We start from the raw sequence: 288358 nt of genomic DNA on the forward strand, positions 1-288358 counted from the left end.
TTTTACAAGCCATGACTGTTGAAATCTTCCTAATGACATGGTGGCAGCAGAGACTCTCAAACATATCAGACTTCTTTGGATAAGTACATGAGCAATGATCACTGCAGAGCCAGTGACAGTAAATGGCCAATGCGTGTCATTATTCAGACTACTATGGATAAGAACCCTGCCCTTGGAGTCACTTCAGTCATAATGAGAAAAGAAACCTTGCACAAACAGGAATGGTCAATGGGACCAGTAGGCACTGAGACAGCCATTTGGGCAAACACAGTTTTTCTTCTCCACATTAACAGGATTTTTAACTGAATAATGCAATCTTTCTTCTGGTGAATTTTTGAGTCTGGAATCTCTGCAGGTAACTGAGCATTCATGTTGTTTGAGAATAAAACCATAGGATGGCACTGTGGCTGTACAATTCTGCTCTAATTCATACAAATCTATTCATAGAATCAATATGAAGTTGTTCAAAATGAACCTGAGGAAAAATTTAATTAGGTAGTATCTTGTGTGAGTCTACTATAATTTTATATTGGTAAACTGAGGCCAAGTATGTAAATGAAAACCTGATTTATCTTGCTGAATTAAAGATTCTCAGAATCAGAGTCAGAATCAGGTTTATTATCAGGTTTATTGTGAAATTTGTGAACTTAGCAGCAGCTGTTCAAAGCAATACATGATAGAGAAGAAAATAATAATAATAATTAATAAATAAGTAAATCAATTATAGTATATGTATATTGAATAGATTAGGGGACTCCATAGTAAGAGGTACAGAAAGGGATTTCTGCAGCAACAGGAGAGATTTAAGGATGGTGTGTTGCCTCCCTGGTGCCAGGATCCAGGACATCACGGACCGATTGCAGGGAATCCTCAAGGGTGAAGCTGAACAGCCGGAAGTGGTAGAGCATGTCAGCACAAATGACATTGGGAAGAAGAGGAAGGACATTCTGCAGCGGGACTTCAGAGAACTCGGAAGAAGGCTGAAAAGCAGGACTTCCAGGGTGGTTATCTCCGGTTTGCTTCCAGTTCCTCGTGCTGCAGAGGGCAGGAACAGGGAGATAATGGATCTGAATGTGTGGCTGAGGAACTGGTGCAGGAAGCAACGATTTACATTCCTGGACCACTAGGATCTGTTTTGTGGTAGGGATGAATTGTACAAAAGGGACGGGTTGCACCTTAATAGGCGGGGGACCAGCATTTTGGCAGACAGGTTTGCCACTGCAACATGGATGTGTTTAAACTAGGTAGTAGGGGGGAGGGGATGAACTGGAAATATAAAGATGGAGTTAAAGGGAAAGTGAAAATAAGAAAAGTTAAAAAGGACAACAGAATCAATGGAGTAGAAAGCTCAAGAAGAGATCATACAGTATGGCCAAGTGAAATAGGAATTGATATGAAAGGTGAGGGGAGTAACGAATTAAACATATTATATATGAATGCACGAAGTATATGGAATAAAGTAGATGAGCTTGAGGCTCAGTTGGAATTTGGCAAGTACAATATTGTGGGAATAACAGAGACATGGCTTCAAGCGGACAGGGCCTGGGAAATGAATTTTCAAGGATATACATCTTATCGAAAGGACAGACTGACGGGCAGAAGGGGTGGGGTGGCTCTGTTGGTGAGGTGCGAGGAGGGACATAGAATCGGGATGTAGAGTCAGTACGGATAGAACTGAGAAATTCTAAGGGTAGAAAGACCCTAATGGGAGTTATCTACAGGCCCCCAAACTGCAGTCTGAATGTAGGGTGTAAGTTGAATGAAGAGTTAAAATTGGCAAGTTGCAAAGGTTGTCATGGGGGATTTCAACATGCAGGTAGACTGGGAGAATCAGAATGGTACTGAACCCCAAGAAAGGGAGTTTGTGGACTGCCTTTGAGATGGATTCTTAGAACAGCTTGGACTGGAGCCTACCAGAGAGAAGGCAATTCTAGATTTAGTGTTGCGCAATGAACCACATTTGATCAGGGACCTCGAGGTAAAGGAGCCATTAGGAGGTAGTAACCATAATATGATATGTTTTAACCTACAATTTGAGAAGGAGAACGGAAAATCGGATGTGTCAGTATTACAGTTGAACAAAGGGAATTATGGAGCTATGAGGGAGGAGCTGGCCAAAGTTCAATGGAACAATACCCCAGCAGGGAAGACAGTGGAACAACAATGGAAGGTATTTCTGGGAATAATGCAGAAGGTGCAGGATCAGTTCATTCCAAAGAGGAAGAGAGATCCTAAGGAGAGGAAGGGGTGGCCGTGGCTGACAAGGGAAGTAAAGAACAGTATAAAAAAAAAGAGAAGTATAACATAGCAAAGATGAGCGAGAAACCGGAGGACTGGGAAGCTTTTAAAAAGCAACAGAAGATAACAAAAAAGGTAATATGCAGAGAAAAAATGAGGTACAAAGGTAAACTAGCCAAGAATATAAAGGAGGATAGTAAAATCTTCTTTAGGTATGTGAAAAGCAAAAAAATAGTTAAGACCAAAATTGGGCCATTGAAGACAGAAACAGGTGAATTTATTATGGGGAATAAGGAAATGGCAGATGAATTGAACAGGTACTTTGGATCTGTCTTCACTAGCGAAGACACAAGCAATCTCCCAGATGTAATAGTGGCCAAAGGAACTGTGGTAATGGATGAACTGTTTGAAATTTATATTAGGCAAGAAACGGTGTTGGATAGACTGTTGGGTCTGAAGGCTGATAAGTCCCCAGGACCTGATGGTTTGCATCCCAGGGTATTTAAGGAGGTGGCTCTAGAAATCGTGGATGCATTGGTAATCATTTTCCAAGGTTCTATAGATTCAGGATCAGTTCCTGTGGATTGGAGGGTGGCTAATGTTGTCCCACTTTTCAAGAAAGGAGGGAGAGAGAAAACAGGGAATTATAGACCGGTTAGCCTGATGTCAGTAGTGGGAAAGATGCTGGAGTCAATTATAAAAGAGGAAATTACGACACATTTGGATAGCAGTAGAAGGATCAGTCTGAGTCAGCATGGATTTACGAAGGGAAAATCATGCTTGACTAATCTTCTGGAGCTTTTTGAGGATGTAACTATGAAAATGGACAAGGGAGAGCCAGTGGATGTAGTGTACTTGGACTTTCAGAAAGCTTTTGATAAAGTCCCACATAGGAGATTAGTGGGCAAAATTAGGGTGCATGGTATTGGGGGTAGAGTACTGACATCCTCACATTTATCCACATTAAACTGCATCTGCCATACATTTGCCCACTCACCCAACCTGTCCAAGTCACCCTGCATTCTCATAACATCCTCCTGACATTTCACACTGCCATCCAGCTTTGTGTCATCGGTAAATTTGCTAATGTTATTTTTAATCCCTTCATCTAAATTATTAATGTATATTGTAAACAACTGCGATCCCAGCACCGAACCTTGCGGTACCCCACTGGTCACAGCCTGCCATTCCGAAAGGGACCCATTAATCGCCTCTCTTTGTTTCCCGTCAGCCAGCCAATTTTCAATCCATGTTATCCACTTTGGTGGCAAGAACAGGAAGGCAGATTACTATCTAAATGGAGTCAAGTTAGGAAAAGGGGATGTACAATGAAATCCAGGTGATCTTGTATATCAGTCAATGAAAGCAAGCATGTAGGTACAGCAGGCAGTGAAGAAAGCTAATGGCATGCTGGCCTTTATAACAAGAGGAATTGAGTATAGGAGTAAAGAGGTCCTTCTGCAGCTGTACAGGGCCCTGGTGAGACCCCACCTGGAGTATTGTGTGCAGTTTTGGTCTCCAAATTTGAGGAAGGACATTCTTGCTAGTGAGGGAGTGCAGTGTAGGTTCACAAGGTTAATTCCCGGAATGGTGGGACTGTCATATGTTGAAAGATTGGAGTGAATGGGCTTGTATACACTGGAATTTAGAAGGATGAGAGAGTATCTGATTGAAACATATAAGATTATTAAGGGATTGGACACGCTGGAGGCAGGAAACATGTTCCTGCTAATGGGTGAGTCCAGAACTAGAGGCCACAGTTTAAGAATAAGGGGTAGGCCATTTAGAACAGAGATGCAGAAATACTTTTTCACCATGAGGGTGGTGAATATGTGGAATGCTTTGCCCCAGAAGGCAGTGGAGGCCAAGTTTCTGAATGCTTTCAAGGAAGAGTTAGATAGAGGTCTTATAGATAGCGGGGTCAAGGGATATGGGGAGAGGGCAGGAATGGGGTACTGATTATGTATGATTAGCCATGTGAATGGCAGTGCTGGCTAGAAGGGCTGAATGGCCTACTCCTGCACCTACTGTCTATTGTCTATTAAAAATCATGCAAAAACAGACATAATATATATTAACATTTGAGGTAGTGTTCACAGGTTCAATGTCCATTTAGGAATCGGATGGCAGAGGGGAAGAAGCTGTTCTTGAATTGTTGAGTGTGTGCCTTCAGGCTTCTGTACCTCCCACTTGATGGTAACAGTGAGAAAAGGACATGCCCTGTGTTCTGGAGGTCCTTAATAATGGACACTGCCTTTCTGAGACACCACTCCCTGAAGATGTCCTGGATACTTAGTAGACTCGTGCCCAAGATGGAGCTGACTAGATTTACAACCTTCTGCAGCTTCTTTCGGTTCTGTGCAGTAGCCCCTCCATACCAGACAGTGATGCAGCCTGTCAGAATGCTCTCCACGGTACAACTATATAAATTTTTGAGTGTATTTTTTGACATGCCAAATTCCTAATAAAGTATAACTGTCTTGTCTTGTCTTCTTTATAACTGCATCACTATGTTGGGACCAGGTTAGGTTCTCAGAGATCTTGACATCCAGGAACTTGAAACTGTTCACTCACTCCACTTCTGATCTCTCTTTGAGGATTAGCATGTGCTCATTCATCTTACCCTTCCTGAAACCCACAATCAGCTGTTTTGTCTTACTGACGTTGAGTGCCAGGTTGCTGCTGCAACACCACTCCACTGGTTGGCATATCTTACACCCTCTCATCACCATCTGAGATTCTACCAACAATGGTTGTAACGTCAGTAAATTTATAGATGATATTTGAGCTATGCCTAGCAACACAGTCATGTGTATATAAGGAGTAGATCAGTGGGCTAAGCACACACCCCTAAGGTGCACTAGTTTTGATCGTCAGCAAGGAGGAGATGTTATCATCAATTCACACAGATTGTGGTCAGGCAGCATCTATCGGAAGAAGTACAGTCAACGTTTTAGATTCCTTTGTTAGGACTAACGGAAAAAAGAGATAGTAAGAGATTTGAAAGTGGGAGGGGGACAGGGAGGTCTGAAATGATAGGAGAAGACGGGAGGGGGAGGGATGAAGCTAAGAGCTGGGAAGTTGATTGGCCAAAGGGCTACAGGGGATTGAGAGAAGATTCGATAGAAGTATAAAAAATTGTGAGGGGTGTAGATAAGGTAAATACAAGCAGGGTTTTTCCACTGAGTTTGGGTGGGACTATAACCAGAGGTCATAGGTTAAAGGTGAAAAGTTGAAGAGGAACATGAGGTGAAACTTCTTCACTCAGGGGACTGTGAGAGTGTGGAACGAGCTGCCAGCACAAGTGGTGCATGCCAGCTCAGTTTCAGGACTTAAGAGAAGTTTGGATAGTTACGTAGATGGTAGGGGAATGGAGGGAACTTGTCGATGGAAGCAGACAGTTTAAATAGCTCGGTATGGACTAGATGGGCTGAAAGGTCTGTTTCTGTGCTGTAAATTTCCGTGGCTCTATGAGTCTATGAGTCTGATTCTGATTCTTTTGTGAATTACCTTAATGTACTTAATCATACAATGCCCTGTCTGGATGGTGTACAAACAAGAGATTTTCACTGTATCTTCAACATTCAACATTCAAAGGTTCAACATAAACTTATTATCCAAGTGTACTGTACATCACCATACAGTACCCTGAGATTCATTTCCTTCAGGCAATCACTATAAATATGAAGAAACACAGTGAGAAACTGCACACAGCAAAGACGATAAAAACCTGTGTGCAATAACAAAATAAATAAATAACTTTAAAAAAAAACTTGATTTGTAGAGTTTTTGCATCTGAGTCTATAGGTTGTGGAATCAGTTCAGTGTTGGGGTGAGTGAAATTACCCATTCTGGTTCAAGAGCCTGATGTTTGAGGGGTAATAGCTATTCCTGACTCTGGTGGTGTGGTTCCTGAGGCTTCTGTACCTCCTTCCTGTGACAATAATAAACTAAGTCCTATTTACAATAATTCAGCTTGAAATCCATTGACTCCTTTCCTACCCAAAAACCTTAAAGTTTTCCCCTCACCCTTTAAAGCTGGGCACTCTGGTCTTATACTCAGTCCCCTGGGGAAAAAAATTGTGACTAGTCCAGACAATACCTCTTCTAACTTTGTAAACCTCATCATCTGTCACTTCAGTGAGAATAAAGCGTATCTATTCAATCTCTCTTGATGTGTTGTTCTCCATTTGAACATTGAACGTAGAAAGGATCAAGCCATCTGACCCATCGTGTTGTGCTGAGCCAGCTAAAAAGGAAATCAAGGCACTCAAACGTGAATCCCTCCTAATGACGCCACGCCCATATCCCTCCATCTTCTTTATAGAACTTAGAACAGTAGAGCACAGGAACACTCAGGCCACTGCAATACCCTTCCTGTAGCGTGATGGGCAGTACTGTACACAATAGTCTAAATGTGCTCCGACCACCTTTAGTCCACAATCAATCAACAGGTGCACCACAAGGCTGTGTGCTTAGCTCCCTGCTCCACTTGCTATGTACCTATGAATGTGTGGTTATGTACAACTCCAATGTCAAATGTAAGCCTGCTGATGACTCCACTGCCAAAGGCTAAATCAAAACTGCTGATGAGTTGGTGTATAGAGTGAAAATCTGACTGAAAGGTGCTAAGTTACCAACCTCTCACTCAATGTCAAAAAACCGAAGAGCTGATTCTACCTACAGGTGGAGAAAACCAGAAGTCCGTAAGCCAGTCCTCGCCAGCAGATTAGAGGTGGAGTGTGTCCCCTCATTTCAGAGGATCTGTCCTTGGGAACAATATGTAAGAGCAAGACAAAGAAGGCACAACATCACCTGTACTTTCTTAGAAGTTTACAGAGATTCGGCATGTCATCTAAAACCTTGACAAACTTCCAAAGAAGCAAAACAGAGAGCTTTTGACTGATTGCATCATGGCCTGGTATGGAAACACCAGTGTTAAGAATGGAAAAGTATTTAAACAGTGCTGGATACAACCCAGTCTATCACAGGCAAGGCCCTACCCACCATAGAGTACGCTGTCCCAAGAAAGCAGCATCCATCATCAAGGACACCCACTCTCCAGTTCATGCTCTCTTCTCACTAATACTACTGGAAGGAGGTACAGGAGCCTTACAGGCTCCAGAACCAATGTGGATACCTTGGCTTGCTTCATCTCTGAACTGATTCCACAACCTATAGACTCACTTTCATGGACTCTGCAGCTCATGCTCTCCGCATTATTTATTCATTTTAAAATTTTATTTGCAGTTTTCATTCACACACAGGTTGTTTATCAGTCCTGATGAATGGTCTCGGCTCGAAATGTCAACAGTGCTTCTCCTTATAGATGCTGCCTGGCCTGCTGTGTTTCACCAGCATTCTGTGTGTGTTGCTTTTTGTTGAGACTATTGTGTTTCTTTGTTTTCCTGTGAACGCCCACAAGAAGATTAATCTCAAGGTGTGTGGCCTCTGTCGGTCGAGGTCAACCATGGGTACTGCGCCTCTGGTAGGCACTGGTTTCTCAAGCAGTGTCGACTGTGGCTATTGAGGTCGATCATGGAACAGTAGGCTCTGACACCGTTGCTATATGTGTAGGGTGTCATGGAATTGTCGTCTGCTGTCCGCTGCTGCTCATCGTTTAGCTCTCTGCTCCACCAAATAACTCAGGATCACTCTTTCACCTCTATGGAGAACTAGCAATAGGCAAGAGGAACATTGGTAGGCCCCAGCTTCGTTTCAAGGACCTCTACAGTGCTACATGAAAGCCTTAAAAATCAACACAGTGCTGGGAGGATACAGCAGATGACAGCAACAGATGGCGAGGCAGTCTTCAGCAACACCTAGAGCAAGGCGGAAGAGTGATCCTCAGAAAGAGTGACATACAGTACACACACAGATAATAAATTCAGGTAGCAAAGACCAAAAACAACTTAAGCATTTTGTTAAGCTGTACTGCACTCAGGTCACCAGTGTACACAGCAAGCATTAAGGCATGAAGAAATCTCCCACTGGAGACCTCGTCATTGCCAGATGCAAAAACAGGCATGGGAAGGGAGGTGGACAATGTGAATGGGCAGGGAGCATGGAGGTGGACAATGTGAATGGGCGGGGAGCAGGGAGGTGGACAATGCGAATGGGCGGGGAGCAGGGAGGTGGGCAATGTAAATGGGTAGGGAGCAGGGAGGTGGACAATGTGAATGGGCAGTGAGCAGGGAGGTGGACAATGTGAATGGGCAGGGAGCATGGAGGTGGACAATGTGAATGGGCGGGGAGCAGTGAGGTTGACAATGTAAATGGGTAGGGAGCATGGAGGTGGACAATGTGAATGGGCGGGGAGCAGTGAGGTTGACAATGTAAATGGGCAGGGAGCAGGGAGGTGGACAATGTGAATGGGCAGGGAGCAGGGAGGTGGACAATGTGAATGGGCAGGGAGCATGGAGGTGGACAATGTGAATGGGCGGGGAGCAGTGAGGTTGACAATGTAAATGGGCAGGGAGCAGGGAGGTGGACAATGTAAATGGGTAGGGAGCAGGGAGGTGTACAATGTAAATGGGCAGGGAGCAGGGAGGTGGACAATGCGAATGGGTGGGGAGCAGAAAGGTGGACAATGTAAATGGGCAGGGAGCAGAGAGGTGTACAATGTAAATGGGCAGTGAGCAGGGAGGTGGACAATGTGAATGGGCAGTGAGCAGGGAGGTGGACAATGTGAATGGGCAGGGAGCCGGGAGGTGGACAATGTGAATGGGCAGGGAGCAGAGAGGTGTACAATGTAAATGGGCAGGGAGGTGTATGTAAATGGGCAGAGAGGTGGACAATGTAAATGGGCAGTGAGCAGGGAGGTGGATAATGTGAATGGACAGGGAGCAGGGAGGTGGACAATGTAAATGGGCAGGGAGCAGAGAGGTGTACAATGTAAATGGGCAGTGAGCAGGGAGGTGGACAATGTGAATGGGCAGTGAGCAGGGAGGTGGACAATGTGAATGGGCAGGGAGCCGGGAGGTGTACAATGTAAATGGGCAGGGAGGTGTATGTAAATGGGCAGGGAGGTGGACAATGTGAATGGGCAGGGAGCAGGGAGGTGGACAATGTGAATGGGCAGGGAGGTGTATGTAAATGGGCAGAGAGGTGGACAATGTAAATGGGTAGGGAGCAGGGAGGTGGACAATGTGAATGGGCAGGAGCAGGGAGGTGGACAATGCGAATGGGCAGGGAGCAGAGAGGTGTACAATGTAAATGGGCAGTGAGCAGGGAGGTGGACAATGCGAATGGGTGGGGAGCAGAGAGGTGTACAATGTAAACGGGCAGGGAGCAGAGAGGTGTACTATGTAAGTGGGCAGGGAGCAGCGAGGTTGACAATGTAAATGGGCAGGGAGCAGGGAGGAGGACAATGTAAATGGGCAGGGAGGTGTATGTAAATGGGCAGGGAGCAGAGAGGTGTACAATGTGAATGGGCAGGGAGCAGAGAGGTGTACAATGTAAATGGGCAGTGAGCAGGGAGGTGGACAATGTAAATGGGCAGGGAGGTGTATGTAAATGGGCAGGGAGCAGAGAGGTGTACAATGTGAATGGGCAGGGAGCAGGGAGGTGGACAATGTGAATGGGCAGGGAGCAGAGAGGTGTACAATGTAAATGGGCAGGGAGGTGTATGTAAATGGGCAGAGAGGTGGACAATGTAAATGGGTAGGGAGCAGGGAGGTGGACAATGTGAATGGGCAGGGAGCAGGGAGGTGGACAATGTGAATGGGCAGGGAGCCGGGAGGTGGACAATGTAAATGGGCAGGGAGCAGAGAGGTGTACATTGTGCACGGGCAGGGGCAGTGAGGTGTACAATGTGAATGGGCAAGGGTTAGGGAGGTGGACAATCTAAATGGGCAGGGAGCAGGGAGGTGGACAATGTGAATGGGCAGTGGGCAGAGAGGTGTACATTGTGCACGGGCAGGGGCAGTGAGGTGTACAATGTGAATGGGCAAGGGTTAGGGAGGTGTACAATGTAATGAGACAGGGGGCAGGGAGGTGTACGATGTGAATGGGCAGGGTCAGGAAGGTTACAACATAAATGGGCAGGGTCAGGGAGGTTCCAATATGAATGGGCAGGGTCAGGGAGGTTCCAATATGAATGGGCAGGGGCAGGGAGGTGCACAATGTGAATGGGCAGGGGGCGGAGAGCTTACAATGTGCATGTGCAGGGGACAGAGAGGTTACAATCCGAATGGACAGGGGGCAGCAGGGAGGTGTACAATGTGAATGGACAGGGGGCAGGGAGGTACATAATGCAAATGTGCAGGAGGTTAAAATGAGATTGGGCAGGGGGCAAGGAGGTGGACAATGTAAATGGGCAGGGAGCAGCGAGGTGTGTAAAGTTAATGCGTATGGGGTAGATAGGTGTACAGTGTGAAATGGCATTGGGCAGGTAAGTCACAATATGAACTTACAGGGGGCAGGGAGGTGTACAATGTGAATGGGCAGGGGCGGGGATGTGCACAATGTGAACGGACAGGGGGCAGGAACGTGTACAAAGTGCATTTGCAGGGGGTATTGGATGTAGAATGAAAATTGACAGGGGCTAAGGAGGTGTACAATGACTGGGGGTGGTTTACAATGTTAATTGGCAGGGGCAAGAAGGTGTACATTGTGCATCGACAGGGGGCAGTGAGATGGACAATGTGAATGGGCAGGGAGCAGGGTGGTTATAATGTGATTGGGCAGGGGGCAGGGAGGTTACAATGTAAATGGGCGGGGGGCAGGGAGGTTACAATGTAAATGGGCAGGGGGCAGGGAGGTTACAATGTAAATGGGCGGGGGCAGGGATGTGTACTATGTGAATGGATAGGGGCCAGCGACATTACAATGTGAATGGACAGCGGACTGGGAGGTGTACAATACGAGTGGACAGGTGGCAGAGATGTGTACAAAGTGCAGTTGCAGGGGGCTTTGAATTTAGAATGTGAATCGGCAGAGGCTAGGGAGGTGTATGATGTAATTGGACAGGGTCCGGGGGTTACAATCTTAACTGGCAGGAGCAAGGAGGTGTACATTGTGCATGGGCAGGGTGCAGTGAGGTGGACAATGTGAATGGGCAGGGTGCAGGGAGGTTATAGAACATAGAATAGTACTGCACATTACAGGCGCTTTGGCCCACAATGTTGTGCTGACCCACAAATCCTGCCTCCCATATAAACCCCCCCCATAAATTCCTCCATATACCTGTATAGTAGTCTCTTAAACTTCACTAGTGTATCTGCCTCCACCATTGACTCAGGCAGTGCATTCCACGCACCAACCACTCTTTGAGTGAAAAACCTTCCTCTAATATCCCCCTTGAACTTCCCTCCCCTTACCTTAAAGCCATGGCCTCTTGTACTGAGCAGTTGTGCCCTGGGGAAGAGGCTCTGGCTGTCCACTCTGTCTATTCCTCTTAATATCTTGTACACCTCTATCATGTCTCCTCTCATTTTCCTTCTCTCCAAAGAGTAAAGCCCTAGCTCCCTTAATCTCTGATCATCATCCATACTCTCCAAACCAGGCAACATCCTGGTAAATCTCCTCTGCACCCTTTCCAATGCTTCCACATCCTTCCTATAGTGAGCTGACCAGAACTGGACACAGTACTCCAAGTGTGGCCTAACTAGAGTTTCATAGAGCTGCATCATTACCTCCCGTCTCTTTAACTCTATCCCTCGACTTATGAAAGCTAACACCCCATAAACTTTCTTAACTACCCTATCTACCTGTGAGGCAACTTTCAGGGATCTGTGGACATGTACCCCCAGATCTCTCTGCTCCTCCACACTACCAAGTACCTTGTCATTTACTTTATACTCTGCCTTGGAGTTTGTCCTTCCAAAGTGTACCACCTCACACTTCTCTGGGTTGAACTCCATCTGCCACTTCTCAGCCCACTTCTGCATCCTATCAATGTCTCTCTGCAATCTTCAACAATTTCTTTAGCTGTAATAGTATCCCTGACCAGTAAAACCACCCCTCCTCTCCTTCCCCCCCCTCTCTATCAATCCAGGAATATTGAGAATCCATTCCTGCCCTGGTGCCAGCCAAGTCTCCGTAATGACCACAACATCATAATTCCATGTATGTATCCAAGCTCTCAGTTCATCACCTTTGTTCCTGATGCTTTTTGCATTGAAGTACACACACTTTAGCCCTTCTACCTTATTACCTTTACACCCTTTATTCAGCTTCTCTTTCCTCAAAGCCTCTCTATATGTTAGATTTGGTTTTACTCCATGCTCTTCTTTCACTGCTCTATCGCTCCGGGTTCCATCCCCCTTGCAAATTAGTTTAAACCCTTCCGAACCATGCTAGCAAACCTACCTGCAAGGATATTGCCCCCCCTCGAGTTCAGGTGCAACTCATCCAATCTGTACAGGTCCCACCTTCCCCAGAAGAAATCCCAATGGTCCAAAAATCTAAAACCCTGCCCCCTGCACCAACTCCTCAGCCACACATTCAACTACCATCTCCTCCAATTCTTACCATCACTATCACGTAGCACTGGCAGCAATCCTTGAGATCCTGTTCTTCAGCCTTCTGCCTCACTCCCAAAACTCACACTTCAGCACCTCATCCCTCTTCCTGCCTATATCATTGGTACCAACATGTATCACGACTCCTGGTTGCTTTCCCTCTCGTACCAGGATATCAGGCACCCGTTCAGAGACATCCCGGACCCTGGCACCCAGGAGGCAACAAACCATGCGGGTGTCCTTCTCACGTCCACAAAATCTCCTGTCTGCTCCCCTGACTATTGAGTCTCCAATGATGACAGCTCTTCTCTTCTCCAACCCATCCTTCTGCACCACAGGGTCAGACTCAGTGCCAGAGGCCCTGCCACCAGCTCACACCTGGTCGGTCGTCCCCACCAACAGTATCCAGGATGGTAAACTTATTATTCAGGGGAATGGCTACAGGGGTTCTCTGCACTACCTGTCTACTCACCTTCGCTTTCCCCCCTCTGACTGTCACCCAGCGACCTGCTTCCGGCAGCTTAGGTGTGACTACCTCCCTGTAGCTCTCATCTATGACTGCCTCATTCTCCCTTATGAGTCGAAGGTCATCCAGCTGCTGCTCCAGATTCCTCACGTGGTCTTCCAGATCGCTCAGCCAGCCGCAAACACTTTTGGCAGATGTGACTCTGCGGGAGAGGGAAGATCCCCCAAGACTGCAACATCTCACAGGAGAGGCGCATCACCATCTCAGGAGGCATTGTAAAGACTAACTGGGAACAAACTGCAGTCCCCCAATCTGCGTCGGGTCTCGCTGATGTAGAGGAGGCCACACCAAGAGCACCGGACACAATAGGCAACTCCAGCAGACTCGCAGGTGAAGTGTTGCCTCCTCTACATCGGCGAGACCCGATGCATATTGGGGAACTGCTTCGTCGAGCACCTCTGCTCTGTCCGTCACAATAGACAGGACCTCCCAGTTGCCACCCACTTCAACTCTGCCTCTCATTCCCATCTAGATATGTCCGTACATGGCCTCCTCTACTGACATGATGAGGCCAAACTCAGGTTGGAGGAGCAACACCTCATCTACCATCTGGGTAGCCTCCAGCCTGGTGGTATGAACATTGAATTCTCCAATTTCCGGTAATTCCGTCCCCCTCCCCCTTCCCCTATCCTAGGTCCCTCTCTGCTTTTCTCCCCTTTCAACTTTCTGCTCCTTTACCTCTCCAATTCTTTCATGCTTATCCCCTCCCCACTTTATCCTTCCTCTGATTGGTTCTCCACCTGGCGCCTCTAGCTCTTCCCCCTCCCCTATCTCTATTACTGGGCTTCGGTCCTCTCTTCCTCCCCATTCCTGATGAAGGGTCTCGGCCTGAAACATTGGCTACTCTTTTCTCACGGATGCTGCCTGACCTGCTGAGGTCTTCCTGCATTGTGTACATCTCCCTATAGATGCTGCCTGGCCTGCTGCATTCCACCAGCATTTTGTGTGTGTTGCTTGAATTTCCAACATCTGCAGATTTCCTCGTGTTTATCATTTTTGTGAACCTACTTTGAACCCTCTCCAGTTTCAGAATATCCTTTCTAAGATAAGGAGTCCAAAACTGCTCACAATACTCCAAGTGAGGCCTCACCAGTGCTTTATAAAGTTTCAACATTACCTTCTTGCTTTTATATTTTAGTCCTCTTGAAATGAATGCTAACATTGCATTTGCCTTTCTCACCACAGACTCAACTTGCAAATGAACTTTTAGTGAATCCTGCACAAGGACTTCAGTCCCTTTGAGCTTCAGGTTTTTGTAGTCAACCCTTGCATTTCTTCTACCAAATTGCACGATCATACACTTTCTGACATTATTCCACCTGCCAATTCTTTGCCCATTCTCCTAATCTGTCCTTCTATAGCCTCTCTACTTCCTCAAATCTACCTGCCCCTCTAGCTATCTTCATATCATCAACAAATTTTGCAACAAAGATATCAATTCAATTATCCAAATCAGTGACATATAATGTAAAAAGAATTGTTCCCATCAGAGATCGCTGTGGAAAACTATCAACTACTGGTAGCCAATCAGAAAAGGCTCCCTTTATTCCTACTGTTTGTCTTCTGCCATCAGCCACTGATTTGCCCATGCTAGAAGCTTTCCTGTAATACCACAAGCTACTTGTTAAGCAACCTCATGTGTGGCTCCTTGTCAAAGCCCTTCTGAAAATCCAAATGCACAACTTTAACCAATTATGGAACATCTATAAATTCTCCGATGACACAAATGTTGTGAGAGGAATGTTGGATGGTGTTGAGGCGATGTGCTGCAGTCGGATAGCTCAGCTGGTTGTGTGGTGTCACAATAACAACAACAATAACTCAATGTCAGTAAGACGGATTAAATAGACTGCAGGAAGAAGTCAGAGGAATATAGACCGTCATGATCAAGATGTCAGCTGTGCAAAGGGTGAGCAGGATCAAGTTCTTGGGTGTCATATCTCTGAAGACCTATCCTGGGACAAGAACACATTGATGTAATTATGAAGAAGACATGCTACCAGATATACTTGAGGAGATTTAGTATGTCATCAAAGACTCTGCAACAAATTTCTACAGATGTGCCATGGAGAGCATTTTAACTGTTTGTGTTTCCTCATGGTGTGGAGGCATCAGTGCATGGGATTGGGAATAGATGCAGAGTAATGTCAACTCAACAAGCTCCACCATTAGCACTAACCTCCCCATCATCAAGGACATCTTCAATAGGTGATCCCAGAAGAAGTAGGCATCCATCATTAAGGACCCCACCACCCAGGACCTATCCTCTTCTCATTAGTAACATCTTGTAGAAACTGAAGACACACACACACTTTTAGGGACAGCTGCTTTGCCTCTGCCATCAGCTTTCTGAATGGTCGCCAAATCCATGAACACTGAACTCTATATCTGAATGACTCATGTATTTTTTGTTTGATCTATTTATTTATTCATAATGTGTTTTCTGTATTGCAGTCTACTGCTGCCACAAAGCAACAAATTTCACAACATATATTAAGTGTGTGTTTATGGTCTTCTGCTGCTGTAGCCCATCCACTTCAAGGTTCAATGTGTTGGGGGTTCAGAGGTGCTCTTCTGCACACCACTGTTGAAACACATGATAACTTGAGTTACTGTTGTCTTCCTGTCAGCTTGAACCATTCTGGCCATTCTCCTCCTACCTCTCTCATTAACAAGGCATTTTTTCCCACAGAACTGCCAGTGTCTGGATGTTTTTATTTTGTTTTTTTGCATATCCTCCAAAACAAAATGATCAGAAAATCTATTTTCACATAAGTCATCAAATACTTTTTTTTAACGCAAAGAATGGTGAGTGTGTGGAATGGGCTGCTGCTCACTGTAATGGAGGCAGATACAATTTGGTCTCTTAAGAGGCTCCTGGATAGGTACATGGAGCTTAGAAAGATAGAGGGCTATGGGTAACTCTAGGTGATTTCTAAAGTAAGTACATGTTCGGCACAGCATTGTGGGCCAAAGGGCCTGCATGGTGCTGTAGGTTTTCTATGTTTCTACATTTCTATATGCTGGTGATAATAAACCCAATTCTGATTCTGATTCTGATGTTTGTCACCATCTTCCACCTCTGCTTACTTAATTTTCCTCTGTTCCTTTGTTGACACTTTGGTCAAGAAATTCTCTGTAACATTTAAAGTGGAACCAAAAGGGCAGAGTTTCAGGGTCTGTTGTGTTTCCCAGACTAGGGAGCATCTGAGTTTCAGGGAGAACAGAGAGCCATGGATCAGAGGCACAGTTAGAACTTGACAGTAGAAACGTAGTTTGAGATCATTGTTTGGGAGTTAAGGTCAAAGGCCAGAGATTTATGGCTTAGAGGAAGTCTGAAATTCAGTTCTGGGGCTATGGTGACATAAAGTGCCTGAAATTATAGTGTGGAGATCTACAGAGAGCAGGCAGAGACTAGGATGGGGAGGGCGAAGCTCCAGGGATTGGAGATTGGAGCCTTGTTTGGTGCAAGCATCAAAGATCAATGCCATTGAAATGTGATTGCTAGTTTTGGTCACTGGAGTGGGTACAAGGATAGTGTCTGGGTCTGTATAAGATAGCTGAGAGGTGCTTAAAGGGAGGCTGTTGCTACAATATAGTACTGGTGTGCTAAGTTCAGTAAGCATCCAGAATGGGAGTGCAGGTAAGTTTCAGAAGCAAATTAAAGATGACTTCTCTGGGTCAGGCTCAGAGGTCCAGTGTACCTTGAGCTGCAACAGGCCAAGAAAAGTGATGAAGTTGTGACCAACAGCTGTCCCTCCTCAGGACAATAGGACAATTTCCAAAGGGTTATCTCGTGAATGCCTTATGCACAATGAGGATTTACAGTGGGAAGTAGCGATTGGAAGTTCCAGAATGGTGCTCTTTGAACTCGAAGTGCTTTCAACTCTTCTCCACTCCAGCAGTAGTTCTTTGGCTATGTGCCATTGTGGGGGAAAGGTGTTACATTTCTGAATTGTCCACTTTCTGTTTACAGTCCCAACTGCATTCAGAAGGGCCTGTATTGTGTTGTAGGTTTTCTATGTTTCTATATTGTTGGCAAACCCGGATACATTCTGCTGCCCACATCTGTCCTTCATTTCTGTTATTGACATAATGAAAAGCATCAGGGACCTTGCACTGCTCCCTAAGGGATGCCAGGATCAAACTGTGTTTAGCCTTCGGTCTTGCACATAAGCTGCGGCAGGTGTACATGCTGCCAATTGTATAAACCATCTCATAATGGGTTCCACCTAACCAGTGGGATCCAGCACAACGCACTCATTTAGCATTGGCAAGGGTGAAGCAGTCATCCCAGTAAGTTGATGAAGCAAACAAATATTGGAACAAAAACAATATTTTGTTGCAATCTAAGATATATTTCTCAGGGTCAAATATCCACAATTGCAAATAGAAAGTGGCTATTAATTGAACACAGGTGTAGCTTCCTTCTGCATCTACACTATGGGTAAACGTGACCCTTGGGATATTGTTGTAACAGGCATGGCTGTTCAGTTGGGAGTTACTGCCATTAACAAAAAATACTCTCCTACATTTATTGAGGAGACTCAACTCCTGTAAGCCTATTGGGCTCTTATCTTCACCTGGTTTAATTTCACACTCACCTACCATCCTGACAGGAAGAATACCAAGGCTCTCTCCTACCAGTTTACATCTCTGAGGACCACACAAATCCAGAGCCCATTCTTCCCCACTGATACAGTGATTTGGGGAATTGAAACCGAGGTGAGGGCAGCCCAATAGTTAGGTCCAAGCCCAGGTGGAGAACCATCCAACCAGCACTGTGTTCCTGTCACTTTGCACCCCAAAGTGTTGGATTAGGATCCCACCCTTGGATTCAACAGAACCTGAAATTGCCATGGATAGCCCATAATCCACAGATAAGCAGCATTTCAGGTAAACCAGCAAGATTGAAGGAGAGCTGTTCCCTATGGAGGGGTTCTGTGGAAAGGTAGATCTTGCCAGAGCCCAGAGGCCAGCCATGCAGACCCCTGTTATCAATATTCTGTTTCAATTGTTGAGCGGGAACTCCCCATCTCTGAGCCTGGGAGATATCCATGAGGTTCCCGGCGGCCTTGGAGTCAATAATGCCAAGGAACACCACGACAGGGAAGCTGGGAGCTTTACTTGATTAAGGGAAGATGCTTGCAGGGAGAATCCAACTGTCAGAATTCCCTTCTTAATGACAGGTCTCGTCTGGACACATGGGAACATAATACCTGGAAGTGTCCTGGAAAGCCACAGTAGATGCAGCACAGAGTTCTTCTGCGCCAATCTCAATCCTCCGGAGATAGGCACAGGCCCCCCCACCTGCACGTGCTCCTGCACAGACTGTGTGTTGACTGATGAGCGAGGTGGTGATCTGAAGAGTAGGTGGCTCAGGATATCTCTCTACATCGCTCAGATGCCTGGTTGTCTATTCGAATGGCCAGGTTTATCAGGTCATCCAAATTGTTTTGTGTGTCATGTACTGAGATCTCATACTGGCCTGTACTCAGCCCACGCTGGAAAGCAATGGTGAGAGATCTCTCATGCCACCTCATCTCAACCACAAGAGTGCAGAACTTTATTGCGTAGTCTCTCACTGTCCCTCGTCCTTGACGCAGGAGTCAGCGGGCAACCTCCTGACCCTGTACTGGAAGGCCAAACATTCTCTTGAACTCACCTACAAGTTGATGGAAAAACTGGTCTGCAGGAGAATCTTGTTCTCGTAGGGCGTTGAACAGGCTGACTAGTGATCAGTGTAAGAGATTCACAAAGTAACCCAGTTTACATGCACCATCACTAAACTGACCTGGCTGGTCTTGGAAAATCTGCTTACACTGGGTAATAGAGTTCCTGCAACTTTTGAGGTCCCAGAGTATCTGTCTGGTTGAGGAATGCTTGGTTCAGGTCAGGAAGCAGCCAGGCAAACCAGGGTATTAGTGGTGAAACTGCAGTAGAGGAATATGGAGAAGGCACCAGGGCTGGGTGTGTGTGGGGCTGTCTGTAGAGAGCTGCTGAATAGCCACATTGAGAGCTGTAATGGCTGTCACCTGATTCTGGCTGTCTGTTGTGAGCTGCTGAACTGTTGTTGCAAGTGCTGACACCTATTCTTCCAGCATGAACTGGAATTGCAACTCCAAGAGTAGTTATCACACTGCAAGAACCGTTTCTGCCAACCCAGTCACTCCTCCCCTGCCTGACCAACAAAATTTAGGGCTGATTCCAGCTGTTCTTTCTCTGCTATGTCTATTTCGATGTCAAGTCTTGGTGACAAGAGTTCAGTGATGGCCCAATTGCGAAGGGAGAGACAAACTCAAAATGAACAGTTCGTTTTTAAGCAAAGGCAAGAGATCTAGAAAAGGTTGTTAATGTAAATATTTCTAGGAAAAATAAATCTATTTTTAATTTGTTTAGTCTTACTGAAAGCATCTTCGTTTAAGTTAGTTTCTAGGTCCAAAGTTTTTTATCAATGCTCTTATCAATACTGTGCTCTAAACGCGCCTTGCAACAAGGATGATCCTGGGTGTAGAATTTGAGCTGGCTTCTTGGTTTGGAGAGTGCAGTTCTTTAAAAAAACTCACATGGAAGCTAAGCAATACATACACTTTAATGCGTTCTTCCAACTGTTAGGTTATATACATACATTAGGCACAGCTAAGGCACAATCAAAACACATTAAATGTAAATATCTAAAAAACTCACTTGTAATAAATAAATTAGTAACTTTAACAGAAAGGAAAGAACAAATATCTTGTGCACCCATGAAATGTTTTGTTCATATGCTGATGTCTGACTAGCTTGCATACAGCATTTCCATCAGCAGCACATTCATTTGGATATTTCCAATCAGAGGTTGGAAAAACAACTGTGTGATGACAGACGGACTGATGCTCTTTAAGGACATTAATGCAAGCTCTATCTGGCTGAAACGTGTTGCATCCTGAAGATAGACTGAGTGAGTGTATTCGGTGAGGGCTTTCTCTGCCTCCTGTTGCAGGCACAAGATGTGTTCTGAAAAATGCAGACCTGATACATCTGTGGAACAAAATGGAAACATATTAGGACAATGGGTGAGAGATGCAGTTGGTCAGTGCTTGTAAAATCTTGGCAAATTTACATAAGGAAAGCATATGCAGTTAGTTTAGGCACGTTGAGAATCATTAATAATTGTCTAAACCTAACTGCCCTTGAATGAGCTTGATGGGCCATTTCAGAGGCCAGGTAAAAGTCTGTAATGGGGCTTTAGACAGAGTAGGATGGTAACTATTCTGCAATGACAGAATCAGATAGATTTCAAAATCAACTCATTAGTTGAAAATGTCAACATGACTGCTAATTGTTTTTCTGTAAATTCCAGATTATTAATCAAATTTTAATACTGCTGCTTCTAGAATGGAGCTTGACTGCAACCTCTGGATTCTTAATTATTAGGCTTGTAAGTTAAGCCACAGTGCGAGCAAATTCATGAATTGTTCATGTCACATAGTAGTGCTAGAAAGTTTGTGACGCTTGTGGAACTTTCTCTATTTCTGCATAAATATGACCTAAAATGTGATCAAATCTTCACACTAAATAAAGGGAACCCATTAAATAAATAACACAAAATACATTATAAGCGTTCAGTTATTTATTGGGAAAAAAGATCCAATATCACATGTATTTGTTGGAAAAAGTATGTGAACCTCTGGGGTAATGCCTTCTACAAAAGCTGTTTGGAGTCAGGTGTTCCACTCAATGAGATGAGATTGAAGGGTGGGTTGTAGAGGTACCCTACTGTATAGAAAAAAAGACCAACAAAATCAGGTTACTGACAGAGTCTGTTCTTCTCTGTTTATGTGCACCATGCCTCGATCAAAACTTGCTGAGCACCTTAGAAGAATTGTAGAGATGCATGAAGCTGAAAAAGGCTACAAAAGCATTTCTAAAGAACTGAATGTTCATCAGTCCACAGTAAGAGAAATTGTCTACAAATGGAGGATAATTAGTACTGTTGCTGCTCTCCCTGGGAATTGTTCATAAGCAGGCATCGTGCAAACGTCACACCAAGAGCACAATGCTGAAGGAGATAAAAAATAACCCAAGGGTTACAGCAAAAGACCTGCAGAGATCTCTAGAACTTGCTAAAGTCTCTGTTCATGTGTCCACTGTAAGAAAAACACTGAACAAGAATGCTGTTCATGGAAGGACACTACAGAGGAAACCCAACTCTCCAAACAAAAAGCATTGCTGCACATCTCAAGTTTGCAAAAGACCACCTGGATGTTCTATAATGCTTCTGGGACAATGTTCTATGGACAGGTGAGACAAAAGTTGAACTTTCTAGATTGCTATGTTTGGAGGGAAAAGGGCACTACATACCAATACTAAAACCTCATCCCAAATATGAAACATGGTGGAAGGAGCTTCATGGTTTAGGGCTGCCTTGCTGCCTCAGGGACTGGACAGCTTGCAATCATTGAGGGAACATGAATTCAAAACTGTATCAAGATAATTTATAGAAGAATGTCAGGTTAGCAGTCTGTCACCTAAAGCTTAATAGAAAATAGATAATGTAACAAGACAGTGTTCTGGAAAACAAGACTAAATCAACAACTGGAATGGCTGAGTCAAAGTCTTGACCTTATTCCTATCGAGATGTTGTGGAAGGACCTGAAGTAAGCAGTCCATGCAAGGAAGGTCACCCACATCTCAGAGGTGAAGCAGTTTTGTAAGGAGGAATGGCCTAAAATTTAACCAAGCTGGTGTGCAGGACTGATCAATAGTTACCAGAAATGTTTGATTGAAGTTACTGCTGCACAAAGGGGTCACAACAGTTTCTGCAAGCAAAGGTTCACATACATTTTTCCAACAAAAACACTTAAAATTGGATCATTTTTCTCAAAAAAAATAAATGAACAAGTATAAGGTATTTTGTATATTTATTTTATCAGGTTCTCCTTATCTGGTTTTAGGACTTGTGTGAAGATCTGATCACATTTCAGGTCATATTTATGCAGAAATAAAGAAAATTCTACAGGGTTTATAAACCTTCTAACACCAATGTAAGCTTTTCATTAAAATATCTGTTGGCTTCTAAGATATATTGGGTTCAACTTGTTTTCTTTTAAAAAAAACTCTACTAAAAGTTTGGAATTGTGCCACAGAGGCACAAGAGGTTGTAATCTAGAGCAACAAACAAACCTATGAGAGGTCGAGTAGTATCTGTTAGGACTGGAATGCTTCAGCTTGAAACCTTGCAGCAGGATTGAGAGAGGACAGGTGAGATGGGCAATATGAAGAAGAGAAGGGGTGATGAGATCGGAGTCTGAGTGATTTATGGATGTAAGATGAAAAGCATACTGCACCATATAGTGGAGGGGATGGGTTGGAGTTAGGAGATAGTGGGAGTTAGATGATAAATGGAGTCAAGAAAGAAGAGAGAAAATAATATTTTGGAGTATATGAATTGAGGTGGGGACTTGTGTAGAGGGTACACACATTGACTCATTGATCTCAGATCTAACTGAACCAAGCTGTCCTCAATTCCAAAGAAGAAACTTGCTTCAAAGAAACAAAATTTGCCACAAACTAATTTTCTCAGAACATCCACTTCAACTTGTACAGAGCCTATAGAAGTGAGGCAAAACAGCAGTAAGGTCATGTGCTCTATATAGATTACAGAAGAGGAGGTGCTTGCTGCATTGATTCAAATTAGGTTGTACAAATCCCCAGCTATTCCCTTGTGGAAGACTAGTGAGAAATTATACAAACATTCAAACTGTCTTTAGTCATGGGTGAGGTGCCAGAGTACTGGGGGATAGCTAATGTTGTTTAAGAAAGGCCCCTGAGCCTGATTCCAGTAGAGGGTAGGTTATTCGAAGGACTAATGGACTGGTTTTGATAAACAGGGACAGGTTAGGGATAGTCAATGTGGTTTTGTGCATGGTAGATCATGACTAACCAACCATATATGGTTTTTGAGGAGGTTATCAGGAAAGGTGATGAAAGAAAGGGAGTGAATGTTGTCCATATAGACTTCAGCAAGATCTTTGAGAAGTGTTTACATAGGAAACTAATCAAGAAGGTTACGTTGCTTGGCATTCAGGATGAGGTATTAAATTGGACTCAACATTAGCTTTGTGGATAAGCCGATTTGTGGATGACACCAAGATTGGGTGTCACAAGGAAGGCCATCAAAGTTTGATACTGACCCAGGATTGATACTGAACTGTTTTTGATACAAAGGCAGGTTTGATACTGACCAGAGTTTTATACCTACCGAGGTTGATGCTTCCCTGGGATTGATATGGACCTGTGTTTGATACCGTCCTGTGTTTAGTACTGACCTGGGTTTGATACTGACCTGTGTTTTTAACTGTCCTGGGTTTGATACGGACCTGCGTTTGATACTGACCAGTGTATAATACTGACCTGGGTTTTATACTGACTTGTGCTTGATAGTGACCTGTGTCTGATACTGAACAGAGTTTGTTACTGAACTGGGTTTGACACTGACCTGGGTATAATACTGATCTACGTTTGATAGTGAACTGTGTTTGATACTGACCTCGGATTGATACTGAACTGGGTTTAGAACTGACCTGGGTTTGATCCTGACCTGTGCTTGATACAGACCTGCATTGGATACTGACCAGTGAATGATATTGACCTGGGTTTTATACTGACCTGTGCTTGATAGTGGCCTGTGTCTGATACTGAACTGACTTTGATACTGATCTGTTTTTGATACTGAACTGTGTTTGATAATTACCTTTATTTGATATAAACTTGTGCTTTATAGTGATCTGTGTCTGATACTGACCCGTGCTTTGTACAGTACTGGGTTTGATACAGACCTGCGTTTGATACTGCATGCATTTGATACTGACCTGTATCTGATACTGACCAGTGTTTGATACTGACCTGTGCTTGATAGTGACTTGTGTTTGATACTGACCTGGGATTCACACCGACATGTGTTGGATTCTGTCCTTGGGTTGATGCTGACCGGGGATTAATTCTGACCTGTATTTGATACTGACCTCAGTCTGATACAGACCTGTGCTTGGTACTGCCCTGGGTTTGATACTGACCTGTGTTTGATACTGACCAGTGTTTGATACTGACCTGCATTTTATCTAGACCTGTGCTTGCTAGTGACCTGTGCATGATACTGAACTCAGTTTGTTACTGATCTGTGTTTGATACTGACCTGTATTGGGTACTAACCTGTGCCTGATAGTGACCTGTGTTTGATACTGACCTGCGTTTGATACTGACCTTGGTATAATACTGAGCTGTGATTGATAGTGGCTGGTGTTTGATACAGACCTTGGATCGATACTGAACTCGGTTAATAACTGACCTGCGTATGATACAGACCTGCATTTGATACTGACCTGTGATTGATACTGACATTTGTACTATACTGACCATTGCTTGATGGTGGCCTGTGTCTGATACTGAACTGAGTTTGATACTGATCTGCGTTTGATACTGATCAGTTTTTGATACTGACATGTATTTGATACAAACCTGTGTCTGATAGTGATCAGTGTTTGATACTGACATATGTTTAATACTGCATATGGTTGATACTGACCAGTGTTTGATACTCACTTGTGTTTGTACTAACCTGTGCCTGATAGGGACCGGTGTTTGATACTGACCTCTGTTTTGCACTGTCCTGGGTTTGATACGGACCTGCCGTTGATACTGTCAAGTGTTTGATACTGACCTGTATTTGATACTGATCTGTGTTTGACATTGACCAGTGTTTGACCCTAACCTGTGCGTGATAGTGACCTGTGTTTGATACTGATCTGGGATTGACACCGAGCTGTGATTGATTCCGTCCTGGGGTTGATACTGACTGGGGATTAATACTAACCTGTGTTTGATACTGACCTCTGTTTGACACAGACCTGTGCTTGATAGTGACCTGTGTCTGATGAAGACCCGTGCTTTATACTGTCCTGTGTTTGATACTGACCTGTTTGATACTGACCAGTGTTTGATACTGACCTGTGCTTGATAGAGACCTGTGTTTGTTATTGACCTCTGTATGATACAGACCTGTGCTTTGTACAGTCCTGCATTTGATACTGACTAGTGTTTGATACTGACCTGAGTTTTATCCTGACCTGTGCTTGCTTGTAACCTATGTCTGATACTAAACAGTGTTTGATACTGACCTGTATGTTATACAACCCTGTGCCTGATAGTGTCCTGGGTTTGATTGTGACCTGTATTTTATACTAACCTGTTCCTGATAGTGACCTGTGTTTGATACTAACCTGTGTATGATACTAAACTGGGCTTGATAGGGACTGGTATTTGATACTGACCAGTGTTTTGCACTGTCCTGGGTTTGATACTGAGTTGCCATTGCTACTGAAAAGAGTTTGATACTGACCTGCATTTGATACTGATCTGTGTTAGATACAGACCTGTGTTTGATTCTGTCCTGGGGTTGATACTCACCTGAGATTAATACCGACATGTTTTTGATACAGACCTGTGTTTGACACTAACCTGTGCTTGATAGTGACCTGTGTTTGATACTGACCTCTGTTTGATACAGACATGTGCTTTCTACTGTCCTGTGTTTGATACTGTCCTGCATTTGATACTGACTAGTGTTTGATACTGACCTGAGTTTTATCCTGACTTGTGCTTGCTAGTGACCTGTGTCTGATACTAAATAGTGTTTGATACTGACCTCTGTTTCATACAGACCTGTTTTTATATTAACCTGTGCCTGATAGTGACCTGTGTTTGATACTGACCTGTGTTTGTTACTGACCAGTGATTGATACTGACATGTGTTTAATACTGACCTGTGCTTGATAGTGGACTGTGTCTGATGCTGAACAGTGTTTGATACTTACCTGTATTTGACACTAATCTGTGCTTGACAGTGACCTGTCTTTGATACCAACCCTTGCTTTGTACTGCCCTGGGTTTGATATTGACCTGTGTTTGATACTGACCAGTGTTTGATAATAATCTGTGCTTGATAGTGACCTCTGCTTGATACTGACCAGTGTTTGTTACTTACCTGGGTTTGATACTGCATGCATTTGATTCTGACCAGTGTTTGATACTGATCTATATTTGACACTAATGTGCCTGATAGTGACCTGTGTTTGATACTGACCTCTGTTTGATACAGACCTGTGCTTTCTACTGTCCTGTGTTTGATACTGTCCTGCATTTGATACTGACTGGTTTTTGATACTGACCTGAGTTTTATCCTGACCTGTGCTTGCTAGTGACCTGTGTTTGATACTAAACAGTGTTTGATACTGACCTGTATTTTATATTAACCTGTGCCTGATAGTGACCTGTGTTTGATACTGACCTGCATTTGTTACTGACCAGTGATTGATACTGACATGTGTTTAATACTGACCTGTGCTTGATAGTGGACTGTGTCTGATACTGAACAGTGTTTGATAGTTACCTGTATTTGATACTAATCTGTGCTTGATGGTGACCTGTCTTTGACACTGACACTTGCTTTGTACTGTCCTGGGTTTGATATTGACCTGTGTTTGATACTGACCAGTGTTTGATACTAACCTGTGTTTGATAGTGACCTCTGCTTGATACTGACCAGAGTTTGTTACTTACCTGGGTTTGATACTGCATGTGTTTGATTCTGACCAGTGTTTGATACTGATCTATATTTGAAACTCATCTGTGATTGATCGTGACCTGTGTTTGGTACTGACTTGGGATTGACACCGACCTGTGTTTGATTCTGTCCTGGGGTTTATACTGACCTGGGATTAATACTGACCTGTGTTTGACACTAAGCTGTGCTTGATAGTGACCTGTGTTTTATACTGACCTCTGTTTGATACAGCCTTGTCCTTTGTACTGTCCGGGGTTTAATATTGACCTGCGTTTGATACTAATTAGTGTTTGGTACTGACCTGTGTATTATCCTGACCTGTGCATCCTAGTAACCTGTGTATGATACTGAACTGAGGTAGGTACTGATCTATGTTTAATACTGACCTCTTTTTGATACTAACCTCTGCTTGATAGGGACTGGTGTTTGATACTGACCAGAGTTTTGCACTGTCCTGTGTTTGATACTGACCTGCCTTTGTTACTGACCAGAGTTTGATACTGGCCAGTGCTTGAGACTGACCTGTGTTTGATACTGACATGGGTTTTATACTAACCCGTGCTTGATAGTCACATGTGTCTGATACTGAACTGATTCTGATACTGAGCAGTGTTTGATACTGACCAGGGTTTGATACTGACCTTTATTTGATACTAAGCTGTGATTGATAGTGAGCTGTATTTGATATTTTCCAGTGTTTGGTACTGACATGTCTTTGATACTGAACTGAGTTTGATGCTGATCTGCACTTAGTTCTGACCTGTGTTTGATACTGAACTGTGTTTGATAGTGACCTGCGCTTGACTCTGCCCTGGAGTTGATACTCACCTGAGTTTAATACTGATCTGTGTTTGATACTGACCTGTGTCTGAAACTAACCTGTGCTTGATAGTGACCTGCATTTGATACTGACCTCTGTTTGATACAGACCTGTGCTTTCTACTGTCCTGTGCTTGATACTGTCCTGCGTTTGATACTGACTAGTTTTTGATACTGAACTGAGTTTTATCTTGACCTGAGCTTGCTAGTGACCGGTGTCTGATACTAAACAGTGTTTGATACTGACCTGTATTTTATACTAACCTGTGCCTGATAGTGACCTCTGTTTCATACTAACCTGTGCTTGATAGGGACCGGTGTTTGATACTGACCACTGTTTGGTACTGACCAGTGTTTTGCACTGTCCTGGGTTTGATACTGAGCTGCCATTGCAACTGACCAGACTTTGATACTGACATGTATTTGATAGTGATCTGTGTTTGATACTGACCAGTGATTTGCACTGTCGTGGGTTTGATACTGACCTGGATATAATACTGACCTGTGTTTGAAAGTGACCTGTGTTAGCAGCTGACCTTGGATTGATACTGAACAGTGTTTGGTACTGACCTGTGTTTGATTCTCACCTGTGTTTGATACTGATGTGTGTTCCATTCAAAGCTGTGCTTGATTGTGATCTGTGTTTGATTTTGACATCTTTTTGATACTGACCTGTGTTTTTTTACTGTACTGCATTTGATGCTGACCTGTGTTTAATACTGACCTTCGTTTGATACTGACAAGTGTTTTGCACTGTCCTGGGTTTGATACCAACCTGGATATAATACTGGCCTGTGTTTGGTACTGACCTTGGATTGATACTGAACTGCATTTGGTACTGACCTGCGTCTGATTCTGACCAGTGATTGATACTGACTTGCGTTTAATACTGACCTGTGCTTGACAGTGTTTTATACTGACCTCTGTTTGATACAGACCTGTGCTTTGTACTATTCTGCGTTTGATACTGACCTGGGTTTTACCCTGACTTGTGCTTGCTAGTGACCTGTGTCTGATACTAAACTGAGTTTAATACTGACCTGAGTTTGCTACTGACCTGTATTTTATACAAACCTGTGACTGATAGTGACCTGTGTTTGAGAATGACCTGTGTTTGATACTAACCTGTGCTTGATAGGGACAGTTGTTTTTATACTGACATCTGTTTGATACTGACCAGAGTTTTATGCTGACCTGTGCTTGCTAGTAACCTGTGTCTGATACTAAACAGAGTTTGATACTGACCAGTATTTTATACCAACCTGTCCCTGATAGTGAACTGTGTTTGATACTGACCCGTGCTTTGTACTGTCCTGCATTTGATATTGACCTGCATTTGACACTGACCAGTGTTTGATACTAACCTGTGCTTGATAGTGATGTCTGCTTGATAATGACCAGTGTTTGATACTTACCTGGGTTAGATACTAACCTGTATTTGACACTACTCTGTGATTGATAGTGATCTGTGTTTGATATTGACCTGGGATTGACTCTGACCTGTGTTTGATTCTGTCCTGTGGTTGATTTTCAACTGAGTTTAATACTGAACTGTGTTTGATACTGAGCTGTGTTTGACACTAACCTGTGCTTGATAGTGACCTGTGTTTGATACTGACCTCTGTTTAATACAGATCTGTGCTTTCTACTGTCCTGGGTTTGATTCTGTCCTGCGTTTGATACTGACTAGTGTTTGATACTGACCTGAGTTTTTTCCTGACCGGTGCTTGCTAGTGACCTGTGTCTGATACTAAACAGTGTTTGATACTGACCTGTATTTTATACTAACTTGTGCCTGATAATGACCTGTGTTTGATACTGTCCTGTATTTTATACTAACTCGTGCTTGATAATGACCTGTGTTTGATAATGTCCTGTATTTTGTACTAATCTGAGCCTGATAGTGACCTCTGATTGATACTGTCCTGTGTTTCATACTAACCTGTGCTTGGTAGGGAACGGTGTTTGATACTGACCAGTATTTTATACCAACCTGTCCCTGATAGTGAACTGTGTTTGATACTGACCCGTTATTTGCACTGTCGTGGGGTTGATACAGACGTGGATATAATACTGACCTGTGTTTGATAGTGACCTGTGTTTGCACTGTTGTGGGTTTGATACTGATGTGGATATAATACTGACCTGTGTTTGATAGTGACCTGTGTTTGCAGCTGACCTTGGATTGATACTGAACGGTGTTTGGTACTGACCTGTGTTTGATTCTCACCTGCGTTTCATACTGACGTGTGTTCGATTCAAAGCTGTGCTTGATTGTGATCTGTGTTTGATTTTGACATCTTTTTGATACTAACCTGTGTTCTTTTACTGTCCTGAGTTTGATACTGACCTGTGTTTGATGCTGACCTGTGTTTGATACTGACCTTTGTTTGATACTGAACTTCGTTTGATACTGACAAGTGTTTTGCATTGTCCTGGGTTTGATACTGACCTGGATATAATACTGACCTGTGTTTGGTACTGACCTTGGATTGATACTGAACAACATTTGGTTCTGACCTGCATCTGATATTGACCAGTGATTGATACTGGCATGCATTTAATACTGACCTGTGCTTGATAGTGGTTTATACTGACCTCTGTTTGATACAGACCTGTGCATTGTACTATCCTGTGTTTGATACTGACCTGGGTTTTACCCTGACTTGTGCTTGCTAGTGACCTGTGTCTGATAATAAACTGAGTTTAATACTGACCTGAGTTTGCTACTGACCTGTATTTTATACTGAACTATGACTGATAGTGACCTGTGTTTGATACTAACCTGTGCTTGAAAGGGACAGTTGTTTTTATACTGACATCTGTTTGATACTGACCAGAGTTTTATGCTGACCTGTGCTTGCTAGTAACTTGTGTCCGATACTAAACTGTGTTTGATACTGACCTGTGTTTTATACCAACTTGTCTCTGATAGTGAACTGTGTTTGATACTGACCCGTGCTTTGTACTGTCCTGTGTTTGATACTGACCCGTGCTTTGTACTGTCCTGCATTTGATACTGACCCGTGCTTTGTACTGTCCTGCGTTTGATATTGACCTGTGTTTGACTCTGACCAGTGTTTGATACTAACCTGTGCTTGATAGTGACCTCTGCTTGATAATGACCAGTGTTTGATACTTACCTGGGTTTGATACTGACCTGTATTCGACACTAATCGTGATTGATAGTGATCTGTGTTTGATACTGACCTGGGATTGACTCTGACCTGTGTTTGATTCTGTCCTGTGGTTGATTTTCAACTGAGTTTAATACTGAACTGTGTTTGATACTGAGCTGTGTTTGACACTAACCTGTGCTTGATAGTGACCTATGTTTGATGCTAACCTCTGTTTAACACAGATCCGTGCTTTCTACTGTCCTGGGTTTGATTCTGTCCTGCGTTTGATACTGACCTGAGTTTTTTCCTGACCGGTGCTTGCTATTGAACTGTGTCTGATACTAAACAGAGTTTGATACTGACCTGTATTTTATCCTAACTTGTGCCTGATAATGACCTGTGTTTGATACTGACCTGTATTTTATACTAACCTGTACCTGTTAATGACCTCTGTTTGATACTGACCTGTGTTTCATACTAACCTGTGCTTGATAGGGACCGGTGTTTGATACTGACCACTGTTTGGTACTGACCAGTGTTTTGTGCTGTCCTGGGTTTGTTACTGAGCTGCTATTGCGACTGACCAGACTTTGATACTGACATGTATTTGATGCTGATCTGTGTTTGATACTGACCAGTGATTTGCACTGTTGTGGGTTTGATACTGACCTGGATATAATACTGACCTGTGTTTGATAGTGACCTGTGTTTGCAGCTGACCTTGGATTGATACTGAACGGTGTTTGGTACTGACCTGTGTTTGATTCTCACCTGTGTTTGATACTGACGTGTGTTCGATTCAAATCTGTGCTTGATTGTGATCTGTGTTCGATTTTGATGTCTTTTTGATACTGACCTGTGTTCTTTTACTGTACTGCATTTGACATTGACCTGTGTTTGATGCTGACCTGTGTATGATACTGACCTTCATTTGATACTGACAAGTGTTTTGCACTGTCCTGGGTTTGTTACCGACCTGGATACAATACTGACCTGTGTTTCGTACTGACCTTGGATTGATACTGAACTACGTTTGGCACTGACCTGCGTCTGATACTGAACTGTGATTGATACTGATCTGTGTATGAATCTGGCCAGTGTTTTATCATGACCTGTGCTTGCTAGTAACCTGTGTCTGATACTAAACGGTGTTTGATACTGACTTGTGTTTGATACTAAACTGCGCTTGATAGGGACCAGTGTTGATACTGACCTCTGTTTGATACACACCAGTGTTTTGCACTGTCCTGGGTTTGATACTGAGCTGCCATTGCTACTGACCTGCACTTGATAGTGATCTGTGTTTGATACAGACCTGTGCTTTCTACTGTCCAGCGTTTGATACTGACCTGAGTTTTATCCTCACCTGTGTTTGCTAGTGAACTTTGTCTGATACTAAACAGTGTTTGATACTGACCTGTATTTTATACTAACGTGTGCCTGATAGTGACCTCTGTTTCATACTAACCTGTGCTTGATAGGGACCAGTGTTTGATACTGACCACTGTTTGGTACTGACCAGTGTTTTGCACTGTCCTGGGTTTGATACTGAGCTGCCATTGCGACTGACCAGACTTTGATACTGACGTGTATTTGATAGTGATCTGTGTTTGATACTGACCAGTGATTTGCACTGTCGTGGGTTTGATACTGACCTGGATATAATATTGACCTGTGTTTGATAGTCACCTGTGTTTGCAGCTGACCTTGGATTGATACTGAACGGTGTTTGGTACTGACCTGTGTTTGATTCTCACCTGCATTTGATACTGACGTGTGTTCGATTCAAAGCTGTGCTTGATTGTGATCTGTGTTTGATTTTTTTTTCTTTTTCAATCTTTTTATTAATTTTTATAAAAAAACATAACGTAGTATTATATTAAATAGGTTATGAATACATTAGACAGGATTAAATTAGTAACAAGATAACAATATCTTATTAAGCTATCAGCAAAAAAAAGATCGTACAATAATCTATATTGATTATACATGAAAAAGATTAGAAATTATCATCAAAAGAAAACAAAAGTATAAATTACAAGAAAAAATGTATATTTAAAGAAATAAAAAAAATAAACCTAATCTAACATGGGCAATAATAATAGTTTACATGTATGTGATAGTGTCAGAAACTCCGGAACTCCATACCAGAACAAGAATAAAAAGTGTAAAGGTCTGGAAGAAGCCAAATTAATTCATATGAAAGTGTCGAATGAACGGTCCTCAAGTTTCTTCAAATTTAATTGATGAATCAAAAACAGTACTTCTAATTTTTTCTAAACTTAAACAAGAAATAGTTTGAGAGAACCACTGAAATGTGGTAGGAGGATTTACTTCTTTCCAATTTTGTAATATAGATCTCCTGGCCATTAAAGTTACAAAGGCAATCATTCGTCTAATTGAAGGGGAGAATCGACTATCATCTTCATTTGGTATACCAAAAATTGCAGTGATAGAATGAGGTTGTAAATCAATATTCCAAATTGAGGAAATGGTAGCAAATATGTCCTTCCAATAATTATGTAAGGTAGGACATGACCAAAACATATAGGTCAATGAAGCCACATTTAAATGACATCTGTCACATTGAGGATTAACATGAGAATAAAACCGAGCAAGTTTATCTTTAGACATATGAGCTCTATGTACGACCTTAAATTGTATTAGAGCATGTTTAGCACATATAGAAGAAGAATTAACCATTTGTAAAATTTTTTCCATTTTTCCGTTGATATATTGTATTGAAGTTCTTTTTCCCATTCCTGTTTAATTTTGCCCGATACCTCTGGTTGTATCTTCATAATCATATTATAAATAAGAGCCACTAATCCCTTCTGACAGGGATTTAAAGTAAAAATCATATCTGAAAAATCTATCAAAGTTGAATTAGGAAAGGATGGTAAAACTTTATACAAAAAATTTCTAATTTGTAAGTATCTAAAAAAATTAGATTTAGGTAACTTAAATTTGTTAGAAAGTTGATCAAAAGACATCAAACTACCTTCAGAGAAAAGATCACGAAAACATATTATACCTTTCCTTTTCCATATGCTAAAAGCTTGATCTGTTAAAGAAGGTTTAAAGAAAAAATTAAGAAAGATAGGGCTATCAAGAATGAAGTTTTTCAGAGTAAAAAACTTACGAAATTGAAACCAAATTCGTAATGTATGTTTGACAATAGGGTTAGATATCTGTTTATTAACTAAATCAACAGGGAGAGAGGAACCAAGAACAGAAAATAAAGAATATCCTTGTGCATCATTACATTCTAAATTTACCCACTGTGGGCACAATGGTAAATCTAAATCTAGTTTCCAATATATTAAATTTCGAATATTATTCGCCCAATAGTAAAATCTAAAATTAGGTAAAGCTAAACCACCATCTTTTTTAGATTTCTGTAACTGTCTTTTACTTAATCTGGGGTTTTTATTTTGCCACACAAATGAGGAAATTTTTGAATCAATGCTATCAAAAAAAGACTTAGGAATAAAAATTGGTAAGGCTTGAAATAAATATAAAAATTTCAGTAAAATCATCATTTTAACAGCATTGATCCGACCAACCAATGATAAGGATAAAGGAGAGCATCTAGTAGCAAGCTGTTAAATTTGATTAAGCATAGGTAAAAAATTCAACCTGAATAAATCTTTATATTTCTTGGTAATTTTTATACCTAGATAAATAAAATTGTCAGTAACAACTTTAAATGGTATCTTGTCATTCAGTAAAGTTTGTGCATTTAAAGGGAATAGTTCACTCTTATCCAAATTTAGTTTGTAACCAGAAAAACTACCAAATTGAACCAACAAGGATAGAATAGCGGGAATAGACCTGTCAGGATCAGAAATATATAACAACAAGTCATCAGCATAAAGTGATAACTTGTATAATTTCTCATTAAGGGTAATACCAAAAATATTAGGAGATTCACGAATAGCAATGGCTAAAGGTTCTAATGCAATATTAAATAATAAAGGACTTAAGGGACAACCTTGTCTCATACCACGAGATAATTGGAAAAAAGAGAATCTATAATTATTCGTAACAACAGAAGCAACAAGTTTATAATATATTAATTTAATTCATGATATAAAATTAGAACTAAAATTAAAATTTTTCAAGGCATTAAATAAGTATGTCCATTCAACTCTATCAAAAGCTTTTTCAGCATCTAATGAAATAACACATTCTGGGGTTGTGGGTGAGGAAGTATAAATTATATTAATCAATTTTCTAACATTAAAAAAGGAATATCGGTTCCTAATGAAACCAGTTTGATCTCCTGAAATAATCTGTGATAGTACCTTTTCTAACCTAATAGATAAAATTTTTGTAAGAATCTTAGAGTCTACATTTAATAACGATATAGGGCGATAAGATGCACATAAAGTAGGATCCTTATCTTTTTTAAGAATTAAAGAAATAGTAGCTTCATAAAAAGACTGGGGTAGTCTCTTCTTAATGATTAATCATTAATCATTAATCATTAAAGATTTCACATAGCCAAGGGGAAAGCAAAGAGGAAAAAGTTTTTAAAAATTCTATAATATAGCCATCGGGACCAGGAGCTTTCCCTGAATTCATCAATAAGATAGCCTCTCCTACTTCAGCTATAGAAATAGGAGCATCAAATAAACTTCGATCTTCATCTGTCAGTTTGGGAATATTCAAATTGTTAAAAAAAATATCCATCATAGACAGATCACCATCAAATTCTGATTGATATAAAGATTTATAAAAATCTTGGAAAGTATTATTGATTTCTTTATGATCAGTAGTCAGATTGCCGTCTTGTTTACGAATTTTAATAATTTGTCGCTTAGTCGAAATAGCTTTTAATTGATTAGCTAACAATTTACTAGTTCGATCACTATGAATATAAAATTGAGCCCTGGTCTTAATTAATTGATTCTCAATTGAAGAAGATAATAGCAAGCTATGTTCCATTTGAAGCTCAACTCTCTTCTTATAAAGTTCCTTGGTAGGAGTCACGGAATAAATCTTATCAATTTCTTTAATTTTATCCACCAATACTAAATATAGCTTTGGTACTGACCAGTGTTTTGCACTGTCCTGGGTTTGATACTGAGCTGCCCTTGTGACTGACCAGACTTTGATACTGACATGTATTTGATACTGATCTGTGTTTGATACAGACCAGTGTTTTGCACTGTCCTGGGTTTGATACTGACCAGGATATAATAATGATCTGTGTTTGATAGTGACATGGGATTGACACCGACCTTTGTTTGATTCTGTCCTGCGGTTTATACTGACCAGGGATTATTACTGACCTGTGTTTGATACTGATCTGTGTTTGACACGAAGCTGTGCTTGATAGTGACCTGTGTTTGATACGGACCTCTGTTTGATACAGTGCTGTCCTTTGTACTGTCTGTGGTTTAATACAGACCTGTGTTTGATACTGATCAGATTTTGATACTGACCTGGGTTTTATCCCGACCTGTGCGTCCTAGTGACCTGTGTATGATACTGAATTGAGTTAGATACTGATCTATGTTTAATACTGACCGGTGTTTGATAATGACCTGTTTTTGATACTAATGTGCCTGATAGTGACCTGTGTTTGATACTAACCTCTGCTTGATAGGGACCGGTGTTTGATACTGACCAGAGTTTTGCACTGTCCTGGGTTTGATATATGAGCTGCCATTGCTACCGACCAGACTTTGATACTAACCTGTATTTGATACTGATCTGTGTTTGATACTGACCAGTGATTTGCACTATCCTGTGTTTGATACTGAACTAGATATAATACTGACCTGTGTTTGATAGTGACCTGTGTTTGCAGCTGACCTTGGATGGATACTGAATGGTGTTTGGTACTAACCTGTGTTTGATTCTCACCTGCATTTGATGCTGACTTGTGTTTGATACTAACCAGTGCTTGATTGTGATCTGTGTTTGATTTTGACATTTTTTTGATACTGACCTGTGTTTTTTACTGTCCTGGGTTTGATACTGACCTGTGTTTGTTGCTGACCAGTGTTTGATACCCACCTGCGTTTGATGCTGACCAGTGTTTGATACTGACCTGTGTTTGAAATTGACCTGGGATTGATACTGAACTGGGTTTGGTACTGACCTGCATTTGATACTGACATGTGTTTAATACTGACCTGTGCTTGATAGTGGACTGTGTCTGATACTGAACTGAGTTTGATTCAGATCTGTGTTTGATACTGACCAGTGTTTGATACTTACCTGTTTTTGATACTAATCTGCGCTTGATGGTGACCTGCGTTTGATACTGAACAATGTTTGACACTAACCTGTGCTTGATAGTAACCTCTGCTTGATACTGACCAATGTTTGTTACTTACCAGGGTTTGATACTGCATGTGTTTGATACTGACCTGTATTTGACACTAACGTGTGGTTGATAGTGACCTGTGTTTGATACTGACCTGGGATTGACACCGACCTGTGTTTGATTCTGTCCTGGGGTTTATACTGACCAGGGATCAATACTGACCTGTGTTTGATACTGACCTATGCTTGATAGTGACTTCTATTTGATTCTGTCCTCTGTTTGATACAGACCTCTCCTTTGTACTGTACTGGAGTTTAATACTGACCTGCGTTTGATACTGATCAGTGTTTGATACTGACCTGGGTTTTATCCTGGCCAATGCATTCTAGTGACCTGTGTAGGATACTGAACTGAGTTAGATACTGATCTGTGTTTTATACTGACCAGTGTTTGATACTGACCTGTATTTGATACTAATGTGCCTGATAGTGACCTGTGTTTGATACAGACCTCTGTTTGATACTGTGCTGTATTTGATACTGACCAGTGTTTGATACTGACATGTGTTTGGTTCTGCATGCAATTGATACAGACGAGTTTTTGATCCAGTCCTGTGTTTGACACTAACCTGTGCTTGATAGTGTTTGTTACTGACCTCTGTTTGATACAGACCTGTTCTTTGTACAGTCTTGTGTTTGATACTGACCTGGGTTTTACCCTGACTTGTGCTTGCTAGTGACCTGTGTCTGGTACTAAACAGAGTTTATTACTGACCTGTATTTAATACTAACCTGTGCCTGATAGTGACCTGTCTATGATAATGACCTGTGTCTGATACTAACCTGTGCTTGATAGGGACAGTTCTTTTTATACTGAACTCTGTTTGATACTGACCAGAGTTTTATCCTGACCTGTGCTTGCTAGTGACCTCTATCTGATAATAAACAGTGTTTGATACAGACCTGTGTTTGATACTGACCTGTATTTTATACTAACCTGTGCCTGATAGTGACCTGTGTTTGATACTAACCTGTGTCTGATAGCGACTTGTGTTTGATACTAACCTGTGCTTGATAGGGACCTGTGTTTACTACTGACCTCTGTTTGAAACTAACCAGTGTTTTGCACTGTCCTGGATTTGATACTGACCTGGATACAATACTGACCTGTGTTTGATAGTGACATGTGTTTGAAATTGATTGATACTGAACAGGATTTGGTACTGACCTTTGTTTGTTTCTGACCTGCGTCTGCTACTGATTTGTGTTTGATACTAACCTGCACTTGATTGTGATCTATGTTTGATTTTGACATCTTTTTGATACTGACCTGTGTTTCTTACTGTCCTGGGTTTGATACTGACCTGCGTTTGATGCAGAGTAGAGTTTGATACTGACCTGTGTTTGATGCTGACCATCGTTTGATACTGACCCGTGTTTTGCACTGTCCTGGGTTTGATTCTGAGCTGCCTTTGCTGCTGACCAGAGTTTGATGCAGACCTGTGTTTGATACTGACCTTGGATTGATACTGAACTGGGTTTGGTAATGACCTGTGTTTGATACAGACCTGCATTTGATACTGACCAGTGATTGAGAATGACCTGTATTTGATGTTAATCTGTGCTTGGTGGTGACCTGTGTTTGATACTGACTCGTGCTTTGTACTGTCCTGGGTTTGATATTGACCTGCATTTGATACTGACCAGTGTTTGATACTGACCTGTGTTTGTTACTGACCTCTGTTTGAGACAGACCTGTGCTTTGTACTGACTTGTTATTGATACTAACCTGTACTTGATAGTGACCTTGGATTGATACTGACCAGAGTTTGATGCTAACCCGTGTTTGATTCCATCCCGGGGTTGATACTGACCAGGGATTAATATGGACCAGTGTTTGATACTGACCTGTGTTTGACACTTACCTGTGCTTGATAGTGACCTGTGTTTGATACTGACCTCTGTTTGATACAGACCTGTGCTTTGTACTGTCCGGGGTTTAATAATGACCTGCATTTGATACAGATCTGCATTTGATACTGACCAGTGTTTGATACTTACCTGTACTTGATACTAATCTGTGCTTGATGGTGACCTGTGTTTGATACTGACCCATGCTTTGTATTTCCTGGGTTTGATATTGAATTGCATTTGATACTGACCTGTGTTTGATACTAACCTGCGCTTGATAGTGACCTGTGCTTGATATTGTCCAGTGTTTGATACTGACCTGTATGTGACATTATCCTGTGCTTGATAGTGACATGTACTTGATACTGACCTGGGATTGACACCGACCTGTGTTTGATTCTGTCCTGAGGTTGATACTGACCGGGAATTAATACTGACCTGTGTTTGATACTGACCTCTGTTTGATACAGACCTATCCTTTGTACTGTCCAGGGTTTAATACAGACCTGTGTTTGATACTGACCTGGTTTTTATCCTGACCTGTGCGTTCTAGTGACCTGTGTCTGATACTGAACTGAGTTTGATACTGACCAGTGTTTGATACTGACATGTGTTTGATTCTGCATGTGTTTGATACTGACCAGTGTTTGATCCAGACCTGTGTTTGACACTAATCTGTTCTTGATAGTGTTTGTTACTGACCTCTGCTTGATACAGACCTGTGCTTTGTACAGTCCTGCGAATGATACTGCCCTGGGTTTTATCCTGATTTGTGCTTGCTTGTGACATGTGTCTGATACTAAAGTGAGTTTAATACTGAACCGTGTTTGATACTGACCTGTATTTTATACTAATCTGTGCCTGACAGTGACCTGTGTTTGATACTCACCTGTGCTTGATAGGATCCGGTGTTTTTATACTGACCTCTGTTTGATACTGACCAGAGTTTTGCACTGTCCTGGGATTGATACTGACCTGCCTTTGTTACAAGCCAGAGTTTGATACTGACCTGTATTTGATACTGATCTGTGTTTGATACTGACCAGTGTTTTGCACTCTCCTGGATTTGACACTGTTACATACTCATGGGTATCTTGTACTTATCACGTGACAGTGGTGTTGAAGCTATGCTGGACTTAAGGTAATGGTCTTGTGATGGTGGAGTGGCGTCATTTTCCCGCCATTAGAGGTCATGTGACAGGTTTTTTTTACAGGGTATAAAGGGTGGTCCCCTCCCTGTGAGGAGGAGCAGTTCATGGCTGGATATGCCATTTTGACTCCATGCCACTGCGTGGTCCAATATTATGAAACAGTTTGGTTGAAAGGTGGAGTTTTATTTAATGCCTGAAGTTTAAAAGGTCATTGCCGGCAGTTTTTTTTATAACACTGCCAGTTAAAAATCAGCGGAGAGTGAAGATCAGAGTTCGGGAGCTAAAAGATCGAGGAATGTCGATTTCGACGGTGAAACAGGTTCGACCTTGTTTGATCCTCATTCGGAAGGAATTTGTTGGCTGTGCCCGTGGTAACCCCTGTGAATAATAGCAGAAAGGGTTGGGAACAGTTTTGTCAAGGAAAGGTCAGTGCCTTTAGGCAGTTTCATTTTCATCTTCGTAAATTCTCCGGGAAAAGTTTAGTTCGACTGGGAACCACAACAACACAACGTGAAAAAGAATTTAAATTGTCTATAACGCCTCTCCTTTAATGGACTGTAAGCATTTTGAACTTTTGCAGTACTACTTTGAAGAACTGTTTTTGCAACAACGCTTTAAGAGCTGTTTTTGCTTTGTTCCTTTAAGAACTGTTTAAGCTTTATTGCTTTAAAAACTGTTTAAGCTGCCGCACAGCAGCTGATTTCAGATTGCGTTAGTCGTTTGTTTACTTTTTGGGGCTTTGTTTTTCAGTGTTTAATAAATGTTTTATTTGTTATAAAAAAAAACCCTGCCTCACTTATATATTTATTGTTGCTGAATCCATAACATAAATATGGGGGCTGTATCCGGGATGAACCATTTTTGAGTTTAAACGCTTGTTAAATTTTGAATCAGTGTTTTGGAAAAGGGGAATACTCGATTCTTTTGTTTAATTGGCTTGTGAGTGGTATTCGGGAACAATGAATATTGATGAGTTTCTGGCTTCACCAGATGCGGAGTTGTTAGCGAAGGCAAAAAAAAAGAGGTGTCTGAGATACCTAGTAGATTAGAACTTAAAGGTATTTCAAGGTCTACATCAAAAGCTCTAATACAGAGAAAAATCGTGTCACACTATGTAGATTCGGGTGATTTTGATGAATCGATTTTAGAGTCATTTCCAATAAGTAATCTGGAGATGCAGTTGCAAATCGAACAAATGAAGTTGGAACAAAGTAAAGCAGAATAGGAGCGTTGTAGGTTAGAAGCTGATAATAAAAAGAGGGAATTTGAATATGTGATGGCAGAATTAAGGTCTGAGAATCAGTCTTCTGGTTCTAGAAAACTGTTTGTTGTTAGTCACGAAATTAAATTGATCCCTCCATTTAGTGAATCAGAAGTAAAAAAGATATTTCCAATATTTTGAAACGATTGCTCAGAATTCAGAGTGGCTGAAAGATAAATGATCAGTGTTGTTACAGACTGTAATTAAAGGCAAAGCACAACAAGTTTATACCGCTTTAACTGCTGCGCAAGCACTAGATTATGATATTGTAAAATAGCATATTTTGAAAGCATACGAATTGGTCCCAGAAGTGTATAAAGAAAGATTAAGAAGTTTGAAGAAGTCTGTGGAAAAAACTTATGTGGAACACAAAAGAGGTTTTGTTAGAGTCTGACCAAGTTAAAAAGGGATATGATCATTTTTTTAACTGAAGGGTTTGTATCCTTGAAAGAAGGATCTACTCTGGTGCCAATAAAAATCCTTAGGGATACTGGAGCTTCTCAATCACCGATGTTAGACAGTGTATTGAAGTTTAATGAAGAGTCTGATACTGCTGAGGTAAATTATATACGAGGTGTTGGGAGTGCTTTTATGCCTGTACATTTGCATAAAGTAAATTTAAAGTCAGGGTTAGTTACAGGACTTGTTAAAGTAGGACTACAACCTAGCTTACCTGTGAAGGATATTTCTTTATTGTTAGGTATTGACTTGGCAGGTGGACAAGTTTTTCCTGAAGTGCATTTGACAATGGAGTCAGAGGAACCACAGATGAATTCTAACACAGATTCTTCCTGTGTTGTGACTAGAGCTATGGCTAACAAGATTGATGCACAGAATGAGGTTGTTACTCATGACTGTTCAACTCAGGATTCATGTTTTGAGGATGTGTCAGAGACTTTTTTACCTTCATTGTTTGAACAAGATTCTTGGAGTAAGTCTGACTATAAAGATTTATCTCTGTCTCGGAAGGAGATGATAGCAGAGCAGAGTAGAGACCCTGAGATTATCAAATTAAGAGATCAAGCTCTACCAGATAGTGAAATTGAGAAGGTGCCAGTAGGATATTATTTTGAAAAAGGAGTGTTGATGAGGAAGTGGAGACCACCTGCAAGTGATGAATGGAATATTGTTTACCAGGTAGTTGTCCCTAAAGTTTATTGAAATGAGATTTTGACTTTAGCTCATAGTGTGCCCTTCGGTAGACATCAAGGGGTAAGGAAAATTGTGGACAAGATTTTAAAGCATTTTTACTGGCCTGGTCTAAGAAAAGATGTGGCGATGTTTTGTAAAACGTGCCATACTTGTCAAATTGTGGGTAAACCAAATCAAGTTACACCAGTGGCTCCATTACAACCTATTCCAGTATTTAGTGAACCATTTTCTAAAGTTATTATAGATTGTGTCGGTCCATTACCAAAGACAGAAACTGGTTATCAGCACTTGTTGACTATCATGCGTACTTCGTCTAGGCTTCCAGAGGCAGTACCACTTAGGAATATAAAAGCTAAAACTATGACAAAGGCTCTTATAAAATTCTTTACTTATTTTGGATTACCTAAGGCAGGGGTCGGCAACCCGCGGCTCTTTCATCTCTGTGCTGCGGCTCCCTATGGCTTTGGAAAATAAATGATGAGTATTTAATTAAAATGTATTTTATGTTAGTTTGTTAGTTTTTGAAATGTAATTCTAAATTTGAAGATTATGGTGATCTTGTACAATCTAAATAAAATGTGTTTTTGTCGCTATTAATGTACATCACCACGGTCAATGCCTGACACCAAGGTAGGCTAACTATGGAGAATTCTAAAAAAAGAAAAGTGACTGAAGAAAACAGAACGTTTAATGATACATGGGCAGATTCATTTGCTGGAGACTGGTTTACCGGTATACTTAATATGCAATGAGAAACTAGCAAACAACAAAAAGTCAGAAGTCGCAAGACATTTTCAGAATAAACACGCAGCCTTTGCTCAAAAATATCCAGATGGAGATGAGAGAACAAAAAGCCGTTTCGGAACTGATGCGGAAGGTTGATCTGAGCAAAAATCATTTCAAGAAGTGGATGATGTCTGGAAAATCAACGACATATGCTAGTTTTGTTGCTGCTCAGGAAATAATCAGGCACGGGAAGCAGTTTACAGATGGTGAATATATAAAAGAATCTTTCATTAAGATTTCAGAACATCTATTCACGGACTTTAAAAACAAAAGTGGAATTCTGCAGAAAATCAGGGATATGCCCCTCTCTGCAAAGACTGTCAAAGACAGAACCATAAAAATGGCAGAAGACATCACAAGACAGTAAACTAAAGACATCAATTCAGCTGTGGCCTACTCGATTGCCTGTAACGAGTCTAAAGACAAAGGTGATATTGAACAAATAGTGCTGTTCTGCCGGTATGTAAACTCTGCCGGGCCATTGGAAGAAATGATTGAGTTGATACCTCTAAAAGGCCAAACACGGGGGGAGGACATCTGGGAGGCTGTCTTGAATTGTTTAAGAGCCAAAGTAATAAAGACCACCCACCTGGTGTCAGTAGCTACTGGTGGGGCACCAAGTATGACAGGAGAGCACAAGGGATTTGTGGCTTTACTGCAGAAGTCGCCGGACAGAAAGCTGCTGACCTTTCACCGCATCTTGCACCAAGAGGCTCTGTGCGCTCAAACGTTACCTCCGGAATGCACAGAAGTAATGGATGTTGTCATTCAGATTGTCAATAAAATAATGGCAAAAAGTTTAAATCACCGTCAATTCCGTTTGTTACTGGACGAGCTGGAAAGCGCATATTCTGATCTCCTGCTGCACAACAAAGTCCGGTGGCTGTCAAGAGCGGAGGTGCTGAAACGCTTTGTCGTGTGTCTGGAAGAAGTGAAAACTTCCCTGGGCAGCAAAGGGCTCACTTTTCCTTAGCTGGAACAGCCAGAGTGGCTGGAAAAGCTACACTTCATGGTGGACATGACAGCCCACCTGAACACGCTGAACACAGCTCTTCAGGAGAAAGGACGCACAGCCCTGCACATGTTGGAGGATGTTTTGGCATTCGAGCGCAAGTTGACAGTGCTTGCCAGAGATTTACAGAAAGGCACATTGTCTCACTTCCCCAATTTGAGAGAGTTGAAACAAGCTCACGACATGATAAATTCAGAATATTTACATTCTGCAATCATCGCAATGCAAACATCGTTTGGGAAACACTTCTGTGAGTTCAGAGAGGAAAAAAACACATTATCCTTCCCGGTCACTTCCCTAAGCATTGATCCATCCCTACTGAATACGACTGCATTGGCAGGTGTGAGTCAACCTGATCTTGAGATGGAACTGGCCGACATCGCCGACAAAGACATATGGGTGTCCAAGTTTAGATGCTTGACAGCAGACCTTGAAGATGTTGCCCGTCAGAAGGCCATTCTTGCTCAGAATCACAAATGGAGTGATATTGAAAACCTCCTCGAACCGGACAAACTTGTGTTCGAAACATGGAATGCTATCCCCGACATTTATGTAAACATTAAAAAGTATGCGCTTGGAGTCCTGTCAATCTTTGGATCCACATATGTATGTGAGCAGGTGTTCTCCAACATGAACTTTATTAAAAACAAACATCGTGCACGCCCCACAGATGACAGCTTGCAATCCTGTGTAAAGATGAAGGTGACGTCATACAGCCCTGATGTGCAGACGCTGTGCGCTGAGGTCCAGGAGCAGAAATCCCATTAACCAAGTATGATAAATATTTTAATTGCCTATTATTTTACGTATATTCATTTTTTTTCATTGTTCAGTGAAATAGTCCTTTTATTTTTCAGGTTGACAGCTGGCTGACGTTATTTTTGGTTTGCTGCTGGCGGACAATTTAAGATTGGCGTTTTTCATAAATACAAGAAGGACTCAAATAGACATTGATTATTTTACTTAAAAGTAACCTTCAATCCAACGTCTTTTTTTCAGTGTTCAAAATGTTTTTGTTGCATGCAGAAATGTAATTTCGTTTTCTCTGCAGGAGTTCATTGATTTCATAAAAGCAACACATTATAGTTTGTTTATACATAGTATAAAGGCAAAAAAAAAACGTTGTATGCAGTGTTATTTCATTTTAAATGTCAAATGAGTTTTGTGGCTCCCAGTGTTTTCTTTTCTGTGGGAAACGGGTCCAAATGGCTCTTTCAGTGGTAAAGGTTGCCGACCCCTGACCTAAGGAAATACAAACTGATCAAGGCAGTAATTTTATGTCTGGATTGTTTCAACAGATAGCTTATAAATTAGGAGCTAAGCAAATCACTTCGTCTGCATACCATCCGGAATCGCAAGGTGCCTTGGAGAGGATTCATTCTACCCTCAAGAATATGATTAAGACATATTGTGTGGAAAATGAAAGTGATTGGGATGAGGGTATAAACTTACTTTTATTTGCAGTAAGGGAATCGGTACAAGAATCTTTAGGTTTCAGTCCATTTGAACTTTTATTTGGGGATATAACCATATAACAATCACAGCACGGAAACAGGACATCTCGGCCCTCCTAGTCCATGCCAAACTCTTAATCTCACCTAGTCCCACCTACCTGCACTCAGCCCATAACCCTCCACTCCTTTCCTGTCCATATACCTATCCAATTTTACCTTAAATGACATAACTGAACTAGCCTCTACTACTTCTACAGGAAGCTCATTCCACACAGCCATCACTCTCTGAGTAAAGAAATACCCCCTCATGTTTCCCTTAAACTTCTGCCCCCTAACTCTCAAATCATTTACTCTTGTTTGAATCTCCCCTACTCTCAATGGAAACAGCCTATTCACATCAACTCTATATCTATCCCTCGATCAAATTCCCCTCTCAACCTTCTATGCTCCAATGAATAGAGACCTAACTTGTTCAACCTTTCTCTGTAACTTAAGTGCTGAAACCCAGGTAACATCCTAGTAAATCATCTCTGCACTCTCTCTAATTTATTGATATCTTTCCTACAATTCGGTGACCAGAACTGTACACAATATTCCAAATTTGGCCTTACCAATGCCTTGTACAATTTTAACATTACATCCCAACTTCTGTACTCAATGCTTTGATTTATAAAGGCCAGTGTTCCAAAAGCCTTCACCACCCTATCTACATGAGACTCCACCTTCAGGGAACTATGCACTGTTATTCCTAGATCTCTCTGTTCCTCTGCATTCCTCAATGCCCTCCCATTTACCTTGTATGTTCTATTTGGATTATTCCTGCCAAAATGTAGAACCTCACACTTCACAGCATTAAACTCCATCTGCCAACATTCAGCCCATTCTTCTAACCGGCATAAATCTCCCTGCAAGCTTTGAAAACCCACCTCATTATCCACAACACCTCCTACCTTAGTATCATCGGCATACTTACTAATCCAATTTACCACCCCATCATCCAGATCATTTATGTATATTACAAACAACATTGGTCCCAAAACAGATCCCTGAGGCACCCCGCTAGTCACCGGCCTCCATCTCAATAAACAATTATCCACCACTAGTCTCTGGCATCTCCCATCTAGCCACTGTTGAATCCATTTTATTACTCCAGCATTAATACCTAACGACTGAACCTTCCATGTGAAATTTTGTCAAAGGCCTTGCTGAAGTCCATATAGACTACATCCACTGCCTTACCCTCATCAACATTCCTCGTAACTTCTTCAAAAAATTCAATAAGGTTTGTCAAACTTGACCTTCCACGCACAAATCCATGCTGGCTACTCCTAATCAGATCCTGTCTATCCAGATATTTATAAATACTATCTCTAAGAATACTTTCCATTAATTTACCCACCACTGATGTCAAACTGACAGGTCTATAATTGCTAGGCTTACTTCTAGAACCCTTTTTAAACAATGGAACCACATGAGCAACATGCCAATCCTCCGGCACAATCCCCATTTCTAATGACATCTGAAAGATCTCCGTCAGAGCTCCTGCTATCTCTACACAAACTTCCAGTTAGCGGATCTTTAGCTTTATTAAAAGAACAGTGGATTAGTAAGGGAGTACACATTAATTTGTTGGACTATGTTTTGAAATTTAAGGACAGGTTACATAAAGCTTGTAGCTTAGCCAAGGAAAATTTAAAATTGGCTCAGGAGGAAATGAAAACTTGGTACAATAAAGAAGCTAGGATGAGGATGTTTAAGCCTGGAGATAAGGTGCTGGTTCTTTTCCCAGTGCAAACGAATCCTTTACAAGCTAGATTTCATGGTCCTTATGAAATTGTGTCTAAAATCAATGATGTGGATTACTTGATAAAAACTCCAGATCAAAGAAGGCCAACACAACTTTGCCATATAAATATCATAAAACCATATTATGAGAAACAATCTGATACTGTGACTGTTGTGGTTAATGATAATGAGTTTGATCTAACTAGGAACATGATAAATGATTCATCTGAATTTCATTCTAATTCCAACATTGTTTCTGTCAGGTTACCAAATTCAACCATTCTGGAAAATATTGATGAGAAATTAGCACATTTACAGTCAGAGCAGAAACAGCAGAGGAAGCAATTAATTTTTAAATATAAGGATTTGTTTCCAGACATTCTGAGAAGGACTACTATAACTTCACATGATGTAGATGTTGGAGATGCCAAACCCATTAAACAACGCCCATATAGGATGAACATAGAAAAATGTGAACTTGCTGAGAAAGAAATTAAATATATGTTACAGAATATTAGACCTTCTAACTCGAATTGGAGTTCACCTTGTGTTATGGTGCCAAAATCAGATGGTAGTATTAGGTTTTGTACGGACTATAGGAAGGTGAATGCTGTAACAAAAACAGATGCATATCCAATCCATAGAGTAGATGATTGTGTAGATAAAGTTGGAAAAACAAAGTGCCTTACAAAGGTTGATTTATTGAAAGGGTATTGGTGTGTTCCACTAATGGACAGAGGTAGAGAGATTTCTGCATTTGTAACTCCATCTGGGCTGTATGAATATAATGTTGTTTCATTTGGGATGAAGAATGCTCCAGGTACTTTCCAGAGGATGATTAACTCTGTGATTCAGGGATTGAAAGATGCAGATGCTTATATTGATGATTTAGTGACAGGAAATGATACTTGGGAAGCACACATTATTGCAGTGGAGAAATTGTTTGAAAGGCTTTCAAAAGCTAACTTAACTATTAATTTAGCTAAGAGTGAATTTGGACATGCCACTGTGACTTACCTTGGTTATGTTGTGGGCCAAGGTAAGGTAGCTCCTGTTCAGGCAAAAGTTCGGGCAATTTTAGAGATTCCCACTCCAACAGAAAAAAAACTCTCAGGAGATTCTTGAGAATGGTAGGATATTATCGAAATCTTTGTAAGAATTTTGCTAATATTGCCCTTCTATTAACTACCCCTTTGAAGAAGAATGAGAAGTTTGTGTGGACAGAGCCTTGTCAAAAAGCATTTGAGAAATTGAAAACAATGATATGTCAACAACCTGTGCTCAAGGCACCTGACTTTGAAAAACCTTTTTCATTGGCTGTGGATGCTAGTGATGAGGCTGCAGGAGCAGTTTTAATGCAAAGGAATGAGGGTGATGAGGTTGATCATCCAGTAGCTTACTTTTCTAAGAAATTTAATGAGCATCAAAGAAACCATTCAACAACAGAGAAGGAATTGTTCTCTCTTGTTTTAGCTTTAGAATGTTTTGACGTATATGTTGGTGCAACTCAAAAGCCACTTATCGTTTACACTGATCATAATCCATTAGATGAAAAACAAAAACAGAAGGTTATTAAATTGGAATTTGATGTTACAAGAGTACAATATTGCAATAACTCATATTAAAGGTAAAAATAATGTGGTTGCTGATTGTCTATCTCAATGTTTAATGTACAATGTAATTTTTTTATGGAGTGTTTTTTTTACAATTGTAACACTCCTACTGTATTGTAAGTTGTAAGATGCTATATGATAATACTATGTATACTGTGTATGTTATAAAATTTATACATTTGTGTTTTTCTTGTAAATAATTGTTAAAATTTTGTTCTTGACAAACCAAATTTTTGTTTTGGAGGGAGGTGTTACATACCCATGAGTATGTTGTACTTGTCACGTGACAGTGGTGTTGAAGCTATGCTGGACTTGTGATGGTCTTGTGATGGTGGAGTGGTTCAAACTGGTTTCATGAGGAATCGGTATTCCTTTTTTAATGTTAGAAAATTGATTAATATAATTCATACTTCACCACCCACAATCCCAGAATGTGTTATTTCATTGGATGCTGAAAAAGCTTTTGATAGAGTTGAATGGATATATTTATTTAATACATTGAGAAATTTTAATTTTAGTCCTAATTTTATATCATGGATTAAATTAATATATCATAAACCTGTTGCTTCTGTTTTTACGAATAACCACAGATCCTCTTTTTTTCAATTATCTCGTGGTACGAGACAAGGTTGTCCCTTAAGTCCTTTATTATTTAATATTGCATTAGAACCTTTAGCTATTGCTATTCGTGAATCTCCTAATATTTTTGGTATTACCCGTAATGAGAAGTTATATAAATTATCTCTTTATGCTGATGATTTGCTGTTATATATTTCTGACCCTGATAGGTCTATTCCTGCTATTTTATCCTTGTTGGTTCAATTTGGTACTTTTTCTGGTTATAAACTAAATTTAGATAAGAGTGAATTATTTCCTTTAAATGCACAAACTTTATTGACTGATAGGATACCATTTAAAGTGGTTACTGATAACTTCACTTATCTAGGTATAAAAATTACTAAGAAATATAAAGATTTATTTAGACTGAATTTTTTACCTATGCTTCATCAAATTCATCAACTTACTACAAGATGGTCTCCCTTGTTTTTATCATTAATTGGTCGGATTAATGCTGTCAAAATGATGATTTTACCGAAATTTTTATATTTATTTCAAGCCCTACCAGTTTTTATTCCTAAATCTTTTTTTGATAACATTGATTCAAAAATTTCTTCATTTGTGTGGCAAAATAAAAACCCTAGGTTAAGTAAAAAGCAATTACAAAAATCAAAAAAAGATGGTGGTTTAGCTTTACCTAATTTTAGATTTTATTATTGGGCAAATAATATTCGTAATTTATTGTATTGGAAATTAGATTTGGATTCACCACTGTGCCCACAATGGGTAAATTTGGAATGTAATGAGGTAAAGGGATATTCTCTATTCTCTGTTCTTGGTTCTTGTCTTCCTGCGGATTTAGTTAAATTTAATAAACAAATATTTAATCCTGTTATTAAACATACATTACGAATTTGGTTTCAATTTCGTAAGTTTTTTATTTTGAAAAACTTTGTTCTTGATAGCCCTATCTTATTTAATTTCTTTTTCAAACCCTCCTGGACAGATCAAGCTTTTAACATATGGAAAAGGAAAGGTATAAAATGTTTTCGTGATCTCTTTTTTGAAGATACTTTGATGTCATTTGATCAACTTTCTAATAAATTTGAATTACCTAAATCTAATTTTTTCAGATATTTACAAATTAGAAATTTTTTACATAAAGTTTTACCATCTTTTCCTAATTCAACTTTGATGGACACTACAGATTTGATCTTTACCTTAAATCCTTGTCAGAAGGGATTAGTAGCTTTTATTTATAATATGATTATGAAGATACAACCAGAAATATCAGTTAGAATTAAACAAGAATGGGAAAAAGAACTTCAATACAACATATCAACAGATAAATGGGAAAAAATTTTGCAAATGGTTAATTCTTCTTCTATATGTGCTAAACATGCTTTAATACAATTTAAAATTGTACATAGAGCTCATATGTCTAAAGATAAACTTGCTCGATTCTATTCTCATATTAACCCTCTATGTGACAGATGTCATTTAGCAGTGGCCTCATTGACCCATATGTTTTGGTCATGTCCCACTTTACATAATTATTGGAAGGATATATTTACTACTATTTCCTCAATTTGGAATATAGATTTACAACCTCATTTTATTACTGCAATTTTTGGCATACCAAATGAAGATGGTAATCAGTTTTCCCCCTCAATCAGACGAATGATTGCTTTTGTAACATTAATGGCCAGAAGGTCTATACTACAAAATTGGAAAGAAGTAAATCCTCCTACTACATTTCAATGGCTTTCTCAAACTATTTCTTATCTGAGTTTGGAAAAAATTAGAAGCACTATTTTTGACTCATCAATTAAATTTGAAGAAACTTGGAGACCGTTTATTCGACATTTTCATATGAATTAATTTGGCCTTCTCCAGACCTTTCTGCTTATTCATGTTCAGGTATGGAGTTCCGGAGTTCTTTGACACTATCTTATACTTGTAAACTGTTATTATTGCCTATGTTAGTTTAGTTTTAGTGTTTTATTTTTTTTAATATATATTTTTTTTCACATATTTTTTTAATATTTTTTTTTCTTTTTTAATGGTTATTTTTGTTTTTTTTTCATATAATCATGTGGACTTGATTAAGGTATTTTCTTTTGTTGATGTTTAGTAGGATATTATTATCTTATTATCAATGTGATTTCAAGTCTATTGTATTTATAATTTACATTACTATGTTATTTTTTTTGTGTATATGTGAAAATCAATAAAAAGATTGAAAAAGAAAGAAAGAAAGATGGTGGAGTGGCATCATTTTCCCACCATTAGAGGTCATGTGACAGGTTTTCTTTACAGGATATAAAAGGAGGACCCCTCCCTGTGAGGAGGGGCAGTTCGTGGCTGGATTTGCCATTTTGACTACATGCCACTGCATGGTCCAATATTATGATGCAGTTTGGTTGAAAGGTGGAGTTTTATTTAATGCCTAAAGTTTAAAAGGTCATTACCAGCAGTTTCATTATAATACTGCCAGTTAAAAATCAGTGGAGGTGAAGATCGGAGTTCAGGAGCTAAAAGATCGAGGAATGTCGATTTTGACAGTGAAACAGGTTCGACCTTGTTTGATCCTCATTTGGAAGGAATTTGTTGGCTGTGCCCGTGGTAACCCCTGCAAATAATAGCAGAAAGGGTTGGGAACAGTTTTGTCAAGGAAAGGTCAGTGTCTTTAAGCCATTTCATTTTCATCTTCGTAAATTCTCCGGGAAAAGTATAGTTCAACTGGGAACCGCAACAACAGGACGTGAAAGAGAATTTAAATTGTCTAAAAAGTCTCTCCTTTAGGTGAGTGTAAGCATTTTGAACTTTTGCAGTACTACTTTGAAGAACTGTTTTTGCAACACGCCTTAAGAACTGTTTTTGCTTTACTCCTTTAAGAACTGTTTAAGCTTTATCACTTTAAGAAGTGTTTAAGCTGCAGCACAGCAGCTGATTTCTGGTTGCATTAATCATTTGTTTACTTTTTGGGGGTTTGTTTTCCCAGTGTTTAATAAATGTTATATTTGTTATAAAAAAACCCTGCCTCACTTATATATTTATTGTTGCTGAATCCATAACAACACTAACCTGGATATAATACTGAACAGATTGTGATCCTGATCTGTGTTTGACACTAACCTGTGTTTGATAGTGACCTGTGTTTGTTACTGACCTCTGTTTGATATAGACATGTGCTTTATACTGTCCTGCGTTTGATACTGACCTGAGTTTTATCCTGACCTGGGTTTTATCGTGACTTGTACTTGCTAGTAACCTGCTTCTGATACTAACCTGACTTTAATAATGACCTGTGTTTGATGCTGACCTGTATTGTATACTAACCTGTGCTTGATAGTGACCTGTGTTCGATACTAACCAGTGCTTGATACTAACCTGTGCTTGATAGGGACCGGTGTTTGATACTGACCTCTAGACAATTGACAATAGACAATAGGTGCAGAAATAGACCATTCGGCCCCTCGAGTCTGCACCCCCATTCTGAGATCATGGCTGATCATTCACTATCAATACCCAGTCCCTGCCTTGTCCCCATATCCCTTGATTCCCCTATCCATCAGATATCTATCTAGCTCCTTCTTGAAAGCATCCAGAGAATTGGCCTCCACCGTCTTCCGAGGCAGTGCATTCCACACTTCCACAACTCTCTGGGAGAAGAAGTTTTTCCTCAGCTCTGTTTTAAATAACTGACCTCTTATTCTCAATCCATGCCCTCTGGTACTGGACTCTCCCAACATCTGGAACATATGTCCTGCCTCAATTCTATCAAATCCTTTAACTATCTTAAATGTTTCAATCAGATCCCCTCTCAATCTCCTCAGTTCCAGTGTGTACAAGCCCAATCTCTCCAATCTCTCTGTGTAAGACAGCCCTGCCATCCCAGGAATCAATCTAGTGAATCTATGCTGCACTTCCTCAATTGCCAGAATGTCCTTCCTTAAACCTGGAGACCAAAACTGTACACAATATTCCAGGTGTGGTCTCACCAGGGCCCTGTACAAATGCAAAAGGACATCCTTGCTCTTGTACTCAATTCCCCTAGTAATAAAGGCCAAAATTCCATTTGTCCTCTTCACTGCCTGTTGCACTTGCTCATTCACCTTCATTGACTGATGAACTAGGACTCCTAGGTCTCTTTGCATTTCTCCCTTACCTAACTCTACACCGTTCAGACAATACTCTGCCCTCTTGTTCCTGCTTCCAAAGTGGATAACTTCACATTTATTCACATTGAATGACATCTGCCAAGTATCTGCCCACTCACCCAGCCTATCCAAGTCTCCCTGTATTCTCCTAACATCTTCTTCGCATGTCACACTGCCACCCAGTTTAGTATCATCAGCAAACTTGCTGATATAGTTTTCAATGCCCTCATCTAAATCGTTGACATAAATCGTAAAGAGCTGTGGTCCCAATACAGAGCCCTGTGGTACCCCACTAGTCACCTCCAGCCAGTCTGAGAAACACCCATTCACTGCTACGCTTTGCTTTCTATCTGCCAACCAGTTTTCTATCCATGTTGAAACCCTGCCCCCAATGCCTTGAGCTCTGATTTTACTCACCAATCTCCTATGTGGCACCTTATCGAATGCCTTCTGAAAATCTAGGTATACAACATCCACTGGCTTACCCTCATCTAACATCCTTGTTACACCCTCAAAAAACTCCAACAGATTAGTCAAGCATGATTTGCCCTTGGTAAATCCATGCTGGCTCGGCCTAATCCTATTACTGCCATCAAGATATGCCACTATTTCGTCCTTGATAATGGACTCAAGCATCTTCCCCACAACTGACGATAGTTCTCCGTTTTCTCCTTCCCTCCCTTCTTGAAAAGTATCTGTTTGATACTGACCTGTGTTTGATGCTGACCAGTGTTTGATACTGACTAGTGATTTGCACTGTCCTAGGTTTGATACTGACCTGGAGGTAATACTGCACTGTGTTTGACACTGACCTTGGATTGATACTGGACGGGGTTTGGTACTAACCTGTGTTCGATTCGGACCTGCATTTGTTACTGACGTGTGTTTGATATTAAACTCTGCTTGATAGGGACCCGTGTTTGATACTGACCTCTGTTTGATACTGACCTGTGTTTTTTACTGTCCTGGGTTTCATACTGACCTGCGTTTGACGAAGGCCAGTGTTTGATACTGGCCTGCATTTGATACAGACCGGTGTTTGGCACTGACCTGGGTTTGATACTGACCTGGATATAATACTGAACTGTGTTTGATACTGATCTTGGATTAATACTTAACTGGGTTTGGTACTGACCTGCGTTTGATACTGACCTGTGATTGATAATGACCTGTGTTTTGTATTGACCTGTGCTTGATAGTGGACTGTGTCTGATACTGAACTGAGTTTGAGTTTGATACTGATCTTGTGATTGATAATGACCTGTAGTTGACACTAACCTGTGCTTGATAGAGAAGTGTGTTAGATACTGACCTGGGATTGACACTGACCTGTATTTGATTCCGTCCTGGGGTTGATAGTGACCCGGGATTTATACTGGCCAGTATTTGATACTTACCAGCAGTTAATACTAATCTGTTCTTGATGGTGACCTGTGTCTGATACTAACCTTTGCTACATAGGGACCGGTGTTTGATACTGACCTCTGTTTGAAACTGACAGTGTTTTGCACTGTCCTGGGTTTGATACTGACTTGTCTTTCTTACTGACCAGAGTTTGAAACTGACCTGTATTTGATACTGATCTGTGCTTGATACTGACCAGTGTTTTGCACTGTCCTGGGTTTGGTTCTGACCTGGATATAATACTGACCTGTGTTTGATAGTGACCCGTGTTTGACTCTGACCTTGGATTGATACTGATCTGTGTTTGATACTGACCAGTGTTTGATACTTAACTGTATTGGATACAATCTGTGCTCTATGGTGACCTGTGTTTGATACTGACTCGTGTTTTGTACTGTCCTGGGTTTGATACTGACCAGAGTTTGATACTGACCTGTGTTTGATACAGACCTGTGATTTGTACTGTCCTGGGTTTGATATTGACTTGCGTTTGTTACTGACCAGTGTTTGATACTGACCTGTGTTTGTTACAGACCTCTGTTTGATACAGACCCGTGCTTTACACTGACTTGTGTTTGATACTAACCTGTTATTGATACTAACCTGTACCTGATAGTGACCTGTGCTTGATACTGACCAGTGTTTGATGCTAACCAGGGTTGGATACTGCATGTGTTTGATACTGACCTGTGCTTTGTACTGTCCTGGGTTTGATCTTGACTTGTGTTTGTTACTGACCAGTGTTTGATACTGACCTGCATTTAATTCTGACCAGTGATTGATACTGTCCTGTGTTTGTTACTGACCTCTGTTTGATACAGACCTGTGCTTTACACTGACTTGGGTTTGATACTGACCTGTGCTTGATACTGACCAGTGTTTGATTCTAACCAGGGTTGGATACTGCATGTGTTTGATACTGACCACTGTTTGATAATGACCTGTATTTGACACTAAACTGTGCTTGATAGAGAAGTGTGTTAGATACTGACCTGGCATTGACACCGACCTGTGTTTGATTCCGTCCTGGGGTTGATACTGACCCGGGATTAATACTGACCAGTGTTTGATACTTAACAGCAGTTAATACTAATCTGATCTTGATGGTGACCTATGTTTGATACTAACCTTTGCTTCACAGGGACTGGTGTTTGATACTGACCTCTGTTTTTTACTGGCCTGGGTTTGATATTGACCTGCGTTTGATGCTGACCAGTGTTTGATACAGACTTTCGTTTCATACTGACCAGTGTTTCGCACTGTCCAGGGTTTGATACTTACCTGGATATAATACTGAACGGTGTTTGATACTGACCTTGGTTTGATACTGAACTGGGTTTGATACTGACCTGCGTTTGATACGGAACTGTGATTGATACTGATCTGTGTTTGATACTGTCCATTGTTTTGCACTGTCCTGGGTTACATACTAACCTGGATATGATACTGACCTGTGTTTGATAGTGACCCACGATTGACTCTGATCTTGGATTGATACTGAACGGGGTTTGAAATTAACCTGTGATCGATTCGGAACTGCATTTGCTACTGATGTGTGTTTGATTCCAACCTCTACTTGGTAGGGACCGGTGTTTGATACTGACCTGTGTTTTTTTACTGTCGTGGGTTTCATACTGATCTGCGTTTGATGATGACCAGTGTTAGATACAGGCCTGCGTTTGATACAGACCCGCGTTTGGCACTGTCCTAGGTTTGATATTGACCTGGATATAATACTGAACTGTGTTTGATACTGACCTTGGATTGATACTGAACTGGGTTTGGTACTGACCTACGTTTGATACTGACCAGTGTTTGATAATGACCTGTATTTGACACTAACCTGTCCTTGATAGAGAAGTGTGTTAGATACTGACCTGGGATTGACACCAACCTGTGTTTGATTCCGTTCTGGGGTTGATACTGACCCGGGATTAATACTGGCCAGTGTTTGATACTTACTAGCAGTTAATACTAATCTGTTCTTGATGGTGACCTGTGTTTGATACTAACCTTTGCTTCATAGGGACCGGTGTTTCATACTGACCTCTGTTTTTTACTGGCCTGGGTTTGATACTGACCTGTATTTGATGCTGACCAGTGTTTGATACTGACTTGTCATTGATACAGACTTTCATTTCATACTGACCAATGTTTTGCACTGTCCTGGGTTTGATAGTGACCTGGATATAATAATGAACTGTGTTTGATACTGAACTTGGATTGATACTTAACTGGGTTAGATACTGAACTCTGATTGATACTGATCTGTGTTTGATACTGACCAGTGTTTTGCACTGTCCTGGGTTACATACTGACCTGGATATAATACTGACCTGTGTTTGATAGTGACCCATGATTGAATCTGACCTTGGATTGATACTGAATGTGATTTGATACTGACCTCTGTTTTTTACTGGCCTGGGTTTGATACAGACTTGTGTTTGATACAGACTCTCGTTTCATACTGACCAGTGTTTTGCACTGTCCTGGGTTTGATATTGACCTGTATATAATAGTGATCTGTGCTTGATACTGGCCAGTGTTTGATACTTACCTGTATTGGATACTAATCTGTGCTCGATGGTGACCTGTGTTTGGTATTGACTCGTGTTTTGTACTGTCCTGGGTTTGATAATGACCAGTGTTTGATAAAGACCTGTGTTTGATTCAGACCTGTGGTTTGTACTTTCCTGGGTTTGATATTGACTTGCGTTTGTTACTGACCAGTGTTTGATACTGACCTGCGTTTAGTACGGACCAGTGACTGATACAGACCTGTGTTTGTTACTGACCTCTGTTTGGTACAGACCTGTGCTTTATACTGAATTGTTCTTGATACTAACCTGTGCTTGATACTGACCAGTGTTTGATGCTAACCAGGGTTGGATACTGCATGTAACTGATACTGACCAGTGTTTGATAATGACCTGTATTTGACACTAACCTGTGCTTGATAGAGAAGTGTGTTAGATACTGACCTGGGATTGACACCAACCTGCGTTTGATTCCGTCCTGAGTTGATACTGATCCGGGATTAATACTGAACTGTGTTTGATACTTACCAGCAGTTAATACTATACTGTTCTTGATGGTGACCTGTGTGTGATATTAACCTTTTCATCATAGGGACCGGTGTTCGATACTGACCTCTGTTTTTTACTGGCCTGGGTTTGATACTGACCTGCGTTTGATGCTGAGCCGTGTTTGATACTGACTTGCGTTTGATACAGACTTGTGTATGATACCATTTTTCGTTTTGTACTGAACAGTGTTTTGCACTGTCCTGGGTTTGATACTGACCTGGATATAATACTGAACTGTGTTTGATACTGACCTTGGATTGATACTGAACTGGGTTTGATACTGACCTGCAACTGATACGGAACTGTGATTGATACTGATCTGTGTTTGATACCGTCCATTGTTTTGCACTGTCCTGGGTTACATACTAACCTGGATATGATACTGATCTGTGTTTGATAGTGACCCGCGATTGACTCTGATCTTGGATTGATACTGAACTGGGTTTGATACTGACCTGGATATAATACTGAACAGTGTTTGATACTGACCCCGGATTGATACTGAACTGGGTTTGATACTGACCTGCGTTTGATATGGAACTGTGATTGATACTGATCTGTGTTTGATACTGTCCATTGTTTTGCACTGTCCTGGGTTACATACTAACCTGGATATGATACTGACCTGTGTTTGATAGTGACCCGCGATTGACTCTGATCTTGGATTGATACTGAACGGGGTTTGGTATTAACCTGTGATCGATTCGGAAATGTATTTGTTACTGATGTGTGTTTGATTCTAACCTCTGCTTGGTAGGAACCGGTGTTTGATACTGACCTGTGTTTTTTACTGTCGTGGGTTTCATACTGATCTGCGTTTGATGATGACCAGTGTTAAATACTGGCCTGCGTTTGATACAGACCCGTGTTTGGCACTGTCCGAGGTTTGATATTGACCTGGATATAATACTGAACTGTGTTTGATACTGACCTTGGATTGATACTGAATTGGGTTTGGTACTGACCCGTTATTGATACTAACCTGTGCTTGATAGTGACCTGTGCTTGATGCTAACCAGGGTTTGATACTGCATGTGTTTGATACTGACCAGTGTTTGTTAATGACCTGTATTTGACACTAACCTGTGCTTGATAGAGAAGTATGTTAGATACTGAACAGGGATTGACACCGACCTGTGTTTGATTCCGTCCTGGCGTTGATACTGACCCAGGATTAATACTGGCAAGTGTTCGATACTTACCAGCAGTTAATACTAATCTGTTCTCGATGGTGACCTGTGTTTGATACTAACCTTAGCTTCATAGGGACTGGTATTTGATACTGACCTCTGTTTTTTACTGGCCTGGGTTTGATACTGACCTGCGTTTGATGCTTACCCATGTTTGATACTGACTTGTGTTTGATATAGACTTGTGTTTGATACAGATTTTCATTTCATACTGTCCAGTGTTTTGCACTGTCCTGGGTTTGATACTGACAGGATATAATACTGAACTGTGTTTGATACTGACCTTGGATTGATACTGAACTGGGTTTGATAGTGACCTGCATTTGTTACAGACCTCTGTTTGATACTAAACTGTGCTTGATAGTGACCTGTGCTTGATACTGACCAGTGTTTGATGCTAACCAGGGTTGGATACTGCATGTGTTTGATACTGACCATTGTTTGATACTGACCTGTGTTTGATACAGACCTGTGCTTTGTACTTTCCTGGGTTTGAAATTGACTAGCGTTTGTTACTGACCTGCGTTTAATACTGACCAGTGTTTGATACTGACCTGTGTTTGTTACTGACCTTTGTTTGAAACAGACCTGTGCTTTACACTGACTTGTGTTTGATGCTGACCTGTTATTGATACTAACCTGTGCTTGATAGTGACCTGTGCTTGATACTGATCAGTGTTTGATGCTAACCAGGGTTGGATACTGCATGCGTTTGATACAGACCTGTGCTTTGTACTGTCCAAGGTTTGATATTGTCTTGCGTTTCTTACTGACCAGTGTTTGATATTGAGCAGCATTTAATACTGACCAGTGATTGATACTGTCCTGCGTTTGTTACTGATCTCTGTTTGATACAGACCTCTGCTTTACACTGACTTGTGTTTGATACTGACCTGTTATTGATACTAACCTGTGCTTGATAGTGACCTGTGCTTGATACTCACCTGTGTTTGATGCTGTCCTGGGTTTGATATTGACTTGCGTTTGTTACTGACCAGTGTTTAATACTGACCTGTGTTTAATACTGACCACTGATTGATATAGACCTGTGTTTGTTACTGACTTCTGTTTGATACTGACCTGTGCTTTATACTGAATTGTGTTTGATACTGACCTGTTATTGATACTAACCTGTGCTTGATAGTGACCTGTGCTTGATACTGACCAGTGTTTGATGCTAACCTGGCTTGGATACTGCATGCAACTGATACTGACCAGCGTTTGATAATGACCTGTATTAGACACTAACCTGTCCTTGATAGAGAAGTGTGTTAGATACTGACCTGGGATTGACTCCGACCTGTGTTTGATTCCGTCCTGGGGTTGATACTGACCCAGGATTAATACTGGCCAGTGTTTGATACTTAATAGCAGTTAATACTAATCTGTTCTTGATGGTGACCTGTGTTTGATACTAACCTTTTCTTCATAGGGACAGCTGTTTGATACTGACCACAGTTTTTACTGGCCTGGGGTTGATACTGACCTGCATTTGATGTTGACCAGTGTTTCATACTGATCTGCGTTTAGTACTGACTAGTGATTGATACTGACCTGTGTTTGTTACTGACCTTTGTTTGAAACAGACCTGTGCTTTACACTGACTTGTGTTTGATGCTGACCTGTGATTGATACTAACCTGTGCTTGATAGTGACCTGTGCTTGATACTGATCAGTGTTTGATGCTAACCAGGGTTGGATACTGCATGTGTTTGATACTCACCATTGTTTGATACTGACCTGTGTTTGATACAGCCCTGTGTTTTGTACTGTCCAGGGTTTGGTACTGTCCTGGGTTTGGTACTGTCCTGGGTTTGGTACTGACCTGTGTTTGATACAGACCTGTGCTTTGTACTTTCCTGGGTTTGATACTGACTGGATATAATACTGAACTGTGTTTGATACTGACCTTGGATTGATAGTGAACTGGGTTTGATAGTAACCTGCATTTGTTAATGACCTCTGTTTGATACTAAATTGTGCTTGATAGTGACCTGTGCTTGGTACTGACCTGTGTTTGATACAGACCTGTGCTTTGTACTTTCCTGGGTTTGATACTGACTGGATATAATACTGAACTGTGTTTGATACTGACCTTGGATTGATAGTGAACTGGGTTTGATAGTGACCTGCATTTGTTAATGACCTCTGTTTGATACTAAACTGTGCTTGATAGTGACCTGTGCTTGATACTGACCAGTGTTTGATGCTAACCTGGCTTGGATACTGCATGCAACTGATACTGACCAGTGTTTGATACAGACCTGTGCTTTGTACTGTCCTGGGTTTGGTACTGTCCTGGGTTTGGTACTGACCTGTGTTTGATACAGACCTGTGCTTTGTACTTTCCTGGGTTTGATACTGACTGGATATAATACTGAACTGTGTTTGATACTGACCTTGGATTGATAGTGAACTGGGTTTGATAGTGACCTGCATTTGTTAATGACCTCTGTTTGATACTAAATTGTGCTTGATACTGACCAGTGTTTGATGCTAACCTGGCTTGGATACTGCATGCAACTGATACTGACCAGCGTTTGATAATGACCTGTATTAGACACTAACCTGTGCTTGATAGAGAATTGTGTTAGATACTGACCTGTGATGACACCGAACTGTGTTTGATTCCGTACTGGGGTTGACACTGACTCGGGATTAATACTGACCAGTGTTTGTTACTGACCAGCAGTTAATACTAATATGTTCTTGATGGTGACCTGTGTCTGATACTAACCTTTGCTTCATAGGGACCGGTGTTTGATACAGACCTGTGCTTTGTACGGTCCTGTGTTTGGTACAGTCCTGGGTTTGGTACTGACCTGTGTTTGATACAGACCTGTGCTTTGTACATTCCTGGGTTTGATATTGACTAGCATTTGTTACTGACCTGCATTTAATACTGACCAGTGATTGATACTGACCTGTGTTTGTTACTGACCTTTGTTTGAAACAGACCTGTGCTTTACACTGACTTTTGTTTGATGCTGACCTGTGATTGATACTAACCTGTGCTTGATAGTGACCTGTGCTTGATACTGATCAGTGTTTGATGCTAACCAGGGTTGGATACTGCATGTGTTTGATACAGACCTGTGCTTTGTACTGTCCAAGGTTTGATATTGTCTTGCGTTTCTTACTGACCAGTGTTTGATATTGACCAGCATTTAATACTGACCAGTGATTGATACTGTCCTGTGTTTGTTACTGATCTCTGTTTGATACAGACCTCTGCTTTACACTGACTTGTGTTTGATACTGACCTGTTATTGATACTAACCTGTGTTTGATGCTGTCCTGGGTTTGATATTGACTTGCGTTTGTTACTGACCAGTGTTTAATACTGACCTGCGTTTAATACGGACCAGTGATTGATACAGACCTGTGTTTGTTACTGACCTCTGTTTGATACTGACCTGTGCTTTACACTGAATTGTGTTTGAAACTGACCTGTGCTTGATAGTGACCTGTGCTTGATACTGACCTGTGTTTGATGCTGTCCTAGGTTTGATATTGACTTGTGTTTGATACTGACCAGTGTTTAATACTGACCTGCATTTAATACTGAACAGTGATTGATACAGACCTGTTATTGATACTAACCTGTGCTTGATAGTGACCTGTGCTTGATACTGACCAGTGTTGGATGTTAACCAGGGTTTAGTACTGCATGGGTTTGATACTGACCAGAGTTTGATAATGACCTGTATTTGACACTAACCTGTGCTTGATAGGGAAGTGTGTTAGATACTGACCTGGGATGACACCGAACTGTGTTTGATTCTGTACTGGAGTTGACGCTGACTCGGGATTAATACTGACCAGTGTTTGTTACTGACCAGCAGTTAATACTAATCTGTTCTTGATGGTGACCTGTGTCGGATACTAACCTTTGCTTCATAGGGACCGGTGTTTGATACTGACCTCTGTTTTTTACTGGCCTGGGTTTAATACTGACCTGCGTTTGATGCTTACCCATGTTTGATACTGATTTGTGTTTGATTTAGACTTGTGTTTGATACTGATTTTCATTTCATACTGTCCAGTGTTTTGCACTGTCCTGGGTTTGATACTGACTGGATATAATACTGAACTGTGTTTGATACTGAGCTTGGATTGATACTGAACTGGGTTTGATAGTGACCTGTAATTGTTAATGACCTCTGTTTGATGCTAAACTGTGCTTGATAGTGACCTGTGCTTGATACTGACCAGTGTTTGATGCTAACCTGGCTTGGATACTGCATGCAACTGATACTGACCAGCGTTTGATAATGCGCTGTATTAGACACTAACCTGTCCTTGATAGAGAAGTGTGTTAGATACTGACCTGGGATGATACCGAACTGTGTTTGATTCCATACAGGGGTTGACACTGACTCGGGATTAACACTGACCAGTGTTTGTTACTGACAAGCAGTTAATACTAATCTGTTCTTGATGGTGACCTGTGTTTGATACTAAACTTTTATTCATAGGGACAGGTGTTTGGTACTGACCACTGTATTTTACTGGCCTGGGTTTGATACTGACCTGCATTAGATGCTGACCAGTGTTTAATGCTGACCTGCGTTTAGTACTGACCAGTGATTGATACTGACCTGTGTTTGTTACTGACCTTTGTTAAAAACAGACCTGTGTTTTACACTGACTTGTGTTTGATACTGACCTGTTATTGATACGAACCTGTGCTTGATAGTGACCTGTGCTTGATACTGACCAGTGTTTGATGCTAACCAGGGTTGGATACTGCATGTGTTTGATACTCACCATTGTTTGATACTGACCTGTGTTTGATACAGACCTGTGTTTTGTACTGTCCTGGGTTTGGTACAGTCCTGGGTTTGGTACTGACCTGTGTTTGAAACAGACCTGTGCTTTGTACTTTCCTGGGTTTGATATTGACTAGCGTATGTTACTGACCTGCATTTAATACTGACCAGTGATTGATAGTGACCTGTGTTTGTTACTGACCTTTGTTTGAAACAGACCTGTGCTTTACACTGAATTGTGTTGGATACTGACCTGTTATTGATACTAACCTGTGCTTGATAGTGACCTGTGCTTGATACTGACCAGGGTTTGATAATGACCTGTATTTGACACTAACCTGTGCCTGATAGTGACGTGTGTTTGATACTGACCTGGGATTGACATCAACCTGTGTTTGATTCCATCCTGGGGTTGATACTGACTGAGGATTAATACTGACCAGTGTTTGATACTTACCAGTAATTAATATTAATCTGTGCTTGATGGTGACCTGTGTTTGTTACTGACGCCTGCTTTGTACTGTCCTGGGTTTGATATTGACCTGCGTTTGATACTGTTCAGTGTTTGATGCTAACCTGGGTTTGATACTGAATGCATTTGATACTGACCAGTGTTTGATAATGATCTGTAGTTGACACTAAACTGTGCTTGATAGTGACTTGTGTTTGATACTGACCTGTTATTGATACTAACCTGTGCTTGATAGTGACCTGTGCTTGATACTGACCTGTGTTTGATGCTGTCCTAGGTTTGATATTGACTTGTGTTTGATACTGACCAGTGTTTAATACTGACCAGTGATTGATACTGACCTGTGTTTGTTACTGACCTTTGTTTGAAACAGACCTGTGCTTTACACTGAATTGTGTTGGATACTGACCTGTTATTGATACTAACCTGTGCTTGATAGTGACCTGTGCTTGATACTGACCTGTGTTTGATGCTGTCCTAGGTTTGATATTGACTTGTGTTTGATACTGACCAGTGTTTAATACTGACCTGCATTTAATACTGACCAGTGATTGATACAGACCTGTGTTTGTTACTGACCTCTGTTTGATACTGAACTGTGCTTTACACAGAATTGTGTTTGATACTGACCTGTTATTGATACTAACCTGTGCTTGATAGTGACCTGTGCTTGATACTGACCAGTGTTGGATGTTAACCAGGGTTTAGTACTGCATGGGTTTGATACTGACCAGTGTTTGATAATGACCTGTATTTGACACTAACCTGTGCTTGATAGAGAAGTGTGTTAGATACTGTCCTGGGATGACACCGAACTGTATTTGATTCTGTACTGGAGTTGACGCTGACTCGGGATTAATACTGACCAGTGTTTGTTACTGACCAGCAGTTAATACTAATCTGTTCTTGATGGTGACCTGTGTCGGATACTAACCTTTGCTTCATAGGGACCGGTGTTTGATACTGACCTCTGTTTTTTACTGGCCTGGGTTTGATACTGACCTGCGTTTGATCTTACCCATGTTTGATACTGATTTGTGTTTGATTTAGACTTGTGTTTGATACTGATTTTCATTTCATACTGTCCAGTGTTTTGCACTGTCCTGGGTTTGATACTGTCTGGATATAATACTGAACTGTGTTTGATACTGAGCTTGGATTGATACTGAACTGGGTTTGATAGCGACCTGTATTTGTTAATGACCTCTGTTTGTTGATACTAAACTGTGCTTGATAGTGACCTGTGCTTGATACTGACCAGTGTTTGATGCTAACCTGGCTTGGATACTGCATGCAACTGATACTGACCAGCGTTTGATAATGAGCTGTATTAGACACTAACCTGTCCTTGATAGAGAAGTGTGTTAGATACTGACCTGGGATGACACCGAACTGTGTTTGATTCCGTACTGGGGTTGACACTGACTCGGGATTAATACTGACCAGTGTTTGTTACTGACCTGCAGTTAATACTAATCTGTTCTTGATGGTGACCTGTGTTTGATACTAACCTTTTATTCATAGGGACAGGTGTTTGGTACTGACCACTGTATTTTACTGGCCTGGGTTTGATACTGACCTGCATTAGATGCTGACCAGTGTTTAATGCTGACCTGCGTTTAGTACTGACCAGTGATGGATACTGACCTGTGTTTGTTACTGACCTTTGTTAAAAACAGACCTGTGTTTGACACTGACTTGTGTTTGATACTGACCTGTTATTGATACGAACCTGTGCTTGATAGTGACCTGTGCTTGATACTGACCAGTGTTTGATGCTAACCAGGGTTGGATACTGCATGTGTTTGATACTCACCATTGTTTGATACTGACCTGTGTTTGATACAGCCCTGTGTTTTGTACTGTCCAGGGTTTGGTACTGTCCTGGGTTTGGTACTTACCTGTGTTTGATACACACCTGTGCTTTGTACTTTCCTGGGTTTGATATTGACTAGCATTTGTTACTGACCTGTGTTTAATACTGACCAGTGATTGATACTGACCTGTGTTTGTTACTGTCCTTTGTTTGAAACAGACCTGTGCTTTACACTGACTTGTGTTTGATGCTGACCTGTTATTGATACTAACCTGTGCTTGATAGTGACCTGTGCTTGATACTGATCAGTGTTTGATACTAAACAGGGTTGGATACTGCATGTGTTTGATACAGACCTGTGCTTTGTACTGTCCAAGGTTTGATATTGTCTTGCGTTTCTTACTGACCAGTGTTTGATATTGACCAGCATTTAATACTGACCAGTGATTGATACTGTCCTGTGTTTGTTACTGATCTCTGTTTGATACAGACCTCTGCTTTACACTGACTTGTGTTTGATACTGACCTGTTATTGATACTAACCTGTGCTTGATAGTGACCTGTGCTTGATACTAGCCTGTGTTTGATGCTGTCCTGGGTTTGATATTGAGATGCGTTTGTTACTGACCAGTGTTTAATACTGACCTGCGTTTAATACGGACCAGTGATTGATACAGACCTGTGTTTGTAACTGACCTCTGTTTGATACTGACCTGTGCTTTACACTGAATTGTGTTTGATACTGACCTGTTATTGATACTAACCTGTGCTTGATAGTGACCTGTGCTTGATACTGACCAGTGTTGGATGCTAACCAGGGTTTAGTACTGCATGCATTTGATACTGACCAGTGTTTAATAATGACCTGTATTTGACATTAACCTGTGCTTGATAGAGAAGTGTGTTAGATACCGACCTGTGATGACACCGAACTGTGTTTGATTCCATACTGGGGTTGACACTGACTCGGGATTAATACTGACCAGTGTTTAATACTGACCTGCGTTTAATACGGACCAGTGATTGATACAAACCTGTGTTTGTTACTGACCTCTGTTTGATACTGACCTGTGCTTTACACTGAATTGTGTTTGATACTGACCTGTTATTGATACTAACCTGTGCTTGATAGTGACCTGTGCTTGATACTGACCAGTGTTGGATGCTAACCAGGGTTTAGTACTGCATGCGTTTGATACTGACCAGTGTTTATTAATGACCTGTATTTGACATTAACCTGTGCTTGATAGAGAAGTGTGTTAGATACCGACCTGTGATGACACCGAACTGTGTTTGATTCCATACTGGGGTTGACACTGACTCGGGATTAATACTGACCAGTGTTTGTCACTGACCAGCAGTTAATACTAATATGTTCTTGATGGTGACCTGTGTCTGATACTAACCTTTGCTTCATAGGGACCGGTGTTTGATACAGACCTGTGCTTTGTACTGTCCTGGGTTTGGTACTGTCCTGGGTTTGGTACTGACCTGTGTTTGATACAGACCTGTGCTTTGTACTTTCCTGGGTTTGATACTGACTGGATATAATACTGAACTGTGTTTGATACTGACCTTGGATTGATAGTGAACTGGGTTTGATAGTGACCTGCATTTGTTAATGACCTCTGTTTGATACTAAATTGTGCTTGATACTGACCAGTGTTTGATGCTAACCTGGCTTGGATACTGCATGCAACTGATACTGACCAGCGTTTGATAATGACCTGTATTAGATACTAATCTGTGCTTGATAGAGAAGTGTGTTAGATACTGACCTGGGATGACACCGAACTGTGTTTGATTCCGTACTGGGGTTGACACTGACTCGGGATTAATACTGACCGGTGTTTGTTACTGACCAGCAGTTAATACTAATCTGTTCTTGATGGTGACCTGTGTCTGATATTAACCTTAGCTTCATAGGGACCGGTGTTTGATACTGACTTCTGTTTTTTACTGGCCTGGGTTTGATACTGACCTGCGTTTGATCTTACCCATGTTTGATACTGACTTGTGTTTGACATAGACTTGTGTTTGATAGAGATTTTCATTTCATACTGTCCAGTGTTTTGCACTGTCCTGGGTTTGATACTGACTGGATATAATACTGAACTGTGTTTGATACTGAGCTTGGATTGATACTGAACTGGGTTTGATAGTGACCTGTATTTGTTAATGACCTCTGTTTGATACTAAACTGTGCTTGATAGTGACCTGTGCTTGATACTGACCAGTGTTTGATGCTAACCAGGGTTGGATACTGCATGTGTTTGATACTGACCAGTGTTTAATAATGACCTGTATTTGACATTAACCTGTGCTTGATAGAGAAGTGTGTTAGATACCGACCTGTGATGACACCGAACTGTGTTTGATTCCGTACTGGGGTTGACACTGACTCGGGATTAATACTGACCAGTGTTTAATACTGACCTGCGTTTAATACGGACCAGTGATTGATACAAACCTGTGTTTGTTACTGACCTCTGTTTGATACTGACCTGTGCTTTACACTGAATTGTGTTTGATACTGACCTGTTATTGATACTAACCTGTGCTTGATAGTGACCTGTGCTTGATACTGACCAGTGTTGGATGCTAACCAGGGTTTAGTACTGCATGCGTTTGATACTGACCAGTGTTTAATAATGACCTGTATTTGACATTAACCTGTGCTTGATAGAGAATTGTGTTAGATACCGACCTGTGATGACACCGAACTGTGTTTGATTCCATACTGGGGTTGACACTGACTCGGGATTAATACTGACCAGTGTTTGTTACTGACCAGCAGTTAATACTAATATGTTCTTGATGGTGACCTGTGTCTGATACTAACCTTTGCTTCATAGGGACCGGTGTTTGATACAGACCTGTGCTTTGTACTGTCCTGGGTTTGGTACTGTCCTGGGTTTGGTACTGACCTGTGTTTGATACAGACCTGTGCTTTGTACTTTCCTGGGTTTGATACTGACTGGATATAATACTGAACTGTGTTTGATACTGACCTTGGATTGATAGTGAACTGGGTTTGATAGTGACCTGCATTTGTTAATGACCTCTGTTTGATACTAAATTGTGCTTGATACTGACCAGTGTTTGATGCTAACCTGGCTTGGATACTGCATGCAACTGATACTGACCAGCGTTTGATAATGACCTGTATTAGATACTAATCTGTGCTTGATAGAGAAGTGTGTTAGATACTGACCTGGGATGACACCGAACTGTGTTTGATTCCGTACTGGGGTTGACACTGACTCGGGATTAATACTGACCAGTGTTTGTTACTGACCAGCAGTTAATACTAATCTGTTCTTGATGGTGACCTGTGTCTGATATTAACCTTAGCTTCATAGGGACCGGTGTTTGATACTGACTTCTGTTTTTTACTGGCCTGGGTTTGATACTGACCTGCGTTTGATCTTACCCATGTTTGATACTGACTTGTGTTTGACATAGACTTGTGTTTGATAGAGATTTTCATTTCATACTGTCCAGTGTTTTGCACTGTCCTGGGTTTGATACTGACTGGATATAATACTGAACTGTGTTTGATACTGACATGGATTGATACTGAACTGGGTTTGACAGTGAACTGCATTTGTTACTGACCTCTGTTTGATACTAAACTGTGCTTGATAGTTACCTGTGCTTGATACTGACCAGTGTTTGATGCTAACCTGGCTTGGATACTGCATGCAACTGATGCTGACCATCGTTTGATAATGAACTGTATTAGACACTAACCTGTCCTTGATAATAGACAATAGACAATAGACAATAGGTGCAGAAGTAGACCATTCGGCCCCTCGAGTCTGCACCCCCATTCTGAGATCATGGCTGATCATTCACTATCAATACCCAGTCCCTGCCTTGTCCCCATACCCCTTGATTCCCCTATCCATCAGATATCTATCTAGCTCCTTCTTGAAAGCATCTAGAGAATTGGCCTCCACCGTCTTCCGAGGTAGTTCATTCTACACCTGCACAACTCTCTGGGAGAAGAAGCTCTTCCTCAACTCTGTTTTAAATAACAGACCTCTTATTCTCAATCCATGCCCTCTGGTACTGGACTCTCCCAACATCTGGAACATATGTCCTGCCTCAATTCTATCAAATCCTTTAACTATCTTAAACGTTTCAATCAGCTCCCCTCTCTATCTCCTCAGTTCCAGTGTGTACAAGCCCAATCTCTCCAATCTCTCTGTGTAAGACAGCCCTGCCATCCCAGGAATCAATCTAGTGAATCTATGCTGCACTTCCTCATTTGCCAGAATGTCCTTCCTTAAACCTGGAGACCAAAACTGTACACAATATTCCAGGTGTGGTCTCACCAGGGCCCTGTACAAATGCAAAAGGACATCCTTGCTCTTGTACTCAATTCCCCTAGTAATAAAGGCCAAAATTCCATTTGTCCTCTTCACTGCCTGTTGCACTTGCTCATTCACCTTCATTGACTGATGAACTAGGACTCCTAGGTCTCTTTGCATTTCTCCCTTACCTAACTCTACACCGTTCAGACAATACTCTGCCCTCTTGTTCCTGCTTCCAAAGTGGATAACTTCACATTTATTCACATTGAATGACATCTGCCAAGTATATGCCCACTCACCCAGCCTATCCAAGTCTCCCTGTATTCTCCTAACATCCTCTTCGCATGTCACACTGCCACCCAGTTTAGTATCGTCAGAAAACTTGCTGATATAGTTTTCAATGCCCTCATCTAAATCATTGACATAAATCGTAAAGAGCTGTGGTCCCAATACAGAGCCCTGTGGTACCCCACTAGTCACCTCCAGCCAGTCCGAGAAACACCCATTCACTGCTACCCTTTGATTTCTATCTGCCAACCAGTTTTCTATCCATGTTGAAACCCTGCCCCCAATGCCATGAGCTCTGATTTTACACACCAATCTCCTATGTGGCACCTTATCGAATGCCTTCTGAAAATCTAGGTATACAACATCCACTGGCTTACCCTCATCTAACATCCTTGTTACACCCTCAAAAAACTCCAACAGATTAGTCAAGCATGATTTGCCCTTGGTAAATCCATGCTGGCTCAGCCTAATCCTATTTCTGCCATCTAGATGTGCCACTATTTCATCCTTAATAATGGACTGAAGCATCTTCCCCACGACTGACGTTAGGCTAACAGGGCGATACTTCTCCGTTTTCTCCTTCCCTCCCTTCTTGAAAAGTGGGATAACATTAGCCACTCTCCAGAAGTGTGTTAGATACTGACCTGGGATTGACACCGACCTGTGTTTGATTCCGTCCTGGGGTTGATACTGACCCGGGATTAATACTGGCCAGTGTTTGATACTTACTAGCAGTTAATACTAATCTGTTCTTGATGGTGACCTGTGTTTGATACTAACCATTTCTGCATAGGGACAGGTGTTTGATACTGACCAATGTTTTTTACTGGCCTGGGTTTGATACTGACCTGCATTTGATGCTGACCAGTGTTTAATACTGACCTGCGTTTAGTACTGACCAGTGATTGATACTGACCTGTGTTTGTTACTGACCTTTGTTTAAAACAGACCTGTGTTTTACACTGACTTGTGTTTGATACTGACCTGTGCTTTGTACTTTTCTGGGTTTGATATTGACTAGCGTTTGTTACTGACCTGCGTTTAATACTGACCAGTGATTGATACTAACCTGTGCTTGATAGTGACCTGTGCTTGTTACTGATCAGTGTTTGCTGCTAACCAGGGTTGGATACTGCATGAGTTTGATACAGACCTGTGCTTTGTACTGTCCAAGGTTTGATATTGTCTTGCGTTCCTTACTGGCCAGTGTTTGATACTTACTAGCAGTTAATACTAATCTGTTCTTGATGGTGACCTGTGTTTGATACAAACCTTTTCTTCATAAGGACAGATGTTTGATACTGACCACAGTTTTTTACTGGCCTGGGTTTGATACTGACCTGCATTTGATGCTGACCAGTGTTTAACACTGACCTGCGTTTAGTACTGACCAGTGATTGATACTGACCTGTGTTTGTTACTGATCTTTGTTTAAAACAGACCTGTGTTTTACACTGACTTGTGTTTGATACTGACCTGTGCTTTGTACTTTCCTGGGTTTGATATTAACTAGCATTTGTTACTGACCTGCGTTTAATACTGACCAGTGATTGATACTGACCTGTGTTTGTTACTGACCTTTGTTTAAAACAGACCTGTGTTTTACACTGAATTGTGTTTGATACTGACCTGTGCTTTGTACTTTCCTGGGTTTGATATTGACTAGCGTTTGTTACTGACCTGCGTTTAATACTGACCAGTGATTGATACTAACCTGTGCTTGATAGTGACCTGTGCTTGTTACTGTTCAGTGTTTGCTGCTAACCAGGGTTGGATACTGCATGAGTTTGATACAGACCTGTGCTTTGTACTGTCCAAGGTTTGATATTGTCTTGCGTTCCTTACTGGCCAGTGTTTGATACTTACTAGCAGTTAATACTAATCTGTTCTTGATGGTGACCTGTGTTTGATACAAACCTTTTCTTCATAGGGACAGGTGTTTGATACTGACCACTGTTTTTTACTGGCCTGGGTTTGATACTGACCTGCATTTGATGCTGACCAGTGTTTAACACTGACCTGCATTTAGTACTGACCAGTGATTGATACTGACCTGTGTTTGTTACTGATCTTTGTTTAAAACAGACCTGTGTTTTACACTGACTTGTGTTTGATACTGATTGTTATTGATACTAACCTGTGCTTGATAGTGACCTGTGCTTGATACTGACCAGTGTTTGATGCTAACCAGGGTTGGATACTGCATGTGTTTGATACTGACCATTGTTTGATACTGACCTGTGTTTGATACAGACCTGTGCTTTGTACTTTCCTGGGTTTGATATTGACTAGCGTTTGTTACTGACCTGCGTTTAATAATGACCAGTGATTGATACTGACCTGTGTTTGTTACTGACCTTTGTTTGAAACAGACCTGTGCTTTACACTGACTTGTGTTTGATGCTGACCTGTTATTGATACTAACCTGTGCTTGATAGTGACATGTGCTTGATACTGATCAGTGTTTGATGCTAACCAGGGTTGGATACTGCATGCGTTTGATACAGACCTGAGCTTTGTACTGTCCAAGGTTTGATATTGTCTTGCGTTTCTTACTGAACAGTGTTTGATATTGACCAGCATTTAATACTGACCAGTGATTGATACTGTCCTGTGTTTGTTACTGATCTCTGTTTGATACAGACCTCTGCTTTACACTAACTTGTGTTTGATACTGACCTGTTATTGATACTAACCTGTGCTTGAAAGTGACCTGTGCTTGATACTGAACTGTGTTTGATGCTGTCCTGGGTTTGATATTGACTTGCGTATGTTACTGACCAGTGTTTAATACTGACCTGCGTTTAATACTGACCAGTGATTGATACAGACCTGTGTTTGTTACTGACGTCTGTTTGATACTGAACTGTGCTTTACACTGAATTGTGTTTGATACTGACCTGTTATTGATACTAACCTGTGCTTGATAGTGACCTGTGCTTGATACTGACCAGTGTTGGATGTTAACCAGGGTTTAGTACTGCATGGGTTTGATACTGACCAGTGTTTGATAATGACCTGTATTTGACACTAACCTGTGCTTGATAGAGAAGTGTGTTAGATACTGACCTGGGATGACACCGAACTGTGTTTGATTCTGTACTGGGGTTGACACTGACTCGGGATTAATACTGACCAGTGTTTGTTACTGACCAGCAGTTAATACTAATCTGTTCTTGATGGTGACCTGTGTTGGATACTAACCTTTGCTTCATAGGGACCGGTGTTTGATACTGACCTCTGTGTTTTATTGGCCTGGGTTTGATACTGACCTGCGTTTGATGCTTACTCATGTTTGATTCTGACTTGTGTTTGATATAGACTTGTGTTTGATACAGATTTTCATTACATACTGACCAGTGTTTTGCACTGTCCTGGCTTTGATACTGACTGGATATAATACTGAACTGTGTTTGATACTGAGCTTGGATTGATACTGAACTGGGTTTGATAGTGACCTGTATTTGTTAATGACCTCTGTTTGATACTAAACTGTGCTTGATAGTGACCTGTGCTTTATACTGACCAGTGTTTGTTGCTAACCAGGGTTGGATACTGCATGTGTTTGATACTGACCATTGTTTGATACTGACCTGCGTTTGTTACTGAACTCTGTTTTATACAGACCTGTGCTTTATACTGACTTGTATTTGATACTGACCAGTGTTTGATAATGACCTGTATTTGACACTAACCTGTGCCTGATAGAGAAGTGTGTTAGATACTGACCTGGGATTGACACCGACCTGTGTTTGATTCCGTCCTGGGGTTGATACTAACCCAGGAATAATACTGGCCAGTGTTTGATACTTACCAGCAACTAATAATAATCTGTTCTTGATGGTGACCTGTGTTTGATACAAACCTTTGCTTCATAGGGTTTGATACTGTGTTTGATACTGATCCATGCTTTGTACTGTCCTGGGTTTGATACTGACCAGTGTTTGATACAGACTTGTGCTTAGTACTGTCCTGAGTTTGATACTGACATGGGTTTTATACTGACTTGTGCTTATTAGTGACCTGTGTCTGATACTAAACTGAGATTAATAATGACCTGTGTCAGAAAGTGACCTGTATTTTATACTAACCTGTGCGTGATAGTTTCCTGTGTTCGATACTGATCTGTGTTTGATACTAACCTGTGCTTGATAGGGACCGGAGTTTGATACTGACCAGTGTTTCTGACAGTCCTGGGTTTAATACTGACCTGCGTTTGATACTGGCCAGTGTTTTGCACTGTCTTGGTTTGATACTGACCTGGATATAATAATGACCTGTGTTTGATAGTGACCTGTGTTTGACACTGACCTTGGATTGAAACTGACCTGTGTTTGTTACTGACCTGTGCTTGATAGTGGACTGTGTCTGATACTGAACTGAGTTTGATACTGATCTGTGTATGATACAGACAAGTGTTTGATACTTACCTGTGTTGGATACTAATATGTGCTTGATGGTGACCTTTGTTTGATGCTGACCCGTGCTTTGTACTTTCCAGGGTTTGATACTGACCAGTGTTTGTTACTGACCTCTGTTTGATACAGACCTGTGCTTTGTACTGATTTGTGTTTGATACTGACCTGTTATTGATACTAACCTGTGCCTGATAGTGACGTGTGTTTGATACTGACCTGGGATTGACATCAAACTGTGTTTGATTCCGTCCTGGGGTTGATACAGACCGAGGATTAATACTGACCAGTGCTTGATACTTACCGGAAATTAATATTAATCTGTGCTTGATGGTGGCCAGTGTTTGATACTGACCCGTGCGTTGTACTGTCCTGGGTTTGATATTGAACTGCGTTTGATACTGACCAGTGTTTGATACTGACCTGGGATTGACACTGAACTGAGTTTGATTCCGTACTGGGGTTGACACTGACCAGGGATTAATACTGACCAGTGTTTGATACTTACCAGTAATTAATATTAATCTGTGCTTGATGGCGACCAGTGTTTGATACTGACCCGGGCTTTGTACTGTCCTGGGTTTGATATTGACCTGCGTTTGTTACTGACGTCTTCTTGATACAGATCTGTGCTTTGTACTGACTTGTGTTTGATACTGACCAGTTATTGATACTAACCTGTGCTTGATAGTGATCCATGCTTCATACTGACCAGTGTTTGATAATGACCTGCATTTGACACTAACCTGTGCTTGATAGTGACGTGTGTTTGATACTGACCTGTGTTTTGTTCTGTCTGGGGTTTGATACTGACCTGCGTCTGATACTGATCTCTGTTTGATACTGACCAGTGTTTTGCACTGTCCTGGGTTTGATACTAACCTGGATATAATAATGACCTGTGTTTGATAGTGACCTGTGTTTGACACTGACCTTGGATTGAAACTGACCTGCGTTCGTTACTGACCTGTGCTTGATAGTGGACTGTGTCTGATACTGAACTGAGTTTGATACTGATCTGTGTATGATACAGACAAGTGTTTGATACATACCTGTGTTGGATACTAATATGTGCTTGATGGTGACCTTTGTTTGATGCTGACCCGTGCTTTGTACTTTCCAGGGTTTGATACTGACCTGTGTTTGTTACTGACCTCTGTTTGATACAGACCTGTGCTTTGTACTGATTTGTGTTTGATACTGACCTGTTATTGATACTAAGCTGTGCTTGATAGTGACCTGTTCTTGATACTGACCAGTGTTTGATAATGGCCTGTATTTGAGACTAACCTGTGCCTGATAATGACGTGTGTTTGATACTGACCTGGGATTGACATCAAACTGTGTTTAATTCCGTCCTGGGGTTGATACAGACCGAGGATTAATACTGACCAGTGTTTGATACTTACCAGTAATTAATATTAATCTGTGCTTGATGGTGACCAGTGTTTGATACTGACCCGTGCGTTGTACTGTCCTGGGTTTGATATTGAACTGCGTTTGATACTTTCAGTGATTGATACAGACCTGTATTTGTTACTGAAGTCATCTTGATAAAGGTCTGTGCTTTGTACTGACTTGTGTTTGATACTGACCAGTTATTGATACTAACCTGTGCTTGATAGTGACCCATGCTTGATACTGACCAGTGTTTGATGCTAACCTGGGTTTGATACTGCATGCATTTGATACTGACCAGTGTTTGATAATGGCCTGTATTTGAGACTAACCTGTGCCTGATAGTGACGTGTGTTTGATACTGACCTGGGATTGATATCAACCTGTGTTTGATTCCATCCTGGGGTTGATACTGACTGAGGATTAATACTGACCAGTGTTTGATACTTACCAGTAATTAATATTAATCTGTGCTTGATGGCGACCAGTGTTTGATACTGACCCGTGCTTTGTACTGTCCTGGGTTTGATATTGACCTGCGTTTGATACTGTTCAGTGATTGATACTGACCTGTGTTTGTTACAGACCTCTGTTTGATACAGACCTGTGCTTTGTACTGATTTGTGTTTGATACTGACCTGTTATTGATACTAACCTGTGCTTGATAGTGACCTGTTCTTGATACTGACCAGTGTTTGATAATGGCCTGTATTTGAGACTAATCTGTGCCTGATAGTGACGTGTGTTTGATACTGACCTGGGATTGACATCAACCTGTGTTTGATTCCGTCCCGGGGTCGATACTGACCGAGGATTAATACTGACCAGTGTTTGATACTTACCAGTAATTAATATTAATCTGTGCTTGATGGTGACAAGTGTTTGATACTGACTCGGGCTTTAAACTGTCCTGGGTTTGATATAGACCTTCGTTTGTAACTGACCAGTGTTTGATACTGACCTGTGTTTGTTACTGACCTCTGTTTGATACAGAGCAAGTGCTTTGTAATGACTTGTGTTTGATACTGACCTGTTATTGATACTAACCTGTGCTTGATAGTGACCTGTGCTTGTTACTGTTCAGTGTTTGCTGCTAACCAGGGTTGGATACTGCATGAGTTTGATACAGACCTGTGCTTTGTACTGTCCAAGGTTTGATATTGTCTTGCGTTCCTTACTGGCCAGTGTTTGATACTTACTAGCAGTTAATACTAATCTGTTCTTGATGGTGACCTGTGTTTGATACAAACCTTTTCTTCATAGGGACAGGTGTTTGATACTGACCACTGTTTTTTACTGGCCTGGGTTTGATACTGACCTGCATTTGATGCTGACCAGTGTTTAACACTGACCTGCATTTAGTACTGACCAGTGATTGATACTGACCTGTGTTTGTTACTGATCTTTGTTTAAAACAGACCTGTGTTTTACACTGACTTGTGTTTGATACTGATTGTTATTGATACTAACCTGTGCTTGATAGTGACCTGTGCTTGATACTGACCAGTGTTTGATGCTAACCAGGGTTGGATACTGCATGTGTTTGATACTGACCATTGTTTGATACTGACCTGTGTTTGATACAGACCTGTGCTTTGTACTTTCCTGGGTTTGATATTGACTAGCGTTTGTTACTGACCTGCGTTTAATAATGACCAGTGATTGATACTGACCTGTGTTTGTTACTGACCTTTGTTTGAAACAGACCTGTGCTTTACTCTGACTTGTGTTTGATGCTGACCTGTTATTGATACTAACCTGTGCTTGATAGTGACATGTGCTTGATACTGATCAGTGTTTGATGCTAACCAGGGTTGGATACTGCATGCGTTTGATACAGACCTGAGCTTTGTACTGTCCAAGGTTTGATATTGTCTTGCGTTTCTTACTGAACAGTGTTTGATATTGACCAGCATTTAATACTGACCAGTGATTGATACTGTCCTGTGTTTGTTACTGATCTCTGTTTGATACAGACCTCTGCTTTACACTAACTTGTGTTTGATACTGACCTGTTATTGATACTAACCTGTGCTTGAAAGTGACCTGTGCTTGATACTGAACTGTGTTTGATGCTGTCCTGGGTTTGATATTGACTTGCGTATGTTACTGACCAGTGTTTAATACTGACCTGCGTTTAATACTGACCAGTGATTGATACAGACCTGTGTTTGTTACTGACGTCTGTTTGATACTGAACTGTGCTTTACACTGAATTGTGTTTGATACTGACCTGTTATTGATACTAACCTGTGCTTGATAGTGACCTGTGCTTGATACTGACCAGTGTTGGATGTTAACCAGGGTTTAGTACTGCATGGGTTTGATACTGACCAGTGTTTGATAATGACCTGTATTTGACACTAACCTGTGCTTGATAGAGAAGTGTGTTAGATACTGACCTGGGATGACACCGAACTGTGTTTGATTCTGTACTGGGGTTGACACTGACTCGGGATTAATACTGACCAGTGTTTGTTACTGACCAGCAGTTAATACTAATCTGTTCTTGATGGTGACCTGTGTTGGATACTAACCTTTGCTTCATAGGGACCGGTGTTTGATACTGACCTCTGTGTTTTACTGGCCTGGGTTTGATACTGACCTGCGTTTGATGCTTACTCATGTTTGATTCTGACTTGTGTTTGATATAGACTTGTGTTTGATACAGATTTTCATTACATACTGACCAGTGTTTTGCACTGTCCTGGCTTTGATACTGACTGGATATAATACTGAACTGTGTTTGATACTGAGCTTGGATTGATACTGAACTGGGTTTGATAGTGACCTGTATTTGTTAATGACCTCTGTTTGATACTAAACTGTGCTTGATAGTGACCTGTGCTTTATACTGACCAGTGTTTGTTGCTAACCAGGGTTGGATACTGCATGTGTTTGATACTGACCATTGTTTGATACTGACCTGCGTTTGTTACTGAACTCTGTTTTATACAGACCTGTGCTTTATACTGACTTGTATTTGATACTGACCAGTGTTTGATAATGACCTGTATTTGACACTAACCTGTGCCTGATAGAGAAGTGTGTTAGATACTGACCTGGGATTGACACCGACCTGTGTTTGATTCCGTCCTGGGGTTGATACTAACCCGGGAATAATACTGGCCAGTGTTTGATACTTACCAGCAACTAATAATAATCTGTTCTTGATGGTGACCTGTGTTTGATACAAACCTTTGCTTCATAGGGTTTGATACTGTGTTTGATACTGATCCATGCTTTGTACTGTCCTGGGTTTGATACTGACCAGTGTTTGATACAGACTTGTGCTTAGTACTGTCCTGAGTTTGATACTGACATGGGTTTTATACTGACTTGTGCTTATTAGTGACCTGTGTCTGATACTAAACTGAGATTAATAATGACCTGTGTCAGAAAGTGACCTGTATTTTATACTAACCTGTGCGTGATAGTTTCCTGTGTTCGATACTGACCTGTGTTTGATACTAACCTGTGCTTGATAGGGACCGGAGTTTGATACTGACCAGTGTTTCTGACAGTCCTGGGTTTAATACTGACCTGCGTTTGATACTGGCCAGTGTTTTGCACTGTCTTGGTTTGATACTGACCTGGATATAATAATGACCTGTGTTTGATAGTGACCTGTGTTTGACACTGACCTTGGATTGAAACTGACCTGTGTTTGTTACTGACCTGTGCTTGATAGTGGACTGTGTCTGATACTGAACTGAGTTTGATACTGATCTGTGTATGATACAGACAAGTGTTTGATACTTACCTGTGTTGGATACTAATATGTGCTTGATGGTGACCTTTGTTTGATGCTGACCCGTGCTTTGTACTTTCCAGGGTTTGATACTGACCAGTGTTTGTTACTGACCTCTGTTTGATACAGACCTGTGCTTTGTACTGATTTGTGTTTGATACTGACCTGTTATTGATACTAACCTGTGCCTGATAGTGACATGTGTTTGATACTGACCTGGGATTGACATCAAACTGTGTTTGATTCCGTCCTGGGGTTGATACAGACCGAGGATTAATACTGACCAGTGCTTGATACTTACCGGAAATTAATATTAATCTGTGCTTGATGGTGGCCAGTGTTTGATACTGACCTGTGCGTTGTACTGTCCTGGGTTTGATATTGAACTGCGTTTGATACTGACCAGTGTTTGATACTGACCTGGGATTGACACTGAACTGAGTTTGATTCCGTACTGGGGTTGACACTGACCAGGGATTAATACTGACCAGTGTTTGATACTTACCAGTAATTAATATTAATCTGTGCTTGATGGCGACCAGTGTTTGATACTGACCCGGGCTTTGTACTGTCCTGGGTTTGATATTGACCTGCGTTTGTTACTGACGTCTTCTTGATACAGATCTGTGCTTTGTACTGACTTGTGTTTGATACTGACCAGTTATTGATACTAACCTGTGCTTGATAGTGATCCATGCTTCATACTGACCAGTGTTTGATAATGACCTGCATTTGACACTAACCTGTGCTTGATAGTGACGTGTGTTTGATACTGACCTGTGTTTTGTTCTGTCTGGGGTTTGATACTGACCTGCGTCTGATACTGATCTCTGTTTGATACTGACCAGTGTTTTGCACTGTCCTGGGTTTGATACTAACCTGGATATAATAATGACCTGTGTTTGATAGTGACCTGTGTTTGACACTGACCTTGGATTGAAACTGACCTGCGTTCGTTACTGACCTGTGCTTGATAGTGGACTGTGTCTGATACTGAACTGAGTTTGATACTGATCTGTGTATGATACAGACAAGTGTTTGATACATACCTGTGTTGGATACTAATATGTGCTTGATGGTGACCTTTGTTTGATGCTGACCCGTGCTTTGTACTTTCCAGGGTTTGATACTGACCTGTGTTTGTTACTGACCTCTGTTTGATACAGACCTGTGCTTTGTACTGATTTGTGTTTGATACTGACCTGTTATTGATACTAAGCTGTGCTTGATAGTGACCTGTTCTTGATACTGACCAGTGTTTGATAATGGCCTGTATTTGAGACTAACCTGTGCCTGATAATGACGTGTGTTTGATACTGACCTGGGATTGACATCAAACTGTGTTTAATTCCGTCCTGGGGTTGATACAGACCGAGGATTAATACTGACCAGTGTTTGATACTTACCAGTAATTAATATTAATCTGTGCTTGATGGTGACCAGTGTTTGATACTGACCCGTGCGTTGTACTGTCCTGGGTTTGATATTGAACTGCGTTTGATACTTTCAGTGATTGATACAGACCTGTATTTGTTACTGAAGTCATCTTGATAAAGGTCTGTGCTTTGTACTGACTTGTGTTTGATACTGACCAGTTATTGATACTAACCTGTGCTTGATAGTGACCCATGCTTGATACTGACCAGTGTTTGATGCTAACCTGGGTTTGATACTGCATGCATTTGATACTGACCAGTGTTTGATAATGGCCTGTATTTGAGACTAACCTGTGCCTGATAGTGACGTGTGTTTGATACTGACCTGGGATTGATATCAACCTGTGTTTGATTCCATCCTGGGGTTGATACTGACTGAGGATTAATACTGACCAGTGTTTGATACTTACCAGTAATTAATATTAATCTGTGCTTGATGGCGACCAGTGTTTGATACTGACCCGTGCTTTGTACTGTCCTGGGTTTGATATTGACCTGCGTTTGATACTGTTCAGTGATTGATACTGACCTGTGTTTGTTACAGACCTCTGTTTGATACAGACCTGTGCTTTGTACTGATTTGTGTTTGATACTGACCTGTTATTGATACTAACCTGTGCTTGATAGTGACCTGTTCTTGATACTGACCAGTGTTTGATAATGGCCTGTATTTGAGACTAATCTGTGCCTGATAGTGACGTGTGTTTGATACTGACCTGGGATTGACATCAACCTGTGTTTGATTCCGTCCCGGGGTCGATACTGACCGAGGATTAATACTGACCAGTGTTTGATACTTACCAGTAATTAATATTAATCTGTGCTTGATGGTGACAAGTGTTTGATACTGACTCGGGCTTTAAACTGTCCTGGGTTTGATATAGACCTTCGTTTGTAACTGACCAGTGTTTGATACTGACCTGTGTTTGTTACTGACCTCTGTTTGATACAGAGCAAGTGCTTTGTAATGACTTGTGTTTGATACTGACCTGTTATTGATACTAACCTGTGCTTGATAGTGACCCATGCTTGATACTGACCAGTGTTTGATGCTAACCTGGGTTTGATACTGCATGCATTTGATACTGACCAGTGTTTGATAATGACCTGCATTTGACACTAACCTGTGCTTGATAGTGACGTGTGTTTGATACTGACCTGGGATTGACACTGAACTGTGTTTGATTCCGTACTGGGGTTGACCCTGACCGGGGATTAATACTGACCAGTGTTCGATACTTACCAGTAATTAATATTAATCTGTGCTTGATGGCGACCAGTGTTTGATACTGACCCGTGCTTTGTACTGTCCTGGGTTTGATATTGACCTGCGTTTGATACTGTTCAGTGATTGATACTGACCTGTGTTTGTTACTGACGTCTTCTTTTTTTTTTAGTTATTAATATTGATCCATGCTTGATACTGACTAGTGTTTGATAATGACCTGCATTTGACACTAACCTGTGCTTGATAGTGACGTGTGTTTGATACTGAATAGCGTTTTGTTCTGTCCGGGGTTTGATACTGACCTGCGTTTGATACTGATCTCTGTTTGATACTGACCAGTGTTTTGCACTGTCCTGGGTTTGATACTAACCTGCCTTTCTTACTGACCAGACTTTGATACCGACATGTATTTGATACTGATCTGTGTTTGGTACAGACCAGTGTTTTGCACTGTCCTGAGTTTGATACTGACCTGGATATAATAATGATCTGTGTTTGATAGTGAACTGTGTTTGACAATGACCTCGGATTGATACTGATCGGGGTTTGTTACTGACCTGTGTTTGATTTTGACCTGCATTTGTTACTGATGTGTGTATGATACTAACCTGTGCTTGATTGCGAGCTGTGTTTGATTCTGACATCTTTTTGATACTGACCTGTGTTTTTTACTGTCCGGGTTTTCATACTGACCTGTGTTTGATGCTGACCAGTGTTTGATTTTGACCTGTGTTTGATACAGACCTTTGTTTGATACTGTCCAGTGCTTTGCAGTGTCCTGGGATGGATACTGACCTGGATATAATATTGAACTGTGTTTGATACTGACCCTGGATTGATACTGAACTGGGTTTGGTACTGACCTGCGTTTGATACTGAGCTGTGCTTGATAGTGGACTGTGTCTAATACTGAACAGAGTTTGATACTGATCTGCGTATGATACTGACCAGTGTTTGATACTTAGCTGTATTGGATACTAATCTGTGCTTGATGGTGACCTTTGTTTGATGCTGACCCGTGCTTTGTACTGTCCTGGGTTTGATACAGACCTTCATTTGCAACAGACCAGTGTTTGATACTGACCTGTATTTGTTACAGACCTCTGTTTTATTCAGAGCAAGTTCTTTGTACTGACATGTGTTTGATACTGACCTGTTATTGATACTAACCTGTGCTTGATAGTGACCTGTTCTTGATACTGACCAGTGTTTGATAATGACCTGTATTTGAGACTAACCTGTGCCTGATAGTGACATGTGTTTGATACTGACCTGGGATTGACATCAACCTGTATTTGATTCCGTCCTGGGGTTGATACTGACCGAGGATTAATACTGACCAGTGTTTGACACTTACCAGTAATTAATATTAATCTGTGCTTGATGGTGACCAGTGTTTGATACTGACCCGGGCTTTGTACTGTCCTGGGTTTGATATTGACCTGTGTTTGATACTGTTCAGTGATTGATACAGACCTGTATTTGTTACTGAAGTCATCTTGATAAAGGTCTGTGCTTTGTACTGACTTGTGTTTGATACTGACCAGTTATTGATACTAACCTGTGCTTGATAGTGACCCATGCTTGATATTGACCAGTGTTAGATGCTAACCTGGGTTTGATACTGCATGCATTTGATACTGACCAGTGTTTGATAATGACCTGTATTTGAGACTAACCTGTGCCTGATAGTGACGTGTGATTGACACTGATCTGGGATTGACATTAACCTGTGTTTGATTCCGTCCTGGGGTTGATACTGACCGAGGATTAATACTGACCAGTTTTTGATACAGACCTGTGCTTTGTACTGTCCTACGTTTGATACTGACATGAGTTTTATACTGACTTGTGCTTGTTAGTGACCTGTGTCTGATACTAAACTGAGATTAATAATGACCTGTGTCAGAAACTGACCTGTATTTTATACTAACTTGTGCCTGAAAGTTTCCTGTGTTCGATACTGACCTGAGTTTGATACATACCTGTGCTTGATAGGGACCAGAGTTTGATACTGACCATTGTTTCTGACAGTCATGGGTTTGATACTGACCTGCGTTTTGTTCTGTCTGGGGTTTGATACTGACCTGCGTTTGATACTGATCACTGTTTGATACTAACCAGTGCTTTGCACTGTCCTGGGTTTGATACTTACCTGCCTTTCTTACTGACCAGACTTTGATACTAACATGTATTTGATACTGATCTGTGTTTGATACAGACCAGTGTTTGGCACTGTCCTGAGTTTGATACTGACATGGATATAATAATGATCTGTGTTTGATAGTGAACTGTGTTTGACACTGACCTCGGATTGATACTGATCTGGGTTTGTTACTGTCCTGTGTTTGAATTTAACCTGCGTTTGTTACTGATGTGTGCATGATACTAAACGGTGCTTGATTGCGAGCTGTGTTTGATTCTGACATCTTTTTGATACTGACCTGTGTTTCTTACTGTCCGGGTTTTGATACTGACCTGTGTTTGATGCTGACCAGTGTGTGAATTTGACATGTGTTTGATACAGACCTTTGTTTGATACTGTCCAGTGCTTTGCAGTGTCCTGGGTTGGATACTGACCTGGATATAATACTGAACTGTGTTTGATACTGACCCTGGATTAATACTGAACTGGGTTTGGTACTGACCTGCGTTTGATACTGACCTGTGCTTTATAGTGGACTGTGTCTAATACTGAACTGAGTTTGATACTGATCTGTGTATGATACTGACCAGTGTTTGATACTTACCTGTATTGGATACTAATCTGTGCTTGATGGTGACCTTTGTTTGATGACAAGCTGACATGTGCTTTGTACTGTCCTTGGTTTGATATTGACCTGCGTTTGATACTGTTCAGTGATTGATACTGATCTGTGTTTTTTTACTGTCCTGTTTTTGATATTGACCTGCGTTTTTACTGACTTGTGTTTGATACTTACCTGTTATTGATACTAACCTGTGCTTGATAGTGACCTGTGCTTGATACTGACCTGGGATTGACATTAACCTGTGTTTGATTCCGTCCTGGGGTTGATACTGACCGAGGATTAATACTGACCAGTGTTTGATACCTACCAGTAATTAATATTAATCTGTGCTTGATGGTGACCAGTGTTTGATACAGACCCGGGCTTTGTACTGTCCTGGGTTTGATATTGACCTGCGTTTGATACTGTTCAGTGATTGATACAGACCTGTATTTGTTACTGATGTCTTCTTGATACAGATCTGTGCTTTGTACTGACTTGTGTTTGATACTGACCAGTTATTGATACTAACCTGTGCTTGATAGTGACCCATGCTTGATACTGACTAGTGTTTGACGCTAACCTGGGTTTGATACTGCATGCATTTGATACTGACCAGTGTCTGATAATGACCTGTATTTGACACTAACCTGTGCTTGAAGGTGACCTGTGTTTGATACTGATCCGTGCTTTGCACTGCCCTGGATTTGATACTGACCAGTGTTTGATACAGACCTGTGCTTTGTACTGTCCTGCGTTTGATACTGACATGAGTTTTATACTGACTTGTGCTTGTTAGTGACCTGTGTCTGATACTAAACTGAGATTAATAATGACCTGTGTCAGAAACTGACCTGTATTTTATACTAACTTGTGCCTGAAAGTTTCCTGTGTTCGATACTGACCTGAGTTTGATACTAACCTGTGCTTGATAGGGACCGGAGTTTGATACTGACTATTGTTTCTGACAGTCCTGGGTTTGATACTGACCTGTGTTTTGTTCTGTCTGGGGTTTGATACTGACCTGCGTTTGATACTGATCTCTGTTTGATACTGACCAGTGTTTTGCACTGTCCTGGGTTTGATACTAACCTGTTTTTCTTACTGACCAGACTTTGATACTAACATGTATTTGATACTGATCTGTGTTTGATACAGACCAGTGTTTGGCACTGTCCTGAGTTTGTTACTGACCTGGATATAATAATGATCTGTGTTTGATAGTGAACTGTGTCTGACACTGACCTTGGATTGATACTGATCGGGGTTTGTTACCGACCTGTGTTTGATTTTGACCTGCGTTTGTTACTGATGTGTGTATGATACTAACCAGTGCTTGATTGCGAGCTGTGTTTGATTCTGACTTCTTTTTGATACTGACCTGTGTTTGTTACTGACATCTTCTTGATACAGATCTTTGCTTTGTACTGACTTGTGTTTGATACTGACCAGTTATTGATACTAACCTGTGCTTGATAGTGACCCATGCTTGATACTGACCAGTGTTTGAAGCTAACCTGGGTTTGATACTGCATGCATTTGATACTGACCAGTGTTTGATAATGACCTGTAGTTGACACTAAACTGTGCTTGATAGTGACGTGTGTTTGATACTGAACTGGGATTGACACCAAACTGTGTTTGATTCCGTACTGGGGTTGATACTGACTGAGGATTAATACTGACCAGTGTTTGATACAGACCTGTGCTTTGTACTGTCCTGCGTTTGATACTGACATGAGTTTTATACTGACTCGTGCTTGTTAGTGACCTGTGTCTGATACTAAACTGAGATTAATAATGACCTGTGTCAGAAACTGACCTGTATTTTGTACTAACCTGTGTCTGATGGTTTCCTGGGTTCGATACTGACCTGTGTGTGATACTAACCTGTGCTTGATAGGGACCGGAGTTTGATACTGACCATTGTTTCTGACAGTCCTGGGTTTGATACTGACCTGCGTTTTGTTCTGTCCGGGGTTTGACACTGACCTGCGTTTGATACTGATCTCTGTTTGATACTGACCAGTGTTTGATAATGACATGTATTTGACACTAACCTGTGCTTGATAGTGATGTGTGTTTTTCATACTGACCTGGGATTGACACCGAACTGTGTTTGATTCCGTACTGGGGTTGACACTGACCGGGGATTAATACTGACCTGAGGTTGATACTTACCAGTAATTAATATTAATCTGTGCTTGATGGTGGCCTGTGTTTGTTACTGACCCGTGCTTTATACTGTCCTGGGTTTGATATTGACCTGTGTTTGATACTGTTCAGTGATTGATACTGACCTGTGTTTGCTAATGACGCCTTCTTGATACAGATCTGTGCTTTGTACTGACTTGTGTTTGTTACTGACCAGTGTTTGATGCTAACATGGGTTTGATACTGCATGCATTTGATACAGACCTGTGCTTTGTACTGTCCTGCGTTTGATACTGAAATGGGTTTTATACTGACTTGTGCTTGTTAGTGACCTGTGTCTGATACTAAACTGAGATTAATAATGACCTGTGTCAGAAACTGACCTGTATTTTATACTAACCTGTGCCTGATGGTTTCCTGTGTTCGATACTGACCTGTGTTTGATAATGACCTGTATTTGAGAGTAACCTGTGCCTGATAGTGACGTGTGTTTGATACTGACCTGGGATTGACATCAACCTGTGTTTGATTCCGTCCTGGGGTTGATACTGACCGAGGATTAATACTGACCAGTGTTTGATACTTACAAGTAATTAATATTAATCTGTGCTTGATGGTGACCAGTGTTTGATACTGACCCGTGCGTTGTACTGTCCTGGGTTTGATATTGAACTGCGTTTGATACTTTCGGTGATTGATACAGACCTGTATTTGTTACTGAAGTCATCTTGATAAAGGTCTGTGCTTTGTACTGACTTGTGTTTGATACTGACCAGTTATTGATACTAACCTGTGCTTCATAGTGACCCATGCTTGATACTGACCAGTGTTTGATAATGACCTGTATTTGAGACTAACCAGTGCCTGATAGTGACATGTGTTTGATACTGACCTGGGATTGACATCAACCTGTGTTTGATTCTGTCCTGGGGTTGATACTGACCGAGGATTAATACTGACCAGTGTTTGATACAGACCTGTGCTTTGTACTGTCCTGCGTTTGATACTGACATGAGTTTTATACTGACTTGTGCTTGTTAGTGACCTGTGTCTGATACAAAACTGAGATTAATAATGACCTGTGTCAGAAACTGACCAGTACTTTATACTAACTTGTGCCTGACAGTTTCCTGTGTTCGATACTGACCTGAGTTTGATACTAACCTGTGCTTGATAGGGACCGGAGTTTGATACAGACCAATGTTTCTGACAGTCCTGGGTTTGATACTGACCTGCGTTTTGTTCTGTCTGGGGTTTGATACTGAACTGCGTTTGATACTGATCTCTGTTTGATACTGACCAGTGTTTTGCACTGTCCTGAGTTTGATACTTACCTGCCCTTCTTACTGACCAGACTTTGATACTAACATGTATTTGATACTGATCTGTGTTTGATACAGACCAGTGTTTGGCATTGTCCTGAGTTTGATACTGACATGGATATAATAATGATCTGTGTTTGATAGTGAACTGTGTTTGACACTGACCTCGGATTGATACTGATCGGGTTTTGTTACTGACCTGTGTTTGATTTTGACCTGCGTTTGTTACTGATGTGTGTATGATACTAACCGGTGCTTGATTGCGAGCTGTGTTTGATTCTGACATCTTTTTGATACTGACCTGTGTTTCTTACTGTCCTGGGTTTGATATTGACCTGCGTTTGATACTGTTCAGTGATTGATACTGACCTCTGTTTGTCACTGATGTCTTCTTGATACAGATCTGTGCTTTGTACTGTCTAATGTTTGATACTGACCAGTTATTGATACTAACCTTGCTTGATAGTGACCCATGCTTGATACTGTCCAGTGTTTGACACTAACCTGGGTTTGATACTGCATGGATTTGATACTGAGCAGTGTTTGATAATAACCTGCATTTGACACTATCCTGTGCTTGATAGTGACGTGTGTTTGATGCTGACCTGGGATTGACACCGAACTGTCTTTGATTCCGTACTGGGGTTGACACTGACCGGGGATTAATACTGACCTGTGTTTGATACTTACCAGTAATTAATACTAATCTGTGCTTGCTGGTGACCTGTGTTTGATACTGATCCGTGCTTTGTACTGTCCTGGGTTTGATACTGACTACTGTTTGATACAGACCTGTGCTTTGTACTGTCCTGCGTTTGATACTGTCCTGTGTTTTGTTCTGTCCGGGGTTTGATACTGACCTGTGTTTGATACTGATATCTGTTTGATACTGACCAGTGTCTTGCACTGTTCTGGGTTTGATACTAACCTGCCTTTCTTACTGACCAGAGTTTAATACTGACATGTATTTGATACTGATCTGTGTTTGATACAGACCAGTGTTTTGCACTGTCCTGAGTTTGTTACTGACCTGGATATAATAATGATCTGTGTTTGATAGTGAACTGTGTTTGACACTGACCTTGGATTGATACTGATCGGGGTTTGTTACTGACCTGTGTTTGATTTTGACCTGCGATTGTTACTGATGTGTGTATGATACAAACCTGTGCTTGATTGCGAGCTGTGTTTGATTCTGACATATTTTTGATACTGACCTGTGTTTTTTTATTGTCCTGGTTTTGATATTAACCTGTGTTTGATACAGAACTTCGTTTGATACTGTCCAGTGCTTTGCACTGTCTTGGGTTGGATACTGACCTGGATATAATATTGATCTGTGTTTGATACTGACCCTGGATTGATACTGAACTGAGTTTGGTACTGACCTGCGTTTGATACTGAGCTGTGCTTGATAGCGGACTGTGTCTAATACTGAACTGAGTTTGAAACTGCTCTGTGTATGATACTGACCAGTGTTTGATACTTACATGTATTGGATACTAATCTGTGCTTGATGGTGACCTTTGTTTGATGCTGACACGTGCTTTGTACTGTCCTCGGTTTGATATTGATCAGCGTTTGTTACTGACCTGTGTTTGTTACTGACCTCTGTTTGATACAGACCAAGTGCTTTGTACTGACTTGTGTTTGACACTGACCTGTTATTGATACTAACCTGTGCTTGATAGTGACCTGTGCTTGATACTGACCAGGGTTTGATAATGACCTGTATTTGACACTAACCTGTGCCTGATAGTGACGTGTGTTTGATACTGACCTGGGATTGACATCAACCTGTGTTTGATTCCATCCTGGGGTTGATACTGACTGAGGATTAATACTGACCAGTGTTTGATACTTACCAGTAATTAATATTAATCTGTGCTTGATGGTGACCTGTGTTTGTTACTGACGCCTGCTTTGTACTGTCCTGGGTTTGATATTGACCTGCGTTTGATACTGTTCAGTGTTTGATGCTAACCTGGGTTTGATACTGCATGCATTTGATACTGACCAGTGTTTGATAATGACCTGTAGTTGACACTAAACTGTGCTTGATAGTGACGTGTGTTTGATACTGAACTGGGATTGACATCGAACTGTGTTTGATTCCGTACTGGGGTTGATACTGACTGAGGATTAATACTGACCAGTGTTTGATACAGACCTGTGCTTTGTACTGTCCTGCGTTTGATACTGACATGGGTTTTATACTGACTTGTGCTTGTTAGTGACCTGTGTCTGATACTAAACTGAGATTAATAATGACCTGTGTCAGAAACTGACCTGTATTTTATACTAAACTGTGTCTGATGGTACCCTGTGTTCGATACTGACCTGTGTTTCATACTAACCTGTGCTTGATAGGGACCGGAGTTTGATACTGACCATTGTTTCTGACAGTCCTGGGTTTGATACTGACCTGCGTTTTGTTCTGTCCGGGTTTGACACTGACCTGCATTTGATACTGATCTCTGTTTGATACTGACCAATGTTTTGCACTGTCCTGGGTTTGATACTAACCTGCCTTTCTTACTGACCAGACTTTGATACTGACATGTATTTGATACTGATCTCCGTTTGGTACAGACCAGTGTTTTGCACTGTCCTGAGTTTGATACTGACCTGGATATAATAATGATCTGTGTTTGATAGTGAACTGTGTTTGACACTGACCTCGGATTGATACTGATCGGGTTTTGTGACTGACCTGTGTTTGATTTTGACCTGCGTTTTTTACTGATGTGTGTATGATACAAACCTGTGCTTGATTGCGAGCTGTGTTTGATTCTGACATCTTTTTGATACAGACCTTTGTTTTATACTGTCCAGTGCTTTGCAGTGTCCTGGGTTGGATACTGACCTGGATATAATACTGAACTGTGTTTGATACTGACCCTGGATTGATACTGAACTGGGTTTGGTACTGACCTGCGTTTGATACTGACCTGTGCTTGATAGTGGACTGTGTCTAATACTGAAATGAATTTGATACTGATCTGTGTATGATACTGACCAGTGTTTGATACTTACCTGTATTGGATACTAATCTGTGCTTGATGGTGACCTTTGTTTGATGCTGACCCGTGCTTTGTACTGTTCTGGGTTTGATACAGACCTTCGTTTGTAACAGACCAGTGTTTGATACTGACCTGTATTTGTTACAGACCTCTGTTTTATTCAGAGCAAGTTCTTTGTACTGACATGTGTTTGATACTGACCTGTTATTGATACTAACCTGTGCTTGATACTGACCAGTGATTGCTAATGACCTGTATTTGAGACTAACCTGTGCCTGATAGTGACGTGTGTTTGATACTGACCTGGGATTGACATCAACCTGTGTTTGATTCCGTCCTGGGGTTGATACTGATCGAGGATTAATACTGACCAGTGTTTGATACTTACCAGTAATTAATATTAATCTGTGCTTGATGGTGACCAGTGTTTGATACTGACTCGGGCTTTGTACTGTCCTGGGTTTGATATTGACCTGCGTTTGATACTGTTCAGTGATTAATACAGACCTGTATTTGTTACTGATGTCTTCTTGATACAGATCTGTGCTTTGTACTGACTTGTGTTTGATACTGACCAGTTATTGATACTAACCTGTGCTTGATAGTGACCCATGCTTGATACTGACCAGTGTTTGACACTAACCTGGGTTTGATACTGCATGCATTTGATACTGACCAGTGTCTGATAATGACCTGTATTTGACACTAACCTGTGCTTGACAGTGACGTGTGTTTGATACTGACGTAGGATTGACACCGAACTGTGTTTGATTCTGTACTGTGGTTGACACTGACCGGGGATTAATACTGAGCTGTGTTTGATAATTAACAGTAATTAATACTAATCTGTGCTTGAAGGTGACCTGTGTTTGATACTGATCCGTGCTTTGCACTGCCCTGGGTTTGATACTGACCAGTGTTTGATACAGACCTGTGCTTTGTACTGTCCTGCGTTTGATACTGACATGGGTTTTATCCTGACTTGTGCTTGTTAGTGTCATGTGTCTGATACTAAACTGAGATTAATAATGACCTGTGTCAGAAACTGACCTGTATTTTATACTAACCTGTGCCTGATGGTTTCCTGTGTTCGATACTGACCTGTGTTTGATACTAACCAGTGCTTGATAGGGACCGGAGTTTGATTCTGACAGAGTTTCTGACAGTCCTGGGTTTGATACTGACCTGTGTTTTGTTTTGTCCGGGGTTTGATACTGAACTGTGTTTGATACTGATCTCTGTTTGATACTGACCAGTGTTTTGCACTGTCCTGGGTTTGATACTAACCTGCCTTTCTTACTGACCAGACTTTGATACTGACATTTATTTGATACTGATCTGTGTTTGATACAGACCAGTGTTTTGCACTGTCCTGAGTTTGATACTGAACTGGATATAATAATGATCTGTGTTTGATAGTGAACTGTGTTTGACAATGACCTCGGATTGATACTGATCGGGGTTTGTTATTGACCTGTGTTTGATTTTGACATGCGTTTGTTACTGACGTGTGTATGATACTAACCTTTGCTTGATTGCGAGCTGTGTTTGATTCTGACATCTTTTTGATACTGACCTGTGTTTTTTTTACTGTCCTGGTTTTGATACTGACCTGTGTTTGATGCTGACCAGTGTTTGATTTTGACCTGTGTTTGATACAGACCTTCGTTTTATACTGTCCAGTGCTTTGCAGTGTCCTGGGTTGGATACTGACCTGGGAATAATACTGAACTGTGTTTGATACTGACCCTGGATTAATACTGAACTGGGTTTGGTACTGACCTGCGTTTGATACTGACCTGTGCTTGATAGTGGACTGTGTCTAATACTGAACAGAGTTTGATACTGATCTGTGTATGATACTGACCAGTGTTTGATACTTACCTGTATTGGATACTAATCTGTATTTGATGGTGACCTTTGTTTGATTACAAGCTGACATGTGCTTTGTACTGTCCTTGGTTTGATATTGACCTGCGTTTGTTACTGACCAGTGTTTGATAATGACCTGTGTTTGTTACTGACGTCTTCCTGATACAGTGCAAGTGCTTTGTACTGACTTGTGTTTGATACTGACCTGTTATTGATACAAACCTGTGCTTGATAGTGACCTATGCTTGATACTGACCAGTGTTTGATAATGACCTGTATTTGAGACTGACCTGTGCCTGATAGTGACGTGTGTTTGATACTGACCTGGGATTGACATCAACCTGTGTTTGATTCCGTCCTGGGGTTGATACTGACCGAGGATTAATACTGACCAGTGTTTGATACTTACCAGTAATTAATATTAATCTGTGCTTGATGGTGACCAGTGTTTGATACAGACCCGGGCTTTTTTACTGTCCTGGGTTTGATATTGACCTGCGTTTGATGCTGTTCAGTGATTAATACTGACCTGTGTTTGTTACTGACGTCTTCGTGATACAGATCTGTGCTTTGTACTGAATAAAGTTTGATACTGACCAGTGATTGATACTAACCTGTGCTTGATAGTGACCCATGCTTGATAATTACCAGTGTTTGATGCTATCCTGGGTTTGATACTGCATGCATTTGATACTGACCAATGTTTGATAATGACCTGTATTTGACACTAACCTATGCTTGATAGTGACGTGTGTTTGATGCTGACCTGGGATTGACACCTAACTGCGTTTGATTCCGTACAGGGGTTGACACTAACCGAGGATTAATACTGACCTGTGTTTGATACTTACCAGTAATTAATATTCATTTGTGCTTGATGGTGACCAGTGTTTGATACTGACCCGTGCTTTGTACTGTCCTGGGTATGATATTGACCTTCATTTGATACTGTTCAGTGATTGATACAGACATGTATTTGTTACTGACGTCTTCTTGATACAGATCTGTGCTTTGTACTGACTTGTGTTTGATACTGACCAGTTATTGATACTAACCTGTGCTTGATAGTGACCCATGCTTGATCCTGACCAGTGTTTGATGCTAACCTGGGTTTGATACTGCATGGATTTGATACTGGCCAGTGTTTGATAATGACCTGCATTTGATACTAACCTCTGCTTGATAGTGACGTGTGTTTGATACTGACCTGGGATTGACACCGAACTGTGTTTGATTCCGTACTGGGGTTGACACTGACCGGGGATTAATACTGACCTGTGTTTGATACTTAACAGTAATTAATACTAATCTGTGCTTGATGGTGACCTGTGTTTGATACTGATCCGTGCTTTGTACTGTCCTGGGTTTGATACTGACTAGTGTTTGATACAGACCTGTGCTTTGTACTGTCCTGCGTTTGATACTGTCCTGTGGTTTGTTCTGTCCGGGGTTTGATACTGACCTGTGTTAAATATTGATCTCTGTTTGATACTGACCAGTGTTTTGCACTGTTCTGGGTTTGATACTAATCTGCCTTTCTTACTGTCCAGAGTTTAATACTGACATGTATTTGATACTGATCTGTGTTTGATACAGACCAGTGTTTTGCACAGTCCTGAGTTTGATACTGACCTGGATATAATAATGATCTGTGTTTGATAGTGAACTGTGTTTGACACTGACCTTGGATTGATACTGATCAGGGTTTGTTACTGACCTGTGTTTGATTTTGACCTGCGATTGTTACTGATGTGTGTATGATACTAACCTGTGATTGATTGCGAGCTGTGTTTGATTCTGACATCTTTTTGATACTGACCCGTGTTTTTTTACTGTCCTGGTTTTGATATTGACCTGTGTTTGATACAGAACTTCGTTTGATACTGTCCAGTGCTTTGCACTCTCCTGGGTTGGATACTGACCTGGATATAATATTGATCTGTGTTTGATACTGACCATGGATTGATACTGAACTGGGTTTGGTACTGACCTGCGTTTGATACTGACCTGTGCTTGATAGCGGACTGTGTCTAATACTGAACTGAGTTTGATACTGCTCTGTGTATGATACTGACCAGTGTTTGATACTTACCTGTATTGGATACTACTCTGTGCTTGATGGTGACCTTTGTTTGATGCTGACACATGCTTTGTACTGTCCTCGGTTTGATATTGACCAGCGTTTGTTACTGACCAGTGTTTGATACTGACCTGTGTTTGTTACTGACCAAGTGCTTTGTACTGACTTGTGTTTGATACTGACCTGTTATTGATACTAACCTGTGCTTGATAGTGACCTGTGATTGATACTGACCAGGGTTTGATAATGACCTGTATTTGACACTAACCTGTGCCTGATAGTGACGTGTGTTTGATACTGACCTGGGATTGACATCAACTGTGTTTGATTCCATCCTGGGGTTGATACTGACCGAGGATTAATACTGACCAGTGTTTGATACTTACCAGTAATTAATATTAATCTGTGCTTGATGGTGACCAGTGTTTGATACTGACCCGTGTGTTGTACTGTCCTGGGTTTGATATTGAACTGCGTTTGATACTTTCAGTGATTGATACAGACCTGTATTTGTTACTGAAGTCATCTTGATAAAGGTCTGTGCTTTGTACTGACTTGTGTTTGATACTGACCAGTTATTGATACTAACCTGTGCTTCATAGTGACCCATGCTTGATACTGACCAGTGTTTGATAATGACCTGTATTTGAGACTAACCAGTGCCTGATAGTGACATGTGTTTGATACTGACCTGGGATTGACATCAACCTGTGTTTGATTCTGTCCTGGGGTTGATACTGACCGAGGATTAATACTGACCAGTGTTTGATACAGACCTGTGCTTTGTACTGTCCTGCGTTTGATACTGACATGAGTTTTATACTGACTTGTGCTTGTTAGTGACCTGTGTCTGATACAAAACTGAGATTAATAATGACCTGTGTCAGAAACTGACCTGTATTTTATACTAACCTGTGCCTGATGGTTTCCTGTGTTCGATACTGACCAGTGTTTGATACAGACCTGTGCTTTGTACTGTCCTGCGTTTGATACTGACATGAGTTTTATCCTGACTTGTGCTTGTTAGTGACCTGTGTCTGATACAAAACTGAGATTAATAATGACCTGTGTCAGAAACTGACCAGTACTTTATACTAACTTGTGCCTGACAGTTTCCTGTGTTCGATACTGACCTGAGTTTGATACTAACCTGTGCTTGATAGGGACCGGAGTTTGATACAGACCAATGTTTCTGACAGTCCTGGGTTTGATACTGACCTGCGTTTTGTTCTGTCTGGGGTTTGATACTGAACTGCGTTTGATACTGATCTCTGTTTGATACTGACCAGTGTTTTGCACTGTCCTGAGTTTGATACTTACCTGCCCTTCTTACTGACCAGACTTTGATACTGACATTTATTTGATACTGATCTGTGTTTGATACAGACCAGTGTTTTGCACTGTCCTGAGTTTGATACTGAACTGGATATAATAATGATCTGTGTTTGATAGTGAACTGTGTTTGACAATGACCTCGGATTGATACTGATCGGGTTTTGTTACTGACCTGTGTTTGATTTTGACCTGCGTTTGTTACTGATGTGTGTATGATACTAACCGGTGCTTGATTGCGAGCTGTGTTTGATTCTGACATCATTTTGATTCTGACCTGTGTTTCTTACTGTCCTGGGTTTGATATTGACCTGCGTTTGATACTGTTCAGTGATTGATACTGACCTCTGTTTGTCACTGATGTCTTCTTGATACAGATCTGTGCTTTGTACCTTCTAATGTTTGATACTGACCAGTTATTGATACTAACCTTGCTTGATAGTGACCCATGCTTGATACTGTCCAGTGTTTGACACTAACCTGGGTTTGATACTGCATGGATTTGATACTGAGCAGTGTTTGATAATAACCTGCATTTGACACTAACCTGTGCTTGATAGTGACGTCTGTTTGATGCTGACCTGGGATTGACACCGAACTGTCTTTGATTCCGTACTGGGGTTGACACTGACCGGGGATTAATACTGACCTGTGTTTGATACTTACCAGTAATTAATACTAATCTGTGCTTGCTGGTGACCTGTGTTTGATACTGATCCGTGCTTTGTACTGTCCTGGGTTTGATACTGACTACTGTTTGATACAGACCTGTGCTTTGTACTGTCCTGCGTTTGATACTGTCCTGTGTTTTGTTCTGTCCGGGGTTTGATACTGACCTGTGTTTGATACTGATATCTGTTTGATACTGACCAGTGTCTTGCACTGTTCTGGGTTTGATACTAACCTGCCTTTCTTACTGACCAGAGTTTAATACTGACATGTATTTGATACTGATCTGTGTTTGATACAGACCAGTGTTTTGCACTGTCCTGAGTTTGTTACTGACCTGGATATAATAATGATCTGTGTTTGATAGTGAACTGTGTTTGACACTGACCTTGGATTGATACTGATTGGGGTTTGTTACTGACCTGTGTTTGATTTTGACCTGTGATTGTTACTGATGTGTGTATGATACAAACCTGTGCTTGATTGCGAGCTGTGTTTGATTCTGACATATTTTTGATACTGACCTGTGTTTTTTTACTGTCCTGGTTTTGATATTAACCTGTGTTTGATACAGAACTTCGTTTGATACTGTCCAGTGCTTTGCACTGTCTTGGGTTGGATACTGACCTGGATATAATATTGATCTGTGTTTGATACTGACCCTGGATTGATACTGAACTGAGTTTGGTACTGACCTGCGTTTGATACTGAGCTGTGCTTGATAGCGGACTGTGTCTAATACTGAACTGAGTTTGAAACTGCTCTGTGTATGATACTGACCAGTGTTTGATACTTACATGTATTGGATACTAATCTGTGCTTGATGGTGACCTTTGTTTGATGCTGACACGTGCTTTGTACTGCCCTCGGTTTGATATTGACCAGCATTTGTTACTGACCAGTGTTTGATACTGACCTGTGTTTGTTACTGACCTCTGTTTGATACAGACCAAGTGCTTTGTACTGACTTGTGTTTGACACTGACCTGTTATTGATACTAACCTGTGCTTGATAGTGACCTGTGCTTGATACTGACCAGGGTTTGATAATGACCTGTATTTGACACTAACCTGTGCCTGATAGTGACGTGTGTTTGATACTGACCTGGGATTGACATCAACCTGTGTTTGATTCCATCCTGGGGTTGATACTGACTGAGGATTAATACTGACCAGTGTTTGATACTTACCAGTAATTAATATTAATCTGCGCTTGATGGTGACCTGTGTTTGTTACTGACGCCTGCTTTGTACTGTCCTGGGTTTGATATTGACCTGCGTTTGATACTGTTCAGTGTTTGATGCTAACCTGGGTTTGATACTGCATGCATTTGATACTGACCAGTGTTTGATAATGACCTGTAGTTGACACTAAACTGTGCTTGATAGTGACGTGTGTTTGATACTGAACTGGGATTGACATCGAACTGTGTTTGATTCCGTACTGGGGTTGATACTGACTGAGGATTAATACTGACCAGTGTTTGATACAGACCTGTGCTTTGTACTGTCCTGCGTTTGATACTGACATGGGTTTTATACTGACTTGTGCTTGTTAGTGACCTGTGTCTGATACTAAACTGAGATTAATAATGACCTGTGTCAGAAACTGACCTGTATTTTATACTAAACTGTGTCTGATGGTACCCTGTGTTCGATACTGACCTGTGTTTGATACTAACCTGTGCTTGATAGGGACCGGAGTTTGATACTGACCATTGTTTCTGACAGTCCTGGGTTTGATACTGACCTGCGTTTTGTTCTGTCCGGGTTTGACACTGACCTGCATTTGATACTGATCTCTGTTTGATACTGACCAATGTTTTGCACTGTCCTGGGTTTGATACTAACCTGCCTTTCTTACTGACCAGACTTTGATACTGACATGTATTTGATACTGATCTCCGTTTGGTACAGACCAGTGTTTTGCACTGTCCTGAGTTTGATACTGACCTGGATATAATAATGATCGGTGTTTGATAGTGAACTGTGTTTGACACTGACCTCGGATTGATACTGATTGGGTTTTGTGACTGACCTGTGTTTGATTTTGACCTGCGTTTTTTACTGATGTGTGTATGATACAAACCTGTGCTTGATTGCGAGCTGTGTTTGATTCTGACATCTTTTTGATACAGACCTTTGTTTTATACTGTCCAGTGCTTTGCAGTGTCCTGGGTTGGATACTGACCTGGATATAATACTGAACTGTGTTTGATACTGACCCTGGATTGATACTGAACTGGGTTTGGTACTGACCTGCGTTTGATACTGACCTGTGCTTGATAGTGGACTGTGTCTAATACTGAAATGAATTTGATACTGATCTGTGTATGATACTGACCAGTGTTTGATACTTACCTGTATTGGATACTAATCTGTGCTTGATGGTGACCTTTGTTTGATGCTGACCCGTGCTTTGTACTGTTCTGGGTTTGATACAGACCTTCGTTTGTAACAGACCAGTGTTTGATACTGACCTGTATTTGTTACAGACCTCTGTTTTATTCAGAGCAAGTTCTTTGTACTGACATGTGTTTGATACTGACCTGTTATTGATACTAACCTGTGCTTGATACTGACCAGTGTTTGCTAATGACCTGTATTTGAGACTAACCTGTGCCTGATAGTGACGTGTGTTTGATACTGACCTGGGATTGACATCAACCTGTGTTTGATTCCGTCCTGGGGTTGATACTGATCGAGGATTAATACTGACCAGTGTTTGATACTTACCAGTAATTAATATTAATCTGTGCTTGATGGTGACCAGTGTTTGATACTGACTCGGGCTTTGTACTGTCCTGGGTTTGATATTGACCTGCGTTTGATACTGTTCAGTGATTAATACAGACCTGTATTTGTTACTGATGTCTTCTTGATACAGATCTGTGCTTTGTACTGACTTGTGTTTGATACTGACCAGTTATTGATACTAACCTGTGCTTGATAGTGACCCATGCTTGATACTGACCAGTGTTTGACACTAACCTGGGTTTGATACTGCATGCATTTGATACTGACCAGTGTCTGATAATGACCTGTATTTGACACTAACCTGTGCTTGACAGTGACGTGTGTTTGATACTGACGTAGGATTGACACCGAACTGTGTTTGATTCTGTACTGTGGTTGACACTGACCGGGGATTAATACTGAGCTGTGTTTGATAATTAACAGTAATTAATACTAATCTGTGCTTGAAGGTGACCTGTGTTTGATACTGATCCGTGCTTTGCACTGCCCTGGGTTTGATACTGACCAGTGTTTGATACAGACCTGTGCTTTGTACTGTCCTGCGTTTGATACTTACATGGGTTTTATCCTGACTTGTGCTTGTTAGTGTCCTGTGTCTGATACTAAACTGAGATTAATAATGACCTGTGTCAGAAACTGACCTGTATTTTATACTAACCTGTGCCTGATGGTTTCCTGTGTTCGATACTGACCTGTGTTTGATACTAACCAGTGCTTGATAGGGACCGGAGTTTGATTCTGACAGAGTTTCTGACAGTCCTGGGTTTGATACTGACCTGTGTTTTGTTTTGTCCGGGGTTTGATACTGAACTGTGTTTGATACTGATCTCTGTTTGATACTGACCAGTGTTTTGCACTGTCCTGGGTTTGATACTAACCTGCCTTTCTTACTGACCAGACTTTGATACTGACATTTATTTGATACTGATCTGTGTTTGATACAGACCAGTGTTTTGCACTGTCCTGAGTTTGATACTGAACTGGATATAATAATGATCTGTGTTTGATAGTGAACTGTGTTTGACAATGACCTCGGATTGATACTGATCGGGGTTTGTTATTGACCTGTGTTTGATTTTGACATGCGTTTGTTACTGACGTGTGTATGATACTAACCTTTGCTTGATTGCGAGCTGTGTTTGATTCTGACATCTTTTTGATACTGACCTGTGTTTTTTTTACTGTCCTGGTTTTGATACTGACCTGTGTTTGATGCTGACCAGTGTTTGATTTTGACCTGTGTTTGATACAGACCTTCGTTTTATACTGTCCAGTGCTTTGCAGTGTCCTGGGTTGGATACTGACCTGGGAATAATACTGAACTGTGTTTGATACTGACCCTGGATTAATACTGAACTGGGTTTGGTACTGACCTGCGTTTGATACTGACCTGTGCTTGATAGTGGACTGTGTCTAATACTGAACAGAGTTTGATACTGATCTGTGTATGATACTGACCAGTGTTTGATACTTACCTGTATTGGATACTAATCTGTATTTGATGGTGACCTTTGTTTGATTACAAGCTGACATGTGCTTTGTACTGTCCTTGGTTTGATATTGACCTGCGTTTGTTACTGACCAGTGTTTGATAATGACCTGTGTTTGTTACTGACGTCTTCCTGATACAGTGCAAGTGCTTTGTACTGACTTGTGTTTGATACTGACCTGTTATTGATACTAACCTGTGCTTGATAGTGACCCATGCTTGATAATTACCAGTGTTTGATGCTATCCTGGGTTTGATACTGCATGCATTTGATACTGACCAATGTTTGATAATGACCTGTATTTGACACTAACCTATGCTTGATAGTGACGTGTGTTTGATGCTGACCTGGGATTGACACCTAACTGCGTTTGATTCCGTACAGGGGTTGACACTAACCGAGGATTAATACTGACCTGTGTTTGATACTTACCAGTAATTAATATTCATTTGTGCTTGATGGTGACCAGTGTTTGATACTGACCCGTGCTTTGTACTGTCCTGGGTATGATATTGACCTTCATTTGATACTGTTCAGTGATTGATACAGACATGTATTTGTTACTGACGTCTTCTTGATACAGATCTGTGCTTTGTACTGACTTGTGTTTGATACTGACCAGTTATTGATACTAACCTGTGCTTGATAGTGACCCATGCTTGATCCTGACCAGTGTTTGATGCTAACCTGGGTTTGATACTGCATGGATTTGATACTGGCCAGTGTTTGATAATGACCTGCATTTGATACTAACCTCTGCTTGATAGTGACGTGTGTTTGATACTGACCTGGGATTGACACCGAACTGTGTTTGATTCCGTACTGGGGTTGACACTGACCGGGGATTAATACTGACCTGTGTTTGATACTTAACAGTAATTAATACTAATCTGTGCTTGATGGTGACCTGTGTTTGATACTGATCCGTGCTTTGTACTGTCCTGGGTTTGATACTGACTAGTGTTTGATACAGACCTGTGCTTTGTACTGTCCTGCGTTTGATACTGTCCTGTGGTTTGTTCTGTCCGGGGTTTGATACTGACCTGTGTTTGATATTGATCTCTGTTTGATACTGACCAGTGTTTTGCACTGTTCTGGGTTTCATACTAATCTGCCTTTCTTACTGTCCAGAGTTTAATACTGACATGTATTTGATACTGATCTGTGTTTGATACAGACCAGTGTTTTGCACAGTCCTGAGTTTGATACTGACCTGGATATAATAATGATCTGTGTTTGATAGTGAACTGTGTTTGACACTGACCTTGGATTGATACTGATCAGGGTTTGTTACTGACCTGTGTTTGATTTTGACCTGCGATTGTTACTGATGTGTGTATGATACTAACCTGTGATTGATTGCGAGCTGTGTTTGATTCTGACATCTTTTTGATACTGACCCGTGTTTTTTTACTGTCCTGGTTTTGATATTGACCTGTGTTTGATACAGAACTTCGTTTGATACTGTCCAGTGCTTTGCACTCTCCTGGGTTGGATACTGACCTGGATATAATATTGATCTGTGTTTGATACTGACCCTGGATTGATACTGAACTGGGTTTGGTACTGACCTGCGTTTGATACTGACCTGTGCTTGATAGCGGACTGTGTCTAATACTGAACTGAGTTTGATACTGCTCTGTGTATGATACTGACCAGTGTTTGATACTTACCTGTATTGGATACTACTCTGTGCTTGATGGTGACCTTTGTTTGATGCTGACACATGCTTTGTACTGTCCTCGGTTTGATATTGACCAGCGTTTGTTACTGACCAGTGTTTGATACTGACCTGTGTTTGTTACTGACCAAGTGCTTTGTACTGACTTGTGTTTGATACTGACCTGTTATTGATACTAACCTGTGCTTGATAGTGACCTGTGATTGATACTGTCCAGGGTTTGATAATGACCTGTATTTGACACTAACCTGTGCCTGATAGTGACGTGTGTTTGATACTGACCTGGGATTGACATCAACTGTGTTTGATTCCATCCTGGGGTTGATACTGACTGAGGATTAATACTGACCAGTGTTTGATACTTACCAGTAATTAATATTAATCTGTGCTTGATGGTGACCTGTGTTTGTTACTGACGCCTGCTTTGTACTGTCCTGGGTTTGATATTGACCTGCGTTTGATACTGTTCAGTGTTTGATGCTAACCTGGGTTTGATACTGCATGCATTTGATACTGACCAGTGTTTGATAATGACCTGTAGTTGACACTAAACTGTGCTTGATAGTGACGTGTGTTTGATACTGAACTGGGATTGACATCGAACTGTGTTTGATTCCGTACTGGGGTTGATACTGACTGAGGATTAATACTGACCAGTGTTTGATACAGACCTGTGCTTTGTACTGTCCTGCGTTTGATACTGACATGGGTTTTATACTGACTTGTGCTTGTTAGTGACCTGTGTCTGATACTAAACTGAGATTAATAATGACCTGTGTCAGAAACTGACCTGTATTTTATACTAAACTGTGTCTGATGGTACCCTGTGTTCGATACTGACCTGTGTTTCATACTAACCTGTGCTTGATAGGGACCGGAGTTTGATACTGACCATTGTTTCTGACAGTCCTGGGTTTGATACTGACCTGCGTTTTGTTCTGTCCGGGTTTGACACTGACCTGCATTTGATACTGATCTCTGTTTGATACTGACCAATGTTTTGCACTGTCCTGGGTTTGATACTAACCTGCCTTTCTTACTGACCAGACTTTGATACTGACATGTATTTGATACTGATCTCCGTTTGGTACAGACCAGTGTTTTGCACTGTCCTGAGTTTGATACTGACCTGGATATAATAATGATCTGTGTTTGATAGTGAACTGTGTTTGACACTGACCTCGGATTGATACTGATCGGGTTTTGTGACTGACCTGTGTTTGATTTTGACCTGCGATTGTTACTGATGTGTGTATGATACTAACCTGTGATTGATTGCGAGCTGTGTTTGATTCTGACATCTTTTTGATACTGACCCGTGTTTTTTTACTGTCCTGGTTTTGATATTGACCTGTGTTTGATACAGAACTTCGTTTGATACTGTCCAGTGCTTTGCACTCTCCTGGGTTGGATACTGACCTGGATATAATATTGATCTGTGTTTGATACTGACCCTGGATTGATACTGAACTGGGTTTGGTACTGACCTGCGTTTGATACTGACCTGTGCTTGATAGCGGACTGTGTCTAATACTGAACTGAGTTTGATACTGCTCTGTGTATGATACTGACCAGTGTTTGATACTTACCTGTATTGGATACTACTCTGTGCTTGATGGTGACCTTTGTTTGATGCTGACACATGCTTTGTACTGTCCTCGGTTTGATATTGACCAGCGTTTGTTACTGACCAGTGTTTGATACTGACCTGTGTTTGTTACTGACCAAGTGCTTTGTACTGACTTGTGTTTGATACTGACCTGTTATTGATACTAACCTGTGCTTGATAGTGACCTGTGATTGATACTGTCCAGGGTTTGATAATGACCTGTATTTGACACTAACCTGTGCCTGATAGTGACGTGTGTTTGATACTGACCTGGGATTGACATCAACTGTGTTTGATTCCATCCTGGGGTTGATACTGACTGAGGATTAATACTGACCAGTGTTTGATACTTACCAGTAATTAATATTAATCTGTGCTTGATGGTGACCTGTGTTTGTTACTGACGCCTGCTTTGTACTGTCCTGGGTTTGATATTGACCTGCGTTTGATATTGTTCAGTGATTGATACTGACCTGTGTTTGCTACTGCCGTCTTCGTGATACAGATCTGTGCTTTGTACTGACTTGTGTTTGATACTGACCAGTGTTTGATGCTAACCTGGGTTTGATACTGCATGCATTTGATTCTGACCAGTGTTTGATAATGACCTGTAGTTGACACTAAACTGCGCTTGATAGTGACGTGTGTTTGATACTGAACTGGGATTGACACCAAACTGTGTTTGATTCCGTACTGGGGTTGATACTGACTGAGGATTAATACTGACCAGTGTTTGATACAGACCTGTGCTTTGTCCTGTCCTGCGTTTGATACTGACATGGGTTTTATACTGACTTGTGCTTGTTAGTGACCTGTGTCTGATACTAAACTGAGATTAATAATGACCTGTGTCAGAAACTGACCGGTATTTTATACTAACCTGTGTCTGATGGTACCCTGTGTTCGATACTGACCTGTGTTTGATACTAACCTGTGCTTGATAGGGACCGGAGTTTTTTACTGACCATTGTTTCTGACAGTCCTGGGTTTGATACTGACCTGCGTTTTGTTCTGTCCGGGGTTTGACACTGACCTGCATTTGATACTGATCTCTGTTTGATACTGACCAATGTTTTGCACTGTCCTGGGTTTGATACTAACCTGCCTTTCTTACTGACCAGACTTTGATACTGACATGTATTTGATACTGATCTCCGTTTGGTACAGACCAGTGTTTTGCACTGTCCTGAGTTTGATACTGACCTGGATATAATAATGATCGGTGTTTGATAGTGAACTGTGTTTGACACTGACCTCGGATTGATACTGATCGGGTTTTGTGACTGACCTGTGTTTGATTTTGACCTGCGATTGTTACTGATGTGTGTATGATACAAACCTGTGCTTGATTGCGAGCTGTGTTTGATTCTGACATCTTTTTGATACAGACCTTTGTTTTATACTGTCCAGTGCTTTGCAGTGTCCTGGGTTGGATACTGACCTGGATATAATACTGAACTGTGTTTGATACTGACCCTGGATTGATACTGAACTGGGTTTGGTACTGACCTGCGTTTGATACTGACCTGTGCTTGATAGTGGACTGTGTCTAATACTGAAATGAATTTGATACTGATCTGTGTATGATACTGACCAGTGTTTGATACTTACTTGTATTGGATACTAATCTGTGCTTGATGGTGACCTTTGTTTAATGCTGACCCGTGCTTTGTACTGTCCTGGGTTTGATACAGACCTTTGTTTGTAACAGACCAGTGTTTGATACTGACCTGTATTTGTTACAGACCTCTGTTTTATTCAGAGCAAGTTCTTTGTACTGACATGTGTTTGATACTGACCTGTTATTGATACTAGCCTGTGCTTGATAGTGACCTGTGCATGATACTGACCAGGGTTTGATAATGACCTGTATTTGACACTAACCTGTGCCTGATAGTGACGTGTGTTTGATACTGACCAGTTATTGATACTAACCTGTGCTTCATAGTGACCCATGCTTGATACTGACCAGTGTTTGATAATGACCTGTATTTGAGACTAACCAGTGCCTGATAGTGACATGTGTTTGATACTGACCTGGGATTGACATCAACCTGTGTTTGATTCTGTCCTGGGGTTGATACAGACCGAGGATTAATACTGACCAGTGTTTGATACAGACCTGTGCTTTGTACTGTCCTGCGTTTGATACTGACATGAGTTTTATACTGACTTGTGCTTGTTAGTGACCTGTGTCTGATACAAAACTGAGATTAATAATGACCTGTGTCAGAAACTGACCTGTATTTTATACTAACCTGTGCCTGATGGTTTCCTGTGTTCGATACTGACCTGTGTTTGATACTAACCAGTGCTTGATAGGGACCGGAGTTTGATTCTGACAGAGTTTCTAACAGTCCTGGGTTTGATACTGACCTGTGTTTTGTTCTGTCCGGGGTTTGATACTGAACTGTGTTTGATACTGATCTCTGTTTGATACTGACCAGTGTTTTGCACTGTCCTGAGTTTGATACTGAACTGGATATAATAATGAACTGTGTTTGATAGTGAACTGTGTTTGACAAAGACCTCGGATTGATACTGATCGGGGTTTGTTACTGACCTGTGTTTGATTTTGACATGCGTTTGTTACTGACGTGTGTATGATACAAACCTTCGCTTGATTGCGTGCTGTGTTTGATTCTGACATCTTTTTGTTACTGACCAGTGTTTGATAATGACCTGTGGTTGTTACTGACGTCTTCCTGATACAGTGCAAGTGCTTTGTACTGACTTGTGTTTGATACTGACCTGTTATTGATACTAACCTGTGCTTGATAGTGACCTATCCTTGATACTGACCAGTGTTTGATAATGACCTGTATTTGAGACTGACCTGTGCCTGATAGTGACGTGTGTTTGATATTGACCTGGGATTGACATCAATCTGTGTTTGATTCCGTACATGGGTTGACACTAACCGAGGATTAATACTGACCTGTGTTTGATACTTACCAGTAATTAATATTCATTTGTGCTTGATGGTGACCAGTGTTTGATACTGACCCGTGCTTTGTACTGTCCTGGGTATGATATTGACCTTCATTTGATACTGTTCAGTGATTGATACAGACATGTATTTGTTACTGACGTCTTCTTGATACAGATCTGTGCTTTGTACTGACTTGTGTTTGATACTGACCAGTTATTGATATTAACCTGTGCTTGATAGTGACCCATGCTTGATACTGACTAGTGTTTGACGCTAACCTGGGTTTGATACTGCATGCATTTGATACTGACCAGTGTCTGATAATGACCTGTATTTGACACTAACCTGTGCTTGAATGTGACCTGTGTTTGATACTGATCCGTGCTTTGCACTGCCCTGGATTTGATACTGACCAGTGTTTGATACAGACCTGTGCTTTGTACTGTCCTGCGTTTGATACTGACATGGGTTTTATCCTGACTTGTGCTTGTTAGTGACCTGTGTCTGATACTAAACTGAGATTAATAATGACCTGTGTCAGAAACTGACCTGTATTTTATACTAACCTGTGCCTGATGGTTTCCTGTGTTCGATACTGACCTGTGTTTGATACTAACCAGTGCTTGATAGGGACCAGAGTTTGATACTGACCATTGTTTCTGACAGTCCTGGGTTTGATACTGACCTGTGTTTTGTTCTGTCCGGGGTTTGATACTGATCTCTGTTTGATACTGACCAGTGTTTTGCACTGTCCTGGGTTTGATACTAACCTGCCTTTCTTACTGACCAGACATTGATACTGACATTTATTTGATACTGATCTGTGTTTGATACAGACCAGTGTTTTGCACTGTCCTGAGTTTGATACTGAACTGGATATAATAATGAACTGTGTTTGTTAGTGAACTGTGTTTGACAATGACCTCGGATTGATACTGATCGGGGTTTGTTACTGACCTGTGTTTGATTTTGACATGCGTTTGTTACTGACGTGTGTATGATACAAACCTTCGCTTGATTGCGTGCTGTGTTTGATTCTGACATCTTTTTGTTACTGACCAGTGTTTGATAATGAGCTGTGTTTGTTACTGACGTCTTCCTGATACATTACAAGTGCTTTGTACTGACTTGTGTTTGATACTGACCTGTTATTGATACTAACCTGTGCTTGATAGTGACCTATGCTTGATACTGACCAGTGTTTGATAATGACCTGTATTTGAGACTGACCTGTGCCTGATAGTGACGTGTGTTTGATATTGACCTGGGATTGACATCAACCTGTGTTTGATTCCGTCCTGGGTTTGATACTGACCGAGGATTAATACTGACCAGTGTTTGATACCTACCAGTAATTAATATTAATCTGTGCTTGATGGTGACCAGTGTTTGATACAGACCCGGGCTTTGTACTGTCCTGGGTTTGATATTGACCTGCGTTTGATACTGTTCAGTGATTGATACAGACCTGTATTTGTTACTGATGTCTTCTTGATACAGATCTGTGCTTTGTACTGACTTGTGTTTGATACTGACCAGTTATTGATACTAACCTGTGCTTGATAGTGACCCATGCTTGATACTGACTAGTGTTTGACGCTAACCTGGGTTTGATACTGCATGCATTTGATACTGACCAGTGTCTGATAATGACCTGTATTTGACACTAACCTGTGCTTGAAGGTGACCTGTGTTTGATACTGATCCGTGCTTTGCACTGCCCTGGATTTGATACTGACCAGTGTTTGATACAGACCTGTGCTTTGTACTGTCCTGCGTTTGATACTGACATGGGTTTTATCCTGACTTGTGCTTGTTAGTGACCTGTGTCTGATACTAAACTGAGATTAATAATGACCTGTGTCAGAAACTGACCTGTATTTTATACTAACCTGTGCCTGATGGTTTCCTGTGTTCGATACTGACCTGTGTTTGATACTAACCAGTGCTTGATAGGGACCGGAGTTTGATACTGACCATTGTTTCTGACAGTCCTGGGTTTGATACTGACCTGTGTTTTGTTCTGTCCGGGGTTTGATACTGATCTCTGTTTGATACTGACCAGTGTTTTGCACTGTCCTGGGTTTGATACTAACCTGCCTTTCTTACTGACCAGACTTTGATACTGACATTTATTTGATACTGATCTGTGTTTGATACAGACCAGTGTTTTGCACTGTCCTGAGTTTGATACTGAACTGGATATAATAATGAATTGTGTTTGATAGTGAACTGTGTTTGACAATGACCTCAGATTGATACTGATCGGGGTTTGTTACTGACCTGTGTTTGATTTTGACATGCGTTTGTTACTGACGTGTGTATGATACAAACCTTCACTTGATTGCGTGTTGTGTTTGATTCTGACATCTTTTTGTTACTGACCAGTGTTTGATAATGACCTGTGTTTGTTACTGACGTCTTCCTGATACAGTGCAAGTGCTTTGTACTGACTTGTGTTTGATACTGACCTGTTATTGATACTAACCTGTGCTTGATAGTGACCTATGCTTGATACTGACCAGTGTTTGATAATGACCTGTATTTGAGACTGACCTGTGCCTGATAGTGACGTGTGTTTGATATTGACCTGGGATTGACATCAATCTGTGTTTGATTCCATCCTGGGGTTGATACTGACCGAGGATTAATACTGACCAGTGTTTGATACCTACCAGTAATTAATATTAATCTGTGCTTGATGGTGACCAGTGTTTGATACAGACCCGGGCTTTGTACTGTCCTGGGTTTGATATTGACCTGCGTTTGGTACTGTTCAGTGATTGATACAGACCTGTATTTGTTACTGATGTCTTCTTGATACAGATCTGTGCTTTGTACTGACTTGTGTTTGATACTGACCAGTTATTGATACTAACCTGTGCTTGATAGTGACCCATGCTTGATACTGACTAGTGTTTGACGCTAACCTGGGTTTGATACTGCATGCATTTGATACTGACCAGTGTCTGATAATGACCTGTATTTGACACTAACCTGTGCTTGAAGGTGACCTGTGTTTGATACTGATCCGTGCTTTGCTCTGCCCTGGGTTTGATACTGACCAGTGTTTGATACAGACCTGTGCTTTGTACTGTCCTGCGTTTGATACTGACATGGGTTTTATCCTGACTTGTGTTTGTTAGTGACCTGTGTCTGATACTAAACTGAGATTAATAATGACCTGTGTCAGAAACTGACCTGTATTTTATACTAACCTGTGCCTGATGGTTTCCTGTGTTCGATACTGACCTGTGTTTGATACTAACCAGTGCTTGATAGGGACCGGAGTTTGATACTGACCATTGTTTCTGACAGTCCTGGGTTTGATACTGACCTGTGTTTTGTTCTGTCCGGGGTTTGATACTGATCTCTGTTTGATACTGACCAGTGTTTTGCACTGTCCTGGGTTTGATACTAACCCGCCTTTCTTACTGACCAGACTTTGATACTGACATTTATTTGATACTGATCTGTGTTTGGTACAGACCAGTGTTTTGCACTGTCCTGAGTTTGTTACTGACCTGGATATAATAATGATCTGTGTTTGATAGTGAACTGTGTTTGACACTGACCTCGGATTGATACTGATCGGGTTTTGTTACTGACCTGTGTTTGATTTTGACCTGCATTTTTTACTGATGTGTGTATGATACAAACCTGTGCTTGACTGCGAGCTGTGTTTGATTCTGACATCTTTTTGATACAGACCTTTGTTTTATACTGTCCAGTGCTTTGCAGTGTCCTGGGTTGGATACTGACCTGGATATAATACTGAACTGTGTTTGATACTGACACTGGATTAATACAGACCTGTGTATGATACTGACCAGTGTTTGATACCTACCTGTATTGGATACTAATCTGTGCTTGATGGTGACCTTTGTTTGATGCTGACCCGTGCTTTGTACTGTCCTGGGTTTGATATAGACCTTTGTTTGTAACTGACCAGTGTTTGATACTGACCTGTGTTTGTTACTGACCTCTGTTTGATACAGAGCAAGTGCTTTGTAATGACTTGTGTTTGATACTGACCTGTTATTGATACTAACCTGTGCTTGATACTGAACAGTGTTTGCTAATGACCTGTATTTGAGACTAACCTGTGCCTGATAGTGACGTGTGTTTGATACTGACCTGGGATTGACATCAACCTGAGTTTGATTCCGTCCTGGGGTTGATACTGATCGAGGATTAATACTGACCAGTGTTTGATACTTACCAGTAATTAATATTAATCTGTGCTTGATGGTGACCAGTGTTTGATACTGACTCGGGCTTTGTACTGTCCTGGGTTTGATATTGACCTGCGTTTGATACTGTTCAGTGATTGATACAGACCTGTATTTGTTACTGATGTCTTCTTGATACAGATCTGTGCTTTGTACTGACTTGTGTTTGATACTGACCAGTTATTGATACTAACCTGTGCTTGATAGTGACCCATGCTTGATACTGACCAGTGTTTGACACTAACCTGGGTTTGATAATGCATGCATTTGATACTGACCAGTGTCTGATAATGACCTGTATTTTTTACACTAACCTGTGCTTGACAGTGACGTGTGTTTGACACTGACGTAGGATTGACACCGAACTGTGTTTGATTCTGTACTGTGGTTGACACTGACCGAGGATTAATACTGAGCTGTGTTTGATAATTAACAGTAATTAATACTTATCTGTGCTTGAAGGTGACCTGTGTTTGATAGTGATCCGTGCTTTGCACTGCCCTGGGTATGATACTGACCAGTGTTTGATACAGACCTGTGTTTTGTTCTGTCCGGGGTTTGATACTGATCTCTGTTTGATACTGACCAGTGTTTTGCACTGTCCAGGGCTTGATACTAACCTGCCTTTCTTACTGACCAGACTTTGATACTGGCATTTATTTGATACTGATCTGTGTTTGATACAGACCAGTGTTTTGCACTGTCCTGAGTTTGATACTGAACTGGATATAATAATGATCTGTGTTTGATAGTGAACTGTGTTTGACAATGACCTCGGATTGATACTGATCGGGGTTTGTTACTGACCTGTGTTTGATTTTGACATACATTTGTTACTTACGTGTGTATGATACTAACCTTTGCTTGATTGCGAGCTGTGTTTGATTCTGACATCTTTTTGATACTGACCTGTGTTTTTTTACTGTCCTGGTTTTGATACTGACCTGTGTTTGATGCTGACCAGTGTTTGATTTTGACCTGTGTTTGATACTGTCCAGTGCTTTGCAGTGTCCTGGGTTGGATACTGACCTGGAAATAATACTGAACTGTGTTTGATACTGACCCTGGATTAATACTGAACTGGGTTTGGTACTGACCTGCGTTTGATACTGACCTGTGGTTGATAGTGGACTGTGTCTAATACTGAGCTGAGTTTGATACTGATCTGTGTATGATACTGACCAGTGTTTGATACTTACCTGTATTGGATACTAATCTGTGCTTGATGGTGACCTTTGTTTGATGCTGACCCGTGCTTTGAACTGTCCTGGGTTTGATATTGACCTGCCTTTGTTACTGACCAGTATTTGATACTGACCTGTGTTTGTTACTGACCTCTGTTTGATACAGACCAAGTACTTTGTACTGACTTGAGTTTGATACTGACCTGTTATTGATACTAACCTGTGCTTGATAGAGACCTGTGCTTGATACTGACCAGTGTTTGATGCTACCCTGGGTATGATAATGACCTGTATTTGATACTAACCTGTTCTTGGTAGAGCAGTGTGTTAGATACTGACCTGGGATTGACACCGACCTGTGTTTGATTCCGTCCTGGTGTTGATACTGACCCGGGGTTAATACTGACCAGTGTTTGATACTTACCAGCAGTTAATACTAATCTGTTCTTGATGGTGACCTGTGTTTGATATTAAACTTTGCTTCAAAGGGACCGGTGTTTGATACTATCCTTTGTTTTTTTCTGGCCTGGGTTTGATACTGACCTGCGTTTGATGCTGACCAGAGTTTGATACTGACGAGTGTTTGATACTTACCTGTGTTGGATACTAATCTGTGTTTGATGGTGACCTTTGTTTGATGCTGACCCGTGCTTTGTACTGGCCTGTTATTGATACTAACCTGTTCTTGATACTGACCAGTGTTTGATAATGACCTGTATTTGACACTAACCTGTGCTTGATAGTGATGTGTGTTTTTCATACTGACCTGGGATTGACACCGAACTGTGTTTGATTCCGTACTGGGGTTGACACTGACCGGGGATTAATACTGACCAGTGTTTGATACTTAACAGTAATTAATACTAATCTGTGCTTGATGGTGACCTGTGTTTGATACTGATCCGTGCTTTGTACTGTCCTGGGTTTGATACTGACTAGTGTTTGATACAGATCTGTGCTTTGTACTGACCTGTGTTTGATACTGACATGGGTTTTATACTGACTTGTGCTTGTTAGTGACCTGTGCCTGATACTAAACTGAGATTAATAATGACCTGTGTCAGAAACTGACCTGTATTTTATACTAACCTGTGCCTGATAGTTTCCTGTGTTCGATACTGACCTGTGTTTGATACTAACCTGTGCTTGATATTGAACGGAGTTTGATACTGACCAGTGTTTCTGACAGTCCTGGGTTTGATACTGCCCTGTGATTTGTTCTGTCCAGGGTTTGTTACTGACCTGCGTTTGATACTGAGCTGTGTTTGATACAGACCTGTGCTTTGTACTGTCCTGGGTTTGATATTGACTTGCGTTTGTTACTGACCAGTGTTTGATACTGACCTGCATTTAATACTGACCAGTGATTGATACTGACCTGTGTTTGTTACTGACCTTTGTTTTAAACAGACCTGTGCTTTACCCTGACTTGAGTTTGATACTGACCTGTTATTGATACTAACCTGTCCTTGATAGTGACCTGTGCTTGATACTGACCAGTGTTTGATAATAAACTATTTGACACTAACCTGTGTTTGATAGAGAAGTGTGTTAGATACTGACCTGGGATTGACACCGACCTGTGTTTGATTCCGTCCTGGGGTTGATACTGACCTGGGAATAATACTGGCCAGTGTTTGATACTTACCAGCAATTAATACTAATCTGTTCTTGATGGTGGCTTGTGTTTGATACTAACCTTTGCTTCATAGGGACCGGTGTTTGATACTGTCCTGTGTTTTGTACTGTCCTGGGTTTCATACTGACCTGCGTTTGACGATGACCAGTGTTTGATACTGACTTGTGTTTGATACAGACTATTGTTTCATGCTGACCAGTGTCCTGGGTTTGATACTGACCTGGATATAATACTGAACTGTGTTTGATACTGTCCTTCTATTGATACTGAACTGTGTTTGATACTGACCTGCATTTGTTACTGACAAGTGTTTGATACAGATCTGTGCTTTGTACTGTCCTGCGTTTGATACTGACCTGGGTTTTATCCTGACTTGTTCTTGTTAGTGACCTGTGTCTGATACTAAACTGAGATTAATACTGACTTGAGTCAGAAACTGACCTGTATTTTATACTAACCTGTGCCTGATAGTTTCCTGTGTTCGATACTGACCTGTGTTTGATATTAACTTTTGCTTGATAGGGACCGGAGTTTGATACTGACCATTGTTTCTGACAGTCCTGGGTTTGATACTGACCTGTGTTTTGTTCTGTCTGGGGTTTGATACTGACCTGTGTTTGATACTGACCACTGTTTGATACTGACCAGTGTTTTGCACTGTCCTGGATTTGATACTGACCTGGATATAATAATGACCTGTGTTTGATAGTGACCTGTTTTTGACACTGTCCTTGGGTTGATACTGATCAGGGTTTGGCACTGACCTGTGTTTGATTTCGACCTGCATTTGTTACTGACATGTGTATGATACTAACCTGTGCTTGATACTGACCAGTGTTTGATGCTACCATGGGTTTTATAATGACCTGTATTCGACACTAACCTGTGCTTGATAGTGACGTGTGTTTGATACTGACCTGGGATTGACATCAACCTGTGTTTGATTCCGTCCTGGGGTTGATACTGACCGAAGATTAATACTGACCAGTGTTTGATACTTACCAGTATTTAATACTAATCTGTGCTTGATGGTGACCTGTGTTTGATACTGACCCATGCTTTGTACTGTCCTGGATTTGATATTGACCTGCGTTTGATACTGTTCAGTGATTGATACTGACCTGTGTTTGATACTGACCTGTATTTTATATTAACCTGTGCTTGATAGTAACCTGTGTTCAATACTGACCTGTGTTTGATACTAACCTGTGCTTGATAGGGACCGGTGTTTGAACTGACCTCTGTTTGATACTGACCTGTGTTTTGCACTGTCCTGGGTTTGATACTGACCTGCCTTTTTTACTGACCAGAGTTTGAAACTGACGTGTATTTGATACTGATCTGTGTTTGATACTGACTAGTGTTTTGCACTGTCCTGGGTTTGATACTAACCTGGATATAATACTGACCACTGTATGATACTGACCTGTATTTGATAGTAATGTGCCTGATAGTGACCTGTGTTTGATACTGACCTGCTTTTAATACTGAGCAGTGTTACATCCTGTACTGATCACAATGGTTTGTAGTATTCGGATACAATCCAGTACTTATCACATTCCCGTGCAATGTGACACAGCATTGCTTCCAATACTACAAGGATTGTGATCACTACTGAATTATCACACAGTACTACAGAGTAAAAAGGATTGTGTCCCAATACTACACAGGATTGTCATCAGTATGGGATTGTGCCTCAATAATGCACAGGATTGTGATCTGTACTGGATTGTGAAGCAATACAACACAAAATTGTGATCAGTACAGGATTGTGACCCAATACAACAGAGGATGGTGATCAGTACAGTATCGTAACCAATATGACAGAGGATGGTGAAGGTACAGGATTATGACCCAGTACTACACAGTACAAAGAACTGTGTTCAGTACAGGAATAGTTTCCAAATCCTAACCAGGAATGTGATCAGTACAGGATTGTGACCCACTACACAGGATTGTGATCAGTAGAGGACTGTGTCCCAATATACACTGAATTGTTATTAGCGCAGGATTGTGACCCAATATTACCCAGGTTAGTGATCAGTACAGGATTGTGGCGCAATACAACACAGGATTGTGATAAGTACCGATTGTGTCCAACTCTTACACAGGAATGTGAATAGTACAAGATTGTGGCGCAATACAACACAGGATTTTGATCAGTACAGGATTGAGTCCAATTCTACACAGGATGGAGTTCAGTACAGCATTGTGTCCAATACTAACCAGGATTGTGATCAATATGGGATTGTGCCAGAATATTAAACAAGATTGTGATTAGTACTGGATTTTGATACAATATACCACTGGATTGAGGTCAGTACAGAATTTTGTCCAATTCTTCACAGTGTTGAGTTCAGTACAGGAATGTGTCCAATACTACAGAGGATTGTGATCAGTACAGGATTCTGACCCAATACTACACAGCATTGCAATCAGTATAGGATTGTGTCCAATACAACACAGGTTGGTGATAAGTACAGGATTGTGTCCAATTCTACACAAGATTGTGATCAGTCGGGGGACGTCACGTGATGACATAGGATCGAGACGTGGAAATCCAGCTGTCCCGTATAAAACCAGTAAAATAATGTTTAAGTGAAGAAAAATTAGTAAATACTTTTTAAAAATTACTTATAAACTACTCAGGATTGTCTTAAGATATGTCTCCTAAACAGAAGCAGAAGCAAACTATTACTTTGAAGACAACATAAGTTGGAAAAGAATCAAGGCCAGCCGCCATGAAAGAGCCTCGGGCTCAAGTGCATTTTACCTCCGGCGATACAGAACAGGAAACTGCGGCAACATCAACTGTTTCCAAAGAAAAAAGAGCAACAGGAATTTTGCATGCATGAAGGAAAGTGCATGCGCAAACACGAGCAACCCAAACTACAATTCCCAGCTATGATCGGAACTGAAAGTGAAAGTGAATATGAGGTGTAATCAGATTCTCTGGATAAATCAGACGAAGATGAAGAGACAAACAAAGAAAAGCAACAGGAAGAGGTTGGAGGTGATATTGGAGACATAAAAAAAATTTTGGTGCAAATAACGTATGAATTAAAAGCATTAAAAGTAATAAAAAGATATTAAAAATATGAAGATTATGTTTGATAAAATGATGAAAAGACAGGACAAAATGGAGAAGAAAATTAAAAACTTGGAAGAAACAACAGGAGACACTGTTGATAGAGTGAATAAAATGGAAGATAATATTTCTGCCTGGACATCAGAAAGAAAACGATTGTTGGAAAAAGTGGATGTACTTGAAAATTTTAGCAGACAAAATAATATTAAGATTGTTGGACTTAAAGAAGGTATAGAGGGAGAGGATCCAATAAATTTTTTTCAAAAATGGAGTCCGGAAATTTTGGAAATGGAAGAAGGAACACAGTTAATTGAAATTGAAAGGGCTCACTGAGCCTTAAGATCAAGACCTCAAGTTGATCAAAACCTATGATCAATCTTGATAAAATGCTTAAGATATCAAGATAAAGAAAAGATCCTGAAGGCGGCTGCCCAATGTGCCAGAAAGAGAAACAGGTCATTGATGATAGAAGGGAAAACAGTTCTTTTCTCTCCTGATATAAGTTATGACCTTTTGAAGAGAAAGAAGGAATTTAACCCAGTGAAAAAAGTTTTATGGGAAAAGGGTTATAAACTAATATTGCACTACCGGGCAACCCTGATAATTTTTTTGGATGATGGAAAAAGAAGGATTTTTACTGATTATCAGGATGCAGAAGAATTTGCTCAAGAACTCCCAAATATTTGCTAACCACAGCCAAAGATTTAAAAGTGAAATGGATTAAAGATGAAGACAGGGACAGTGGATGGAGTTGCTGGATGTTTAAGGACAGAAGAATATTTAAATATATTCTTAATTATATGATACAGGGGAGAAAGGTAAAAATTTGAGAAATATTAATAGAGAGTAGTGATATTATTTTTTCTTCTCTTATATATACTTTTTTATGTTACGGGGAGCTGGAGGAACTTCGGATCGATTGCTACAGGATTCACGTGTGTAATCATGATGATTGCCATGATCCATACAACGGAGGGGGGTAATGTTATGTTTTTTAATTCACAACATTAGTAGGGGGCTATTTTGTTATTTTTTCTTTATCATCTATTTTTCTTTAATCTTTCTTTCTTTGCCTGGACAACGGGGGTTGGGGGAAGACACATAGCAACATGGAGAATTTTAAAAAGATTCCCCAAGGTACTACAAAAGTTGAAAAGTTAGGTATTACTATAGACTGGAGTAACCCTGTTAAAAATAATGACCAATTTACTGAATTTTTTAAGTTTTAATGTTAATGGGCTTAATGGACTGGTGAAAAGAAAAAGAATTTTAACATACATTAAGAAAATGAAAATAGATATAGCTTTTTTAGAAGAAACACACTTAACAGAGATAGAACTTCAGAAATTAAAGAGAGATTGGGTCGGAAATGTTATTGTAGCTTCATTTAATTCAAAGGTGAGGGTAGTTGCAATTTTGGTTAATCAAACTTTACCAAATAAAATACAAAATGTATTAATTGATTCTGCGGGGAGATAAGTAATTATGCATTGTTAAATTTTTCAGAACAATGGGACTCTTACGAATATTTATGCACCAAATGAAAATGATGTAAAATTTATACAAGAGGCCTTTTTGAATTTGACTGATGCACATGACAAAATATTAATAGGTGGAGATTTTAATTTTTGTCTAGACCCAGTTTTAGATAGATCAACAAAGGTTGTTAGAAAATCAAAAGTAGCAAATTAACTTTATCATTGATGAAAGATTTAAATTTGATTGATATATGGAGAAGAATTAATCCAAAAGAAAGGGATTACTCATTTTATTCAAATAGACATAAAACTTATTCAAGGATAGATTTTTTCCTATTATCAATGAATATTCAAGACAGAGTGAAAAATATGGAATATAAAGCAAGAATATTGTCAGATCATTCCCCCTTGACAATGACAATGATAATGATGGATAAAGAGGAATCAATTTACAGATGGAGATTTAATTCAATATTATTAAAACGTCAAGGTTTTTGTGATTTCATGAAAAAGCAGATTCTGTTTTTTTTTAGATACAAATTTACATTCAGTTGATGATAAATTTATAGTATGGGAAGCAATGAAGGCATATTTGAGAGGCCAGATAATAAGTTATACTTCTAAAATTAAGAAGGAATATATAGTAGAAATAGATCAATTGGAATAAGAGATTACAAAATTAGAAAAAGAATCTCAAAGAAATATGACAGAAGAAAAACAAAGACAACTTGTTAAAAAGAAGTTACAATATAATACACTTCAGACGTACTGAACAGAAAAAGCAATTATGAGAACTAAACAGAGATATTACAAACTAGGTGAAAGATCACACAAGATTCTTGCTTGGCAGTTAAAAACAGACCAGACTTCCAAAACGATAAATGCAATTAGAACAAGTGTAAATAAAATTACTTATAAACCTTTAGAAATTAATGAAACTTTTAAGAATTTTTATTCTGAACTGTATCAATCAGAATCACAAAATGATAATGTCGAGATAGAAAGGTTTTTATCACAAATAACTCTTCCAAAAATGAATTCAGAAGAACAGAAGGGATTAGATATGCCTTTTACATTAAAAGAGGTCGAAGAAGCTCTAGGATCACTTCAGAGTAATAAATCCCCAGGAGAAGATGGTTTTCCACCCGAATTTTATAAAAAGTTTAATGATTTACTAATTCTTCCTTTTATGGAGTTAATATACCAAGCAGAAAGAACACATAAACTTCCAGAATCTTTCTCGACAGCTATTTTAATAGTATTGCCAAAAAAAGATAGAGATCTTTTAAAGCCAACATCATATAGACCTATTTCTTTGTTGAATACTGACTATAAAATAATAGCAAAAATTTTATCTAATAGATTATCTAAATACTTACCAAAATTAATACATATGTCTCAAACAGGATTTATCAAAAATAGACAATCGGCAGATAATGTAACTCGGTTACTTAGCATAATTCATTTGGCACAAAAGAGGGAGGAAATGAGTGTGGCAGTTGCCTTAGATGCAGAAAAAGCATTTAATAGATTGGAATGGGATTTTTTATTTAAGGTATTGGAAAAATGAGGATTAGGAGTATCTTTTAGAAAATGGATTAAAACCTTAAATACTAATCCCAAAGCTAAAGTAGTGACAAATGGTCAAATTTCAACATCATTTCAGTTAACCAAGTCAACTAGACAAGGTTGTCCATTATCACCTGCTTTATTTATGTTAGCTATAGAACCATTAGCTGAATTAATTAGAACGGACCCAGATATTATGGGTTTCAGAGTTAACCAGGAGGAATATGATTAATTTATTTGATGATGATGTTTTGCTTTATTTAACAAACCCATTGTATTCGCTGCGTAAATTATCTTCTAGATTGGAAGAATATGGGAAAATATCAGGCTACAAAATAAATTGGGATGAAAGTGAAATTCTACCCCTTATTAAAGGAGATTATAGTCAATGTTGACTAATAACTCAATTTAGATAGCCGATAAATGGCATAAAATATTTAGGTATAAGAGTTGATAATGATATAAAGAATTTATATAAATTAAATTATTTACCATTATTGAAAAAAATTCAAGAAGATCTTGATAAATGGATTACATTACCAATAACATTAGTAGGCAGAGTAAATGCTTTAAGAATGAATATATTCCCTAGATTACAATATTTATTCCAAACACTACCAATACAATTACCACAGAAGTTTTTTCAAGAGTTAAATAAATGTGTGAGGAAGTTCCTTTGGAAAGACAAGATGTCAAGAATATCGTTGGAAAAACTGACATGGAAATTTGACCTAGGAGGGTTACAACTTCCAAACTTTAAGAATTATTATAAAGCAAATCAACTTAGATTTATTGCATCTTTTTTTGATGAAGATAAACCAGCATGGATTAGAATAGAATTAGATAAAATAGGAGAAAATATACCAGAAGATTTTATATATAAGTCGGAATCTAAATGGATACGGGAAAAGAAAGAATCTCCTATATTAAAACATTTGATTGATTTATGGGATAAGATATGTTGATGATGAGATAAAGAAATCTTTATTAGCAAAGAGACCTTTAATTCAAAATAAACTTATTCCTTTTACAATGGATAACCAACTTTTATACAACTGGTTTCAAAAAGGGATTAGATATATAGGAGATTGTTTTGAAGGAGGTATTTAAATGTCATTTGATCAATTAAAGAATAAATGCAAAATATCAAACAACAGTCTTTTTTGTTATTTCCAATTAAGGGCTTATTTAAGGGGTAAATTGGGTCAAACAATGTTATTGCAGAAAACTAATGAAATAGAAACTTTAATTCAAAAAGGAAAAATTTAAAAAAATTATTTCTTGTATGTATAGTTTGATTCAGAAACAGGCAATTAAACAAGGAATTCATAAGTCAAGACAAAAATGGGAAACTGATTTGAATATTAAAATTGAAGAAACAAGTTGGTCAACACTATGTCTTGTCAGTATGACAAATACAACAAATGTCCGGTTAAGATTAGTGCAATATTAGTGTAATATATAATTTTTTTACATCAATTATATATTACACCACAAAAAAATAAATAAATTAAACCCAAATTTATCTGATCAATGTTTCTGATGTAATCAAGAAATTGGTACTTTTTTACACTCCACTTGGTCTTGTTTTAAAATTCAACCTTTTTGGACAAATTTAAGAGTTTTATTGGAACAAATTATTGGAACACAACTTCCACATAATCCAACATTATTGTTACTAGGCGATATTGAAGGGATAAAACCGAAATCCAAACTGAATAATTATCAGAGAGAATTCATAAAAATTGCATTGGCAGTAGCGAAAAAGGCTATTGCAGTTACTTGGAAATCGGATACATACTTAAGTATAGATCGTTGGAAGAATGAAATTTTCAGCTGCACTCCACTTGAAAAAATTACTTATCATTTAAGAGATAAATATGAAATATTTCTGAAAATTTGGCACCCTTATTTACAAAAAATAGGATTAAATATATAGGTGCTCTGATGATAAAATTATTGGTTATTTGGGGAAAGAAATAAATATATATACTAAAGCTATTATGAACTCCATGGAGCATGTGGGGATCTTCTGATATCCAGGCATTCTTTCTTTCTTTCTTTTTCCTTCTCTCTTTTTTTCTCTTTCTACAGGGATATGTTAGGGAGGGAAGGGTTAAGGGGAGGGGGGAAGGGTTGATAATTTTTTTTCCTTCTGAAACCATTCAAAAAATTAATTTAAAATAATTATTAAAAAAGATTGTGATCAGTACAGGATTGTGTCCCAATACTACACAGGATTGTCATTAGTATGGGATTGTGTCCAATACTACATAGGATTGTGAATAGTATAGGATTGTGTCCCAATACGACAGAGGATGGTGATCAGTACATGATTATGACCCAGTGCTACACGGTACAAAGGACTGTGATCAGTACAGGAATTTTTTCCCAATTCTACACAGGATTATGAAAACTACAGGATTGTGTCCAACTCTTACACAGGATTATGATCAGTACAGGATTGTGTCCAATTCTACACAAGATTCAGTTCAGTACAGGATTGTTTCCAATACTAAAGTATGGGATTGTGCCCCATTAATTCATAGGAATGTGATAAGTACTGGATTGTGTCCGAATACTACACATGATTGTGATCAGTACAGGACTGTGTCCAATGTGACACAGGATTGTGTCCAATACTACAAGGATTGTGATCACTACTGGATTATCACACAGTACTACACAGTACAAAGGATTGTGTCCCAATACTATACAGGATTGTCATCAGTATGGGATTGTGCCCCAATAATGCACAGGATTGTGATGCAATGCAACACATAATTGTGATCAGTGCAGGATTGTGACCCAATACTTCACTGGATTGTGATCAGTACAGGATTGTGTCCCAATACGACAGAGGATGGTGATCAGTACACGATTATGACCCAGTACTACACAGTATAAAGGACTGTGATCAAGTACAGGAATTTTTTCCCAATTCTACACAGGATTATGAAAAGTACCGGATTGTATGCAACTCTTACACAGGACTGTGATCAGTACAGGATTGTGGCGCAATACAACATAGGATTTTGATCAGTACAGGATTGTGTCCAATTCTTCACAGTGTTGAGTTCAGTACAGGATTGTGTCCTATACTACACAGGATTGTGAGCAGTATGGGATTGTGCCCCAATAATGCACAGGATTGTGACCAATACTGGATTGTGATGCAATACAAACAGGATAGTGGTCAGTACAGGATTGTGTCCAATTCTACACAGGGTTGAGTTCAGTACAGGATTGTGTCCTATAATACACAGGATTGTGAGCAGTATGGGATTGTGTCCCAATAATGCACAGGATTCTGATAAGTACTGGATTGTGTCTGAATACTACACGCGATTGTGATCAGTACAGGACTGTGTCCAATATGACACAGGATTGTGTCCAATACTACAAGGATTGTGATCAGTGCTGGATTATCACCCAGTTCTACACAGTAGAAAGTATTGTGATCAGTACAGGATTGTGTCCCAATACTACACAGGATTGTGATCAGTACATGACTGTGTCGAATATGACACAGGATTGTGATCAGTATAGCATCCTAGGCAATACTACACAGGATTGCGATCAGTACAGGAATGTGACCAATATGCCACGGGTTTGAGATCACTCCAGGACTGTGAATCAATACTAAAAAGGATTGTGATCAGTATTTTGTTTAATACAACACAGGATTGAGATCAGTACAGGATAGAGACTAAGTATTACACAGGATTGTGATCAGCATAGGATCGTGACACAGTACACAGGATTGCGATGAGTAGAGGACTGTGCCCCAATACACACAGGATAGTGATCAGTTCACGATTCTGTCCCAATACTACACAGGATTGTGATCAGTCCAGGATCATGACCCAGTACACAGATTTGTGATCAGTAGAGGACTGTGACCCAATATTACACAAGATTGTGACCAAATACTACACAGGATTTTGATCAGGACAGGACAGTGAATCAGGATTACACAGGACTGTAATCAGTACAGGATTGTGACCCTGTACTACACAGGATTGTGATCAGTACAGGTTTGTGTCCAATTCTGCAGGGATTGTGATCAGTGGTGGATTATGACCCAGTACTAAACAGTACAAAGGAATGTGATCAGTAGAGGATTGTGCCTCAGTACTGCACAGGATTGTGTCCAATAGTACACATATGGGACTGTACCCCAATAATGCACAGGATTGTGATCAGTACTGGATTGCATCCCAATAATGCACAGGATTGTGATCAGTACTGGATTGTGTCCCAATAATGCACAGGATTGTGATGCAATACAACACAGGATTGAGCTCAGTACAGGATTGTGTCCTATACTACACATATGGGACTGTACCCCAATAATGCACAGGATTGTGATCAGTACAGGATTGAGACCCAGTACACAGGATTGTGATCAGTAGAGGATTGTGCCCAATACTACACGGGATTGTGAGCAGTACTGGATTATGTACCAATACTCACAGTATTGTGATCAATACAGGAGTGTGTCCTTATACGACAGAGAATGGTGATCAGCACAGGAATATGACCCAGTACTATACAGTAGAAAAGAATGTGATCAGTCCAGGAATTTTTTCCCAATTCTAAACAGGATTATGATCAGTACAGGACTGTGTTCAATACTACACAGGATTGTGATCAGTACAGGATTGTGTCCCAATACGACAGAGGATAGTGATCAGTACACGATTATGACCCAGTGCTACACAGTACAAGGGACTGTGATCAGTACAGGAATTTTTTCCCAATTCTAAACAGGATTATGATCTGTATAGGACTGTGTTCAATACTACACAGGATTGTGATCAGTACAGGTTTGTGATCCAGTACTACACAATTTACAGGATTTTGACCCAATTCTACATGGGATTGTGGTCGGTAGAGGACTGTGTCCAAATATACACAGGATTGTGAACAGTACAGTATTGTGACCCAATACTACACAGGATAGAGATCAGTACAGGATAGAGACTAAGTACTACACAGGATTGTGATCGGTAGAGGATTGTGACACAGTACATAGGATTGTGATGAGTAGAGGTCTGTGTCCAATACTACAGAGGATTGTGATCAGTACAGGAATGTGTCCAGTACTACACAGGATAGTGATCAGTACAGGAATGTGTCCAATATGACACAGGATAGTGATCAGTACATGATTCTGTCCCAATACTACACAGGATTGTGATCAGTACAGGAATGTGTCCAACAATACAGAGGATTGTGATCAGTACAGGAATGTGTCCAATACTACATAGGATTGTGATTAGTACAGGATTGTGTCCAATATGGCACAGGATTGTGATCAGTACAGGATTGTGTACTGCCCCCTCCTTTACTCTCTGTATTCCCATGACTGTTTCGCCACCCATAGCTCCAATCTTCCAATTAAATTTGTTTAGTTCAGTTGGCCTAATAATAAATAATAATGAGCCATCTTTCAGAGAACAAGTCATCACCCTGACACAGCGGTTTCAATAAAACAACCACTCACTCACTGTCAATGTGTCGTTGTGGACTACAGGAGGAATGGAGACAGGTTCACCCCTATTGACATCAAGGGATCTGTGCTTGAGAGGATTAACAGCTTTAAATTCCTTGGCATAAACGTCACTGGGGATCTCACGTGGTCTGTACACACTGGCTGTGTGGTGAAAAAGGCACAACTGCCTCTTTCAGCTCATACGGTTGAGGAAGTTTGTTGTGGCCCCCAAACCTGAGTCACCCCAACCACAAACTGTTCCAGCTGCTACCATCCAGGAAACTGTACCACAGCATAAAAACCAGGACCAGCAGTCTCCAGGACAGCTTCTTCCACCAGGCCGTTAGACTGATACAATTGTATTTCTATGTATTATTAATTGTCCTGTCAGTGAAGAGATCAGAATCTGGAGTTGTGCTGGGCCAAAGCAGGCACATTTGCTGTAGCAAATGCAATAGCACGTAATATTTCCAATGTTTCACTTTCAGGACAATAAAAGTTGATGCTGATTAATGACAAAACTAATCAACCGCTTCCATAATAACTTTACACAAATAAGCACATCCTCTGGTCTGTCAAATGCTTTGAGAAAATGCTATATATTCAGGATACGGAGAGTTTGGTGTATACTTGTGCTTCTTCAAAGACACAAAAATGATTTTTTTCATTAAAAATAATTAAAATATGAAAATTCTCCATTGTCAGCGAGCAGTAAGGATCAAACGATACTGAGATCACTGGATATTTGAAAGAGAAAACAATGGGGTTTGTTCAAAGTTCCAGTAGTACAGGTCAAACAAATTCTATCTGAATATGGCAGTGCAGACCAGAGGGGCAGAATCAATGGGTGTAACCAGATGCTCTTTAGTCCTGCAGTCATTGACTTTTGCCTACACCCAGTGAACCTATCAGAAGTAATGCTATCACTTATCGGATAGGATACCCCACGTCATTTAGGGACCAACTGCCACTTTTGTTTGTTTAACTTCACCTTTCTGTATAATTTCTTGAGGAAGCCTTGAAATTACATGTTTCAGAGAATTTCTACTCTATTCTAAAAGTGAGCTACTCATCATAATTTCCCAAAGCATTTACTGAAATTACTGACACCAGTATGTTTTCGAACCTTTGAAGGTGCCAATCTGACTTGAAGGCCAGCACACTCTGACAAGGTTAAACAACTTCCACAACGCATTGTTTATCAGCATATTTAAGGAAAGTATTGCCCTTTTCCCTTTGTATATGATCTGAAATAATTCTCTTAGAATTCTCTTAGAAACAATAATAGCTTAGACGTCCAATTTAAAATACACTCCTGTGTCACTTGATTATGATTTTTACCCGGTAGTTAAATCGCAACAAGAGGTGGAGTCGGAAGAGGTAAAAGAAACTCGGAGAGAAGCAAAAAGCAAAGGGGCTAGACTGCACAGGCATGTGACATACACGCCAAAGGATTAAAAAGAAAGACGGCCATATACAGCGGCCATCGTCATAGCGGCCATCATTGGAGTGGACTGAGGCAGAGTGGGTCGGCTTTGGCTTAATCAGGCTTCGGCAAGAACAGGCAGAGGCGAGGTTTGAACGGGGCACAACTGCGCAAGTGCGTGAAAGTTGGCCCATGAAGCAGCGGGAGAATTTAAATAGCGATCAGAGGCTGAGGACTTCACTCCTGGTGAGGTAAGGCGGGTAAGCTCCTTTAATTAATCTAATTAGATTAGGAGTCGGTAATGGAGGCAGCAGTTAGGGCAGTTGAGTGCTCCGTTTGCAGTATGTGGGAAGTCAGGGCAAGCACAGCTGTCCCTGATGACTACACCTGCAAAAGGTACATCCAGCTGCAGCTCCTGACAAACCGATTTAGGGAACTGGAGCTGGAGCTGGATGAATTTTGGATCATTTGGGAAGCAGAGGCAGAAATAGACAGGAGTTTCAGGGAGATAGTCACCCCTAGGAGTCAGGAGACAGGTAGCTGGGTGACTGTCAGGAGAGAGAAGGGGAATAGACAGGAAGAGCAGAGCACCCCTGTGGCCGTTCCCATCAACAATAAGTATATCATTTTGGATACTGTTGGTGGGGACGACCTACCAGGGACAAGTTGCAGTGGTTGCGTCTCTGGCACCGAGACTGGACCCTCAGCTCAGAAGGGAAGGAAGGAAAAGAGGAGAGCAGTAGCGATAAGTGATTTGATAGCTTGGGGAACAGATAGGAGGTTCTGTGGAAGAGATCAAGAATCCCGGATGGTCTGTTGCCTCCCTGGTGCCAGGGTCCGCGATATCTTGGATCGAGTTCTAGGTATTGTCAAGAGGGAGGGTGAGCAGCCGGATGTCGTGGTCCATGTAGGGACCAATGACGTGGGTAGGAAGAGTGAGGAGGTCCTGAAAGGTGAGTTTAGGGAGCTAGGTGCCAAGTTAAAGGACAGGACCTCCAGGATAGCAATCTCAGGATTGCTACCAATGCCATGTGCAGGTGGGTTTAGAAATAGTAAGATAGTGTAGATCAACATGTGGCTGAAGGCATGATGCAGGAGGGAGGGCTTCAGATTTATAGATAATTGGGCAGTTTTCCCGGGAAGGTGGGAACTGTTCTGTCAGGACAGTCTACATCTGTACTGGAGAGGGACAAATATTCTTGCAGGTAGGTTTGCTAGAGAGGATCCAGTGGATTTAAACTAGATACGAGGGGGGGAGAGGAACCAGAGTGTAGGAACAGATGTATGGGAGAAGGAAGAAAAAGAAGACAGTAAAGATCTTTGTACTGTTAGAGATAAACAGGGAGGAAGAGGTGGAGAATTTCTTGAATGCATTTATTTTAATGCTAGGAGCATTGTAAGAAAGGTGGATGAGCTTACAGCATGGATTGATACCCGGAAATGTGATGTTGCCGCAATTAGTGAAACATGGTTGCAGGAGGGGTGTGATTGGCAACTAAATATTCCTGGATTTTGTTGCTTCAGGTGTGATAGAATTGGAGGGACAAGAGCAGGAGGTGTTGCGTTGCTTGTCAGAGAAAATATTACAGCGGTGCTTTGGCAGGATAGATTAGAGGGCTCGTCTAGGGAGACTATTTGGGTGGAATTGAGAAATGGGAAAGGTGTCGTAACACTTATGGGGTGTATTATAAACCACCTAATGGGGAGCAAGAATTGGAGGATCAAATTTGCAAGGAGATAGCAGATATTTGTAGTAAGCACAGGGTTGTGATTGTGGGAGATTTTAATTTTCCACACATAGGCTGGGAAGCCCATACTGTAAAAGGGATGGATGGTTTGGAGTTTGTAAAATGTGTGCAGGATAGTTTTTTGCAGCAATACATAGAGGTACCAACTAGAGAAGGGGCAGTGTTGAATCATCTGTTAGGGAATGTAATAGGTCAGGTGACGGAGATATGTGTTGGGGAGCACTTCGGGTCCAGTGATCACAATGCCATTAGTTTCAATATAATTATGGAGAAGGAGAGGACTGGACCTGGGGTTGAGATTTTTGATTAGAGAAAGGCTAACTTTGAGGAGATGTGAAAAGATTTGGAAGGAGTGGATTGGGACAATTTGTTTTATGGGAAGGATGTAATAGAGAAATGGCGGTCATTTAAAGGTGAAATTTTGAGGGTACAGAATCTTTATGTTCCTGTTAGGTTGAAAGGAAAGGTTAAAAGTTTGAGAGAGCCATGGTTGTCAAGGGATATTGGAAACTTGGTTAGGAAAAAGAGAGAGATCTACAACAAATATAGGCAGCATGGAGTAAATGAGATGCTCGAAGAATATAAAGATTGTAGGAAGAATCTTAAGAAAGAAATTAGAAAAGCTAAAAGTCGATACGAGGTTGCTTTGGCAAGTAAGGTGAAAATAAATCCGAAGGGCTTCTACAGTTATATTAATAGCAAAAGGATAGTGAGGGATAAAATTCATCCCTTAGAGAATCAGAGTGGACAGCTATGTGTGGAGCTGAAAGAGATGGGGGAGATTTTGAACAATTTCTTTTCTCCAGTATTCGCTAAGGAGAAGAATAATGAATTGCGTAAAGTAGGGGAAACAAGTAGGGAAGTTATGGAAACTATGACGATTAAAGAGGAGGAAGTACTGGCGCATTTAAGGAATATAAAAGTGGAAAAATCTCCAGATCCTGATAGGATATTCCCTAGGACCTTGAGGGAAGTTAGTGTAGAAATAGCAGGGGCTCTGACAGAAATATTTCAAATGTCATTAGAAACAGGGATGGTGCCTGAGGATTGGCGTATTGCTCATGTGGTTCCATTGTTTAAAAAGGGTTCTAAGAGTAAACCTAGCAATTATAGGCCTATCAGTTTGATGTCAGTGGTGGGTAAATTAATGGAAAGTATTCTTAGAGATGGTATATATAATTATCGAGATAGACAGGGTCTGATTATGAACAGTCAACATGGATTTGTGTGTGGAAGGTCATGTTTGACATATCTTATTGAATTTTTTGAAGAGGTTACAAGGAAAGTTGACAAGAGTAAAGCAGTGGATGTTGTCTATATGGACTTCAGTAAGGCCTTTGACAAGGTTCCACATGGAAGGTTAGTTAGGAAGGTTCAATCGTTAGTTATTAATATTGAAATAGTAAAATGGATTCAACAGTAGCTGGATGGGAGATGCCAGAGAGTAGTGGTGCATAGCTGTTTGTCAGGTTGGAGGCCAGTGACTAGTGGTGTGCCTCAGGGATCTGTACTGGTTCCAATGTTGTTTGTCATATATAGTAATGATCTGGATGATGGGGTGGTAAATTGGATTAGTAAGTATGCAGATGATACTAAGGTAGGTGGCGTTGTGGATAATGAAGTAGGTTTTCAAAGCTTGCAGAGAGATTTAGGCCAGTTAGAAGAGTGGGCTGAATGATGGCAGATGGAGTTTAATGCTGATAAGTGTGAGGTGCTACATTTTGGTAGGAATAATTCAAATAGGACATACATGGTAAATGGTAGGGCATTGAAGAATGTAGTAGAACAGAGTGATCTCGGAATAATGGTGCATAGTTCCCTGAAGGTGGAATCTCATGTGGATAGGGTGGTGAAGAAAGCTTTTGGTATGTTTGCCTTTATAAATCAGAGCATTGAATATAGGAGTTGGGATGTAATGCTAAAATTGTACAAGGCATTGGTAAGGCCAAATTTGGAGTATTGTGTACAGTTCTGGTCACCGAATTATAGGAAAGATATCAACAAAATAGAGAGAGTACAGAGAAGATTTACTAGAATGTTACCTGGGTTTCAGCACCTAAATTACAGGGAAAGGTTGAACAAGTTTGGTCTTTATTCTTTGGAGCATAGAAGGTTGAGGGGGGACTTGATAGAGGTATTTAAAATTATGAGGGGGATAGATAGAGTGGACGTGGATAGCTTTTTCCATTGAGAGTAGGGGAGATTCAATCAAGAGGACATGAGTTGCGAGTTAGGGGGCAAAAGTTTGGGTAACACGGGGGGGAATTTCTTTACTCAGAGAGTGGTAGCTGTGTGGAACGAGCTTCCAGTAGAAATGATAGAGACAGGTTCACTATTGTCACTTAAATTAAAATTGGACAGGTATATGTACAGGAAAGGAATGGAGGATTATGGGCTGAGTGCAGGTAGGTGGGAATAGGTGAGAGTAAGCATTTGGCATGGACTAGAAAGGCTGAGTTGGCCTGTTTCCATGTTGTAATTATTATATGGTTAAATGGTTATATGGATAGCTTTCTATTAGAGAACTGCCCTGTGAAATTGAGTCTCGTTCTGCTGTTCTTGTTATTTCAGACTCTCAGAACAACCAACTTTTAATATTAAAAGCAGAAAATACTAGAAAATCTCAGTGATAGAAAGAGAAAAGCTAACATTTTGGGTCAGTTCTGTTGGAGATCTGCACACACAAACTGCTGATTAGTTTTCTTTCCACAGATGCTGCATGACACATCTACTGATTTTTTTTCCAGCATTTTCTATATTTATTTCAGATTTCCAGCAGCTTTTTTCTTTTAATTTTCCTTTCACTAGCATTGTTCCCAGAAGAAGTCTTGGCCCTGGAAATGCCACTCAGGAGGGATCCCATATGAACTCTTTTTTTGCAGCAACACAACCCCAAAATCTTCACTCATTGATTTTACACTCAAATCCCTGATCACTCCTGGCTCCACCCCAGTCTATACCTTGGATCTCTACTCAAAACCCCTACCTGCAGAACCTCTGGAGTCCTAATGACCCTCGTTAGTGATCTTAGTTCCCCATTCACCTCCTTTTTCCTCATTCACCTCCTCTTTGCCCGTTCACCTCCCATTTCCCCGTTCACCTCCTCTTTCCCTGTTCACCTCCCCAGACCTGGCCCTTCCCAATGAACCTGAATATCTGCCTCTTTCCCCATTCATCTCCCTTTTCCTCATTCACCTCCTTTTTCCCCGTTCACCTGCTCTTTCCCTGTTCACCTCCCAAGGCCTGGCCCTTGTCCCAATGAACCTGAATATCTCTGCATGCTTGAACTGATGCTGTTTATGCAACCATTCAGCCCCTCTATTGATTCTGTCTTCACTTCTTGCTGCCTCAGAAAATCAACCAACAGACTCAAGGTCCTCTCCTACCCCAATCATCTACCTTCCTCCCCTCAAGAGGTAGTGAACATGAACCACCAGGGTTAAGGAATATCTCTGGTCAACAGTTAGGAGATTCCTGAACAGACTTCTGAGACACTAAAAGATCAAATCTTGATCTCCCAGTCTATTTTGTTGTGGCCCTTGTACTTTATTTGTCTGCCTGCACTGCACTTTCTTTGTAACTATATTCCATATGCCTCCTTGATATACTCATCAATGGTGTGGTCTGTCTGGTTGGCATACAAAGCAAATGTTTTTCATAGTAGCAATAATAAACAAATGCTATCCATACTGTGTCTCAGACTAAGTTTTGTATTAGTAGCCTGCCATACAATCAGCCTTAAACTCTTATCCCCATGCCAATGAGTTTTATAGCCCGAAAATTATTCCTATAGAGCACTTAACAGCTTAAAGTGTCTTTTCCTCAATGTTACAAATAGAAAAATATCTGTGTAAATGTTACTCCTTGAATCTTGGCATACTTGGCAGATGTCATTCAATGTGAATAAATGTGAAGTTATCCACTTTGGAAGCAGGAACAAGAGGGCAGAGTATTGTCTGAACGGTGTAGAGTTAGGTAAGGGAGAAATGCAAAGAGACCTCGGAGTCCTAGTTCACCAGTCAATGAAGGTGAATGAGCAAGTGCAACAGGCAGTGAAGAGGGCAAATGGAATGTTGGCCTTTGTTACAAGGGGAATTGAGTACAAGAGCAAGGATGTCCTTTTGCATTTGTACAGGGCCCTGGTGAGACCACACCTGGAATATTGTGTACAGTTTTGGTCTCCAGGTTTAAGGAAGGACATTCTGGCAATTGAGGAAGTGCAGCGTAAATTCACTAGGTTGATTCCTGGGATGGCAGGGCTGTCTTACGCAGAGAGATTGGAGAGATTGGGCTTGTACACGCTGGAATTGAGGAGATTGAGAGGGGATCTGATTGAAACGTTTAAGATAATTAAAGGATTTGATAGGATTGAGGCAGGAAATATGTTCCAGATGTTGGGAGAGTCCAGTACCAGAGGGCATGGATTGAGAATAAGAGGTCAGTTATTTAAAACAGAGTTGAGGAAGAGCTTCTTCTCCCAGAGAGTTGTGGAGGTGTGGAATGCACTGCCTCGGAAGATGGTGGAGGCCAATTCTCTGGATGCTTTCAAGAAGGAGCTAGATAGATATCTGATGGATAGGGGAATCAAGGGATATGGGGACAAGGCAGGGACTGGGTATTGATAGTGAATGATCAGCCATGATCTCAGAATGGCGGTGCAGACTCGAGGGGCCGAATGGTCTACTTCTGCACCTATTGTCTATTGTCTATTGTCTATTGAATCAGTACATTTGAATTTACTGATTGGTTTAAAGCCCAGTCAGCGGTTGTTAAGAACTGCATCAGTTTCATTTCCTTAAATCTTAAAACTAAAATAGAAGTATGGTGGATCTGCCAAGTGCTTTTGCTGAAGGTTTTTTTAAAAATGTTTTTGTGATGAAAGTATTTTTAATTGAACTATTTCTCTGAATGTGGAACAAGGGTTGATCTTTCTCCTTGCTTTGTCTATTCAGCTTCCTCCTTGAGCTTGGGTTCACTCATTTCTCTTTGACTAAAACCACAAATTCATTCTCATTAAAAGTTTGCCTTTGCCAGTATATTTACAGTTTGAATGACCCAGTATCAAATCACAGCATGTTTCATCTGATTAGATCCTGTGAAAGAATTGCTTATTTTTAATTAAATGTACAGACAGCAAATTTCATAATTCTAGGACAAGAGTAATACCTCCTCAATGTTAATTTTACAATCTCTTTTCATTTACTGAAAGTATAAATCATGGTAACTAGTAGAATAGAGAACTTACCTGGACTAAACAATACAATCCCCTTTAAGTACACATACTCTTTTGTGCTGAAGTCCATACTCCAACACTTAGTAAGGAACAATTTGACTTTCTGTACTTCCACTGCTGATGGTTCATTGCTCATTTTCTCCTTGTTATATTTAATTTTCTGGTTCATTAGAAGCTCTTTCAGTATGCTTGTCTTAGAAGGTTCAATCACTTCAAAATCGACACCTTCCTGAGCCAGACCCAGCACGAACAGGGCAGCCCAGCAGTTCTCCAGCAGTAGCAGCTGATCCATTTGCAGCAGTCTGCAAAACGAGGGCAGGTTTTTAATAAAGTTCACTGTCTTAAGGAGAACTTCAGAAGCAGCCTTGCAAGCAATATAAGGTGATCCTAGTGCTGCCTTCTCTTTGCAGCTGCAGGTGGGTAGATGTGAATGTCCCTTGTGGTTTAGGATATGATAAAGTATGCTGTCTTGATCCATCTTATCCTTTTCACAGTGGCATCGCTTTTGAAGGGCAAAGTGGGAACTGAACGCCATTGCTCTATGTAGACAGTAGCATCCTTGTCAACAGTGCTGTGAGAAGGATCACTGTTTATGTTCGAGAAACTAGACACTGATAGATCTTTTATACCCTGGCTGCCAAATAACCTTCAACAGCTCTGTAGCAAGTTCCAAGGTCATCATTGAAATTGTGAAGAGGTGGTTATGTGAAAATACAGGCATGGATCAGAGGCAGAGGCAGAAAAATGGCATGGATTGTGCCTGGAATAATATGAGGTGAAGCAATAGAACAACCAAAGAAATGACTAATGCTGGGTTACCTTTACAATTCACAAGGCCATTTAGAAACTAGGATCTATCATGAGTTGGATATTTAATGCCAGTTAAATTTAGACCACACAAGTTCATTTCAGCCTTTGACATTTTCAGCCACAGTTCTCTGCTGTCATGTGAAGGTGCGTGGTGTGTAAGGTGAGGCTGCGTCATTTGCTTTCTCTCTGCATTGTCATGAAAATATGGTAAAATAACGTTTCATGAATTAGTGATAAACAACTGACATACCCTCCTTGTTCTGGCAGGCAGTGTGAACTCATGTGACTCAGGTGCCATAGAATCACAGTCACCCTTGGCCAAGTGCAAAGATACTATAGACCTCAACTACACCTTCTGCAGAACACTTCTTTTTGGGGATCATATTTGCTTTCTTAGGCCCGCTTTTGACATCAGAATGTACTTGGAAATGTTACATAGAAACATAGAAAACCTACAGCACAATACAGGCCCTTCGGCCCACAAAGCTGAGCCGAACATGTCCTTACCTTTGAACTACCTAGGCTTATCCATAGCCCTCTGTTTTTTCCAAACTCCATGTATTTATCCAGGTTTCTCTTAAAAGACACTATCATTTCCACCTCCACCACCATCACCAGCAGCCCATTCCATGCACTCACCACTCTCTGTGTAAAAAACTTACCCCTGCCATCTGCTCTGTACCTACTTCCAAGCACCTTAAAACTATGCCCTCTTATGCTAGCCATCTCAGCCCTGGGAAAAAGCCTCTGACTATCCACATGATCAATACCTCTCATCATCTTATACACCTCTATCAAGTCACCTCTCATCCGAGTTCACCCAACCTATTCTCATAAGGCATGCTCCCCAATCCAGGCAACATCCTTGTAAATCTCCTATGCACCCTTTCTATGGCTTCCACATCCTTCCTGTAGTGAGGTGACCAGGACTGAGCACAGCACTCCAAGTGGGGCCTGACCCGGGTCCTATATAACTGCAACGTTACCTCTCGTTAGGGCTGATTTCACAGTCTGAACCTTCCAGCGGAAGGGTGGGCTTCGAAGTCTGAGATAGTGGCAATCACCTTCGGGGCTGCGGGACAATGCAGTCACTCAAAAACTCTCTTTCTTTTGAGAATGGTGTTAGGACCACCCAACTAATACACATCTACATTCAGCATAAAAGGGTGTTCTTCACCAGATTCAGATGAGTTGGACCATGCACCCTTTGGCTAATAGTATAAGATTTGGCTAAGAAGCTGGAGATGGCCATTCAACCCCTTGTTCCCCCGGTCCATTCAATAACATTTCAAAGATTTGCTAGTGGGTTAATTGCTCCTTGTCTAGATGGATGGCAGTACATGTGTTGGGGGAGGGTGGGAGAGTTATGGACATTAACTACAGGAGAATGTGAGAAATGGGAATGATGGGAAAGCATAGACTCTCTGGACCAAATTCCATTTTACTATTCCACAAGAAAATATGAAATATATGATATTATGACTGACATTATACCTCAACGCCATTTTCTCCGCCATTCCCATTAAAATAAACTCCCCTTAATTAAGGCATATTTGGACCAGTACATTTTGGCCCAATTAACTGGCTGCTCCACTTAGCCATTCATGGAACTATTTTAAAACATATAAAGAAAAGGCAAGCTACTGTTTAACTGGGTAACAGATCATGTATCTAAATGAAACACAGAGCAAATTACAACACCGACAACACTACTGCAGTGTTATAAAAATGCAGTTTCTAATTGTTATCGATGGAAGTATATGCTGTCACATTCTTCTGATCAAATTTGAATTTATTTACATCTTACATCCATCCCACAACATGAGGGAGTAAAAATCTTTGCATTATGACTCCGTTGCAATGTACAGACATGTGAATTTAAAAGTCTAATGGCTTGTCAAAAGAAGATGTCCCATAGCCTGTTGGTCCTGGCTTTAATGCTGCAGTACCACTTGCCAGATGGAAGCAGCTGCAACAATTTATTGTTGGGGTGACCCCGATGATCTTTTAGGCCTTCTTTCTGCACCTGCTGCTATAAATGTCCTCAGTGGAGGTAAGTTAATGTCCACAGATGCACTGGGCCATCCGTACCACTCTCTGAAGTGCCCAGTAATCAAGGTTGGTGCAGTTTCCATACCAGGGGGTGATACAGCCAGTCAGCATGCTCTCAGTGGTGCCCCTGTAGAAGATCTTGAGGATCTGGGGGCCCATGCCGAACTTCTCCAGTCACCTGAGGTGGAAGGGACACTGTTGTGCTTTTTTTGCCACACAGCCAGTCTGTACAGTCCGGGTGAGATCCTCACTGATGTGTGTACTGAAGAACTTGAAACTACTCACCCTCTCAACTGCAGTCCCATTGATGTTTGTTGAACGAGTCTGTCTACATTCCTCCTGTAATCCATGATCAACTCTTTTGTTTTTTGGACATTGAGGGAGAGGTTGTTATCTTGGCATCACTGTGTCAGGGTGTCAACCTCTCCTCTGTAGGCTGTCTCGACACTGCTAGAAATAAGGCCAATCAAAGTCGTACAAATTTGATCAGCAGATTGGAGCTGTGTGTAGTAGTACAGTTGTGGGTGTAAAAGGAGTAGAGGTGGGGACTCAGGACACATCCCTGGGGAGTTGGGCACCTGTGTTGAAGGTCAGAGGGGCAGAAGTGAGGGAGCCCACTCTTACTGCCTGCCAGCGATCTGACAGGAAGTCCAGGATCCAGTTGCACAAGGCAGATTGCAGGCCAAGGTCTCTGAGCTTCCTGTCGAGTCTGGAGGGAATTATTGTAAGAATGCTGAACTGTAGTCAAGGAACAGTATTCTAACGTAGGCATCCCCTTCTCAAGGTGAGTGAGAGCGGTGTGCAGTGCTGTGGCTATGGCATCATCAGTAGACCAGTTCTATTGTGAACATGTCAGTGCAGGCACTGAGTGCACGTAATGGACTGCCTTCATAGAATGCTTTTGATTATTGCATCCTCCACATCTTCATTTTCATTATTATATTCAAGATTATTGTTGATACCTTCAAATTCTTCATCGTTTCTAACTTGTTGAAACAGTGAAATTGTTTCATTTTCACTCTTGCCTGTCTACTTGAAACATGAAAAAAGCTGTTTGAATTATTTTTCTGCCTATTTCTCAACATGTTTTGACAAAAATCACTGCTTTTTGACCAGTGAGTCTTACTTCAGTGGTTGGTAAGTTGATGGAAAGATCTTGAGAGGCAGGACTTATGAACATCTGGAGAAGCATAATATGAAATTTGACTTTGTCAAAGGCAGGTCGTGCCTTACGAGCCTGATTGAATTTTTTGAGGATGTGACTAAACACAGATGGCAGAGCAGTAGATGTAGTGCATATAGATTTCAGCAAGGCATTTGGTAAAGTACCCCATGCAAGGCTTATTGAGAAAGCAAGGAGGCATGGGATCCAAGGGGAAATTATTTTGTGGATCCAGAACTGGTGTGCCCACAGAAGGTAAAGAATGGTTTGTAGACAGGTCATATTCTGCATGGAGGCCGGTGACCAGTGGAGTGCCTCAGGGATCTGTTCTGGGACCCCTTCTCTTCAAATTTTTATAAATCACTTGGATGAAGAAGTGGATGAATGGGTTAGTAAATTTGCTGATGACACAAAGGTTGGAGGTGTTGTGGATAGTGTGGAGGGCTGTCAGAGGCTACAATGGGACATTGATTAGATGCAAAGATGGGCTTAGAAGTAGCTGATGGTGTTCAACCCAGATAAGAGTGAGGTGGTTTATTTTGGTAGATCAAACATAATGACAGAATATTGGCAATGTGGAGGATCAGAGGGATCTTGGGGTCTGAGTCCATTGGACACTCAAGGCTGCTGTGCAGGTTGACTCTGTGGTTAAGAAATCATACAGTACATTGGCCTTCATCAATTGTGGGAGTGAGCTTAAGAGCCAAGAGGTAATGTTGCAGCTATATAGGACCCTGGTCAGGCCCCACTTGGAATACTGTGCTCAGTTCTGGTCACCTCACCACAGGAAGGACGTGGAAACCAAAGAAAGGGTGCAGAGGAGATTTACAAGGATGTTTCCTAGATTGGTGAGCATGCCTTATGAGGCCTTATGAGTTCAGTGAACTAGGCCTTTTTTCCTTGGAGTGACGGAGGATGAGAGGTGACCTGATAGAGGTGTATAAGATGATGAGAGGCATTGATCTTGTGGATAGTCAAAGGCTTTTTCCCAGGACTGAAGTGGCTAACACAAGACAGCACAGGTTTAAATTGTTTGGAAGTAGGTACAGAGGAGATATCAGGGGTAAGTTTTTTTGTGCAGAGAGTGGTGAGTGTGTGGAATGGGCTGCTGGCGACAGTGGTGGAGGTGGATACGATAAGGTTTTTTAAGAGACTCCTGGACAGGTACATGGAGCTTAGTAATTTAGAGGGCTATGGGTAACCCTAGGTAATTTCTCAGGTAAGGACATGTTCAGCACAGCTTTGTAGGTCGAAGCTGTAGGTTTTTTATGTTTCTATGTTTTGGACACAAACACATACAACTGACGCTATCAAAAACTGTCCATTCTAAGCATAGTGTAGTGTTAGGCCACCACACAAATGCATGCAGCTGATGCTAATTAGAAACTTTGGCAACAGTCTCCTGACTGTTATTTAACAGAAAGTATAGCTATCTGTTAAATAAGAGTAGCTATCCCCTTTTTTTCAAGTGCTGATGGTTCAGGGGTAGCAGCTGTTCTTTAACTTGGTGGTGTGAGTCCTGAGGCACTTGTATGTTCTAACTGATGACAGCAGCAAAAAAAGAGTGTGGCCTGGGTGGTGAGGATCTCTGATGATGGATGCTGCTTTTCTACAACAGTGTTTTATGTAGATGTGCTCAAGGGTTGGGAGAGTTTTACCCATGATGTACTGGATTGAATCCATTACATTTTGTAGGATTTTCCTCTCAAAGGCATTGGTATTCCTAGACCAGGCCATAATGCAGTCAGTCAGCACACTTTCCATTACATGCCAAAACTCCGCAGACTCCTGAGGAAGTAGAGGGGCTATTTTGCTTTCTTCAATATTTATATGACGGGTCCTCTGAGATAGTAACACCCAGGAATTTAAAGTTACTGACTCTCTCCTCATTCTCCAATGATTGCTGGCTCATGGGATTCTGGTTTCCCTCTCCTGAAGTCTACAGTCAGTTCCTTGGCTTTATTGACATTGAGTGAGAGGTTGTTGTTATTACACCACTCAGCCAAGTTTTCAATCTCCCTCCTGTATGATGATTCATCACCCCCTTTGATACAGCCCACAACAGTGGTGTCTTCAGCAAACTTGTAAATGGTATTGGAGCTGTACTTAGTCACACAGTCTTAGGTGCAAAGCGAGTAGAGCAGGTGGCAAAGTACATGTCCCCGTGGTGCTCCTGTGGAGATCATGGAGATCTTTTTCCAATCACAGCTGACTGGTGTCTACAAATGCGGAAATCCAGGATCCAATTACATGAGGGGGTATTGAGTCCCAGGTCTTGGAGTTCACTGATTAATTTACTGATGATGTTAAATGCTGAGCTATACTCAATAAAGGGCATCCTGATGTATGGATATTTCTGTCCAGATGTTCCAGGATTGTGTGAAGAGCCAACAATTCACCTTCCTTAGGTGAATTGGAGCAGATCCAAGTCACCACTCAGACAGGAGCTGATATGCTTCAACACCAGCCTCTCAAAACACTTCAACATTCTAGATATAAGTGCCACAGGGTGATAGTTATTTGGACAGTTGACCACACTCTTCCTGGGCATCAGCATGTCTGAAGCCTGTTTGAAGCAGATGGGTACCACACATTGTCAAGTTGAAAGGTTGAAGATATCTGTGAATCCGCCAACCAGTTGGTCAGCACAGGTATACAGTACTCGGACAGCTATGCTGTCCAGACCGGTTGCCAACCTTGGATTCACTCTCTTGAAGGCAGATTGTATGTCATCTTCAGAGACCAAGGATCATTGGGAGACATGGGGGTGTGTGATGGTTCCTCCCTATCCTGGTAGTCAAAGAAGGCATTGAGCTCATCTGGAAGCAAAGCTCTTCTGTCCCTTATATCACAAGATTTAACTTCAAGTCAAGTCAAGTCAAGTCAAGTCACTTTTATTGTCATTTTGACCAGAACTGCTGGTACAGTACATAGTAAAAAATAAGACAACATTTTTCAGGACCATGGTGTTACATGACACAGTACAAAAACTAGACTGAACTATGTAAAAAAAACAACACAGAGAAAGCTATACTAGACTACAGACCTACATAAAGTGCACAAAAACAGTACAGGCATTACAATAAATAACAAACAGGATAATAGGGCAAGGTGACAGTCCAGACTTCGGGTATTGAGGAGTCTGATAGCTTAGGGGAAGAAACTTTTACATAGTTTGGCCAATAGAGCCCGAATGCTTCGGAGCCTTTTCCCAGACGGCAGGAGGGAGAAGAGACTGTATGAGGGGTGCATGGGGTCCTTCATAATGCTGTTTCCTTTGTGGATGCAGCGTATAGTGTAAATGTCTGTGATGTCAGGAAGAGAGACCCCGATGATCTTCTCAGCTGACCCCTCTATCCGCTGCAGGGTCTTGCAATCTGAGATGGTGCAATTTCTGAACCAGGCAGTGATGCAGCTGCTCAGGATGCTCTCAATACAACTCCTGCAGAATGTGAAGAGGATGGGGGGTGGGAGATGGGGGTGGGGATGGGGGTGGGGATGGGGGTGGGAGATGGGGGGTGGGAGCCTTCGCAGAAAGTGGAGACGCTGCTGGGCTTTCTTTGCTATGGAGCTGGTGTTGAGGGACCAGGTGAGATTCTCCGTCAGGTGAACACCAAGAAATCTGGTGCTCTTTACGATCTCTACCGAGGAGCCGTCCATGTTCAGTGGGGAGTGGTCGCTCCGTGCCCTCCTGAAGTCAACAACCATCTCTTTTGTTTTGTTCACATTAAGAGACAGGCTGTTGGCTCTGCACCAGTCCGTTAGCCGCTGCACCTCCTCTCTGTAAGCTGACTCGTTGTTCTTGCTGATGAGACCCACCACAGTCGTGTCATCAGCGAACTTGATAATATGGTTCAAGCTGTATTTTGCAGCACAGTCATGAGTCAGCAAAGTGAACAGCAGTGCTCAGTGTGATGGTGTTGGAGATGCTGCTCCCGACCTGGACTGACTGAGGTCTCCCGGACAGGAAGTCTAGGATCCAGTTGCAGAGGGAGGTGTTCAGGCCCAGTAGGCTCAGCTTTCCAGTCAGTTTCTGATGGATGATTGTGTTGAATGCTGAACTGAAGTCTATGAACAGCATCTGAACATGTGCCTTTTTTGTCCAGGTGGGTTAGGGCCAGGTGGAGGGTGGTGGCAATGGCATCATCTGTTGAGCAGTTGAGATGGTACGCAAACTGCAGGGGGTCCAGTGAGGGGGGCAGCAGGGTCTTGATATGCCTCACGATGAGCCTCTCAAAACACTTCATGATGATGGATGTAAGTACAAAGGGACGGCAGGACACTGAAGACTTCTTCGGCACAGGTACGATGGTGGCGGCCTTGAAGCACGTTGGAACGGTGGCACTGCTCAGGGAGATGTTGAAGATGTCAGTAAGAACATCTGCTAGCTGGTCTGCACATCCTCTGAGCACTCTACCAGGGATGTTGTCTGGTCCAGCAGCCTTCCGTGGGCTGACCCTGTACAAGGTTCTTCTCACGTCTGCCTCGGAGAGACACAACACCTGGTCATTCGCAGGAGGTGTGGACTTCCTCGCCGCCACGGCATTTTCTGCCTCAAACCAGGCGTAGAAGTTATTCAGCGCATTTGGGAGGGAGACATCACCTGCACAGTCAGGTGATGTTGTCTTGTAATTGGTGATGTCCTGGATGCCCTTCCACATGCACCTTGTGTCGTTGCTGTCCTGGAAGTGGCTGTGGATTAGCTGGGTGTGTGCACGCTTTGCCCCTCTGATGGCTCAGGACGGTTTGGCCCTTGCTGTTTTTAGAGGTGCATTGTTGCCTGCACTGAAGGCGGAGTTGCAGGACCTCAGCAGCGCACACACCTCTGCAGTCATCCATGGCTTCTGGTCAGCGTGTATAGTGATGGTCTTGGACAGAGTAACATCATCAATGCACTTGCTGATGTAGCTGGTCACTGATGCTGTGTACTCCTCTAAGTTGGTGGAGTCGCCATTGGTTGCAGCCTCCCTGAACATGTGCCAGTCAGTGTGCAAAGCAGTTGTGAAGAGTAGAGATTGCTCCTGCTGGCCAGGTTTTCACCTGCTTCTGAACTGGTCTGGAGCACCTGACGAGTGGTCTGTATGCTGGGATTAGCATAACAGAGATGTGGTCTGAGTATCCGAGGTGGGGGCAGGGCTCTGCACAGTACGCATCGGGAATGTTTGTGTAAACCAGGTCCAACATGTTTTCCTGCCTCATTGCAAAGTCCACATACTGATGGAGTTTGGGGAGCATTGACTTAAGGTTCACGTGGTTAAGATCACCGGCGACAATAAACAGACCATCAGGGTGTGCGTTCTGCAGTTCACTAATAGCCCCGTACAGTTCACAGAGCGTCTCCTTAGCATTAGCACTGGGGAGAATGTAGACACTAAATACAAGGACAGAGGTGAATTCCCGTGGCAAGTAAAATGGTCTGCATCGAACTGCCACAAACTCCACTAACGATGAGCAGTGAACTTCGTAGGAAGTTATGATTTTTTCTTCTCGATCCAACTCGCTTAGACAGAAGCTTCCAAAGATTTAAAAGCCTTTAGGTGACTATAGCTCTGCCATTAGCACCATTATCCTAACCAAACCCGTCTACAAACAAACTCCTTGACATGGGACTGTGTACCCTCTTTACAACTGGATGCTTGGCTTTCTGACCAATAAATCACTATCACCAAAGAAATGCAACAGCATCTCTACCAAAATTATCCTAGTGCGAGGGATCCACTGGGCTGAAACCTGAGCCCCTTACTTTAGTTCATGTACACCTACAAATGAGTGGCTCTAGCTCCATTTATCAGTTTGTAGATGACATGATAGTAATGGTTCAGATCTCAAATAACAACAAGATGGAGTACAGGAAGGAAATAGAGAGCTTTGTGAGGAAACTTGACAACAACCTTTCTCTCAATGTCATTGATGCACCATCAATAACTCACTCTGAGACGTAAGGCGAGATATCAGCTTTTATTGACTGGAAGAAGGAACAAGCAGTGAGTGACCACCATACTACATCCTGGAGACTGAAAGGCCGGGCTCAGGCCTTGATTGCTTTTATACAGGGGTCTGTGGGAGGAGCCACAGGAGCAGTCAGCAGGGGGCGTGTCCAGACAGGTATATGTAGTTCACCACAGTCATCAAAACAAAAAGTGGGCCATTGTGGGGAATGTCTGCAATGAAGACAGTACACACACTCCTATCTGCGTCAATGATTCTGAAGTCAAAAGGACTGAGATCTTCAATTTCTTAGGTTCAAATTTCATCATCTGTTAGCCCCACCTAGCTACATGGTTTCTACTGACAAGAAAGCACACAGTGCTTCTCCTTCCTTGGAAAGTAAAGAAATTCTGCATTTACCTGATCACTTTTACTAATTTTTATTGTTGCACCTCAGAAATCATCTGATCTAGATACAGCACAGCTTGAGAAGGCAACTGCTCTTCCAAAGGCCACAAAACCTGCAGAATAAAAATATTCTGTTGATCACCAAAATATTATCTCCCTTCCAGTGTCTCTGTCTACATTTCCCATTGTGTCAGCAAACCAACCAACCAACATAATCAAGGATCACTCTTACCACAGTCATTCTCTCTTCTGCCCTCTCCTGTCAGACAGAAGACACAAAAGCAGAAGGACAGTTCTTTTTCCTAACTGTTGGAGGAAGCTCTCATGTACTAAAAGATGATCTCATCTCTTAATCTACCTCATCTGGCTTGTACATTTTGTTTGTCTACATGTACTGCACTTTCTCTGAAAATTCTGAATATATTCTGAATTCTGTTTTGGTTTACCTCATCGGTGTAATTATGTGGCATCATCTGTCTGGGTGATTTGCAAAATATTTGCTTTTTGCCATATCTCAGTATGTATGACAAATATAAACCAAAACCAATATCAGAAAGCATTTTCTTGCATTTTCCCTGAATGGCTGTTCCCTTTACTATAATATTCTCCTCTTTGGTTTTAGATGTCTCAGCCAAGGAAAGGATCATTCCCACACTGCTCCTGTAAAGTTTCTTAAGAATTCAGTAAAATCCAGTCAAGATGGCGTCTGTGTACAATGCTTCTTCAATTGACATCCTCTGGATGGATCATAAAACCATATATTTCACTTTAATTTCTCTTACATTTTGTTTTCATCTTGAACACAATTCTGGAACTGTTGGAGCCTGTAGTTTGTAGTTTGGAAATTGTTTGGGTGTTTCAGTGCTCTGCAGCATCTGAGCGGACTGTGAGGCAGAGGCAGTACGTGGGAACTTCATGGTGAGAAGGCTGTGGGATAGGCCCAAGCCAATGTTTGAGTCTACTTCACCAGTTAAACCTTCCATTGTTCACTGATTAAAGTGACAAGAGAGATTGAAACATCGAGGTGAATTTGGAAGATAAGTGGTAGCTGCCTGCCTTTTGATTGCTGGTGATCTGCTGCCTGAGAGGGGAGACTGCCTTTTGATCACTGGGGGGAATTGCTCTGCTACAGAGAGGGGAGACTGCCTTTTTATCACTGGTAGGATCACTCTGCTATGGAGAAGAGAGACTGCCCTTTTTATCACTGTTGAGATTGCTCTGTTATGGAGAGGGGAAACTGCCTTTTGGTCACTGGTTGGTTCACTCGTTGTTGGAGAAGGAAAGGCCTGTTGCTGTACCCAGGGAATGTTGCCCAGGTTTTCTGTGTTTTGGATATGGATTGGACTATAGACCTTTTTTCAGTCTTACATTTTTTTACACTCTGTGTTCTTCACCCAATCTTTCTCATTTTTTTGGTGTGCGAGGAGAGGTTTTGGGAGATCGATGTGCCTGTTCCATTTTTGTTCCTTTTTTGTGTGGGAATGAAGGACTTGGGAATTGTTGATCATGCTTCTGTTATTTTCTTCATTAGTGCTGTATTGTGGCTATCTGGAGAAGAAGAATTTCTGTGTTGTATACTTTGATAATAAATTAAACTTTGAACCTTTGAAATCACATTTCATTCCTCTCAATTCAGGAGAGTGTATTTCTAAACTGTTTAATGTCACCTCAAGTAACCATTGCTTAAATGAATCTTTGTGTGCTTTTACAAATATATCCTTCTTTGGCTGAGTGATGGGACCGGCACATAAAACTCCAAATGTGGTCACATGAAGGCACCGTATCACTAAAGAAAAACATTAAATATCTTGAAACATCTCTCTTTAGTTTTTGGTTCTTTTGGAAAAATTATGGTTGAAGTAGCAGCAACTTGAACAAACCAATGCCGCTGCTGGTGACCCTATAGGTAGTTACCCTTGTATGATGTGCCCTCTGATCAATCTAATAATAATGTTCCAGAAAGTCAAAGATATGTATTTGATCCTTTATTAGCAACTAGGAAAACATGCAATCCTGAATTAAGTGTAATTAAGGGAAGTTCAGAGGTCAACAAAAATTAAGACAGCTGGATGTCCCCAGCTCTAAACTGCCCAGAATAAAGCATGAAGATGTAACTTATTCACTTCACTTTTATCATGTGACTACCCATGTGATTACCATAATAAACATGTAACACAGAATACAACACAGACACAAAACAGTTGCTTAGCTCCTTCAGTTGGTATTGTAGAGGCAATATGTATTTTCCAAGATGGCGGTGCGACACAGCTTGCAGCGGTCACTCTGGAGCTGATTATCTGTTATTTGTGAAGTGTGGTGCCATGCGCAATCGTAATCGATTGAAAATGGACGTAGGAGCATGGAGGAACATCGGGAAATCTCCAGGAAGACCTTCTTCGTTACTGCTGCTGCTATGAGGTCCGGGAATCTGCTGGGAAGAACAGGCCCCCAGTCCTCGGGGTCGCGTTGCTGATGGCTGTTGGTGGGACCGTCTTAATACACTCGGCAAAGAATGGTGCTCAGAGAAGCTGTGCCGGAGGGGATTGTTGTCGGACTTGGAGTCCGCTGCGGTCAGGTTGTTTTCGGTGTGTGCTGTGTCTGCGAGGCTGGTTTCGATGGAGCTTTCATTGTGTGCTGCGTCTGCAAGGCTGAGTCGGGCGGCACCGTGGAAGTCCATAGCGAACGGTATTCCCTTCTGCCGCTGGCGTGGGATGGCGAGTCTGTTGAGAGCCTGGGGATTTGTGGAAACTGTGTGGTGATTTCTTTTGAACTTACAGTCCTTTAACATCTTTGGACTATTTTTACTGTGTCCATGGTCTGTTTTTTATCAGTTATGCTATTGTTTGCACTGTTGTAACTATATGTTGTAACTATGTGGTTTTGTGCAGGTCTTGTAGTTTTAGTTTTTGGTCTTGTTTGTCTGGTGGATTTGGAGCGCAATATTAATACACAGCAGCCTCTCCGGACTCTGGATTGGGGATTGCCAAAATTTATGTGGATTTTCTGGTGTAGTCTGTTTTGTCATATACTTTTGTGATATCATTCTGGAGGAACGTTGTCTCATTTTTTAACTGCATTGCATTTGTGGTTTCTAAATGACAATAAACTGAATCTGGATCTCATCTGATCTGATACTGATTCTCTAGCTGTTAATGATATTCTTTTCATTACTGGTTGCTCCATTGTCCTGAATTTATGAAAATTCTCCATTTTCAGGTTAAAGTTCATGTTTATTCAACCATACATGAATATCGTCAAATGAAACAGCTTTCCTCCGAGGCCAAGGCGCGACACACATTACCATCAGTACATAGCACAGTGCCCAATTAGTATGATTTCAGAGAAACTTAGCCACAAACAAAATATATAATAGCTCAGATCCCTGAATGGTATAACTGTAGAATTACAGGATGTTTGCTTGGAACAAACCATTCAATTCTGGGACATTTATCAATTTGCTTCATGGTTGTTTTGTGATCAGGACTGGCAGGATTGGCTGCCTCTATTCCCAAGGCTGGAAATAGAAATAGGTTCCTTGTTCCATTTTAGCACCCAGTGACCAAACAGAAACATGATGTTCCTAGTCTGTACATCTCAGTTTTGAACTAGCATGTCCCAGCTGAGGTGATTTTATTCTCAGATATAATATATACATAGTTGCATTAAGAATAGCTGAAGATAAAGAATTGGGGTATTATTCCTTGAGTGTGTTGAAGACCTATGTCATAAAAATGTCTTCTGTATTATGCAATGTACTGAAGGGATACTGAACTTTAAGATGAACCTGCGCTCTCCACACATGTTGTGCAATTTGCTAGATTTAAATTTTGATGCTTTATTATTGTGCATCCATGGCTGAATGACAGTGCCAATCATAGGCAGAAGCAGGTCTTAACACAACAGCTAAAACCTGCTTTAACACTCATTGGTGATTCTAACTTAACCTGTGGCTGCTCATATATTCACTTTTAAGGTTTTCTCTTATGTCCATCCATCTGCATCCCTTCTATCATTTTACTGGTAATGCTGTTCACACACACTAACTACCCCTGCACCCCACCATCCCACCCTGTACAAACAAGAGAGACTCGGCAGATACTGGAAATCCAAGCAATATACACAGTATGCTGCAGGAACTCAGCAGGTCAGCTAGCGTCTATGGAGAAGAGTACAGTCATGTTTTGGCGGGATCGTCATCCTGCACCATCAGATCCTACCCATCTCCCATACATTCCTAGGCAATTGCATCCATTAGCTTTCCCATTACAACTGGCTCTTCAAAATCCAAGATCCCCTACCATCACTGATGCCTCAAACCACAGAGCTGAGCATATGCCTCTGACTAATGTCCTGACACTCAAAGGACCAACTTATCCCCCCATCATCTCAGAAAGCTAAATCCCTTCCCAATAATGTTCAGTCCTTGACATGGCCTCTCCTCCACTCATGGTGTCTTCAGTGATGGTCACTGAATTCCTTTTGTGGTGCTGGCCAGTGTTATATCATTTCTAGGAGACATGAGGAACTTCAAAATGCAAATGTCATGTTATCACAAATTAATAAAGATAACAAATTATGAGGTCACTTGTACATGTGACTTCTTTATATATCAGTGTTCCTATATTGCGACATCTAGACTAAGAGTCATACAGCTCAGAAGTAGACCATTCAGCCCATCATGTCTGTGTTAATCCCATTTACCAGCACTTAATTATAACATTATGCATTGATGATTCAAGTGCTCATTTCAATTCTTTTTAAATGTCATATGAGGCTCTGTCTTCAGTACTCCCTAACATTCCAATTATCCCCCAGGTGAAAAACTCTTCTTTAGATACCTCCAAAAGAATGTCTTGCATTCTAAGCCCTGGTAAACCAGCCTACCTCAGAGGATGTGATTACAAAGGAAGACAGCAGTACAATGGTAAGCTGGTGGTCATATATATGTAATGCCCTGATATCAGTCTTACTGCTAATGTGCCAGGGTACTTCATGTACCGGTTTTTCTGTAAAAGCACTATGTTCTGCTGGGAGTGTTTGGGTTACTGTTAAAGATAAGGGATGCTTAGGAATGTTGTGTCATCCAATCAGGATGGTGGAACTGGGAGAAGGTTCTAGAGCATGCTTGGGGAGAGATTTTGTGACAGACACTGAAGTGGGACGAGGTCTTTTCAGGGGAGGATTGAGAGAGAAGAAGCTTGAGAGAAGATTCAGTCTGGTGGGAATGCGTGATCCGATGGAACCCAAGAGGGGGAGTTCTACCGGGGAGGAATAGGAGTTAGCGCCATGAGTCCATCGGACACAGTGGCATTTGGAAGATCTGAGCTCCAACCTGAGCACATTTGACTGTTTAATTATGATGGGCCCTTTTGTTTTTTCTTTCTTTTCTTTAATAACTCTTTGGTTAAGTTAACATTCATAAATATATGTCGACTGCTTCTGCCTATAGATGTTGCCTGGCCTGCTGCGTTCCACAACCATTTTGTGTGTGTTGCTTGAATTTCCAGCATCTGCAGATTTCCTTGTGTTTGCCTTTTAAATTCATAAATATACTTTCTTTATAATTGTATGTAGTGTACTGTCTGTTATTTCTTGCTAACAAGCAATTGCATGGGGCAGTAAATTACACAGTATTCACACAAATCAGGATTCGGGTGGGTGAGACATTCCAACCTCCCAGGTTTGGCAGGACCCAAGTCATATCGACCTTAGATCTATGGAGAACGTAAAGGCGGGGTTCTCACCACTGAGTCAGTGACTGTCAGTGAGGGGCTAATAAGCCACAGCTCGAGACGTCTGGTAAAGAGGTAGTTCATAATTGGATAGGTATATGGACAGGAAAGGAATGGAGAGTTATGGGCTGAGTGCAGGCCGGTGGGACTAGGTGAGAGTAAGGGTTCGGCACAGACTAGAAAGGCCGAGATGGCCTGTTTCCGTGCTGTAATGGTTATATGGCCATAAACAGTAGCTTTGGAGGTATGTGCTGCCCAGGGATCAGCAGAAACTGTGGTGTGTGAATAGTGTCCAAAGGGACTAGAGCAGGGGTCAGCAACCTTTACCACTGAAAGAGCCACTTGGACCCGTTTCCCACAGAAAAGAAAACACTGGGAGCCGCAAAACCCGTTTGACATTTAAAATGAAATAACACTGCATATAACGTTTTGTTTTGCCTTTATGCTATGTATAAACAAACTATAATGTGTTGCATTTATGAAATTGATGAACTCCTGCAGAGAAAACGAAATTACATTTCTGCATGCAACAAAAACATTTTGAACTCCGAAAAAAAGACGTTGGGTTGAAGGTTACTTTTAAGTAAAATACTCAACGTCTATTTGAGTCCTTCTTGTATTTATGAAAAACGCCAAACTTAAATTTGCCGCCAGCAGCAAACCAAAAATAACGTCAGCCAGCTGTCAACCTGAAAAATAAAAGGACTATTTCACTGAACAATGAAAACATATGAATATACGTAAAATAATAGGCAATTAAAATATTTATCATACTTGGTCAGGTTGACTCTCACCTGACAATGCAGTCGTGTTCAGTAGGGATGGATCGATGCTTAGGGGAGTGACCGGGAAGGATAATGTGTTTTTTTCCTCTCTGAACTCACAGAAGCGATTCCCAAACGATGTTTGCATTGCGATGATTGCAGAATGTAAATACTCCGAATTTATCATGTCGTGACCTTGTTTGAACTCTCTCAAATTGGGGAAGTGAGACAATGTGCCTTTCTGTAAATCTCTGGCAAGCAACGTCAACTTGCGCTCGAATGCCAAAACATCCTCCAACATGTGCAGGGCTGTACGTCCTTACCCCGTTGAAGAGCTGTGTTCAGCGTGTTCAGGTGCGCTGTCATGTCTTCCATGAAGTGTAGCTTTTCCAGCCACTCTGGCTGTTCCAGCTCAGGAAAGTTGAGCCCTTTGCTGCCCAGGAAAGTTTTCACTTCTTCCAGACACGCGACAAACCGTTTCAGCACCTCCCCTCTGGACAGCCAGCGATAACAACACGTTGTAGCGGTGTGCTACACGCAGTCAGTAAACTGCAGTCAAAGATAGCTTTATTCGAACTAAACAGCCTTGCTTTTAAGCCTCCCTCAACCCGCCCCCCATGGGCGCGGATGCTGCAAAAGACACGTACTCACAAACCCCCGTAGGCTATCTCCCTTAGCCTGAACGCTGGCTAATTGTGAGCCGGTTCGGATGTGTCAGGAAATGGGTCGGCACAACGTCTTATTTAGATTGTACAAGATCACCATAATCTTCAAATTTAGAATTACATTTCAAAATCTAACAAACTAACATAAAATACATTTTAATTAAATACTGACCATGTAGCGGTGTGCTACACGCAACGCTAAAATTATGACACGGAGTCGGTAACTGCAGTCGAAGGATAAAACTTTATTCGAAATCTTCAGCCTCACTTTTAAGCCTCCCTCAACCTGCCCCCCATGGCGCAGAGGCTCCAAAGCTCTGTGCTCGCAAACCCCCGTAGGCTATCTAATTGTGAGTCGGTTCGGATGTGCCAGGAAAGGGTCGCCACAACCAATTATTTCCCAAAGCAACAGGGAGCCGCAGCACAGACGTAAAAGAGCCACATGTGGCTCCGGAGCCGCGGGTTGCCGACCCCCGGACTAGAGGGTGGGAGTGAAGATGACCAATCTATTGAAGATCATTGTCTCACATTTCCTCGCTACAGAACTCCCTTGGTTCATTTAGTTAGGTTTGAGTGGGGAGTCAGCTGGAGACGCTCATGGAGTGAGTACCGTTTTGGATTCGCTCCATAACTTTTACTTTTTTTTAACCTTTGATCACCCTTATTCAGCTTATTTTTACCTATACCGAAAGTTTCTTTATTCTTTTTTTTGGATTTACTGCCAAGCGTTTGTTGTGAACTTTTGATGATATGGATCCCGGACGTAATCCGAACGGTAACGGAAAAAAGCAAGCTCCGACACAACAAACACCATTAACTTTTGAATTGTTTATGGAGGTTTTGAATCAAAAATTTGCTGAACTACAACAATTTTTTAAAGAAGATATAAAGGCTTTTCAAGAGTACATGGTTAAGACGGATTTAGTAATTAAACAGCAACAAGCTCTTATTACGTCTCTGCAAGAAGAAGCTCGGAAGCGAGATTTGACTATTGGAAAACTGCAACAGGATTTGATTTCGACCATTAAGCTGATGGAAGCCCTTAAAGCCAAGAGTGACGATTTTGAGAATCGCTCCAGAAGACAGAACGTACGTATACTTGGTCTTCCAGACGGCATAGAAAAAGATGACCCTTCGAAATATTTTGCTCAACTTTTAAAAGAAGCGTTTCCGACAATTTTCCCGAATAACCCCCCTTTATTGGATCGGGCACATAGAATTCGGCGTCGATCACCGAGTGTTACAGACAAACCTTCGGTGATAATTGTCCGGTTCCATTATGTACATGACAAAGAACAAGTTATAAGAGCAGCTCGTCGACTAGGAATGATTAAAATCAAAGAGTTTTCCTTCCGCCTGATCGAAGATTTTAGTTCAGATCTTTTAAAAAGAAGGTTTTTTGGAAAAGATTTTTGGTTTTGCTTAAGATGGCATTATGTTTATATTTTTCGTGTTTCTCCCAGACTAGGCATCGCTTATCTCAGCTTAAATATTTTTTGTTTTGTCTGGGCCAGAGCCCGAGTTATAATTGTTTTTAATGATTATATCTTTATTCTTTTTACAACTAACTATACTTAGAAATATGGTTTTTATTATAGCGATTTTATTTTTAAAGTCGGGGTGATTCTTTTATATATATCCTTTTTATATGGAGTATTCTTCAGCTGACATGGGGGTAGGATTAGTCTTACTTTTTCTCTTTTTAAGTAATATTTTGGCTTTTTCTCTTTTTCTCGGGGGGTGGGGGGATGGTCTGTTTTCTAATTCTATTTTTTTTGTACCAGTTTGTGTTAGTTTTTTTATTCGGGCTGTTTTAGAACTTCAAATATGTCTGTGTTGTCGTCACTTCCTGGTCTTCTCACTACTTTTGTTCCTCTTCCGGGTGCATGAGTTTATAAGTTGGTTAACCCTTTCTATACCAAAGGGTTGATTATAGAATTATGGCTCAGACCATTAATTTTGTGTCTTGGAATACTAATGGTTTAAATCATCCAATTAAACGAAAGAAGATTTTCAAAGTATTCCACAGACTTAATGCTCATATCATTTTTGTACAAGAAACTCATGTGAGGAGGGAGGACAAATTTCGTTTTTTTAGATTTTGGCGGGGTCAACAGTATCATGCAAATTCGAATGCTAAAGTAAAAGGAGTTTCAATTTTTATTGACTCCTCTATTTCATTTGTTCAACATGATATTTTTTCGGATCCGAATGGCAGATTTTTGTTAATTACGGGTTTACTTTGTAATAAAAAGGTTGCTTTGGTTAATGTTTATGCTCCAAATGTGGATTGTCCTGACTTTTTTAAGTCTTTATTTACTTCTTTACCCAATCTAAACGAATATAAGTTAATAATGGGTGGTGACTTTAATTGTTGTTTAAATCCTCTGATGGATAAATCTTTATCTATTCAGACTTTACCTAATAAGTCGGCCACTTGTATTAACTCCTTTTTGACTGACAATGGAGTTTTTGATATTTGGAGATTTCGGCATCCTAAAGACAAAGAGTTTTCTTTTTTCTCACATGTTCATCACTCTTATTCAAGAATTGATTATTTTTTTGTAGACTCTTGTTTTATTCCATTGGTAATCGGTTGTAACTATGATATTATAGCTATCTCTGATCATGCTCTGTTATTACTTTCTATGAAATTTACGGATACAGCTTTTAATGCTAGACAATGGCGATTTGACTCTACCTTGTTGCAAGACTCTGACTTTATTAAATTTATGGAGGAGCAGATCGACTTCTTCTTCTCAACTAATTCTACAGATGATATTTCCTACGGAACACTTTGGGACACTTTTAAAGCTTATATACGTGGACAGATTATTTCTTATTCTGCTGGTTTGAGGAAACGTATCAAGATGGAAACTCTTTTATTGGTTGATAAAATTAAAGAGATTGATAAGAAATATTCGGTTGCTCCCAGTAAGGAGCTTTACAAACAAAGGGTTGAACTTCAAATGGAACATAGTTTATTACTTACATCCTCGATTGAAAATCAATTAATGAAAACTAAATCTGATTTTTATATACATAGTGATAAATCTGGTAAACTGTTAGCTAGTCAATTGAAGAATGCTCTGGTTAAACGTCAAATCACTAAGATTGGTCAGCAGAATGGGAATCTGACAGTTAATCATGATGAGATAAATAAGGCATTTCAAGATTTCTATACCTCCCTGTATCAATCTGAATTTCCTCAAGATTATAATACCATGTCTGATTTTCTGGGGAAATTAAATTTTCCAAGGTTATCATCTGATGATCTTTTGATATTGGATACTCCTATTACGGATGTAGAAATTAAAGGGGCTATTTCCTCAATGAATTCTGGGAAAGCACTGGGTCCAGATGGTTATACAGTTGAATTTTTTAAATTTTTTTCCGCTACTCTTTCCCCTTGGTTAGGTAAGGTTTTTGAGGAGGCCATTAGATTAGGGAATTTGCCACAATCTTTTTATAGAGCTTCCATTTCTCTAATATTGAAGAAAGATAAAGACCCTACTAATTGTGCTTCTTGTAGACCTATATCTTTATTGAATGTAGACTCCAAGATTTTTTCTAAGTTACTGGCATCTAGATTGGAGAAGGTATTACCCAAAATTATTTCAGATGATCAAACTGGCTTTATTAAAAATCGTTATTCTTTTTTTAACATTAGGAGATTGTTGAATATTGTTTATACTCCCTCACATGATACTTCAGAATGCGTGATTTCATTAGATGCGGAGAAAGCATTTGACAGAGTTGAATGGCCTTACTTATTTAATGTGTTGGAGAAGTTTAATTTTAGTCCGATATTTATATCATGGATTAAATTGATTTATCATACTCCAGTAGCCTCAGTGGTTACCAATAATCAAAGATCTCCCTTTTTTCGCCTATTTTGGGGCACTAGACAGGGATGTCCTCTTAGTCCATTACTATTTAACATTGCCTTAGAACCTTTGGCAATTGCCATCAGACAATCACAGGATATTTTGGGTATTAATCGTGGGACAGATATTCATAAGTTATCTTTGTATGCAGATGATTTATTACTATTCATTTCTAACCCGGAGAAATCCATTCCAGCAGTTTTATCATTATTGGCTCAATTTAGTGAGTTTTCTGGGTATAAGTTAAATCTTAATAAAAGTGAATTGTTTCCATTAAATAAACGGGTCCCAATTTATGGAAATTTACCCTTTAAATTAGTTAATGACTCTTTTACTTATTTAGGGATCAAAATCACAAAGAACCATAAAGATTTGTTTGGATTTAATTTTTTACCCTTAATTGATCAGATTAAAGGTTTGTTTACTAAGTGGTCACCTTTGTCTCTATCTCTAATAGGCAGGATTAATGCTATTAAGATGGTTATTTTACCTAAGTTTTTATATATTTTTCAAGCGATACCAATTTTTATCCCAAAATCTTTTTTTACTAATGTTGACTCTAAAATTTCTTCATATATATGGCAGTATAAAAATCCCAGGTTAGGTAAAACATATTTACAGAAGACAAAAAAGGAAGGCGGGTTAGCATTACCTAATTTCAGATTTTACTATTGGGCAGTTAATATTAGATATTTGTTATGTTGGTTGAAAGATGGGGGTGGATCTTTCGGCCCTTGTTGGGTGAGTTTAGAAACTAAATCGGTATCAGCTTATGCTTTGGGTTCTATTTTAGGGACTTCTCTCCCTTTTGCTCTTTCTAAATTGCCGAAACGAATTGACAACCCGATAGTTAAACATACATTGCGTATATGGTTTCAATTTCGGAGATTTTTTGGGTTGACTCAATTCGTTTTAAATAGTCCTATTGTATCTAATTGTTTTTTTCACCCTTCCATTATAGATCAAGCTTATTCAGCTTGGAAAACTAAGGGATTACTAAGATTTTCTGATTTATTTTTAGATAATTGTTTCATGTCTTTTGAACAATTATCCAACAGATATAACTTGCCGAGATTTCATTTTTTTAGATATTTACAGATTAGACATTTTTTAAGTTCTGTACTCTCTACGTTTCCAAATTTTGTGCCTTCAGATACTTTGGAGAGTTTATTTGAATTAGACCCTTTTCAAAAAGGGCTTATTTCAAAACTTTATAATATAATTATGAAGATACGTTCAGAGCCCCTTTATAAGACTAAACAGGATTGGGAAAGAGAGCTTAGTTTTAGTATTTCTAGTGAGAATTGGGATAGAATTCTTCAATTAGTTAATACATCATCGTTATGTGCCAAACATTCACTAATACAATTTAAGGTTGTACATAGGGCCCATATGTCCAAGGATAAATTAGCTCATTTTTACTCTCATATAAGTCCTATTTGTGATAGATGTCATTCTGAAATTGCGACTTTAACTCACATGTTTTGGTCGTGTTCATTTTTGGAGAAATATTGGAAAGATATTTTTGATATTATTTCTGCGGTTTTGAATATTGATTTACAACCTCATCCTATTACCGCAATTTTTGGTTTACCAATGTTAGATTCACAGCGTTTATCTTCTTCAGCCCGTCGAATGATTGCATTTCTAACTCTGATGGCTAGAAGATCTATATTGTTGAATTGGAAAGAAATTGATCCTCCCACTGTATTTAATTGGTTCTCTCAAACTATGTTATGTTTAAATTTAGAAAAAATTAGAAGTGGTACTTTTGAGACTTCTATTAAATTTGAAAAGTTATGGAGACCATTTATTCAACATTTTCATATGATGTAATATGACCCTGTGCCAAGTACATTTGATTTCCTAGCTTTTAGCTTATGTATTTTGAGAGGACCGGAAGTGACGGCATTGATGAATACTTATTTTTGTGAGATATTATAAACAGCCCACTTTTTTTTTCTCCTTCTCTTTTGTTTGTTTTTCTTTCTTTTATATTACTTATTAGTTATAGTTATTAGATTAGATTAGTTAGTTTTGCATTATATAAATTATTTTTTTGTTTTTTTTTCTTTCTTTTTTCTGTTTTTTTTATATTATACATTATGAAATATTTAGATTTACTAGGTCCATACATATATCTTATGGCTTATGTCTTGGTAAACTCATTTATATTGTAACTATTATGTATGTTTTTTTTTCATATGTAATGGAATGTGTATGTTGGTAATTTTTTTATCAATATATCATCTGTATTCTGTCCATATTACTAATATTAATAAAAAGATTTAGAAAGAAAAGGTTTGAGTGAGGTAGGTTAGCGTTAGCTTCAATGGGAGTAAGTGTGCAAAACATTCTGCAACAAGTTCTAAGCTGCTTAAGACCTGATAGCCCATGTAATCCATTTGTACTCTTTCCTATGGAGAGAGGCTAGCTTACTATGAAGGAGTCAATGCCACCATGCTTTGAAATTAAATGATTTTGTTTATGGGATGCTGGTGGATATTAACAACACTGAGTTTATTGCTGTAGTGTATAGCACAGGATGTGCACAGTGTTGGCTTACTGTGTAGCATAACTTCATTGGCTACAGCCACAAGTGGAGACGTTGCCTCTAGTGATTCACTGGGAAGCACAAGTGTGGAAAGTGCACTGGTATTCATGTGAGACATGGCGAAACCCTGAAGGACAGTTCTCCTATTGATTCTGCATTCAAACATTTGATTGCTAGAAAATAAACTATATTACCTGCATCTGCAACTGAATCAACAAAATGTGCTGATCTGTGACTCCAGGATACCACCACTGAACTGGCTATCTAGCTCGAGGTGAATAGAAATTCCATGACCTCTGACAAGACCCACAGAGGAAGTGTATGTATCTAACTTACTAAGAATTAGTTCAGTTTAGTTCAGTTTCAGTTTATTGTCATTTAGAAACCACAACTGCAATGCAGTTAAAAAATGAGACAATGTTCCTCCAGAATGATATCACAAAAGCACATGACAAAACAGACTACACCAGAAAATCCACATAACGTTTGGCAATCCCCAATCCAGAGTCCGGAGAGGCTGCTGTGTATTAATATCGCGCTACCGTCTTAGTGTGTTCCCCGGAAAGGAGTTCCAAATCCACCAGACAAAACACGACCAAAAACTAAAGCTACAAGACCTGCACAAAACCACATAGTTACAACATATAGTTACAACAGTGCAAACAATACCATAATTGATTAAAAAAAACAGACCCTGGGCACAGTAAAAATAGTCCAAAGATGTTAAAAGACTATAAGTTTGAAAGAAACCACCACACAGTTTCCACAAATCCTCGGCGTCCCTGATTGACTCGTCATCCCACACTGGTGGCAGAAGGGAATACCCCCGCTATGGACTTCCACGATGTCGCCGGACTCAGCCTCACAGATGCAGCACACACTGAAAGCTCCATCAAACCCATCCTTGCAGGCACAGCACACACTGAAAGCGCCCCGACCGCAGCAGACTCGAATCCGTCGAACCTCCTAGCCTCCGACCATCTCCTCTGGCACAGCTTCTCCGAGCACGATCCTCTGCCGAGTTTATTAAGACACCCCCACCAACGGCCACCAGCAACGCAACCCTGAGGACTGGGGGCCTGTTCTTCTCAGCAAAGACTCGGACATCACAGCAGCAGCAGCAACAAAGAAGGTCTTCCTGGAGATTTCCAGATGTTCCTCCGTGCTCCCACATCCATTTTTCATCAGATTAAGATTGCACACGGCACCCCCACTTCACAAATAACAGATCATCTCCGGAGTGGCCGCTGCAAGCTGCGTCGCGCCGCCATCTTAGCTAAGTGTGTGAACACCAGGTAGTAACAACCCATTGTTTGCTTTAGGTGGAGTTTTTAACAGTGAAGTGCAGGTCTAGTGAATTTACTGCAATTGTGATTGTGGCGGTATACATGCCCTCTTGCACTAATGCTGGGAAGCACTACAGCCCCGTTGGTGAACTCCAAACCACACACCGCAACAGATTCTTTATTGTTGCTGGTGACTTAAACCATGCTAACTTAAAAGCAGCTCTGCCTCAATTCTAGCAATGTGTTGACTTTACTACAACATCCCTGGTGTATAAAAGGGTGCCCCTACCCCCACCTTGAATATTGTTGGCACTTATCTGTTGTGCTAATTCCTGCACACAGACTACTGTTTAAATGAGTCAGACGACTTCAAAGGTAGATACAGACCTGGCCAGAGGGAGCAACCTCGGTATTGTGGGATTGTTTTGAAAACACAGACTGGAACATGTTCAGGAAGTTAACTACCTTCAATCATGACATCAAGATGGGTGAGTATACGGGATCTGATATAGAGATGTGCACTGAGGACATTGCCGTTATTAAATACATCCATGTGAGGGTAAACCGGAACCCATGGCTGAAAGCAGAGCTCCAGGCACAGCTGGGAGATTGGGATGCTGCACTCAGACGAGGGCTAAGACTGCTCTCAGGTCAGCAAGAGCTGCCCTTTCTTGCACCATCATGAAGGCAAAACAGGATCATTCTCAGAAAATGTACAGCTATTTCTGTAACACCAGAGACACAAGTTGCATGTGGCATCAGCCAGAATAGACAAGTCCACCCTGCCCATCAATGACAGTGACACCTCTCCTCCTTGGAAGTCTGAATGCCTTTATGCATGGTTGGATGCATGAAGTGATGTGTCAGCAAGAAAGGACCCCACTCCTTCTGAAGAGCAGGCACTTGCCCGGCCGCAGCTGATATGGGGAAAATCTTAGCCAGGGTCAACCCAGACAAAGCTGCAAGGCCTGATAACGTACCTGGCTGCAGAGGAATTGTGCAGTCCAGTTAACAGAGGTTCTAACAGAAATCTCCTCTATCTCTCTGGGACAGTCCACTGTCCCCATAGGCTTCAATGCAGCCACCATCACCCTGGTGCCCAAAAGGGTGACAGTAATCTGTTTTAATTACCACTGTGCAGTGTCATTGCCCTCAACAATAATGAAATGCTTTGAGTGGCTGCATTAAATAACATTTTCCTGCCACATTAGACCCTTTCCAGTTCTCTTACCACTCAGATCGGTCCACTGATGATATCATAACCTCTACGTTCTATCCCTTCTGTCCCACCTGGAAAATAGTACCTCATATGCCAGCAAGTATATGAAAGTTGATTTCAGCTCAGCGTTTAATGCAATTATCCCTTAGAAGCTAGTGGTTAAACTATCCTCGTTGGGTCTCTATGGAAATGGATCTTGCACTTCTTGACAGAAAGGCCGCAGTAAGTCTGCGTTGGCAGCAATCTCTCTAGCTGCATCATGATGAGCACCGTCGCCCAGGGCTCCTCACTCCTCACTGCACATAAATGGCACCTTGCGGAGACAATTAGGAGCATCACGTTTCTGGCTGTGCACATAATGGACAATCTCACCTGCTCCCTCAATGCCACTTCTTTAGTTAAGGAAACACAGCAACATTTCCACTTCCTTGGAAGATTGGAATACTCACCCACCCCTTGCACACCCAGACTCATTCTAACCAATTTTTACAGGACTATCCTGACCAACTGCATAAGCATCTGATATGTGAATTGCAAGGCAGTTGAGACTGCTGACAGCATAATGGGTCTCTTTTCCACCCATTAGAGATATTTTTTCAGGAGTGCTGTGTTCACAGAACCCTTAGCATTGTCAGTGATTCTTTTTATCCATCCAGCAACCTCTTTGACCCTCCCTCCATCACCATCACTATCAGGCAAGAAGCACTACAGCATTATGTCAAGGACTGTTAGGATAGGAAACACCTTCTTCTCCCTCAGGCCGTAAGACTACTGAGCTCCCAGCCACCACCCAGATCTCATCATGTATGAAGTGCCAGCACTGTTATACTGTTTACTTATTAACTTGCATCATAAATGCTTCCTATTATTTGTTAATATATTTGTGGCAATATTACTTCATATATAGTTTGTGAGTTATATGTACTGTGTTGTGTGCCTTGGTCCAAAGGAATGTTCTTTCATTTGGTGGTACACATGCAGAAAGTTGAATGACAATATACTGAACATGAAAGTGAACTTGAAATATTCTTGCCCTGTATTCTGCTTCAAAGCAGCTTCTGATTGACATGGGTTTAAAGAGAAGAGGTCAACATTCTTGTCTCAAAACTGGTTCCAACCTGCAATCAACATTATAACTTGTTTTCAACAAAGTCTTGGCAGTATTATTTCTGTGCACTTAAACATCATTGCCTTAGCATTCTTTGCATGGATTTCCATAGAAGAAGCTGCACAGTAACTGGCCTCTCAACTCAGTTGTTCCATTTTAGTGTCTGTGGTCAAAACTGCCTTGCTCGCATTTTCTATTTCTTCTTTCTCCCAGTTTACTGTTTTACTATTTCTTTATGTTGTGTATTTTTTAATTTGTCTGTAAGACACTGTCTTGTAATTCACATCCATCTGCACCAGGAAGTTTGTAGTGAGCCAGTTTCTTGAATTTATTTGACAGAATACTAACTTTCCAAGACAAACAACACAGCATGCCACTGGAGTCACATACACAGTTCTTCACAGCTCTCCCTGGGTCAAAGACAGTGAACATGAGAAGACTCCTCTCCCTGGGACAACAACTGTGTAAATGTGCATACTCCTCTCCGTGGATAAAACACCGTATATGTGCAGATTCCTCTCCCTGGGACAATGACTGTGAAAATGTTGAGTCTCCTCTCCCTGGGTCAACGACTGTGAAAATGTGCAGACTCCTCTCCCTGGGTCAAAGAGTGTAAAAATGTGCAGACTCCTCTCCCTGGGACATCAACTGTGACAATGTTGAGTCTCCTCTCCCTGGATCAAAAACTGTAAATGGCCAGACTCCTCTCCCTGGGTCAACACTGTGAAAATGTGCAGACTCCTCTCCCTGGGACAACAACTGTGAAAATCTTGAGTCTCCTCTCGCTGGGAAAACGACTGTGAAAATGTGCAGACTCCTCTCCCTGGATCAAAGACCGTATATGTGCTTACTCCTCTCCCTGGGACAATGACTGTGAAAATGTGCAGACTCCACTCCCTGGGACAACAACTGAAAATGTTGAGTCTCCGCTCCCTGGGTCAACGACTGTGAAAATGTGCAGACTCCTCTCCCTGGGACAACAACTGTGAAAATGTTGAGTCTCCTCTCCCTGGATCAAAGACCGTATATGTGCAGACTCCTTTCCCTGGGAGAATGACTGTGAAAATGTGCAGACTCCTCTCCCTGGGACAATCACTGTGTAAATGTGCATACTGCTCTCCGTGGATCAAAGAACGTATATGTGCTTACTCCTCTCCCTGGGAAAATGACTGTGAAAATCTGCAGACTCCTCTCCCTGTGACAACGACTTTGAAAATGTTGAGTCTCCTCTCCCTGGGACAACGACTGTAAATGTGCAGACTCCTCTCCCTGGGAAAACAAATGTGAAAATGTTGAGTCTCCTCTCGCGGGGAAAACGACTGTGAAAATGTGCAGACGCCTCTCCCTGGGTCAACCACTGTGAAAATGTGCAGACTCCTCTCCCTGGGACAACAACTGAAAATGTTGAGTCTCCGCTCCCTGGGTCAACGACGGTGAAAATGTGCAGACTCCTCTCCCTGGATCAAAGACTGTAAATGTGAAGACTCCTCTCCCTGGGACAATCACTGTGTAAATGTGCATACTGCTCTCCGTGGATCAAAGAACGTATATGTGCATACTCCTCTCCCTGGGACAACGACTGTGAAAATGTGCAGACTCCTCTCCCTGGGACAACAAATGTGAAAATGTTGAGTCTCCTCTCGCTGGGAAAACGACTGTGAAAATGTGCAGACTCCTCTCCCTGGGTCAACCACTGTGAAAATGTGCAGTCTCCTCTCTCTGGATCAAAGACCGTATATGTGCAGACTCCTCTCCCTGGGACAATGACTGTGAAAATGTGCAGACTCCTCTCGCTGGGACAACAACTGTGAAAATGTTGAGTCTCCTCTCCCTGGGACAACGACTGTAAATGTGCAGACTCCTCTCCCTGGATCAAAGACCGTATATGTGCAGACTCCTTTCCCTGGGAGAATGACTGTGAAAATGTGCAGACTCCTATCCCTGGGACAATCACTGTGTAAATGTGCATACTGCTCTCCGTGGATCAAAGAACGTATATGTGCATACTCCTCTCCCTGGGACAACGACTGTGAAAATGTGCAGACTCCTCTCCCTGTGACAACGACTTTGAAAATGTTGAGTCTCCTCTCCCTGGGACAATGACTGTGAAAATGTGCAGACGCTTCTCCCTGGGAAAACAAATGTGAAAATGTTGAGTCTCCTCTCCCTGGGACAATGACTGTGAAAATGTGCAGACTCCTATCCCTGGGACAACAACTGTGTAAATGTGCATACTCCTCTCCGTGGATCAAAGGCCGTATATGTGCAGACTCCTCTCCCTTGGACAATGACTGTGAAAATGTGCAGACTCCTCTCCCTGGGACAACGACTGTGAAAATGTGCAGACTCCTCTCCCCGGATCAAAGACTGTAAATGTGCAGACTCCTCTCCCTGGTTCAAAGACTGTAAAAAGGTGCAGACTCCTCTGCCTGGGACAACAACTGTGACAATGTTGAGTCTCCTCTCCCTGGATCAAAGACTGTGAAAATGTGCAGACTCCTCTCCCTGGGACAACAACTGTGTAAATGTGCATACTGCTCTCCGTGGATCAAACACCGTATATGTGCTTACTCCTCTCCCTGGGACAATGACTGTGAAAATGTGCAGACTCCTCTCCCTGGGACAACAAATGTGAAAATGTTGAGTCTCCGCTCCCTGGGAAAACGACTGTGAAAATGTGCAGACTCCTCTCCCTGGGTCAACCACTGTGAAAATGTGCAGACTCCTCTCCCTGGATCAAAGACTGTAAATGTGCAGACTCCTCTCCCTGGTTCAAAGACTGTAAAAATGTGCAGACGCTTCTCCCTGGGACAACAACTGTGACAATGTTGAGTCTCGTCTCCCTGGATCAAAGACCGTATATGTGCAGACTCCCCTCCCTGGGACAACAACTGAAAATGTTGAGTCTCCGCTCCCTGGGTCAACGACGGTGAAAATGTGCAGACTCCTCTCCCTGGGTCAACCACTGTGAAAATGTGCAGACTCCTCTCCCTGGATCAAAGACTGTAAATGTGCAGACTCCTCTCCCTGGTTCAAAGACTGTAAAAATGTGCAGACGCTTCTCCCTGGGACAACAACTGTGACAATGTTGAGTCTCGTCTCCCTGGATCAAAGACCGTATATGTGCAGACTCCTCTCCCTGGGACAATGACTGTGAAAATGTGCAGACTCCTCTCGCTGGGACAACAACTGTGAAAATGTTGAGTCTCCTCTCCCTGGATCAACGACTGTAAATGTGCAGACTCCTCTCTGTGGATCAAAGACCGTATATGTGCAGACTCCTTTCCCTGGGACAATGACTGTGAAAATGTGCAGACACCTCTCCCTGGGACAACAAATGTGAAAAAGTTGAGTCTCCTCTCGCTGGGAAAACGACTGTGAAAATGTGCAGACTCCTCTCCCTGGGTCAACGAATCTGAAAATGTGCAGACTCCTATCCCTGGGACAACAACTGTGTAAATGTGCATACTTCTCTCCGTGGCTCAAAGACCGTATATGTGCAGACTCCTCTCCCTGGGACAATGACTGTGAAAATGTGCAGACTCCTCTCCCTGGGACAACGACTGTGAAAATGTTGAGTCTCCTCTCCCTGGGACAACAACTGTGTAAATGTGCATACTCCTCTCCGTGGATCAAACACTGTAAATGTGCAGACTCCTCTCCCTGGGACAATGACTGTGAAAATGTGCAGACTCCTCTCCCTGGGACAACTGTGAAAATGTTGAGTCTCCTCTCGCTGGGAAAACGACTGTGAAAATGTGCAGACTCCTCTCCCTGGGTCAACCACTGTGAAAATGTGCAGACTCCTCTCCCTGGATCAAAGACTGTAAATGTGCAGACTCCTCTCCCTGGTTCAAGGACTGTAAAAATGTGCAGACGCTTCTCCCTGGGACAACAACTGTGACAACGTTGAGTCTCGTCTCCCTGGGTCAAAGACCGTATATGTGCAGACTCCTCTCCCTGGGACAACAACTGAAAATGTTGAGTCTCCGCTCCCTGGGTCAACGACTGTGAAAATGTGCAGACTCCTCTCCCTGGGACAATCACTGTGTAAATGTGCATACTGCTCTCCGTGGATCAAAGAACGTATATGTGCATACTCCTCTCCCTGGGACAACGACTTTGAAAATGTTGAGTCTCCTCTCCCTGGGACAACGACTTTGAAAATGTTGAGTCTCCTCTCCCTGGGACAACGACTTTGAAAATGTTGAGTCTCCTTTCCCTGGGACAATGACTGTGAAAATGTGCAGACTCCTCTCCCTGGGACAATGACTGTGAAAATGTGCAGACTCCTCTCCCTGGGACAACAAATGTGAAAATGTTGAGTCTCCTCTCGCTGGGAAAACGACTGTGAAAATGTGCAGACTCCTCTCCCTGGGTCAACGAATCTGAAAATGTGCAGACTCCTCTCCCTGGGTCAACGAATCTGAAAATGTGCAGACTCCTCTCCCTGGGTCAACGAATCTGAAAATGTGCATACTCCTCTCTCTGGATCAAAGACCGTATATGTGCAGACTCCTCTCCGTGGATCAAAGACCGTATATGTGCAGACTCCTCTCCCTGGGACAATGACTGTGAAAATGTGCAGACTCCTCTCGCTGGGACAACAACTGTGAAAATGTTGAGTCTCCTCTCCCTGGGACAACGACTGTAAATGTGCAGACTCCTCTCTGTGGATCAAAGACCGTATATGTGCAGACTCCTCTCCCTGGGACAATGACTGTGAAAATGTGCAGACACCTCTCCCTGGGACAACAAATGTGAAAATGTTGAGTCTCCTCTCGCTGGGAAAACGACTGTGAAAATGTGCAGACTCCTCTCCCTGGGTCAACGAATCTGAAAATGTGCAGACTCCTATCCCTGGGACAACAACTGTGTAAATGTGCATACTTCTCTCCGTGGCTCAAAGACCGTATATGTGCAGACTCCTCTCCCTGGGACAATGACTGTGAAAATGTGCAGACTCCTCTCCCTGGGACAACGACTGTGAAAATGTTGAGTCTCCTCTCCCTGGGACAACAACTGTGTAAATGTGCATACTTCTCTCCGTGGCTCAAAGACCGTATATGTGCAGACTCCTCTCCCTGGGACAATGACTGTGAAAATGTGCAGACTCCTCTCCCTGGGACAACAAATGTGAAAATGTTGAGTCTCCTCTCGCTGGGAAAACGACTGTGAAAATGTGCAGACTCCTCTCCCTGGGTCAACCACTGTGAAAATGTGCAGACTCCTCTCCCTGGATCTAAGACTGTAAATGTGCAGACTCCTCTCCCTGGTTCAAGGACTGTAAAAATGTGCAGACGCTTCTCCCTGGGACAACAACTGTGACAACGTTGAGTCTCGTCTCCCTGGATCAAAGACCGTATATGTGCAGACTCCTCTCCCTGGGACAACAACTGAAAATGTTGAGTCTCCGCTCCCTGGGTCAACGACTGTGAAAATGTGCAGACTCCTCTCCCTGGATCAAAGACTGTAAATGTGCAGACTCCTTTCCCTGGATCAAAGACTGTAAATGTGCAGACTCCTCTCCCTGGGACAATGACTGTGAAAATGTGCAGACTCCTCTCCCTGGGACAACAACTGTGTAAATGTGCATACTCCTCTCCGTGGATCAAACACTGTAAATGTGCAGACTCCTCTCCCTGGGACAATGCCTGTAAAAATGTGCAGACTCCTGTCCCTGGGACAACAACTGTGAAAATGTTGAGTCTCCTCTCGCTGGGAAAACGACTGTGAAAATGTGCAGACTCCTCTCCCTGGGTCAACCACTGTGAAAATGTGCAGTCTCCTCTCCCTGGGACAACAACTGTGTAAATGTGCATACTCCTCTCTCTGGATCAAAGACCGTATATGTGCAGACTCCTCTCCCTGGGACAATGACTGTGAAAATGTGCAGACTCCTCTCGCTGGGACAACAACTGTGAAAATGTTGAGTCTCCTCTCCCTGGGACAACGACTGTAAATGTGCAGACTCCTCTCTGTGGATCAAAGACCGTATATGTGCAGACTCCTTTCCCTGGGACAATGACTGTGAAAATGTGCAGACTCCTTTCCCTGGGACAATGACTGTGAAAATGTGCAGACACCTCTCCCTGGGACAACAAATGTGAAAATGTTGAGTCTCCGCTCCCTGGGACAACAAATGTGAAAATGTGCAGTCTCCTCTCCCTGGGACAACAAATGTGAAAATGTTGAGTCTCCTCTCGCTGGGAAAACGACTGTGAAAATGTGCAGACTCCTCTCCCTGGGTCAACGAATCTGAAAATGTGCAGACTCCTATCCCTGGGACAACAACTGTGTAAATGTGCATACTTCTCTCCGTGGCTCAAAGACCGTATATGTGCAGACTCCTCTCCCTGGGACAACGACTGTGAAAATGTGCAGACTCCTCTCCCTGGGACAACAAATGTGAAAATGTTGAGTCTCCTCTCGCTGGGAAAACGACTGTGAAAATGTGCAGACTCCTCTCCCTGGGTCAACCACTGTGAAAATGTGCAGACTCCTCTCCCTGGATCAAAGACTGTAAATGTGCAGACTCCTCTCCCTGGTTCAAGGACTGTAAAAATGTGCAGACGTTTCTCCCTGGGACAACAACTGTGACAACGTTGAGTCTCGTCTCCCTGGATCAAAGACCGTATATGTGCAGACTCCTCTCCCTGGGACAACAACTGAAAATCTTGAGTCTCCGCTCCCTGTGTCAACGACTGTGAAAATGTGCAGACTCCTCTCCCTGGTTCAACGACTGTGAAAATGTGCAGACTCCTCTCCCTGGGACAACAACTGTGACAATGTTGAGTCTCCTCTCGCTGGGAAAACGACTGTGAAAATGTGCAGACTCCTCTCCCTGGGACAATCACTGTGTAAATGTGCATACTGCTCTCCGTGGATCAAAGAACGTATATGTGCTTACTCCTCTCCCTGGGACAACGATTGTGAAAATGTGCAGACTCCTCTCCCTGGGACAATGACTGTGAAAATGTGCAGACTCCTCTCCCTGGGACAACAAATGTGAAAATGTTGAGTCTCCTCTCGCTGGGAAAACGACTGTGAAAATGTGCAGACTCCACTCCCTGGGACAACAACTGTGTAAATGTGCATACTCCTCTTCGTGGATCAAAGACTGTAAATGTGCAGACTCCTCTCCCTGGGACAACAACTGTGAAAATGTTGAGTCTCCTCTCCCTGGGACAACGACTGTAAATGTGCAGACTCCTCTCTGTGGATCAAAGACCGTATATGTGCAGACTCCTTTCCCTGGGACAATGACTGTGAACATGTGCAGACACCTCTCCCTGGGACAACAACTGTGGCAATGTTGAGTGTCCTCTCCCTGGATCAAAAACTGTAAATGTGCAGACTCCTCTCCCTGGGACAACAACTGTGAAAATGTTGAGTCTCCTCTCCCTGGGTCAACGACTGTGAAAATTTGCAGACTCCTCTCCCTGGGACAATCACTGTGTAAATGTGCATACTGCTCTCCGTGGATCAAAGAACGTATATGTGCAGACTCCTCTCCCTGGGACAACGACTGTGAAAATGTGCATACTCCTCTCCCTGGGACAACAAATGTGAAAATGTTGAGTCTCCTCTCGCTGGGAAAACGACTGTGAAAATGTGCAGACTCCTCTCCCTGGGTCAACGAATCTGAAAATGTGCAGACTCCTATCCCTGGGACAACAACTGTGTAAATGTGCATACTCCTCTCTCTGGATCAAAGACCGTATATGTGCAGACTCCTCTCCCTGGGACAATGACTGTGAAAATGTGCAGACTCCTCTCGCTGGGACAACAACTGTGAAAATGTTGAGTCTCCTCTCCCTGGGACAACGACTGTAAATGTGCAGACTCCTCTCTGTGGATCAAAGACCGTATATGTGCAGACTCCATTCCCTGGGACAATGACTGTGAAAATGTGCAGACTCCTCTCCCTGGGACAACAACTGTGACAATGTTGAGTCTCCTCTCGCTGGGAAAACGACTGTGAAAATGTGCAGACTCCTCTCCCTGGGTCAACGAATCTGAATATGTGCAGACTCCTATCCCTGGGACAACAACTGTGTAAATGTGCATACTTCTCTCCGTGGCTCAAAGACCGTATATGTGCAGACACCTCTCCCTGGGACAACGACTGTGAAAATGTGCAGAATCCTCTCCCTGGGACAACAAATGTGAAAATGTTGAGTCTCCTCTCGCTGGGAAAACGACTGTGAAAATGTGCAGACTCCTCTCCCTGGGTCAACCACTGTGAAAATGTGCAGACTCCTCTCCCTGGGACAACAACTGAAAATGTTGAGTCTCCGCTCCCTGGGTCAACGACTGTGAAAATGTGCAGACTCCTCTCCCTGGATCAAAGACTGTAAATGTGCAGACTCCTCTCCCTGGTTCAAATACTGTAAAAATGTGCAGAATCCTCTCTCTGGGACAACAACTGTGACAATGTTGAGTCTCCTCTCCCTGGATCACAGACTGTAAATGTGCAGACTCCTCTCCCTGGGACAATGACTGTGAAAATGTGCAGACTCCTCTCCCTGGGACAATGACTGTGAAAATGTGCAGACTCCTCTACCTGGGACAACAAATGTGAAAATGTTGAGTCTCCTCTCGCTGGGAAAACGACTGTGAAAATGTGCAGACTCCTCTCCCTGGGTGAACGACAGTGAAAATGTGCAGACTCCTCTCCCTGGGACAACAACTGTGCAAATGTGCATACTCCTCTCTCGGGATCAAAGACCGTATATGTGCAGACTCCTCTCCCTGGGACAATGACTGTGAAAATGTGCAGACTCCTCCCCCTGGGACAATGACTGTGAAAATGTGCAGACTCCTCTCGCTGGGACAACAACTGTGAAAATGTTGAGTCTCCTCTCCCTGGGACAACAACTGTAAATGTGCAGACTCCTCTCTGTGGATCAAAGACCGTATATGTGCAGACTCCTTTCCCTGGGACAATGACTGTGAAAATGTGCAGACACCTCTCCCTGGGACAACAACTGTGGCAATGTTGAGTGTCCTCTCCCTGGATCAAAAACTGTAAATGTGCAGACTCCTCTCCCTGGGTCAACGACTGTGAAAATTTGCAGACTCCTCTCCCTGGGACAATCACTGTGTATATGTGCATACTCCTCTCCCTGGGACAACGACTGTGAAAATGTGCAGACTCCTCTCCCTGGGACAACAAATGTGAAAATGTTGAGTCTCCTCTCGCTGGGAAAACGACTGTGAAAATGTGCAGACTCCTCTCCCTGGGTAAACCACTGTGAAAATGTGCAGACTCCTCTCGCTGGGTCAACGAATCTGAAAATGTGCAGACTCCTATCCCTGGGACAACAACTGTGTAAATGTGCATACTTCTCTCCGTGGCTCAAAGACCGTATATGTGCAGACTCCTTTCCCTGGGACAATGACTGTGAAAATGTGCAGACTCCTCTCCCTGGGACAACAACTGTGAAAATGTTGAGTCTCCTCTCGCTGGGAAAACGACTGTGAAAATGTGCAGAGTCCTCTCCCTGGATCAAAGACTGTAAATGTGCAGACTCCTCTCCCTGGGACAACAACTGTGAAAATGTTGAGTCTCCTCTCCCTGGGTCAACGACTGTGAGAATGTGCAGACTCCTCTCCCTGGATCAAAGACTGTAAATGTGCAGACTCCTCTCCCTGGGACAACAACTGTGAAAATGTTGAGTCTCCTCTCCCTGGGTCAACGACTGTGAGAATGTTCAGACTCCTCTCCCTGGATCAAAGACTGTAAATGTGCAGACTCCTCTCCCTGGGACAACAACTGTGTAAATGTGCATACTGCTCTCCGTGGATCAAAGACCGTATATGTGCATACTCCTCTCCCTGGGACAACAAATGTGAAAATGTTGAATCTCCTCTCGCTGGGAAAACGACTGTGAAAATGTGCAGACTCCTCTCCCTGGGACTACAACTGTGTAAATGAGCATACTCCTCTCCGTGGATCAAAGACTGTATATGTGCAGACTCCTCTCCCTGGGACAATGACTGTGAAAATGTGCAGACTCCTCTCCCTGGATCAAAGACTGTAAATGTGCAGACTCCTCTCCCTGGTTCAAAGACTGTAAAAATGTGCAGACGCTTCTCCCTGGGACAACAACTGTGACAATGTTGAGACTCCTCTCCCTGGGACAACAACTGTGTAAATGTGCATACTCCTCTCCGTGGATCAAACACTGTAAATGTGCAGACTCCTCTCCCTGGGACAATGCCTGTAAAAATGTGCAGACTCCTGTCCCTGGGACAACAACTGTGAAAATGTTGAGTCTCCTCTCGCTGGGAAAACGACTGTGAAAATGTGCAGACTCCTCTCCCTGGGTCAACCACTGTGAAAATGTGCAGTCTCCTCTCCCTGGGACAACAACTGTGTAAATGTGCATACTCCTCTCTCTGGATCAAAGACCGTATATGTGCAGACTCCTCTCCCTGGGACAATGACTGTGAAAATGTGCAGACTCCTCTCGCTGGGACAACAACTGTGAAAATGTTGAGTCTCCTCTCCCTGGGACAACGACTGTAAATGTGCAGACTCCTCTCTGTGGATCAAAGACCGTATATGTGCAGACTCCTTTCCCTGGGACAATGACTGTGAAAATGTGCAGACTCCTTTCCCTGGGACAATGACTGTGAAAATGTGCAGACACCTCTCCCTGGGACAACAAATGTGAAAATGTTGAGTCTCCGCTCCCTGGGACAACAAATGTGAAAATGTGCAGTCTCCTCTCCCTGGGACAACAAATGTGAAAATGTTGAGTCTCCTCTCGCTGGGAAAACGACTGTGAAAATGTGCAGACTCCTCTCCCTGGGTCAACGAATCTGAAAATGTGCAGACTCCTATCCCTGGGACAACAACTGTGTAAATGTGCATACTTCTCTCCGTGGCTCAAAGACCGTATATGTGCAGACTCCTCTCCCTGGGACAACGACTGTGAAAATGTGCAGACTCCTCTCCCTGGGACAACAAATGTGAAAATGTTGAGTCTCCTCTCGCTGGGAAAACGACTGTGAAAATGTGCAGACTCCTCTCCCTGGGTCAACCACTGTGAAAATGTGCAGACTCCTCTCCCTGGATCAAAGACTGTAAATGTGCAGACTCCTCTCCCTGGTTCAAGGACTGTAAAAATGTGCAGACGTTTCTCCCTGGGACAACAACTGTGACAACGTTGAGTCTCGTCTCCCTGGATCAAAGACCGTATATGTGCAGACTCCTCTCCCTGGGACAACAACTGAAAATCTTGAGTCTCCGCTCCCTGTGTCAACGACTGTGAAAATGTGCAGACTCCTCTCCCTGGTTCAACGACTGTGAAAATGTGCAGACTCCTCTCCCTGGGACAACAACTGTGACAATGTTGAGTCTCCTCTCGCTGGGAAAACGACTGTGAAAATGTGCAGACTCCTCTCCCTGGGACAATCACTGTGTAAATGTGCATACTGCTCTCCGTGGATCAAAGAACGTATATGTGCTTACTCCTCTCCCTGGGACAACGACTGTGAAAATGTGCAGACTCCTCTCCCTGGGACAATGACTGTGAAAATGTGCAGACTCCTCTCCCTGGGACAACAAATGTGAAAATGTTGAGTCTCCTCTCGCTGGGAAAACGACTGTGAAAATGTGCAGACTCCACTCCCTGGGACAACAACTGTGTAAATGTGCATACTCCTCTTCGTGGATCAAAGACTGTAAATGTGCAGACTCCTCTCCCTGGGACAACAACTGTGAAAATGTTGAGTCTCCTCTCCCTGGGACAACGACTGTAAATGTGCAGACTCCTCTCTGTGGATCAAAGACCGTATATGTGCAGACTCCTTTCCCTGGGACAATGACTGTGAACATGTGCAGACACCTCTCCCTGGGACAACAACTGTGGCAATGTTGAGTGTCCTCTCCCTGGATCAAAAACTGTAAATGTGCAGACTCCTCTCCCTGGGACAACAACTGTGAAAATGTTGAGTCTCCTCTCCCTGGGTCAACGACTGTGAAAATTTGCAGACTCCTCTCCCTGGGACAATCACTGTGTAAATGTGCATACTGCTCTCCGTGGATCAAAGAACGTATATGTGCAGACTCCTCTCCCTGGGACAACGACTGTGAAAATGTGCATACTCCTCTCCCTGGGACAACAAATGTGAAAATGTTGAGTCTCCTCTCGCTGGGAAAACGACTGTGAAAATGTGCAGACTCCTCTCCCTGGGTCAACGAATCTGAAAATGTGCAGACTCCTATCCCTGGGACAACAACTGTGTAAATGTGCATACTCCTCTCTCTGGATCAAAGACCGTATATGTGCAGACTCCTCTCCCTGGGACAATGACTGTGAAAATGTGCAGACTCCTCTCGCTGGGACAACAACTGTGAAAATGTTGAGTCTCCTCTCCCTGGGACAACGACTGTAAATGTGCAGACTCCTCTCTGTGGATCAAAGACCGTATATGTGCAGACTCCATTCCCTGGGACAATGACTGTGAAAATGTGCAGACTCCTCTCCCTGGGACAACAACTGTGACAATGTTGAGTCTCCTCTCGCTGGGAAAACGACTGTGAAAATGTGCAGACTCCTCTCCCTGGGTCAACGAATCTGAATATGTGCAGACTCCTATCCCTGGGACAACAACTGTGTAAATGTGCATACTTCTCTCCGTGGCTCAAAGACCGTATATGTGCAGACACCTCTCCCTGGGACAACGACTGTGAAAATGTGCAGAATCCTCTCCCTGGGACAACAAATGTGAAAATGTTGAGTCTCCTCTCGCTGGGAAAACGACTGTGAAAATGTGCAGACTCCTCTCCCTGGGTCAACCACTGTGAAAATGTGCAGACTCCTCTCCCTGGGACAACAACTGAAAATGTTGAGTCTCCGCTCCCTGGGTCAACGACTGTGAAAATGTGCAGACTCCTCTCCCTGGATCAAAGACTGTAAATGTGCAGACTCCTCTCCCTGGTTCAAATACTGTAAAAATGTGCAGAATCCTCTCTCTGGGACAACAACTGTGACAATGTTGAGTCTCCTCTCCCTGGATCACAGACTGTAAATGTGCAGACTCCTCTCCCTGGGACAATGACTGTGAAAATGTGCAGACTCCTCTCTCTGGGACAATGACTGTGAAAATGTGCAGACTCCTCTACCTGGGACAACAAATGTGAAAATGTTGAGTCTCCTCTCGCTGGGAAAACGACTGTGAAAATGTGCAGACTCCTCTCCCTGGGACAATGACTGTGAAAATGTGCAGACTCCTCTCCCTGGGACAACAACTGTGCAAATGTGCATACTCCTCTCTCGGGATCAAAGACCGTATATGTGCAGACTCCTCTCCCTGGGACAATGACTGTGAAAATGTGCAGACTCCTCTCCCTGGGACAATGACTGTGAAAATGTGCAGACTCCTCTCGCTGGGACAACAACTGTGAAAATGTTGAGTCTCCTCTCCCTGGGACAACAACTGTAAATGTGCAGACTCCTCTCTGTGGATCAAAGACCGTATATGTGCAGACTCCTTTCCCTGGGACAATGACTGTGAAAATGTGCAGACACCTCTCCCTGGGACAACAACTGTGGCAATGTTGAGTGTCCTCTCCCTGGATCAAAAACTGTAAATGTGCAGACTCCTCTCCCTGGGTCAACGACTGTGAAAATTTGCAGACTCCTCTCCCTGGGACAATCACTGTGTATATGTGCATACTCCTCTCCCTGGGACAACGACTGTGAAAATGTGCAGACTCCTCTCCCTGGGACAACAAATGTGAAAATGTTGAGTCTCCTCTCGCTGGGAAAACGACTGTGAAAATGTGCAGACTCCTCTCCCTGGGTAAACCACTGTGAAAATGTGCAGACTCCTCTCGCTGGGTCAACGAATCTGAAAATGTGCAGACTCCTATCCCTGGGACAACAACTGTGTAAATGTGCATACTTCTCTCCGTGGCTCAAAGACCGTATATGTGCAGACTCCTTTCCCTGGGACAATGACTGTGAAAATGTGCAGACTCCTCTCCCTGGGACAACAACTGTGAAAATGTTGAGTCTCCTCTCGCTGGGAAAACGACTGTGAAAATGTGCAGAGTCCTCTCCCTGGATCAAAGACTGTAAATGTGCAGACTCCTCTCCCTGGGACAACAACTGTGAAAATGTTGAGTCTCCTCTCCCTGGGTCAACGACTGTGAGAATGTGCAGACTCCTCTCCCTGGATCAAAGACTGTAAATGTGCAGACTCCTCTCCCTGGGACAACAACTGTGAAAATGTTGAGTCTCCTCTCCCTGGGTCAACGACTGTGAGAATGTTCAGACTCCTCTCCCTGGATCAAAGACTGTAAATGTGCAGACTCCTCTCCCTGGGACAACAACTGTGTAAATGTGCATACTGCTCTCCGTGGATCAAAGACCGTATATGTGCATACTCCTCTCCCTGGGACAACAAATGTGAAAATGTTGAATCTCCTCTCGCTGGGAAAACGACTGTGAAAATGTGCAGACTCCTCTCCCTGGGACTACAACTGTGTAAATGAGCATACTCCTCTCCGTGGATCAAAGACTGTATATGTGCAGACTCCTCTCCCTGGGACAATGACTGTGAAAATGTGCAGACTCCTCTCCCTGGATCAAAGACTGTAAATGTGCAGACTCCTCTCCCTGGTTCAAAGACTGTAAAAATGTGCAGACGCTTCTCCCTGGGACAACAACTGTGACAATGTTGAGACTCCTCTCCCTGGGACAACAACTGTGTAAATGTGCATACTCCTCTCCGTGGATCAAACACTGTAAATGTGCAGACTCCTCTCCCTGGGACAATGCCTGTAAAAATGTGCAGACTCCTGTCCCTGGGACAACAACTGTGAAAATGTTGAGTCTCCTCTCGCTGGGAAAACGACTGTGAAAATGTGCAGACTCCTCTCCCTGGGTCAACCACTGTGAAAATGTGCAGTCTCCTCTCCCTGGGACAACAACTGTGTAAATGTGCATACTCCTCTCTCTGGATCAAAGACCGTATATGTGCAGACTCCTCTCCCTGGGACAATGACTGTGAAAATGTGCAGACTCCTCTCGCTGGGACAACAACTGTGAAAATGTTGAGTCTCCTCTCCCTGGGACAACGACTGTAAATGTGCAGACTCCTCTCTGTGGATCAAAGACCGTATATGTGCAGACTCCTTTCCCTGGGACAATGACTGTGAAAATGTGCAGACTCCTTTCCCTGGGACAATGACTGTGAAAATGTGCAGACACCTCTCCCTGGGACAACAAATGTGAAAATGTTGAGTCTCCGCTCCCTGGGACAACAAATGTGAAAATGTGCAGTCTCCTCTCCCTGGGACAACAAATGTGAAAATGTTGAGTCTCCTCTCGCTGGGAAAACGACTGTGAAAATGTGCAGACTCCTCTCCCTGGGTCAACGAATCTGAAAATGTGCAGACTCCTATCCCTGGGACAACAACTGTGTAAATGTGCATACTTCTCTCCGTGGCTCAAAGACCGTATATGTGCAGACTCCTCTCCCTGGGACAACGACTGTGAAAATGTGCAGACTCCTCTCCCTGGGACAACAAATGTGAAAATGTTGAGTCTCCTCTCGCTGGGAAAACGACTGTGAAAATGTGCAGACTCCTCTCCCTGGGTCAACCACTGTGAAAATGTGCAGACTCCTCTCCCTGGATCAAAGACTGTAAATGTGCAGACTCCTCTCCCTGGTTCAAGGACTGTAAAAATGTGCAGACGTTTCTCCCTGGGACAACAACTGTGACAACGTTGAGTCTCGTCTCCCTGGATCAAAGACCGTATATGTGCAGACTCCTCTCCCTGGGACAACAACTGAAAATCTTGAGTCTCCGCTCCCTGTGTCAACGACTGTGAAAATGTGCAGACTCCTCTCCCTGGTTCAACGACTGTGAAAATGTGCAGACTCCTCTCCCTGGGACAACAACTGTGACAATGTTGAGTCTCCTCTCGCTGGGAAAACGACTGTGAAAATGTGCAGACTCCTCTCCCTGGGACAATCACTGTGTAAATGTGCATACTGCTCTCCGTGGATCAAAGAACGTATATGTGCTTACTCCTCTCCCTGGGACAACGACTGTGAAAATGTGCAGACTCCTCTCCCTGGGACAATGACTGTGAAAATGTGCAGACTCCTCTCCCTGGGACAACAAATGTGAAAATGTTGAGTCTCCTCTCGCTGGGAAAACGACTGTGAAAATGTGCAGACTCCACTCCCTGGGACAACAACTGTGTAAATGTGCATACTCCTCTTCGTGGATCAAAGACTGTAAATGTGCAGACTCCTCTCCCTGGGACAACAACTGTGAAAATGTTGAGTCTCCTCTCCCTGGGACAACGACTGTAAATGTGCAGACTCCTCTCTGTGGATCAAAGACCGTATATGTGCAGACTCCTTTCCCTGGGTCAATGACTGTGAACATGTGCAGACACCTCTCCCTGGGACAACAACTGTGGCAATGTTGAGTGTCCTCTCCCTGGATCAAAAACTGTAAATGTGCAGACTCCTCTCCCTGGGACAACAACTGTGAAAATGTTGAGTCTCCTCTCCCTGGGTCAACGACTGTGAAAATTTGCAGACTCCTCTCCCTGGGACAATCACTGTGTAAATGTGCATACTGCTCTCCGTGGATCAAAGAACGTATATGTGCAGACTCCTCTCCCTGGGACAACGACTGTGAAAATGTGCATACTCCTCTCCCTGGGACAACAAATGTGAAAATGTTGAGTCTCCTCTCGCTGGGAAAACGACTGTGAAAATGTGCAGACTCCTCTCCCTGGGTCAACGAATCTGAAAATGTGCAGACTCCTATCCCTGGGACAACAACTGTGTAAATGTGCATACTCCTCTCTCTGGATCAAAGACCGTATATGTGCAGACTCCTCTCCCTGGGACAATGACTGTGAAAATGTGCAGACTCCTCTCGCTGGGACAACAACTGTGAAAATGTTGAGTCTCCTCTCCCTGGGACAACGACTGTAAATGTGCAGACTCCTCTCTGTGGATCAAAGACCGTATATGTGCAGACTCCATTCCCTGGGACAATGACTGTGAAAATGTGCAGACTCCTCTCCCTGGGACAACAACTGTGACAATGTTGAGTCTCCTCTCGCTGGGAAAACGACTGTGAAAATGTGCAGACTCCTCTCCCTGGGTCAACGAATCTGAATATGTGCAGACTCCTATCCCTGGGACAACAACTGTGTAAATGTGCATACTTCTCTCCGTGGCTCAAAGACCGTATATGTGCAGACACCTCTCCCTGGGACAACGACTGTGAAAATGTGCAGAATCCTCTCCCTGGGACAACAAATGTGAAAATGTTGAGTCTCCTCTCGCTGGGAAAACGACTGTGAAAATGTGCAGACTCCTCTCCCTGGGTCAACCACTGTGAAAATGTGCAGACTCCTCTCCCTGGGACAACAACTGAAAATGTTGAGTCTCCGCTCCCTGGGTCAACGACTGTGAAAATGTGCAGACTCCTCTCCCTGGATCAAAGACTGTAAATGTGCAGACTCCTCTCCCTGGTTCAAATACTGTAAAAATGTGCAGAATCCTCTCTCTGGGACAACAACTGTGACAATGTTGAGTCTCCTCTCCCTGGATCACAGACTGTAAATGTGCAGACTCCTCTCCCTGGGACAATGACTGTGAAAATGTGCAGACTCCTCTCCCTGGGACAATGACTGTGAAAATGTGCAGACTCCTCTACCTGGGACAACAAATGTGAAAATGTTGAGTCTCCTCTCGCTGGGAAAACGACTGTGAAAATGTGCAGACTCCTCTCCCTGGGACAATGACTGTGAAAATGTGCAGACTCCTATCCCTGGGACAACAACTGTGTAAATGTGCATACTCCTCTCCGTGGATCAAAGGCCGTATATGTGCAGACTCCTCTCCCTGGGACAATGACTGTGAAAATGTGCAGACTCCTCTCCCTGGGACAACGACTGTGAAAATGTGCAGACTCCTCTCCCCGGATCAAAGACTGTAAATGTGCAGACTCCTCTCCCTGGTTCAAAGACTGTAAAAAGGTGCAGACTCCTCTGCCTGGGACAACAACTGTGACAATGTTGAGTCTCCTCTCCCTGGATCAAAGACTGTGAAAATGTGCAGACTCCTCTCCCTGGGACAACAACTGTGTAAATGTGCATACTGCTCTCCGTGGATCAAACACCGTATATGTGCTTACTCCTCTCCCTGGGACAATGACTGTGAAAATGTGCAGACTCCTCTCCCTGGGACAACAAATGTGAAAATGTTGAGTCTCCGCTCCCTGGGAAAACGACTGTGAAAATGTGCAGACTCCTCTCCCTGGGTCAACCACTGTGAAAATGTGCAGACTCCTCTCCCTGGATCAAAGACTGTAAATGTGCAGACTCCTCTCCCTGGTTCAAAGACTGTAAAAATGTGCAGACGCTTCTCCCTGGGACAACAACTGTGACAATGTTGAGACTCCTCTCGCTGGGAAAACGACTGTGAAAATGTGCAGGCTCCTCTCCCTGGGTCAACGACTGTGAAAATGTGCAGACTCCTCTCCCTGGATCAAAGAATGTAAATGTGCAGACTCCTCTCCGTGGATCAAAGACCGTAAATGTGCAGACACCTCTCCCTCGGTCAAATACTGTAAATGTGCAGACTCCTCTCCCTGGGACAACGACTGTGAAAATGTGCAGACTCCTCTCCCTGGGACAACGACTGTGAACCGAAGGCCTGACTTAGAGTATTTTGAGCACGTTTGGGCCTCTTATCATAGAACATGCTCGTAGAAATCTGGAGCACATTGTGGGCCCTTTGGCCCACAAAATTGCTCTGACCATGTAACCTACTCTCGAAACTTCCTAGAATTTCCCTACTGCACATTCCCCTTTTTCTAAGCTCCATGTGCCTATCTAAGTGTCTCTTAAAAGACCTTGTTGTATCCACCTCTACCCGGATCACTGGCAGTGCATTCCATGCACCCATCACTCTCTGCATGATAAATGTACCCCTGATATCCCCTCTGTACCTATTTCCAAGCATCTTAAAGCCCCTCTTGTTAGCCATTTCACCTCTGAGAAACAGTCTCTAGCTGTCCACATGATCACTGCCTCTCATCATCTTATACACTTCTGTCAGGTCACCTCTCACCCTCCGTCACTCCAAGAAGAAAAGACCAAGTTCACTCAACCTATTCTCATAAGGCATATTCTCCAATCCAGACAATATCCTTATAAATCTCCTCTGCACTATCTCTGTAGTATCCATATTCTTCCTGTAATAAGGTGACCAGAACTGAATGCGATACTCCAAGTGGGGTCTAACTAAGGTTATATATAGCTGTTACATTACCTCATGGCTCTTGAAATCAATCCCACCGTTGATGTGGGCCAACACACTATATGCCTTCTTAGCAACACTGTCAACCTGTGCAGGAGCTTTGAGTGTCCCATGGACACAGATCCCAAGATCTTGATGATCCTCCATACTGCCAAGAGCCTTACCATTAATATTATGTTCTGTCTTTAAATTTAACCTGCCAAAGTGAGTCACTTCACATATTTTTCTTCATTTGAACTTCATTTGTCACTTCTCAGATGAGTTCTGCATCCTATTGATGTCCCACTGTAACCTCTGGCAACCCTCTAGACTATCCACAACACCCCTACTTTTGTGTCATCAACAAATTTACTAACCCACCCTTCTACTTCCTCATTCAGGTCATTTATAAAAATTACTAAGAGGAGGGGTCCCAGAATAGATCCCTGTGAAACACCACTGGTCACTGATCTCCATGCAGAGTACAAACCATCTAGAATAACTCTTTGTCTTCTGTGGGCATGCCAATTCTGAATCCACAAAGCAAGGATCCCATACCTCCTTACTTTCTGAATGAGCCTTGCGTGGGAAATCTTATAAAATGTCTGACTGAGATCCATATACACTACATCCACTGCTCTACCTTCATCAATGTGTTTTGTTACATTCTCAAAGAAATCAGTTAGGATCATAAGGCACGGCCTGCCTTTGACAAAGCAATGCTGACTATTCCTAATCAGATTATGTCTCTCCAAATGCTTATAAATCCTGCCTCTCAGGATCTTCTCCAACAACTTGCCCACTAGTGAGATAAGACTCATTGTTTTTTAATTTCCTAGGTTATCTCTACACCCTTTCTTGAACAAGGGAGCAACATTTGCAATCCTCCAATCCTCTGGTACTTCTCCCATTCCTATTGAAGATGGAAAGATCATTGCTAGAGGCTCAGCAATCTCCTCCCTTGCTTCCCACAGTAGCCTAGGGTATATCTCATCTGGACCTGGCAACTTATCTTGCTTAATGATTTCCAAAATCTCCAGCACACCCTCTTTCTTAATGTCTATATAGAAACATAGAAAGCCTACAGCACAATACAAGCCTTTTGGTCCACAAAGCTGTGCTGAACATGTCCTTACCTTAGAACTACCTAGGCTTACCCATAGCCCTCTATTTTTCTAAGCTCCATGTATCCATCCAAGAGTCTCTTAAAAGACCCTATCATTTTCACCACCACCACTGCTGCCGGCAGCCCATTCCACTCACTCACCACTCTCTGCGTAAAAAACTTAACCCTGACATCTCCTCTGTACCTACTTCCATGCACCTTAAAACTCGTGCTAGCCTTTTCAGCCCTGGGGAAAAGCCTCTCAAGTGTTTCAGTCCACAATTGCCAAGGTCCTTTTCCCTGGTGAATACTGAAGCAAAGTATTGATTCAGTACCTCCGCTACCTCCTCCATGCACACATTTCCACTCTCACTCCTGATTGGTCCTATTCTCACACCGCTCATTCTCTTGCTCTTCACATACTTACAGAATGCCTTGGGGTTTTCCTTAATCCTGTCCACCAAGGCCTTCTCATGGCCCCTTCTGGCTCTCCTAATTTCATTCCTGAGCTCCACCCTGCTATCCTTATAATCTTCTAGATCTGTATCATTACCTAGTTTTTTTTAAACTTTCATAAGCTTTTCTTAACTAGACTTTCTACATCCTTTGTACACCATTGTTCTTTTACCCTACCATCCTTTCCCTGCCTCAATGGAGCATGCCTATTTAGAACACTGTGCAAATATTTCCTGAACATTTGCCACATTTCTGCTGTGCATTTTCCTGAGAACATCTGCTCCCAATTTATGTTCCCAAGTTTCTGCCTGATAGCATCATATTTCACCCTACCCCAATTAAATGTTTTCCCAGTTGTGTGCTCCTATCCCTCTCTGGCGCTATGGTAAAGGAGATAGAGTTGTGATGACTATCTCCAAAATGCTCTCTCACTGAGAGATCTGACACCTGACCAGGTTAATTTCCCAATACCAAATCAGATACAGCTTCTCCTCTAGTTAGCTTATCTACGTATTGTGTCAGGAAACCTTTTTGACACACCTAACAAACTCCATCCCATCTAAACCCCTTGCACTAAGGAGATACCAATCAATATTAGGAAAGTTAAAATCACCCATCACAACAACCCTATTATTATTGCACCATTTTAGAATCTGTCTCCCTATCTGCTTCTCAATATCCCTGTTACTATTGGATGGTCTATAAAAAACACCCAATAGAGTTATTCCTCCCTTCCTTTTCTGTCTTCCACCCATAATAACTCAGTAGACAATCCCTCCATGACTTCCTCCTTTTCTGCAGCGTGAAACTATCCCTCATTAGCAGTGCCACAGCCCCGCCACTTCTGCCTCCCTCCCTGTCCTTTATGAAACATCAAAAGCCTGGCACACTCAGCAGCCATTCCTGCCCCTGAGTCATCCAAGTCTCTGTAATGGCTACAAAATCATAATTCCACATATTGATCCACACTCTAAGTTCATTTACCTTGTTTATGATACTCCTTTCATTAAAATGGACACATCTCAAACTCTCTAGCTGAGAGCATATTTGCTCTATGCCTTTCCTTTCTCACAAACTCCCTACAAGCTGTCACTATTAATGTGCCAACCACCCCATCCTCTGCCTCTTCACTCCTGTTCCCATTCCCCTGCAAGTCTAGTTTAAACCCCAATAGCATTAACAAACCTCTCTCCCAGGATATTGGTTCCCCTTCAGTTCAGGTACAACCTGTCCCACTTGTACAGGTCACCCATTCCCCAGAAAAGGTTCCAATGATCCAAGAACTTCAAACCCTGTCCCCTGCACCATCTCCTCACCCACTCATTCATCTACATTATCTTCCTGTTCTGACCTTCCCTAGCTCATGGCACCAGGAGCAATCCAGAGATTGCCACCTTGGAGATCCTGCTCTTTAGCCTCCTTCTGAACTCCCTAAGCTAACTGTGCAGAGCCTCTACCCCTCTCCTGCCTATGTCATTGGTACCATGACCCCTGGCTGCTTACCCTCCCCTTCAAGAATATTCTGCAACCGCTCAAAGACATCTTAGACCCTAGCACCCAGGAGACAACACACTATCCTGGTATCTCTTTTGTTGCCACAGAATGTCCTATCTGTCCCCCTAACTATTGAGCCCCCTATGTCTATTGCTCCGCCTGACTTCACCCTTCTCTTTTGAAGCTCAGAGCTGACCACAGTGCTACTGATCTGGCTGCTGCTGACTTGCACAGAGAGATCACCCCCCCTCATCAGTATCCAAAGGGGTTCACCTGTTGCTGAGGGGAATGGCCACAGGGGGACCCTGCACTGACTTCCTTCTCCCTCGAGCAACACACACAAAATGCTGATGGAACACAGCAGGCCAGGCTTGAATTTCCAGCATCTGCAGATTTTCCTCGTGTTTGTCCTTCTCCCTCGATCTCTCTCAGCGTTCATCCATCTACTCCCTGAATTATCTTAGAAAATTTGTGTGGAAACTGGAGAGGATTTAAAGGAGGTTCACAAAAATGATTCCATGGTTGAATGGCTTGTCATATGAAGAGTGTTTGATGGCTTGAAGACTGTATTCACTAGAATTCAGAAGAATGAGGGGTGACCTAATTGAAACCTACCAAATAATGCAAGAGCCTGATAGAGTGGATTTGGAAAGGATGTTTCCTATGTTAGGAGTGTCTGAAACCAGAGGACACAGTCTTAGAACAGAGGGTTGTCCTTTTAGAATAGAGATGAGGAGAAATTTCTTTAGGCAGAGAGTGGAGAATCTGTGGATGTTTTTTGCACAGGCAACTGTGGAGGCCAAATCTGTATGTTTATTTAAGGTTCTTAATTGGTCAAGGCATGAAGGAATACAGGGTGAAGGCAGAAGATTGAGGATGAGAGGAAAAATAGATCGGCCATGATGAAATGGCTGAAAACTCTCGATGGGTCAAATGGCCAAATTCTGCTCCTGTGTCTTATGGCCTAACATCCACCTGATTTACGCCCCTCATGATTTCATGATCATTTATAATCCCTGAACCTCCTTCACTCCAGAACAACGAGTCCCAGCCTATCCAGTCTTGCCTTACAGGTCAAGTTCTTCAGTTCCAGCAACATTTGATCATTTTATTCCCTCTGAGTTTACTGGCCCAATGCATTGCAAGAATCCTGAATATTGAGAACAGTGATGAATTTCATCAAAAATAATCAGAATCAGAATCAGGTTTATTATCACTGGCACGTGATATGAAATTAGTTAACTTAGCAGCAGCAGTTCAATGCAATACATAATCTAGCAGAGAGAGAAAAAATAATAATAAACAAACAAGTAAATCAATTATAGTATTTTAGATTTTTTTAAATGTGGAAAAACAGAAATACTGTATATTAAAAAAAAGTGTCCAAAGTAAAAGTATGTGGAACTGACCCAACAGAGCCCCTGGGGATTGTAAGGAAGCTAAAAAAAAACTAAGAAGGGAATTTAAAAAGCCAGGAGGGTCCATGAAAATTCCTTGGCAAGTGGGATTAAAGAGAATCCCAAGGCATTCTATACACGCATCTGGAGCAAGAGGATAACTTGGGAGAGGGTAGACATACTTACGGATAAAGGAGAAAATTTGCTTGGATACAAAGGATGTGGATGAGGTCCTCAGTGAGTACGTTACAACGGTATTTACTATGGAGAATAAGGAGTTATGTGCCGAACATATTAATACGCTCGGGCATTTCAAGGTAAAGGAGGAGATAGTGCTGGGTTGTTTAATGATAATTAAGGTGGTTAAGTCCCCAGGGCAGAATGGGATACACCCCAGAATATTGAGAAAGGCAAGGGTTGAGATTTCTAGCCACAGGAGAGGTCCCAGAAGACAGGTTGTTCCATTATTTAAGAAGGAACCAGGGACAATCGTGGAAACTATAGACCAGTGAGTCACACACACATCAGTGGTAGGGAAGTTACTGGAGAGGATTCCAAGGGATAGGATTTATGAGCATTTGGAAAACTATGGCCTAATTAGGGAGAGCCAGCATTTCTACGTGTTGTGCTTTACTAACTTGATTAAGTGATGAGGATGATTGATGAAGGTAGAGCTGTGGATGTTGTCTACATAGATTTTACTGAGATATTTGACAAGGTCTCTCATGGGAGGCTCATGATGAAGCTTAAGATGTATTGGGATGCATGGTTAAATGGCCATTTGGATTCAGAGCAGAGGGTAGTAGTGGAAGGGATTTATTCTAGCTGTATGGCTGTGATTAATGGTGTTCCACTGGGATCTCTGCAGTTAATGGTTATGCAGTAATGTTTATAAATTTAGGTGGTGGTTTCATCAGTTAGCAAATGTTATTAAAATTGGTCAGCTTTTGAATACTGTTGAAGACTGGCAAACTTTATAGTGGGATTTAGATCAATTGTAGATATAGGTGGAAAATTAGCAAATGGAGTTTAACCAAATGTTTCACATTGGTAGATCAAATGCAAAGAGACAGTACATGGGTAAGAACAAGATCCCTAACAGTGTTGATGAGCAGAGGGATATATTGGGGTCCAACTTTCCAGCTCCCTGAAAGTGGCTACACAGGTTGATAAGGCATACTTGTCTTCCTTAGTTGAAACATTGATTTCAAAAGTCAGGAAGTTATGTTGCAGCTTTATAAAGTCAAGTTGGGCTACATCAGGAGTACTGTATATAATGCAAACACAAGGAAATCTGCAGATGCTGGAAATTCAAACAACACACACAAAATGCTGGTGGAACACAGCAGGCCAGGCAGCATCTATAAGGAGAAGCACTGTCGACGTTTCGGGCTGAGACGAAGGATCCACCAGCATTTTGTGTGTGTTATTGCATATAGTTCTAGTCACCTCATTATAGGAAGGATGTTAAGGTTTTGGAGAGGGTGCAAAATAAGTTTACCAGATGCTGCCTGGATGAGAAGGCATGTGCTATAATGAATGGGTGGACAAACTGGACTGTTTTTTCTGGAGCGGTGGAAACTGAAGGGATATCTGATAGAGATTATAAGATTAGAACATAGAATAGTACAGCACAGTACAGGCCCTTTGGCCCACAATGTTGTTCCAACCCTTAAACCCTGCCTCCCATATATCCCCCCACCTTAAATTCCTCCATCTACCTGTCTAGCAGTCTCTTAAATTTCACTAGCGTATCTGCCTCCACCACTGACTCAACCAGTGCATTCTACGCACCAACCACTCTCTGAGTGAAAAACTTTCCTCTAATATCCCCGTTGAACTTCTCACCCCTCACCTTAAAGCCATGTCCTCTTGTATTTAGCAGTGATGCCCTGGGGAAGAGGCACTGGCTGTCCACTCTACCTATTCCTCTTAATATCTTGTATACCTCTATCATGTCTCCTCTCATCCTCCTTCTCTCCAAAGAGTAAAGCCCTAGCTCCCTTAATTTCTGATCATAATGCATACTCTCTAAACCAGGCAGCATCCAGGTAAATCTCTTCTGCACCCTTTCCAATGCTTCCACATCCTTCCTGTAGTGAGGCGATCAGAACTGGATGCAGTACTCCAAGTGTGGAGTTTTATAGAGCTGCATCATTACCTTGTGTCTCTTAAACTCTATCCCTTGACTTATGAAAGCTAACATCCCATACGCTTTCTTAACTACCCTATCTACCTGTGAGGCAACTTTCAGGGATCTGTGGATATGTACTGTTATGAATGTACCACAGCTCTGAGGGGCCGAAGGGTGCGGGGTAGCCCCCTCATTTGTGAGAATCGCAAGAGCATTATTGGGTTGGGTCAGAGGACCCAGGAAATGAGAGAGAGAGACATGGCCATTGTCTCCTGGAGACAACGTTTGTGGTTTGGGGACTATGCTACGTGCAAGCCCTCGGGCAAAGTGGGCTGGTTGAGAGAGAGATTGCATCACCCCAACCTGATTGACATCTGAGACCCTGTGAGGAAGTATAAAAGAGGGTCTGGGGGAACAACCCCTTCAGACGCACCAGAACAAACGCTAGCGATCCCGTAATAGCGGGAAGCCATTTGAAGGAAGCCACGTGCGTTCTGTTCCCTTGCCTGGGGGCTGGTGGCTGGTACCACGGAAAACGACTTGGAACTAACAACGGGGAACCAACTCCCCCCGACTCAATGGATTGGCCTCATAAAGACCCGGGCAAGTTTCAAACCGTCTCTCTCTTAAACCCAAAGAGCTGCAGCTTGAAAGGACAGTGACTTTTATCTTTCCATCGGACAATACAATATCCCCTAGACAAACGATAGAGCCATTTCTTAATTGATGATTATTATTATACCCATGTTTTGAGATTGAGTATTGACTACGCATTTTATCTGAACATCTGTATTAATCTTATTTTTGTGCCCCTTTATAAATAAAGACTTTTAAAAATAGTACCATCAGACTTCAACGGGCCTCTCTATCTTTGCTGGTAAGTGACCCAGTTACGGGGTTCATAACAGTACCCCCAGATCCCTCTGCTGCTCCACACTACCAAGTATCCTGCCATTTACTTTGTACTCTGCCTTGGAGTTTGTCCTTCCAAAGTGTACCACCTCACACTTCTTTGGGTTGAACTCCATCTGCCACTTCTCAGCCAACTCCTGCATCCTATCAATGTCTCTCTGCAATCTTTGACAGTCCTCTATGCTATCCACAACACCACCAACCTTTGTGTCATCTGCAAACTTACCAACCCACCCTTCTGCCCCCACATGTAGGTCGTTAATAAAAATCACGAAAAGTAGGGGTCCCAAAACAGATCCTTGTGGGACACAACTGGTCACAACCTTCCAATCTGAATGAACTCCCTCCACCATGACCCTCTGCTTTCTGCAGGCAAGCCAATTCTGAATCCACCTGGCCAAACTTCCCTGGATCCCATGACTTCTGACTTTCTGAATAAGCCTATCATGTGGAACCTTATCAAATGCCTTACTAAAATCCATGTAGATCACATCCACTGCACTACCCTTATCTATGTGTCTGGTCACCTCCTCAAAGAACTCTCAGACTTATTAGACACGATCTGTCCTTCACAAAGCCATGCTGAGTATCCCTGATCAGACTGTGATTCTCTAAATGCCCATAGATCCTATATCTAACAGCCAACAGCTTTCCCACCACAGACGTAAGGCTCACTGGTCTATAATTACCTGGACTATCCCTACTACCTTTTTTGAACAAGGGGACAACATTCGCCTCCCTCCAATCCACCGGTACCATTCCCGTGGACAATGAGGACATAAAGATCCTAGCCAGAGGCTTAGCAATCTCTTCCCTCACCTGTTGGAGCAGCCTGGGGAATATTCCGTCAGGCCTGGGGACTTATCCGTCCTAATGTATTTTAACAGCTCCAGCACCTCCTCTCCCTTAATATCAACATGCTCCAGAACATCAGCCTCACTCATATTGTCCTCACCATCATCAAGTTCCCTCTCATTGGTGAATACAGAAGAGAAGTATTCATTGAGGACCGCGCTCATTTCCACAGCCTCCAGGCACATCTTCCCACCTTTATCTCTAATCGGTCCTACCTTCACTCCTGTCATCCTTTTGTTCTTCACATAATTGAAGAATGCCTTGGGGTTTTCCTTTACCCTACTCACCAAGTCCTTCTCTTGCCCCCTTCTTCCTCTCCTCAGCCCCTTCTTAAGCTCCTTTCTTGCTACCCTATATTCCTCAATAGACCCATCTGATCCTTGCTTCCTAAACCCCATGCATGCTGCCTTCTTCCACCTGACTAGATTTTCCACTTCACTTGTCACCCATGGTTCCTTCACCCTACCATTTTTTATCTTCCTCACCGGGACAAATTTATCCCTAACATCCTTCAAGAGATCCCTAAACATCGACCACATCATCTCAATTCAGACCCGCAAGTTCGAGCCTTATAGCCTCATAATTTGCCCTTCCCCAATTAAAAAGTTTCCTGTCCTCTCTGATTCTATCCTTTTGCATGATAATGCTAAAGGCCAGGGAGCGGTGGTCACTGTCCCCCAGATGCTCACCCACTGAGAGATCTGTGACCTGACCTGGTTTGTTACCTAATACTAGCTCCAGTATGGCATTCCCCCTAGTCGGTCTGACAACATACTGGGACAGGAATCCTTCCTGGACATACTTAACAAACTCTGCCCTGTCTAAACCTTTGGAACTAATCAGGTGCCAATCAATATTGGGGAAGTTAAAGGCACTCATGATAGCAACCATTTTATTTTTGCACCTTCCCAAAATCTGCTCCTCGGTATCTCTGCCGATAGAATACCCCCAGTAGAGTAACTGCTCCCTTCCTGATCCTGACTTCCACCCATACTGACTCAAATGAGGATCCTGCTACATTACCCATCCTTTCTGGAGCTGTAATAGTATACCTGACCAGTAATGCCACCCCTCCTCCCCTCCCCCCCCCCATCCCTTTCAAAACACTGAAATCCAGGAATATTGAGAATCCATTCCTGCTCTGGTGCCAGCCAAGTCTCTGTAATGGCCACTAATCATAATTCCATGTATGTATCCAAGTTCTCAGTTCATCACCTTTGTTCCTGATGCTTCTTACATTGAAGTACATGCACTTTAGCCCTTCTACCTTACTGCCTTTACACCCTTTATTCTGTTTCTCTTTCCTCAAAGCCTCTTTATATGTTAGATCTGGCTTTACTCCATGCACTACACTTGCAGTTCTCGCATGACCTTTATCCTCCTCCGCCTCACTATCTGCTCTAACACTCTGTTTCCCCTCCCCCTGCAAATCTAGTTTAAACCCCCCGGAGCAGCACTAGCAAACCTTCCCCCTCCAGTTCAGGTGCAACCAGTCCCGTCGGAACAGGTCCCACCTTCCCTGGAACAAAGCCCAATTGTCCAGAAACATGAAGCCCTCCCTCCTGCACCAACTCCTTAGCCACGTATTTAACCACATTATTTTCCTATTTCTAGCCTCACTAGCATGTGGCACTATTAGCAATCCTGAGATTGCAACCCTGGAGGTCCTGTCCTTCAGCTTTGTACCCAACTCGTTAAACTCTCTTTGCAGGACCTCCTCCTTCTTTCTATCCACTTCATTGTTCCCCAGGTGGACCACGACATCAGGCTGCTCACTCTCCCTCTTGAGAATACTGACAACTCAATCCAAGATATCACTAACCTTGGCACCAGGGAGGCAACAGACCATCCGGGATTCTCGATCACTCCCACAGAACCTGTTATCTGTTCCCCTAACTATCAAATCCCCTATCACTACTGACCTCCTCTTTTCCCTCCTTCCCTTCTGAGCTGAGGGTCCAGTCTCGGTGCCAGAGATGCAACCACTGCAACTTGTCCCTGGTAGGTCATCCCCACCAACAGTATCCAAAACGGTATACTTATTGTTGATGGGAACGGCCACAGGGGTGCTCTGCTCTTCCTGTCTATTCCCCTTCCCTCTCCTGACAATCACCCAGCTACCTGTCTCTTGACTCTTAGGGGTGACTATCTCCCTGAAACTCCTGTCTATTTCTGCCTCTGCTTCCCAAATGATCCAAAATTCATCCAGCTCCAGCTCCAGTTCCCTAAATCGGTTTGTCATGAGCTGCAGCTGGATGCACCTTTTGCAGGTGTAGTCATCAGGGACAATTGTGCTGTCCCTGACTTCCCACATACTGCAAACGGAGCACTCAACTGCCCTAACTGCTGCCTCCATTACCTACTCCTAAGCTAATTAGCGTAATTATAGGAGCTTACCCGGCCTTACCTGACTGGGAGCAAGTTCGTCCTCAGCCTCTTGAGCCAAAGGCTTCCTACTCTGTCTACTACTCTGTCACCCACTCTGTTAATCTGTTTGCTTTTTAAACTCTTCCACTGTTCTCACAAGCTGACCTTCATGTGCTTGCGCAGTTGTGCCCCGTTCAAACTGCCGAAGAAATTACCTCTAATATGACATGATAGATTATGATAGGCACAGACAGAGTAGACAGCATCTTCTTCTCAGGATTAAAATATCTAATACTGAAGGGTCAGGTGGGGTAAAGTCAAATGAAATGTGAGGAGTAAGATTTTCTTGTAGAGAATGGTCAGTGCCTGGAGTGGAGGTAGAGGCAGATACATTAGGGACTTCTAAGAGACGTTTAGATGGGCACATGACAGTGAGGGAAATGGAAGGATATGGACATTAGAAGAGATTAGTTTAGTTGGCTATTTGATTATTTATTTATTTGGTTTGACACAACATTGTGGACTGAAGGGCCTGTTCCTGTGCAATACTGTTCAATGTTCTAATTATATTGTCCAAACTGTAATGTTGTTTTTGCAAGCTAAGGGGAATTTCCCATTGGCATCTGCACCACTCTTTGTTTAACATATTAGATGCCATCTGAATCTATGCTACACACATCCAACTTCTAATCAAAAGATGGCCACTGTCTCTCTCATAGCTATTATTCCATGAAGAAATGCTTTAGAATTAGATTTATTCTGTCCTCCTATATCCACGTTGTAGTTCAAAACAATGGACATTGTTATGGATATTATTATTGAAGTGTTTTATTGGAGATTTGGTTCTATCAGAGTATTAACTAGACTCTAAAATGTTTTGCTTGTTGTGAGGTAGAACCATAGAACCATAGAACATTACAGTAGAGAAACAGGCCTTTTGGTCCTTCTTGGTTGTGCCAAACCATTTTTCTGCCTATTCCCACTGACCTGCACCTGGCCCATATCCCTCCATATACCTCTCATCCATATACCTGTCCAGATTTTTCTTAAATGTCAAAAGTGAGCCCGCATTCACTACTTCATCTGGCAGCTCATTCCACACTCCCACCACTCTCTGCGTGAAGAAGACCCCTTAATGTTCCCTTTAAACTTTTCCCCCTTCACCCTTAACCCATGTCCTCCATTTTTTTTCCTCCCCTGGCCTTAGTGGAAAAAGCCTGCTTGCATTCACTCTATCTATACCCATCAAAATTTTATACACCTCTATCAAATCACCCCTCATTCTTCTACGTTCCAGGGAATAAAGTCATAACCTATTCAACCTTGCTCTGTAACTCAGTTTCTCAAGTCCTGGCAACATCCTTGTAAACCTTCTCTGCACTCTTTCAACCTTATTAATATCTTTCCTGTAATTAGGTGACCAAAACTGCACACAATACTCCAAATTCGGTCTCAACAATGTCTTATACAACCTCACCATTAAATTCTAACTCTAATACTCAATACTTTGATTTATAAAGGCCGATGTACCAAAAGCTCTCTTTACAACCCTATCTACCTGTGACGCCACTTTTAGGGAATTACGTATCTGTACTCCCAGATCCCTCTGTTCTACTGCACTCCTCAGTGTCTTATCATTTACCTTGTATGTTCTACCTTGGTTTGACCTTCCGAAGTGCAATACCTCACGCTTGTCTGCATTAAACTCCATCTGCCATTTTTCAGCCCATTCCTCCAACTGGTCCAAATCCCTCTGCAAGCTTTGAAAACCTTCCTCACTGTCCACTACACCTCCAATCTTTGTAACATCAGCAAACTTGCTGATCCAATTTACCACATTATCATCCAGATCATTGATACAAATGACAAATAACAATGGACCCAGCACTGATCCCATGGCACACCACTAGTCACAGGCCTCCACTCAGAGTATCAATCCTCCACTACCACTCTCTGGCTTCTTCCATTGAGCCAATGTCTAATCCAATTTACTATCTCTCCATGTATATCTAGTGACTGAATCTTCCTAACTAACCTCCCATGCGGGACCTTGTCAAAGGCCTTACTAAAGTCCATGTATACACCATCCACTGCCTTCCCTTCATCCACTTTCCTGGTAACTTCCTCGAAAAACTCTAATAGTTTGGTTAAGCATGATCTACCACGCACAAAGCCATGCTGAATTTTTCTAATAAGTCCCTGTCTATCCAAATACTTGTAGACCCTATCTCTTAGTATTCCTTCCAATAATTTACCTACTACTGATGTCAAACTTACTGGCCTATAATTTCCTGGCTTACTTTTTGAGCCTTTTTTAAACAATGGAACTACATGAGCTATCCTCCAATCCTTCAGCACCTGACCGGTGGATATCGACATTTTAACTATTTCTGCCAGGGCCCCTGCAATTTCAACACTAGTCTCCTTCAAGTTCCGAGGGAATACCCTGTCAGGTCCTGAGGATTTATATACTCTGATTTGCTTCAAGATAGCAAGCACCTCCTCCTCTTCAATCTGTATAATTTCCATGACCTCCCTACTTGTTTGCCTTGTTTCCATAGACTCTATTCCAGTTTCCTTAGTAAATACAGATGCAAAAAACCCATTTAATATCTCTCCCATTTCTTTTAGTTCCATACATAGCTGACCACTCTGATCTTCAAGAGGACCAATTTTTTCCCTTCCTATCCTTTTGCTCTTAACATACCTGTAGAAGCTCTTAGGATTATCCTTCACCCTGACTGCCAAAGCTACTTCATGTCTTCTTTTAGCCCTCCTGATTTCTTTCTTAAGTATCTTCTTACTCTTTTTATACTCCTCAAGCATCTTATTTCCTCCCTGTTGCCTATACATGTTATACATCTCTCTCTTCTTCTTTATCAGAGTTCCAATATCCCTCGAGAACCAAGGTTCCTTATTCTTATCTGTTTTGCCTTTAACCCTGACCGGAACATACAGACTCTGCACTCTCAAAATTTCTCCTTTGAAGGCCTCCCACTTACCAATGATATCTTTGCCAGAGAACAACCTGTCCCAATCCATGCTTTTTAGATCCCTTCTCATTTCTTCAAATTTGGCCTTTTTCCAGATTAGAACCTCAACCCAAGGAGCAGATCTATCTTTATCCATGATCAAGTTGAAACTAACGATGTTATGATCACTGGAACCAAAGTGTTCCCCTACACAGACTTCCGTCACCTGTCCTAACTCATTTCCTAATAGAAAATCTAATATTGCATCCTCCCTAGTTGGTGCATCTATATATTGATTTAGAAAACTTTCCCAAACACATTTTACAAACTCTAACCCATGTAGACCTTTAACAGTATGGGAGTGCCAATCAATGTGTGGAAAATTAAAATCCCCTACAATCACAACTTTCTGTCTCCTGCAGTTGTCTGTTATCTCTCTGCAGATTTGCTCCTCCAATTCTCGCTGACTATTGGGTGGTCTATAATACAACCCTATTAATGTGGTCATACCTTTCCTGTTTCTCAGTTCCACCCATATGGCCTCAGTAGACAAGCCCTTTAATCTGTCCTGCCGAAGCACTGCTGTAATATCTTCCCTGACTGGCAAAGCCACCCCCCCACCCCCACCCTTCATCCCTCTGCCTCTATCACGTCTGAAATATCGGAACCCTGGAACATTGAGCTGCCAGTCCTGCCCCTCCTGTAGCCAAGTTTCAGTAATGGCTATGATGTCATAATTCCACGTGTCAATCCAAGCCCTCAGCTCTTCTGCCTTTCCCATAGTACTCCTCACATTGAAATATACACACCTCAGAAGATTATTACCACCTCACATAACCTTACTATTTGTGACTTTGCATGAACTACTAACATCATTTATTTTTACCCCCGTTCCACTATCTACTCTGGCACTCTGGTTCCCATCCCCCTGCAAATCTAGTTTAAACCCTCCCCAATAACACTAGCAAATGTTCTTAACACTAGTAATGTTCTTAACCAGGGCATTGCATTAATCTTTACATTTATCTTCAGCCTTTGAAAAGCAACTAAAAACAAATTTAGAAATAATTTATTCCACAGCCAATTGATAGAGTGCAGAAACTTCCAGACCACAGGTAGTGTAGCCTAAGACGTGAGGTTTGAGAAGTGTTATTGCTGGTACTAGGATGTTGTTCCTGACACTACAGAGAAAGAATGGTCTTGAGCCAAATGTTGTAATGACCTGAAGATGATTTTGCACTTTTTTGATAAACAGAAATGTGTTGATAATGAAGTCTCAAACTAGTGGACCTTCCATGGAGTTGCTTGTAGAGAATACAAGGACTGTTCCATCTTTTATTCCACTGTTATTCCTTGATCATGAGTTCTTGGGAAGGTAAAGGTCCATCCCACCAATTTCAGTATGTATTACGGCAATGTGGCACTTAGTGTAATGCCTTATAGCACTAGCAACTAGTGGGTTCAATTCCCACCACTGTCTATAATCAGTTAGTATGTTTTCCCTGTGACCACATGCATTTCCTCCAGGTCCTTTGACATTTTCCCACATTCCCAACACATACGAGTTAGGGTTAGTAAGCTGTGGGCATGTTCCGCTGGCACCAGAAACATGGCAATGCATTTCCCCCATCAGACTTGTTGATGCAAATGACACATTTCACTGTTTCCATGTTTCAATTTATTGTACTGCAGCAACTAAAGCTAATCTTTACTTTTAATGTTGATGTTCTTCATTGCATCGTTTTGATTTCAACTTGTTGCTTTTAAAGGTTCAAACCAGCCTCTGTCATGTATCTTCCATAATTTCAGCTTATTGAACTATTTCTACCTGATTACCTTTCCACTCTAATTTTGTTCCTAATCCCCAACCATCTATTTTAACATTCTTATCCTTAGCTCTAAATAATTTTTCCTCCTCTATTTCTGTAACCTCCCTCATGTTCGTAACTATTCCCTCCTCAGTGATACCAAGATAAAGGCCAGGTTAGCGATATGAGAAATGGCAAACTGTACTGGTTGAGCTGCTAACTGTGTTAGCTCCAGACTTCTGATGAATGCCCATTGACGTGAGCAAATATACAGCCTGGCCTGTTGTGTTTTTTCCATGCTTTCTACTTTCACATCATATTTCCAACGGTTACATTTCAATTACTACTCAAGAGTTATTTAATGATGTGGAGTTAGGGCAGAAATGCACTGTCAACTTCCTTTTCTTCAGTTCCACTTTCTGCCACATTTCCTGCCATCCTCTGACATCTAACCCTGTTCACAACTTCCCCAACCCCACCTCCTCTGCTGACAGAAAGAGTTTTTTTTTCCTTCATCAGATTGAGCAACATGCAGCTTCCTGACATAATGGCAGAGCGGCGCTGACTGGAGTTCATGGGGGCAATTTGGAAAGCATAGGATAGATACATTCCAAAGAAGATTATGTATTCTAAAGGCAGAAGGAGACACCCGTGGCTGACAAGGGCAATCAAAACCAACATAAAAGCAAAAGTGGGGGCATACAACAGAGCAAAATTTAAAACAAAGTTAGAGGGGTGGAAAATTTTTCAAAATCAACAAAAGACAACTAAAAATCCATGGGGGGGGAAGTTGTAGGGAAGAGAAGATAAAATACGAAGGTTTGCTAGCCAATAACATCAAAGAGGGTAACAAAAATTTTGTTCAGATAGGTATACAAAGAGTAGAAGAGAGGAGAGAGTAGATATTAGAAAGTTATGCTGGAGAAGTAGTAATGGGGACAAAGAAATGGCGGTTGGGCTGAATAAGTATTTTGCATCAGTCTTCACTCTGAAAGACACTAGCACAATGCCAGAAGTTTGGGAGTATCAGGGGCATAATTGAATGCAGTTGCTATTACAAGGGAGAAGGTGCTTCGGAAACTGAAAGGTCTGAAGGTAGAGAAGTTACTTGGACTAGATAATCTAAACCCCAGGATTCTGAAAAAAAATTAGATGAAGAGATTGTGAAGGCATTAGAAATGATCTGTCAAGAATCAATAGATTCTGGTATAATTCTGGAGGACTTGAAATTTGCAAACGTCACTCCACAATTCAAGGAGGGAGAGAAGCAGAAAAAAGGAAATTATAGGCCAATTAGCTTGATCTCAGTGGATGGGAAGATATTGGAGTCAATTGCTAATGATGTGGTTATGGGGTACTTGGAGGCACATGATTAAATAGGCCAAAGTCAGCATGGCTTCCTTAATGAAAAATATTGTCTAACAAATCATTTAGAATTCTTTGAAGAAATAACATGCAGGATAGAAAAAAGGAAAATCGGTAGATGCTGTGTACTTGGATTTTCATAAGGCCTTTGATAAGTGCCTCATATGAGTAGATAAATGTCACCAGCATGACAGCCATTCACAGTCTCTTGAGATGCAGTTGCTGCCTGACTCTCGATTTCCAACACAGGTACTGTCTGACTCTCTATTTCCCTCCACAGATGCTGCCTGACTCTCTATTTCCACCACCGATGCCGCCTGACTCACTATTTCCCACCACAGATGCTGCCTGACTCTCTATTTCCACCACAGATGCTGCCTGACTCTTTATTTCCACCACAGATACTGACTGACTCTCTATTTCCCTCCACAGATGCTGCCTAACTCTTTATTTCCACCACAGATGCTGCCTGACTCTTTATTTCCGCCACAGATGCTGTCTGACTCTCTATTTCCGCCACAGATGCTGCCTGACTCTCTATTTCCACCACAGATGCTGCCTGACTCTCTATTACCCCCACAGATGCTGCCTGACTCATTATTTCCACCAGAGATGCTGCCTGACTCTTTATTTCCACCACAGATGCTGTCTGACTCTCTATTTCCGCCACAGATGCTGTCTGACTCTCTATTTCCACCACAGATTCTGTCTGACTCTCTATTTCCACCACAGAAGCTGCCTGACTCTTTATTTCCCACCGCAGATGCTGCCTGACTCTTTATTTCCACCACAGATACTGTCTGACTCTCTATTTCCCTCCACAGATGCTGTCTGACTCTTTATTTCCACCACAGATGCTGTCTGACTCTATTTCCACAAGAGGTGCTGACTGACTCTTTATTTCCATCCACAGATACTGTCTGACTCTCTATTTCCGCCACAGATGCTGCCTGACTCTCTATTTCCACCACAGATGCTGCCTGACTCTCTATTACCCCCACAGATGCTGCCTGACTCATTATTTCCACCAGAGATGCTGCCTGACTCTTTATTTCCGCCACAGATGCTGTCTGACTCTCTATTTCCACCACAGATTCTGTCTGACTCTCTATTTCCACCACAGATGCTGCCTGACTCTTTATTTCCCACCGCAGATGCTGCCTGACTCTTTATTTCTACCACAGATACTGTCTGACTCTCTATTTCCCTCCACAGATGCTGTCTGACACTTTATTTCCACCACAGATGCTGTCTGACTCTATTTCCACCAGAGGTGCTGACTGACTCTTTATTTCCATCACAGATTCTGTCTGACTCTCTATTTCCCTCCACAAATGTTGCCAGACACTCTATTTCCACCAGAGATGCTTCCTGACTCTTGCTTTCCCACCACAGATGCTGCCTGACACTTTGTTTCCACCACAGATACTGTCTAACTCTCTATTTCCCTCCACAGAAGCTGTCTGACTCTCTATTTCCAACACAGATGCTGCCTGACTCTTTATTTCCACCACAGATTCTGTCTGACTCTTTATATCCCTCCGCAGATGCTGTCTGACTCTCTATTTCCACTACAGATTCTGTCTGACTCTCTATTTCCACCACAGATGCTGCCTGACACTTTATTTCCAACACAGATGCTGCCTGACACTTTATTTCCACCACAGATACTGTCTGACTCTCCATTTCCACCACAGATGCTGCCTGACTCTTTATTTCCACCACAGATGCTGCCTGACTCTTTATTTCCACCACAGATGCTGCCTGACTCTTTATTTCCACCACAGATGCTGTCTGACTCTCTATTTCCGCCACAGATGCTGCCTGACTCTTTATTTCCACCACAGATTCTGTCTGACTCTCTATACCCCTCCACAGATGCTGTCTGACTCTCTATTTCCACCACAGATGCTGCCTGACTCTTTATTTCCATCCACAGATACTGTCTGACTCTCTATTTCCCTCCACAAATGTTGCCAGACACTCTATTTCCACCAGAGATGCTTCCTGACTCTTGCTTTCCCACCACAGATGCTGCCTGACACTTTGTTTCCACCACAGATACTGCCTAACTCTCTATTTCCCTCCACAGATGCTGTCTGACTCTCTATTTCCAACACAGATGCTGCCTGACTCTTTATTTCCACCACAGATTCTGTCTGACTCTCTATACCCCTCCACAGATGCTGTCTGACTCTCTATTTCCACTACAGATTCTGTCTGACTCTCTATTTCCCTCCACAGATGCTGCCTGACTCTTTATTTCCCACCACAGATGCTGCCTGACAATTTATTTCCACCACAGATGCTGTCTGACTCTCTATTTCCGCCACAGATGCTGCCTGACTCTCTATTTCCACCACAGATGCTGCCTGACTCTCTATTACCCCCACAGATGCTGCCTGACTAATTATTTCCACCAGAGATGCTGCCTGACTCTTTATTTCCACCACAGATGCTGTCTGACTCTCTATTTCCGCCACAGATGCTGTCTGACTCTCTATTTCCACCACAGATTCTGTCTGACTCTCTATTTCCACCACAGATGCTGCCTGACTCTTTATTTCCCACCGCAGATGCTGCCTGACTCTTTATTTCCACCACAGATACTGTCTGTCTCTCTATTTCCCTCCACAGATGCTGTCTGACTCTTTATTTCCACTACAGATGCTGTCTGACTCTATTTCCACCAGAGGTGCTGACTGACTCTTTATTTCCATCCACAGATACTGTCTGACTCTCTATTTCCCTCCACAGATGCTGTCTGACTCTCTATTTCCAACACAGATGCTGCCTGACTCTCTATTTCCACCACAGATGCTGCCTGACACTTTATTTCCACCACAGATGCTGCCTGACACTTTACTTCCACCACAGATACTGTCTGACTCTCCATTTCCACCACAGATGCTGTCTGACTTTCTATTTCCACCACAGATGCTGCCTGACTCTTTATTTCCACCACAGATGCTGCCTGACTCTTTATTTCCACCACAGATGCTGCCGGACTCTTTATTTCCACCACAGATGCTGTCTGACTCTCTATTTCCGCCACAGTTGCTGCCTGACTCTCTATTTCCACCACAGATGCTGTCTGACTCTCTATTTCCGCCACAGATGCTGCCTGACTCTCTATTTCCACCACAGATGCTGCCTGACTCTCTATTACCCCCACAGATGCTGCCTGACTCATTATTTCCACCAGAGATGCTGCCTGACACTTTATTTCCACCACAGATGCTGTCTGACTCTCTATTTCCGCCACAGATGCTGTCTGACTCTCTATTTCCACCACAGATTCTGTCTGACTCTCTATTTCCACCACAGATGCTGCCTGACTCTTTATTTCCCACCGCAGATGCTGCCTGACTCTTTATTTCCATCCACAGATACTGTCTGACTCTCTGTATCCCTCCACAGATGCAGTCTCACTCTCTATTTCCACCACAGATTCTGCCTGACTCTCTATTTCCCTCCACAAACGTTGCCAGACACGCTATTTCCACCAGAGATGCTTCCTGACTCTTGCTTTCCCACCACAGATGCTGCCTGACACTTTGTTTCCACCACAGATACTGTCTAACTCTCTATTTCCACCACAGATGCTGCCTGACTCTTTATTTCCACCACAGATGCTGCCTGACTCTTTATTTCCACCACAGATGCTGTCTGACTCTCTATTTCCGCCACAGATGCTGCCTGACTCTCTATTTCCACCACAGATGCTGCCTGACTCTCTATTACCCCCACAGATGCTGCCTGACTCATTATTTCCACCAGAGATGCTGCCTGACACTTTATTTCCACCACAGATGCTGTCTGACTCTCTATTTCCGCCACAGATGCTGTCTGACTCTCTATTTCCACCACGGATTCTGTCTGACTCTCTATTTCCACCACAGATGCTGCCTGACTCTTTATTTCCCACCGCAGATGCTGCCTGACTCTTTATTTCCACCACAGATACTGTCTGACTCTCTATTTCCCTCCACAGATACTGTCTGACTCTCCATATCCCTCCACAGATGCAGTCTGACTCTCTATTTCAACCACAGATTCTGTCTGACTCTCTATTTCCCTGCACAGATGTTGTCTGACTCTCTATTTCCACCACAGATGCTGCCTGACTCTTTATTTCCATCCACAGATACTGTCTGACTCTCTATTTCCCTCCACAAATGTTGCCAGACACTCTATTTCCACCAGAGATGCATCCTGACTCTTGCTTTCCCACCACAGATGCTGCCTGACACTTTGTTTCCACCACAGATACTGTCTGACTCTCCATATCCCTCCACAGATGCAGTCTGACTCTCTATTTCAACCACAGATTCTGTCTGACTCTCTATTTCCCTGCACAGATGTTGTCTGACTCTCTATTTCCACCACAGATGCTGCCTGACTCTTTATTTCCATCCACAGATACTGTCTGACTCTCTATTTCCCTCCACAAATGTTGCCAGACACTCTATTTCCACCAGAGATGCTTCCTGACTCTTGCTTTCCCACCACAGATGCTGCCTGACACTTTGTTTCCACCACAGATACTGTCTAACTCTCTATTTCCCTCCACAGATGCTGTCTGACTCTCTATTTCCAACACAGATGCTGCCTGACTCTTTATTTCCACCACAGATTCTGTCTGACTCTCTATATCCCTCCACAGATGCTGTCTGACTCTCTATTTCCACTACAGATTCTGTCTGACTCTCTATTTCCCTCCACAGATGCTGCCTGACTCTTTATTTCCCACCACAGATGCTGCCTGACTCTTTATTTCCACCACAGATGCTGCCTGACTCTTTATTTCCACCACAGATGCTGCCTGACTCTTTATTTCCACCACAGATGCTGCCTGACTCTCCATTTCCGCCACAGATGCTGCCTGACTCTCTATTTCCACCACAGATGCTGCCTGACTCTCTATTTCCACCACAGATGCTGCCTGACTCATTATTTCCACCAGAGATGCTGCCTGACTCTTTATTTCCCACCGCAGATGCTGCCTGACTCTCTATTTCCACCACAGATTCTGTCTGACTCTCTATTTCCACCACAGATGCTGCCTGACTCTTTATTTCCCACCGCAGATGCTGCCTGACTCTTTATTTCCACCACAGATACTGTCTGACTCTCTATATCCCTCTACAGATGCTGTCTGACTCTTTATTTCCACCACAGATGCTGTCTGACTCTATTTCCACCAGAGGTGCTGACTGACTCTTTATTTCCATCCACAGATACTGTCTGACTCTCTATTTCCGCCACAGATGCTGCCTGACTCTCTATTTCCACCACAGATGCTGCCTGACTCTCTATTACCCCCACAGATGCTGCGTGACTCATTATTTCCACCAGAGATGCTGCCTGACACTTTATTTCCACCACAGATGCTGTCTGACTCTCTATTTCCGCCACAGATGCTGTCTGACTCTCTATTTCCACCACGGATTCTGTCTGACTCTCTATTTCCACCACAGATGCTGCCTGACTCTTTATTTCCCACCGCAGATGCTGCCTGACTCTTTATTTCCACCACAGATACTGTCTGACTCTCTATTTCCCTCCACAGATGCTGTCTGACTCTTTATTTCCACCACAGATGCCGTCTAACTCTATTTCCACCAGAGGTGCTGCCTGACTCTTTATTTCCATCCACAGATACTGTCTGACTCTCCATATCCCTCCACAGATGCAGTCTGACTCTCTATTTCAACCACAGATTCTGTCTGACTCTCTATTTCCCTGCACAGATGTTGTCTGACTCTCTATTTCCACCACAGATGCTGCCTGACTCTTTATTTCCATCCACAGATACTGTCTGACTCTCTATTTCCCTCCACAGATGCTGTCTGACTCTTTATTTCCACCACAGATGCCGTCTAACTCTATTTCCACCAGAGGTGCTGCCTGACTCTTTATTTCCATCCACAGATACTGTCTGACTCTCCATATCCCTCCACAGATGCAGTCTGACTCTCTATTTCAACCACAGATTCTGTCTGACTCTCTATTTCCCTGCACAGATGTTGTCTGACTCTCTATTTCCACCACAGATGCTGCCTGACTCTTTATTTCCATCCACAGATACTGTCTGACTCTCTATTTCCCTCCACAAATGTTGCCAGACACTCTATTTCCACCAGAGATGCTTCCTGACTCTTGCTTTCCCACCACAGATGCTGCCTGACACTTTGTTTCCACCACAGATACTGTCTAACTCTCTATTTCCCTCCACAGATGCTGTCTGACTCTCTATTTCCAACACAGATGCTGCCTGACTCTTTATTTCCACCACAGATTCTGTCTGACTCTCTATATCCCTCCACAGATGCTGTCTGACTCTCTATTTCCACTACAGATTCTGTCTGACTCTCTATTTCCCTCCACAGATGCTGCCTGACTCTTTATTTCCCACCACAGATGCTGCCTGACTCTTTATTTCCACCACAGATGCTGCCTGACTCTTTATTTCCACCACAGATGCTGCCTGACTCTTTATTTCCACCACAGATGCTGTCTGACTCTCCATTTCCGCCACAGATGCTGCCTGACTCTCTATTTCCACCACAGATGCTGCCTGACTCTCTATTTCCACCACAGATGCTGCCTGACTCATTATTTCCACCAGAGATGCTGCCTGACTCTTTATTTCCCACCGCAGATGCTGCCTGACTCTCTATTTCCACCACAGATTCTGTCTGACTCTCTATTTCCACCACAGATGCTGCCTGACTCTTTATTTCCCACCGCAGATGCTGCCTGACTCTTTATTTCCACCACAGATACTGTCTGACTCTCTATATCCCTCTACAGATGCTGTCTGACTCTTTATTTCCACCACAGATGCTGTCTGACTCTATTTCCACCAGAGATGCTGACTGACTCTTTATTTCCATCCACAGATACTGTCTGACTCTCTATTTCCCTCCACGGATGCTGTCTGACTCTCTATTTCCAACACAGATGCTGCCTGACTCTTTATTTCCACCACAGATTCTGTCTGACTCTCTATTTCCACCACGGATTCTGTCTGACTCTCTATTTCCGCTACAGATTCTGTCTGACTCTCTATTTCCACCACAGATGCTGCCTGACACTTTATTTCCACCACAGATGCTGCCGGACACTTTATTTCCACCACAGATACTGTCTGACTCTCCATTTCCACCACAGATGCTGTCTGACATTCTATTTCCACCACAGAAGCTGCCTGACTCTTTATTTCCACCACAGATGCTGCCTGACTCTTTATTTCCACCACAGATGCTGCCTGACTCTTTATTTCCACCACAGATGCTGTCTGACTCTCTATTTCCACCACAGATGCTGCCTGACTCTCTATTACCCCCACAGATGCTGCCTGACTCATTATTTCCACCAGAGATGCTGCCTGACACTTTATTTCCACCACAGATGCTGTCTGACTCTCTATTTCCGCCACAGATGCTGTCTGACTCTCTATTTCCACCACAGATTCTGTCTGACTCTCTATTTCCACCACAGATGCTGCCTGACTCTTTATTTCCCACCGCAGATGCTGCCTGACTCTTTATTTCCACCACAGATACTGTCTGACTCTCTATTTCCCTCCACAGATGATGTCTGACTCTTTATTTCCACCACAGATGCTGTCTGACTCTATTTCCAACAGAGGTGCTGCCTGACTCTTTATTTCCATCCACAGATACTGTCTGACTCTCTATATCCCTCCACAGATGCAGTCTGACTCTCTATTTCCACCACAGATTCTGTCTGACTCTCTATTTCCCTGCACCGATGTTGTCTGACTCTCTATTTCCACCACAGATGCTGCCTGACTCTTTATTTCCATCCACAGATACTGTCTGACTCTCTAGTTCCCTCCACAAATGTTGCCAGACACTCTATTTCCACCAGAGATGCTTCCTGACTCTTGCTTTCCCACCACAGATGCTGCCTGACACTTTGTTTCCACCACAGATACTGTCTAACTCTCTATTTCCCTCCACAGATGCTGTCTGACTCTCTATTTCCAACACAGATACTGCCTGACTCTTTATTTCCACCACAGATTCTGTCTGACTCTCTATATCCCTCCACAGATGCTGTCTGACTCTCTATTTCCACTACAGATTCTGTCTGACTCTCTATTTCCCTCCACAGATGCTGCCTGACACTTTATTTCCAACCACAGATGCTGCCTGACTCTTTATTTCCACCACAGATGCTGCCTGACTCTTTATTTCCACCACAGATGCTGCCTGACTCTTTTTTTCCACCACAGATGCTGTCTGACTCTCTATTTCCGCCACAGATGCTGCCTGACTCTCTATTTCCACCACAGATGCTGCCTGACTCTCTATTACCCCCACAGATGCTGCCTGACTCATTATTTCCACCAGAGATGCTGCCTGACTCTTTATTTCCACCACAGATGCTGTCTGACTCTCTATTTCCGCCACAGATGCTGTCTGACTCTCTATTTCCACCACAGATTCTGTCTGACTCTCTATTTCCACCACAGATGCTGCCTGACTCTTTATTTCCCACCGCAGATGCTGCCTGACTGTTTATTTCCACCACAGATGCTGTCTGACTCTATTTCCACCAGAGGTGCTGACTGACTCTTTATTTCCATCCACAGATACTGTCTGACTCTCTATATCCCTCCACAGATGCAGTCTGACGCTCTATTTCCACCACAGATTCTGTCTGACTCTCTATTTCCCTGCACAGATTTTGTCTGACTCTCTATTTCCAGCACAGATGCTGCCTGACTCTTTGTTTCCATCCACAGATACTGTCTGACTCTCTGTATCCCTCCACAGATGCAGTCTCACTCTCTATTTCCACCACAGATTCTGTCTGACTCTCTATTTCCCTCCACAGATGCTGTCTGACTCTCTATTTCCAACACAGATGCTGCCTGACTCTTTATTTCCACCACAGATTCTGTCTGACTCTCTATATCCCTCCACAGATGCTGTCTGACTCTCTATTTCCACTACCGATTCTGTCTGACTCTCTATTTCCACCACAGATGCTGCCTGACACTTTATTTCCAACACAGATGCTGCCTGACACTTTAATTCCACCACAGATACTGTCTGACTCTCCATGTCCACCACAGATGCTGCCTGACTCTTTATTTCCACCACAAATGCTGCCTGACTCTTTATTTCCACCACAGATGCTGCCTGACTCTTTATTTCCACCACAGATGCTGTCTGACTCTCTATTTCCGCCACAGATGCTGCCTCTCTCTATTTCCACCACAGATGCTGCCTGACTCTCTATTACCCCCACAGATGCTGCCTGACTCATTATTTCCACCAGAGATGCTGCCTGACTCTTTATTTCCACCACAGATGCTGTCTGACTCTCTATTTCCGCCACAGATGCTGTCTGACTCTCTATGTCCACCACAGATTCTGTCTGACTCTCTATTTCCACCATAGATGCTGCCTGACTCTTTATTTCCCACCGCAGATGCTGCCTGACTCTTTATTTCCACCACAGATACTGTCTGACTCTCTATTTCCCTCCACAGATGCTGTCTGACTCTTTATTTCCACCACAGATGCTGTCTGACTCTATTTCCACCAGAGGTGCTGACTGACTCTTTATTTCCATCCACAGATACTGTCTGACTCTCTATTTCCCTCCACAGATGCTGTCTGACTCTCTATTTCCAACACAGATGCTGTCTGACTCTCCATTTCCCTCCACAGATGCTGTCTGACTCTCTATTTCCACTACAGATTCTGTCTGACTCTCTATTTCCCTCCACAGATGCTGCCTGACACTTTATTTCACACCACAGATGCTGCCTGACTCTTTATTTCCACCACAGATGCTGCCTGACTCTTTATTTCCACCACAGATGCTGCCTGACTATTTTTTTCCACCACAGATGCTGTCTGACTCTCTATTTCCGCCACAGATGCTGCCTGACTCTCTATTACCCCCACAGATGCTGCCTGACTCATTATTTCCACCAGAGATGCTGCCTGACTCTTTATTTCCACCACAGATGCTGTCTGACTCTCTATTTCCGCCACAGATGCTGTCTGACTCTCTATTTCCACCACAGATTCTGTCTGACTCTCTATTTCCACCACAGATGCTGCCTGACTCTTTATTTCCCACCGCAGATGCTGCCTGACTCTTTATTTCCACCACAGATCGTGTCTGACTCTCTATTTCCCTCCACAGATGCTGTCTGACTGTTTATTTCCACCACAGATGCTGTCTGACTCTATTTCCACCAGAGGTGCTGACTGACTCTTTATTTCCATCCACAGATACTGTCTGACTCTCTATATCCCTCCACAGATGAAGTCTGACTCTCTATTTCCACCACAGATTCTGTCTGACTCTCTATTTCCCTGCACAGATGTTGTCTGACTCTCTATTTCCACCACAGATGCTGCCTGACTCTTTGTTTCCATCCACAGATACTGTCTGACTCTCTGTATCCCTCCACAGATGCAGTCTCACTCTCTATTTCCACCACAGATTCTGTCTGACTCTCTATTTCCCTCCACAAATGTTGCCAGACTCTCTATTTCCCTCCACAGATGCTGTCTGACTCTCTATTTCCAACACAGATGCTGCCTGACTCTTTATTTCCACCACAGATTCTGTCTGACTCTCTATATCCCTCCACAGATGCTGTCTGACTCTCTATTTCCACTACAGATTCTGTCTGACTCTCTATTTCCACCACAGATGCTGCCTGACACTTTATTTCCAACACAGATGCTGCCTGACACTTTAATTCCACCACAGATACTGTCTCCATTTCCACCACAGATGCTGCCTGACTCTTTATTTCCACCACAGATGCTGCCTGACTCTTTATTTCCACCACAGATGCTGTCTGACTCTCTATTTCCGCCACAGATGCTGCCTGACTCTCTATTTCCACCACAGATGCTGCCTGACTCTCTATTACCCCCACAGATGCTGCCTGACTCATTATTTCCACCAGAGATGCTGCCTGACTCTTTATTTCCACCACAGATGCTGTCTGACTCTCTATTTCCGCCACAGATGCTGTCTGACTCTCTATGTCCACCACAGATTCTGTCTGACTCTCTATTTCCACCACAGATGCTGCCTGACTCTTTATTTCCCACCGCAGATGCTGCCTGACTCTTTATTTCCACCACAGATACTGTCTGACTCTCTATTTCCCTCCACAGATGCTGTCTGACTCTTTATTTCCACCACAGATGCTGTCTGACTCTATTTCCACCAGAGGTGCTGACTGACTCTTTATTTCCATCCACAGATACTGTCTGACTCTCTATTTCCCTCCACAGATGCTGTCTGACTCTCTATTTCCAACACAGATGCTGTCTGACTCTCCATTTCCCTCCACAGATGCTGTCTGACTCTCTATTTCCACTACAGATTCTGTCTGACTCTCTATTTCCCTCCACAGATGCTGCCTGACACTTTATTTCCCACCACAGATGCTGCCTGACTCTTTATTTCCACCACAGATGCTGCCTGACTCTTTATTTCCACCACAGATGCTGCCTGACTATTTTTTTCCACCACAGATGCTGTCTGACTCTCTATTTCCGCCACAGATGCTGCCTGACTCTCTATTACCCCCACAGATGCTGCCTGACTCATTATTTCCACCAGAGATGCTGCCTGACTCTTTATTTCCACCACAGATGCTGTCTGACTCTCTATTTCCGCCACAGATGCTGTCTGACTCTCTATTTCCACCACAGATTCTGTCTGACTCTCTATTTCCACCACAGATGCTGCCTGACTCTTTATTTCCCACCGCAGATGCTGCCTGACTCTTTATTTCCACCACAGATCGTGTCTGACTCTCTATTTCCCTCCACAGATGCTGTCTGACTGTTTATTTCCACCACAGATGCTGTCTGACTCTATTTCCACCAGAGGTGCTGACTGACTCTTTATTTCCATCCACAGATACTGTCTGACTCTCTATATCCCTCCACAGATGAAGTCTGACTCTCTATTTCCACCACAGATTCTGTCTGACTCTCTATTTCCCTGCACAGATGTTGTCTGACTCTCTATTTCCACCACAGATGCTGCCTGACTCTTTGTTTCCATCCACAGATACTGTCTGACTCTCTGTATCCCTCCACAGATGCAGTCTCACTCTCTATTTCCACCACAGATTCTGTCTGACTCTCTATTTCCCTCCACAAATGTTGCCAGACTCTCTATTTCCCTCCACAGATGCTGTCTGACTCTCTATTTCCAACACAGATGCTGCCTGACTCTTTATTTCCACCACAGATTCTGTCTGACTCTCTATATCCCTCCACAGATGCTGTCTGACTCTCTATTTCCACTACAGATTCTGTCTGACTCTCTATTTCCACCACAGATGCTGCCTGACACTTTATTTCCAACACAGATGCTGCCTGACACTTTAATTCCACCACAGATACTGTCTCCATTTCCACCACAGATGCTGCCTGACTCTTTATTTCCACCACAGATGCTGCCTGACTCTTTATTTCCACCACAGATGCTGTCTGACTCTCTATTTCCGCCACAGATGCTGCCTGACTCTCTATTTCCACCACAGATGCTGCCTGACTCTCTATTACCCCCACAGATGCTGCCTGACTCATTATTTCCACCAGAGATGCTGCCTGACTCTTTATTTCCACCACAGATGCTGTCTGACTCTCTATTTCCGCCACAGATGCTGTCTGACTCTCTATGTCCACCACAGATTCTGTCTGACTCTCTATTTCCACCACAGATGCTGCCTGACTCTTTATTTCCCACCGCAGATGCTGCCTGACTCTTTATTTCCACCACAGATACTGTCTGACTCTCTATTTCCCTCCACAGATGCTGTCTGACTCTTTATTTCCACCACAGATGCTGTCTGACTCTATTTCCACCAGAGGTGCTGACTGACTCTTTATTTCCATCCACAGATACTGTCTGACTCTCTATTTCCCTCCACAGATGCTGTCTGACTCTCTATTTCCAACACAGATGCTGTCTGACTCTCCATTTCCCTCCACAGATGCTGTCTGACTCTCTATTTCCACTACAGATTCTGTCTGACTCTCTATTTCCCTCCACAGATGCTGCCTGACACTTTATTTCCCACCACAGATGCTGCCTGACTCTTTATTTCCACCACAGATGCTGCCTGACTCTTTATTTCCACCACAGATGCTGCCTGACTATTTTTTTCCACCACAGATGCTGTCTGACTCTCTATTTCCGCCACAGATGCTGCCTGACTCTCTATTACCCCCACAGATGCTGCCTGACTCATTATTTCCACCAGAGATGCTGCCTGACTCTTTATTTCCACCACAGATGCTGTCTGACTCTCTATTTCCGCCACAGATGCTGTCTGACTCTCTATTTCCACCACAGATTCTGTCTGACTCTCTATTTCCACCACAGATGCTGCCTGACTCTTTATTTCCCACCGCAGATGCTGCCTGACTCTTTATTTCCACCACAGATCGTGTCTGACTCTCTATTTCCCTCCACAGATGCTGTCTGACTGTTTATTTCCACCACAGATGCTGTCTGACTCTATTTCCACCAGAGGTGCTGACTGACTCTTTATTTCCATCCACAGATACTGTCTGACTCTCTATATCCCTCCACAGATGAAGTCTGACTCTCTATTTCCACCACAGATTCTGTCTGACTCTCTATTTCCCTGCACAGATGTTGTCTGACTCTCTATTTCCACCACAGATGCTGCCTGACTCTTTGTTTCCATCCACAGATACTGTCTGACTCTCTGTATCCCTCCACAGATGCAGTCTCACTCTCTATTTCCACCACAGATTCTGTCTGACTCTCTATTTCCCTCCACAAATGTTGCCAGACTCTCTATTTCCCTCCACAGATGCTGTCTGACTCTCTATTTCCAACACAGATGCTGCCTGACTCTTTATTTCCACCACAGATTCTGTCTGACTCTCTATATCCCTCCACAGATGCTGTCTGACTCTCTATTTCCACTACAGATTCTGTCTGACTCTCTATTTCCACCACAGATGCTGCCTGACACTTTATTTCCAACACAGATGCTGACTGACACTTTAATTCCACCACAGATACTGTCTCCATTTCCACCACAGATGCTGCCTGACTCTTTATTTCCACCACAGATGCTGCCTGACTCTTTATTTCCACCACAGATGCTGTCTGACTCTCTATTTCCGCCACAGATGCTGCCTGACTCTCTATTTCCACCACAGATGCTGCCTGACTCTCTATTACCCCCACAGATGCTGTCTGACTCTATTTCCACCAGAGGTGCTGACTGACTCTTTATTTCCATCCACAGATACTGTCTGACTCTCTATATCCCTCCACAGATGAAGTCTGACTCTCTATTTCCACCACAGATTCTGTCTGACTCTCTATTTCCCTGCACAGATGTTGTCTGACTCTCTATTTCCACCACAGATGCTGCCTGACTCTTTGTTTCCATCCACAGATACTGTCTGACTCTCTGTATCCCTCCACAGATGCAGTCTCACTCTCTATTTCCACCACAGATTCTGTCTGACTCTCTATTTCCCTCCACAAATGTTGCCAGACTCTCTATTTCCCTCCACAGATGCTGTCTGACTCTCTATTTCCAACACAGATGCTGCCTGACTCTTTATTTCCACCACAGATTCTGTCTGACTCTCTATATCCCTCCACAGATGCTGTCTGACTCTCTATTTCCACTACAGATTCTGTCTGACTCTCTATTTCCACCACAGATGCTGCCTGACACTTTATTTCCAACACAGATGCTGCCTGACACTTTAATTCCACCACAGATACTGTCTCCATTTCCACCACAGATGCTGCCTGACTCTTTATTTCCACCACAGATGCTGCCTGACTCTTTATTTCCACTACAGATGCTGTCTGACTCTCTATTTCCGCCACAGATGCTGCCTGACTCTCTATTTCCACCACAGATGCTGCCTGACTCTCTATTACCCCCACAGATGCTGCCTGACTCATTATTTCCACCAGAGATGCTGCCTGACTCTTTATTTCCACCACAGATGCTGTCTGACTCTCTATTTCCGCCACAGATGCTGTCTGACTCTCTATGTCCACCACAGATTCTGTCTGACTCTCTATTTCCACCACTGATGCTGCCTGACTCTTTATTTCCCACCGCAGATGCTGCCTGACTCTTTATTTCCACCACAGATACTGTCTGACTCTCTATTTCCCTCCACAGATGCTGTCTGACTCTTTATTTCCACCACAGATGCTGTCTGACTCTATTTCCACCAGAGGTGCTGACTGACTCTTTATTTCCATCCACAGATACTGTCTGACTCTCTATATCCCTCCACAGATGCAGTCTGACTCTCTATTTCCACCACAGATTCTGTCTGACTCTCTATTTCCCTGCGCAGATGTTGTCTGACTCTCTATTTCCACCACAGATGCTGCCTGACTCTTTATTTCCATCCACAGATACTGTCTGACTCTCTGTATCGCTCCACAGATGCAGTCTCACTCTCTGTTTCCACCACAGATTCTGTCTGACTCTCTATTTCCCTCCACAAATGTTGCCAGACACTCGATTTCCACCAGAGATGCTTCCTGACTCTTGCTTTCCCACCACAGATGCTGCCTGACACTTTGTTTCCAACACAGATACTTTCTAACTCTCTATATCCCTCCACAGATGCTGTCTGACTCTCTATTTCCACTACAGATTCTGTCTGACTCTCTATTTCCCTCCACAGATGCTGCCTGACTCTTTATTTCCCACCACAGATGCTGTCTGACTCTCTATTTCCGCCACAGATGCTGTCTGACTCTCTATGTCCACCACAGATTCTGTCTGACTCTCTATTTCCACCACAGATGCTGCCTGACTCTTTATTTCCCACCGCAGATGCTGCCTGACTCTTTATTTCCACCGCAGATACTGTCTGACTCTCTATTTCCCTCCACAGATGCTGCCTGACTGTTTATTTCCACCACAGATGCTGTCTGACTCTATTTCCACCAGAGGTGCTGACTGACTCTTTATTTCCATCCACAGATACTGTCTGACTCTCTATATCCCTCCACAGATGCAGTCTGACTCTCTATTTCCACCACAGATTCTGTCTGACTCTCTATTTCCCTGCACAGATGTTGTCTGACTCTCTATTTCCACCACAGATGCTGCCTGACTCTTTATTTCCATCCACAGATACTGTCTGACTCTCTGTATCCCTCCACAGATGCAGTCTCACTCTCTGTTTCCACCACAGATTCTGTCTGACTCTCTATTTCCCTCCACAAATGTTGCCAGACACACTATTTCCACCAGAGATGCTTCCTGACTCTTGCTTTCCCACCACAGATGCTGCCTGACACTTTGTTTCCACCACAGATACTGTCTAACTCTCTATTTCCCTCCACAGATGCTGTCTGACTCTCTATTTCCAACACAGATGCTGCCTGACTCTTTATTTCCACCACAGATTCTGTCTGACTCTCTATATCCCTCCACAGATGCTGTCTGACTCTCTATTTCCACTACAGATTCTGTCTGACTCTCTATTTCCCTCCACAGATGCTGCCTGACTCTCTATTTCCGCCACAGATGCTGTCTGACTCTCTATTTCCACCACAGATTCTGTCTGACTCTCTATTTCCACCACAGATGCTGCCTGACTCTTTATTTCCCACCGCAGATGCTGCCTGACTGTTTATTTCCACCACAGATGCTGTCTGACTCTATTTCCACCAGAGGTGCTGACTGACTCTTTATTTCCATCCACAGATACTGTCTGACTCTCTATATCCCTCCACAGATGCAGTCTGACTCTCTATTTCCACCACAGATTCTGTCTGACTCTCTATTTCCCTGCACAGATGTTGTCTGACTCTCTATTTCCACCACAGATGCTGCCTGACTCTTTGTTTCCATCCACAGATACTGTCTGACTCTCTGTATCCCTCCACAGATGCAGTCTCACTCTCTATTTCCACCACAGATTCTGTCTGACTCTCTATTTCCCTCCACAAATGTTGCCAGACTCTCTATTTCCCTCCACAGATGCTGTCTGACTCTCTATTTCCAACACAGATGCTGCCTGACTCTTTATTTCCACCACAGATTCTGTCTGACTCTCTATATCCCTCCACAGATGCTGTCTGACTCTCTATTTCCACTACAGATTCTGTCTGACTCTCTATTTCCACCACAGATGCTGCCTGACACTTTATTTCCAACACAGATGCTGCCTGACACTTTAATTCCACCACAGATACTGTCTCCATTTCCACCACAGATGCTGCCTGACTCTTTATTTCCACCACAGATGCTGCCTGACTCTTTATTTCCACCACAGATGCTGTCTGACTCTCTATTTCCGCCACAGATGCTGCCTGACTCTCTATTTCCACCACAGATGCTGCCTGACTCTCTATTACCCCCACAGATGCTGCCTGACTCATTATTTCCACCAGAGATGCTGCCTGACTCTTTATTTCCACCACAGATGCTGTCTGACTCTCTATTTCCGCCACAGATGCTGTCTGACTCTCTATGTCCACCACAGATTCTGTCTGACTCTCTATTTCCAACACAGATGCTGCCTGACTCTTTATTTCCCACCGCAGATGCTGCCTGACTCTTTATTTCCACCACAGATACTGTCTGACTCTCTATTTCCCTCCACAGATGCTGTCTGACTCTTTGTTTCCACCACAGATGCTGTCTGACTCTATTTCCACCAGAGGTGCTGACTGACTCTTTATTTCCATCCACAGATACTGTCTGACTCTCTATATCCCTCCACAGATGCAGTCTGACTCTCTATTTCCACCACAGATTCTGTCTGACTCTCTATTTCCCTGCGCAGATGTTGTCTGACTCTCTATTTCCACCACAGATGCTGCCTGACTCTTTATTTCCATCCACAGATACTGTCTGACTCTCTGTATCGCTCCACAGATGCAGTCTCACTCTCTGTTTCCACCACAGATTCTGTCTGACTCTCTATTTCCCTCCACAAATGTTGCCAGACACTCGATTTCCACCAGAGATGCTTCCTGACTCTTGCTTTCCCACCACAGATGCTGCCTGACACTTTGTTTCCAACACAGATACTTTCTAACTCTCTATTTCCCTCCACAGATGCTGTCTGACTCTCTATTTCCAACACAGATGCTGCCTGACTCTTTATTTCCACCACAGATTCTGTCTGACTCTCTATATCCCTCCACAGATGCTGTCTGACTCTCTATTTCCACTACAGATTCTGTCTGACTCTCTATTTCCCTCCACAGATGCTGCCTGACTCTTTATTTCCCACCACAGATGCTGTCTGACTCTCTATTTCCGCCACAGATGCTGTCTGACTCTCTATGTCCACCACAGATTCTGTCTGACTCTCTATTTCCACCACAGATGCTGCCTGACTCTTTATTTCCCACCGCAGATGCTGCCTGACTCTTTATTTCCACCGCAGATACTGTCTGACTCTCTATTTCCCTCCACAGATGCTGCCTGACTGTTTATTTCCACCACAGATGCTGTCTGACTCTATTTCCACCAGAGGTGCTGACTGACTCTTTATTTCCATCCACAGATACTGTCTGACTCTCTATATCCCTCCACAGATGCAGTCTGACTCTCTATTTCCACCACAGATTCTGTCTGACTCTCTATTTCCCTGCACAGATGTTGTCTGACTCTCTATTTCCACCACAGATGCTGCCTGACTCTTTATTTCCATCCACAGATACTGTCTGACTCTCTGTATCCCTCCACAGATGCAGTCTCACTCTCTGTTTCCACCACAGATTCTGTCTGACTCTCTATTTCCCTCCACAAATGTTGCCAGACACACTATTTCCACCAGAGATGCTTCCTGACTCTTGCTTTCCCACCACAGATGCTGCCTGACACTTCGTTTCCACCACAGATACTGTCTAACTCTCTATTTCCCTCCACAGATGCTGTCTGACTCTCTATTTCCAACACAGATGCTGCCTGACTCTTTATTTCCACCACAGATTCTGTCTGACTCTCTATATCCCTCCACAGATGCTGTCTGACTCTCTATTTCCACTACAGATTCTGTCTGACTCTCTATTTCCCTTCACAGATGCTGCCTGACTCTTTATTTCCCACCACAGATGCTGCCTGACTCTTTATTTCCACCACAGATTCTGTCTGACTCTCTATTTCCACCACAGATGCTGCCTGACTCTTTATTTCCCACCGCAGATGCAGCCTGACTCTTTATTTCCACCACAGATACTGTCTGACTCTCTATTTCCCTCCACAGATGCTGTCTGACTCTTTATTTCCACCACAGATCCTGTCTGACTCTATTTCCACCAGAGGTGCTGACTGACTCTTTATTTCCATCCACAGATACTGTCTGACTCTCTATATCCCTCCACAGATGCAGTCTGACTCTCTATTTCCACCACAGATTCTGTCTGACTCTCTATTTCCCTGCACAGATGTTGTCTGACTCTCTATTTCCACCACAGATGCTGCCTGACTCTTTATTTCCATCCACAGATACTGTCTGACTCTCTGTATCCCTCCACAGATGCAGTCTCACTCTCTGTTTCCACCACAGATTCTGTCTGACTCTCTATTTCCCTCCACAAATGTTGCCAGACACTCTATTTCCACCAGAGATGCTTCCTGACTCTTGCTTTCCCACCACAGATGCTGCCTGACACTTTGTTTCCACCACAGATACTGTCTAACTCTCTATTTCCCTCCACAGATGCTGTCTGACTCTCTATTTCCAACACAGATGCTGCCTGACTCTTTATTTCCACCACAGATTCTGTCTGACTCTCTATATCCCTCCACAGATGCTGTCTGACTCTCTATTTCCACAACAGATTCTGTCTGACTCTCTATTTCCCTCCACAGATGCTGCCTGACTCTTTATTTCCCACCACAGATGCTGCCTGACTCTTTATTTCCACCACAGATGCTGCCTGACTCTTTATTTCCACCACAGATGCTGCCTGACTCTTTATTTCCACAACAGATGCTGTCTGACTCTCTATTTCCGCCACAGATGCTGCCTGACTCTCTATTTCCACCACAGATGCTGCCTGACTCTCTATTACCCCCACAGATGCTGCCTGACTCATTATTTCCACAAGAGATGCTGCCTGACTCTTTATTTCCACCACAGATGCTGTCTGACTCTCTATTTCCGCCACAGATGCTATCTGACTCTCTATTTCTACCACAGATTCTGTCTGACTCTCTATTTCCACCACAGATGCTGCCTGACTCTTTATTTCCCACCGCAGATGCTGCCTGACTCTTTATTTCCACCACAGATCGTGTCTGACTCTCTATTTCCCTCCACAGATGCTGCCTGACTCTCTATTACCCCCACAGATGCTGCCTGACTCATTATTTCCACCAGAGATGCTGCCTGACTCTTTATTTCCACCACAGATGCTGTCTGACTCTCTATTTCCACCACAGATACTGTCTAACTCTCTATTTCCCTCCACAGATGCTGTCTGATTCTCTATTTCCAACACAGATGCTGCCTGACTCTTTATTTCCACCACAGATTCTGTCTGACTCTCTATATCCCTCCACAGATGCTGCCTGACTCTTTATTTCCACCACAGATTCTGTCTGACTCTCTATATCCCTCCACAGATGCTGTCTGACTCTCTATTTCCACAACAGATTCTGTCTGACTCTCTATTTCCCTCCACAGATGCTGCCTGACTCTTTATTTCCCACCACAGATGCTGCCTGACTCTTTATTTCCACCACAGATGCTGCCTGACTCTTTATTTCCACCACAGATGCTGCCTGACTCTTTATTTCCACAACAGATGCTGTCTGACTCTCTATTTCCGCCACAGATGCTGCCTGACTCTCTATTTCCACCACAGATGCTGCCTGACTCTCTATTACCCCCACAGATGCTGCCTGACTCATTATTTCCACAAGAGATGCTGCCTGACTCTTTATTTCCACCACAGATGCTGTCTGACTCTCTATTTCCGCCACAGATGCTATCTGACTCTCTATTTCTACCACAGATTCTGTCTGACTCTCTATTTCCACCACAGATGCTGCCTGACTCTTTATTTCCCACCGCAGATGCTGCCTGACTCTTTATTTCCACCACAGATCGTGTCTGACTCTCTATTTCCCTCCACAGATGCTGCCTGACTCTCTATTACCCCCACAGATGCTGCCTGACTCATTATTTCCACCAGAGATGCTGCCTGACTCTTTATTTCCACCACAGATGCTGTCTGACTCTCTATTTCCACCACAGATACTGTCTCTCTATTTCCCTCCACAGATGCTGTCTGATTCTCTATTTCCAACACAGATGCTGCCTGACTCTTTATTTCCACCACAGATTCTGTCTGACTCTCTATATCCCTCCACAGATGCTGCCTGACTCTTTATTTCCACCACAGATTCTGTCTGACTCTCTATATCCCTCCACAGATGCTGTCTGACTCTCTATTTCCACAACAGATTCTGTCTGACTCTCTATTTCCCTCCACAGATGCTGCCTGACTCTTTATTTCCCACCACAGATGCTGCCTGACTCTTTATTTCCACCACAGATGCTGCCTGACTCTTTATTTCCACCACAGATGCTGCCTGACTCTTTATTTCCACAACAGATGCTGTCTGACTCTCTATTTCCGCCACAGATGCTGCCTGACTCTCTATTTCCACCACAGATGCTGCCTGACTCTCTATTACCCCCACAGATGCTGCCTGACTCATTATTTCCACAAGAGATGCTGCCTGACTCTTTATTTCCACCACAGATGCTGTCTGACTCTCTATTTCCGCCACAGATGCTGTCTGACTCTCTATGTCCACCACAGATTCTGTCTGACTCTCTATTTCCACCATAGATGCTGCCTGACTCTTTATTTCCCACCGCAGATGCTGCCTGACTCTTTATTTCCACCACAGATACTGTCTGACTCTCTATTTCCCTCCACAGATGCTGTCTGACTCTTTATTTCCACCACAGATGCTGTCTGACTCTATTTCCACCAGAGGTGCTGACTGACTCTTTATTTCCATCCACAGATACTGTCTGACTCTCTATTTCCCTCCACAGATGCTGTCTGACTCTCTATTTCCAACACAGATGCTGTCTGACTCTCTATTTCCACTACAGATTCTGTCTGACTCTCTATTTCCCTCCACAGATGCTGCCTGACACTTTATTTCCCACCACAGATGCTGCCTGACTCTTTATTTCCACCACAGATGCTGCCTGACTCTTTATTTCCACCACAGATGCTGCCTGACTCTTTTTTTCCACCACAGATGCTGTCTGACTCTCTATTTCCGCCACAGATGCTGCCTGACTCTCTATTACCCCCACAGATGCTGCCTGACTCATTATTTCCACCAGAGATGCTGCCTGACTCTTTATTTCCACCACAGATGCTGTCTGACTCTCTATTTCCGCCACAGATGCTGTCTGACTCTCTATTTCCACCACAGATTCTGTCTGACTCTCTATTTCCACCACAGATGCTCCCTGACTCTTTATTTCCCACCGCAGATGCTGCCTGACTGTTTATTTCCACCACAGAAGCTGTCTGACTCTATTTCCACCAGAGGTGCTGACTGACTCTTTATTTCCACCACAGATGCTGTCTGACTCTCTATTTCCGCCACAGATGCTGTCTGACTCTCTATTTCCACCACAGATTCTGTCTGACTCTCTATTTCCACCACAGATGCTCCCTGACTCTTTATTTCCCACCGCAGATGCTGCCTGACTGTTTATTTCCACCACAGAAGCTGTCTGACTCTATTTCCACCAGAGGTGCTGACTGACTCTTTATTTCCATCCACAGATACTGTCTGACTCTCTATATCCCTCCACAGATGCAGTCTGACTCTCTATTTCCACCACAGATTCTGTCTGACTCTCTATTTCCCTGCACAGATGTTGTCTGACTCTCTATTTCCACCACAGATGCTGCCTGACTCTTTGTTTCCATCCACAGATACTGTCTGACTCTCTGTATCCGTCCACAGATGCAGTCTCACTCTCTATTTCCACCACAGATTCTGTCTGACTCTCTATTTCCCTCCACAAATGTTGCCAGACTCTCTATTTCCCTCCACAGATGCTGTCTGACTCTCTATTTCCAACACAGATGCTGCCTGACTCTTTATTTCCACCACAGATTCTGTCTGACTCTCTATATCCCTCCACAGATGCTGTCTGACTCTCTATTTCCACTACAGATTCTGTCTGACTCTCTATTTCCACCACAGATGCTGCCTGACACTTTATTTCCAACACAGATGCTGCCTGACACTTTAATTCCACCACAGATACTGTCTCCATTTCCACCACAGATGCTGCCTGACTCTTTATTTCCACCACAGATGCTGCCTGACTCTTTATTTCCACCACAGATGCTGTCTGACTCTCTATTACCCCCACAGATGCTGCCTGACTCATTATTTCCACCAGAGATGCTGCCTGACTCTTTATTTCCACCACAGATGCTGTCTGACTCTCTATTTCCGCCACAGATGCTGTCTGACTCTCTATGTCCACCACAGATTCTGTCTGACTCTCTATTTCCACCACAGATGCTGCCTGACTCTTTATTTCCCACCGCAGATGCTGCCTGACTCTTTATTTCCACCACAGATACTGTCTGACTCTCTATTTCCCTCCACAGATGCTGTCTGACTCTTTATTTCCACCACAGATGCTGTCTGACTCTATTTCCACCAGAGGTGCTGACTGACTCTTTATTTCCATCCACAGATACTGTCTGACTCTCTATATCCCTCCACAGATGCAGTCTGACTCTCTATTTCCACCACAGATTCTGTCTGACTCTCTATTTCCCTGCACAGATGTTGTCTGACTCTCTATTTCCACCACAGATGCTGCCTGACTCTTTATTTCCATCCACAGATACTGTCTGACTCTCTGTATCGCTCCACAGATGCAGTCTCACTCTCTGTTTCCACCACAGATTCTGTCTGACTCTCTATTTCCCTCCACAAATGTTGCCAGACACTCGATTTCCACCAGAGATGCTTCCTGACTCTTGCTTTCCCACCACAGATGCTGCCTGACACTTTGTTTCCAACACAGATACTTTCTAACTCTCTATTTCCCTCCACAGATGCTGTCTGACTCTCTATTTCCAACACAGATGCTGCCTGACTCTTTATTTCCACCACAGATTCTGTCTGACTCTCTATATCCCTCCACAGATGCTGTCTGACTCTCTATTTCCACTACAGATTCTGTCTGACTCTCTATTTCCCTCCACAGATGCTGCCTGACTCTTTATTTCCCACCACAGATGCTGTCTGACTCTCTATTTCCGCCACAGATGCTGTCTGACTCTCTATTTCCACTACAGATTCTGTCTGACTCTCTATTTCCCTTCACAGATGCTGCCTGACTCTTTATTTCCCACCACAGATGCTGCCTGACTCTTTATTTCCACCACAGATTCTGTCTGACTCTCTATTTCCACCACAGATGCTGCCTGACTCTTTATTTCCCACCGCAGATGCAGCCTGACTCTTTATTTCCACCACAGATACTGTCTGACTCTCTATTTCCCTCCACAGATGCTGTCTGACTCTTTATTTCCACCACAGATGCTGTCTGACTCTATTTCCACCAGAGGTGCTGACTGACTCTTTATTTCCATCCACAGATACTGTCTGACTCTCTATATCCCTCCACAGATGCAGTCTGACTCTCTATTTCCACCACAGATTCTGTCTGACTCTCTATTTCCCTGCACAGATGTTGTCTGACTCTCTATTTCCACCACAGATGCTGCCTGACTCTTTATTTCCATCCACAGATACTGTCTGACTCTCTGTATCCCTCCACAGATGCAGTCTCACTCTCTGTTTCCACAACAGATTCTGTCTGACTCTCTATTTCCCTCCACAAATGTTGCCAGACACTCTATTTCCACCAGAGATGCTTCCTGACTCTTGCTTTCCCACCACAGATGCTGCCTGACACTTTGTTTCCACCACAGATACTGTCTAACTCTCTATTTCCCTCCACAGATGCTGTCTGACTCTCTATTTCCAACACAGATGCTGCCTGACTCTTTATTTCCACCACAGATTCTGTCTGACTCTCTATATCCCTCCACAGATGCTGTCTGACTCTCTATTTCCACTACAGATTCTGTCTGACTCTCTATTTCCCTCCACAGATGCTGCCTGACTCTTTATTTCCCACCACAGATGCTGCCTGACTCTTTATTTCCACCACAGATGCTGCCTGACTCTTTATTTCCACCACAGATGCTGCCTGACTCTTTATTTCCACAACAGATGCTGTCTGACTCTCTATTTCCGCCACAGATGCTGCCTGACTCTCTATTTCCACCACAGATGCTGCCTGACTCTCTATTACCCCCACAGAAGCTGCCTGACTCATTATTTCCACAAGAGATGCTGCCTGACTCTTTATTTCCACCACAGATGCTGTCTGACTCTCTATTTCCGCCACAGATGCTATCTGACTCTCTATTTCTACCACAGATTCTGTCTGACTCTCTATTTCCACCACAGATGCTGCCTGACTCTTTATTTCCCACCGCAGATGCTGCCTGACTCTTTATTTCCACCACAGATCGTGTCTGACTCTCTATTTCCCTCCACAGATGCTGCCTGACTCTCTATTACCCCCACAGATGCTGCCTGACTCATTATTTCCACCAGAGATGCTGCCTGACTCTTTATTTCCACCACAGATGCTGTCTGACTCTCTATTTCCACCACAGATACTGTCTAACTCTCTATTTCCCTCCACAGATGCTGTCTGATTCTCTATTTCCAACACAGATGCTGCCTGACTCTTTATTTCCACCACAGATTCTGTCTGACTCTCTATATCCCTCCACAGATGCTGTCTGACTCTCTATTTCCACTACAAATTCTGTCTGACTCTCTATTTCCACCACAGATGCTGCCTGACACTTTATTTCCAACACAGATGCTGCCTGACACTTTATTATCACCACAGATACTGTCTGACTCTCCATTTCCACCACAGATGCAGTCTGACTCTCTATTTCCCTCCACAGATGCGGCCTGACTCTTTATTTCCCACCACAGATGCTGCCTGACTCTTTATTTCCACCACAGATACTGCCTGACTCTTTCTTTCCGCCACAGATGCTGCCAGACTCTCTATTTCCACCGCAGATGCTGCCTGACACTTTATTTCCACCACAGGTGCTGCCTGACTCTCTATTTCCCCCACAGATGCTGCCAGACTCTCTATTTCCACCACAGATGCTGCCTGACTCTTTATTTCCACCACAGATGCTGCCTGACTCTTTATTTCCACCACAGATGCTGCCTGACTCTTTATTTCCCACCACAGATGCTGCCTGACTCTTTATTTCCACCACAGATTCTGTCTGACTCTCTACATCCCTCCACAGATGCTGTCTGACTCTCTATTTCCACTACAGATTCTGTCTGACTCTCTATTTCCCTCCACAGATGCTGCCTGACTCTTTATTTCCCACCACAGATGCTGTCTGACTCTCTATTTCCGCCACAGATGCTGTCTGACTCTCTATGTCCACCACAGATTCTGTCTGACTCTCTATTTCCACCACAGATGCTGCCTGACTCTTTATTTCCCACCGCAGATGCTGCCTGACTCTTTATTTCCACCGCAGATACTGTCTGACTCTCTATTTCCCTCCACAGATGCTGCCTGACTGTTTATTTCCACCACAGATGCTGTCTGACTCTATTTCCACCAGAGGTGCTGACTGACTCTTTATTTCCATCCACAGATACTGTCTGACTCTCTATATCCCTCCACAGATGCAGTCTGACTCTCTATTTCCACCACAGATTCTGTCTGACTCTCTATTTCCCTGCACAGATGTTGTCTGACTCTCTATTTCCACCACAGATGCTGCCTGACTCTTTATTTCCATCCACAGATACTGTCTGACTCTCTGTATCCCTCCACAGATGCAGTCTCACTCTCTGTTTCCACCACAGATTCTGTCTGACTCTCTATTTCCCTCCACAAATGTTGCCAGACACACTATTTCCACCAGAGATGCTTCCTGACTCTTGCTTTCCCACCACAGATGCTGCCTGACACTTTGTTTCCACCACAGATACTGTCTAACTCTCTATTTCCCTCCACAGATGCTGTCTGACTCTCTATTTCCAACACAGATGCTGCCTGACTCTTTATTTCCACCACAGATTCTGTCTGACTCTCTATATCCCTCCACAGATGCTGTCTGACTCTCTATTTCCACTACAGATTCTGTCTGACTCTCTATTTCCCTTCACAGATGCTGCCTGACTCTTTATTTCCCACCACAGATGCTGCCTGACTCTTTATTTCCACCACAGATTCTGCCTGACTCTCTATTTCCCCCACAGATGCTGCCAGACTCTCTATTTCCACCACAGATGCTGCCTGACTCTTTATTTCCACCACAGATGCTGCCTGACTCTTTATTTCCACCACAGATGCTGCCTGACTCTTTATTTCCCACCACAGATGCTGCCTGACTCTTTATTTCCACCACAGATTCTGTCTGACTCTCTACATCCCTCCACAGATGCTGTCTGACTCTCTATTTCCACTACAGATTCTGTCTGACTCTCTATTTCCCTCCACAGATGCTGCCTGACTCTTTATTTCCCACCACAGATGCTGTCTGACTCTCTATTTCCGCCACAGATGCTGTCTGACTCTCTATGTCCACCACAGATTCTGTCTGACTCTCTATTTCCACCACAGATGCTGCCTGACTCTTTATTTCCCACCGCAGATGCTGCCTGACTCTTTATTTCCACCGCAGATACTGTCTGACTCTCTATTTCCCTCCACAGATGCTGCCTGACTGTTTATTTCCACCACAGATGCTGTCTGACTCTATTTCCACCAGAGGTGCTGACTGACTCTTTATTTCCATCCACAGATACTGTCTGACTCTCTATATCCCTCCACAGATGCAGTCTGACTCTCTATTTCCACCACAGATTCTGTCTGACTCTCTATTTCCCTGCACAGATGTTGTCTGACTCTCTATTTCCACCACAGATGCTGCCTGACTCTTTATTTCCATCCACAGATACTGTCTGACTCTCTGTATCCCTCCACAGATGCAGTCTCACTCTCTGTTTCCACCACAGATTCTGTCTGACTCTCTATTTCCCTCCACAAATGTTGCCAGACACACTATTTCCACCAGAGATGCTTCCTGACTCTTGCTTTCCCACCACAGATGCTGCCTGACACTTTGTTTCCACCACAGATACTGTCTAACTCTCTATTTCCCTCCACAGATGCTGTCTGACTCTCTATTTCCAACACAGATGCTGCCTGACTCTTTATTTCCACCACAGATTCTGTCTGACTCTCTATATCCCTCCACAGATGCTGTCTGACTCTCTATTTCCACTACAGATTCTGTCTGACTCTCTATTTCCCTTCACAGATGCTGCCTGACTCTTTATTTCCCACCACAGATGCTGCCTGACTCTTTATTTCCACCACAGATTCTGTCTGACTCTCTATTTCCACCACAGATGCTGCCTGACTCTTTATTTCCCACCGCAGATGCTGCCTGACTCTTTATTTCCACCACAGATACTGTCTGACTCTCTATTTCCCTCCACAGATGCTGTCTGACTCTTTATTTCCACCACAGATGCTGTCTGACTCTATTTCCACCAGAGGTGCTGACTGACTCTTTATTTCCATCCACAGATACTGTCTGACTCTCTATATCCCTCCACAGATGCAGTCTGACTCTCTATTTCCACCACAGATTCTGTCTGACTCTCTATTTCCCTGCACAGATGTTGTCTGACTCTCTATTTCCACCACAGATGCTGCCTGACTCTTTATTTCCATCCACAGATACTGTCTGACTCTCTGTATCCCTCCACAGATGTTGCCAGACACTCTATTTCCACCAGAGATGCTTCCTGACTCTTGCTTTCCCACCACAGATGCTGCCTGACACTTTGTTTCCACCACAGATACTGTCTAACTCTCTATTTCCCTCCACAGATGCTGTCTGACTCTCTATTTCCAACACAGATGCTGCCTGACTCTTTATTTCCACCACAGATTCTGTCTGACTCTCTATATCCCTCCACAGATGCTGTCTGACTCTCTATTTCCACAACAGATTCTGTCTGACTCTCTATTTCCCTCCACAGATGCTGCCTGACTCTTTATTTCCCACCACAGATGCTGCCTGACTCTTTATTTCCACCACAGATGCTGCCTGACTCTTTATTTCCACCACAGATGCTGCCTGACTCTTTATTTCCACAACAGATGCTGTCTGACTCTCTATTTCCGCCACAGATGCTGCCTGACTCTCTATTTCCACCACAGATGCTGCCTGACTCTCTATTACCCCCACAGAAGCTGCCTGACTCATTATTTCCACAAGAGATGCTGCCTGACTCTTTATTTCCACCACAGATGCTGTCTGACTCTCTATTTCCGCCACAGATGCTATCTGACTCTCTATTTCTACCACAGATTCTGTCTGACTCTCTATTTCCACCACAGATGCTGCCTGACTCTTTATTTCCCACCGCAGATGCTGCCTGACTCTTTATTTCCACCACAGATCGTGTCTGACTCTCTATTTCCCTCCACAGATGCTGCCTGACTCTCTATTACCCCCACAGATGCTGCCTGACTCATTATTTCCACCAGAGATGCTGCCTGACTCTTTATTTCCACCACAGATGCTGTCTGACTCTCTATTTCCACCACAGATACTGTCTAACTCTCTATTTCCCTCCACAGATGCTGTCTGATTCTCTATTTCCAACACAGAGGCTGCCTGACTCTTTATTTCCACCACAGATTCTGTCTGACTCTCTATATCCCTCCACAGATGCTGTCTGACTCTCTATTTCCACTACAAATTCTGTCTGACTCTCTATTTCCACCACAGATGCTGCCTGACACTTTATTTCCAACACAGATGCTGCCTGACACTTTATTATCACCACAGATACTGTCTGACTCTCCATTTCCACCACAGATGCAGTCTGACTCTCTATTTCCCTCCACAGATGCGGCCTGACTCTTTATTTCCCACCACAGATGCTGCCTGACTCTTTATTTCCACCACAGATACTGCCTGACTCTTTCTTTCCGCCACAGATGCTGCCAGACTCTCTATTTCCACCGCAGATGCTGCCTGACACTTTATTTCCACCACAGGTGCTGCCTGACTCTCTATTTCCCCCACAGATGCTGCCAGACTCTCTATTTCCACCACAGATGCTGCCTGACTCTTTATTTCCACCACAGATGCTGCCTGACTCTTTATTTCCACCACAGATGCTGCCTGACTCTTTATTTCCCACCACAGATGCTGCCTGACTCTTTATTTCCACCACAGATTCTGTCTGACTCTCTATTTCCACCACAGATGCAGCCTGACTCTTTATTTCCCACCGCAGATGCTGCCTGACTGTTTATTTCCACCACAGATGCTGTCTGACTCTATTTCCACCAGAGGTGCTGACTGACTCTTTATTTCCATCCACAGATACTGTCTGACTCTCTATATCCCTCCACAGATGCAGTCTGACTCTCTATTTCCACCACAGATTCTGTCTGACTCTCTATTTCCCTGCACAGATGTTGTCTGACTCTCTATTTCCACCACAGATGCTGCCTGACTCTTTGTTTCCATCCACAGATACTGTCTGACTCTCTGTATCCCTCCACAGATGCAGTCTCACACTCTATTTCCACCACAGATTCTGTCTGACTCTCTATTTCCCTCCACAAATGTTGCCAGACTCTCTATTTCCCTCCACAGATGCTGTCTGACTCTCTATTTCCAACACAGATGCTGCCTGACTCTTTATTTCCACCACAGATTCTGTCTGACTCTCTATATCCCACCACAGATGCTGTCTGACTCTCTATTTCCACTACAGATTCTGTCTGACTCTCTATTTCCACCACAGATGCTGCCTGACACTTTATTTCCAACACAGATGCTGCCTGACACTTTAATTCCACCACAGATACTGTATGACTCTCCATTTCCACCACAGATGCTGCCTGACTCTTTATTTCCACCACAGATGCTGCCTGACTCTTTATTTCCACCACAGATGATTCCTGACTCTTTATTTCCACCACAGATGCTGTCTGACACTCTATTTCTGCCACAGATGCTGCCTGACTCTCTATTTCCACCACAGATGCTGCCTGACTCTCTATTACCCCCACAGATGCTGCCTGACTCATTATTTCCACCAGAGATGCTGCCTGACTCTTTATTTCCACCACAGATGCTGTCTGACTCTCTATTTCCGCCACAGATGCTGTCTGACTCTCTATTTCCACCACAGATACTGTCTAACTCTCTATTTCCCTCCACAGATGCTGTCTGATTCTCTATTTCCAACACAGAGGCTGCCTGACTCTTTATTTCCACCACAGATTCTGTCTGACTCTCTATATCCCTCCACAGATGCTGTCTGACTCTCTATTTCCACTACAAATTCTGTCTGACTCTCTATTTCCACCACAGATGCTGCCTGACACTTTATTTCCAACACAGATGCTGCCTGACACTTTATTATCACCACAGATACTGTCTGACTCTCCATTTCCACCACAGATGCAGTCTGACTCTCTATTTCCCTCCACAGATGCGGCCTGACTCTTTATTTCCCACCACAGATGCTGCCTGACTCTTTATTTCCACCACAGATACTGCCTGACTCTTTCTTTCCGCCACAGATGCTGCCAGACTCTCTATTTCCACCGCAGATGCTGCCTGACACTTTATTTCCACCACAGGTGCTGCCTGACTCTCTATTTCCCCCACAGATGCTGCCAGACTCTCTATTTCCACCACAGATGCTGCCTGACTCTTTATTTCCACCACAGATGCTGCCTGACTCTTTATTTCCACCACAGATGCTGCCTGACTCTTTATTTCCCACCACAGATGCTGCCTGACTCTTTATTTCCACCACAGATTCTGTCTGACTCTCTATTTCCACCACAGATGCAGCCTGACTCTTTATTTCCCACCGCAGATGCTGCCTGACTGTTTATTTCCACCACAGATGCTGTCTGACTCTATTTCCACCAGAGGTGCTGACTGACTCTTTATTTCCATCCACAGATACTGTCTGACTCTCTATATCCCTCCACAGATGCAGTCTGACTCTCTATTTCCACCACAGATTCTGTCTGACTCTCTATTTCCCTGCACAGATGTTGTCTGACTCTCTATTTCCACCACAGATGCTGCCTGACTCTTTGTTTCCATCCACAGATACTGTCTGACTCTCTGTATCCCTCCACAGATGCAGTCTCACTCTCTATTTCCACCACAGATTCTGTCTGACTCTCTATTTCCCTCCACAAATGTTGCCAGACTCTCTATTTCCCTCCACAGATGCTGTCTGACTCTCTATTTCCAACACAGATGCTGCCTGACTCTTTATTTCCACCACAGATTCTGTCTGACTCTCTATATCCCACCACAGATGCTGTCTGACTCTCTATTTCCACTACAGATTCTGTCTGACTCTCTATTTCCACCACAGATGCTGCCTGACACTTTATTTCCAACACAGATGCTGCCTGACACTTTAATTCCACCACAGATACTGTATGACTCTCCATTTCCACCACAGATGCTGCCTGACTCTTTATTTCCACCACAGATGCTGCCTGACTCTTTATTTCCACCACAGATGATGCCTGACTCTTTATTTCCATCCACAGATACTGTCTGACTCTCTGTATCCCTCCACAGATGTTGCCAGACACTCTATTTCCACCAGAGATGCTTCCTGACTCTTGCTTTCCCACCACAGATGCTGCCTGACACTTTGTTTCCACCACAGATACTGTCTAACTCTCTATTTCCCTCCACAGATGCTGTCTGACTCTCTATTTCCAACACAGATGCTGCCTGACTCTTTATTTCCACCACAGATTCTGTCTGACTCTCTATATCCCTCCACAGATGCTGTCTGACTCTCTATTTCCACAACAGATTCTGTCTGACTCTCTATTTCCCTCCACAGATGCTGCCTGACTCTTTATTTCCCACCACAGATGCTGCCTGACTCTTTATTTCCACCACAGATGCTGCCTGACTCTTTATTTCCACCACAGATGCTGCCTGACTCTTTATTTCCACAACAGATGCTGTCTGACTCTCTATTTCCGCCACAGATGCTGCCTGACTCTCTATTTCCACCACAGATGCTGCCTGACTCTCTATTACCCCCACAGAAGCTGCCTGACTCATTATTTCCACAAGAGATGCTGCCTGACTCTTTATTTCCACCACAGATGCTGTCTGACTCTCTATTTCCGCCACAGATGCTATCTGACTCTCTATTTCTACCACAGATTCTGTCTGACTCTCTATTTCCACCACAGATGCTGCCTGACTCTTTATTTCCCACCGCAGATGCTGCCTGACTCTTTATTTCCACCACAGATCGTGTCTGACTCTCTATTTCCCTCCACAGATGCTGCCTGACTCTCTATTACCCCCACAGATGCTGCCTGACTCATTATTTCCACCAGAGATGCTGCCTGACTCTTTATTTCCACCACAGATGCTGTCTGACTCTCTATTTCCACCACAGATACTGTCTAACTCTCTATTTCCCTCCACAGATGCTGTCTGATTCTCTATTTCCAACACAGAGGCTGCCTGACTCTTTATTTCCACCACAGATTCTGTCTGACTCTCTATATCCCTCCACAGATGCTGTCTGACTCTCTATTTCCACTACAAATTCTGTCTGACTCTCTATTTCCACCACAGATGCTGCCTGACACTTTATTTCCAACACAGATGCTGCCTGACACTTTATTATCACCACAGATACTGTCTGACTCTCCATTTCCACCACAGATGCAGTCTGACTCTCTATTTCCCTCCACAGATGCGGCCTGACTCTTTATTTCCCACCACAGATGCTGCCTGACTCTTTATTTCCACCACAGATACTGCCTGACTCTTTCTTTCCGCCACAGATGCTGCCAGACTCTCTATTTCCACCGCAGATGCTGCCTGACACTTTATTTCCACCACAGGTGCTGCCTGACTCTCTATTTCCCCCACAGATGCTGCCAGACTCTCTATTTCCACCACAGATGCTGCCTGACTCTTTATTTCCACCACAGATGCTGCCTGACTCTTTATTTCCACCACAGATGCTGCCTGACTCTTTATTTCCCACCACAGATGCTGCCTGACTCTTTATTTCCACCACAGATTCTGTCTGACTCTCTATTTCCACCACAGATGCAGCCTGACTCTTTATTTCCCACCGCAGATGCTGCCTGACTGTTTATTTCCACCACAGATGCTGTCTGACTCTATTTCCACCAGAGGTGCTGACTGACTCTTTATTTCCATCCACAGATACTGTCTGACTCTCTATATCCCTCCACAGATGCAGTCTGACTCTCTATTTCCACCACAGATTCTGTCTGACTCTCTATTTCCCTGCACAGATGTTGTCTGACTCTCTATTTCCACCACAGATGCTGCCTGACTCTTTGTTTCCATCCACAGATACTGTCTGACTCTCTGTATCCCTCCACAGATGCAGTCTCACACTCTATTTCCACCACAGATTCTGTCTGACTCTCTATTTCCCTCCACAAATGTTGCCAGACTCTCTATTTCCCTCCACAGATGCTGTCTGACTCTCTATTTCCAACACAGATGCTGCCTGACTCTTTATTTCCACCACAGATTCTGTCTGACTCTCTATATCCCACCACAGATGCTGTCTGACTCTCTATTTCCACTACAGATTCTGTCTGACTCTCTATTTCCACCACAGATGCTGCCTGACACTTTATTTCCAACACAGATGCTGCCTGACACTTTAATTCCACCACAGATACTGTATGACTCTCCATTTCCACCACAGATGCTGCCTGACTCTTTATTTCCACCACAGATGCTGCCTGACTCTTTATTTCCACCACAGATGATTCCTGACTCTTTATTTCCACCACAGATGCTGTCTGACACTCTATTTCTGCCACAGATGCTGCCTGACTCTCTATTTCCACCACAGATGCTGCCTGACTCTCTATTACCCCCACAGATGCTGCCTGACTCATTATTTCCACCAGAGATGCTGCCTGACTCTTTATTTCCACCACAGATGCTGTCTGACTCTCTATTTCCGCCACAGATGCTGTCTGACTCTCTATTTCCACCACAGATACTGTCTAACTCTCTATTTCCCTCCACAGATGCTGTCTGATTCTCTATTTCCAACACAGAGGCTGCCTGACTCTTTATTTCCACCACAGATTCTGTCTGACTCTCTATATCCCTCCACAGATGCTGTCTGACTCTCTATTTCCACTACAAATTCTGTCTGACTCTCTATTTCCACCACAGATGCTGCCTGACACTTTATTTCCAACACAGATGCTGCCTGACACTTTATTATCACCACAGATACTGTCTGACTCTCCATTTCCACCACAGATGCAGTCTGACTCTCTATTTCCCTCCACAGATGCGGCCTGACTCTTTATTTCCCACCACAGATGCTGCCTGACTCTTTATTTCCACCACAGATACTGCCTGACTCTTTCTTTCCGCCACAGATGCTGCCAGACTCTCTATTTCCACCGCAGATGCTGCCTGACACTTTATTTCCACCACAGGTGCTGCCTGACTCTCTATTTCCCCCACAGATGCTGCCAGACTCTCTATTTCCACCACAGATGCTGCCTGACTCTTTATTTCCACCACAGATGCTGCCTGACTCTTTATTTCCACCACAGATGCTGCCTGACTCTTTATTTCCCACCACAGATGCTGCCTGACTCTTTATTTCCACCACAGATTCTGTCTGACTCTCTATTTCCACCACAGATGCAGCCTGACTCTTTATTTCCCACCGCAGATGCTGCCTGACTGTTTATTTCCACCACAGATGCTGTCTGACTCTATTTCCACCAGAGGTGCTGACTGACTCTTTATTTCCATCCACAGATACTGTCTGACTCTCTATATCCCTCCACAGATGCAGTCTGACTCTCTATTTCCACCACAGATTCTGTCTGACTCTCTATTTCCCTGCACAGATGTTGTCTGACTCTCTATTTCCACCACAGATGCTGCCTGACTCTTTGTTTCCATCCACAGATACTGTCTGACTCTCTGTATCCCTCCACAGATGCAGTCTCACTCTCTATTTCCACCACAGATTCTGTCTGACTCTCTATTTCCCTCCACAAATGTTGCCAGACTCTCTATTTCCCTCCACAGATGCTGTCTGACTCTCTATTTCCAACACAGATGCTGCCTGACTCTTTATTTCCACCACAGATTCTGTCTGACTCTCTATATCCCACCACAGATGCTGTCTGACTCTCTATTTCCACTACAGATTCTGTCTGACTCTCTATTTCCACCACAGATGCTGCCTGACACTTTATTTCCAACACAGATGCTGCCTGACACTTTAATTCCACCACAGATACTGTATGACTCTCCATTTCCACCACAGATGCTGCCTGACTCTTTATTTCCACCACAGATGCTGCCTGACTCTTTATTTCCACCACAGATGATGCCTGACTCTTTATTTCCACCACAGATGCTGTCTGACACTCTATTTCTGCCACAGATGCTGCCTGACTCTCTATTTCCACCACAGATGCTGCCTGACTCTCTATTACCCCCACAGATGCTGCCTGACTCATTATTTCCACCAGAGATGCTGCCTGACTCTTTATTTCCACCACAGATGCTGTCTGACTCTCTATTTCCGCCACAGATGCTGTCTGACTCTCTATGTCCACCACAAATTCTGTCTGACTCTCTATTTCCACCACAGATGCTGCCTGACTCTTTATTTCCCACAGCAGATGCTGCCTGACTCTTTATTTCCACCACAGATACTGTCTGACTCTCTATTTCCCTCCACAGATGCTGTCTGACTCTTTATTTCCACCACAGATGCTGTCTGACTCTATTTCCACCAGAGGTGCTGACTGACTCTTTATTTCCATCCACAGATACTGTCTGACTCTCTATATCCCTCCACAGATGCAGTCTGACTCTCTATTTCCACCACAGATTCTGTCTGACTCTCTATTTCCCTGCACAGATGTTGTCTGACTCTCTATTTCCACCACAGATGCTGCCTGACTCTTTATTTCCATCCACAGATACTGTCTGACTCTCTGTATCGCTCCACAGATGCAGTCTCACTCTCTGTTTCCACCACAGATTCTGTCTGACTCTCCATTTCCCTCCACAAATGTTGCCAGACACTCGATTTCCAGCAGAGATGCTTCCTGACTCTTGCTTTCCCACCACAGATGCTGCCTGACACTTTGTTTCCACCACAGATACTGTCTAACTCTCTATATCCCTCCACAGATGCTGTCTGACTCTCTATTACCCCCACAGATGCTGCCTGACTCATTATTTCCACCAGAGATGCTGCCTGACACTTTATTTCCACCACAGATGCTGTCTGACTCTCTATTTCCGCCACAGATGCTGTCTGACTCTCTATTTCCACCACAGATTCTGTCTGACTCTCTCTTTCCACCACAGATGCTGCCTGACTCTTTATTTCCCACCGCAGATGCTGCCTGACTCTTTATTTCCACCACAGATACTGTCTGACTCTCTATTTCCCTCCACAGATGATGTCTGACTCTTTATTTCCACCACAGATGCTGTCTGACTCTATTTCCAACAGAGGTGATGCCTGACTCTTTATTTCCATCCACAGATACTGTCTGACTCTCTATATCCCTCCACAGATGCAGTCTGACTCTCTATTTCCACCACAGATTCTGTCTGACTCTCTATTTCCCTGCACAGATGTTGTCTGACTCTCTATTTCCACCACAGATGCTGCCTGACTCTTTATTTCCATCCACAGATACTGTCTGACTCTCTGTATCGCTCCACAGATGCAGTCTCACTCTCTGTTTCCACCACAGATTCTGTCTGACTCTCCATTTCCCTCCACAAATGTTGCCAGACACTCGATTTCCAGCAGAGATGCTTCCTGACTCTTGCTTTCCCACCACAGATGCTGCCTGACACTTTGTTTCCACCACAGATACTGTCTAACTCTCTATATCCCTCCACAGATGCTGTCTGACTCTCTATTACCCCCACAGATGCTGCCTGACTCATTATTTCCACCAGAGATGCTGCCTGACACTTTATTTCCACCACAGATGCTGTCTGACTCTCTATTTCCGCCACAGATGCTGTCTGACTCTCTATTTCCACCACAGATTCTGTCTGACTCTCTCTTTCCACCACAGATGCTGCCTGACTCTTTATTTCCCACCGCAGATGCTGCCTGACTCTTTATTTCCACCACAGATACTGTCTGACTCTCTATTTCCCTCCACAGATGATGTCTGACTCTTTATTTCCACCACAGATGCTGTCTGACTCTATTTCCAACAGAGGTGATGCCTGACTCTTTATTTCCATCCACAGATACTGTCTGACTCTCTATATCCCTCCACAGATGCAGTCTGACTCTCTATTTCCACCACAGATTCTGTCTGACTCTCTATTTCCCTGCACAGATGTTGTCTGACTCTCTATTTCCACCACAGATGCTGCCTGACTCTTTATTTCCATCCACAGATACTGTCTGACTCTCTATTTCCCTCCACAAATGTTGCCAGACACTCTATTTCCACCAGAGATGCTTCCTGACTCTTGCTTTCCCACCACAGATGCTGCCTAACACTTTGTTTCCACCACAGATACTGTCTAACTCTCTATTTCCCTCCACAGATGCTGTCTGACTCTCTATTTCCAACACAGATGCTGCCTGACTCTTTATTTCCACCACAGATTCTGTCTGACTCTCTATATCCCTCCACAGATGCTGTCTGACTCTCTATTTCCACTACAAATTCTGTCTGACTCTCTATTTCCACCACAGATGCTGCCTGACACTTTATTTCCAACACAGATGCTGCCTGACACTTTATTATCACCACAGATACTGTCTGACTCTCCATTTCCACCACAGATGCTGTCTGACTCTCTATTTCCCTCCACAGATGCTGTCTGACTCTCTATTTCCACCACAAATGCTGCCTGACTCTTGCTTTCCCACCACAGATGCTGTCTGACTCTCTATTTCCACCACAAATGCTGCCTGACTCTTTATTTCCACCACAGATACTGACTGACACTCTATTTCCCTCCACAGATGCGGCCTGACTCTTTATTTCCCACCACAGATGCTGCCTGACTCTTTATTTCCACCACAGATACTGCCTGACTCTTTCTTTCCACCACAGATGCTGCCAGTCTCTCTATTTCCACCGCAGATGCTGCCTGACACTTTATTTCCACCACAGGTGCTGCCTGACTCTCTATTTCCCCCACAGATGCTGCCAGACTCTCTATTTCCACCACAGATGCTGCCTGACTCTTTATTTCCACCACAGATGCTGCCTGACTCTTTATTTCCACCACAGATGCTGCCTGACTCTTTATTTCCCACCACAGATGCTGCCTGACTCTTTATTTCCACCACAGATTCTGTCTGACTCTCTATTTCCACCACAGATGCTGCCTGACTCTTTATTTCCCACCGCAGATGCTGCCTGACTGTTTATTTCCACCACAGATGCTGTCTGACTCTATTTCCACCAGAGGTGCTGACTGACTCTTTATTTCCATCCACAGATACTGTCTGACTCTCTATATCCCTCCACAGATGCAGTCTGACTCTCTATTTCCACCACAGATTCTGTCTGACTCTCTATTTCCCTGCACAGATGTTGTCTGACTCTCTATTTCCACCACAGATGCTGCCTGACTCTTTGTTTCCATCCACAGATACTGTCTGACTCTCTGTATCCCTCCACAGATGCAGTCTCACTCTCTATTTCCACCACAGATTCTGTCTGACTCTCTATTTCCCTCCACAAATGTTGCCAGACTCTCTATTTCCCTCCACAGATGCTGTCTGACTCTCTATTTCCAACACAGATGCTGCCTGACTCTTTATTTCCACCACAGATTCTGTCTGACTCTCTATATCCCACCACAGATGCTGTCTGACTCTGTATTTCCACTACAGATTCTGTCTGACTCTCTATTTCCACCACAGATGCTGCCTGACACTTTATTTCCAACACAGATGCTGCCTGACACTTTAATTCCACCACAGATACTGTATGACCCTCCATTTCCACCACAGATGCTGCCTGACTCTTTATTTCCACCACAGATGCTGCCTGACTCTTTATTTCCACCACAGATGCTGCTTGACTCTTTATTTCCACCACAGATGCTGTCTGACACTCTATTTCTGCCACAGATGCTGCCTGACTCTCTATTTCCACCACAGATGCTGCCTGACTCTCTATTACCCCCACAGATGCTGCCTGACTCATTATTTCCAGCAGAGATGCTGCCTGACTCTTTATTTCCACCACAGATGCTGTCTGACTCTCTATTTCCGCCACAGATGCTGTCTGACTCTCTATGTCCACCACAAATTCTGTCTGACTCTCTATTTCCACCACAGATGCTGCCTGACTCTTTATTTCCCACAGCAGATGCTGCCTGACTCTTTATTTCCACCACAGATACTGTCTGACTCTCTATTTCCCTCCACAGATGCTGTCTGACTCTTTATTTCCACCACAGATGCTGTCTGACTCTATTTCCACCAGAGGTGCTGCCTGACTCTTTATTTCCTTCCACAGATACTGTCTGACTCTCTGTATCGCTCCACAGATGCAGTCTCACTCTCTGTTTCCACCACAGATTCTGTCTGACTCTCTATTTCCCTCCACAAATGTTGCCAGACACTCGATTTCCACCAGAGATGCTTCCTGACTCTTGCTTTCCCACCACAGATGCTGCCTGACACTTTGTTTCCACCACAGATACTGTCTAACTCTCTATATCCCTCCACAGATGCTGTCTGACTCTCTATTACCCCCACAGATGCTGCCTGACTCATTATTTCCACCAGAGATGCTGCCTGACACTTTATTTCCACCACAGATGCTGTCTGACTCTCTATTTCCGCCACAGATGCTGTCTGACTCTCTATTTCCACCACAGATTCTGTCTGACTCTCTCTTTCCACCACAGATGCTGCCTGACTCTTTATTTCCCACCGCAGATGCTGCCTGACTCTTTATTTCCACCACAGATACTGTCTGACTCTCTATTTCCCTCCACAGATGATGTCTGACTCTTTATTTCCACCACAGATGCTGTCTGACTCTATTTCCAACAGAGGTGCTGCCTGACTCTTTATTTCCATCCACAGATACTGTCTGACTCTCTATATCCCTCCACAGATGCAGTCTGACTCTCTATTTCCACCACAGATTCTGTCTGACTCTCTATTTCCCTGCACAGATGTTGTCTGACTCTCTATTTCCACCACAGATGCTGCCTGACTCTTTATTTCCATCCACAGATACTATCTGACTCTCTATTTCCCTCCACAAATGTTGCCAGACACTCTATTTCCACCAGAGATGCTTCCTGACTCTTGCTTTCCCACCACAGATGCTGCCTGACACTTTGTTTCCACCACAGATACTGTCTAACTCTCTATTTCCCTCCACAGATGCTGTCTGACTCTCTATTTCCAACACAGATACTGCCTGACTCTTTATTTCCACCACAGATTCTGTCTGACTCTCTATATCCCTCCACAGATGCTGTCTGACTCTCTATTTCCACTACAGATTCTGTCTGACTCTCTATTTCCCTCCACAGATGCTGCCTGACTCTTTATTTCCACCACAGATGCTGCCTGACTCTTTATTTCCACCACAGATGCTGCCTGACTCTTTATTTCCACCACAGATGCTGTCTGACTCTCTATTTCCGCCACAGATGCTGCCTGACTCTCTATTTCCACCACAGATGCTGCCTGACTCTCTATTACCCCCACAGATGCTGCCTGACTCATTATTTCCACCAGAGATGCTGCCTGACTCTTTATTTCCACCACAGATGCTGTCTGACTCTCTATTTCCGCCACAGATGCTGTCTGACTCTCTATTTCCACCACAGATTCTGTCTGACTCTCTATTTCCACCACAGATGCTGCCTGACTCTTTATTTCCCACCGCAGATGCTGCCTGACTCTTTATTTCCACCACAGATGCTGTCTGACTCTATTTCCACCAGAGGTGCTGACTGACTCTTTATTTCCATCCACAGATACTGTCTGACTCTCTATATCCCTCCACAGATGCAGTCTGACTCTCTATTTCCACCACAGATTCTGTCTGACTCTCTATTTCCCTGCACAGATGTTGTCTGACTCTCTATTTCCACCACAGATGCTGCCTGACTCTTTGTTTCCATCCACAGATACTGTCTGACTCTCTGTATCCCTCCACAGATGCAGTCTCACTCTCTATTTCCACCACAGATTCTGTCTGACTCTCTATTTCCCTCCACAAATGTTGCCAGACTCTCTATTTCCCTCCACAGATGCTGTCTGACTCTCTATTTCCAACACAGATGCTGCCTGACTCTTTATTTCCACCACAGATTCTGTCTGACTCTCTATATCCCTCCACAGATGCTGTCTGACTCTCTATTTCCACTACAGATTCTGTCTGACTCTCTATTTCCACCACAGATGCTGCCTGACACTTTATTTCCAACACAGATGCTGCCTGACACTTTAATTCCACCACAGATACTGTCTGACTCTCCATTTCCACCACAGATGCTGCCTGACTCTTTATTTCCACCACAGATGCTGCCTGACTCTTTATTTCCACCACAGATGCTGCCTGACTCTTTATTTCCACCACAGATGCTGTCTGACTCTCTATTTCCGCCACAGATGCTGCCTGACTCTCTATTTCCACCACAGATGCTGCCTGACTCTCTATTACCCCCACAGATGCTGCCTGACTCATTATTTCCACCAGAGATGCTGCCTGACTCTTTATTTCCACCACAGATGCTGTCTGACTCTCTATTTCCGCCACAGATGCTGTCTGACTCTCTATTTCCAACACAGATGCTGTCTGACTCTCTATTTCCACCACAGATACTGTTTAACTCTCTATTTCCCTCCACAGATGCTGTCTGACTCTCTATATCCCTCCACAGATGCTGTCTGACACTCTATTTCCACTACAGATTCTGTCTGACTCTCTATTTCCCTCCACAGATGCTGCCTGACTCTTTATTTCCACCACAGATGCTGCCTGACTCTTTATTTCCACCACAGATGCTGCCTGACTCTTTATTTCCACCACAGATGCTGTCTGACCCTCTATTTCCGCCACAGATGCTGCCTGACTCTCTATTTCCACCACAGATGCTGCCTGACTCTCTATTACCCCCACAGATGCTGCCTGACTCATTATTTCCACCAGAGATGCTGCCTGACTCTTTATTTCCACCACAGATGCTGTCTGACTCTCTATTTCCGCCACAGATGCTGTCTGACTCTCTATTTCCACCACAGATTCTGTCTGACTCTCTATTTCCACCACAGATGCTGCCTGACTCTTTATTTCCCACCGCAGATGCTGCCTGACTCTTTATTTCCACCACAGATGCTGTCTGACTCTATTTCCACCAGAGGTGCTGACTGACTCTTTATTTCCATCCACAGATACTGTCTGACTCTCTATATCCCTCCACAGATGCAGTCTGACTCTCTATTTCCACCACAGATTCTGTCTGACTCTCTATTTCCCTGCACAGATGTTGTCTGACTCTCTATTTCCACCACAGATGCTGCCTGACTCTTTGTTTCCATCCACAGATACTGTCTGACTCTCTGTATCCCTCCACAGATGCAGTCTCACTCTCTATTTCCACCACAGATTCTGTCTGACTCTCTATTTCCCTCCACAAATGTTGCCAGACTCTCTATTTCCCTCCACAGATGCTGTCTGACTCTCTATTTCCAACACAGATGCTGCCTGACTCTTTATTTCCACCACAGATTCTGTCTGACTCTCTATATCCCTCCACAGATGCTGTCTGACTCTCTATTTCCACTACAGATTCTGTCTGACTCTCTATTTCCACCACAGATGCTGCCTGACACTTTATTTCCAACACAGATGCTGCCTGACACTTTAATTCCACCACAGATACTGTCTGACTCTCCATTTCCACCACAGATGCTGCCTGACTCTTTATTTCCACCACAGATGCTGCCTGACTCTTTATTTCCACCACAGATGCTGTCTGACTCTCTATTTCCGCCACAGATGCTGCCTGACTCTCTATTTCCACCACAGATGCTGCCTGACTCTCTATTACCCCCACAGATGCTGCCTGACTCATTATTTCCACCAGAGATGCTGCCTGACTCTTTATTTCCACCACAGATGCTGTCTGACTCTCTATTTCCGCCACAGATGCTGTCTGACTCTCTATGTCCACCACAAATTCTGTCTAACTCTCTATTTCTACCACAGATTCTGTCTGACTCTCTATTTCCACCACAGATGCTGCCTGACTCTATATTTCCCACCGCAGATGCTGCCTGACTCTTTATTTCCGCCACAGATAGTGTCTGACTCTCTATTTCCCTCCACAGATGCTGCCTGACTCTCTATTACCCCCACAGATGCTGACTGACTCATTACTTCCACCAGAGATGCTGCCTGACTCTTTATTTCCACCACAGATGCTGTCTGACTCTCTATTTCCACCACAGATACTGTTTAACTCTCTATTTCCCTCCACAGATGCTGTCTGACTCTCTATTTCCAACACAGATGCTGCCTGACTCTTTATTTCCACCACAGATTCTGTCTGACTCTCTATATCCCTCCACAGATGCTGTCTGACTCTCTATTTCCACTACAAATTCTGTCTGACTCTCTATTTCCACCACAGATGCTGCCTGACACTTTATTTCCACCACAGATACTGTCTGACTCTCCATTTCCACCACAGATGCTGTCTGACTCTCTATTTCCCTCCACAGATGCTGTCTGACTCTCTATTTCCACCACAAATGCTGCCTGACTCTTGCTTTCCCACCACAGATGCTGTCTGACTCTCTATTTCCACCACAAATGCTGCCTGACTCTTTATTTCCATCACAGATACTGACAGACACTCTATTTCCCTCCACAGATGCGGCCTGACTCTTTATTTCCCACCACAGATGCTGCCTGACTCTTTATTTCCACCACAGATACTGCCTGACTCTTTCTTTCCACCACCAATGCTGCCAGACTCTCTATTTCCACCGCAGATGCTGCCTGACACTTTATTTCCACCACAGGTGCTGCCTGACTCTCTATTTCCCCCACAGATGCTGCCAGACTCTCTATTTCCACCACAGCTGCTGCCTGACGCTTTATTTGCACCACAGATGCTGCCTGACTCTTTATTTCCACCACAGATGCTGCCTGACTCTTTATTTCCACCACAGACGCTGTCTGACTCTCTGTATCCCTCCACAGATGCAGTCTCACTCTCTGTTTCCACCACAGATTCTGTCTGACTCTCTATTTCCCTCCACAAATGTTGCCAGACACTCTATTTCCACCAGAGATGCTTCCTGACTCTTGCTTTCCCACCACAGATGCTGCCTGACACTTTGTTTCCACCACAGATACTGTCTAACTCTCTATTTCCCTCCACAGATGCTGTCTGACTCTCTATTTCCAACACAGATGCTGCCTGACACTTTATTTCCACCACAGATGCTGTCTGACTCTCTATTTCCGCCACAGATGTTGCCTGACTCTCTATTTCCACCACAGATGCTGCCTGACTCTCTATTACCCCCACAGATGCTGCCTGACTCATTATTTCCACCACAGATGCTGCCTGACTCTTTATTTCCCACCACAGATGCTGTCTGACTCTCTATTTCCGCCACAGATGCTGTCTGACTCTCTATGTCCACCACAGATTCTGTCTGACTCTCTATTTCCACCACAGATGCTGCCTGACTCTTTATTTCCCACCGCAGATGCTGCCTGACTCTTTATTTCCACCACAGATACTGTCTGACTCTCTATTTCCCTCCACAGATGCTGTCTGACTCTCTATTTCCAACACAGATGCTGCCTGCCTATTTATTTCCACCACAGATTCTGTCTGACTCTCTATATCCCTCCACAGATGCTGTCTGACTCTCTATTTCCACTACAGATTCTGTCTGACTCTCTATTTCCCTCCACAGATGCTGCCTGACTCTTTATTTCCCACCACAGATGCTGCCTGACTCTTTATTTCCACCACAGATTCTGTCTGACTCTCTATTTCCACCACAGATGCTGCCTGACTCTTTATTTCCCACCGCAGATGCTGCCTGACTCTTTATTTCCACCACAGATACTGTCTGACTCTCTATTTCCCTCCACAGATGCTGTCTGACTCTTTATTTCCACCACAGATGCTGTCTGACTCTATTTCCACCAGAGGTGCTGACTGACTCTTTATTTCCATCCACAGATACTGTCTGACTCTCTATATCCCTCTACAGATGCAGTCTGACTCTCTATTTCCACCACAGATTCTGTCTGACTCTCTATTTCCCTGCACAGATGTTGTCTGACTCTCTATTTCCACCACAGATGCTGCCTGACTCTTTATTTCCATCCACAGATACTGTCTGACTCTCTGTATCCCTCCACAGATGCAGTCTCACTCTCTGTTTCCACCACAGATTCTGTCTGACTCTATATTTCCCTCCACAAATGTTGCCAGACACTCTATTTCCACCAGAGATGCTTCCTGACTCTTGCTTTCACACCACAGATGCTGCCTGACACTTTGTTTCCACCACAGATACTGTCTAACTCTCTATTTCCCTCCACAGATGCTGTCTGACTCTCTATTTCCAACACAGATGCTGCCTGACTCTTTATTTCCACCACAGATTCTGTCTGACTCTCTATATCCCTCCACAGATGCTGTCTGACTCTCTATTTCCACAACAGATTCTGTCTGACTCTCTATTTCCCTCCACAGATGCTGCCTGACTCTTTATTTCCCACCACAGATGCTGCCTGACTCTTTATTTCCACCACAGATGCTGCCTGACTCTTTATTTCCACCACAGATGCTGCCTGACTCTTTATTTCCACAACAGATGCTGTCTGACTCTCTATTTCCGCCACAGATGCTGCCTGACTCTCTATTTCCACCACAGATGCTGCCTGACTCTCTAATACCCCCACAGATGCTGCCTGACTCATTATTTCCACAAGAGATGCTGCCTGACTCTTTATTTCCACCACAGGTGCTGTCTGACTCTCTATTTCCGCCACAGATGCTGTCTGACTCTCTATTTCTACCACAGATTCTGTCTGACTCTCTATTTCCACCACAGATGCTGCCTGACTCTTTATTTCCCACCGCAGATGCTGCCTGACTCTTTATTTCCACCACAGATCGTGTCTGACTCTCTATTTCCCTCCACAGATGCTGCCTGACTCTCTATTACCCCCACAGATGCTGCCTGACTCATTATTTCCACCAGAGATGCTGCCTGACTCTTTATTTCCACCACAGATGCTGTCTGACTCTCTATTTCCACCACAGATACTGTCTAACTCTCTATTTCCCTCCAGAGATGCTGTCTGACTCTCTATTTCCAACACAGATGCTGCCTGACTCTTTATTTCCACCACAGATTCTGTCTGACTCTCTATATCCCTCCACAGATGCTGTCTGACTCTCTATTTCCACTACAAATTCTGTCTGACTCTCTATTTCCACCACAGATGCTGCCTGACACTTTATTTCCAACACAGATGCTGCCTGACACTTTATTTCCACCACAGATACTGTCTGACTCTCCATTTCCACCACAGATGCTGTCTGACTCTCTATTTCCACCACAAATGCTGCCTGACTCTTTATTTCCACCACAGATACTGACTGACACTCTATTTCCCTCCACAGATGCGGCCTGACTCTTTATTTCCCACCACAGATGCTGCCTGACTCTTTATTTCCACCACAGATACTGCCTGACTCTTTCTTTCCACCACAGATGCTGCCAGACTCTCTATTTCCACCGCAGATGCTGCCTGACACTTTATTTCCACCACAGGTGCTGCCTGACTCTCTATTTCCCCCACAGATGCTGCCAGACTCTCTATTTCCACCACAGATGCTGCCTGACTCTTTATTTCCACCACAGATGCTGCCTGACTCTTTATTTCCACCACAGATGCTGCCTGACTCTTTATTTCCACAACAGATGCTGTCTGACTCTCTATTTCCGCCACAGATGCTGCCTGACTCTCTATTTCCACCACAGATGCTGCCTGACTCTCTAATACCCCCACAGATGCTGCCTGACTCATTATTTCCACAAGAGATGCTGCCTGACTCTTTATTTCCACCACAGATGCTGTCTGACTCTCTATTTCTACCACAGATTCTGTCTGACTCTCTATTTCCACCACAGATGCTGCCTGACTCTTTATTTCCCACCGCAGATGCTGCCTGACTCTTTATTTCCACCACAGATCGTGTCTGACTCTCTATTTCCCTCCACAGATGCTGCCTGACTCTCTATTACCCCCACAGATGCTGCCTGACTCATTATTTCCACCAGAGATGCTGCCTGACTCTTTATTTCCACCACAGATGCTGTCTGACTCTCTATTTCCACCACAGATACTGTCTAACTCTCTATTTCCCTCCACAGATGCTGTCTGACTCTCTATTTCCAACACAGATGCTGCCTGACTCTTTATTTCCACCACAGATTCTGTCTGACTCTCTATATCCCTCCACAGATGCTGTCTGACTCTCTATTTCCACTACAAATTCTGTCTGACTCTCTATTTCCACCACAGATGCTGCCTGACACTTTATTTCCAACACAGATGCTGCCTGACACTTTATTTCCACCACAGATACTGTCTGACTCTCCATTTCCACCACAGATGCTGTCTGACTCTCTATTTCCACCACAAATGCTGCCTGACTCTTTATTTCCACCACAGATACTGACTGACACTCTATTTCCCTCCACAGATGCGGCCTGACTCTTTATTTCCCACCACAGATGCTGCCTGACTCTTTATTTCCACCACAGATACTGCCTGACTCTTTCTTTCCACCACAGATGCTGCCAGACTCTCTATTTCCACCGCAGATGCTGCCTGACACTTTATTTCCACCACAGGTGCTGCCTGACTCTCTATTTCCCCCACAGATGCTGCCAGACTCTCTATTTCCACCACAGATGCTGCCTGACTCTTTATTTCCACCACAGATGCTGCCTGACTCTTTATTTCCACCACAGATGCTGCCTGACTCTTTATTTCCACCACAGACGCTGTCTGACTCTCTATTTCCCTGCACAGATGTTGTCTGACTCTCTATTTCCACCACAGATGCTGCCTGACTCTTTATTTCCATCCACAGATACTGTCTGACTCTCTGTATCCCTCCACAGATGCAGTCTCACTCTCCGTTTCCACCACAGATGCTGCCTGACTCTCTATTACCCCCACAGATGCTGCCTGACTCATTATTTCCACCAGAGATGCTGCCTGACTCTTTATTTCCACCACAGATGCTGTCTGACTCTCTATTTCCGCCACAGATGCTGTCTGACTCTCTATTTCTACCACAGATTCTGTCTGACTCTCTATTTCCACCACAGATGCTGCCTGACTCTTTATTTCCCACCGCAGATGCTGCCTGACTCTTTATTTCCACCACAGATAGTGTCTGATTCTCTATTTCCCTCCACAGATGCTGCCTGACTCTCTATTACCCCCACGGATGCTGCCTGACTCATTATTTCCACCAGAGATGCTGCCTGACTCTTTATTTCCACCACAGATGCTGTCTGACTCTCTATTTCCACCACAGATACTGTCTAACTCTCTATTTCCCTCCACAGATGCTGCCTGACTCTTTATTTCCACCACAGATTCTGTCTGACTCTCTATATCCCTCCACAGATGCTGTCTGACTCTCTATTTCCACTACAAATTCTGTCTGACTCTCTATTTCCACCACAGATGCTGCCTGACACTTTATTTCCAACACAGATGCTGCCTGACACTTTATTTCCACCACAGATACTGTCTGACTCTCCATTTCCACCACAGATGCTGTCTGACTCTCTATTTCCCTCCACAGATGCTGTCTGACTCTCTATTTCCACCACAGATACTGACTGACACTCTATTTCCCTCCACAGATGCGGCCTGACTCTTTATTTCCCACCACAGATGCTGCCTGACTCTTTATTTCCACCACAGATACTGCCTGACTCTTTCTTTCCACCACAGATGCTGCCAGACTCTCTATTTCCACCGCAGATGCTGCCTGACACTTTATTTCCACCACAGATGCTGTCTGACTCTCTATTTCCACGACAGGTGCTGCCTGAATCTCTATTTCCCCCACAGATGCTGCCAGACTCTCTATTTCCACCACAGATGCTGCCTGACTCTTTATTTCCACCAAAGATGCTGCCTGACTCTTTATTTCCACCACAGATGCTGCCTGACTCTTTATTTCCACCACAGATGTTATCTGACTCTCTATTTCCGCCACAGATGCTGCCTGACACTCTATTTCCACCACAGATGCTGCCTGACTCTCTATTACCCCCACAGATGCTGCCTGACTCATTATTTCCACCAGAGATGCTGCCTGACTCTTTATTTCCAACACAGATGCTGCCTGACACTTTAATTCCACCACAGATACTGTATGACCCTCCATTTCCACCACAGATGCTGCCTGACTCTTTATTTCCACCACAGATGCTGCCTGACTCTTTATTTCCACCACAGATGCTGCCTGACTCTTTATTTCCACCACAGATGCTGTCTGACACTCTATTTCTGCCACAGATGCTGCCTGACTCTCTATTTCCACCACAGATGCTGCCTGACTCTCTATTACCCCCACAGATGCTGCCTGACTCATTATTTCCACCAGAGATGCTGCCTGACTCTTTATTTCCACCACAGATGCTGTCTGACTCTCTATTTCCGCCACAGATGCTGTCTGACTCTCTATGTCCACCACAAATTCAGTCTGACTCTCTATTTCCACCACAGATGCTGCCTGACTCTTTATTTCCCACAGCAGATGCTGCCTGACTCTTTATTTCCACCACAGATACTGTCTGACTCTCTATTTCCCTCCACAGATGCTGTCTGACTCTTTATTTCCACCACAGATGCTGTCTGACTCTATTTCCACCAGAGGTGCTGCCTGACTCTTTATTTCCTTCCACAGATACTGTCTGACTCTCTGTATCGCTCCACAGATGCAGTCTCACTCTCTGTTTCCAACACAGATTCTGTCTGACTCTCTATTTCCCTCCACAAATGTTGCCAGACACTCGATTTCCACCAGAGATGCTTCCTGACTCTTGCTTTCCCACCACAGATGCTGCCTGACACTTTGTTTCCACCAGAGATGCTGCCTGACACTTTATTTCCACCACAGATGCTGTCTGACTCTCTATTTCCGCCACAGATGCTGTCTGACTCTCTATTTCCACCACAGATTCTGTCTGACTCTCTCTTTCCACCACAGATGCTGCCTGACTCTTTATTTCCCACCGCAGATGCTGCCTGACTCTTTATTTCCACCACAGATACTGTCTGACTCTCTATTTCCCTCCACAGATGATGTCTGACTCTTTATTTCCACCACAGATGCTGTCTGACTCTATTTCCAACAGAGGTGCTGCCTGACTCTTTATTTCCATCCACAGATACTGTCTGACTCTCTATATCCCTCCACAGATGCAGTCTGACTCTCTATTTCCACCACAGATTCTGTCTGACTCTCTATTTCCCTGCACAGATGTTGTCTGACTCTCTATTTCCACCACAGATGCTGCCTGACTCTTTATTTCCATCCACAGATACTGTCTGACTCTCTATTTCCCTCCACAAATGTTGCCAGACACTCTATTTCCACCAGAGATGCTTCCTGACTCTTGCTTTCCCACCACAGATGCTGCCTGACACTTTGTTTCCACCACAGATACTGTCTAACTCTCTATTTCCCTACACAGATGCTGTCTGACTCTCTATTTCCAACACAGATACTGCCTGACTCTTTATTTCCACCACAGATTCTGTCTGACTCTCTATATCCCTCCACAGATGCTGTCTGACTCTCTATTTCCACTACAGATTCTGTCTGACTCTCTATTTCCCTCCACAGATGCTGCCTGACTCTTTATTTCCACCACAGATGCTGTCTGACTCTTTATTTCCACCACAGATGCTGCCTGACTCTTTATTTCCACCACAGATGTTGTCTGACTCTCTATTTCCGCCACAGATGCTGCCTGACTCTCTATTTCCACCACAGATGCTGCCTGACTCTCTATTACCCCCACAGATGCTGCCTGACTCATTATTTCCACCAGAGATGCTGCCTGACTCTTTATTTCCACCACAGATGCTGTCTGACTCTCTATTTCCGCCACAGATGCTGTCTGACTCTCTATTTCCACCACAGATTCTGTCTGACTCTCTATTTCCACCACAGATGCTGCCTGACTCTTTATTTCCCACCGCAGATGCTGCCTGACTCTTTATTTCCACCACAGATGCTGTCTGACTCTATTTCCACCAGAGGTGCTGACTGACTCTTTATTTCCATCCACAGATACTGTCTGACTCTCTATATCCCTCCACAGATGCAGTCTGACTCTCTATTTCCACCACAGATTCTGTCTGACTCTCTATTTCCCTGCACAGATGTTGTCTGACTCTCTATTTCCACCACAGATGCTGCCTGACTCTTTGTTTCCATCCACAGATACTGTCTGACTCTCTGTATCCCTCCACAGATGCAGTCTCACTCTCTATTTCCACCACAGATTCTGTCTGACTCTCTATTTCCCTCCACAAATGTTGCCAGACTCTCTATTTCCCTCCACAGATGCTGTCTGACTCTCTATTTCCAACACAGATGCTGCCTGACTCTTTATTTCCACCACAGATTCTGTCTGACTCTCTATATCCCTCCACAGATGCTGTCTGACTCTCTATTTCCACTACAGATTCTGTCTGACTCTCTATTTCCACCACAGATGCTGCCTGACACTTTATTTCCAACACAGATGCTGCCTGACACTTTAATTCCACCACAGATACTGTCTGACTCTCCATTTCCACCACAGATGCTGCCTGACTCTTTATTTCCACCACAGATGCTGCCTGACTCTTTATTTCCACCACAGATGCTGCCTGACTCTTTATTTCCACCACAGATGCTGTCTGACTCTCTATTTCCGCCACAGATGCTGCCTGACTCTCTATTTCCACCACAGATGCTGCCTGACTCTCTATTACCCCCACAGATGCTGCCTGACTCATTATTTCCACCAGAGATGCTGCCTGACTCTTTATTTCCACCACAGATGCTGTCTGACTCTCTATTTCCGCCACAGATGCTGTCTGACTCTCTATGTCCACCACAAATTCTGTCTAACTCTCTATTTCTACCACAGATTCTGTCTGACTCTCTATTTCCACCACAGATGCTGCCTGACTCTATATTTCCCACCGCAGATGCTGCCTGACTCTTTATTTCCACCACAGATAGTGTCTGACTCTCTATTTCCCTCCACAGATGCTGCCTGACTCTCTATTACCCCCACAGATGCTGCCTGACTCATTATTTCCACCAGAGATGCTGCCTGACTCTTTATTTCCACCACAGATGCTGTCTGACTCTCTATTTCCACCACAGATACTGTTTAACTCTCTATTTCCCTCCACAGATGCTGCCTGACTCTCTATTACCCCCACAGATGCTGCCTGACTCATTATTTCCACCAGAGATGCTGCCTGACTCTTTATTTCCACCACAGATGCTGTCTGACTCTCTATTTCCACCACAGATACTGTTTAACTCTCTATTTCCCTCCACAGATGCTGTCTGACTCTCTATTTCCAACACAGATGCTGCCTAACTCTTTATTTCCACCACAGATTCTGTCTGACTCTCTATTTCCACCACAGATGCTGCCTGACACTTTATTTCCACCACAGATACTGTCTGACTCTCCATTTCCACCACAGATGCTGTCTGACTCTCTATTTCCCTCCACAGATGCTGTCTGACTCTCTATTTCCACCACAAATGCTGCCTGACTCTTGCTTTCCCACCACAGATGCTGTCTGACTCTCTATTTCCACCACAAATGCTGCCTGACTCTTTATTTCCATCACAGATACTGACAGACACTCTATTTCCCCCACAGATGCTGCCAGACTCTCTATTTCCACCACAGCTGCTGCCTGACTCTTTATTTCCACCACAGATGCTGCCTGACTCTTTATTTCCACCACAGATGCTGCCTGACTCTTTATTTCCACCACAGACGCTGTCTGACTCTCTGTATCCCTCCACAGATGCAGTCTCACTCTCTGTTTCCACCACAGATTCTGTCTGACTCTCTGTTTCCCTCCACAAATGTTGCCAGACACTCTATTTCCACCAGAGATGCTTCCTGACTCTTGCTTTCCCACCACAGATGCTGCCTGACACTTTGTTTCCACCACAGATACTGTCTAACTCTCTATTTCCCTCCACAGATGCTGTCTGACTCTCTATTTCCAACACAGATGCTGCCTGACACTTTATTTCCACCACAGATGCTGTCTGACTCTCTATTTCCGCCACAGATGCTGCCTGACTCTCTATTTCCACCACAGATGCTGCCTGACTCTCTATTACCCCCACAGATGCTGCCTGACTCATTATTTCCACCACAGATGCTGCCTGACTCTTTATTTCCCACCACAGATGCTGTCTGACTCTCTATTTCCGCCACAGATGCTGTCTGACTCTCTATGTCCACCACAGATTCTGTCTGACTCTCTATTTCCACCACAGATGCTGCCTGACTCTTTATTACCCACCGCAGATGCTGCCTGACTCTTTATTTCCACCACAGATACTGTCTGACTCTCTATTTCCCTCCACAGATGCTGTCTGACTCTCTATTTCCAACACAGATGCTGCCTGCCTCTTTATTTCCACCACAGATTCTGTCTGACTCTCTATATCCCTCCACAGATGCTGTCTGACTCTCTATTTCCACTACAGATTCTGTCTGACTCTCTATTTCCCTCCACAGATGCTGCCTGACTCTTTATTTCCCACCACAGATGCTGCCTGACTCTTTATTTCCACCACAGATTCTGTCTGACTCTCTATTTCCACCACAGATGCTGCCTGACTCTTTATTTCCCACCGCAGATGCTGCCTGACTCTTTATTTCCACCACAGATACTGTCTGACTCTCTATTTCCCTCCACAGATGCTGTCTGACTCTTTATTTCCACCACAGATGCTGTCTGACTCTATTTCCACCAGAGGTGCTGACTGACTCTTTATTTCCATCCACAGATACTGTCTGACTCTCTATATCCCTCTACAGATGCAGTCTGACTCTCTATTTCCACCACAGATTCTGTCTGACTCTCTATTTCCCTGCACAGATGTTGTCTGACTCTCTATTTCCACCACAGATGCTGCCTGACTCTTTATTTCCATCCACAGATACTGTCTGACTCTCTGTATCCCTCCACAGATGCAGTCTCACTCTCTGTTTCCACCACAGATTCTGTCTGACTCTATATTTCCCTCCACAAATGTTGCCAGACACTCTATTTCCACCAGAGATGCTTCCTGACTCTTGCTTTCACACCACAGATGCTGGCTGACACTTTGTTTCCACCACAGATACTGTCTAACTCTCTATTTCCCTCCACAGATGCTGTCTGACTCTCTATTTCCAACACAGATGCTGCCTGACTCTTTATTTCCACCACAGATTCTGTCTGACTCTCTATATCCCTCCACAGATGCTGTCTGACTCTCTATTTCCACAACAGATTCTGTCTGACTCTCTATTTCCCTCCACAGATGCTGCCTGACTCTTTATTTCCCACCACAGATGCTGCCTGACTCTTTATTTCCACTACAGATGCTGCCTGACTCTTTATTTCCACCACAGATGCTGCCTGACTCTTTATTTCCACAACAGATGCTGTCTGACTCTCTATTTCCGCCACAGATGCTGCCTGACTCTCTATTTCCACCACAGATGCTGCCTGACTCTCTAATACCCCCACAGATGCTGCCTGACTCATTATTTCCACAAGAGATGCTGCCTGACTCTTTATTTCCACCACAGATGCTGTCTGACTCTCTATTTCCGCCACAGATGCTGTCTGACTCTCTATTTCTACCACAGATTCTGTCTGACTCTCTATTTCCACCACAGATGCTGCCTGACTCTTTATTTCCACCACAGATTCTGTCTGACTCTCTATATCCCTCCACAGATGCTGTCTGACTCTCTATTTCCACTACAAATTCTGTCTGACTCTCTATTTCCACCACAGATGCTGCCTGACACTTTATTTCCAACACAGATGCTGCCTGACACTTTATTTCCACCACAGATACTGTCTGACTCTCCATTTCCACCACAGATGCTGTCTGACTCTCTATTTCCACCACAAATGCTGCCTGACTCTTTATTTCCACCACAGATACTGACTGACACACTATTTCCCTCCACAGATGCGGCCTGACTCTTTATTTCCCACCACAGATGCTGCCTGACTCTTTATTTCCACCACAGATACTGCCTGACTCTTTCTTTCCACCACAGATGCTGCCAGACTCTCTATTTCCACCGCAGATGCTGCCTGACACTTTATTTCCACCACAGGTGCTGCCTGACTCTCTATTTCCCCCACAGATGCTGCCAGACTCTCTATTTCCACCACAGATGCTGCCTGACTCTTTATTTCCACCACAGATGCTGCCTGACTCTTTATTTCCACCACAGATGCTGCCTGACTCTTTATTTCCACCACAGACGCTGTCTGACTCTCTATTTCCCTGCACAGATGTTGTCTGACTCTCTATTTCCACCACAGATGCTGCCTGACTCTTTATTTCCATCCACAGATGCTGTCTGACTCTCTGTATCCCTCCACAGATGCAGTCTCACTCTCTGTTTCCACCACAGATGCTGCCTGACTCTCTATTACCCCCACAGATGCTGCCTGACTCATTATTTCCACCAGAGATGCTGCCTGACTCTTTATTTCCACCACAGATGCTGTCTGACTCTCTATTTCCGCCACAGATGCTGTCTGACTCTCTATTTCTACCACAGATTCTGTCTGACTCTCTATTTCCACCACAGATGCTGCCTGACTCTTTATTTCCCACCGCAGATGCTGCCTGACTCTTTATTTCCACCACAGATAGTGTCTGATTCTCTATTTCCCTCCACAGATGCTGCCTGACTCTCTATTACCCCCACAGATGCTGCCTGACTCATTATTTCCACCAGAGATGCTGCCTGACTCTTTATTTCCACCACAGATTCTGTCTGACTCTCTATATCCCTCCACAGAGGCTGTCTGACTCTCTATTTCCACTACAAATTCTGTCTGACTCTCTATTTCCACCACAGATGCTGCCTGACACTTTATTTCCAACACAGATGCTGCCTGACACTTTATTTCCACCACAGATACTGTCTGACTCTCCATTTCCACCACAGATGCTGTCTGACTCTCTATTTCCCTCCACAGATGCTGTCTGACTCTCTATTTCCACCACAAATGCTGCCTGACTCTTGCTTTCCCACCACAGATGCTGTCTGACTCTCTATTTCCACCACAAATGCTGCCTGACTCTTTATTTCCACCACAGATACTGAGTGACACTCTATTTCCCTCCACAGATGCGGTCTGACTCTTTATTTCCCACCACAGATGCTGCCTGACTCTTTATTTCCACCACAGATACTGCCTGACTCTTTCTTTCCACCACAGATGCTGCCAGACTCTCTATTTCCACCGCAGATGCTGCCTGACACTTTATTTCCACCACAGATGCTGTCTGACTCTCTATTTCCACGACAGGTGCTGCCTGAATCTCTATTTCCCCCACAGATGCTGCCAGACTCTCTATTTCCACCACAGATGCTGCCTGACTCTTTATTTCCACCACAGATGCTGCCTGACTCTTTATTTCCACCACAGATGCTGCCTGACTCTTTATTTCCACCACAGATGTTGTCTGACTCTCTATTTCCGCCACAGATGCTGCCTGACACTCTATTTCCACCACAGATGCTGCCTGACTCTCTATTACCCCCACAGATGCTGCCTGACTCATTATTTCCACCAGAGATGCTGCCTGACTCTTTATTTCCACCACAGATGCTGTCTGACTCTCTATTTCCTCCACAGATGCTGTCTGACACTCTATTTCCACCACAGATTCTGTCTGACTCTCTATTTCCACCACAGATGCTGCCTGACTCTTTATTTCCCACCGCAGATGCTGCCTGACTCTTTATTTCCACCACAGATACTGTCTGACTCTCTATTTCCGTCCACAGATGCTGTCTGACTCTTTATTTCCACCTCAGATGCTGTCTGACTCTATTTCCACCAGAGGTGCTGCCTGACTCTTTATTTCCATCCACAGATACTGTCTGACTCTCTATATCCCTGCACAGATGCAGTCTGACTCTCTATTTCCACCACAGATTCTGTCTGACTCTCTATTTCCCTGCACAAATGATGTCTGACTCTCTATTTCCACCACAGATGCTGCCTGACTCTTTATTTCCATCGACAGATACTGTCTGACTCTCTGTATCCCTCCACAGATGCAGTCTCACTCTCTATTTCCACCACAGATTCTGTCTGACTCTCTATTTCCCTCCACAAATGTTGCCAGACACTCCATTTCCACCAGAGATGCTTCCTGACTCTTGCTTTCCCACCACAGATGCTGCCTGACACTCTGTTTCCACCACAGATACTGTCTAACTCTCTATTTCCCTCCACAGATGCTGTCTGACTCTCTATTTCCAACACAGATGCTGCCTGACTCTTTACTTCCACCACAGATTCTGTCTGACTCTCTATATCCCTCCACAGATACTGTCTGACTCTCTATATCCCTCCACAGATGCAGTCTGACTCTCTATTTCCACCACAGATTCTGTCTGACTCTCTATTTCCCTGCACAGATGTTGTCTGACTCTCTATTTCCACCACAGATGCTGCCTGACTCTTTATTTCCATCCACAGATACTGTCTGACTCTCTGTATCCCTCCACAGATGCAGTCTCACTCTCTGTTTCCACCACAGATTCTGTCTGACTCTCTATTTCCCTCCACAAATGTTGCCAGACACTCTATTTCCACCAGAGATGCTTCCTGACTCTTGCTTTCCCACCACAGATGCTGCCTGACACTTTGTTTCCACCACAGATACTGTCTAACTCTCTATTTCCCTCCACAGATGCTGTCTGACTCTCTATTTCCAACACAGATGCTGCCTGACTCTTTATTTCCACCACAGATTCTGTCTGACTCTCTATATCCCTCCACAGATGCTGTCTGACTCTCTATTTCCACAACAGATTCTGTCTGACTCTCTATTTCCCTCCACAGATGCTGCCTGACTCTTTATCTCCCACCACAGATGCTGCCTGACTCTTTATTTCCACCACAGATGCTGCCTGACTCTTTATTTCCACCACAGATGCTGCCTGACTCTTTATTTCCACCACAGATGCTGTCTGACTCTTTATTTCCACCACAGATAGTGTCTGACTCTCTATTTCCCTCCACAGATGCTGCCTGACTCTCTATTACCCCCACAGATGCTGCCTGACTCATTATTTCCACCAGAGATGCTGCCTGACTCTTTATTTCCACCACAGATGCTGTCTGACTCTCTATTTCCACCACAGATACTGTCTAACTCTCTATTTCCCTCCACAGATGCTGTCTGACTCTCTATTTCCAACACAGATGCTGCCTGACTCTTTATTTCCACCACAGATTCTGTCTGACTCTCTATATCCCTCCACAGATGCTGTCTGACTCTCTATTTCCACTACAAATTCTGTCTGACTCTCTATTTCCACCACAGATGCTGCCTGACACTTTATTTCCACCACAGATGCTGCCTGACACTTTATTTCCACCACAGATACTGTCTGACTCTCCATTTCCACTACAGATGCTGTCTGACTCTCTATTTCCCTCCACAGATGCTGTCTGACTCTCTATTTCCACCACAAATGCTGCCTGACTCTTGCTTTCCCACCACAGTTGCTGTCTGACTCTCTATTTCTACCACAAATGCTGCCTGACTCTTTATTTCCACCACAGATACTGACTGACACTCTATTTCCCTCCACAGATGCGGCCTGACTCTTTCTTTCCACCACAGATGCTGCCAGACTCTCTATTTCCACCGCAGATGCTGCCTGACACTTTATTTCCACCACAGATGCTGTCTGACTCTCTATTTCCACGGCAGGTGCTGCCTGACTCTCTATTTCCCCCACAGATGCTGCCAGACTCTCTATTTCCACCACAGATGCTGCCTGACTCTTTATTTCCACCACAGATGCTGCCTGACTCTTTATTTCCACCACAGATGCTGCCTGACTCTTTATTTCCACCACAGACGCTGTCTGACTCTCTATTTCCCTGCACAGATGTTGTCTGACTCTCTATTTCCACCACAGATGCTGCCTGACTCTTTATTTCCATCCACAGATACTGTCTGACTCTCTGTATCCCTCCACAGATGCAGTCTCACTCTCTGTTTCCACCACAGATTCTGTCTGACTCTCTATTTCCCTCCACAAATGTTGCCAGACACTCTATTTCCACCAGAGATGCTTCCTGACTCTTGCTTACCCACCACAGATGCTGCCTGACACTTTGTTTCCACCACAGATACTGTCTAACTCTCTATTGCCCTCCACAGATGCTGTCTGACTCTCTATTTCCAACACAGATGCTGCCTGACTCTTTATTTCCACCACAGATTCTGTCTGACTGTCTATATCCCTCCACAGATGCTGTCTGACTCTCTATTTCCACAACAGATTCTGTCTGACTCTCTATTTCCCTCCACAGATGCTGCCTGACTCTTTATTTCCCACCACAGATGCTGCCTGACTCTTTATTTCCACCACAGATGCTGCCTGACTCTTTATTTCCACCACAGATGCTGCCTGACTCTTTATTTCCACCACAGATGCTGTCTGACTCTCTATTTCCGCCACAGATGCTGCCTGACTCTCTATTTCCACCACAGATGCTGCCTGACTCTCTATTACCCCCACAGATGCTGCCTGACTCATTATTTCCACCAGAGATGCTGCCTGACTCTCTATTTCCGCCACAGATGCTGTCTGACTCTCTATTTCTACCACAGATTCTCTGACTCTCTATTTCCACCACAGATGCTGCCTGACTCTTTATTTCCCACCGCAGATGCTGCCTGACTCTTTATTTCCACCACAGATAGTGTCTGACTCTCTATTTCCCTCCACAGATGCTGCCTGACTCTCTATTACCCCCACAGATGCTGCCTGACTCATTATTTCCACCAGAGATGCTGCCTGACTCTTTATTTCCACCACAGATGCTGTCTGACTCTCTATTTCCATCACAGATACTGTCTAACTCTCTATTTCCCTCCACAGATGCTGTCTGACTCTCTATTTCCAACACAGATGCTGCCTGACTCTTTATTTCCACCACAGATTCTGTCTGACTCTCTATATCCCTCCACAGATGCTGTCTGACTCTCTATTTCCACAACAGATTCTGTCTGACTCTCTATTTCCCTCCACAGATGCTGCCTGACTCTTTATTTCCCACCACAGATGCTGCCTGACTCTTTATTTCCACCACAGATGCTGCCTGACTCTTTATTTCCATCCACAGATACTGTCTGACTCTCTGTATCCCTCCACAGATGCAGTCTCACTCTCTGTTTCCACCACAGATTCTGTCTGACTCTCTATTTCCCTCCACAAATGTTGCCAGACACTCTATTTCCACCAGAGATGCTTCCTGACTCTTGCTTTCCCACCACAGATGCTGCCTGACACTTTGTTTCCACCACAGATACTGTCTAACTCTCTATTGCCCTCCACAGATGCTGTCTGACTCTCTATTTCCAACACAGATGCTGCCTGACTCTTTATTTCCACCACAGATTCTGTCTGACTCTCAATATCCCTCCACAGATGCTGTCTGACTCTCTATTTCCACAACAGATTCTGTCTGACTCTCTATTTCCCTCCACAGATGCTGCCTGACTCTTTATTTCCCACCACAGATGCTGCCTGACTCTTTATTTCCAACACAGATGCTGCCTGACTCTTTATTTCCACCACAGATGCTGCCTGACTCTTTATTTCCACCACAGATGCTGTCTGACTCTCTATTTCCGCCACAGATGCTGCCTGACTCTCTATTTCCACCACAGATGCTGCCTGACTCTCTATTACCCCCACAGTTGCTGCCTGACTCATTATTTCCACCAGAGATGCTGCCTGACTCTCTATTTCCGCCACAGATGCTGTCTGACTCTCTATTTCTACCACAGATTCTCTGACTCTCTATTTCCACCACAGATGCTGCCTGACTCTTTATTTCCCACCGCAGATGCTGCCTGACTCTTTATTTCCACCACAGATAGTGTCTGACTCTCTATTTCCCTCCACAGATGCTGCCTGACTCTCTATTACCCCCACAGATGCTGCCTGACTCATTATTTCCACCAGAGATGCTGCCTGACTCTTTATTTCCACCACAGATGCTGTCTGACTCTCTATTTCCACCACAGATACTGTCTAACTCTCTATTTCCCTCCACAGATGCTGTCTGACTCTCTATTTCCAACACAGATGCTGCCTGACTCTTTATTTCCACCACAGATTCTGTCTGACTCTCTATATCCCTCCACAGATGCTGTCTGACTCTCTATTTCCACTACAAATTCTGTCTGACTCTCTATTTCCACCACAGATGCTGCCTGACACTTTATTTCCACCACAGATGCTGCCTGACACTTTTTTCCACCACAGATGCTGTCTGACTCTCCATTTCCACCACAGATGCTGTCTGACTCTCTATTTCCCTCCACAGATGCTGTCTGACTCTCTATTTCCACCACAAATGCTGCCTGACTCTTGCTTTCCCACCACAGATGCTGTCTGACTCTCTATTTCCACCACAAATGCTGCCTGACTCTCTATTTCCACCACAGATGCTGCCTGACTCTCTATTACCCCCACAGATGCTGCCTGACTCATTATTTCCACCAGAGATGCTGCCTGACTCTCTATTTCCGCCACAGATGCTGTCTGACTCTCTATTTCTACCACAGATTCTCTGACTCTCTATTTCCACCACAGATGCTGCCTGACTCTTTATTTCCCACCGCAGATGCTGCCTGACTCTTTATTTCCACCACAGATACTGACTGACACTCTATTTCCCTCCACAGATGCGGCCTGACTCTTTATTTCCCACCACAGATGCTGCCTGACTCTTTATTTCCACCACAGATACTGCCTGACTCTTTCTTTCCACCACAGATGCTGCCAGACTCTCTATTTCCACCGCAGATGCTGCCTGACACTTTATTTCCACCACAGATGCTGCCTGACTCTTTATTTCCACCACAGATGCTGCCTGACTCTTTATTTCCACCACAGATGCTGTCTGACTCTCTATTTCCGCCACAGATGCTGCCTGACTCTCTATTTCCACCACAGATGCTGCCTGACTCTCTATTACCCCCACAGATGCTGCCTGACTCATTATTTCCACCAGAGATGCTGCCTGACTCTCTATTTCCGCCACAGATGCTGTCTGACTCTCTATTTCTACCACAGATTCTCTGACTCTCTATTTCCACCACAGATGCTGCCTGACTCTTTATTTCCCACCGCAGATGCTGCCTGACTCTTTATTTCCACCACAGATAGTGTCTGACTCTCTATTTCCCTCCACAGATGCTGCCTGACTCTCTATTACCCCCACAGATGCTGCCTGACTCATTATTTCCACCAGAGATGCTGCCTGACTCTTTATTTCCACCACAGATGCTGTCTGACTCTCTATTTCCATCACAGATACTGTCTAACTCTCTATTTCCCTCCACAGATGCTGTCTGACTCTCTATTTCCAACACAGATGCTGCCTGACTCTTTATTTCCACCACAGATTCTGTCTGACTCTCTATATCCCTCCACAGATGCTGTCTGACTCTCTATTTCCACAACAGATTCTGTCTGACTCTCTATTTCCCTCCACAGATGCTGCCTGACTCTTTATTTCCCACCACAGATGCTGCCTGACTCTTTATTTCCACCACAGATGCTGCCTGACTCTTTATTTCCATCCACAGATACTGTCTGACTCTCTGTATCCCTCCACAGATGCAGTCTCACTCTCTGTTTCCACCACAGATTCTGTCTGACTCTCTATTTCCCTCCACAAATGTTGCCAGACACTCTATTTCCACCAGAGATGCTTCCTGACTCATTATTTCCACCAGAGATGCTGCCTGACTCTCTATTTCCGCCACAGATGCTGTCTGACTCTCTATTTCTACCACAGATTCTCTGACTCTCTATTTCCACCACAGATGCTGCCTGACTCTTTATTTCCCACCGCAGATGCTGCCTGACTCTTTATTTCCACCACAGATAGTGTCTGACTCTCTATTGCCCTCCACAGATGCTGTCTGACTCTCTATTTCCAACACAGATGCTGCCTGACTCTTTATTTCCACCACAGATTCTGTCTGACTCTCAATATCCCTCCACAGATGCTGTCTGACTCTCTATTTCCACAACAGATTCTGTCTGACTCTCTATTTCCCTCCACAGATGCTGCCTGACTCTTTATTTCCCACCACAGATGCTGCCTGACTCTTTATTTCCAACACAGATGCTGCCTGACTCTTTATTTCCACCACAGATGCTGCCTGACTCTTTATTTCCACCACAGATGCTGTCTGACTCTCTATTTCCGCCACAGATGCTGCCTGACTCTCTATTTCCACCACAGATGCTGCCTGACTCTTTATTTCCACCACAGATAGTGTCTGACTCTCTATTTCCCACCACAGATGCTGCCTGACACTTTGTTTCCACCACAGATACTGTCTAACTCTCTATTGCCCTCCACAGATGCTGTCTGACTCTCTATTTCCAACACAGATGCTGCCTGACTCTTTATTTCCACCACAGATTCTGTCTGACTCTCAATATCCCTCCACAGATGCTGTCTGACTCTCTATTTCCACAACAGATTCTGTCTGACTCTCTATTTCCGCCACAGATGCTGCCTGACTCTCTATTTCCACCACAGATGCTGCCTGACTCTCTATTACCCCCACAGTTGCTGCCTGACTCATTATTTCCACCAGAGATGCTGCCTGACTCTCTATTTCCGCCACAGATGCTGTCTGACTCTCTATTTCTACCACAGATTCTCTGACTCTCTATTTCCACCACAGATGCTGCCTGACTCTTTATTTCCCACCGCAGATGCTGCCTGACTCTTTATTTCCACCACAGATAGTGTCTGACTCTCTATTTCCCTCCACAGATGCTGCCTGACTCTCTATTACCCCCACAGATGCTGCCTGACTCATTATTTCCACCAGAGATGCTGCCTGACTCTTTATTTCCACCACAGATGCTGTCTGACTCTCTATTTCCACCACAGATACTGTCTAACTCTCTATTTCCACTACAAATTCTGTCTGACTCTCTATTTCCACCACAGATGCTGCCTGACACTTTATTTCCACCACAGATGCTGCCTGACACTTTTTTCCACCACAGATGCTGTCTGACTCTCCATTTCCACCACAGATGCTGTCTGACTCTCTATTTCCCTCCACAGATGCTGTCTGACTCTCTATTTCCACCACAAATGCTGCCTGACTCTTGCTTTCCCACCACAGATGCTGTCTGACTCTCTATTTCCACCACAAATGCTGCCTGACTCTTTATTTCCACCACAGATACTGACTGACACTCTATTTCCCTCCACAGATACTGCCTGACTCTTTCTTTCCACCACAGATGCTGCCAGACTCTCTATTTCCACCGCAGATGCTGCCTGACACTTTATTTCCACCACAGATGCTGTCTGACTCTCTATTTCCACGACAGGTGCTGCCTGACTCTCTATTTCCCCCACAGATGCTGCCAGACTCTCTATTTCCACCACAGATGCTGCCTGACTCTTTATTTCCACCACAGATGCTGCCTGACTCTTTATTTCCACCACAGATGCTGCCTGACTCTTTATTTCCACCACAGACGCTGTCTGACTCTCTATTTCCCTGCACAGATGTTGTCTGACTCTCTATTTCCACCACAGATGCTGCCTGACTCTTTATTTCCATCCACAGATACTGTCTGACTCTCTGTATCCCTCCACAGATGCAGTCTCACTCTCTGTTTCCACCACAGATTCTGTCTGACTCTCTATTTCCCTCCACAAATGTTGCCAGACGCTCTATTTCCACCAGAGATGCTTCCTGACTCTTGCTTTCCCACCACAGATGCTGCCTGACACTTTGTTTCCACCACAGATACTGTCTAACTCTCTATTGCCCTCCACAGATGCTGTCTGACTCTCTATTTCCAACACAGATGCTGCCTGACTCTTTATTTCCACCACAGATTCTGTCTGACTCTCTATATCACTCCACAGATGCTGTCTGACTCTCTATTTCCACTACAGATTCTGTCTGACTCTCTATTTCTACCACAGATTCTGTCTGACTCTCTATTTCCACCACAGATGCTGCCTGACTCTTTATTTCCCACCGCAGATGCTGCCTGACTCTTTATTTCCACCACAGATAGTGTCTGACTCTCTATTTCCCTCCACAGATGCTGCCTGACTCTCTATTACCCCCATAGATGCTGCCTGACTCATTATTTCCACCACAGATGCTGTCTGACTCTCTATTTCCACCACAGATACTGTCTAACTCTCTATTTCCCTCCACAGATGCTGTCTGACTCTCTATTTCCAACACAGATGCTGCCTGACTCTTTATTTCCACCACAGATACTGACTGACACTCTATTTCCCTCCACAGATGCGGCCTGACTCTTTATTTCCCACCACAGATGCTGCCTGACTCTTTATTTCCACCACAGATACTGCCTGACTCTTTCTTTCCACCACAGATGCTGCCAGACTCTCTATTTCCACAGCCGATGCTGCCTGACACTTTATTTCCACCACAGATGCTGTCTGACTCTCTATTTCCACGACAGGTGCTGCCTGACTCTCTATTTCCCCCACAGATGCTGCCAGACTCTCTATTTCCACCAGAGATGCTTCCTGACTCTTGCTTTCCCACCACAGATGCTGCCTGACACTTTGTTTCCACCACAGATACTGTCTAACTCTCTATTGCCCTCCACAGATGCTGTCTGACTCTCTATTTCCAACACAGATGCTGCCTGACTCTTTATTTCCACCACAGATTCTGTCTGACTCTCTATATCACTCCACAGATGCTGTCTGACTCTCTATTTCCACTACAGATTCTGTCTGACTCTCTATTTCCGCCACAGATGCTGTCTGACTCTGTATTTCTACCACAGATTCTGTCTGACTCTCTATTTCCACCACAGATGCTGCCTGACTCTTTATTTCCTACCGCAGATGCTGCCTGACTCTTTATTTCCACCACAGATAGTGTCTGACTCTCTATTTCCCTCCAGAGATGCTGCCTGACTCTCTATTCCCCCCACAGATGCTGCCTGACTCATTATTTCCACCACAGATGCTGTCTGACTCTCTATTTCCACCACAGATACTGTCTAACTCTCTATTTCCCTCCACAGATTCTGTCTGACTCTCTATTTCCAACACAGATGCTGCCTGACACTTTATTTCCACCACAGATTCTGTCTGACTCTCTATATCCCTCCACAGATGCTGTCTGACTCTCTATTTCCACCGCAGATGATGCCTGACACGTTATTTCCACCACAGATGCTGTCTGACTCTCTATTTCCACGACAGGTGCTGCCTGACTCTCTATTTCCCCCACAGATGCTGCCAGACTCTCTATTTCCACCACAGATGCTGCCTGACTCTTTATTTCCACCACAGATGCTGCCTGACTCTTTATTTCCACCACAGATGCTGCCTGACTCTTTATTTCCACCACAGATGCTGCCTGACTCTTTATTTCCACCACAGATGCTGCCTGACTCTTTATTTCCACCACAGATGCTGTCTGACTCTCTATTTCCGCCACAGATGCTGCCTGACTCTCTATTTCCACCACAGATGCTGCCTGACTCTCTATTATCCCCACAGATGCTGCCTGACTCATTATTTCCACCAGAGATGCTGCCTGACTCTCTATTTCCGCCACAGATGCTGTCTGACTCTCTATTTCTACCACAGATTCTCTGACTCTCTATTTCCACCACAGATGCTGCCTGACTCTTTATTTCCCACCGCAGATGCTGCCTGACTCTTTATTTCCACCACAGATAGTGTCTGACTCTCTATTTCCCTCCACAGATGCTGCCTGACTCTCTATTACCCCCACAGATGCTGCCTGACTCATTATTTCCACCAGAGATGCTGCCTGACTCTTTATTTCCACCACAGATGCTGTCTGACTCTCTATTTCCATCACAGATACTGTCTAACTCTCTATTTCCCTCCACAGATGCTGTCTGACTCTCTATTTCCAACACAGATGCTGCCTGACTCTTTATTTCCACCACAGATTCTGTCTGACTCTCTATATCCCTCCACAGATGCTGTCTGACTCTCTATTTCCACAACAGATTCTGTCTGACTCTCTATTTCCCTCCACAGATGCTGCCTGACTCTTTATTTCCCACCACAGATGCTGCCTAACTCTTTATTTCCACCACAGATGCTGCCTGACTCTTTATTTCCATCCACAGATACTGTCTGACTCTCTGTATCCCTCCACAGATGCAGTCTCACTCTCTGTTTCCACCACAGATTCTGTCTGACTCTCTATTTCCCTCCACAAATGTTGCCAGACACTCTCTTTCCACCAGAGATGCTTCCTGACTCTTGCTTTCCCACCACAGATGCTGCCTGACACTTTGTTTCCACCACAGATACTGTCTAACTCTCTATTGCCCTCCACAGATGCTGTCTGACTCTCTATTTCCAACACAGATGCTGCCTGACTCTTTATTTCCACCACAGATTCTGTCTGACTCTCAATATCCCTCCACAGATGCTGTCTGACTCTCTATTTCCACAACAGATTCTGTCTGACTCTCTATTTCCCTCCACAGATGCTGCCTGACTCTTTATTTCCCACCACAGATGCTGCCTGACTCTTTATTTCCACCACAGATGCTGCCTGACTCTTTATTTCCACCACAGATGCTGCCTGACTCTTTATTTCCACCACAGATGCTGTCTGACTCTCTATTTCCGCCACAGATGCTGCCTGACTCTCTATTTCCACCACAGATGCTGCCTGACTCTCTATTACCCCCACAGTTGCTGCCTGACTCATTATTTCCACCAGAGATGCTGCCTGACTCTCTATTTCCGCCACAGATGCTGTCTGACTCTCTATTTCTACCACAGATTCTCTGACTCTCTATTTCCACCACAGATGCTGCCTGACTCTTTATTTCCCACCGCAGATGCTGCCTGACTCTTTATTTCCACCACAGATAGTGTCTGACTCTCTATTTCCCTCCACAGATGCTGCCTGACTCTCTATTACCCCCACAGATGCTGCCTGACTCATTATTTCCACCAGAGATGCTGCCTGACTCTTTATATCCCTCCACAGATGCTGTCTGACTCTCTATTTCCACTACAAATGCTGCCTGACTCTTTCTTTCCACCACAGATGCTGCCAGACTCTCTATTTCCACCGCAGATGCTGCCTGACACTTTATTTCCACCACAGATGCTGTCTGACTCTCTATTTCCACGACAGGTGCTGCCTGACTCTCTATTTCCCCCACAGATGCTGCCAGACTCTCTATTTCCACCACAGATGCTGCCTGACTCTTTATTTCCACCACAGATGCTGCCTGACTCTTTATTTCCACCACAGATGCTGCCTGACTCTTTATTTCCACCACAGACGCTGTCTGACTCTCTATTTCCCTGCACAGATGTTGTCTGACTCTCTATTTCCACCACAGATGCTGCCTGACTCTTTATTTCCATCCACAGATACTGTCTGACTCTCTGTATCCCTCCACAGATGCAGTCTCACTCTCTGTTTCCACCACAGATTCTGTCTGACTCTCTATTTCCCTCCACAAATGTTGCCAGACGCTCTATTTCCACCAGAGATGCTTCCTGACTCTTGCTTTCCCACCACAGATGCTGCCTGACACTTTGTTTCCACCACAGATACTGTCTAACTCTCTATTGCCCTCCACAGATGCTGTCTGACTCTCTATTTCCAACACAGATGCTGCCTGACTCTTTATTTCCACCACAGATTCTGTCTGACTCTCTATATCACTCCACAGATGCTGTCTGACTCTCTATTTCCACTACAGATTCTGTCTGACTCTCTATTTCTACCACAGATTCTGTCGGACTCTCTATTTCCACCACAGATGCTGCCTGACTCTTTATTTCCCACCGCAGATGCTGCCTGACTCTTTATTTCCACCACAGATAGTGTCTGACTCTCTATTTCCCTCCACAGATGCTGCCTGACTCTCTATTACCCCCATAGATGCTGCCTGACTCATTATTTCCACCACAGATGCTGTCTGACTCTCTATTTCCACCACAGATACTGTCTAACTCTCTATTTCCCTCCACAGATGCTGTCTGACTCTCTATTTCCAACACAGATGCTGCCTGACTCTTTATTTCCACCACAGATACTGACTGACACTCTATTTCCCTCCACAGATGCGGCCTGACTCTTTATTTCCCACCACAGATGCTGCCTGACTCTTTATTTCCACCACAGATACTGCCTGACTCTTTCTTTCCACCACAGATGCTGCCAGACTCTCTATTTCCACAGCAGATGCTGCCTGACACTTTATTTCCACCACAGATGCTGTCTGACTCTCTATTTCCACGACAGGTGCTGCCTGACTCTCTATTTCCCCCACAGATGCTGCCAGACTCTCTATTTCCACCAGAGATGCTTCCTGACTCTTGCTTTCCCACCACAGATGCTGCCTGACACTTTGTTTCCACCACAGATACTGTCTAACTCTCTATTGCCCTCCACAGATGCTGTCTGACTCTCTATTTCCAACACAGATGCTGCCTGACTCTTTATTTCCACCACAGATTCTGTCTGACTCTCTATATCACTCCACAGATGCTGTCTGACTCTCTATTTCCACTACAGATTCTGTCTGACTCTCTATTTCCGCCACAGATGCTGTCTGACTCTCTATTTCTACCACAGATTCTGTCTGACTCTCTATTTCCACCACAGATGCTGCCTGACTCTTTATTTCCCACCGCAGATGCTGCCTGACTCTTTATTTCCACCACAGATAGTGTCTGACTCTCTATTTCCCTCCAGAGATGCTGCCTGACTCTCTATTCCCCCCACAGATGCTGCCTGACTCATTATTTCCACCACAGATGCTGTCTGACTCTCTATTTCCACCACAGATACTGTCTAACTCTCTATTTCCCTCCACAGATTCTGTCTGACTCTCTATTTCCAACACAGATGCTGCCTGACTCTTTATTTCCACCACAGATTCTGTCTGACTCTCTATATCCCTCCACAGATGCTGTCTGACTCTCTATTTCCACCGCAGATGATGCCTGACACTTTATTTCCACCACAGATGCTGTCTGACTCTCTATTTCCACGACAGGTGCTGCCTGACTCTCTATTTCCCCCACAGATGCTGCCAGACTCTCTATTTCCACCACAGATGCTGCCTGACTCTTTATTTCCACCACAGATGCTGCCTGACTCTTTATTTCCACCACAGATGCTGCCTGACTCTTTATTTCCACCACAGACGCTGTCTGACTCTCTATTTCCCTGCACAGATGTTGTCTGACTCTCTATTTCCACCACAGATGCTGCCTGACTCTTTATTTCCATCCACAGATACTGTCTGACTCTCTGTATCCCTCCACAGATGCAGTCTCACTCTCTGTTTCCACCACAGATTCTGTCTGACTCTCTATTTCCCTCCACAAATGTTGCCAGACTCTCTATTTCCCTCCACAGATGCTGTCTGACTCTCTATTTCCAACACAGATGCTGCCTGACTCTTTATTTCCACCACAGATTCTGTCTGACTCTCTATATCCCTCCACAGATGCTGTCTGACTCTCTATTTCCACTACAGATTCTGTCTGACTCTCTATTTCCACCACAGATGCTGCCTGACACTTTATTTCCAACACAGATGCTGCCTGACACTTTAATTCCACCACAGATACTGTCTGACTCTCCATTTCCACCACAGATGCTGCCTGACTCTTTATTTCCACCACAGATGCTGCCTGACTCTTTATTTCCACCACAGATGCTGCCTGACTCTTTATTTCCACCACAGATGCTGTCTGACTCTCTATTTCCGCCACAGATGCTGCCTGACTCTCTATTTCCACCACAGATGCTGTCTGACTCTCTATTTCCACGACAGGTGCTGCCTGACTCTCTATTTCCCCCACAGATGCTGCCAGACTCTCTATTTCCACCAGAGATGCTTCCTGACTCTTGCTTTCCCACCACAGATGCTGCCTGACACTTTGTTTCCACCACAGATACTGTCTAACTCTCTATTGCCCTCCACAGATGCTGTCTGACTCTCTATTTCCAACACAGATGCTGCCTGACTCTTTATTTCCACAACAGATTCTGTCTGACTCTCTATATCACTCCACAGATGCTGTCTGACTCTCTATTTCCACTACAGATTCTGTCTGACTCTCTATTTCCGCCACAGATGCTGTCTGACTCTCTATTTCTACCACAGATTCTGTCTGACTCTCTATTTCCACCACAGATGCTGCCTGACTCTTTATTTCCCACCGCAGATGCTGCCTGACTCTTTATTTCCACCACAGATAGTGTCTGACTCTCTATTTCCCTCCAGAGATGCTGCCTGACTCTCTATTCCCCCCACAGATGCTGCCTGACTCATTATTTCCACCACAGATGCTGTCTGACTCTCTATTTCCACCACAGATACTGTCTAACTCTCTATTTCCCTCCACAGATTCTGTCTGACTCTCTATTTCCAACACAGATGCTGCCTGACTCTTTATTTCCACCACAGATTCTGTCTGACTCTCTATATCCCTCCACAGATGCTGTCTGACTCTCTATTTCCACCGCAGATGATGCCTGACACTTTATTTCCACCACAGATGCTGTCTGACTCTCTATTTCCACGACAGGTGCTGCCTGACTCTCTATTTCCCCCACAGATGCTGCCAGACTCTCTGTTTCCACCACAGATTCTGTCTGACTCTCTATTTCCCTCCACAAATGTTGCCAGACACTCTATTTCCACCAGAGATGCTTCCTGACTCTTGCTTTCCCACCACAGATGCTGCCTGACACTTTGTTTCCACCACAGATACTGTCTAACACTCTATTGCCCTCCACAGATGCTGTCTGACTCTCTACTTCCAACACAGATGCTGCCTGACTCTTTATTTCCACCACAGATGCTGCCTGACTCTTTATTTCCACCACAGATGCTGCCTGACTCTTTACTTCCACCACAGATGCTGTCTGACTCTCTATTTCCGCCACAGATGCTGCCTGACTCTCTATTTCCACCACAGATGCTGCCTGACTCTCTATTACCTCCACAGATGCTGCCTGACTCATTATTTCCACCAGAGATGCTGCCTGACTCTCTATTTCCGCCACAGATGCTGTCTGACTCTCTATTTCTACCACAGATTCTCTGACTCTCTATTTCCACCATAGATGCTGCCTGACTCTTTATTTCCCTCCACAGATGCTGCCTGACTCTCTATTACCCCCACAGATGCTGCCTGACTCATTATTTCCACCAGAGATGCTGCCTGACTCTTTATTTCCACCACAGATGCTGTCTGACTCTCTATTTCCACCACAGATACTGTCTAACTCTCTATCTCCCTCCACAGATGCTGTCTGACTCTCTATTTCCAACACAGATGCTGCCTGACTCTTTATTTCCACCAGAGATTCTGTCTGACTCTCTATATCCCTCCACAGATGCTGTCTGACTCTCTATTTCCACTACAAATTCTGTCTGACTCTCTATTTCCTCCACAGATGCTGCCTGACACTTTATTTCCACCACAGATGCTGCCTGACACTTTGTTTCCACCACAGATACTGTCTAACTCTCTATTGCCCTCCACAGATGCTGTCTGACTCTCTATTTCCAACACAGATGCTGCCTGACTCTTTATTTCCACCACAGATTCTGTCTGACTCTCTATATCACTCCACAGATGCTGTCTGACTCTCTATTTCCACTACAGATTCTGTCTGACTCTCTATTTCCGCCACAGATGCTGTCTGACTCTCTATTTCTACCACAGATTCTGTCTGACTCTCTATTTCCACCACAGATGCTGCCTGACTCTTTATTTCCCACCGCAGATGCTGCCTGACTCTTTATTTCCACCACAGATAGTGTCTGACTCTCTATTTCCCTCCAGAGATGCTGCCTGACTCTCTATTCCCCCCACAGATGCTGCCTGACTCATTATTTCCACCACAGATGCTGTCTGACTCTCTATTTCCACCACAGATACTGTCTAACTCTCTATTTCCCTCCACAGATTCTGTCTGACTCTCTATTTCCAACACAGATGCAGCCTGACTCTTTATTTCCACCACAGATTCTGTCTGACTCTCTATATCCCTCCACAGATGCTGTCTGACTCTCTATTTCCACTACAAATTCTGTCTGACTCTCTATTTCCACCACAGATGCTGCCTGACACTTTATTTCCACCACAGATGCTGCCTGACACTTTATTTCCACCACAGATACTGTCTGACTCTCCATTTCCACCACAGATGCTGTCTGACTCTCTATTTCCCTCCACAGATGCTCTGACTCTCTATTTCCACCACAAATGCTGCCTGACTCTTGCTTTCCCACCACAGATGCTGTCTGACTCTCTATTTCCACCACAAATGCTGCCTGACTCTTTATTTCCACCACAGATACTGACTGACACTCTATTTCCCTCCAAAGATGCGGCCAGACTCTTTATTTCCCACCACAGATGCTGCCTGACTCTTTATTTCCACCACAGATACTGCCTGACTCTTTCTTTCCACCACAGATGCTGCCAGACTCTCTATTTCCACCGCAGATGATGCCTGACACTTTATTTCCACCACAGATGCTGTCTGACTCTCTATTTCCACGACAGGTGCTGCCTGACTCTCTATTTCCCCCACAGATGCTGCCAGACTCTCTATTTCCACCACAGATGCTGCCTGACTCTTTATTTCCACCACAGATGCTGCCTGACTCTTTATTTCCACCACAGATGCTGCCTGACTCTTTATTTCCACCACAGACGCTGTCTGACTCTCTATTTCCCTGCACAGATGTTGTCTGACTCTCTATTTCCACCACAGATGCTGCCTGACTCTTTATTTCCATCCACAGATACTGTCTGACTCTCTGTATCCCTCCACAGATGCAGTCTCACTCTCTGTTTCCACCACAGATTCTGTCTGACTCTCTATTTCCCTCCACAAATGTTGCCAGACACTCTATTTCCACCAGAGATGCTTCCTGACTCTTGCTTTCCCACCACAGATGCTGCCTGACACTTTGTTTCCACCACAGATACTGTCTAACTCTCTATTGCCCTCCACAGATGCTGTCTGACTCTCTATTTCCAACACAGATGCTGCCTGACTCTTTATTTCCACCACAGATGCTGCCTGACTCTTTATTTCCACCACAGATGCTGCCTGACTCTTTATTTCCACCACAGATGCTGTCTGACTCTCTATTTCCGCCACAGATGCTGCCTGACTCTCTATTTCCACCACAGATGCTGCCTGACTCTCTATTACCCCCACAGATGCTGCCTGACTCATTATTTCCACCAGAGATGCTGCCTGACTCTCTATTTCCGCCACAGATGCTGTCTGACTCTCTATTTCTACCACAGATTCTCTGACTCTCTATTTCCACCATAGATGCTGCCTGACTCTTTATTTCCCTCCACAGATGCTGCCTGACTCTCTATTACCCCCACAGATGCTGCCTGACTCATTATTTCCACCAGAGATGCTGCCTGACTCTTTATTTCCACCACAGATGCTGTCTGACTCTCTATTTCCACCACAGATACTGTCTAACTCTCTATTTCCCTCCACAGATGCTGTCTGACTCTCTATTTCCAACACAGATGCTGCCTGACTCTTTATTTCCACCAGAGATTCTGTCTGACTCTCTATATCCCTCCACAGATGCTGTCTGACTCTCTATTTCCACTACAAATTCTGTCTGACTCTCTATTTCCACCACAGATGCTGCCTGACACTTTATTTCCACCACAGATGCTGCCTGACACTTTATTTCCACCACAGATTCTGTCTGACTCTCTATATCCCTCCACAGATGCTGTCTGACTCTCTATTTCCACTACAGATTCTGTCTGACTCTCTATTTCCACCACAGATGCTGCCTGACACTTTATTTCCAACACAGATGCTGCCTGACACTTTAATTCCACCACAGATACTGTCTGACTCTCCATTTCCACCACAGATGCTGCCTGACTCTTTATTTCCACCACAGATGCTGCCTGACTCTTTATTTCCACCACAGATGCTGCCTGACACTTTATTTCCACCACAGACGCTGTCTGACTCTCTATTTCCCTGCACAGATGTTGTCTGACTCTCTATTTCCACCACAGATGCTGCCTGACTCTTTATTTCCATCCACAGATACTGTCTGACTCTCTGTATCCCTCCACAGATGCAGTCTCACTCTCTGTTTCCACCACAGATTCTGTCTGACTCTCTATTTCCCTCCACAAATATTGCCAGACTCTCTATTTCCCTCCACAGATGCTGTCTGACTCTCTATTTCCAACACAGATGCTGCCTGACTCTTTATTTCCACCACAGATTCTGTCTGACTCTCTATATCCCTCCACAGATGCTGTCTGACTCTCTATTTCCACTACAGATTCTGTCTGACTCTCTATTTCCACCACAGATGCTGCCTGACACTTTATTTCCAACACAGATGCTGCCTGACACTTTAATTCCACCACAGATACTGTCTGACTCTCCATTTCCACCACAGATGCTGCCTGACTCTTTATTTCCACCACAGATGCTGCCTGACTCTTTATTTCCACCACAGATGCTGCCTGACTCTTTATTTCCACCACAGATGCTGTCTGACTCTCTATTTCCGCCACAGATGCTGCCTGACTCTCTATTTCCACCACAGATGCTGTCTGACTCTCTATTTCCACGACAGGTGCTGCCTGACTCTCTATTTCCCCCACAGATGCTGCCAGACTCTCTATTTCCACCAGAGATGCTTCCTGACTCTTGCTTTCCCACCACAGATGCTGCCTGACACTTTGTTTCCACCACAGATACTGTCTAACTCTCTATTGCCCTCCACAGATGCTGTCTGACTCTCTATTTCCAACACAGATGCTGCCTGACTCTTTATTTCCACAACAGATTCTGTCTGACTCTCTATATCACTCCACAGATGCTGTCTGACTCTCTATTTCCACTACAGATTCTGTCTGACTCTCTATTTCCGCCACAGATGCTGTCTGACTCTCTATTTCTACCACAGATTCTGTCTGACTCTCTATTTCCACCACAGATGCTGCCTGACTCTTTATTTCCCACCGCAGATGCTGCCTGACTCTTTATTTCCACCACAGATAGTGTCTGACTCTCTATTTCCCTCCAGAGATGCTGCCTGACTCTCTATTCCCCCCACAGATGCTGCCTGACTCATTATTTCCACCACAGATGCTGTCTGACTCTCTATTTCCACCACAGATACTGTCTAACTCTCTATTTCCCTCCACAGATTCTGTCTGACTCTCTATTTCCAACACAGATGCTGCCTGACTCTTTATTTCCACCACAGATTCTGTCTGACTCTCTATATCCCTCCACAGATGCTGTCTGACTCTCTATTTCCACCGCAGATGATGCCTGACACTTTATTTCCACCACAGATGCTGTCTGACTCTCTATTTCCACGACAGGTGCTGCCTGACTCTCTATTTCCCCCACAGATGCTGCCAGACTCTCTGTTTCCACCACAGATTCTGTCTGACTCTCTATTTCCCTCCACAAATGTTGCCAGACACTCTATTTCCACCAGAGATGCTTCCTGACTCTTGCTTTCCCACCACAGATGCTGCCTGACACTTTGTTTCCACCACAGATACTGTCTAACTCTCTATTGCCCTCCACAGATGCTGTCTGACTCTCTACTTCCAACACAGATGCTGCCTGACTCTTTATTTCCACCACAGATGCTGCCTGACTCTTTATTTCCACCACAGATGCTGCCTGACTCTTTATTTCCACCACAGATGCTGTCTGACTCTCTATTTCCGCCACAGATGCTGCCTGACTCTCTATTTCCACCACAGATGCTGCCTGACTCTCTATTACCCCCACAGATGCTGCCTGACTCATTATTTCCACCAGAGATGCTGCCTGACTCTCTATTTCCGCCACAGATGCTGTCTGACTCTCTATTTCTACCACAGATTCTCTGACTCTCTATTTCCACCATAGATGCTGCCTGACTCTTTATTTCCCTCCACAGATGCTGCCTGACTCTCTATTACCCCCACAGATGCTGCCTGACTCATTATTTCCACCAGAGATGCTGCCTGACTCTTTATTTCCACCACAGATGCTGTCTGACTCTCTATTTCCACCACAGATACTGTCTAACTCTCTATCTCCCTCCACAGATGCTGTCTGACTCTCTATTTCCAACACAGATGCTGCCTGACTCTTTATTTCCACCAGAGATTCTGTCTGACTCTCTATATCCCTCCACAGATGCTGTCTGACTCTCTATTTCCACTACAAATTCAGTCTGACTCTCTATTTCCTCCACAGATGCTGCCTGACACTTTATTTCCACCACAGATGCTGCCTGACACTTTGTTTCCACCACAGATACTGTCTAACTCTCTATTGCCCTCCACAGATGCTGTCTGACTCTCTATTTCCACCACAGATTCTGTCTGACTCTCTATATCACTCCACAGATGCTGTCTGACTCTCTATTTCCACTACAGATTCTGTCTGACTCTCTATTTCCGCCACAGATGCTGTCTGACTCTCTATTTCTACCACAGATTCTGTCTGACTCTCTATTTCCACCACAGATGCTGCCTGACTCTTTATTTCCCACCGCAGATGCTGCCTGACTCTTTATTTCCACCACAGATAGTGTCTGACTCTCTATTTCCCTCCAGAGATGCTGCCTGAGTCTCTATTCCCCCCACAGATGCTGCCTGACTCATTATTTCCACCACAGATGCTGTCTGACTCTCTATTTCCACCACAGATACTGTCTAACTCTCTATTTCCCTCCACAGATTCTGTCTGACTCTCTATTTCCAACACAGATGCTGCCTGACTCTTTATTTCCACCACAGATTCTGTCTGACTCTCTATATCCCTCCACAGATGCTGTCTGACTCTCTATTTCCACTACAAATTCTGTCTGACTCTCTATTTCCACCACAGATGCTGCCTGACACTTTATTTCCACCACAGATGCTGCCTGACACTTTATTTCCACCACAGATACTGTCTGACTCTCCATTTCCACCACAGATGCTGTCTGACTCTCTATTTCCCTCCACAGATGCTCTGACTCTCTATTTCCACCACAAATGCTGCCTGACTCTTGCTTTCCCACCACAGATGCTGTCTGACTCTCTATTTCCACCACAAATGCTGCCTGACTCTTTATTTCCACCACAGATACTGACTGACACTCTATTTCCCTCCACAGATGCGGCCAGACTCTTTATTTCCCACCACAGATGCTGCCTGACTCTTTATTTCCACCAAAGATACTGCCTGACTCTTTCTTTCCACCACAGATGCTGCCAGACTCTCTATTTCCACCGCAGATGATACCTGACACTTTATTTCCACCACAGATGCTGTCTGACTCTCTATTTCCACGACAGGTGCTGCCTGACTCTCTATTTCCCCCACAGATGCTGCCAGACTCTCTATTTCCACCACAGATGCTGCCTGACTCTTTATTTCCACCACAGATGCTGCCTGACTCTTTATTTCCACCACAGATGCTGCCTGACTCTTTATTTCCACCACAGACGCTGTCTGACTCTCTATTTCCCTGCACAGATGTTGTCTGACTCTCTATTTCCACCACAGATGCTGCCTGACTCTTTATTTCCATCCACAGATACTGTCTGACTCTCTGTATCCCTCCACAGATGCAGTCTCACTCTCTGTTTCCACCACAGATTCTGTCTGACTCTCTATTTCCCTCCACAAATGTTGCCAGACACTCTATTTCCACCAGAGATGCTTCCTGACTCTTGCTTTCCCACCACAGATGCTGCCTGACACTTTGTTTCCACCACAGATACTGTCTAACTCTCTATTGCCCTCCACAGATGCTGTCTGACTCTCTATTTCCAACACAGATGCTGCCTGACTCTTTATTTCCACCACAGATGCTGCCTGACTCTTTATTTCCACCACAGATGCTGCCTGACTCTTTATTTCCACCACAGATGCTGTCTGACTCTCTATTTCCGCCACAGATGCTGCCTGACTCTCTATTTCCACCACAGATGCTGCCTGACTCTCTATTACCCCCACAGATGCTGCCTGACTCATTATTTCCACCACAGATGCTGTCTGACTCTCTATTTCTACCACAGATTCTCTGACTCTCTATTTCCACCATAGATGCTGCCTGACTCTTTATTTCCCTCCACAGATGCTGCCTGACTCTCTATTACCGCCACAGATGCTGCCTGACTCATTATTTCCCCCAGAGATGCTGCCTGACTCTTTATTTCCACCACAGATGCTGTCTGACTCTCTATTTCCACCACAGATACTGTCTAACTCTCTATTTCCCTCCACAGATGCTGTCTGACTCTCTATTTCCAACACAGATGCTGCCTGACTCTTTATTTCCACCAGAGATTCTGTCTGACTCTCTATATCCCTCCACAGATGCTGTCTGACTCTCTATTTCCACTACAAATTCTGTCTGACTCTCTATTTCCACCACAGATGCTGCCTGACACTTTATTTCCACCACAGATGCTGCCTGACACTTTATTTCCACCACAGATACTGTCTGACTCTCCATTTCCACCACAGATGCTGTCTGACTCTCTATTTCCCTCCACAGATGCTGTCTGACTCTCTATTTCCACCACAAATGCTGCCTGACTCTTGCTTTCCCACCACAGATGCTGTCTGACTCTCTATTTCCACCACAAATGCTGCCTGACTCTTTATTTCCACCACAGATACTGACTGACGCTCTATTTCCCTCCACAGATGCGGCCTGACTCTTTATTTCCCACCACAGATGCTGCCTGACTCTTTATTTCCACCACAGATACTGCCTGACTCTTTCTTTCCACCACAGATGCTGCCAGACTCTCTATTTCCACCGCAGATGCTGCCTGACACTTTATTTCCACCACAGATGCTGTCTGACTCTCTATTTCCACGACAGGTGCTGCCTGACTCTCTATTTCCCCCACAGATGCTGCCAGACTCTCTATTTCCACCACAGATGCTGCCTGACTCTTTATTTCCACCACAGATGCTGCCTGACTCTTTATTTCCACCACAGATGCTGCCTGACTCTTTATTTCCACCACAGACGCTGTCTGACTCTCTATTTCCGCCACAGATGCTGCCTGACTCTCTATTTCCACCACAGATGCTGCCTGACTCTCTATTACCCCCACAGATGCTGTCTGACTCTCTATTTCCACCACAAATGCTGCCTGACTCTTGCTTTCCCACCACAGATGCTGTCTGACTCTCTATTTCCACCACAAATGCTGCCTGACTCTTTATTTCCACCACAGATGCTGTCTGACTCTCTATTTCCACGACAGGTGCAGCCTGACTCTCTATTTCCCCCACAGATGCTGCCTGACTCTCTATTTCCCTCCACAGATGTTGCCTGACTCTTTCTTTCCACCACAGATGCTGCCAGACTCTCTATTTCTACCGCAGATGCTGCCTGACACTTTATTTCCACCAGAGATGCTGCCTGACTCTTTATTTCCACCACAGATGCTGTCTGAATCTCTATTTCCACCACAGATGCTGCCTGACTCTTTATTTCCCACCGCAGATGCTGCCTGACTCTTTATTTCCACCACAGATACTGTCTGACTCTCTATTTCCCTACACAGATTTTGCCAGACTCTCCATTTCCTCCACGGATGCTGCCTGACTATTTATTTCCACCACAGATGCTGCCTGACTCTTTATTTCCACCACAGATGCTGCCTGACTCTCTATTACCCCCACAGATGCTGCCTGACTCATTATTTCCACCAGAGATGCTGCCTGACTCTCTATTTCCGCCACAGATGCTGTCTGACTCTCTATTTCTACCACAGATTCTCTGACTCTCTATTTCCACCATAGATGCTGCCTGACTCTTTATTTCCCACCGCGATGCTGCCTGACTCTTTATTTCCACCACAGAGAATGTCTGACTCTCTATTTCCCTCCACAGATGCTGCCTGACTCTCTATTACCCCCACAGATGCTGCCTGACTCATTATTTCCACCAGAGATGCTGCCTGACTCTTTATTTCCACCACAGATGCTGTCTGACTCTCTATTTCCACCACAGATACTGTCTAACTCTCTATTTCCCTCCACAGATGCTGTCTGACTCTCTATTTCCAACACAGATGCTGCCTGACTCTTTATTTCCACCAGAGATTCTGTCTGACTCTCTATATCCCTCCACAGATGCTGTCTGACTCTCTATTTCCACTACAAATTCTGTCTGACTCTCTATTTCCACCACAGATGCTGCCTGACACTTTATTTCCACCACAGATGCTGCCTGACACTTTATTTCCACCACAGATACTGTCTGACTCTCCATTTCCACCACAGATGCTGTCTGACTCTCTATTTCCCTCCACAGATGCTGTCTGACTCTCTATTTCCACCACAAATGCTGCCTGACTCTTGCTTTCCCACCACAGATGCTGTCTGACTCTCTATTTCCACCACAAATGCTGCCTGACTCTTTATTTCCACCACAGATACTGACTGACGCTCTATTTCCCTCCACAGATGCGGCCTGACTCTTTATTTCCCACCACAGATGCTGCCTGACTCTTTATTTCCACCACAGATACTGCCTGACTCTTTCTTTCCACCACAGATGCTGCCAGACTCTCTATTTCCACCGCAGATGCTGCCTGACACTTTATTTCCACCACAGATGCTGTCTGACTCTCTATTTCCACGACAGGTGCTGCCTGACTCTCTATTTCCCCCACAGATGCTGCCAGACTCTCTATTTCCACCACAGATGCTGCCTGACTCTTTATTTCCACCACAGATGCTGCCTGACTCTTTATTTCCACCACAGATGCTGCCTGACTCTTTATTTCCACCACAGACGCTGTCTGACTCTCTATTTCCGCCACAGATGCTGCCTGACTCTCTATTTCCACCACAGATGCTGCCTGACTCTCTATTACCCCCACAGATGCTGTCTGACTCTCTATTTCCACCACAAATGCTGCCTGACTCTTGCTTTCCCACCACAGATGCTGTCTGACTCTCTATTTCCACCACAAATGCTGCCTGACTCTTTATTTCCACCACAGATGCTGTCTGACTCTCTATTTCCACGACAGGTGCTGCCTGACTCTCTATTTCCCCCACAGATGCTGCCTGACTCTCTATTTCCCTCCACAGATGTTGCCTGACTCTTTCTTTCACCACAGATGCTGCCAGACTCTCTATTTCTACCGCAGATGCTGCCTGACACTTTATTTCCACCACAGATGCTGCCTGACTCTTTATTTCCACCACAGATGCTGTCTGACTCTCTATTTCCACCACAGATGCTGCCTGACTCTTTATTTCCCACCGCAGATGCTGCCTGACTCTTTATTTCCACCACAGATACTGTCTGACTCTCTATTTCCCTACACAGATTTTGCCAGACTCTCCATTTCCTCCACGGATGCTGCCTGACTATTTATTTCCACCACAGATGCTGCCTGACTCTTTATTTCCACCACAGATTCTGTCTGACTCTCTATATCCCTCCACAGATGCTGTCTGACTCTCTATTTCCACCACAGATTCTGTCTGACTCTCTATTTCCCTCCACAGATGCTGCCTGACTCTTTATTTCCACCACAGATGCTGTCTGACTCTCTATTTCCACCACAGATGATGCCTGACTCTTTATTTCCCACCGCAGATGCTGCCTGACTCTTTATTTCCACCACCGATACTGTCTGACTCTCTATTTCCCTCCACAGTTGCTGTCTGACTCTTTATTTCCACCACAGATGCTGTCTGACTCTATTTCCACCAGAGGTGCTGCCTGACTCTTTATTTCCCTCCACAGATACTGTCTGACTCTCTATATCCCTCCACAGATGCAGTCTGACTCTCTATTTCCACCACAGATTCTGTCTGACTCTCTATTTCCCTCCACAGATGTTGTCTGACTCTCTATTTCCACTACAGATGCTGCCTGACACTCTATTTCCACCACAGATGCTGCCTGACTCTCTATTACCCCCACAGATGCTGCCTGACTCTTTATTTCCACCACAGATGCTGTCTGACTCTATGTCCACCAGTGGTGCTGCCTGACTCTTTATTTCCCTCCAGAGATACTGTCTGACTCTCTGTATCCCTCCACAAATGCAGTCTCACTCTCTATTTCCACCACAGATTCTGACTGACTCTCTATTTCCCTCCACAAATGTTGCCAGACACTCTATTTCCACCAGAGATGCTTCCTGACTCTTGCTTTCCCACCACAGATGCTGCCTGACTCTTTGTTTCCACCACAGATACTGTCTGACTCTCTATTTCCCTCCACAAATGCTGTCTGACTCTCTATTTCCAACACAGATGCTGCCTGACTCTTTATTTCCACCACAGATTCTGTCTGACTCTCTATATCCCTCCACAGATGCTGTCTGACTCTCTATTTCCACTACAAATTCTGTCTGACTCTCTATTTCCACCACAGATGCTGCCTGACACTTTATTTCCACCACAGATGCTGCCTGACACTTTATGTCCACCACAGATACTGTCTGACTCTCCATTTCCACCACAGATGCTGTCTGACTCTCTATTTCCCTCCACAGATGCTGTCTGACTCTCTATTTCCACCACAAATGCTGCCTGACTCTTTATTTCCACCACAGATACTGACTGACACTTTATTTCCCTCCACAGATGCGGCCTGACTCTTTATTTCCCACCACAGATGCTGCCTGACTCTTTATTTCCACCACAGATACTGCCTGACTCTTTCTTTCCACCACAGATGCTGCCAGACTCTCTATTTCCACCGCAGATGATGCCTGACACTTTATTTCCACCACAGATGCTGTCTGACTCTCTATTTCCACGACAGGTGCTGCCTGACTCTCTATTTCCCCCACAGATGCTGCCAGACTCTCTATTTCCACCACAGATGCTGCCTGACTCTTTATTTCCAAAACAGATGCTGCCTGACTCTTTATTTCCACCACAGATGCTGCCTGACTCTTTATTTCCACCACAGACGCTGTCTGACTCTCTATTTCCCTGCACAGATGTTGTCTGACTCTCTATTTCCACCACAGATGCTGCCTGACTCTTTATTTCCATCCACAGATACTGTCTGACTCTCTGTATCCCTCCACAGATGCAGTCTCACTCTCTGTTTCCACCACAGATTCTGTCTGACTCTCTATTTCCCTCCACAAATGTTGCCAGACACTCTATTTCCACCAGAGATGCTTCCTGACTCTTGCTTTCCCACCACAGATGCTGCCTGACACTTTGTTTCCACCACAGATACTGTCTAACTCTCTATTGCCCTCCACAGATGCTGTCTGACTCTCTATTTCCAACACAGATGCTGCCTGACTCTTTATTTCCACCACAGATGCTGCCTGACTCTTTATTTCCACCACAGATGCTGCCTGACTCTTTATTTCCACCACAGATGCTGTCTGACTCTCTATTTCCGCCACAGATGCTGCCTGACTCTCTATTTCCACCACAGATGCTGCCTGACTCTCTATTACCCCCACAGATGCTGCCTGACTCATTATTTCCACCAGAGATGCTGCCTGACTCTCTATTTCCGCCACAGATGCTGTCTGACTCTCTATTTCTACCACAGATTCTCTGACTCTCTATTTCCACCATAGATGCTGCCTGACTCTTTATTTCCCACCGCAGATGCTGCCTGACTCTTTATTTCCACCACAGAGAATGTCTGACTCTCTATTTCCCTCCACAGATGCTGCCTGACTCTCTATTACCCCCACAGATGCTGCCTGACTCATTATTTCCACCAGAGATGCTGCCTGACTCTTTATTTCCACCACAGATGCTGTCTGACTCTCTATTTCCACCACAGATACTGTCTAACTCTCTATTTCCCTCCACAGATGCTGTCTGACTCTCTATTTCCAACACAGATGCTGCCTGACTCTTTATTTCCACCAGAGATTCTGTCTGACTCTCTATATCCCTCCACAGATGCTGTCTGACTCTCTATTTCCACTACAAATTCTGTCTGACTCTTTATTTCCACCACAGATGCTGCCTGACACTTTATTTCCACCACAGATGCTGCCTGACACTTTATTTCCACCACAGATACTGTCTGACTCTCCATTTCCACCACAGATGCTGTCTGACTCTCTATTTCCCTCCACAGATGCTGTCTGACTCTCTATTTCCACCACAAATGCTGCCTGACTCTTGCTTTCCCACCACAAATGCTGTCTGACTCTCTATTTCCACCACAAATGCTGCCTGACTCTTTATTTCCACCACAGATACTGACTGACGCTCTATTTCCCTCCACAGATGCGGCCTGACTCTTTATTTCCCACCACAGATGCTGCCTGACTCTTTATTTCCACCACAGATACTGCCTGACTCTTTCTTTCCACCACAGATGCTGCCAGACTCTCTATTTCCACCGCAGATGCTGCCTGACACTTTATTTCCACACCAGATGCTGTCTGACTCTCTATTTCCACGACAGGTGCTGCCTGACTCTCTATTTCCCCCACAGATGCTGCCAGACTCTCTATTTCCACCACAGATGCTGCCTGACTCTTTATTTCCACCACAGATGCTGCCTGACTCTTTATTTCCACCACAGATGCTGCCTGACTCTTTATTTCCACCACAGACGCTGTCTGACTCTCTATTTCCGCCACAGATGCTGCCTGACTCTCTATTTCCACCACAGATGCTGCCTGACTCTCTATTACCCCCACAGATGCTGCCTGACTCATTATTTCCACCAGAGATGCTGCCTGACTCTTTATTTCCACCACAGATGCTGTCTGACTCTCTATTTCCTCCACAGATGCTGTCTGACTCTCTATTTCCACCACAGATTCTGTCTGACTCTCTATTTCCACCACAGATGCTGCCTGACTCTTTATTTCCCTCCACAGATGCAGTCTGACTCTCTATTTCCACCACAGATTCTGCCTGACTCTCTATTTCCCTGCACAAATGTTGTCTGACTCTCTATTTCCACCACAGATGCTGCCTGACTCTTTATTTCCATCCACAGATACTGTCTGACTCTCTGTATCCCTCCACAGATGCAGTCTCACTCTCTATTTCCACCACAGATTCTGTCTGACTCTCTATTTCCCTCCACAAATGTTGCCAGACACTCTATTTCCACCAGAGATGCTTCCTGACTCTTGCTTTCCCACCACAGATGCTGCCTGACACTCTGTTTCCACCACAGATACTGTCTAACTCTCTATTTCCCTCCACAGATGCTGTCTGACTCTCTATTTCCAACACAGTTGCTGCCTGACTCTTTATTTCCACCACAGATTCTGTCTGACTCTCTATATCCCTCCACAGATGCTGTCTGACTCTCTATTTCCACTACAGATTCTGTCTGACTCTCTATTTCCACCACAGATGCTGCCTGACACTTTATTTCCAACACAGATGCTGCCTGACACTTTATTTCCACCACAGATACTGTCTGACTCTCCATTTCCACCACAGATGCTGTCTGACTCTCTATTTCCCTCCACAGATGCTGTCTGACTCTCTATTTCCACCACAAATGCTGCCTGACTCTTGCTTTCCCACCACAGATGCTGTCTGACTCTCTATTTCCACCACAAATGCTGCCTGACTCTTTATTTCCACCACAGATGCTGTCTGACTCTCTATTTCCACGACAGGTGCTGCCTGACTCTCTATTTCC

The 288358-nt window shown here is 43.3% G+C and overlaps 1 protein-coding gene across 1 annotated transcript; it reads right to left on the minus strand.

The window, feature by feature from the left end:
• Window positions 1-20005: 20005 nt before the first annotated feature.
• LOC132397647 (nuclear receptor subfamily 0 group B member 2-like) lies at window positions 20006-136767 on the minus strand. The gene is made up of 2 exons (XM_059976416.1): window positions 136245-136767; window positions 20006-20247 (listed from the first exon to the last, which is right to left on the minus strand). The coding sequence occupies exons 1-2, from the start codon at window positions 136765-136767 to the stop codon at window positions 20006-20008; spliced, it is 765 nt and encodes a 254-aa protein (XP_059832399.1).
• Between the last annotated feature and the right edge of the window lie 151591 nt (window positions 136768-288358).

This window comes from Hypanus sabinus, chromosome 8 (assembly GCF_030144855.1).
Source record: "Hypanus sabinus isolate sHypSab1 chromosome 8, sHypSab1.hap1, whole genome shotgun sequence".
Lineage (NCBI taxonomy): Eukaryota > Metazoa > Chordata > Chondrichthyes > Myliobatiformes > Dasyatidae > Hypanus > Hypanus sabinus.

Coding starts and splice junctions, on each gene's coding strand:
- LOC132397647 (XM_059976416.1), bottom strand. CDS start 136,767: ATGGCGTTCAGTTCCCACTTTGCCCTTCAAAAGCGATGCCACTGTGAA. Junction 20,248..136,244: donor GATTGTATTGTTTAGTCCAG/GTAAGTTCTCTA, acceptor TTTGTTCCACAG/ATGTATCAGGTCTGCATTTT.